Source organism: Coturnix japonica, chromosome 9 (assembly GCF_001577835.2).
Source record: "Coturnix japonica isolate 7356 chromosome 9, Coturnix japonica 2.1, whole genome shotgun sequence".
NCBI classification, from domain to species: domain Eukaryota; kingdom Metazoa; phylum Chordata; class Aves; order Galliformes; family Phasianidae; genus Coturnix; species Coturnix japonica.
In genome coordinates, this window is record NC_029524.1 from 5846202 (window position 1) to 6133773 (window position 287572).

General features: G+C 36.8%; 2 long non-coding RNA genes across 3 annotated transcripts; one reads left to right on the top strand and one right to left on the bottom strand.

The window, feature by feature from the left end:
* Positions 1 to 50173: 50173 nt before the first annotated feature.
* On the top strand, positions 50174 to 161865 carry LOC107318008. 2 transcript variants are annotated; one of them, XR_004308413.1, is made up of 8 exons: positions 50174 to 50608; positions 51568 to 51648; positions 126088 to 126167; positions 135553 to 135653; positions 141752 to 142668; positions 145554 to 145653; positions 151159 to 151320; positions 156488 to 161865. It is a non-coding gene; the product is annotated as an uncharacterized LOC107318008 (long non-coding RNA). The 2 variants fall into 2 exon arrangements; XR_001557104.2 differs by lacking the exons at positions 135553 to 135653; positions 141752 to 142668; positions 145554 to 145653; positions 151159 to 151320; positions 156488 to 161865 and adding an exon at positions 129048 to 130388 and having other exon boundaries at positions 50185 to 50608.
* Positions 161866 to 169606: 7741 nt separating this feature from the next.
* LOC107318007 lies at positions 169607 to 186817 on the bottom strand. Its single transcript, XR_001557103.2, has 4 exons — positions 183007 to 186817; positions 182121 to 182225; positions 172231 to 172339; positions 169607 to 170451 (listed from the first exon to the last, which is right to left on the bottom strand). It is a non-coding gene; the product is annotated as an uncharacterized LOC107318007 (long non-coding RNA).
* Between the last annotated feature and the right edge of the window lie 100755 nt (positions 186818 to 287572).

The following is a 287572-nucleotide window of genomic DNA, read 5'->3' on the forward strand; positions in this document are numbered from 1 at the left end:
ATCTCTGGATTATAGAGTTTGATTCCGCAAGTCAATACCTATCAATTTGATTAATTAGCAGCAATCTAAAATGTTTTCATCAATGATTTCTTTAAACTCAGGCTCTCATAAAGAGCGTTGTAATATCTCATTGTTGTGGTTCTTTCTACAGCTTTTAAGAAATCCTTTTAATTCTCATTTTGTACTAAATTTACCCTCCCTACCAATATAATTGATTAAATAACAGGGATCATAATGAAATTCCAGTAATGCTTTCAGCATGCAAAGCTAAGGGAAAGAAAAAAAAATAAAAATAAAGGAATTATTCCTATCAAAGAAAATTCTGGATTCCTCTTTCTCAAACTCTGCTTCCTCCTGAATAAAGTAAAAGTTCTTTCAATCTTAGAACTTCTCCAGTTACACTGTACCATGTAAATGAAGACTCTCTTTTATAATCTCTATTTTATGGTGAGGTAGCACAATCAAAACATCCGTGTGTTCCTGTGCAAAACTTTCCAAAGACTCAGTCTGTATTCACAGCAGAACCTGTTCTTTCTTCTTGAAGAGCCTTTAATATGTAGATCGACAATGGTGTTGTCCCAGAGGCAGGGATGAGAACCAGCATTCTTTGTCTTTACATTACAAGGATATATTAACATCAGCATTCTTTTTGGGAGTATCATTTGAAAAGGGCTGCAGATCTGCAGATTTAAGTACTGCTGCATTTTCAATGTTATATTTCAATTCTATGTGATGTTTTCTTTCAATTCCCCTTTGAAATGTGATCTGAAAGTTATTCAACAAGCAAAGCTGTGTTAGAAATCTTTTTTTTTTTTTTTTTTTTGCAGTGAGTTCGCCTTTTAACATATTGCTTACTAATTGAAGCAATGAATTCTGTAGCTTTCATCATTGGCCAATTTCAGCCTGCTAAGAAGCATGAAATTTTATCCTCCTCAATGAGTTTTCCTTTAAAGAAGCAATATAAAAATTGATTACAGTGAGTACTGTCTTTGTTTTCATTTAAAAAATAAGTACAATTAACTGGATTTTTATTAACTGGTTTCTTAAATCTCTCAGGCCAATCATATTTTCCCTTTACTTACACACCATACTTACATCTATACTATGACGGTATCTTTGACATACTGTCTCTGAGTTCTTGCGGGATCCACGCTTCTTAAAATTCTTTATGAAGAACCCAGGAGAAGGCTGTCTACTTTTCCAGTTTTCATCTGGGAGATTGCTCGCCTATAATACAAATGCACTCTTCCATCACCATACTGTAAGGGATATTTGTGTCTATAGGAAGGCAGGCTGAGTTTTAACCATGGATTTCCATTAATTTTTAATATATATTTCTTAAACAGCTATTCATACTTTATATTACCTCAGAAAAATGAACATGCCTTTATAACTGCCTTCCATATGAATGTGAAATTCAAATATTGTTACTTTTGATAAGATTAATAGAACAGCTTGCATACTCCTTGTATTTTGTGCCTCATCCTCTCATCTTCTTTTCATTGTTCATTCAGCTGAATGATAGATATCTGTAAAGGAATATATCTAAGTTTGGTAAATGCTCCAGGCCTTTTTTTGCTGACTTTGAGCAGCTTTAAAAGTACCGTTCATCCATTCTCCTTCTTCTCAATGAACAGAGACTACATCATACCCTCACAAGCTTTCAGTATTCTCCTCCCTTCATAGTATCACAGGCGATAAATAGCTAGGCCCTGCAGGCTATTTATGGGAACTAAAAAAGCCTCACAGTGGGACGTCAGTGTCAGTTTTTCATGCAGTTTTCAGAATGTCATTTTCTTGGCATAAATGTTACTGTAATTAAGTATTCTCCATGCAGCAAAATTGATTCTCCATTCTGCAGTTTATAAACTCAAGCATTTCTTTGTGAATCCACAGCTCATCTGCAAAGCCTTGCACTGATTTCACTCAGCATGCTCCATTTTCACGTTACTATTAGGAGAGTCGCTCTTTAAGAGAAGGAAGACTATTGAAAGTTATTGAAACACTATGTGGGTTGTTGTTGTATTAAGTCTCTTCTAATTATGTTATTGGCATCCAAATGACTCACATTGAATCTAAAAGTAATGTCGATAGTAATAATAATCTCAAAGGTTAACAAATTTATTCACTGAGGAAGCATAGGAATGATTTTGCTGTACATCTATCTGACTGTAAATGAAATAGTAATTTAGCTTTCATGCTTTTTAGTCATTCCAAATAAAGAGATGAAGATGTATCCACATCTGAAAGTACTAACTACACATACTCCCTTGTTTTTTTCCACCATTTCCAAGGCACATATACTGAGAAAGTAGAATTAGTCCCTCAAAATGTTGTGTAGGTCTTTTATCTCTTGGATACAATCATATGAGTAGATTAAAAGGATACCTGACTTGTATATGTGATATTTTCAGTAAAAATAATGAATCGGATTTAGCTTGTGCTCATTTTGCATATTATGTCACTCACACATTTTGAAACAACTTTGTGTCGCTACAGTTATTAGGATGATGTGTTACACCAATGGCAGTGGGCCAGGCCTATTCTTAAAAGTTTCTTGAACTACTTCATGACAAGTGAAGTAAATAAAGTCTTATTGTAGGAATAGGAGACAAAGAGATAATGATTCTTTATAACTTGTAATAGCTTGACTTGTTTCACATCTTTGTAAGGGACTTGGAAAAGAGAAGGGAAGAGTGAATTTGTGAATGCGTGTATTCCCAAGTATTTTAAAGATAATTGTGTTTTTAGTGCATTTCAGTAGTATAAGCTAAAAACACATATCCAGATTGAGCAGTTACTTGAAATTTCAGATTTTGATTTGCAAGTGAAGTGCGATGCAGAACGTTTGCTTGTATAATTGGTGCACTAATACTGTTTGAAGTAATTTAAATCCCTTTTTTCACTCCTTCCAACACTGAGAAAAATAAAGTAGTTTAAATATTACAAAACTGAAAAAGAAAGAAGGAAAAAAAAACAAGTAGAAGTATAAGAGATTTTGTTGTTGTTTTTGCCTATTATGTGTTCATCTAATTATTGTTTTCCAGCTCACAATTGTCTAGGTACCTGAGTCCTAAATATCTCATTAATTCAAACTGCGGGAAAAGAGGAGCCATTTATATGCTAACTTATTCTTCACCCGAGTCAGGTGTAAAGACTGTAGTTACAAGCCGGATGCAGATCTGTTTCATTATGTGAATTTAACTTTGTTCTTCATCCTGCTTAATTTTCCTATTTTTCCTGCCAGGACAAAACAGATTTTTCAACTTGAGAATTTTATGGCATGTGTGCACCCAGTATTGATTAGTACTATCTTTCTGATAATGAATTTTTGCTGTTCTTTTTACTCTACATGTGATATGGCAGCTTAGTAAATGCATTTCTGTTCACTGCATCATCTATCCATGCTAGACCCCTTCAGTTTACAAATACATGTCTTCATAGGCCAGCAGAGAGAAACTGTAAGGAAAACACCCATTTCTTAATTGCTGAAGCATCTTGTGAATGGGAATCCCCAAGGGATGAAAATATTTTTCATCATTTTGGAGCTGCTTTCTTCATCTGCTATAAGGGGAAAAAAAAAAAAAAAAAAAAAAAAAAAAAAAAAGCCCAATTTTCTTGCCCATTTATTAGATCCAAAGAAAGAAGTGTTTCAGGTTCTCTTTGTTGGTACATGTGGAATTAAATGAGACCTTGGAATGATTATCAATTTGTCTGCTTACAAAAATTAAGAGTTGGCAGGATCTAAGGAAAGTGAAGGAAGAGAAAGTGTACTTGTGACCTAATGAGACTCAAATGCAGAACAGTAAACAGAGAAGACAGCAGGGGAAAATTCTACCCTCAGAGGGTAAGTTTGCAGTAAATGCAAACCATCCACCATTGTTTGGTCTTTGCCTGCTTGCCAATCAGCCTGTGAAGCTGGCTGCCAGTAAGGAATGATTATAGCCTTAGTTTCATGATTGCTTCTCTTTGCCCAGAGTGTGTTCATTAGAAAGAACATTACTATTCAATTATTTCTTTTAGCACTGTAGGATGCTGCTTGATTTATTTTTTTAACTGTTAGGGAGGTAGGCAGAAATCTGAGAATTCATTCTAAGGAGGTCTCTCATAGTTGTTCTTCTTAATTAGATACTTCAAAATGCCTTAAAGTCAAGAAGATCCTTTTCTCCAATCTCCCTAACTTTTCCCTAACAAACTATTAAAACCAATCTTGCTTCTAGACTTGTGAAGCAGTGTGGGTGGGAAAACCAATTACATCAATATTTTATTTTTAAAAATAGCATATATTTTTTTCCTCCTATCGAGACCTGTTACATTTCCAGCAGTATTCAGTACAATACAGTACTGTTAAATATACCATTGGCATACAATCAACTACCATTTATTTCTCTGCTGAGTGATTTGTTACAGCAGATAGAAACCATTCAATACCATTGACAAACAACAGACAGTCCATAGCTCTGAATTACTGTTAGACTATTTTTGTAATGAATAGAGAGCTAATTTCAGTGCTGTTTCCTTGTTGGTGCCAGACAAAACTGTGTACAGCAGAAAAAGAAAGGTTTTATTTATTAAGACTTACCATACAGTTTTGTGTAATTACTACTGACTTGTCAGACAATAGTCAATGACCTTCAACACAAAAGGTGAAGCAACTTCTTTCACCTGATTCCTCTTAGTCAAATTTTCTTTCAAAAAAACACTTGGTGGTATAACTGATTACTGAGAAATAATACAAGCTAGTAGTGTTTTAGAGGCCTTTAGGGTCCAGATGTGTTTTAGATATAGAAATTTCCCTTTCACAGAATCACAAGATTAAAGACAGTGTAGAGCTTTTAGTCATGTCTGTGTTAGGACACTCAAGGGTCCCCTCTGAAGTGTCAGTACTGAGCAAAAAAATTTATTCTTGCTAATGTATTTCTGAAATCAGACCAAATGTTGTATAATTTATTCCACCCATTCTCTATAAAATATAATATATGAAACATACTCTGCAGATAGGTTGCCCGGGTATACCAATGCACATCTGGTGCACGAATCTTGGGTGCTTCTTTTATTTGCTAGTTTACAAACAGTTTTTGCCCAGAGCACATGAAGAAAAAGCAAACAGGAAATAATACTGTTGGAAAACTCATCTGTGTTCTAAATATAGTAGACTGTCATACTGATAAACATTTACAGAATAGTATCAGTGACTTCTCTGCAATTCTTGTTCCTAACTCAAGATTCAAATACATTCATGGCAAATCCTGCTTACTAAAGTAGCTTCCATCCCCATTTATGCAGAGATACTCTCAATAATGGGTAGACGTTTTTGCAGAACTGACTTTATCTATAAGTGGCAATATGCCTCTGCAGTCTTTGTGGTAAGTGAGGTAATGATACTATCATTATCATTGCCAGTTATGACTTTCTAATGAGTTCATTACTCTTGGAAAAAACTATTGCCTAGATTTCCCTTGTTAGATTATGAGATGGAATATCCAGATATCGTTAACAAAAATCAACTCTGAAACTATCAACCTACAGTTACCTGATTAAAAGATCAAAAGCGAATACCGTATGACTTGGGAATCATATAGTTATCTAGGTTGGATAACATCCTCAAGATCATCAAGTCCAACTGCTAATCTGACCTGCTAAGTTCCATCACTAAACAAAGTCCCTTAGCGCTGCAAGGAGAGGTTTCTTTTCTTAAGAAAAAAAGCATGCCAGCTGTTCAGAAAGAAGAAATATATGTGCATTTCCAGTTCAAAATAGCTTATTAAATCATAGCTGCTCAAGACAGTAAGTTCTACAGAAGATGATAAAAAGTAAAAATAAACAAATGTTTTGGATAAAAATTACCAGTAAAGTCATAATGTTAGGAGCACTTCAGTAGTGAAAAAGGCAGCTTCAGTCTGCCAATGTTAAAAAATGTACAGGTTTTTAGGGTGGCTTTTTACATGAAAACTGAGCAACAATATCTCTGAAATGGTCACTACAGGGAGCTTGCAATTAAAGAATACTCCCCATCAAAATGCAGTCAGTCTTAGTAGGAAAGTTTTGGATTACATGCCCACGCTGAAGGTGGGCTCACTGGCTTCACTAAGATGCCATAGTTATCAGTGTTTTTTTAACATTCAGTAAATATGTAGCCTATGAGCATAGCCTTAGGCTCCAAGACATAGTGGCTTATCTAAAGCACTACCCTAAAACGTTCAGCTACAGCAAGGTGTGTGTGCTGTGTGTATATATACATGCGTATTTAAAAGAGGAATATTTTAACTTTTAAATTTAAAACAATTTCAATTTTTCTTTAAGTTATGGGACAAATAGAACAAAAATGAAACTACAGTAGAAAACAGTGTTGAATGATCTTGGTTTAACTGTTCAAACAGCTTTACAAAAACACGGTAACTGCTTCACATGCCTGTGCCTGAAGCCCAATAGTCTTCAGCTTCTGAGGCTAAAACAGTAAGAGAGTGCATTGGTGGTGCCAACTAAGTAACACGCTTTCTTCATCTTGTTATCCATAAACCACACGTGCTGAGCCTGTACATTTCAATAAAATGTGGAGTGAAATATAGCTGAGAAATTTTTTAAAAACACCAAGGGGATAAAAAGATTGTTAAATGTAAAATAATAACTCTGTTTTATAAACAACCTTTTAGGGATGTCTTGTTTTTAAAAAAGCATAGTACAATTAATAATTTCCTGAAACAAGGAGCGTGTAGAGCAAGACTGGACCCCTCTACAGAATAAACAAATGAAGGATAGGCAATTTGGGATTCTTACAGTGAAATTTTTTGGCTTTGGTGGCTAGTTATCCCTCATAACAAGAGACACCTGTGTAAAAACTGGAATACATTAAAGAGCTAAATTAATCTTTATGGAACCTCTAGCTCCCAGCTTTACCCTAGGCCTCCATATGCACAACTTCAAGAGCCAAAAATAACTATCATCCAGAGCTTTATCACTCTTAAGGTAGAGTATCACAGCGGAGGGGCCGACCTCAGGATAATTTGTGTCTAGTGGGCCTATAATTACTTTTTAGCACCTTTACATCTCCATTGTCCCTGTTTGCACTTGCTTGTTCTTGACAGTAGAAAGAGTGGGCACAAATTAGAGTGAGATTCTAAGAAATCATGACAGGAATTAAGAGAGGTAACTATGGTTTGGAAATTAAGCAGTAGATTTATTGTCTGGGTTGCGTGAAGAAAACAGGGCAAGTTTAGTGTGAGTACAGCTGTGTTTCTGGATTGTACATTGTCTGCAAGCAGTACTAGAAGACTCTGTGATGCAGCTCCTGAACTCTAAGAGTATGGTCCTGGGGTTAGCTGTTAGCAATGGGAGACTAAAATCTAGGTCTGTTTTGGGACCAAAACGCTTTCATTTTGTGTCTCAACTTATATTTTAGCAAGTGAAAAGCTTAATAAAATGATCCTAAAGATCCTTTGCTGTGTCCTCCTTTCACAGCATACTTTCTTTCTTCTTCAATGGGCAATATCACAAAAAATCAGGAACTCCTCATCATAGTTAGGAAAAGTTAAGGCAGCAACACTAAGGTAACTCACTGGGTTCTTCTGATAGACCATGAATCTGGGAACTTTAAAAAATATCTGAGACTTTAGTCTGATTGTGGAGAATAACTGTGAGACTATCTGCTTTATTACTCGCTAGAATATTTACTAGTTGATGTGGAGGGAAGCAGAGACTGAAGAGAGCAATTGACCATTGGTACTGGAGCCAGATTGAGATGAATGTTGTTGGACTGTTTAATGGAAAATTTGAAAGCTTCATTGCAAGGGAATGACTGAAGAATCTGCTGCTTAGATGATTTTGAGCTATATAACAGCATTTCATACGTTATCATTTCTTTTTTCATTCATGACAGAAATCTTGACTTTTAAAGGAAAAAAAGAAATAAAACCAAACCTTACTTAACAGCGTCTGTTGGTTCTCTTATCTTCTCAGGGTCAAGTTCAAAGTAGAACGTTCTGGTATTCCTCTTTTCATTCAATAATGCCTTGGAATAAGTAACTGGGAAAACATTAATGAAAAAATACTGTGCGCATCGAATCCATTTTATCTGGATGGGATTTTGTAACCAGCTCCATTTAGTACCTATCTACTGTTTCTCAATCACTCCTGCTGTCTCTCCAGAAAGAATATTTTTCGCAGTTATGCTTTGTCTGAAAGACTTACCATACCTCTTTCTGCCTCATTCACTTGCTTCATTTGCTTACCGTCGCTTTTCAACTGTAGCAGTTTTTTTTTTCTCTCCTTGGTCTCTACCTTTAAATTCTTTCTCTCTGTATCATTGTGTAAGTGTGTGGATATATAGACAACTAGTGAGCTTCAGTTTTTATTAAGATTTAATTTAAAATAGAGGTTTTCTCAGAAGTCTGTGAAAATAAGAAGCTAAAACCTACATATTTAAATGTGGCATTTCAGCGTGATGTCCAGTAATACAGCCTTATAAATGGTAGTGAGCTAAGGTTAATATTAGTAATAACAATAATGACTCTGTGATGCATTTTAGAGCAGAGGTCAAGGTTTTTTTTCAGAGAGTCTGAAATATTCTAAAATGTATTTTCATTTCTTTCATGAAGGAGGAGAATGTCATAGTTCTTCTCAAGAGTTTTGAAACATTAGAGGTTAATCAAAAGAAATCTTTGTATGCTGCTCTCCTACCCACAAACTATGTGATAATAAAAAAGCAAACACTGAAAGTTTTGTTTGAGAATTACTAAATTATTTCATTAATGAAATATGGTGAATTCAGTTATTTTTGAACCTCTGCACTTTCCATCCCCATCTCAAGCCACCTCCCTTCTAACTTGCAATGTATGGTCAAGGTTTTCATGCCATAGTCAATTCTTCCAAAGTTCTCATCACAATTATTTTAAGGATTAGGGAAGTAGAGGTACCAAAAGATGGCATTATTTCATGGAAAGCTATTACTGAATTAAATAAATGCTTATCAAATCACCCATTGGGTTTAAAGGAAATCGAGAGAATGAGAATTCTTTCACGCCATTTAATTTTAAATTCCTAGAAAACTTTTTTCATTTCTGCCAAGAGCCAGAACAGCTCAGTATATCACGTACCCCAGATGGAGTTGCATCATGAGCCTCAAATTTATCACATCATCTTCCTACCATCCCATAGAGCTTGAAAAATGTTTTCTAAAGGTTGGACCTAAATGAGGGGAAAGACCTGTAAAGTGATTTCTTCTTGTTGATGTTAGTTAGTTTTTTCTTCAGTCATTTACAGCTATTTTATTTTGCATTTATCTTGCATCAGTAAAATTACTGGTTGATTCAGAGGAGAGGAGAGAGGCATCTTTTCGATAAGCCATTTATTTAGGTTGCCCTTGAGGCACACTCATTCAATTCATTTGTCTTTCCTCAAGTGCAAGGTAGCTTGCTCATTTAAATGCTTTCACAGGTATCAGTAGTGACTTTTGATTATCAGGCAGCAACTTTATTGACAAAAGTAGCCTGTTTATCTTAAAAAAGCCAGGCCCATTCATAAAGCTGTAGAAATTGTAACATAATTTGTAACACAACATAATTGTGGCATATATATATATGTTAGCTTAGTAAAGGACTGAGGGCTTTTTCAGGCCTTATCTAAACTTGTGGAACACTTATGTCAGTGTTACTGGAAAATTTGATTTGCACACACACTCTGCTTATAAACTCACTGAACATCTTTGGTTTAGTATCTGAGCAGTTTCAAAAAGTTTTTAACATTTTTTTTTCTCCCTTTCTCAAGACTTCTAATGCTGTGTGTTTAATACATGTTATCTTTGTTGGTTAAATGAAGTACTACTTCTAGTATGCCTGGTGGTGTTCCCTGAGCCAATAAGCTGAATGCACATAAGAGATGATTTGGGATATGAGATATTATGATGGCTTGCTTTTGTATATTTTCCTGATATTTGATATTCTGTAAACATGTTTGTTTACTTTACTGAGCCACTGACAGCAAATTAGATCTTCAAGCTTTCTTGTATTTTTTAAGTATGAGAATATATACTTGGAGTACAAGACATGATGATACTTCATTCTGTGGCTGTCTTTGTAACATTTAGATGCCATGGTCCAGGATTTAATTTAAATGCTGATCATATTGCATTTGAGGGTCTGCACAGTGAAGTCCAATTTGAATAAGAACTTGAACAAGAGACCCTGAACATCTCTGAGGCTGGGAGACACTTTGCTGCCCAGAAAACCAGGTTTTCACTGCATTGTACCTCTTGAATGTGTAAAATGACTAGAACAGAAAGTGGCAAATCTGTCTATGTTTATTGCCAACAGAGTATAAACCATTAAAAGTGCTAGCTGAAATTACCATCTGGTCAGTATTGTCAGACAAAGATGGTGTTTTGAGAGCAATTTCCAGTAGGTATAGAAATGGAATGGTACACCTTTACAGTATATAATCTATAGTTCAATCATACACCTTCATTATTTCTATTATTCTATTTCTATTCTATTCTATTTCAGCATTCTATTATTTAGAATTTTAATCCTTCTCATATTTGGTCTTTTTAAATAGTGTGTTAGCACTGCAAGGCATTCCTACTCATTTATTGATTTATTATGTATATCATGAATGACTCCTGAGTACTGTAATAACGAAGAATGTTTTTTAATTATATGCAAATATTTAGGGAAGGAGCCAATATTACATAGCTTTATTAAGAGAAACCCTACTTCTTCAAAAATCATTGTAACCTTGCAAAGCTCCTTGTGTGCTCTGAGAAAAGAAGGATTATTAGAACTGAGAGAGAACTGGGCTTTTCAAGGCTATTATATTTCTTACAATTATTTATCCTGAATTTCTTCATGCAGTGTGACTTCCACTGGAAACCTGTTTGCCCTGTTAGTCTGACAGCACTTTAAACAAGTAAGTTGCTGCCTTCAGTATTGAATTGTCCAAACAAAACTTCTGTTAGACATTTAAACAAGATACCTGATGTGATTTCTTTAATGGTTTTATTCTGGGAGCAGAAGAGGTTGGCAGATATCTTAATTTGGCTTTCCATTAGCATTGAGTTTTAACAGATGTACTTAAACTTTAATCAAATTGAAAACCTCATCTGCCTGTCTATGCATAAGCGTTTTTCATGGTCGTTGCCAAGGTTTTCACCATTTGGGAAGGGAAGAGAAGAGAGGTTTTCTTGCTGTGCTTTTAAAATTTATTTATTCATTTATTTATTTTTTAAAAAGAAAGCCTATGGAGAAAAATAATTTCCAGCAAGCCACCAGTGTTATAATTTTCCTGTTCACTTTATAATTCAGCATTTATCTTTTACAAGAGATGCTGTGGGTTTTAGTGAGCACAAATTGCTTTCTTTGGGGTTTTCTATTAAAAGTATGGAATGGGAATAGCATAAAAACAGGGTGTATGTTTTATCAATTACATGTGGGTTTTTTTTCTTTACTAAAGAGAGCTGTACTAGCCTCCGGTCCCACGGGACTAAGATACATTTTCCATATGTTGAGTATATATGTACATTAGGTATACACATAAACGTATATATTTTTCTTTTTGCCTCGGGCTATAATCATGTCAGATGTCCAGATCTTAGGTTGAGGACATTCTCAAAGGAAAAGGCAGGATGCCACAGGAGCTGATTCAGTGGGTGGTTCTCTTCCTTTTGAGTCAGAGCTGAACTAATGCCTTGGCAAGTTGTTCTGGAAGGAAATATGTTAATGGGAAAGAAAATTGAAATCTATCAGTAGGGAAATTAACCATGTTGTCATAAACTCAATACATGTAAGTAATATCAATAAATGAATTTCATCTTGGACAAACCTCCATTTTTAAAGAGTTTTTAAATTCTGTATGGCTGGAGGGATTGCATTGTTCTTTTTCAAATGAGGTGTCAAAAAGAACTAAAAGTTTCCAACCAGGTAAAAATGGCAGTGATTTTTTTGGCATTTGGATTGGACTTAGGAATTCCAAAACCATTAAAATAAATAAATAAATAAAAAATAATGGGAGCAGATGCCCAGTTGCAGCTGTTGCCACGCTGGTTGTGGAGAGCAGAGCAGATCAGATGAGCTTTTCAGAGCACAGAAGCTTACTTTCCTTCACTCTGATCCTAAACAATGCCTGTACCATGCAATTGCTTACACATAGGACATCCCAATTTCCTTAAAGGAACTGAGAAACTGATACCAGTAACTGTGAAGAATAAATTTTGTATAGCTGTCAACGAGATGGTTTTTCCTGTCCATGCAAAAGCAAACACCTGCACAGTGACCTATGCATTCACAATGCCTAAGAGCTGGCAATCAAAATGCTGGCCTTGCAAAAACCCTCCAGCCTATTCACCTTGAAGAAACATACCTACTAAGGAAAGTCAGATAATTGTGACTCTCTACAATCTGGGATCAGACAAGCTCAATTAAAAAACAGATGAAAACTATGGGAGTACATGTTGAAACATTTTCATTATCAGGGTATACACACTTTTTAGAACTTGTCTTGAGGAAGAGGCACAAAGTATTTAAAGTGTAATCCATGAAGATATTGCATGTATTTTTCTTCAGTTTTAACTATATCTAGTTACATTTCCTCTAGAGATACAATTAAATAATAAATGAATAATTAAGAAGATCTTTCTCTGAGGCTGAAAAATACAAAGTTTACACATTTACCACAACTTCTTCCAGTAATAGTTATTATTTACCTGTTTAATGTCCAAAGTTTCATGGGATCTACATTTAGTCTTTGTGTAGAATTCATTCAGTTTTAATTGCTCAGATAATGGTGTGGGGCCTGGAGAATCTCCCTCACAAGGAAAGGCTGAGAGATCTGGGACTGCTCAGTCAGGAGAACAGAAAGCTGAGGGGGAATCTTATCAACGCTTATAAATATCTAATGGGCAGTACTCAAGTGGATGGGACCAGGCTTTTTTTCAGCAGTGCATAGTGACAAAGGGCACTGGGCACAAACTGGAACATGGGAAGTTCCACACAAACATAAAGAAAAACTTGTCAACCTTGAGGGTGACAGAACAATGGAACAGGCTGCCCAGAGATGTTGTGGATTCTCCTCATCTAGAAGTATTCAAAACCCACCTGGACTCTTTCCTATATAACCTAGGGAACTTGTTTTCGCAGCGGGGGGCGAGGGGATGTTGGATCAGCTGATGGTCCCTTGCCCCTGCAATTCTGTGATACCTTGGTGATGAGAGCAGAGGGCAACCACAGAGAATGACCTGACAGAATATCTATTAATGACTGTATTTCCCTTGAAAATAAGCATGCATGTCAAATGATGTGTTTAGTTTCATCTATCAGACATCTTTCTCAGCCATTAAATTCTATTTTAATTTCAGGTCATTCGTGGTAGAGTAAGCCAGTTCCTCATGGTTTAAGTTGGCAGCACTTCATAAAAGTCAGTGCCTTGAAGTCAGTGGATCTTTCCATCATATATATGAATTCTGCTTTATGCCTAGCATGTGACACACCCTTGGAAGAAGAGATGATCTGAAAAAGTAGAAGTATACAGGTAAGACTGTCATTTTGTGGATACATAGTACCAAGATGATGAAATTCGGGCCAATGTATATTTCCATACCTGAAAGAGAATAAGTCAGGCTCTTTAACAAATATCTCTGCCAATGAAAACTGCATGGTAGAGTCAAAGGATGCCTTCTTGAGTCAAAATCATAGATATGTAATTAACACAAGAAAATGTAGAGAAGCCTAAATTTGAAGACAGGCTATACCCAGATATATTTGTTTCATTGCTCTTCAAAATTGATTTTGATTTGTCAAAATGCTTTCTGATTTGCTTAGGAGTAAAAATTGCCATAAATATAATTGAATATAATTGATGCTATTTCAGTGGATAACTAGAATTACTTGACATACGGTGCAAGGTTTCTATGTCTAGGAGAGGAAGGTATGGATATCTGTGCTTCTAAAAAGCTCTTATGTAAGATAGTTGGCATGGATTGTTTGCAAAGGAGTTTACCTCACTTGATGCTGATCAGTTGAAATGGAGGCACGGGTTATGTGTACAATGACAATTATCCACAAACTCAGAGAATAATATTGCTAACCCAAATCATAGGACTTGCTGTTGTGTTGTCTAGAATGCACACTGTATAATGCAGTAGACACAAGCAACTATATGAAATATTATGAAATGGTAGGAATTTCTACTTTGCATCTTTGCCTTGTCTTTTGAAATATTTTCAGCCAGCTTTATGGGCTGTAATGCATCTTGGCTCCTGTGAGTGTTTATTCTGATCATAGGCAAGGGAAGAGATGGTGGACTTGGCATATTGGCTTTAGATGATAGATTGTGCAGATGCATCAGCCTGGATTGAAGTGTTTGCTCAGCAGTTCTGTGGTGGGTGGAATGGAGAAAGGAAACTCTTTGTGAATACTCTTGTCATGTTACCGTCTAGCTTCCAAATGGATCTCAGATATGCCTATGAAAAGTGACAAGGGCTGACAAAGAAGCGTGTAATAGATTCTGTAACTGTTACTAAATATTACATTATTTTGACTCCTACCACTGCCCTGCAAGAACTGTTGTCTAATAATATACAGACTGGAATGGTTCACATTACATTAGTAATGGACAAATGTTGCCTTTTTTTTTTTTTTTTTTTTCTTAAGCCAGCTCACGCAAATCCTATGCCTGAAAATTTGTGCAAGGTTTCAATCAAGTCTTGTTATGGAATCATAGCCAATCCTAAGCCTTCTTTTTAAATAGCTCTTTAAATTCTTGGGCTGAGATGGAAAGAGTGGTGGTGGTGGAGGGTGGGCAGGAAGCAGTAAAGTTGCTTAAATTAGCAACTTCTGGACTTTATGGTATTTTTGTGACACTTGATCACAGTGTAGCCAGAAGGTACAGCACAAAACTAGCAGACTTGAATCTCACAAAATAAAGGACTAAAAATCAAGGGCTAATTAGCTTCTCTTTTGGGGGAGAGGGTGGAAAAAAAATACTTTGCAAACATGTTGTCCTTCATGATAGGGCACACTGAAATTTTTACAGCCTGTAAACTGGTAAAAGTAGCTACACACAAGACCATCAATATAGGTCTTGTTGAGTGGGAAGGTTAAAGCTTGTTTCCTTCAGTTTGAAGTGGATTGAACTTATTTATTTGCTGATATTAGAGAGAAAATAGATAGATCTGTGCCTCTTTTCAGCTAGCTTAGTACTACTGGGTTCATTTAGGTTGCATGTAGGACCATGTATCATCTTAAGAGGTCCTAAGACAGCATCTGAGCTGTATCGCTTTAGTTGGTCTACAAAGTTATTTGAAATTTCCCAGGTTAGCTGACAGTAACTTCCAAGGAGGTGATCATTCCTTCCATACACTGACTTCATTTTTGAGAATTATTCTATCTCTTGCTCAGCCTATATCATCTTGTGGAAACAGGAGTTTCCACTTAGATCTCTCTCGCATATGGACCACTGATTGTCTTACTTTGTGTTTTCTTTTTTCTTTTTTCTAGACTCCTCCTAATTTCCCTGCATGCAGTAATAAAAGTCAAAATAATTTTGACCTTTTTCTCTGAATTTCATACCTTCCCTTGAAAGAATACGTAAGGCAAGAAGGCTTATTAATCTTTTTATAATAGTTTTGTTGTGAATTTATGTGCGGTTTGCTATAAAGTCATCCTAAAACATAGTACCTAAGTATCTCTTTCCCTAAAAAGGACCCTAGGCAGAGAAAAACTTGCTCCTGAACCAGGAGTAAGATTCTATGCTATTATTGCCACATGTTCTTATTTCTCTTCTCACTTTGTCTGTGTAGTTCATTTTGATAGATAGTGTGCATTACAAAGAATCTGATTTTAATGTGTTTGTTACATAAGAAATTCTGGCCTGGAATTTATAATGATTCACAAGTTGTAGATGACTCCCAGATATTCCAGAAACAAAGGGGCCAATAGATTAAAACCCATTTAATGATGTGAGTTTTGAAATGCTGTACCTATGCTAAATTGTCTTTTCATTGCTTTTGTTAAACAAATATTGATTCAAAAAATAAAGCTTTCATCTACTTCCTGCTGAGCAGGTTTAAAAAACATTTTCCACCTTTATTCTTGAGTCTCACTGTACAAACTACATGGTTCTCCCCACTATGGTCTGTTTTGCAAAAGCAGGCTATTAATTGAGAATGTTTTTCAGTATTGCCAAAAGGTCACTACCATCAATTATGGAGAATATTTGTAAAGAAGAAATCTTGCTTATAATGCAATATATCCTGAATTGTCTAATTTGTGTGCTGTAATAAGGCCAAGCCCACTTATTGATTAATCAATCTTTGTTGTCTGTTTGCTGATTATATCAGGAAGAGTCTTAATGTAATGGGACATCATACCAAGTGTTTGCTCTGGATAATGTATTACAAAACTATTTATTGCTAATATTACAGTGAATTTATTTAATGTGTGGTGAAGCAAGAGATGATTTTTCCAGGGCAGATCATTTTGATTTGTAATGGTAGGCTGGGAACTGAAAACTGAACTGCATTTGGATTTGAATTGCAAACAGTAACATGACTGAGTAAGGCCACCAACACAGATTTTTTTGTGTGTGTTTTGATCCTGTTTGTGAATCATTATTTGATGCATCCTATTGAAAAGTCTTAATGCCTTGCAATTATTACTGCATTACGGATTTGCTGTGTTCCTCAAAAGTTATTATACTGGCATGTGACATTGGAGGTGGATGCTGGTGGGATAGCAGTAGAGAATGAAACCTTCCCACCAATATCCCATTACATTTGTTGCTGTGTGACAGATGGCAGCAGAGGGGCAGTCTGACATAATAGTGTCTTACATGGAAGTGCTTATAAAGCAAAGGTGCGCTATTGAATTTCTCAGTGTGGAAAAATGGCACCCACTGACATTCAGTGATGCTTAATGAACATTTATGGAGACCAAACAGTGGATGTAAGCACAGTGATGCACTGGGTGGTGTGGTTCAGTAGTGATGGCAGCAACAGTGGCTCACCTACACCAGTGCAGGCTCTTACTCATTGCTGATGAAAATGAAAAGCTAATGGTGGTAAATGTTGCAAAATACCATTTTATAGCTGAGAATTCTGTGTTACGCAGTGTTACTGTGCTCTTTGTATCCATTGCAGTTTCCAAGGAAATAAATAGGAGGCATTATTTTTGGAGCAACCTATGTATAGTGCATGAATATAGTTGAGCAAAACAAAACTAAGTGCCAAAAAAACTGGTTTTGAATAAATTCAAAATGTTTTTCAGACTATATTTAAAGATCTAATATTTGGTTACTTTTTAGAATTATAAGAAGGAAACATGGCGTATTAAATTGAGCATAGTATAATTAATTCATCTTCATATGTTTCATATATTCAAGGATTTTATCTTGTAGCAAATCATAATGTGAATTGTAGGGCACAGAGTAGTGACATAGATGATGTTGTAAGTTATGGTATAATTATCATTATCTCTGTTGGCATGAATGCATCGTTTGCACTAAATAATTTGCCTTATTTTGCTTTGACTCTGTGATTCACTCGTGTTCTTTTGTACTGTAGTTGATGTAAATGAGCCACATTAAACTGCCCCCCTGCTCACTTTGTGCATATTTAAGGATTTAAATTGTTTCAGAAATCCATTATCACTCTAAGACAGAAAGATGAGAAAAATGTGTGAAAAACTCATAAGCAGGTAGAATTAGAAGTTCTCTATAAAATAACTTCTGACAAGTGTGAAATATCTAAGATTTAAGTGGGAATTTGTGTAGCAGTCTAAATAAAATAATGCTGCATTTTGAATTTAGGAGAATTAATGAACTACTGATATTCAGTATTAGTATATCAAAGCAATAATATTTTTCAAAGCTTGAGATTTTTCCAATGAATGAATACTTGATAATCATAGCATCTGCTGTTAGAATACTCAATAGGACCAGAAAGTCAAAGAGAGACATGCAAGAACACAGAAATCATTTTCCATTTATCCTTACTTCAGCATTTAACATACTGAAGTTTAAGTGCCTTTTTGTTGTTGTATAAAATGCTCATAATGTGATTTGGCATGACACAGATCTCACCATGAGTAGTAAAACTGAAAGAATAAAAAGGGACCCAAATTATGCAAGTATTTTTGCTCCCAGCTCCATTGGTATTGTGCACTTTAAAAATTAACATTATTTACTTGTACAAAGGGTGTTTGAGAGTTAAGAACTTCAAAAATAGGGCACTGTTTATAAAAACAGCAGTGCCACATGTATTAAAAAAACACCCAGGCTGAACAGCAGCAATGTGCCATGTCTGCAGTGCTTTCAAATTACAAAATAGCGTTTTCACCAGAGGGGTACTTAAAGTCACAGGCTCAGTTAATGCATCCATTGAGAATGAGAAAGTAACAGTTCTCTCTAAAAAAATGCAATATGTATATTGATTCCCAGTGCATTCTGGAATGTACATTCAGTTTTTTCTGGCTCTGGAAACATAATGTTCAACACATGGCCACCTGCAGTTTGTTTCATCATGGTAAAATTTTTGCACCTTTCCCCAAGGAAAAACTGAGATATCGTAGATGCTTTCTGGTTTACACATGCTATGTAGATTATACCTTAAATATGTGACATGCAACCTAAATCCAGACAGATTTTTGGCACCGATACTGGTGACTTGAAAGATATTATATCACAAATTTTAAACTCATTTATGTGGTCATCACAGTTTTTGGAAATACAGTCTATTTGCTTTACAGTATCCAGGGTGCATCGCTGAATCATTGCCAGCCAAAGGAAATAAAGGAAAACAATTTCTAAGCACTGACCCTGTTAGGGAACATTGCAGTGCTGCCTGAATCCTTAATCCTAGGGAAACTGAAATGGCATGAGTTCTGCGTCATTATTGTTAAATCCAAGACCAAACATAATCAACTCCATAGAGGAAAGAAATACTCTCATCAGTGAGTTCTTAACAATAAAGAATCAAAAAATGAAGTGGAATAGTATCACCAAAATGTCCCACTGTGTGCTATTACCACAAGACTCCTCTAGTGTTTAAGTGGGGACATAAAATGTACACATGCAATACAGCGCTTAGCTTTTTTTATAAACAGTTCTCCAAAACACCCTTAAAGAATAATGAAATTTGATTTCCATAACCAAAGTGCTGTAAAAGTCAGTTTTTTAAACATTACTAAAACATGAAAAAATGATGCTCTTTATGACGTTTAGAACATTCCTCACAATTCCTTTAAGCAAAGAATTGGAATTTCTTTGAAGATGTTGTCCACATTATCTTAAATAGAACCCATTGCCATAGTATATTTACGTGTGCGTAATGATTAGAGTGACATTTTCCTAGCTTTATTGCAACTGTTTTATCATACACTCTTCCTTTATTCCTTTGTGTCTTACTGCACTAACAGAGGCGTTGTTCCAAGAGGGCCTCTGACTAATACTATCAGCAGTTAAATGCAACTCCTTGAATCTAGTGACTGTAGAGGCAAATATGCTGACATAAAACAACTTGCTGAAATGGATGTCCCTCTGCATATGTATGCATATGGAAGACTGTACAGACAGCCTGATAAAGGAAGTCGGTTACTTAAGAAAAGTTCTACGATAAACATGAATAAAATCATGCTCATGCGGTCAGGTTCTCCTCTTCTAGATTTTCTTGCAAGCCTAATGAGGGGCAGTCAGCCTGTTATCCTTAATGAATGCCAGTGTAGGTGGGAGGAAATCAGACTCATCTGTGGACTTCTGCATATGAACAGAAACTCAGAGACAGGTATATAGTAATCAGCTCCGGATTCTCTAACCTATCTTGTATCTATTTTACTTTTTGTACTCTTTAATATGTAATGCAAAGGGAAAGAAAGCTTCTCTGGGGAAGGGCAAGATAGCTGTTTTAAATTAAACAACATATTGGAACAAATGACAGAAAAGTTATAATATCTAGAAAGTCAAGGGATGAAAAACAGAATCTTATATTTTCAGTCCTCAGATTCATGATGCAAGCTGATGCTTGTAATACAATGAAATATTAATCAGTAGGTAATTCATAAAAAGGTACGTAAAAAGGTGGAACCATTTTAAAAACGTTTGATAATCACTATACCACATGGTCTCCAGAACAGTATCTCTATCTATACAGATACAGAATGTGTTATCTGTATATTGATGAAAAGCTTATAAAGCAGATTCTCCTGAGATCTGACTGTTGCTCATGCTGGGTTTTGTGCGTGCTGCTGAAGGATCTTTTATAAAGTATTCATGGAGAGAGAGGGCATGAGATGAAATCTATTTTGACCTGATATGATAATTTCTTTGTTTTTGAGAAGAGTTAGTTAAAGCTAAATGACACAAGAGATTATTGGCATCACAGTTAAACTTGACAGCTTTGGTTACGACAAGCTCAGGCTGTTTTCTTTTTTTTTTCTGATTTTAGTTCATCCTGATGTAGCCTCAGTAGAGAAAGTTGTAAGTCAGATCTGAACAAACAGTAGTAATGGATTTATTGATTTGCTTTGTCAATACCTTTGGACAACTCCTGAAAGAACTCTAATTATCTTAGAAAACAAAGTCTTTGCAAATGGCAATTGCATGATTGATTAGTTGCAACTCTTTTACCTTGTGGTCTGAAACACATTGCTAAGAACTGTAATTCAGAAGTTCAGCCATTTGAAAGAGGCTTTTGAGCATGGATTTTTGTTGCAGAACAGCTCCCGAAGCTACAGAAATTTCCAGAAGCTGAAGTTGTTTAGAATTTCCTCTTTGCCATATAGAGAAATTAATTTCAAAAGCTCTTAATGAAGAGCTACATAGTGATTGACCTGGTACAGACAGACACAAGTTTAATATAGGACTTTGAAGAAGGGAATTTTTTCTACACTATACCTACTTTCTGTAGCACCTGTGCAGAAGGAAACCAATGCTTTTGGGGAAAAAAAAGGAAAAAAAAAAAGAGAGAGAGAAAAAAAAAGGGTAACTATTCTTTACCAATCGTTTGGTGCTTGGGCAGGTGAAAGCAGATTTCAGACAACAGCATTTTACTGAATGAGGAGTAATTGGAAAGAAAATCTAGGACTCCATAAAGGTGATCAGGTGTAGAAAGGAACACTTACATGTCTTTCTTAATGAAAGCATATGTTCCAGGTACTTGAGGAATTACAACGGCCCAATCAAATAAAATACAAGTGCTCCTCATGATAGTTTTGTAGAACTGCAAGAGCAGGAATGTGCAGTGCTTTTCTGATGAGCCCATTAACTCTTCGTCTCTAATAAGAAAAGGAAAGACTCAACACTGCCTGCAAAACTTTTTCCCCGAACCCAAATAGATTGGAAAATAAGGACAGAAATGTGGACTTTAACTGGAGATGTCATTGAGATGTTAGAAGGATGTATCAAGACATTGATAAATAGAAATGTTGCATTTGCAGCCGGTCTTACCATTAATAAGTGAGTTTTCGTACTGCTGATATGAAACCAGGAAGCAGACAGTGAAGCAGAATTATTAAATAATTTTGTTTGATAGAACTTTTTAAATCAGATTTTGAAAAACAGTTGAGTTCTATTTGGAATAAAGAACGCAGGAGTAACCTTATAGTGTTGTGTCAATCCAATAAAACTACCCCACAGATTAAAATGGATTTATTTATGAATCTAGTGCACATATTAACATCTTTTAAAATGTTTGCACTCTCTCGGTAAGAGCTAAAATGGAAGATAAAATAATTGCTTAATCAGAATTTCACTCTCAATGCAAAAGCTACTTTTTTTTTATGTCTGTAAAAATATGTCAGAAGGACCCAACCACTTTTCATAAATAGAGAACATGGGAAGTGTGCTGTTGCAGAGATTGTTCATTATCAATCTATTGGAGGAGATTTGTACTCTTCTTTCCTATTCTGCAAGTGATCCCACAACAAAGTATTCCAGAGTGGGTCACTCTCAAATGTCTTTGTTATCTACTTCATTTTGTACAGGCAGGAAGAACATCTCTGGAAGGTAGGATGCTCCCAGTTAAGATAAGGAGAAAAAACCTGTGTTATAATCCTTAGACTAGTGCCAAAATATTTGTTGTGAGCCCCTTGAAATGTAGTGCTGGTAAGCCCTAGAATCATAGATACTTCTGCAAATACTCTAATATAATCATTTGGTTATTAATTCTAGCCATAGCCGTTTTCTGCATAACCCAAAAATCTAATTCTCCCTCTTCAATGTTATTTGCTTTATATAATCAATACATGTCAAGCTGAGTTTTATGGATACTGTATTTTACAGAAAGCAATAGGACATTTTTTTACCATAAAATAAAAGCTTCATGTGTGAGGGAGGAGTATACTTAACTGATGAAGTAGGAGTTTCACTCGTTATATTCCTATAAAATCCTTCTTAATTAAAAAGTGTGATCAACATAGCTAACAGCTATAAAAGGGACATCTGTGCCCTATGCATTTCATCTCTGTGCCTGAGAGCTCTCCAAACCTCCCTCCTTCTTAGATCAATGGCAAAAAATACAACTTATTATCTCTATTTTACTTATGATAAAATTGTGGGACTCACTGCTTAGTGTGTGGGGCTGGACTGGCATGAGTGCTGGTGCAAGGTGGGGAAATAAAAGCAGCAATGCCTGGGTCCTCAGTAAAACCATCTTAAGAAAGAGGAGTAACTGATTATGGATGTGCTAGACATCTATTTATTTTTTTATAGATACAAACCCCTGCTTTTATTGATGGAAAACCTGGTTTTAGACAAAAGCGAATGTGTAAACTGTGAAATTTTTTGGCAATATTAAATCTGGTTTTCACTCTGTAGCTCAGTCTCAGCACTAACCCTGTCAGTGGTGCAATAAACTCAGTTTAGCTGCATGTAATCTATTTACAAACAGCAGCTTTGCAGCCCTTGATTTGTGTGTCCTTTTAATTTCTCCATCCCTGCTGTGTCTCCCTGTGATGCACCATGCCATGAGGATGATTAACTTCCAGCAGTTTATCAGCCCAAGATCCATGGCTGTGGCAGTGCAAGGAGCTTTCCTGGTGTAACTGTAGTGCAAGCCAGGCCTGAGGACCAGGATCTGGGTCTCTACCCTTTGAGTTCAAAGCTGTTTCCTCCTCACAAGAGCGAGGAATTTGCTTAAATCCCGAGAATAATCTTTAAATGCTCAGTAATGTCATCCCCAGCCTGTGCTTGTTGTCTGATGGATGGGTAAACTGACCCCCAGATGGGCCAGGGAGGCTGGGTTCTCCAGAAGATTCTGGAACCTTCTCCAGAGCGCTGCTGGAGGAACCCTGGTGATCCTGGAAGGCATTCCCAGCTGATGAAGCTGTTCTGGGTACCAGGTTTGTCCCAGTGCAGGGCCTGGGGTAGCCTTTCCTTGAGAAGGTCAGTTCTACATGATCCTTGCTGATTTTAAGATTTATTGCACTATTTTTCCTCTGAGAGTCACTTTGTGCTTTTGAGCAGAACAAGGCACTACGCAGTGGCTTTCCTTCTGCATTCTTTATCGAGGAACAGTGTGAGAACAGTGCTTTGCATGTAATGTAGAAGCAGTAATTTTAAAACACAGGGCTCTTGGCCTTTCAGGTTTAACATCTTTTATTATGTGGGGATAGAAAAAGGCACCAGTGCAATAGCCCTGGTCCTTGTGTGTGACTGAGACAGCAAAGTGCTCGTGTTGGCCTTGTGCTGCCCATGAAGGGCAGTGCAGCCTTCAGGTGCTAAGGGCTTCAGGCCAGGCAGGGGGCAGCCAGCCCAGCTGAGGCAAACGTTGGCATCTTGGAAGTATGTACAGAGGAGAAAGAAAAGCACCGACCACCCCATCATGCTGGTAAGGAAAGAAAATGCCAGAGGGCTGTTGAAATACTCACAGAGGATTAGCACAAAGTTACTGTGTTTAGCACAGGTGTTTCTGTAGCTGTGATACATTAGGAAAATTTACAATATTAATGACTCACACTTTCTCTCATAGTATGGTACTTTATTTTACTGGGTTAGAGCACCAAGTGAGGAGGGACACCTGCTGCTGTTTTGCTGTTTTGGTTTTTCTGCAGTGTATAAACTTCGTGAGCTTTTGTTTAATCTGTGTGTGTTGTTTTGTTGTTGCTTTTCTCCCTCTCTGTTAGTATACTAAAATAAAACATGTCAACAGATAACGTTTACAAGGAAATGCATTTCACCAGAGACATCTAGAAATGTTCTGTTTTTCTGCCTATGTAGAATTGCATATTATAAGCTACTATTGCTAGCAAAGCTGGACCTAGATCTCAATAGATCTGCAATATCTCTTTCTTTTGGTGATACTCAATTCAGCAAGGTGATCAGAAAAGTGATAGAAATTGTTGTTGAGTGTGGTTGTGTGCCCTGTCCTTCTTGTGCCCCTAAATTCGTCAATCAAGTGGTAATTATTTTAGCTTGGAAAATATTCCAGTATTTTAAACCTGCAACTGAACTGTGCTTGTATTAACTCAGTCTTTAAATAAGTTTTATTCCTGTTTTAAGATTGAATTCTGTTCCATGGGATGCCGAGGAGGTACCTGACATGGCAGTGCATATGCACAGTGGGATGGACTTTAGTATTTCAAACTACAGTGTGGGTAATCCATGTATATCTTCTCCATGTTTTCCCTATTCAGCTTGTCAGGAATGGGATGGATCTTGGACAGGCTAATTGTGTATTCATTACTGCAGAGTGGAAGAAAGGAGAGCTATGGATCTTGTAGCTACTAGGATCCATCTAACAGTGTGTCCTCTTGTAGAAATATCTGCAAGTATGCTGTTTCTACCACATTAAAAATTCAAGAGGAGAACTATCTTTTCTAGAAGAACAAAAACTGCATTTTTTGTGAAGGACCGTGTACCAAAAACCTGTGATCAGGCTTTCAAAAGACTTGAGTTTTACATTAGATGACTGGATTATCAGACCAGATCTGTACACTGTGTATTGCAGTTCCTTTTAAAATGTTATCAGAAATGCCTGTTCCAATGTTCTATAAGGTTCCATATGTTCTATACCAGTCCCACTGCAGAGGAATAGCTAAAAATGATTCTTTAGGCTGCTAATGAATTCAGTATTGATATTAAATGATATAGCTTGTTTCTTATTATAAGAATATCAGTAAAACATTAAAGAACAAAACCAGAATGCTGTAGAAATTGGAGCAGAAGCTTAAGACTGATCATCTGGATGCTTAAAAGGAATAAAGACATATTCTTACCCTTTAGTAAAATTAATATTTAATTTCTCCAGAGGAAATGATATGTTTTTCTGATAAGTTCCCAAAAGAATACAGGATGATACCAAAGGTATTCTTTGCTGCATGAGGTTGCTGCTCTGTAAGGGAATGTAAAAGAGATTAAAAGAGATCAAAAGTAAGGAACCAGCTTGTCACTTTGTCTTCCAGTGGGGTATTGAGGGCTGACATTTAAGTGAAAAAATCAAATCGCATTGCTAGAACTTCAAACTGAACAATTTGATCTTGGAATTTCTAATGCTCCACAGTGGCCTTTTAAGAATAAAACTGTAGCTTAGCTGGCATATCCCAGGTGTAACTTGTTGACTTTGTATTTGATGACTGTTTCCTCTATTACTACTTTCTTTGTTAAAACTTTTCCTTATTAAATTGCCATTTATGCTGTGGAAGGAACATAATACAAGTACAGTATTTGCTATGTGGGTGAGTTGCTGTAGCAACATTATTTTTAGAATTCCCTGTATTGTGTTCTTGATCATTCAACTTTCTATCTGATACGCTAAGAATATACATTGTGTGATTATTTTGTATTGTGTCTTTAAATATGAATATTTGATGATGAGCCTTTAGGCATAACATCTTCAAACAAAAGGGGAGCTAGAATGAACCCTTATGTTTTGCTACGCTCAGATTGTATGGCCTATTTTCCAAGAAAGCTTTTAAGTTCATGGAAGTGAGCATGAGTATTTTGTTTCTTAGTTCTGTGATTTACAAAAGGTTTTAAAAGGAGGTTCCAATATATCATGTAATTTCATGGAGAGCATCTCTAAAAGTCAACCAAGTGTTTAGGATGCACGTACTCCACACTCATAAGTACCTGTCCTGCAGGTACACCAGTCAGAAGGTGTGACAGCAGGTTACAGGGACATACCTGAGCTAATTTCAAACTGATTGCTATGTAAGTGCTGTAGTGCTTTACTAGTGGTAAGAACTAAGCTGCATAAGTAGCAGTGGTGGTGGTGTCATTTTAACCCGATGATTTATAGTTATGTCTTTTGCTGAAGAACAGTATTTAGGGACTTCAGAACTTAAGACTTAGGAGATCTATTCATGTGATAGAGAAGACATTTAAGGAGTTCCAGTAAGATCCTGGTGGGATTTGAGGCATCCTGGGAGAAATTGAAACATCCATCAGTGTTCTATTTTAAGTACTTGTGGAAATCAGGAGTTTTCATTCAAGTTTCATTTTCTTGAATCAAATAAGGACGTCCAACACCTTACTTTATTAGACTAGGTGAAAGCTAGTTCAGGTTTACCGATTCCTTTGCTCTTGATTCATGACTGTCTGAAAGTACTTTGTCTATTGATAGAGCCAGGTACATAGAAGTATTTTTTATGTTCTCCTTTAAGTGAATACATAAGGCAAGCTGATATGGGACAGGCAGGCACTTGTGTTCAAATTCATTCCACATATATTCAGTAATCTCATTTATACCAGTAATGCCTTTCATGAAAAAATTGCAGAGGGAGAGAATTTTATCTATTAGAAGAAAGTTTTCCTTGGACTTATTTGTATTGTTATTGTTATTTTTTATATATTTTTTTATATATATATAAATATTTGATCTCCAAAACAAGAAGAGCAGATACATAGAATCATAGAATTACTCAGGTTGGAAAAGACCACAAAAATCATCAAGTCCAACCTCAGCCTAACCATAGTACCCTAACTCTAATGCATGCTACATTAAAAAGAAGAGATGCACATTACATTCCTTATGTCTTTTTAATGATGCAATTGTGAATTATATTCTTGTTGCATTTGTAATTAGAGGGCGGAACAGATGGTAAAGAGATGTTCTAAAGCAATGTGTCAATTAAAATTATCCATTTTGCTAAACTGATTGTTTACTATAAGAGGATATTTCACTATTGAAAAAACACTCAATGTGCTGATATGTACTTGATTATTACAACTCATTTGATATAAGCACACTTATAAATTATATATACCCATACATACATATATACCTATATTAATTACATGTTTTATATGCCTTTAAACATCAGCTACTATATTTGTGAGGGAAAATGAAACTTTACTTGTAGCGGAAAAAACAACAACAAACTCGTGAGTAAGATTATACATGTTTGGAGATAAGACTAGATGTTGTACTGTTTCCTTATTCTCAGTATAAACTGGAGCTAAAATTCAGAGGGTAATTTATTGAATGAGATCTTATGCATGGCACGTGCAACTACGGTGTTTATATTACTCTGCAGAAGCCTTCTTTATTTTTAATCTCTACGTTGTACCTATCATCTCTTGTTTATAGATTTATAGTACTTCAAGAGCTGGCGATACTTTTTTTTTAATTTGTTTGTTTTTCATGCCAACTGTACCTATTTCATCCTGGTTTCCAGTATACAACATGAACTGAACTAACATTATCCAATAGCTCTGTGTGTCGTTATCTATTAATTCTGGAAAGTTTAGATGTCATAAAGTTCTCTGCTGATATCTAAGAAGTCTGGGTTGTAGAGCATTAGGAGTGTATGAAAGGAACATGAGGAGTCAGTCCTAATTTTTTTAATTGTTTTAAATACCTTTTCATGTGTTTAAAACAAAATTATTCTAGTAGCTTTATATGGATGTAAAATGGGTCTCATTAAACATTCCCTTATATGTATTAAGTGTATGTTTGAAAGGTGGCATTTCTCTGACCTCTTTATACCTGAAACATCTCCGCACCTGATTGCTTCCTTCACAAAAAGGTCTGTGCATCACAGTGGGTGTAAAGGAAACATTTTAGGGTGTCTCATTTTGAATGTTGAACTACAGTCCATTTCTATAGCAGAGTGTGATGTAGTTCAGAGAAGAGGCTGTTTGTGTGTAGAGTGCTGCATGTTAAGGTCATTGCGGTTCCACATGGAGGAAGTGCAGCCACAGTGAGCACTAGGCCCACTCAGGAGGAGTGCTCAGTTCATGGCATCATTTAAAAACTAGATTTGACAGATAAATGACTAAATATATTTCTTTAGTGATCCAACATTTCCACTTAATGAGCCAAATTGACATTGACTCTGCTTGTTGTCTATAAATTCTGACTGACTCAATCTTCGTAATGTTGGACTGGTCAAAGGCATCAGTAAATTGCACACCATACTTAGTAATTGTTCTTAGCTGATAACATATTGTAATTTCATTTGTTTAGTAGTATTTGTCCAAAATAGTGTTTCCTGAATTGGTTATTACTTTTACTTTCTTAAAATGGATAATGTAACCTCTATGAACAGTTTGTCTACTTCGGTTCCATGTATTGTTGAAGGTACAAATGCAATGTAGCTAAAGGAATATCCGGTGAAAGTAAAGCAGTGGCATTGATTATTTGCATATATATAGCTAGGCTGAGTCTTTTAGCAAAACATTGTGTCCTTCCTTAATATGGCATAGAAAATGAAATCTAGCATTAATGTTCCACCTTTGCTATTGTGATGGGGAAGCTTTCCTGGAAAACTGAGAAGTGGTGGCTCACATCAGCATGTTCTCTCTCAAGAAGCAAATTAGACACTTTTCTGCATCATTGTAGTCCTCAAAATACAGTTTTCTTGGTAAATAATAAGCAATGTTTGTTATAACAAAGTTTGCTGCATTAGGACTGACTCTTGGCTTTATTTCAGTTACAGTATAATTATGTTTTCTTTACTTGTGAATCACATCTCCTAATCTTCCCTACTCGAAGAAAAGCCAGAAATGAAAAACCAATAAATCTCTTGGCACTGCCTTCTGGCTCTGGGGATATATATGGAAACATGCATGTGTTGTGCATCATTCATTATGTCCTTGACAAAATCATACGTAATTTCTGAGTGTTGGAATATTATTTATTTGTTGTTTTTTTTTTAAAAAAAAAAAGGGGGGGAAAAAAAAAAAGGCATATTGCCTGTCATGCAATAAGTTGAGTGTTAGTAGAGTGTTAGTCTTATCCTCAGACCATGTCTCTCATATACAAAATACTTTAAATCTCCTCTGCCAAATAAAACCGCTGTGAAGCAGGCTTTAGGCTTCTTGTGGGAGCACATAATCCTAACATGCCCTCTGACACACTGCCAGGAGGACAGATTTTAATATCAAGTTGTGCAGAAAAAGAAATCATCTTGTAAGGTCTACTTGTAGCTACATCCAACTGAGGTCTTTTCTCTGCACCTAGAATGTCCTTGTTGACTATGTGCTTAAGTGCTTTGCTATAATACACGTATCTCCTGGTTTTAGGACTGTGCCTCAGTACATCGTTTCCAGCCAGGCAGGAAAAATGTCAATCCAACCCCAAAGAAAACAAATCAAAGCTAAATAGGTAACAAGTCATACTTTCTGGCTGAAGGACTTTCAAGCAATGAAAATGTAAATCAAAAGAGAATTCTTTGTTGATTATATTCAACTCATTTTGCTGGACAAGCAAACCAAGCATCAAGCATCTGATCAAATTCTAGCAGTTTATCCAACGTTTGGGAAGAAACATATAATCAGTGCACAACCTGCAGTGAGAAGGAAACATGAAACTAATGTTCAAAAAAACCCACTTTAATAGAGAGACTCATTCAGCCGGAAGAAATTTCCATTACTTTCTCCTTCAGAGTATGTTTCACACCTCTGTAAATTTATCTGTGCTGATTCAGAAAGAGTTACCATCTCAGTCTCTGGTCACATTCTGATTTGATGTAAATCAGTCTAATTTGATTAATGTGTGTGAGCTACACTGAGGATATGAATCATCAAAGATTAACTCAGCCTGAGGAGTATTTCTTTATTTTCACCCCTTATTTTATGTATTTTATCTGGTTAATCATAGACTACAAAAATTAGAAATGCTCAGGTTAGAATCTATAAGGTGTGATGAAATAAGATTAATCACATTCTCTTATTCTCTTGCTCCTGTCCAACTTCCCCCCATCCCCATCCTCTCCCCACACCCCATTAGTTTAAAGTATAATAAACTAAAATTCATTATCTTCTGGAACAGTATATATGATTTTTCCACAATATCAGGTACATACGATCTTCCAATAACAAGAAAACATCTAAAGGACACCTAAAAAATAATCTGACAGCTTTAATTAGCTTGACACATCTGCATAGGAAAGCAGATGTTTCTGAGTGTGCCCAACAAGGGTTGACTAATAAGAAAGATGTTTTTAAAGAAATGGTGTGATCATATCATGGCATTTGTCCTACAAACTGGTGCTCTTTAACCTTGGGAAGGACTTCCAGTTTCTAAACTTATTGGGCAAAGTATTGTACTGGAAACTAGTGTGTCTCTACTGTTTCTTTATTGAAGGTGTATTAAGTGTTGTAAGAGTATTTTGATAAATAATAATTTTGAACTTTGTTCAGAGCTTGAGTAAGTTGCTGCAAATTGACAATTTAGCGGATTAGGCAGAGAAAAATATAGAGGAGGAAAGAGCAGACTAGAGAAAACAAGGAGTACTAAGAACAGCTAAACCTAGATAATGCTGAGAAGATTGGAAGGGATTCGATGATTATTGCATGTGTTATCCTGATTTACAGTTGTGTTAAATCTGTTTCTCTTCCTGGCTACTAAGTAAAAATTTCTCTGTGAAATTCAGAACTTGTTAGTTTGCCTTTAAATTGTAAGCTCTCTATAGTCAATGGATCAACTAAGTGCAAATTTGTTATTTGAAAGCTTAAATTTAGATTTAGGTATTCTATATAGCTAAGAAAACATCCAAGCTAGTAAGTTAGATTTACTCCTTTACTTTTGTATGTCTCTCTCTTTTATGTTATCATTTGAATATATATTTCCTTTCCAAAGGCACTGCCTAAATCATGTTGTTTAAGTCAAAAGTGGGAAAAAGCAGATCTGCATTCACTCTTCTTTGGGAGGATAAGATAAAGCAAGAAGTGCTTGGGCCCTATATTACATTAGAGATGCAGGATGAAGCAGCCATCTCCAACAGTTTATCAGCAGTTTAAATTTGAAGCAGTGAGCAGAATGATTGATAAGCTCAGATGCTGGCTGCTAAAAATTGGAAGAATTTCTAAGGGGTTTTCTTATTGATAGGTGTTAATTATACCATTGATACATCTATTTATCACATTGCTCTTAGATTGGGTGTAAAGCATTTAAATAGCCAAAATATTTGTTTTTTCTTTGTTTTTATGCTGAGATTTCAAAAACTCCTTTCAGGTCCATATTTTTCATTTATTTAGAACAACAATAACTAAACAACAATCCTTCAGTCATATTTCTGACACTACAGTGAACTAAAGGAATTAATTGAATAATGTAACCAGCTGTATGCTGTATACTTCCATTTGCTGAAGGGACATCTTTCATCCTCAGAATATATAAGGGGGTCAGAATAGTTCTTGTCTTCAGTCAGATACTAGGCTTACATTTCGGAAAAGGGACATCTACTTTTACATATCGTAAATGATGGTTGAGACTGAGGTGATATATCGTAAGGTTTAATGAAATGTACATTCTACAGCTTCTCTTTTTGTATGATAAATATAAATGAAGAAAATGTTAATGGAAGAGAATAGAGTTAAAGCTTTTTTTTAAATCGATGTGCTTGCCTTTGGTCTTAAGAAAGGACTGTGGAGGTGGTCTTGAAATAATTATAGAAAATCAGGCTTTTCTTTACCAGTTCACTGTTTTTTCAATGCTGTTTCTGTTCTGAAGTGGCATAAGAATTTGAATCCTTCTTAACTCAGCCTTTGAGTTATAAACATGTCACTTTCTTCAAAAGCTACCACACTTCAGCTGCTCTGTGGAAGCTATCCCCTATGTGGGCCCTTGTAGCAAACACAAGATAATTTGACTCAGACGTGCTGGTAAGTGAGTGACATGACTGCAATTTTCTTGGAAATGAGAAGTAGACAGGCAGATCACTCATCATAACTGTAAGCCTATGTGCAGTCATGTACTAAGTCATAAAATATTAGTCATGTATCATCATCCTGAAGTGTATTTTCCTGAAGTTTTCTGTTAATTTTGTCCATGTAAGGAAAGGCTAAGAGGTCCTATGCTGAACACTTTCTCCATGCAGTTGGAAAGTAAAGAGAATATGTTGTTTTTTGTTGTTTTCGTGTGTTTGTGTGGTATTTATTCGTAGCTGTTTCTTTGTTATATATAGCATTTTATAGTGGCTTTTGGGCACACCAGAGTTCATGAGTAATCCAGATGTTAGTAGATTATCCCTTGCTAACTGGCTAAATAACTAACAAGAGAATGAATTCCTGTTAGGCTATGTACTGAGACATACAATGCTTTTGGCCAGCATAAGTCTCATCATGTGCTTCTTGTGTTCAAAACTCCAGAACTGGATGCAGTTCTCCAAGTGGGGTCTCATGAGAGCAGAGTAGAGGAGCAGAAACCCTTCCCTCAACCAGGTGCTCTTTGGCCATCTTGCCTACAGCATTAAAGTAAGGCCTTCAGTTCTTGAAGAACACTCTCATTTATTATTAATTTAATTTATTAGCTTCAATACCAGTTATATTGTATTATATTGTGTTTCTCACATTCCACTATCATATTTAGTAAATTAGTTTTCTCCCTTAGCTTATTGCTGCTGTTTTGTTTTTAGGCCCATCTCCCTATGTTTCCCTTGTTTCTTTTCCCCCTTTCCCAGGGCATGGGTCTGTGGGTCCCTCTGACCCTGTTAGTTGTGGAACTGGGCTGAACCAGCTCAGAACTGTGACAATGGGAGAAGAGGGAAGTATGTAATAATCACAAGAGGTGGGTTAAATTTAACACATGAAAATAATAAAAACTTTTTCTGAGTATTTTTTCAAATAATTTCAGTTCCTTAGTTCTTTTTTTTTTTTTTTTTCCTCTCTCAAGCATTAATGTCTTTTTGTTATTTTTATTGAGCCTTAGTCTTATCTTTTGATCCAATCCTAACATGTTATAGCTTTTTATCTTCTGTGCAAGAAATACTGGTATCTGTAGAACAATAGAAGATGTGAGTTCCACTCTGTCTTGAACTCATGCAGAGTTATTCTACCAAGGAACCAAGGGAGTGTTTGGTTATTTAAATATTGTGTTTACAGAACATTATGATTTAAAGGCCTAATCTGTTCATCTCATTTTTAGAAATGGTTATTACCTATCCTGTTTTTTCAAGAGGATTTATGAAGTTTAAACTTAATTGGCTATTTGAAATGAATTGTTCATTCCCTTATTTAGGATCCAAGATAAGTATATCTTATTTTTATGAGCCACTAAGCTTGGAGATCTCTTATCTGTTTAAATACGTTGATGTAAGATGAGTTTGTTAGCATTGGCTCAAGTGATTTTGCAAGCAGTGGAACTTGATGTGACCTGCTGAACTAGGGACATTGATTTGAATTTAGGATGCCTAGTATTTAAACATTTCTGACATAGTTGGTCTGTCTTTTAGTATCTGATTCCAAGTGCATTAACGTGAATAATTATATTTACTAAACTTGATGTAAGTGCTAAGAGCAAGAAAGCAGAAAGCTTAAAGGGGAGAGTTAGAACAAGGAAGTTACTGACTCCTCATTAATTTACATCCATGGTGTTGCCTGTTAGAGTGTATACATGTTGGCACCTAGAATGAAATCAAATGGCTAAAATAAGAATAATTGAACAAAGATAAATTTCTCTATTTTCTGTTGAAAATCCAATTCTAGCAGCATGCTACAATGTAATGATTAGGATTTGTTGTGTTTTTTGTTGTTGTTTTTAAATATAGAGTAGTAAAGATATGATTCTTTTGAATACTTGTCTATAGGTTATGATAACCTTTATTGAAATTAATGTTTCTTTCCGTAAGAACTATGTGAGCAATTAATCTTTGGACTGCTTTTGAAAAACTATTGCATAGCCAAGTTTCTGAAGATCTTTAGTATATACTTAGTTCCCAACAGGTCAGATGATATTCCATTCCTTCCTCTATGGAAAATATATAATTCCCTGCTCAAATCAAACTTTTCTAGAAAGGCTTGGTGTAGAGACAGTTGTTGTATGTCGCATGAGTGGTGTTAATCTCTTTTATTGCAAGTTAGCTTGTGAACTAAGCCTTTAGAAATCACATAGGTAACTTAAAACAATTGAACCTACGCAATTATTTAACTTTTTCTTAGTAAATCAGCTGGGCTGAAATAAAAGCTGAAGCTCTCATTAGATCATCTGACACAGGGAAACATCAGATACAGTGACACCCATGACTATATTCTCAGTGTTGGTATGTTTCCATGGAGGTAAGCTGAGAAAGAAGGCAGAAGTCAAAAGAGCAGTGCCTGCAGCACCAACAGGAGCAGGTCTAGCTAAGACATTTCCTGCCTCTTTTCCTAGAGATGACACTGTATTTTAGAGACAGGGATCCTCTCTGTGAAATCACATTGCATGTGCTTAGTCAAAACCTTTGAGAGTACCGGTGTAGAAACAAATGGTTTAGTAATATTGCAGATATTTTGCAGAATATTTTTACTTTGTTTGGCAAAGTCTCCAAGTAATGTAATTGTAATTATAGAGCCTTGAGAATGAAGAACATTACTGTTAATATTTTCCCAGAGTTCTGAAAGAATTTCTGAAATAGCTCTTGAGAGTGTTACAATGTAAAGAATTTTATATTAAAAGTATGAGACACTGTGCACTGTTCTTTCATTGATCCAAAGAAGATTTTTGACCTTTATTCTGAAAAGATGCATGGGTGGCAATGTGCTGAGTACTATATTTGAAGCAAATGTAGGGTAAAAAAACCAATAGTACTACTTTTACAGGTTCAGTATCATCTGCCAGTGTACTGGGAACGAAGGTCTTCTCATCCACACATCTTTTTCAAATTTATTTTAATGTAATCAGTGCTGTCAGTTATCCCCCCAAACCTTAATATTATTGTGGTACTTTGGCTTGTGATATTATCACAATAGCACTATGTAGCAATTGCCTCTTACTACTACGGAATGTTGAAAGTTAGCACTTAGTGCACATCTGACACTATCTGTGTTATATTTTGTGGATGTGTAACTTTTAAATTATAAAACTGCTTTCATATGCTATATGTATGGGCATGACAAACTGTGAGTAGCTGAAAAATCTTATTAACTACTCCTTGCTCAATGAAGCACACTGGAAAGACTCTGAAAGCTAAAGAAAAATAAGGATTATTTAATTTTTTTTTTTTTTTGAAGAATATTTTAATTGGAAAAGCTATCACATGTGACTAAATCAATGAGTCTACATTATATATAACTTGCAAGAACACTCAGCACTGCTTTTCTTAATAAAAATGTTTTCTTGAATGGTGAAAGTTAGACAGTAATACACTGAATGGGAGCAGATGGCAGGAAACTGGGCCTCTTGGTGAATTAAATTTAGGAAATGTAGTAAACCAGAAATCTCTGCACGGCTAAAGACATGGTGAACTGACACTGTTAGCCTGCCTGCCTTTCAAACATTACATGCAACTTCAGATTTTGAAGGAAAGTTTGGCCAAATGACAATAAATAAGGCAAAATGGGGCTTTCTAATGGCCAAGAATTTCTATTTCTTTGTAATCTTAAGTGAAAAGCTGTGAATAGGAATCTGATAGACAAAAGCATGAGTGTTTGAATATTTTCTTACAAACACTGCAATTAGTGAACATGACCCATTTTAAGCTATATACTTAAAGTATTGCAACTTTTCAGCAGTAACACTGAATCCTAGGCTATTTGATCCCTAGATTTCAGGTCTTCAGGAGAATCATAGGACCTTATTTCCTAATGTCTGTTACAGTGTTTGGTCATTCCTACCTTGCTTCAGAGTCTCAAATTGTTGCTCTCAACCATTTCTCTCACAGAGATTTGGTGGCCTAGTAAAAGATCATCACTATTAAACTTCCTAGAATAAAAGCAGCAGTGATACAAAATTATTAAGGTAATCATTGAGAAATTGTAAATTATCAGGAAAAGAGAAAAACATCTGCGATTGTGTATTATAGACCAATATTTTCCTGACTTGTAGGTCAAGGTACAGAATGTTGGAATGTCAGTTAGTTACTCTGTATGCTTTCACGCAAAGTTATTACACCTTGGGAAATGAGGATTTGATTGAGAACTTCCTTGACATGACCTTTGCGATATACCCACACTAATAAATCTCTGTTGTTTAGTGCTGTGTGTTTCCCTTTCAAAGCTTTTATTCTCTCTCTCATCCTCAGCATATTAAAGTTACATCTTTACTTAATGTAGATTAGCTGGGGAAGAGACAGAGCCAGAGCTTTTTTTTTTTTGTAAACCTATCACCAGAGACTATTTACTGCATAGCTGGCACATGCTGCATATTTTTCTGTGTTGGCAATTAAATAATTAGTTATCAGTGACTGAGTCAAACAGTACAATATGTTTCGGATAGAACAGGTTATGCATTTCCAAAGAAAATATACAGATGAGATTTTTCTGATATCACAGCTAGAGAAAGATTCTGTTTATTTCACCTAACTTAATCAACTTGATTTCTGAGAAACCACATGACTTTCTTAATGGGAATTTAAAAAGAAAGGGTGGTTCAGTAGCCAACATAATAGTACATCAGTTGGGAACAGGAATTACTTTATTGTACAATATTCCATTTGGATTTTCTGTGGGTTAAAACAGTTCTTTAAAGACTTTGAGGTAGATATACTATACAATATGTGTCTCTGTGATAAGAAAAAAGTTATTCCTAGAAATGCATGGAGATCCTCTTGTGTTGCTGGCAGTGGCAACTTTGAAACATTTCAGGGGTCTGCATCACTTTCCCAAGGCAGTGGGTAATGAGGTTACTGTAGGTGGTCCCACGGGAGCTGAAAGAAACTTGTCCTTCAGCTCAGGGAAGAGGGGGCCTATGGGTAGGCAGCAAATATGTCTTGTTGAAGCACAGAATAATAGTAGAAGAAAACTGCAATCAATTCATATACATTTCAGGGGACATAATCTATGGAATACCATGGATGCAGGTGGAAGGGAGGCTCCTAGGAAGAGGGACATCTACTACTGTATGTAAGAAAATTCTTACTGCAAGATTGTTCCAGGCCACAGGAGAGCATTTCTGGGAGAAAAAGGCCTGATGAAGAGCTCCGTTCATGAGGAAGATAAATTGAATTTACCTCTAAAGTTTCTTCTTTGTGAGATCAAGGTAGCAATCTTTTCTTATTCATTATATCAAGCGATCATTTTTTTTTCTAAAGATTTTGATTCTATGACTTGTGTTTTGTTTGCGACCTTACCACTTTTAGACGCTATTTCCAATGCTTGATGTTAATGAAGATAGACTGGGGAAGAGAGGCTTATTGGAGCATATATGATCCTGCTGTATGTCACATAATTCAGAGGCTTGATAGGGTCTGTAAGATGTTCTCACATTTAAGAACAAAGGGTAAAGTTCTAATGAAGAACTGGGCTATACAGCTTGAATCTTCTGAAGACATTGTGTTGCTTATTATTGTTCCTGAAGAAATTCACAAATTTCTGTATTTCATGGTCTTAATTTTTTAGGCTGCTTCCTAAGCCATTGTATAGCTGCATTGCTTGTTAAAAATGTTCCCAAGAACTGTTAAGTGCTGAAGAGACTCTGCAAAAACCATATAGATGGCCTCTTATGGGCTTTACAAGCTATGTCTGTCCCCTTGCCAGCAATTAGTATCCCAAGAGATCAAGGACTGGTACATGGTTTTAACTAAAGCTTTTACCATCCTGTGTAGAAAGACATCCTATCAGTTGCTTTGTGCAGCTCAGTACGTAAATTGTTCATTGTTTCTTCAGGTTCTTTTTCCTGAATCCAGCTAACTGTGCTCACTAGTGACTCATAGCTGGGAGAACTATGAGAGCTAGAGGGGTCTTCTTAGAGGTATTCAGAAGCTGTAGTGACAGTCATGAGAATGGTCTGATGTAAACAGGCCATTTTGGATACTAGCTGCAGTCATATTATTACGTGTGCCACAGAACAAGCTAATGTGATTGCTGAAGTGGGATCATAGCATTTTTAATTTCTTTTACAAATGCCATGTATGGTTCATCTGTTAATTCTAATGGCACTTCTTAGCTAAGTTACATGTTAAGGGCCCTAGCAGAGTGAACCAAGTAACTGTTTCATTAGCAGAATAGCATATAGTTCAGCTCTCAATAGCAGAATTATATTCATGTTGTTTAATATGGGTCTAGGTGGCATGTATTGTTTTGGACTAAACTGTAGAGTTTCATGTGGTGTTTGTACAGTTATTCCATCAGTAATCACTATAACTGAGATTATATCAAACTCTGAATGTTGTCCACACAGGTAAATATGAATATAGGGATAAGAAGCATCTTTGACTATAGCATCCACCATCCCATCTATTATTTCTATGGGGAACATCAATAAAAGTAATTTGCCACTCCAAAGGCCTTGAAAATGAGCATATGCTAACACACTCTCATCTCTTTGGAGACTTTGTAAACAATCATGATTTGTTTTCTGTCTCCAATTTCTTCCATGCAAGTTGTATTTATGTTCTGTTTTCTATTTTGAGTCAATTGAATTAAAACTCACTTTATTTCATAATTACAGACATTCATTCTGACTAACTGACAAATCTTGCTGCAATTTTATTCCCAGAGCTATCATTCACCAAAACTCACAGCAACAACTGATTTTGATGCTGCCTAGTTTCTTTGAATTTTCTTCTTTGGAGTTACATAACAATTGTGAATTTACATTCAGTTGTCTCTCCGTGTTCCTGTGTGATTTGTTTATTGATTTTTTTTTTTTTATTTTATAATTCTTTTCTTCTGGAATAGAATTAAGTATAGATAGAAAATGCACCGGGAAGCTAGAGAAATATCTTTTGCTTATTACTAGATAACACAGAAGCCTTCTCATATAAAATGACCTTCATAGTAGATGGCAGGAATCTTTTAAGGTTTCTACTAAACTTCACCTTAAAACAGGAGTCGTGTGATAAGGGACAGAATCTCATACCCTCTGGAGTGGAATTAATTTCAAGCAATGTAGAAAGAAAGAAGATAATTTTCACAATAAGTAGCTACATAGCCAAGCTGTCACAGGCTGGGTCACTCTCTCTAATTTGGTTCCATTCACTAGTTAAATGTGAGCAAGAAGATCAAAGGTATTATGTAAAAAGACTCTCTCTCTCCAACTGTGAGGAAAATAATAATGAAGAGGAAATGGTATGGTTATTCTTTGTACCAGCAGTTGGAGGTGATCATACTTCTTCCCTTTCTAACATGCTGAACAGCTCCATGCCACATGGTAAAAGCAAATGCCCCATCTCTCAGACAACAGCTCCTGAATGCCCTCCATCCCTTGGTTCCTCATTCTATCAAGAATGACATTGGCTTGAATGGACACTGTCAGGTACTGCTGTTTGCAAGCTTGCCTCTCTTTTTTGTTCTGATGAGTGCTTCAAATATCCCAGACTCTTCTAATCACTTTGAAAAGCTCGAGAGAAAAAGAGTATATTTTAATCAGGAGGAGTACAGTAGAAACAGCATTAACAGAGAGTGTTTGAAAGGGAATGTGTTTAGCTAACATTTTGAAGTATTATTTATTTATTTATTTATTTATTTATTTATTTTGTATGCAGAGTATGGATCTGAAATATGCAATTCTGGCATTTAGGATGCAAAAACAGAGGGATCTATCTGAAGAATATAGAAGAAAACTCAGATTTTGATTTAAAGTAAGAACAAATAAATATGATTTGTAGAAAGTCAAGTGAATAGGAGGAATGCTGTAGAGATTTATAAGCCAATTGTATATCATCTATTATAATGTGCACATTCATTCATTGTCTTTTTAGCTCTTGTGCATAGCAGTGGAGTCTAAACAGTTTTATGTCAAAGCAGTTCTTATTTATTATGACCTAGGAACCATCTCAAATGGACTTTCTTGAATGAAAGTCTCAAAAGCCTATGGAATGGAGAACTAAGTTCAAGGCAAAGATGGACTTGATCATGATGTATATCTTAAACAGTCCTGATGGTTTAGAACAAGACAGGCCATGCTGTGCCCTTGTGTGAATGAATTAAGAACTGATCCTTTTCTGAAACTGGGTGAAAAGAATTCTTGGAACAGCAGTTGAAAGGCTATATATTCTTAAGATACATTAATTTGGTGGGGAGTATTTTTCTTTAATTAACCAACTTTTCTTTTTTCAAGTTTGGTGAGGCAGGTTGCTGTTTTTCTTTGTCTCTTTTGCACAAAGGTTATAAATGACAATTTACAATCTAACATTATTTTAAAAATACTTTCAGTGCTGTTTTCTTACTAGAACATCATATTTCAGCTTCAGAATTTGAAGAGCTCTGGCAGAAGCTATATTCTAGAGAGGTCTTGTAAGACAGGTAGAAATATGCGCTTATATACTACTGAAAAGAATACTAAAGGAAAATCTCCACATTTAACCAACAGAGAAGATCTGTGTTTCTAAATACTAACTTCTGAGGCTTTCCTTAGATTCAGTATTTCCTCTTCTCTCAACATAGTGGCTACCTCCTCTGTTTTTCTTGTTGGTTTGCTCCACTTGCTTTTGAATATTTAATATTGATCAGCTCTGCCCTTCACTCTGGGATGTCTGCCAAGCACCTCATGCTAGCTATTACAGGATTAAATATATTTTGTCTATTTGGAAGAAGATTTTTCAGTCTCTGCTGTTCTCTGGCATGCAGCTTACAAGGGTTGCTTTCAAATTCCTTGCCTGGGGCCAAATCACTCCCGCTAACAACAAAACCTACAAGAAGGCCACCAGCAGGGCAGGAATTTTCATGTGGCTTAGAGGGCTGAATGTTTTAAACATCTTCTCAAGAAACAGACAGTTGGACTGTAGGCTGCTGGTCTTACAGTGTCATGGAATTGACCCATTAAAACTCACTCTAGTTACGCTGCTGCCACACCATTTACCTGTTTTTGTACTATTCTTAAAAATGCAATAATTGCTCAGCCTTTCAATTATGTTCCTGTTTTTTTCCCTGGAAAGATGGTACATAAATATATGTTACTGTTATGGCTGGGATAGTTTACTATTTTTTGTAGATGCTCTCATATGATTCTGTGTTTTGGATTTGGGGTGAAAATAGTGATGATAATACACCAATGTTTTGGTTGTTGGATCTGGATCTTCCAGTCTAGGTCAATAGGTGGAATTACACTGTATTGCTACTGTCTGCTGTAAGAGCACTGGCTCTCAGCCAGTGTCTAGAAGACACTGCAGACTTGCTTATGCACTTATCTGCTGCTTTAGTCCATAAATGCTGAGGTATTTAAAGCATGGACAGTTCTCATTACAATTAAAGGCCTTGATGTGACAATTGTCTGCTATATGTGGTATCTTGTGTCTTAAATGCAATAAGCTCTATTTCTGTGTGCTGGCAAAGTGCGGTCAGAAATACTACTTTTATTTATAGCCAGAAGATCATGTGCAGTGGCTTAAAGGCGCCTTTCTATCTTGTAAGTGGCTCATTGAACACAAGGATTAAAATCCAGACATCAGAGTGTTTTTAAATATTAAGCTGAGCAAATATCTTCAAAGCGTTCCTTTACTTAAGGAATTAATGTAATAGCACCTGCTACTGGAACCATGTTGGAGATTTGGTTGCCAGTCCCCCTTGAAACCAGATAGACTTTAAAGGGAAATTGTACATGATGTTCCAGTCAAATTCTTGTACTGCAGAGCTGTTTAGGAAACAGAAAGCAACACTTAAAGTACTGCTTACATTGTAGATGCTGAATACTTTTATTAATAGAGTCAGTTGTTGTGGAAGAGTATGGCTTCTGTCCTGAAACTGTGTAGTTCTTTTAGCTACTTTTGCTTCTGCTTCCCTCTGCTATGGTCCCTGTAATATCTTAGCAATATGGAGCTCAGCATGAGCAAACCAGCTGAAAACATATTATAGACACTTCTGCCACGGCTTTGCTATTCTCAGCTACCACATTACCTAAGATCAGCAACCACTTTTGGTTGAGAAGAGTGGTATGCACACTTACAGAGCTGAATGTATATGTCCCGATTCTCTTTTTTTCACCCCTCCTGATCTCTTAGCTGTAATGTCACATCAGTATCCAAATATTTATGCAACCTTATATCAATAAATATTCACTCATTTAATAACTATGAGGGATTAGTTATTCCAATACCTCTCCAATAGGTAAATCCATATTTTACTGGGTGTAAGAAATGCAGCACAGTGTTTTGATCAATGCTATGAAAAGTTATTTATAGAGATAAGAATTAAATCTAGACAATATGCAGATTCTAGTAGATGAGTAGCTTTCCAGGGGATAAGATAATGTGTGAACTTTGTCTTGACTGTATTAACTATTCAGTGTTATTTCCTGCTTATGTACTCCTCTGTTTCAGTACACTATTGTAAATATTAGGGGGTTTATACTTTGCCATTTCCAGCAGTTGCAACCTAGAGTGAATTTCCTCATATTAGGTAAAGAAAAACCTAGAAATGCTGTGAGATTATTTTGCATTAAAACAAGCTTAAATGTTATGAAATCTTGTGAAGCTGATATGTAAGATGAAAGGTTAAGCACTTATGGAGTCTAGTTTGTGCTCCTGAAGCCATGATGAAATTAGAAGCAAAGCGCAGTACGTGAGACTGGCTTCAAAACCAAAATCCTGATCCAAATTGAAAAGATAATGTAGACTTCTAGAACATTCCTGTCCTTTTTGACTAGTGGAGACCTAAATAAGATCTGACTCAAATGGCAGAAATATGCAGCATGAACTTGTCAGAGGATCTCTTATTAAATTTGCTCAACTTTCAGAGACAAGCTCCATTCAGGGCAGCCCAAGCACCTTTACAGTACACCTGGGAAAGAGGTCTCGATGTTGATATCTGCTGCCAGCACAGATGCTCATGAGCAGCATGCAGGCCACACATCCACAGTAGGCATATAGGCACCCAGGGGTGTACTTGGGTGCAAGGGGTTTTGATGAGCAGTCCTTCATCTGAGTCTGCTGTTGGCATGTTGGAATACCAGAGAGTACCCCAAGGACACTCTGAATACCCCCAGAAGCAATTTGTGTGTTTAAGACTTGAATCTAAAGAATACCTAGAGGGTCATGGTACTGTCTATGACATACACACATGGCTTTCTCAATGATGTGATTATGTATTCGAAGGCAATATAATTCTAGAAATTGTAGAGAAGGCTATTGTTTTTTGACAAATGTAGAAAGTAAAGTGATCTTACCTCTGTCAGACTTGCTTTACCCACAGACTGGACACTTTTCTTGCTCAAGTATGCGAGTGAAATTGAGCATTTAATAAAACACTAATTAGAGTAAATACTGTAAAAGCATTAACCTCCATAAGGTGTTTAAATTGAATTCCTGGGTACTTTGGCTCAGTTCCAGTTTTCAATAAGTTCCGATCTAACAGTATCAGATCACCAACTCAAAGGCTCTGATTTTTAGTTTATGGAATATTCCCGTTAATAATGATACCTTAGACATCCATTAAGTCTGGAACATTAATTTTATGGAAAACTTCCAATACAACTCCATTAGATTTTTTTATTTTTTTTTTTAGCTAAATTAGCAGCATAGGCTTTTAACAAATGTCACAAATAGCTATATTTAATAGGAAAGATTGTCCAAATTAAAGCCAGACCAGAATAGAAAATACTGCTCCCTCTGTTTAAGTCATGACCTTCAGAATCTGTTTAAAAGTTACAAAATAATGAAGCTCTGAGTGATTCAAATACCTTGTTGTTTGATTGTTGTGTGGGCTGAAGTGGATGAATTCTGAATCACTGATGACTTATGAACAACTAAGGTTTGCAGTTTTTTTCTATCTTTCTTCTGGTAGGTGAAATCCCATTGTTTACACAGGGTCATACAGTACTTTTGAACATTTAGTTCTCATGTAAGTGCGGTGTATTATGCTATACATTTAAAATACCATAAGAAGCACACAAAAAATTTGTAGGGTATTCAAAAGCTTTATTTTCCTTCTCCAGTTCTCATGTTTGGATCCTGTATGGCATGTATGAGCTTCCCTGTTTTCTCCACCAACTTCATAGCTGCAAATCACCTTCAGCTAGATGCAGCAGAGTAGGACAAGAATAATCACACCTTCACATTCTATGAGAATCAGCTACTGGGGAAAAGGAAAAAGATTCAGATCAGTGCTCATAAAGGAAAGAACAAGGGAGGCTTAGACATCATGTGCTCTGCCTGGTAAAAGTTGCTCGCCTACCAGCAGGCAGATAACCTGGCAGCACAGCTTCAGGCTCCGTGAGTTCTTGTTCACAATTGATACTATGGGAAATGGAGGACAGATTTGCCACCATGTCCCAGTTACAAAAGAGCATAAATCTGAAGGGAATCAAGTTCCAGTTACTTCTTTGCTCTCAGGTTCACTTATCCCATCTGAACCAGCTGCCATTTTTGCTGTTAAAGGCTCATCCAGAATGAAGGCATTCAAAACAACTCGAAATATGTTAATATTGTCAGGGTCAGCCAGTGTTAAGTTTCCACCAGCTAATGTCAAACATAGACAGAACTAATGTTATTAAGTTAAATTCCTTCAAACTGGACTTCTTTATTAGATCTCGGTGAGACTGAAACTTTAAGCCAAAAACAGAGTGCACTGCATTCATTTTGTATGCACATGTATGTCAGACTGTGAGAAATTCTAGTTAGAATTTTCCATATAACCTGAATAAATTAAGAAATGTAAAATTACTAAAGTCATATGACATGTTTTAATATATAAAGCAGGAGGGACAACAATTAACATTGATCTTTTGGCTGTAACTCTGCATTTACTAGCTTTTAAGAACTAGCTTTTAGTGATTATATGTTCTCATCTGTTACGTCTTCATTTTAAATCATAAACTGATAATAACGCTAATCACTTATATAACTTTTTTTCTTTTTTCATAACAAGATGTTTTTGTGTATGACACGTCATGCTTTTGTTTTTTATTATTATTTCCTTCTCTCTCTCTTTTGATAAAACCCAATCTCATTACTCCAGTCACCGTCCTTTACCTGTTGTTGGTACTTTGATGTGGAGAGAGGCTGAGATCCCTGCATCTCTTACTTTTGGAGATATTCCTTGTTTTTTTTGTATTTTGAGGAGGAACTAGTGTCACTCTTGGTGAGTCCCAGAGTAAATGTATCAGTAGTATTCACTAGATTACAGTTCTTGCTTATGCTAGTGGCGAAGCCCAGTGTGTATTCTTGTGTTAAATCTTAATAGTCTTTTATTAATTAAACTATATAAATACTAGCATCACTAACACTACATAACAAAACATAATCAGTAGAATCCTGCTTACTGTGAAATAAAGAATTGTTTAGTTTTCTCTGAAGTATGGATTTCTTAAAGTGGCATTTGCTTCCATCTTGTAAAGTTTTTTATTAACATAAACCATTGAAATGATCTACTTAAAGTTATAAGCCAAACACTCTGAAGGTAGGCAATCAAAGCTAGTAAAAATTATGAATAAGAAATTGTTTTGTTCTGCTTAGGAATCCACAATCATAGCTATACTTTGTGGTCCACATTACTGGACAATCAAGATAGCCAGCTTCAGGAACCAGCTCTGTCAAGGTCATTTCCCCCACTCAGGTGATGGACAGAAATTAACTCTTACACTCTATCATTCCTGAGATTAAAAAAGTGTTGAGGATGCTGCTTCTCAATCATTTGAGTGCACACTGAGCAGAAAGCTCTTTATGGGATTTAGGTTATTGAATGCGGTCACCCAGGTTTTAGCAGGAAATGTGAGTTAACGTTAAATACCATATATAACATTTTGAAATCCTTAAGCAAGGGTTGTAAACATGCAGTGAATGTATTATTTGTGTTACTATAAAAAGCTGTAAGGGATAAATGTTAGTTTGGAAAACTAGAGTAGAAAAATTATATTCCTGTAAGATAGTGATACAATAGTGTGACTCTGCTCCCATGTAGAGTAGCTTTTAAGGTAAACCTTCCACAGTTCAAATGAGCAGTTTAGTAATGTGTTGGTACAGCTTATACATTTGAAGTTCACTAGAATAGTAAAGAGATATATCATAAACAGTTACTTAGAATAGTTGTTTTACAGATATAGTTCTAAGAGGTTATCCCATGTTATCAGAGTAGGTGAATCTTTCTAATCTTCCCAGGACTTTCAAATGCTCTATGTATATGTTATTGTGTACATAAAGTCACAGATTTTATTTGCATCTAAAATAACTATAAAACCTCATAGTTTAACAAGATTCCAGTGTCTTCTTGGATGCATAAATGAGGTTTTCTTGTGAATAAAGTAAACAACCTGGAGACACCAATTCTTTGATATTAGGATATCCTGTTTTATGTCAGCAATCCAAGCATTGCCTGAAATTTTTCTAACTTACAGTTTTCAATTTTGCTTCAACAAGAGGCTTGATCCAGGTCTCAGTGGAATCAATAGGAGTATTTCTGTTCACTTAAACAGGAGCAGAGCCAGGGCCAAGGTCAACAATATTAATTTGCTATAGCTTCAGGCAGACATCCTCCTTTTTTTTTTAAAGCAAATCTTCGCTTCACCTTGCATGTAATTTAATAACTGTGTATAAAGCTTGAAAAGTTACAGTTTCTCCTAGGGATCTGAGAGGATCTAGTTTGGGTGAAGTGCACATCCTGTCTTCAGAGAGCATACAAGATATTTCTCTCTAGGTGGGATTGGTCATTTCTTTGAACTGGGACCTGATGCAGTGTTTTTTCACTGTCTTTTCCTTTAAGGATTAAAGTTTTTTAGTCCTGTCTACACGAATCTTCAGTAGTTGGTTGGCATTTTTCCTAATGCAATTGCCTAGATAATCCACAGTCCTGAATTGAAATTAGAAAATCATTTTCTGTCTAGGCTTCCAAGGTTCTGTCTGTCTGTCTGCCTCAATCTCTTCTTATTTTTTTTCTTCATATACTGTCTGTCTTTTGGCAGGCTTAGAGATTCATAAAATGTTACCTTCAGCACATCAATACAAAAGCGTTGGCAAGCTGGTGACAGCTATTATTTCCCAGTGCCTCAAATTTCAAAGTTCTGATTTACTGCAGTGTCCTCTCCTTTTCTTGTACTTCATTTGTCTCCTGGGTCACTACTGCAAAAAATTAGCAGTAGTTCAGCTTTTTGATGTTTAGCAGAACTCCTAGGAATAAAATAAGCCAGGACTTACCAGTCTAAGATACATGTAATCATGTTATATAAATGGGGATGAAAGCAAAAAGTATTCAGTAAGTTTGGTAAATAGAAGGAACATATTATTAAGCAAAGGAAGGTTCCCAAAGATAACAGGCTGCAAAACAGTAGAGAGAGCTCTTCTCAATTTGAGAAGTAGTAAGTGGTTTATCTTGTCATGATGACATATTTTATGTCAAGTGTAAGCACCATCAGTTTTTTTCACCTTCATCGAGTTTTAAAGCTAAACTGTTGGTTTTATCAGTTGAAATACAAATGTGCCTTGATTTCACATTTCTGTAGGGTGTACCCATAGTGTGGTATGCGTTATTTTATAAATATAATAATGTGGATCTGATCCAGTAAAAACACAGCCAAGTGCTTGCTATTTGATGAAGGGAAGATGAGACCTTCCATCAGTGCCTCGCTAAAAGTGCAGGGTGCTCTTTTCCTACAGATTCCTCAAAGGTGCTGAATGCCATTCATCTGAAAAACTGAAAGTTCTCTGTACTCTCAGCATTTATGTCTTTATTTACATCAGTCCTATTGTATTAATTATATTCCTTAAACCAGGCCTTCTGACTGAGAGGGCATAACTGTCAAATAGTTACCTGTAGTGCAATAATATAGAAAAGACTGAGGATTCCTATTGCATATGTGGCACATTATTCTACTCTTGTTGCTGCAATATACATGCAAACTGTGGCAAGAATGCTCAGTCTGATTTCATCTGCAGAGTAATAGGTATAAGAAAATTGTATCCACTTTGCATATAAATCTAAAAATGGTGATGTGTATCATTCAGATTGTTTTTCTGAAAAGTAACTCTGAATAATTCTCTTTTTGAATACTTATACTGAAATCTCTACTAAAAGAAGATTATAGGCAATACAAACAAAGAAGGAAGTTCTTACGTTTCACAGGAAGTGATTGATGACTTGTGGGGGAAAAAGGCTCAAAACCAGTCAAGTTTCACAGCAGAAATACACATCCCATAGAAGTCATTAATAATCCTAGTTGTGATAAATTTTGGCTGCAATATGAACGCAAATATTTTGTATTGCACTTGGGCTGAAATTCAACATTTAACTGCTCTATAGCAGTTTCCAAAAAGGGGAGTAGTCATCATCAGCTGACAGTGACATCACAGGAACAATTTCTGCCACCATACCTCCTGTGCAGCTACCATACTCATAAACTAACAATTAATAACACCATTTGAGATACAAGAAGTTAAAAAGTTTAGAACTGTGACAAGCTTCATTATTATTCTTTAAAATCCTACCTAAAAAATAGAAGTGGGGGATCTGTCTGTGGCTTTAGCTTTGAATCAAACGATTTCTTTCTGTCTGTGAATTGAAAATGGCATACCAACAAAATAAACATTCTGATCTTTTTTGGCAGATTTTTTATTTTTATGAGAACTATGAGATCAGGTTGGCAGTGAGACAGGGAAAATGAAAGAAAATGTGTGTCTCTGAGGGTGGTGAAGCGCTTCAACACATTGCCTAGAGAGGTTATGGATACCCCTTCCTTTGAAAAGCTCAAAGCAGGCAGGGCCAAGTTGGAAGAATCCCTACCCATGGCAATGGAGCTGGAACTAGATGGTTTTTAAGGTCCTTCTCAACAGTCTTGTGATCCTATGATGTGTTTCCAAATTAGGAATGTGTTTATGAAAGAAAACGTAGCTGTCGCAAATACGCTTAATCTTTTCTCTAAACTATCCTGTTTCTCAAGGGACAATAGCAAAGGATCAGAATGAGCATTTATGTCTTTCTATACCATGCAGAATTTTTTGTTTAATGTACTGAAAAAGATATACACTAACAGTCAAAGGTGACGTTGCACAAAATGTGTGATGATGCACAGGTACTTTTTAAACTGTGGATGTAAAATATTATCATAGCCTATTAGTCTACAACTGTGCAGTAGTTTCCTGATCAAAAGTCAATGAACTCCAAGTTTCTATATTACTTGGATGCTTTTGAAATGCCTTCTTTTCTAAGGAAGTATTTATATTTCTTTTTCTGTATGTTTGTAGAAATTTTCTTCCTGCTTTTGTGATTTTGCTAGGATCAACATTTAAAAAGTACAGCTGAAAAGATCTTTAGATTCAGTGCCTCTGCATAAGTGTAATGATACCTGAAGTAGTTATGAAGATATTGTTTAGATACTGAACAAAATGCCCATGCCAAATTTTCCGGACTTATCAAGGTCAGACATCACATGTTTTTCTGAGGATAAAAGCTGTATATGAAACAGGAGATGTCTAAAAAAGGCGCAGCAGACACTTGCTCTCTCTTTTGTGAGGCTACTGTGAATGCTAATCAGAACGTTTGAACACTGACTGAAGCAGCGCATGTCAATTATACAGTTACAGACAGTAAATAACACTAGGATCATCAAACCTGAGCTGCAGTTGGCAGACTTGCTGCAGTCACCCAATGGGACACAGAACCATGAGAAGGAAAAGGGGCCCCATGACAAGAAGGCTGTTGCCCTGCTGGGTGTATTGATCCTGGGCAAAAGCCTAATAAAAGCAAATAAGGAAATTTTCATTCATCTCCAAATTCATGATAATATTGAGAATGTCAAACTCTTTAAAAATGCTTCCATAAAGAGTAATTTCAAATTCTGGAATCAGTATAGGAATTAGAGATGGGAGAATTTATGTGAATAAGATGGGGAACAAGGAAAATCGTAGTTTGTGGTGTCTGCCAGCAGTGGTTCTTTGGGAGGGCTGGAAAGTATTGAAATGATTGTAAGAGTGGTGTGTCTTAACAGCTAGCAACCTAGCAGCTGGTTGATAGAGACATGATTTGATTGCAATTTGTCTAAAGTAAGCAGTTATTTGGAGATTGAAGTAGATCATGGAATTAAAATACAAACTGCACTCCTCCGTGATCTCCTTTATCACCCTTTGAATCCTCTGTGAGTTCCCTTGAAGTTCTCCAGCATGCTACATTTTTCTTCATCCTGCCCTTTTCAAGCAAAATTTAATTCATGTACTTTGGTTCAGTTCTGACTCCCTGAGTGGTAACTGCTGAGACACGCCCTGAACCGCTGATTGAGCACCTGGGGAAAGGACCCGGTCAGCCCTGGGAGCACAGGTGAAGGAAATTTAGTGGTGACTAGTGATCAGAAGGGGTAGAGTCTGCCTGCACCTCTCTTACACTTCACTTAAGGGTTGACTGACAGTGTGGAGGGATCTCTGGTTGGTGATCCATTCCTTGTGGAGTTTTCCTTGTGAGCTTAGACCTTCAGAGATGGGTGAGTACTTTCTGTTTTTCTTTGTAATGCTTTTTCCATTGTGCTAGTCCTTTTGTCATTGTATCTTATGCAGCATTGTTTCATTGTGTTGATCTGTTTGTCACATTCTCGAAGTCTGAATGCTTGGAAAGTCTCTGGCGGTTTAAATGCTTAGTTAAGCCTCCTAAAATTTTAAAGTTATCTTAGAACACTGTAATAATATCTTTTGTGAAGGTCTCAGAAGCCTGCTTGTCTTCAGTAGTAAAATGCATATGAATAAAAACAGTATTTCAAAGTGTTGCTCCACCTGTGGTTAACTTCACTTTTTCAAGCCCAAATATAACTTGAGTGTATGTTGCTAACAACTAGGTAGTAAAAGGCATGTGTCCCCATATAGGGTAAGTTTTGCATAAGGCCGTTGTTTCTCCTTAATGTGATAAATAAAGCAGAATTTAGATATGCTTTAACTTAGTGTATTTCTCATGAATTCTGTGAAGTTTTAAAAAAAAAAAAAGAGGATTGTAGAAGTTTCTCGTTAAACTCTGCTAAGGTAGAGTTGTTCTTGCACTGCTGAAGAACCAAGGGCAAATAAAATTGACACAAACTTTAATGATGGTAAATAATGAATTACTGAATTGTGCAAATGGTCAGAAGTGGTGAAAGTCTTTTTGCACACAATTAATACCGGATCTGACCTTTTACAAACATCAGTTGTCAATTTGTTGTCTTCTGGCAAAATTCTTTTGGTAAATGCAATACTTTTAAAGGTTGAAGTCTTCAGTCCTTGAAATGTTGTGAAGTGTAGAAGAAATTGATGCAGAGAAATCATGAGTACAAATACAGGACCGCTCTTTTCTTTGTCTTATTAAGAGACCAATGAATAACGAACAGCTACAAATTGATCTGTAAATTGTAATGCTCGTTATGACATTGCCCTTATTTTTCTAATCATTGTATGTATTTGTTCCTTTTTTTTCCAGCAATGAAGGTGTTAACCCAAGTTGCAATTGGAGAGTGGTAGAAAATTGGCACAGCTGTAGGAGGTGGAGAATCAGGAACAGGTGAGTCAAACTTTCTCGATAAAAACATCATTGGAAAGAACAACTTTAATCTGTTTTCAGGAAAGAATAGAGAAACTTCTGGTAGCTGAATAATGGTCATAAGGCTCCAGGTAGGATGGATTTTTAAGAATAGATGGTTTTCTGTTTCAGGGTAGTAGTATGTGTAGTGTGACCTTTGAGAATTTAGGCAGCCAATTGGCTGATTAAGTTGGTTTGTTGCAGTTTGAGCAAATGTTCTTTTCTAGCTCAGTGTTCTACAGCATTGCCCTGGAGGACTTCTGAAGTGGTGTGTGTGGACTCTCTAATTATAGAGTTGTTAAGTGTATGCAGAATTGCTTATTTTTCAGCATAGAAATATTATTGGTGTAGAAGTTGAGTGTTGCTGTTATCTAAGCCTGTCTGGATATTCAAAATGTGAACTAGGTAATTCAACTTTATGTTTTGGTAGTTGTTTTTTGTGCCACACATCAGGAGTGAAGCATGGGTGCTTTAGAAATGCTTAAAGTCTGTGAGAGGATCCTTAAAGGATTAGAAGCAAAGTAAGAAATGTGAAGTTTGTTGTGCTTCATAGACCTTAGCTTTGCTTCCTAAATAATCCTTTTCAAGAAGAAAACATATTTTTTTTATGTTTAATTTTTACACTGTTAACTTGCTATTGTTTTTGCTAACAGTCATCCTTAGGCATTGCCCTGGTAGCACTTCTGAGGACCTATGTGCTCTTGGTTCCCCTTCCAATAACAGCTGGCTTGCAGCCTGTTCTCTGCTTGTGTGATACTTGTTTTTAAAAGCTAAACATTTGTATAAGATGTGGAAGTGCAGATCATTTTGCAGTCAAAAGCTTTCTGACAAGCTCTCTTTCATTTTCTACACACAACAGTAATTTATGCTGTAACTCACAGCATAGAAGATGGAATCTTTATTACAAACAAATGACTGAATTGTTTAAGGCTTAACTCTTCCTTTTTGAAAGTGTAAAAGGTTGAAGGTTGTTCTTGCAATCATGAGTTTCACCCTTACATTTAGAATGGCAAATGCGTGTTTGACTGTAAGGTCCTGGTTCAGTAGAGACCCCAGGTGCACCTTTTATCTTGCTAATACTGGAAGAAACAGCTGTGTCAGTGTTGTTCAACATTTGCTACTTAACTGTGAATGTTTCTCTCAAGTAATAGGTTTGGTAGCTTGGATAAACTTGTATGGTGTTGCATGCCTTCTATTATGCAGATCTTAAAACTGTCTGTCCTGAGTTCAACTGAATTCTAAGTAAGCCTCGTGGCAATGGAAAGGTATAATAATTTATTTGAACAGCTTCTCAGCTTTCAATGAGGCAGAAGACTAGGTATGATTTTCTATAGTGAATAGGTTTAAAATGAAACTTGTCATTACTGTTGTTTGGCCTAGAAGCCCTAAGGATGAGGCATTTGCATTGTTCAGAAATACTAATTAACTCTGTAGCTTGTAATAAAATCATAGAATTGTTAAGGTTGGAAAAGACCTCTAAGTTCATTCAGTCAAATTGTCTACCTACCTTCAATATTGCCCACTAACCCATTTCCCTAAGTTAATACTACCCTTTCTTTAAACAACCCCAGGGATGGTGACTTGTTATTGAAATCTTATTAAACTTTATCCTTTAATGCTTAAAATATATATTCTTCTGCAGTGTATGTTTCTTTAGTACATGTTACTTGTGTATGTGTAAAACAGAAAAGGAGGAATATTGATGGTAGTTATTCTGGCATGGCTATTTATTATAAAGGGGACACAAACTTCTTTATAAGAAGTTTGAAGATAGAGCTGATTCTGAAGATACTAGGTTTTTGTTTGTTTTTTTTTATCCTGCCCTGAATGTCCTTTGTCTCAGATGGCAACAAAGAAACAGCGCACATGATCACATAGGTAGGGAGATCCTGTTTTCATAGGTATAGAGATAACCTTCTTCAGTAAAGTTCTTCCTATGAAGTAGCAGAGGAGCAGAGTATAAGTTCCTGTGTACATTCCTGTATCCTGGCAGTCATGCATACTATTTTTTTTTTTTTTAAAAAAAAGAAAGTTGGCTAAAACTGCATTTGCCTCTTCTCCCTCAGATTGTGATGTGTGGTTCTTTACAGTGGTCATAAAGGTATTCAGGAATAAAAGGATACTTTTTTCTTATTTAGAAACTTTACAGTATTGTTTCTACTGATGATAAATTTACACAATACTGAGAACTTCAGAAGAAAGACAGCTGTGATATCTGTATGAGGGCTCATCTGAAGGTAATACCTTCCATTTTGTCGTGTTGTCCCATGATGTCAAGGGTACGTGTTTGGTGGTATGGCAGTAGAGGTTGAACCTTCCCATCAGTATTCCATTGTATTTTGTTGCTGTGCAGCAGACAGCAGAAGAGAGGAAATACTGACAAAACCGCATCTGACATGGAAGTGTGTGTGAACCAAAGGTGTGTCATTGAATTCCTCTATGCAGAAAAAATAGTACACGTTGACATTCATAAGTGCTTGCTGGAACCAAACTGTCGCTGTGAGAGCAGTGAGGCTGCTGTGTTTCAGCACTGGTGACGGCAGCATGAAAGACAAGATGTTCTGGATGCCTTGCGCAGTTGTTGCATCACAAAATGAAAAGTGTTTTTATTAGCTCGTCCATGCAGATTAACTAATAGAAAATAGTGTTTTGTAGCTGAGATTTGGCTCTATCAAAAAGTGTTATTGTGCTCTTTGAATCTCTTTGTAGTTTGCATGGAAATAAATAGGAGGCATTACTTTCAGAGTTACTTCTGTAATAATGTTTTATAAATACCTTATCAGTTCATATCAACTAAACAGCTGCACTTGCATTAGTCAAAACAAAGCTTGAATTTCTGCATGCCTGCCCCACCATCTAAATGCCTCAATCACTCATTTCTGAAGACTGATAGATGGAGTAGTTTGGCTTTCCACTCCTTCAAAGTATGTCATAAGAAGGCATAACTGGATGTCATGGACTTGAAAAGCCTTACATTCCAAAAGGTCTTGCTCCAATGCATTTACTCTCCTTGTTTTCTCTGGCTTGGAATTTAAAGGAACCAGTATAAAAATCTGAATCTTTGTGCACCTTGAAAATCAAGGTGAAGCCTTCTTTCACCCTGCTATTTCTGGTGAGAAATACTCTCTGTTATTCCCATGTTATCTTAGTATGTAACTTTGTGTGATATTTTGGCTGTTCTCGGCAGAAGTGCAGATGGTGACTCCTGGCAGACAGTGTTATTGAAAGATGTTATGCTGCATGCGTACAGGTTGTTAAGCTAACTGACAGTTTTTATGCAGCATAGACTGCTGAGATTCTAGAAGTCGGAAAACTACCAATTGCAAGTCAGAGGTCAGCTGGTTCCTTAGAAGTCTCAAAAATCCCAGTCTTTTAGCAATGGTGCTGTATGTTCCTCACTGCTTGAAATCATAGTACTGAGAATCAAGAGTCAGTTGTCTGCTGTAATCAGATTGCGGTGAAATATAGATGTGCAGCTAGTGAGGCAGTTAGATATACAGGATGTAAGGCAGCATGGGAACAGTCTGCATCTTCCCCAGTCAAAACTGGTAAAGTCAAAGGAGCTTTTTAACTGTGTATGATCTATCTTTTAAAAAAAAAAAAAAAAAAAAAAGAGGGAACTTGATGTGCCTGTTCACAGTCCATAATTGAAAAGGATCGCAGTCAGTGATGAGGGGTTCCAGAGGAAGTACTGCTGTGACTGGGGTTAAATCCATTTTTATGATTAAAAAGACAAAGTAACCAGCATACTAATAATGCTTTCAGTTTAAGACATAGCAAATAGCCCTTTGGAAAGAGCAAGTTTATACATAAGAATGCAGTAAAAATAAAAAATATCAAAATAGAACTTGTAAGAAGAGGAATGTGGTTTCTGTTTTAAGGAAAAACAAACAAACAAAATAAAACATCTTTCATGTTGATATTCCATTGGGAGAAGGAAACTGGCTACTACTGAGGTCAAATGCTGGGGCTGCTAGTATGTGCATGATATGTGCTAGAATTTTTGTCAGTAGTGGACACCATTGAAAATGTGAGCAGTATTTCCTTCTGTTTTATTTTGCAACATGCCACTATGTGGCTGTGTGCACAAAACATGGAAGAGCATGTTATCACTGAGATGATTCCACTCTTTGAGAGGAAGAATAAGGGTGGTGAATGCCATTCCTTATCCTCCTGATATCCTGTCAAATAGGAATACTTGTTCTGCTTAGAGTAGAATGAAGAGTGGCATCATGGAACACATCATCTCCATTTGAATAGGTTTGAATCAGCTGGAGACAGTTTCTTATAATTAAGATGATAAAGAAATTAGAAAAGATTAGTTAAATCTTTTCTAAGATATTACTTTTGCTTTAGGAGTGTGTGAGGTTTTAGGGTATAAGGCTTAAAGAAGCACGAAAGGACAGAAGTCAAAGTTAATAGGAGGTCTGGAATGGATGCCAGAAGGCTAATGTGTAAAATCTACGAAGGATTTGGATTAGCCACTTCAGGGACAGGAAGAAAGTCCTACAGTGAAGGATTCTGAAATGAAATAGTATTGGCACAGGGAAGAATCTGCGTAATGAGTGTGTGAGGAAGACAATAAATGGATTATAAAGCTGTACAACTGATAATATTTAACCTCTATGGCATACGAAGTGATCTGTTATTCTGATTATTAAATTAAAGGTCTAATTTCAATATTTCTGACTTTGCTATAAAGATGAGAAACTATTATCTGATTAAGAAAGCAAGTACTTCTCATGCAATGCAGAATTAACAGATAGTTTTGTTCCTCTTAACAATATATTTGTTAACATGATAAGTTAGAATTCAGTGCATGTGTTCTTCCATTCACATATCTTTGCTATGTGTGTGGGGGGGGGGAAGATGTCAATTTCCTGAAAGTGTATCGTATCAGCAAATTCACATATTGCTCATGCTTTGTTAATGGGCTTATGTCAAGTAAACTAAATTTAGAGAAAGCTAGTGGGTCAAATATCTGAATGCTTATGATTAATAATGTAATGATTGTTACTTGAAACAGGAATTAGTTACTGGTAGAGGGTGGTGTTTTTTGTGTACTAAGACTCAAAAAATCCTATTCCCAAATTTAGAGGGTATTTTGAAGCTAATAGATTAAGCAGCCTTAAATACATCTGAGGTTGTGTGACATGTCAGAGTACGACTTAGGGTCCTGAGTCTTTTTTTTTGTGAGAGAGAGATTTGTATTTGAAGGTTTTTCTTCCTCAGTCCTTCTGGTTCTTAAATTGAGGACATTTAATTGTTTCTTCTTGGTCACGTCTTCTGAACCAGTCACAACTTGTGCTGCCATCTTTTGCATTACGATGCTGTTGAGCCACATTTCCCTTCACAGACAGTATTCTAGCTGAGGTCTTATCAGTGCTGCAGAAAGCAAAAAGACACCATGCATCTTGCAGTCCACGCTCATGTTTATGTATCCCACTGTGATGATTGCCCTTTTGGAACAGCATGACATTTTCTTATGTTCTCTGATGCAGCTACTCAAATAGACACTCTGAGGAAATATTTGAGTCGCAGATAACACAAAAGAACATGATTAACTGCACTCAATTCACAATGTCCACAGACAAGGAACCTTTAGTTTTTCAGGGCTTTTTTATGTCCAAGTTGTTATTTAAGTAACTTCAGGCCTTGTCGTTTCATCCTGCTATTAATTTTTTTTCTTGATGAACAAGTATTTTTGTTTATCAAATGTTGTCTCTGATTTATATACTGGGAATTGATTTAAAGCTATAGTAGCCTACGTTGTGCTGCCTAATTGGTTCTATTCAAGCTGCATATTTAAACAACAGGTAATCTAAACAGAGATCCTACATAATGGAATGAAGGGGGTAGTCATGTGGTAGACTCGGGCCGTTTTTTGGATGAAGGATACATGTGTTATGAGGTCCATTGGGATAACGTTGTACAGTCTGGTAGTTCCCTCAATGCTTCTTAATTTGATGAATGGTAGAGATTAAAGAAAAAAAATGGTGACATTTTGTTACTACTGTAAAATTACTGAAAAGTCCTATGCTACTTTTCCTAATCTAACAGTCTGACGCTAGCTCTCTGCTGCCAGGTGCATCTGTGGTATAATGTGGTAATAAACAGTGTATCTGTGGCACGTATTGCAATGTTTATCTGAGTAGCTCAAGCAATAGTTAGTACATATTAAAGGCTTAGTGCGATAGGAATTTCTCTATTTTTTTTCCACTTACTCCTTCCACCACCCCTCCACCCAGTATCTCTTATTACCCTAATCTCTTCTTTCTTTTCACCAGTACTTTGTTAGTGTTAGTTTCTTATGTTTTGGATGGAAAGGGAATTGAAAATTTCTGTTTGGTTGCTGCAGTTGGAATTACTAAGCCAGTTAGAAATGTGTTATCTGAATGACTTCCATCTTAGATTAATTCTTCTAAGTAGAAAGTTACTAATTGAAGAATATGTGCATAATATCTGGAAGTAAATGAGGTAAACTGTTTCCACTGTGTAGTCAAAGTACAGAAGTGAATACAGCCTGACTTTTTCCTTGCTGGTTACTAATCTATTTTACTTGTAAAACTGAGTGCTGATCAGGTCTCTTTATATTTTTCTTTCTCCTTTGACCTTGTAATGTAATCCGATGGCAGACTGAGATTTTTAAATGGTCAAGTGATGGGCTCTTGCAGTGGAATTGAGTGCAGACTGAATTTGGTTCCTTTTTTCTACATAGAGTTACAGACCAGCTTCAATGAAATCTGATCACATAAGAGTTAATGGCTTTTCCCCCACCCATTGGACAAAGAACAACCTCTGGTGCATTTAAAACATTCATTATACAACTATTGAAGCATTCTCTGTGTCCTGAATGCTTAGAAAACTGTTGGAAACAACCTATTTAACAAAGCAGGCTCTCATTCATTCTACTTCATGTAACTTTAAAAAAAAAAAAAAAAAATAGACTAAGCCATTGCTTTTATAAACCATTTAATACAGTTTATGATAGCAATAATCCCCTTGAAATTGGTTATATTACTGTAGTTTGTTATAGTGTTAACTGCCCTTGTCTTCAGCTTGGTCCATTAACTGAAAATCCAGCCATTATCTTATAATAGGATGATTCCTCCAGGATTATTACCTTACTCTCAGTTTGTTGAAGATTAATATTCTTGTAGGATAGTGGAACAGTATCAAAATGTGTAAAATAAATAAATAATATAAAAGTAAAACTGGGATTTTTTTATTATAAGTGATATATTTATGCAAGGTACCTCTGAGGCTTACACATAGTGTCACAAATAACGAAATAAACTAACGATGGAAAGCAGCAGGTTTTTTAATGAAAAAGAACATTTGTTGCCCCAAATAATTAGTGGCAAGTGATAAGACACGAGGAAGGTAGTGTTAAATGTGACAGTCTTAATAATGGGGAATTAAAATTTGATTCCCACTGTTCTGCTCAATGGGAATTTTGCCAGCGACTTTTTTGGAAAAAGATCCAAGGCCAAGAAGACAAGGAGAGAATTATGCTATATCTTTTCTAAAGCATTGAAATGAGGTGAGAGAAAAGAAGTCATAAGCAAAAGACTATTCAAGCTAGTGCCATCTCTATTAGGAAGAAAAGCTGTTCAGTGAATTTGCAGATCTGTTCACTTCTGATGGTGGAAATCCTGAAAGGGCTCCTTAAATTATGTCCTTACCATACTTTCATGACCTATATTTTCAGTCCCTGAAGTTATCTTTTTTTCTTTGAGTAATACAATGCCAAATCTGAAAGGGATTAATTATTAGCTATGCAACACAATTAATCCTGCAATTCACTCTATCAAAATATTCTGTCATTCATAAAATTCTGGTGTAAGCTGTGAAACTACTGCTTCCTCCAGCTGCATCAGACTTGCATTTTCTTCTCATACTCTCCTTAAATGTTGTCAGTTCATCTGCTAGGAGCTGTCTACCCAAATGCAAGGAAATTATGAAGCAGCGTAAGGATGTATGTACAGCCTCTAAAGTATACTCATGATTGCTATTACTAGTGATTATTTGAGACTTGCTTTGTCTGCAGTGTGTTTCTCGGAGCAGGGAGATTTCTGGAAATCCTTTTTCCTGCTTTGTACAAGGTATCTTTATTTTGATTACTTCTCTGAGACTGAAGAGGAAAGCTTGACAACATGAATTTACTTGTATTTATGCCTGGTGTGTTATCAATCTTTTTCACAAATAATGGTACCTACATATTACAGTACAGAATATATTTCTGTACATTCGAGAGAGTTAAACTGGTAATTCCATATGATCAAGAAATCGTATATTTGGAAGCACATTGCCAGGTGTTTGCCTGTGATCTCCTGATGAATAGCAGATTAAATAATAAGTGCTGCATGTTCTTTTATGCATATCTGCTAAGGAAAGCTGTGTTATAGACTGAAGAGCTGTCATTCTTCTGGAAACAGTTGTATTATGGCTGAGAAATTACTCCACAATGCACTTCTTTTTTTACTGGTTATGGTTGTGTTGTATATGACAGAAGACTAAGTCATGCTTTTGAAAAACATGCGTGTTTGTCTGTGCTTACTATGTGCTTTTCTGTATTCTCTTCTGCAACTAAAATCTAGCAGAACTCTCTCAAGTCTGAGATAATGTACTCTTTCTTTAAACCTGATGTATTCAGGAAGCTGTGCCTTGTTTGTCTCCAAATAGGAATCTCAAAGTGCATTTTGTATTTGAATTATAGGTAGTATGTTTGTGTCAGCATCGTGTGTTGGTCATGAGTCTTCTGGAGCTGTAGTTGTCTAATAGTCTGGAAGCAGAAATGGCTGCTATGTTCAGTGATATTTATTCAAGAATTTTCCCATTGTGTTCTTTTCCTTCTCCAAAGCAATAATTGTGAATAATTAAACAATCTTTAGAACACTCTCCGTTTATTTTCACAAAAGAGGACATCTGAATTAAGCTCTCATTTGAGTTCGTATCTGTATTCAGGTGTTGTCTCTATGTAATGGAATTGAGGAGCAGCATCAGCGTTAAGACTGTGGAGACTTAATAGGCAGTATGTACAATGTGATACCCCAGCTGCTCATAAGGACACAACTGAAAAATCTCTCAAGTCCTACCTGACGTGATCATCCAAATTGGTTGAGCATTCTTTTGCTTGAATGAATCAGCCAGGAACCAATGTAACCACTCTTGCTGTGGTGTAAGCACTTCAATCAAATTGTTATTAGGTCATAGATAGCTCATGCTGTGTTCAGTAAGCAGTTTGCAGTGGTTTATTTGATCAGCTGTAGTTAGTGATGAAAACTTTCTTGTCATATGGTGTTCAGCAGTATGACGCCAATCTACCTTGCTAACTGATACAGATGGCTTTTGTAGGTTACAAGGTACAGTAATGAAGCTGCTGTAGATCTTGCTAAGGGTCCTTTAGATGTGTAGATCAAAACTCCTATCTATTAGGGGAATCGGAAAGGTTGGAAGCTATACTTTATTTGATGCTTTCAAATTATTTGACACGATGTATTCTGGGGATTGGCAAGGCCCCATGTTCATGTAGCTCAATACTATAATTTAAATTTTCCTTCTTATGATAGACTCCAACATAATAATAATAGAGGGGAAAGAATAGTACCACTTATTCTGGAATTGAAATTATTATTCTGGAATTGAAATTATTCATCTAATTTTATAAGTCAGGTGAGCAATTAATCTTCTGAAGAACAGTGGCAATGCAGAACAGTTGCATCCAGCTCTGCTTCTGTGTTGCTGTCAAGGAAGATGTGTTTGAGATGGTCATAACTGTGTATATACAATGTGTTAGGGAAATAAGTAAAAATACTACTTTGCATTTTCTAAAACATCTGTGATGAATAAGATGCTTGCAGAAGGACAAAAGAAATATAAATTGAAGTGCTTGCTTGGTCACTGAACAATTATGAATGGCTATGGATTTGTATCAACGTGATTCAGAAGTTTTTAATTACCTTCTGCAGTTTTCAACAAAATGCATGTTGTTAGAATAGACCTATTGTACTGAATCTTAGCATGCTGGCCATAGTAAGTATTTCACTGACCAGAATTTTATCTAACCAAAAAAAAAAAAAACGAACCCCAAAAATCTAAAGTTGGTTATAGTTGCCACCTCTGATGACTTTTCCACTTTTCTCATGGTCATGTGCTCTAAAATATAAAAGCCTGTTTATTCAACAAGATACTTGAGATAAGCATGTCTGAGCATTCTATATTATATTTAGGTTAAATACTGTCTTCACGGCTTCAGTGAAAACTTTTTTTTTTTTTTTGTCAGTGGCTGAGCTGAGCTCTATTTGGGAGCCTGTGTGGCTTCTGACCATAACAGTTGTGGTCAGAATTATCAGAAGTTAGTTTGAGGAGTTGGTTCTTCAAAAGCTTAATGACCTGTGCCTGGCTGAAAGCAAGACAGTTGTCACTGATCATCAGTAGTCTGTCAAGTTGTTTGAATGCGACATCTCATTATTTCTCCCCTATGTAGAAGGACTGAACAGTCACACTTGACTCACAGGCACAGATGTACAAAAAGCTGTAGTGTCAAATGACCCAGGGATAGCAAAAATATATGGGTATTATTGTACTGAAGCTATTTATGACGGCAGTGCCTAGTGATGTTGTGTTGCAGGCCAAAGTGGGAAGAGAATGTTTGTGGAGATTTTCTCTTCCAGCTTTTTCACCTCCTCAGACCTTCACTTAAGTTAATTGGCACTAATACTAATGCATGAAATGTGGACATAAAACAAAGAAGGGCTTAACGTGGAAAAATATAACTCAACTGGTTTGGTAGAAGCTTACTGATTTTGAAAAATGTTCATAAACTAAAATGATATGTATTGAACAGCTGTATAGAAATAACTTGTGTGCCTCCGGTGGCGCAGTGGTTAAAGACGCCACTTTGCAACACCAGAGGCCCTGGGTTCGAATCCCCTGTGGTGCAAGTGGTAGAAGTGCCGCTCTGCTACACAGAGGCTTGAATCCCGGGGGTTGGACTCGATGATCTCTAAGGTCCCTTCCAACCCGCACAAAACTATGAAACTATGAAACTAAATATTTTGCAGGCTCCTTTCTGTCCTTTGATCACTCTGATTTGACCTGTAGTTGTAACATGAAATGTGTGAAAGTAGTAACCTTAATAACTAATAAAAAATAATCCTGTTTTCTGTATTTGTAATGGAGACGCTCTAACGTCTACTACATTATAGCTGCATCCTCCCTTTAGTGTTACGCTTCTCCTGCAGGAAATCATAAATCTCCCAAATCAACACAGTAATTTGAACAAACTGATTTTGAAATAATGTAAGGATAAATGTGCCTGTTATCTTTTCATACACTGACACCAATGGATAATCTGAATTATATTAATCTCAGAAAGGCAACACTACTGAGTAGTAACTTCACCCATCCTACTTCCATCTATCTCTTTCTACTATGCATATCTATGCAGAAGTCGAGATGAGATTCCAGAACTGTGTTAACCTCCTTCAAGATACTGAACCACCACACAGTAGAAACTATGTATGCATACAGTCTGCATATTTATATCTCATACGATGATGCATATGCATAATTATTTTAACATTAACAGAAGTAGTAATGAATATTCATGTGTATCAGTCATGTTCTAATTAAAATACTTAGATATTGACATGTAAGGCCTAACTTGCTGCTTCTGAGTTGTTAAAAGAAATTGTTGTAATGTTCCATGTGTTAAATGGGTGTCTTGCTAAAAGCAGTAGTAACAGGAACATCAGTGTAAATTAATGTAATTAATGTCCCAAAAGAAAAAGACTGTTTTAGAGCATTGTATGATGACCACAAGTGGTCTTCTCACAGATGTGCTGTGAGAATGTCTTCATGTCTGTTTGTGTCACAGGGTCACTTACACAGAGGGATTAAGATCCAAATTTCAGTAATTATTTGGCTGCCAAATGCTGTAATACAGTGTAGTTTTTACATATATGAAGGTGCTGGGTTGAATTTGTATGATAGGATGGAGAACTTTTTGTTGTGTAGTTGTTACTTAATTTTGAACAAAACTTTGAATGAACTAAAGAGGTTAAATGCTAAAGATGATAAATGTACAGCCAGTCCATAATTAGCAGAATCATCTGAAGTTAGGTGCTGGGGGCGGAGGTATTTTAAATACCAGCCCATAGCTACCTGAATTGCACTCCATCCACCTGTATCCCATTCATAAATACATTACAAACAAGCTTTGTCACAGAGCAGGGAACAAGTTAGCCTGAGTTGAGGCTTTCTGTCTTAGTTTCAGTCCCTCTGATGAGGTATGATGATCGTAGTATGGAAAATACTGTAAAGTTGTCACTTTCAGAGTTAAGGATTTCTTCTAATGTTTATGTGATTATGGGAAACTTTGAGGGCTGTTAAGCTGTTCTCCTTCTAGTTGTCCTTTTCAACCCCATATTTGCTAATTTGGTCTCATTTGTACCATTGTACTGCTTTACTTCTTACGAATGACATTCATTTTATTTTTTTTTTTTCATCTTCTAGATGGAATGTGCTCATTGTGGTAGAAGTTCAGTGTTGTCTGAGTCTTTGTCAATGCAGGGTATCTCAAAACTTCCAATCTCTGTTAATAGTATCAATATCTCTCAGCCAGTTTGAGGTGCAGAACTCAGTATTTTTCTTTTATTTTTTTTTAAAGGAAGGTTGTGTGGTTTTTAATGCTTTAGGCATTTTCCTAAGGTTGTGATATAACTTATTATGAGCTCCAAAGTGACAAAACAATGTACAAATGTACTCAAACTGTAATTTTTTTCCACTGGGTTTTATATCGTTGCCTTGCTGATTTATTTCAAAATGGTGGGTAATAATTAATCCAGACTAGTGTAAGTGATAGTTAAAAGTGTGTACCTTTTCAGAAGATACCTTTACAAGCTGACAAGGAGGAAAAAGTCAGGAAGTTCTGAAACTCTTGCATAGAGACACTCAGTTTAAGTAAACCTAAATCATCTTCAACCAGGAATAGTTGTTAGCATATATTGTCCAGGTCAATGTAGAAGATGCTCTATTTTTCCATGACTTATTCAAATGGATAATAATTTCAGTTGATGTAGCTGAATCTGTAGTGCATTTTCAACTGAATATCTTCACGCGAGCAGAAACTAGAAGAAATTCTGTTTTTAGTTTCTTCATATTTTGTACAGTAGCACTTAGTAATACAACACTAGAAAATGTCTTGTCTCGTTGGAGATAGTATCCTGTCACTGTCAGTGAGAACATGTGCAAGGGAAAACAGCTATTGCAATTTTAAGACGCCACTTCCTAAGGAGTTCTTTCTGTTTCACAACTAGAAATTACTACGTCAGTGCCTGAACTGGGGTATCCAATGAGTGCTCCTTTATTTACCACACTGCAAAACCAGCTTTGATGTATGAGCTTCAACCTCCATCTGCTTTTTGAGCCTTCAAAATTGACTTGGTGTGTTGCCTGTCTTGTGGATTACATTGTTAACAAACTGATGTATGTATTTTCATTACTGTAGTATTTGTGTCATTTGTGAGCAGGGGTATTTCTACTCTGTTTACTAGTTTTTAACATTTAGTCTACCTGATAGACAAAGTTTACTACTTAGAATCTGTCTATGGTTTCTAGAATATATAGGCACTCTGTTAGAGGATGTCAAACATTTCTCTTCCTCTTTTCTAAGATACATGTAAGTTTAGCATCCAGATAGATTAAGAAATATGCACCAAAACCTAGAATTTTCAGTCTTTAATAAGCCAAACTGGTAGAAAAGCAGATATCAAGCAAAACAAAAAGAAAGAATCAAAATCCCTTCTTCCAGAAAGTACTGATCTTATGATCATTATCTTGTTCTCCCCAGGTTGGAAATCTATGAGAGCATAGGTTTTGTATTGACTATTAACTGCAACTACTGGCATGACTGGACAATATTGAAGTTTCCGATGATTTCATATGGAGAGCTTTCTAGAATTAGCAAGTTAATAGTGTGAACATAAATTTTGTGTATGTTCCAATGTTTGAGATCCAGCACCTAAGAAAAATATATTTTGGGTATGACAGCATAATTAAAATATTGCAGAAAAAAGCCAAGAGAACAATCCAAGGATAATAGTATAAATATTCCTCCAAAGGCTCCAGATGAAAGGGGCCACATTCCTTAGTTTAGTGAAAGATGAATTAATCAGTACCAAAGACTAGGTAGATCTAGTTGCACTTATTTATATCACTGGATATAAATCTGCTCAGATTATTGCTGAGCTTAGTTGCTGCTATTTTTATGAAATTGTAGAAGGTCTTGGTTCGGAAGGGACCCTCAAGATAACCTCATTCCAACCCTCCTGCCATGGGCAGGGATGTTTCCCACTGAGTAAGGTTACCTGGGGCTCCATCCAGCCTGACTATGAACACTGCCAGAGAAGAGAGATCCTCAGCTTCTCTGGGCAGTGCCTCACCACCTTTTGAGTAAGTGGAGATATTAATTCTGCTACCTAAACTAGAAACTGCCAGCGTAAATGATAGTGAGTCATGTCTAAGGAAAGATCACAGTAAAGAGATAGGATTGAAGGGGTGGGAATCTCTGAAAACCTGGTTCCCCAACATTGAGGCATGCTGAAGGGAGTAAGGGGGAAAATATCCATTGCTTTCGCAGTTGCTATGCGGCTCACATGGCTGAATCACAGTATTCAGTTTCTGGTGTTATTGTTTCTGAACTGCTAGAAATAAAGATTACCACAATTATGAATTTACACATAGGAAATATTTTGTTATGCTTGAATGCAGATAGATAGCTTTCAAACCCTGACTTTATTCCAGTGATTATAAAGCTCATCTTTACAAGCAGCATGAATAGAAATGATTTTACTTTCCCAAGGTCTTTCTAAAGGTGACTTTTTTTTCCTCTTCAACATCTGTTTGATTGGAATGTGACCTCATCCTTCCAGTACCTCACACTCTACTGGTGTGTTTTGGTTGCATTAGGCAAAAGCGATCGTGGGAGGTGTATTTCTCAGTGATGAGGTGTAGAACAGTTTCTCAGAGAAGAGTGAAGGAGCAGAAGCAGCAAATTTCTTCTGACCTTGTGACCCTTCAAGTATTCACATATGCTGGCCCCAGTCCCAGCCCTTTTGCAGCTGGAGTGCAACAGTACACAATGGGACTGGAGCATCCCCTGGAGAATTCCATAAAAGTATTAAGGGGCAGGAAAACAAAAAAATGAAATTAATGCAAACTATGTGCTGGGGTATTGAATGAATCCTCCGAAATGGGAGCACTGCCAGTAACAATGTTGTTCAATCAGCTTGTACAGTCTTTGTAAAGAGGATGGTTCTTAGTTTAATGTATATTTATATCTGAGGAAATCTGAACTAGTCATAAGGTTTGCATTTGTTTGACATAAGATGTGAATAGGCCAGTTTTCACATAAATATTCAGCCTCTGAGATGGTAGGAACAGCTAAGTTACAATAAATCCCATCTCTTCTGTAGTGTTCATTTAGTAGTTTGACCAAAATGTTATTTTTTTCTGCCATTCCTTTTCTACTCTCATAAGAAATACTCAAATTAATATTTCAAGTTCCAGTTCCAAACTGGATGTGATTTTTAAAAGAAGTTCTTTCTCTGTTTTCAGGAATTTATATAGTCTAATCTCCTTGCTCCTGATTTTTTTGCCACGTTATCTGTTTCTCCAGTTCTGCAGACTGTTGGTTGCTTTGCTGTCAAGGTAACCTGGTCTTCAGCAAGTAAAAAGGCTGGTGCTGGCATACTCTGTCCCCTGACTAATTTAGGAAGTTGGATTTGGGTGGCAGTGCTACTTAAAGAGAAACATGCATGAACTCCTATTCTGAGGAAATGTAGAGAAGAGTTTTTTCTTTTCTGTAGAAGACTGTGGAATAATATCAAAAGTCCACCCTAGAATTTAGCTAGCATAGAACTGAATAAATATATCCAATTATTCAGTACTTGAAAACAACCGTAGATTTGAAGTGTGCAGAAGTGAATATCTTCCTTAAATGTGTGTGCCATTCGTGGTATGGAATAAATCAGAAAATGCATCTTACTGCAGAACATGGTTTTGGGGTTCATATATGAGTTCTGTAATTATTTGTGGAAATGACAATTAACTGGCTTTAAAAAAAAAAAAAAAAAGCTTTGTGAAACGTTACTCAGTGTAAGATGTTTGCAAAGGTTAAAGATAGTTTATTCTTTTTTTTTCTGCTGTGTGTGAGTTTAGCTGTACCTGGTGTATATATATGTATTCCAAGAAGACATGCTCCCTCTATGTGGTGTCAGTAATGTAGTTAATCTCAGTAAATAACCAGTAATGTTGGTTTTTGTTTGTTTGTTTTTCTCCTAGAACAACAAAAAAAATGTTGATAACACACTGTTTATAGTTGCTGCTAAGCAGCATTGTATGGAGCCAAGGCCATTTTCAGTAAAGGGCTGAAGGAGCTGGGAGGGGACAGAATAAGAAAAGCTGACTTAAACTCGCTGAAGGGATGGAGTATTCCACTGTTGAGCAATTCTCTACTGGTTCACCCTCTTAGTCCAGTGTTCTGCATGTGACAGCACTGAAAGAAAAATAGGTATTCTTTTTGTCTAGTAACAGAGTACTTCATGAGAAATTTAACACAATTGAAAGGGCTGTCCTAGAAGGCAGACTTCATGAACTGAATGGCTGCACTTTTAAAGAAAATTGCAGTGAAGAGTGAGACAATGGATCTGTAGTCTTTTGTTTGAACTTTTAGTGGTTTAAGAGAGATCAGTAAAACTTGTGGTTTTATTTTGTGATATTGTGGATAAAAGTAACGTACTTCTAATTACCACGTTATTTACTCTATCGTTTGAAGTTCTCTAGTCTGAAAATAAATAAATAAATAAATCAGTTTCAATTTCATAAAGTCAGAAAATGACTGGAATAGATGACCAAATTTACAGTTTAGGTTTTTTAGCTTACAGTATATCCACACTTAAAATAACATGAATTTATGGGATATTGCTGTCATTTCTTCTCAAATGTACTTTGCAGGGTAGGAGTGAATGAATTTCACAAACAGTAGCTGCTAAATACCTCAAGAAGGTATGTTTGCTTTTCATTGCTTTCATCACGTCCTCCCTTTGCTCTCTACAAATATTTGTCAAATTTTGTTTGCAAGAAAATTAGAGAAGGAGAGTCATGAATTTTCACAGAGCTTGTATTTGTCAGAGAGTTCTGAGGGAAATATATACTCACAGAAATTTATACAGTTTTTCTCAAAGGCATCTTGATGTTTTTAATCTTCTAGGATACATTCTAGCAGTGAAGAGAGTAGTACAAGATAAATGTTTTAGTAGCATTTTGTATCCTGACTGGTGTTTACTTTTCTTTAATGAAGTAATTTGTTTTTTTGCTATTAGTTGTGAACTTTGCCATTTTCTCCTGCTGTGACCTTATGACAGTGTTTCACGACTCCTTTGATAGAATGGCAAAGCAAAATACAGTTGATCATTGATGTAAATAATGGGAGATGCCATTCTACTTAGCTCCCAGTGCCTTCACACCAGTTTCTGAACCTGGCCTCCCATCGAATTTTATGTTGAACAACCTGGCCAATCCATAGCCTGTTTTATTGTAAATGTGAGCAGGTTTTATCATCATCTTCCCGGTTTTGAGAATGTAACTTTCTTCTGCCTGCACTCTTTAAGTTTTTCTCACCTATAGCTGTGTACAGAACTTCCTTTGTTCTACCACAGCTATCTGTGGGAGTAAGTAAATTGATGCTTGCATTGAACCCAGCGACAATTAGAGGGTTAACATGCCAAGTTTGCTGTTGTGATTACCAACATTTCCTTGGATTGTTTATTGTTGTCTCTGTCAGTATTGTTAATTTACTGTTCCTTAACACAGGGTACTAGGTTTCCTTTGTATTATTATTTTGAAGTAATTGAGGCCTGTCACTGAGTGATGCTGTTTCTGGTCTAGAGACCCTGTGCATTACTTTATTGTCAAATGGAATGTGTCATTGAATAAATTGAACTTCAGAATGAAATTCAAGTCTCATCTCTAACTAGAGCATAGCTCAATAATGAATTTGAATACATACATCGTAGCTGTTTGCATATATAAACAAATAATGAGAGTAAAAAACAACAAGAAAAAAAAAATTAAACGTTTTTGCTAGGGGTCAATTAAGTAGTCCCTGAAAAGGCCCAAAATATCCTTACTCATCTTATACTCAGCAAAGATAGTTTAGTTTTAGTTATTACTGCAAGGAGGGAAAGTAATTCAACATGACTCATCTTGACTTCTGAACAGTGTTAGTGGTTTTGAATGCTGCTGACCACAAAAATATAAGAGTTTAATTTTTTTTTTTTCCTTCCTCAATCTATTGGGTGGTGTTCATTGGCTCCACTGTTGATGTGCTTGATATTTTTGGAGAAATTGAGCAGATTGTTCTGTTCATTACCTGAAATAATACTCTACAAATGATGATTCCATTAGAAAGTGAAATTTAAACAAATGAAATCAAACTAGATTTATTTATTTATAGATAAATTAGATATTTTCTGCCTCATTTACCTACATTAATTGTTCTGTATATTTAGTGCTATAGAATGGAATGCTCTCTGCCTAGAAAACTGATTTCATTGCAGGCCCAAAGTATGTGAAGTCTGCTTAAGCTGCTATCTTTGCTTCTTTGTCTTTTACAGACCCAACCAGAACTGCATATGGTGCAATTATAGTAACTATTTTTATATAGGTCTGTTTTACGTGTTATCTTGTGTTTGAGTAGCAGTAACTGCTTAAAAGAAGTATCTAAATCATTCACTATGATGAAACGTAGAATGCATTTCATCTAAATAAGCAATTTTTTCCCTTGAGTTAGAACAACTCTTTTAACTGGTTTTTGTTCTTCCTTAGTTGTGCTATCACGAAAAAAAGTCTTCAAATTCTGCCAGTGTATTTGCCGCTTAAGCATGCAATCCTAGGCACAAAGCACATGGGTCTTAATCTGGCAAAAAAAAAAAAAATTAAACATGACCATGAAACTGACTGATTTGTCTTTTCGTTTACATGTGCTGGAAGGGGTGGATTGTTCAGGAACCAAGTTGTTGAAGTGGACAGGCTTAAAGTAGCTAGAAGGGCCATTAGCTTTACCACCAAAGGTAGAGGATAAATCCTGGCAGCAGTTGATGTTCCAGGATAAGGAGCAGACTGTTTCCTGATGCAGAATTAAAGCAATCAGGCTTTGTCTGACAATGAGTTTCAGGCAGCGTAAACTGAACCAGTGCAGCTGACTCCAGGGTGAGCTGAATCAGAACTATGGTCTCAGCAGTAAGTCTGAGTATCCAACTGTCAGAGTAGCAGGGAAGCTGCTACCTCCTGTTACCTGCTCAAGAGCTGCAGCTAGAGAGAGATGGAGTAAGGGGAATTGAGTCTCGTATGTCATTAATCTTAAAGTAATCTTAAAGCAGTCACACATTTATTTCTCTTTCAGTACTGAATTAGGCTATTGTCACTACACTTTCTGTGGCTTTCCTGAGAGTATCTTGTGTCCCAGATGGAGCTATCAAATGTCTATTCCTGTGAAGGATGCTGTTTACGCGTTTGATCAATTTGGACACCTCTGTTGAATAACCTATTAAAATACTGTATTGATCTTAAAAGTCACTTATTTGGAGTCTCAAAACTGGCAGACAGATTTTAATCTTTCCTAATTTTCTTGCAAATTCCACAGAATTGCAGGTTTGAAATTCTAAACTATTTCTTGAGCAGTTTCTCTGCAGTCAGAAGGAATGTTTTGTCTTGATTACTCTTGGCTTCCTGTTGTAGTGCATATCAACACACTCTCTGGTGGAAAAAAGTAAAATTGTATTGAGAGAATTGATAATGAATCATTTTCCACTAAGTGCTTTCATATGGGACTTCCCTCGTTTTTATGGTGCATAAGGATTAATTTACACCAGCTTTATTGAATGTGTATCTCTGAATGTCCAAATTTGGAGTAATGATTAGTGAAGGATTCATTTTTAGGAGCTCAGAACATTTCCAAAGGGAGGGAGCAAAAATATAAAAGGCCACTGAAGTATTTGCTTTTGCTGGGATGGAGCTACTTGAGACATAAAGGTGTTGAGAAGCTTTGCTGGCTATTGTTCTAATAAGGTGAATGTCAGTGGTGTCAACGCTGTACTGAGGAAATGTCACACATGTCTGCAATTGGCTACCTCTGGCTAGCTGAGCACAGCTGGAAACCTGGAAAACAGATGTTGCTTTCAATCAAGTAAGGGTCAAAGCAATCTGGGGACTTAGAATGTCTATATTCCTCTATCTTTGGGTTGTTTCTATGGAGCAGTGCTTATTTTAGCAGTCTCTCTTAAATGTACAAAATTATGCCTATAGACCAGAGCAACTAAAAACAGCAGGCACGGATCCAGGCAACTCAGGAAAATTACTGAGAAGGGTATGAAGTAAGTAACATCTTCGGTTAAGTTGTGAATTTCACCTGGTAACTCTGTAATACTTAGTGGTATTAAACAGTTTCCTACTGTCTAAAACATAAAAATTTGAAGCCACCTGGCTAAAGCCTGCTTTGTCAGCCTGAGAATAGCAATTGGTTTATGACTTCTTATCCTAAGAGGTTTCTCTATTCTTTATATGTGCTCCTTTGCCTACCATCCTCAAAAGATTGAATAGTACTGACTTGTGGTTGGCACAGGGAGAGGAGAACTTAGAAATAATGTACCGTATAGGTTCCAATGTGGACTGTTCAGAAGTTTTGAAAGTAAACTAAGAGTTTGCCTTCATAGCTACAGGTGTGTACTGTAAACCTTGACTTTGTTTACAGAAAACCAGTGTTAGATTTCTTCTCCTGTTATGAAGGAGGAACAGCATGTGGAGGCTAGAATCTGAGAATGGAGTAATGTCAAAAAAGGCAGAAGCCTTCTGAGCAATCTATTAATGATGTTCATGGTAGGCAAAAACTTCATTACCTCTGCAGCTGAGAGTAACAGGGAATGAAAAATCTAAAATCATCTTAAAGATGTTGGAGAAACTTCCAATAAGGAAAACAACTCTCCCATGGATATGAGAAGCAGCAGGTATTTTGCCTTAGAGCCTTTCTGTTGTAAATAGACTAATCTAGTTGCATATTTTTTAACTTAGCTTAGAAACAGCTTTCCACATTTTGCCTCTTTCTGTGTTTTGTTTTTTGTTTTACTATGCAGTCATTGTGTAAACAGCAGCTTTTTAGTTCAGTTGGACAGCCAGTTAGACTTTTTGAACTCTACTACCTCTGCCAACAGCATAGCAGTCTTAGTTCGAACACAGCCTTTAACATCTCTAGAATTTATTTTGCTTCTCATTAGAGTATTTGTTCCTATTGGAGGTTACTTCTGTATATTCTCCTATGCATTGCTATCTCACTTTCCTCTTCATTTGTGATTTATTTATACAGTTTTCTTCACAGGTTTGTCTTTTGTTTTTGTTTACCCTTTCACTGATCTTTATTCAGATCATTTAAATCTTTTTGTCCTCTTTTCACTTTTCTTTATGTTGTGACCTATTTATATATTTGGACTCCCATTGAAAGTAAGCTCTAATTGTAGCCTTGCTTACCTGCATTTGGAAGACTTCAATGACAAAAATTCCCTGGCCTGTATAGGTAACTCACTGCAGTGCTGCACTAGCATTCTAGAGAAAACAATTGTACTAAGGGTGTTCTCTAGTTTTCCACAGCTTTGTTGTCCTTTGCCCAAGCTTGAGCATTCTTATCAAAATGGCAAGTTGCTGAACCAGTATAGTCTGGCATAATGTTGTATGTTTAGGTGGTAAGAAGTCTCTAGTTGGAAGCATAAATTGATTTATCCAGCTTCTACTATGCAAGGTCAAATGTGAATATCATAAGAAACAGTGATTGGGGTGTGCTCAAATAGTCAATGGAATTTTCAGTGTAATGAATGACAGGATGAAACCCATATTCAGATGACTGTCTTCATACTCCTGTATGAGGAAAAAAAAGTCTTGTGTTGTCTGCATTATAGTGTACTGACACAGGAAACTTGTGATGTATACAGAAATTTTGTACGGAACTTTCCATGTTAAAAGTATTTTGTTTTATTAGGCAAGCAACTGGAAATGTACTAAAGAAACATTAGTCAGGATATTTTTCATCAAACATCCTATTATTCTTTCGTATCTTCTAAAGATTTTGATGCCTTTACAAATTCTTTAGAGATGTGTACCATAAACTGTTAAGGAAAAGATTCCAAACTTGAATTATTAGACTGATTATTTGATGTTCAAAATAGTGTTATTCCCATATTGTGATTTAATGTTCTCTGATGAAGCTAGGCTACTTATGTACTGTTTAGTTTTCACAATTACTCACTCCTGTTACCAGAAGAATGCCAATACGTTCGTTTAAGGCTCATATGTTTCTGAAATGGGTGTTTGCTTTCTAGAAGCTGGCCAGATTACTTCTTTGTTTCACATATATTATAGTGCTAAGTGGAAGTGACTTGAATTTACTATTGACCCACTTGGGATTCTAGCCAATATCAAGCAACAAAAAGCTCTATATCCCTCACCAATTTTTGAATCTGCTTCTCTCTAGAGGTGAAATATTTTTAAACACTCATCCAAGAAATAATTTGATTGTACTCCCAGCTTATTCCCTCTCCTCAGGAGTCAGTGGCTGAAATTGATTCTATTCCCAATTCAGCCATCTTGATTTTATTTTGCATGCATAGAAACTTGTCAAACATTGGGTTAATTCAGTGCAAGTCTATTTGGAGTTAAATTAGCCCACTGTTGTTAGAAATGAAAATAGATCTTGACAGACTTGAGTATGACTAGTCATAGAAGCAAATGGCATAAAGAGATGATTATTTCAAAAATGTGGGTAGTTATCTTGGAAGTATTGCTGTTGACCAAACTGATTTTTAATTTATTTATTGTTGGAAGCTTTAATTATTTTTCTTTCCCTCTGATTGCATAATTTTCTGATATATTGCGTTTACGCTGTGTATTGGGAAAAATTCTTTAACATGGGTGGTCAAACATTGGAATTAGCTTTCTCATGTGATAGTTGATGCCCCATCCCTGTTACTGAGGGATTCCTAAAATGCCACTTACATAATTCAACATTTAGTTAGTCTTGCAATAGTTAGGCAGTTAAACTTTGGAGGTTTCTTCCAACTGAACTATTGATTTTTGCTTCAGCAGACTGCTTGTACTACTAATTCTACTAGTTTACTTACAGGTTTTATATATGCCTGTACTGCTTGATCTTTCCATAACGAAAATGGGACTCTTGCTATATTTCAGAGGCTGCTCTGGCTTCTCTTTTATTATTATTATATATATCTTTAATTTAGTCGAGAAGTTGTCTTTGATTTCTCTTTACTATAAACACAGGACTTTAGAAACTGAAACGTAGTGGACACTTTGAATAGAATCTGTCTGAATTCCAAAGGAGGCAGTATGCACATCAGAATGCAGGTATCAAGGTGGAAGACTGCTCCTCTAGAATCTTTTGCTTGTTTATTTGTTTTAGTTTCAGAAGCTTTTTTTTAACATGTTGATCCTTTTACCCTGCTTCAAGGATGGCAATCACCAAGATTTCAATTTAGAAAACTTTTTCCACCTAGAATTTCAGGATACTTATATAGAGAGGCTTTATCATCCATATTGTAATCTGGCCTAAATACTAGAGTTAGTATCTTTACTATAGAGTAATACAGTAATTCTGAGCCTCAACTCTTCATGAAATTTTGCATTTTTGCACAGTTGAAAAATGACAGTTCAGATCTTTAGTTCCAATAGTTTCAAATACCAGAAGACTGCAAGATGCTTTTGGATTTCAGCTTTGAATCTATAGTATTTAAGACGTTATTTGATAATTTTTCTGTGCAGTTACTGAATTTGTCTTGTATGAAGTTAGACTACATATTCCAGAAAGACAGATTCAGCTGTTTCATAGAATCGTGGAATGGTTTGGGTTGGAAAGGTTCTTGAGGACCATCTACTTCCAAGCCCCTGCCCCAGAGTGAGCAGGCAAGAAAACTGACAATTGTTTTCATCTACTATATAATGAGCCTTTGTGCAATGGTTGCAATTCATGTGCAGTCTTCAGTTGTTAATGTCAGTGTTCCATATGAGTTTGCCAAATTGATATAGCAGTCTTAAACTTCAATTTGCAAGAGCATTGGAGAATGGAATTCTGTCTGTTTGGTCAAGGTGCCCAAGTTGCTTGAGTAGTGGTTGAGTCCTAGCTAATGTTCGGTCATTCTCTTTCAGTGATGAAGAATAGGAAACATCTGATTCCCTTATACTAATGTGATTAATTTATCCAGATAATGCTGCTTTATTAATTTCATGTGTTATCCTGACAGTTTTTGTCGGAACACTCCCTGTTTGGTTCTCATCACAGTATTGTTTGACAAGTGAGCCTACTTGGCTTTTTCCCTTCAGGTGTCTGAGCACTGCTTCCACAGCAAGAAACAGTCTTCTCATTTGGAAAGGCAAAGTGGCAGTGCAAGTTGCCAGTACTGCTTCAGTTCCAATTATAAACGTTGTATGGGTTTTCTATATATCTGTGCTACACTACATATATTGCACTGTTTCTCTAGAAGGACAAGATAATGCAAGTAGCAAACAGTTCTTATAGTGTGTTTAGTAACTATGGCAACCACAGAATGAGCTTTAGAACATAAAGATTGGCTCCTTTGCAGATTAATTGCCATGCCCTTTTGTCAGACAATCCAGAGTTAATAATCTGGATTTATATATGCACAGAAAACTCTCACAAATGTCCCCAGTCCCCCAAATGATTTGAACAACAATAAAAAAAAAAAACAAAAAACTTGTGCTGCAGGCATTCCTTGGGCATTGTGCCTCATTGTCCCTATTGAACTTGCTCAGCTGGTAAATAAAACTCTGCCATCCATTATCTGTGAGCTCTGCCCATCAAACTACATACCTTGATTTTTATACATCATTAACATTTTATCTTTTAAGTATGTATAAAATGTGTCTGCCCTTTCTGATGGGTAAATGACCCGCCAGTGTCTTATGGCTATTTCACTGAATTCAATCATTCAATGGGTGGCAAAGCTGAGCATTAGAACAAATGTTTCAGCTCCATATCAGGTTCCTAGTATTAAAGTGACCTTGTTCTAAGGCCATCACAAGTTATAACTGAAATGACAAATTAAAACTATTAAAGTACTGAATTTGTGATGAGTAATTAACTAAATAAGTTGTCTATATATAGTACAATCAGAAGCAGCTGCTTTTAAACAGGCAGATGCTACCTATGTCTCATCTATCTAATCAAGACATTTTGTTATGCTTGATATTGGTCTTTGAGTTTCTCGAATATATTTAATGTAAGCCAGAAGATCTTGGTAACTGTGTGTTTTGCAAAAGCTTCTGTTTGCATAGTTGGTGGTATCCATTGGAAAGAATAAAATATGATTCATACTTTTCATACAACATTTAGAGTAATCCATTTTAAAGTTGTCTTAGAATCATTATTTTTCATAACATTCCCATCTACCAGTAAGATCTTTTTTTCAGAACAAGTCAAACAGCTTAAATAATATAGTCCTATTAGTGAGTCACAACCTCATACTGAAATACTTCACATTCAGAAGGTTAGTCTGCTTCTGTTCTATGATCTTAGCAAGGCAGTGTTCTACAATATCTATGACTGACTGAGATCTCAGTAGACTTCTTTTTTTTCATTGTTTGCATAGATCTATAATTAAAATATGAAGGCCCTGCCATTTGTACCTATTAAGATCATAGATGCTGTTGAGTAATGACGGGTGATGAGCAGAAATAATAAAGGAGCTGATTTGGAGGAATGACAGCTTATTTTTTCCCCAAAGAATAAGGTCCTTGATCAGAGCATTTAGAGTTGGAGAGAGAATTTGAAGAGATGAGCTTCTACTTAAATACTGACAGTGGGCTCTGCCTGCAAACAGCTGCAGAGGAAGAAGTTTTGTTTCATTATTACCTATTATTATCATGTCAAGGGATTACGTATTTACAATATTGGAGGGGAAAAAAAAAAAAAAGGAAATACAAAACCCTCCACAGGTGTTTGAGTTGTCTCTTATATCCTGGATTCAGATGTCCTTGACCAAAACAAAAAGTCAAAGCATTGCTATCCAGAAGACAGGTCTCCCCTGTGACTCCTTTTGATGATAATAATAATAATAAAAATAGATGCCTACATTTGTATATTGTTCACGTGCCCTGAAATGCTTTGCTCCAAGGAATCCAGCTCCTGCTCAGTCCCCATTAGCTTTCTTATGAACGGCAATTGTAGGTGTTCTCTTTAAATTAAAGAGGAAGTAGTACTCCCTTAGGCACCATCTGATAGCTGAAGTTGCTTGCCCAAGACACTAAACAGTATGGTTCATCATTCTCCTCTGGCTGAGGACAAGTAAATTCGCACTGTTCTGTCCCAAGGAAGAGCCCCTCAGTTAACAGCTATTTGGGTACAAGCAGGGCATTCTTTTAAGGCACATCTAGTATCCAAAACTATTCTGCTTATCTCTTGTTAAATCTAGGTCACTATGCAACAAACAACGCAATATTTAAAAGGGGAACCACTAGCAGGATCAACCCCAAGTTTAAATTATCCAAGTGAAAGAAGCAAGTTTTTGCTGGCAAATCCAGCCAGCAAAACTGATTTCTGCCTTTTTCTTTTTTTCTTTTTTTTTTTTAACACAGTACTTTGAGAAAGATGGGAAATAATTCTAGAGTCTGAAGGTACCTCTGTGCTCAGCATTTCCTACAGGCTAATTCTGACCAGCACGGGAGTTGGAGAGGTTTAGATGCTTCCTAGAATGTGTAGAAGGCCTAGAAGCCTCTTATGGTTTTGAATTTCACTTTGGGGACAAAGTCCTTAAGTATGGGCTTTACAGTGCCTAAATTGTAGGCAGTGAAGTCCTTTACTGAACCTGGCCCCGTGCTTTCTTATGAGATGGTCATGGTTTTATTCCCAGCAGAAACCAGGTGTGCTTACATCTGTGCATTAGAGTCAAAAAGGTTATGGGAGAATATATTCCCCATGTATTTTATTTCCTTTTCAAAAACTCACCCCCCACTATTTATTCAGTCATCCTTCAAAATTGTGGATTAGGAAACGTATTGACAGAATACTATTTCACACAACTATTTTCTGGTGAGGTAATTAAAAACTGAATAAGTATTACAGCAGTGGTTACTAAGTTTGCTTAAAATGAGATTTTTATCCATAGTAAGAAATGCATGCCGCAGTTCTGGAAGAAACTGGGCTGGAGTATATGGGCAAAATTCTGGTCTTATGTGATTAAGTTTTAAGAAATGTATCTCCGTATACTCAGAAAATTACAAAGGCCAAGGAAATGCAATACTAATTCTTTGAGAAAACTGTAGGATGTTGATTAGGAAGAAATGCTTCTTGTTTGCAAAACAACTGCTTTTCTATTGACAGACTTTAGTTTTACGTTGTCATCAATTCTGACAAAGTGATTAAAAGCCATCAACGTGCTAGAATGAGACTCTGATTGTGTAAGACATTGTGGCTCTACTTTTTCACCCAGCTGAGGAGCTTGTTTGTGTGCTTAATTTCTTATTATTGAGCCATAACACTTGGACTGTTGCTTCCATTTTGCAACACATTAACAGCCACATCATGTCAGACTGAGCACCAATCCATCCCTGCCTCTTGGCTTCACAGGACAACATCATGCATTGATGTTTTCCCATAGTAGCTGACAAATCACTAACATTTAGCAGCTCGAGGATTTTTTGGTCATGGGTTATTTTATTTTGGTAGGGTTTTCTTTGCTGTGTTGTATTTTTTGTTTATATATTTGTTGTTTCAACTCTTCTCTCTCTGGTTAATCCATGCTGAAATCACTAAATGCATTCCCACTATGAGCATAAACCCCCTTGTTGTTAGCCCAGTGTGCAGATGAACCCTCTGCTGAGGCCTAACTAAAAAAGCCCACGTACAGTGCCAAGCTGGGGCATGGGAAGCACTAGCTGATATGTAGGGCAGCTTAACGTGAAACTGAGGCGGAATTTAGACTGCCTGATTATAGCTGTACTGCTTTGAGACCTCCTTGATGCAATGAGTGATACCCCTGTTTCAGAGAACAATTTAAGCATGGAAGTAAATCAAGTGCTATTATCTCAGTGGCAGTCCATGTGACTTCTGCTTGTTTCTTGAAAGCTCCTGTGGAGAAGCGTTGCTGAAATGCCAGAGGTTAAAGTACAATGTTCCAAAGCACTTGAAAGAGACTGTTGGAGATCAGAGAGAGTTTAGCAACATGAATCCTTGTTCTCACTTCAGGGTTACAAACCTTTTGATTCTGAAACCTTTTGACTGGCTCAGAATCCACTCAAGTCTGCCTTTTAAGAAGCTGAAATATATGCAATTTGCATACCATATACTTTCCCTTGAGTTTTTTCCCCTCCTTTTTTCAAACATAACAGCTAAGGTTCAGGGGCTGTGGCCAGAAAGGAAGGATGCATTCTGTTTTCCTTTTCCTTTGGAAAATGTACAAATGGGGTCTCTGTAATGAATGTGAAACCTCCACTGAGCACTATGAATCTGGACTCATAAATTATACCTTTAGCAAAAGAAACTGTAATTGCTAAAAGCCTGAGTGACTCATGCTAATGCTTCGTATTCTTTGGGCAGTGAAGTTGTCCTAACTTTGTTATGATTTTCTGCTAGGAATTTGCATGGCTTCTAGGAAAGAGACACTTAATATTTACACATATGTAAAACATGCCCAGAACCGTGTTAGTCCTTCTGTCTCTACTGCATTTTTAATACATTATCAGGATTGGCACCTGCCATGAACACAGGAGTTTCAATGTAGTCAAAAGACATTGTGAGCTGCTAGATTAGGAGTTTAAATGTAACTAGCAGCACAACAGAGCCTCAGGATCAGGACCTGACTCTTCAAACTGATAGAGTAATTTGTGGAAAAACAGCGCTTCTGCTTGTTGGAGATTAAATAAATAGTTGTTTAGCCTAAAATCTTTTCTGAAAGAGTTTTTGGAGTTTTATGTGTTCATCTAGAGTAAGATTGGAGGCAGCAGGAGCTGTAGCAACCATGCCCTGAGAAAGTTCATGATCTCAAGGAACACTGGCCTGGCAAAGTGGTGAAGGTGTTTGTTTCAGTGTGTGTGATTGACCATTGTGTGTCAAATGACAGAACAGTAAGAGAAGATGTGAAAACTGAGAATTGATTTGGAATTATTTGCTTTTTCTGAAGAGGTTCTTGCTTCGTAATCTGATGCTGAATTTTAGTTTGTCTGCCAAAGATAAAATGATAGCATCGGTGCTGATGAAAAGAGATTTACAATGGTGAAGTGTTTCTCTATATAAATATATATGTATTTTTATCATGTGGGTAGGGAGGTTATTGCAATTGTATGTGGAAATCTAAAGTCTTGAGACAGAGATAGGCCTCTGGACCAGAGGAACTTAAAATTGTCAGTTTAAGCATTGTGAGAGACCATTGTGTCCCTAATTCATTTTTTCTTTTAATCAACTCATTATCAAAGCAAATATGGCCCAAACACAATGGTATAACTGTCTTAAGGTTTCCCCAGTTCTGTGTATTTTTCTGATATGCTTTCTATCTACTTTTGAGTCTCTTCTCATGAATGTGAAATAATAGCCAGTGTGATCTAATGTTAAATTGCATCTAGGTGCAGCTTATTAGTCAAGATGTTTTTGTTTGTTTGTTTTAAGAACAAGCCAGTCCTCTTGTACTTGACTAGATCCTTGCTGCTGCTTTTTAACTCTCTGCCTTGAGTTCTGATTTGTCCTAACATAGCTTAGAAATTTCAGGTGGTTTCCCTCTTTCACCCCACTTCCCCTTGACAGAACAGAGAGCAAAATCTCAGTCCAAAACTCTGCCTGAGGATAGTGGGAATCACAGTAAAAGGATGCACTAAGCATATATAGATTCTGTAAAATAGTTAATATGATGACTTTTGTGACACAAGGATCCCTTGAGCGATGGTGGGAAATGGTAAGGTCAGGCAGAAAAAATGAAATGGATACTGCAGTTTCTATTTTCTTCATGACTCCAGAGGCACTGCAGCCAGCTGTTGCAGATTCAAGCTGACTTATAATTTGCTTTTGAGTCTTGTAAGGGATTTAGGGGCAGTAATCAGTCTCTCGTGAGGTACTCACTCTTGAAAACTAGCATAGATACAATACGAAGGCTGTATCTTCAAAAATGTTCAACTACTGTATGAAATGGATGGTCATATACCTTTATGTTGAGGTCTAGTCTGCGTGCTTTTGTTTTTGTTTTGTTTTTGGTGATGCCCAATCTCTGATGCTTTTTGGATGAGGTAATATTTCTGTGCACCCTGATGTTCTGCAGCTTGGTGCTTGTTTCATATCCCCAAATTACTTATTTCAGCTGTTTGGGGAAAGAGACTTAGCAGAGTATAGTTCCAAATCACAGAAAAATGACTGGATCTTCTTATTTCTTAGAGCTGTGTTGAAACAGGGCTGTCTAAACTGTCCACTGATATGCAACAGTACAACTTGAGAAGCTCTGGAGAGCCAAGAGCCATTTTTTCTTTATAACTAGAAGTGATAAATTTCAGTAACATATGAATTTGATTGCTTTGGGTTTAACTTTCAATAGTACAAATACTATACTGTAATGGTAGTACATGAAAAATTATAATGCTTTAAACATGATGTCTATATATGTAAATATAGCAGCTTTTTCCTGCAATAACTATGTCCTGCAAAGTGCATTTAAAAAACAAACAAAGAAAGAAACAAAACAGATATTTAAATAGACATATAGTTTCTGCCCTCAGCTCTGAAGGGGGAAATTTGAGGGTTACAATGTACTTAAGACAGGACCAGTTCTGACTTCCTTGGTTTGTTTTTTTTGTTTCTTTGTTTTTGTTGTTGTTTGGTTCATTTTTTCTTTGCTGATAAGGCAAGCTTTTTTTTTTCTGTTGATTCTGACAACTGCTTATACTTAAGCACCCCTTTGTTGCTTCTATTTGGAGTAGATTCTAATGTAGCTTTGATATTTATTTTTTGCTTGTGAGGCCCATTCATACATAGTTTATCAGAAGTAGGCATGCTGAAAATCTACTGGATGTAACCACATAAACAGTTGGCATTGCTAGTGGCAGTGATCACTTCAAACCCCTTGAAAAATCACCATTCCCAGGAGTTTTAAAAGATCACCATTCTTCTAATATTCTTTGAATTTAGCTGTAAGAAATTCAAATGCTTTCAGGAATTTATTCAATATTTCAGTAGTAGTTTAAGAAAAAAAACACTAGATTTTTTTCTTCTAAGGGTAGGAGGAAAGAACAAGTCAGTAATATCCCCAAGACTTTGTCTCTTTTTATTTGATGAAGCCTCAGAAACTCTGAATTTTTTACTATCATTCTTCAAATTAGCTGTACTCCACATGATTTAATAGCATATTTCAAGGAGAATATCATCACTGGAAATTAAACATCAAAATGAATAACATTTTTGTCTGAATGATTGAACACCGTGAGTGCTCGTACCTTATCATCTTTGTACGAACTGTCTTCCCAGCAGCCATGTGGTCACAAAGTGTGGGCAAGGAAAGGGACAGAAACTGTAGCTTACCTTTGACAGCTTTGTTTCCTCAACATTTTTCTTTCTTTCTTTTTTTTTTTTTTTTCTTAGAGTAGATCTGATGTAGTTACAGACAAAGGATGTGTCATTTCAAGGCTTACCTCAGAACAATAAACTTTTCATGTAAATACTTCATTGAATAAGGGAAAGTAGTCTGCTCAGTATCTTGCGGGAACAAAGTTTTCAGTATGTCAGTATAACAATATGCAAAATTGACATGTTGAGAGTATAAGTATTTTCTGACCAAAGATGCCTAACAGTTTAAAAATAAATTTTTATAATCTAATTTATTGTCCGGATAGATTGTTATTCAGCTCTTTGCTACTGCAATAATTCATTAAATATTACAACCAATTCAAAGTGTTTTGTAGAAAATAAGTGCCTGGTGTAAATACTCAGTTTATTTGATCTACTCCCGTACTCAGAAAACAACTTTTAACATCTTTAAACCAATTGAAGACAGAATTGTTGTCTAATTCAAACAATTTGACATAAACAGATCTTTTTAACAAGTATAAAATAAATTATTTAAAGGGCATTTCCTTTCTTCTGAAATGAATATTTAGCCTGCTGTGAAATCAAAGCTAATCTTTACTCTGTTTTCTCATCTTACTGCACAACAGGTAAATGTTTCCTGCAGCTACTGTGCTATACCAGAGCATCTGCCTCTGTATGAACACACTGCCAGAGAGCCTTAGTGAGCAGTCAATTTGTGCATATGACAGTTTTATTACTTTATCAGATATTTGCTCAAGGACTATTTTATTATATGCAAATTATTGACATAAATTGGAGCAGAATTGATTTATTAAGGAATCTGAATGCATCTTACACCATTTGGTATGTGCATTTTTATTACGCGATGTGTTTAATTCTATAACATTGGCTTGTCTGAGAGCTATTCTTGTAACTATAGTATTTGTTAGTGTAAGGATAATGCTGATTTATGTGCGTTTAAGTTGGGCAAACTTCTAGCTGGTTTGAGCTCAGCATATGAAACAAATAGAGAGTTCTGATGAGATTCTGGTGTTAAAAACAAGTGTTTTTAACAGACTTGATGTTTGATAATTCAAGAAGAGAAAGTTCAGATCTTTATGTATGGACAAAAAGGGCTTCTGCCACCTGGTTTCCTCAACTAATTCAGTACCCAGTCTGTTTAATTCACTGGGTAGTAGTTCTTTACCTACTTTGAAAAAAACAATTGCTTCTAGTTTTTTTTTGTTTGTTGGTTTGGTTTGGTTTTGTTTTGGTTTTTTTTGGTGCTTTTTTTTTTTTTCTTAAACATGATTTCTGATGTTTTAATAAATAAATGAGTATTTATTTTATTTTATTTTTTCAGTTTAAGCACTGTAATATGCTGGCTCAGGTTCCATGTTGGTTGGGGAAAAAAAAAATTCTTTGATGCAAGTTTGTGAGACTTACAGAGGATTCTTCACTATGTTTTCCGTCTGAAGTTTGAGTTACAGAGCCCTGAGAGAGTTTTGTATCCTTCCTTTCTGAAAAATTTCTGCTCCATCTCTTTCTACTCACACTTAGCTGGTAGAACATTCATTCATGTTAGAAGACAGTCCCTTCTTCTCATGTGAAATTACAAAGATTTTCTGATTTTTACCTGTATTGGAAAGTAGTGATTTGCTTGAACCAGGGGAAGTATTTCAAATGCATAATGTAATGCATAGCAAAGGATGGAAATTCCAGAAGTCTCTTAAATTGTATGTTTTGAGAAACGTAGGGAAGAAAATGAAAAATAGATTTCGAAAAATTTGTGTCAGAAATGCTTTGCTACATTCTTTTTTCCTCCATAGGTTGTACCAAAACACTTGCATTATTTTTAAGGGGATAAATTACTGCTACAGTTTCTAAATTACGATGAATACAGTTCAACACTTCTTAAAACTTCTTAAATGTGTTAATTGCACCTGATCAAAGTTCTGTCTCAAAGTTGACCAGTATGTTAAATTTTCATTCAAGCCCAGACAGATTGACCTGAGATTTTTTCATGCATTCCAGAGCTGACAAACTAACGTTCTAAGGAGTCTTTAAAGATTTTAATGGATTTTCCACTGATGCATAATTATGTAAATTACAGATACAGGATGTAAACTTCATATTGTTTTCTCAGTAATCCCTTGTGGTTTTTTGTTTATTTATTTATTTATTATGAATTATAAGTTATCTACTCAAACTGCACCTATATGGAGAGAATTATTATTAGGATTATTTCTTAGGTTGAAATCTGATGAAGTCATAGTTCATACTTCACATCTTTTTATTTTATTTTTTATCTGAAAATAAAAAAGATACTTATGCACTATACAGAAGTGTGTCCAGAACTTTCAAACCTTGAAAGACTGAATGATCGACTTAGCTCCTACTGCAGTGGTACAGGCTGAAGGTCTGCTATTACTAGCTAAAGGTCTTGATAACATCCTTCCTGATAGGATGCTTATGCTGCCATTCTGCTGAATAATTATCATTATTGTCATCAATTCCTACTTTATTTAATAGAAATAAAAGCATTTAATGGAAATCAATAAATATATGCTAACATTCAATGATATACATCTTCCAGATTTGGTGTGCTGTCCAAGAATGGAACTTGATAATTAAAGAAAAGCAAAAGGCATTTTATGGAGAACATCATGTTACTGATAGTCTTGTAGTACTTTTCAATTTGGAAATACAGACTTTGTGGAGGAACAGACTATATAAATGTTCTCTCTTAAATGTCACCTTAAAAATAAGGAGTATATATTAGCTGTGTGGTATTAGGGAGCTAGATTAATTCCTAGCCTAGACAAGAGCTTTTCTCTCAAACTCTTCTGAAGTTGATCTTACAATAACTCCTCCTGGGTTTTCAGTAGTTTTTCTTTGTACCTGTGCTGTTGAGAGCACTATTGCAGTTTCAAGCTGCACTTTTTTTTTTTTTTTTTTTTTTTTTACTTAACATTAAAATAAATGAAACTGCAGCTGATTTTAGAAGTTGTCTTCAAATATGCTGTAGATTCCAGACTTTCATCTTGCTTTTGGGGAATTCTCCCTATCATGAATGATACTTTGAGGAATGAGTATTTTGAATAAAAAACATAGGAGTATTTGGCAGGCTGGAACAAGTACACAGTTCTCTAGTACAAGTGGTGTGTGATGACATACTGTACCTAGTGGCTTCACAGTATGCAGGGATTTCCAAGCTTCCCTAAGCAGTCTCAGAAGTGCAACTCTGATGTAAGTCACTATCAGTTGTATGCTGGGCTGTCTACCAGACAAGCTCCTTCTACCTTTTCGGCATAAAGCTTTTCACCTTCTTTGCTTTAAACTAAATTTATATACTACATAAGTAATACTCATGGGTATAAAAATGCATATATGTACCTAACTCGCATGCAGTGTTATGCAAAAACTGTAGCAGTAAATACCGCTGTATATGTTTTCCTAATACTTACATAATTATATGAAAAATCCCCTGTGTTTTTGAAGGAGAAAGAACTTCTCTCTTTCCTTTTCCCCAAATTCACAACTCCTGACTTGATATGATCATTCAGTGATACAAAAACTTCAGTGTCTGTTTACTTCCCATAGTATCTATGGGTGCCTCTGAACCACATCTCTGAACTTCATCCTTCCCATCTTCTTTGTCTCAATTAAGAGATTTCAGTTCTTTAAAAATAAACCCTACAATGCATGTCAGATAGAAAATATAGCATTCTGTTTAATCTAGTGTTTTAAAGTATTCTAAATTTCTAGTTGCTTTATGGAGTGTATAAAATTTATTTCCCATTATATCATTACTTAATCACTGCTGTCTTCTGAAAATAGTTCTCTGATCAGTAAATGATCCAGTTTCAATCTAAAAGAGGAGATATAGACTGGATATAAGGAAAAAAATTGCTACAATAAGGGTGGTGAGGCACTGGCACAGGTTGCCCAGGGAGATGATGGGTATCCTGTCCCTCAGTACGTTCAAGGTCAGGCTGCGCCATGCTCTGAGTATCTGATGGAGCTGTAAATGTCCTTGTTTGTTGCAGAGAAGTTGGACCAGATGGCCTTTAAAGGTCCCTTCCAACTTGAGCAATTCTGTGGTTCTATGATAATTTGTACTGATTGCTTGACAACAATAGCGCAGAATGCTCTGGCATATTGTAGCTTTTCATTTACATCCATAATTCACACTATCTACATTTGTCCTATGCTTATGTGAAGTATTAAACTATTTTAAAGTAGAATCCTCATAGTAAGTTGACCCGTCTCTGAGGAAAACAAATCTGGGACATATCCTGAGGTTAAGAAGTACACAAAGGAAGTATGACCTTGAACCTTAATAGCATCTTCAGTTTCACTATTGAGCTACTGTTGATCCGTACAAATATATTATAAAGCTTGTATATGTATTTCATGGGGTACATAAGAGATACTGTATGTCTGTTTAAGGCCTTATGAGTCAAACCTAGAGCCTTAAAATGAAACTCAAATGAATAAGGCAAAAAGGACAGTAAATTGTTGACTTAATGTCAAAATTGAAAAAAAAAAAATCACATTGAAATCCATTAAGTTTTGACAGTTTGCAATTTTTACATTAATGTAAAGTGATTGTGATTTATACAAATCTAATCAATGCATATCCCTTATAAGATTAAAGACAGTATGTTTTGATGCCCTTTTGTTCTAGCATTATATCTCAGTTTACATCTCTCAGCCCAGTCTCATATGGGTGTTTCCAGTTGCCCAAAATAAGGCTCCAATTCTGCCCAGAATTTTTAATCACGTAGACTTAAGTAGTGTACATATGAACAACCTTTTTGAAGTTAAAATCTGCATAGTATGCATCAATGGTAATAGCAATGCTTTCACACACTAGATTTCATATTTTCTGTTCATTTTTTGTGTTGCTGTTGTTGCAAGCAGATAAATGTGTTGTTTTTTTTAAATGCTTAAATAGCACTTCATATTTTATGAACTTCCAATTTTTAACAACAGTACGTGGAAGTAAAGGCAAGATATTAGAACTAATAAATAGTTCATTTAGCTACTCTGTTTACTTTAGTGGTTAATGTCACTTAAGTGGTAACTTATATGGAAGTGAATGATGCATGATTGCTGACACAAAGTGTTCATGCCCTTTGCGTTATGTCTTTGAAGTGTTTCCTATGAAAAATATCCATGTCTTGATAATAAAGAGACTTAAAGAGGACCACTGATATGATTATAGTTGAACTGGAAGCCTAATTGAGTTTTGACTTTCTCAGAATGCTTTTCAAATATTCTTCAGCAAAGTGATTTCAAATTTGTTGTTGATAAAAGTGTCTTCTTGCACCTCAGGCAAGTAAATAAATTCCTTTCAAATGAGGCCAAAAAAACAAGTACAATTTGTTAAGAATACTCAAAATACTATCTTCTATCTGTATTATGTGGAAAGACTGTGAATAACACAATTTCTTTGAGTGTTCATAATCAAGGCTAACAATTTATGATATATTGATCAAATATTTATAGTCTTAATAGTACTTTTTCTAGCTCCCTCACCTCCTTAGAATTTAACTCAATTATACACATGGTCAATATTTCTCCTGCTCAGAAGATTAGCCTGTTAATCACTTGGAATTAAGCAGGAGTTGGATAAAACTCGTCTCCCACATGCAGTGCATTTGGCATACTAAGAAACTTTAAACTAGCCATGATTTTATAAGAGAATATTTACTTCTTGCGAAAACTAAGCATTGTTTTAATTGTTCAGCATATTGAAAAATAACAATGTCACTAATTCACAAAGTGTTTTTCTTAATTATGTTTGTATGCATATTTCATAAGTCTAAATTACGGACAAGAGAGAGGCAAGGCTAAGACAAAAAAACCGTAATTCTTCACAAAACATAATATAACCAGGCAAGGTTATTGGTTATTACTAAGGTGATTTATTATTGTGTTGTTTTGTTGGGTTTTTTTTGTTTGCTTGTTTGTTTTGCAGGCGGGAGGTCTTAGGGCTAAATAATGTCTTTCAAATAGTTAGAAAGTCTCAGTCTGTATTATCTTGTGGTAAACCATTCTGTACTTCTATTAAACTATTCCTCTCTAAGTATGTAAGAACATAGTTGAGGAAGATCCATCCAACAAAAAGTAGGCTAGAAATGCTCTTGTCATGTTCATGTAAGATGTTGAGGCCTCGTAACAAAAGGGACTTGTGGCTGCTCTTTATTTCACAGCCTGGCCTCTGTGGGATGGTGACTCAGTCATTCGGCTTCTCAGAACATATCGGGGACAGCCTGTATTTTCTGCAGACAGCAAGCTATGTGCTGCATAAGCTTAACATTTTTAATCAAAATAAATTTTGTATTATGTATTTGTAGAATGTGACTGAAGGTCTGCTAAAAGAGTCTCTGTAGTTTCAGGGAATTTAGGAAAAATTTTCAGTCTGAAATCACCAAAGTTATCTTGGAGCAAAAGAGTTGAGAGGTCAGAAAGTGCTGTAGATACATAAGCAGATGACTCAGTGTGTTGGATTATTTATGGATTTTACCTTTACTTGTATGGAAATTCTATTTTGTGATTCCAGTGGGTTGGCCAGCCTAAAAGAATGATCTTCCCTCATAATAATACTAATGAAATATCTCAACAGAAAATTCATTATTTTAACATACTTTGGGGAAGGGGAGTTGTCTTTATGTGGTTGGTTATTTTCTTTTTAACTGTTTGGATCAGCCAAATCTTGCTGATGAATACTTTATCTTTGAGACCATGTTGAATATAGTTTATGCAAGTGAAGGTTAGGAAGAAGATTTTGCAAAGACCAGCGAGCTTAACTTAAAAGTTCTGTAAGAGTACTGAAGGTATCAGTCTTTTCAAACTCCTGAAAAAGTAAGGGAGATGAGTAACAGTCAGCATAGGTCTGTAAGCAAGTCAAGTACAACTAATGACAGTTTTTTGGTAATGTAACAAATTCTTTAGATAAAGTGTCAGCAGAAATTTACTTCCATGCTGACCCTTACGTATTGTACCTTGGAGTAAAGTGTCTAACTCTCATGTGGGTGAGGTGTTTATGTATTTGTTTTAATTTATCAGTTTTATTGGTTGTGATTTCCCCCCCAGTTCATCCACAGTGACGGATCTCTAAAAGTCTGTCATGAATTTTAGGGGCTATTCAATATTTTTATGAAGGCCTATTAAAGTTGTGGATGACAGCAATGTGAATTGAACCAAGGATATGCTGAAGAAAAGTAAAATGTTCAAAATGACTAATTCAAGATATACGTTAAAAATGTATTGCATTTGTCCTCATTGAAAATCAGTGTAGATTTTGATTAAAAATAATCTATTCACATAATTAAATAAAACCAGAAATCTTCCTGAGAAAGAATATAGAAAAATACAGGATATGGCATATCCTAAATCATAATTAACAAATATTGCATTACTATAAGAGAGTATGCTTGTAATATATCACAGTGAAGATATATATTTTAAGGTATAGAGATGCAGTGCTCAGACTCATGATACATTTTGCAGCCTGCCAAGTTCAAGAAATCATTCAGTGCTATACTTAGCATTGGGAAGGACTGGCCATGAAATATAAATTGGCTGGACAACTCAAAGGGAAATCAGCAGGAAGAGAATGAAGGGAACAGAGATGTGAAAGTATGAAAAAGTTTTCTAGTGTTCAGGAGATTAAGGAAACTCATTATCCCTCAGTATTAGGGTGGGTAAAATAGGCAAAAATTATCTTAAAATACAGCAAGGAAGATTTAAATTAAACAAAGAAAGACTACCTAGTGATAAAAATTATGAAGCAGTTGACTAAATTATCTCAAGGATTACCTCTCAAAGCTCTGTTTTTCTGTTATGTGAATGAAGCTGTTACACAGTGACGCGTTCGTAATTTTATGGATGTTTCAAATCCAAACCAAGCTCCCAGATTTTCTTACTAAATATAAATATTGTAAATTCAAGTTGCCAAAGTTCACAAACCATATTTTTGTAAGTTTGTCTTGTCTTGCTCCTTTTTAAATGATTGAGTGGGAACTATCCCCAGTCCAAAATTTGAGTGTGGAAATTTCTGGAGAGGATTTCAACTCTGTATTCAGGTTTGAGTTATGCATCCTAAATCCCTATCTGATTTGGAGCTATTTTGTGCAAGAAAGCATTTGGAATTAATTTTTTTTTTCCAGGTTTTAATTAGAAAAAGAATCTCACTGATTACATTCTCCCCTTCAATTAGCTAAAATAATTTTGCTTCTGGGCTTATACCTTGCATGCCAAATTGCAACTAAACATGGATAGTTAAGCCTGATGGTAATATCCCTGAAAATAGAGGCTTAAAATGGAAATGCTCTGAGATTTTAAGCCACACAAGAATGAACAATAATGCTGTAATGTTTAAGGACAATCTGTAAGACTTTTTTTTTCTTCTTCTTCTTTCCTTTGTTCCCTGAAGAGCACTTAGTTTTGTATAATGCATGAATAGTAAGAGTTATGGTGGGAACGCTTCACATCTACAAATGGCTGTCACACTGGGACTTGTAGTGCTGTCTTAGATTTGTTTCCTGCTTCAGATTTCTGGTTCAGTTTCCTGAAGTTTCACCATCACACCAAATGCCTTTTCAGGAGAGTTCTGTTTTAGCACTTTTCTGCATTACACGCAATTCTCCTTATATACCTGGATAGGATTACACTGAATCACGCTGACAAATTAATTAAAAAACATGGTCTTGTCATATGAAAAACATATGTTTAAAAAAAAAAAAAAGGTAGCAAGTCATCAATATGTAATACATGTATGTTATTGTTATCAGACATAATTGTTTATATTAAATCTATTATCTTCCTTGGAAAAGATAATTTTGGGAGGGAGAATTTTGTATTCATAAATGAATGAAACTCAAAATACTGATTAATGAATGCACCAATGAAAGTCAAGCTAATGATGTGAAAATCAAGACAGAACCTGATGACTATACAGTGTTTTAAGATCTTGTGCCCTGTTTCAGTTTCTTTGTTAGTATCTCTTTTTACGGATGGATTCAGTTTAAAGCAGGATTCTTTGTCAATTAAAAAACAAAACAAAGAAACAAAAGATAAACATAATAAAACCAAGAAAAAACAGTCAGAAACAAAAGAAAAAACAAGAGATATCATCATCTTCACTCATCTCAGATTAGATTGAATCCATAAGATATTGTCACCTATATTTTTTTGTTGAGCATTTGTTAAGTAGAACTAAAATTGAGATTGGGGACATAATCAAATATGAATAGAAGTAAGATGGTGTCCTATCAATATTACAACCTGACCAAGACTTTGAAAAATAATTATACTGTATAGAAACCACAAGATTTGGTTTAGGCTAGTCTATTTTTTCTTTGTTTTTTCATTTATATGAGAGCTACTCTGAATGAAATGCCTCCTATTTTATTATGTTGGCCCAGTGTGTCAGAGGTATTGGTGGCAAAAGCATATAGCTAATGGTGGTGACTGTGTTGAAAAATAGTGCCTTGTAGCTCAGAAATTGCTCTGTCGAATAGTGTTATTGTGCTCTTTGTATCTATTGCAGTGTCTAAGGTAATACACAGAAGGTTTTACTTTCAGAGCAACCTACATACATAAGGTATGCATTTTAAGATGCGTCTTTTAGATCATGATTGTTGTATTAATGCTTAAACATCTAAAGAGCCAATAAATAAGCTTTTAAATACTGCCCTTAACCAAATTTGGATACAAATTCTGATTTACTAAAGGGGTGGTTTGGAACACAGAAATTTCATCCTGGAAGAAAGGATACCTTCTTTCTAGAGCTAGCCAAAACCACATTCTTCAGAAAGGCCCATAGCTGACAGATGTACCATGGTACATCTCTATATGCATCTAATTCTTATTTTGAACAGCTAAAGAATGTGCTCCAGGGTTTAGGTCAACTTGTAATCTTCCTCTGAAAGTATATATTATCATTAATTACACTAATTCTGCTATTCATTGATACATTCACAATGGTTTTAAATCTCATTTTGTCTGTGGAATCTACATGTAGGAGACTTTACAGTTTAAGCTCACTTGTTTTCAGTATCTCATTTTGACGGTCTCTTTGTTGTCAAGTCTGTCATCACTTAGTTGTAGGACACTCCTTTGGCATTTTCTGTAGCAAGCAGCATAAGCGTGAACTCATGTGCTTGAGTTATTTGATGTAGACCTCTGTAAATAATATATTTGTTTCATCTCTTTGCAAGTTATTTTCTTCTTTATCTTTTGCTCTGAAGTCAGCAATCTGATATTCCTCAGGTTGTTAATGTCTTAGTTAACTTTGTAGTCACTGCCTTAGATTTGCTGTATGAAGTACCCCAACTAACATATAACAATAGAGAAAGAAAAAATATTTTTCTTTTTTTTTTTCCCCCACAAATGCCGATATTGAATAAAGAATGGCAAAGAAGGCCAGCCATAAACCTGAAAAAATAAAATATTAATTAAGATAACCTGGGGTCCTTCACAGAGTGTCTTTTTCATAGCCAACAGAATAGATGCTTGCTCTCATATGACTCTCTGGGCTGTGCATTGGGTTGGTAAGAGTGTAACATAGCACAGTAATTGTTTTAGACAGAAATTAATTCCTCACTGAGACTTAGGGGAAGTTCTAGTTAGTAATCACTGAGACAATTGCTTCTAAAAGTAATCACTCTAAGAGCTGAAATCATTGAATCATAAAGTAAAGAGAGCTCATTTGCAGTAGAGACAGCTCGTGCTCAAGTAGTATTAGAATTCTGTCACCAGATCTGCGTTTACTAATTTTGGATGGAGGGAACCACGCAAGGTGCAGCTAGATAGTATTTGTTCTAATATGAGCTGATTCAACAAATTGCTGCTGCTGCTGAAAGGGTTATTTTGGCTCGTTTCTGATTTTAAAATCGACCCACCTCGGATCTACTCTGTCACTCATATGTCCCCACAGCCAATTACTTCTACCCAATAAACCTGCAATAAAAACATTATTAACTCTACTGAAGAGCCTGGTTCTTCCAGCAGCAACAGTCTGTTTCCATTTCCTTTGAAAGAAGATTAAAAAGCTCTTCTGTGATGAGCTCTTTTTCAGCTGCTAATTTTTCACCCTTCCCAGGGTGAGCCAGTTAATTCCTTTTGGCCTTTCTCTATTCAGCAGTCTTTCCTCCTCCCTTTCCATTGCACATACTTCCTGCAGCAGTTATAACCCTCTCTTTATTATAATTATGTTGCAAGTGCAGAGCACTTGGACAGCTCACATTTAGCAACTAGGATTCTGTCCTGCCTCAGTCAGCCTTCACTGAACAAGTGTTTTGATATACTTTGAGAAAGCTACATAAAAATTTTAGTTTCTTTTTCCTGATACCTAAGTTCTGATTAGAGCACAATGTGGCCTGCTATTTCTCTTTTTCTTCATGACTAATGCATAACAACCACTGTAAAAGAAAACTAATTCTCTGTGTAGCTGTGGTACAGTTTAAATGTCCAGCAAACTGGAGGAGAAATGATTCAGCTTATATCAGGCAGTAATTTTCCTTTTCAAATGCAGTACCATTTGTAGGGGTTAATTCATTAACTGTCTCAATGAATATGGATCTCTAATTTTCTGAGTACCTTTCTGTAGATCTCATTTGTGGTGGCTTTGCTGTTTGAGATACTTCTTAGCAACTCTACTTTTATACATTTTATTTCAGTCATGTCTGTTTATCCTGAAGATGGCTCAAGTGCCAAAGAACAGAAACAGGCATTGGTCCAAGCTTCAACTAGCCTATGAACTAATCATAACTGTAAATATCACACGTTTGGTGCAGAGAAGTACAAATGAGTAATGAGGTTTCAGCCTCTGCTGCAGGCGGTCTTGTAATGAATGTTTTATAATGTAACAAAGTATGTTGCTACTTCCATCTGTTTTTTGTGTGTTTGTTTTTTTACCTTATTTTTATTTATTGCAAGTAGTTAATTTACGATCTTATGATTCTTTTCACTCATTCTAAAATGCCACTACCTCATGATCTTGTACCTTCCTACTCTCCTGTGATTTCATCGCTGTTGCCATCAGTCTTTGCTTTCTGCCATGTTCTGCTTCCCTTTCCATGGGGCTTCCTTTCTACCTGCACTGTTAGTAGTCTGGCAGGTTCCTTAGAGCTCTGGGCAATTTCTCATCTTTTAAGTTGGAGATGCCCCATTTGTAGAAGTGCAGATGCAGTGGCCAGATTGAAATCATTGGAAATGCAGACCCAGCAAGGACAGAGCTCCTGGACCACCAGGGTTTTAGGAACTTGCTGGGAGTTGGGTGGAAGAGGCCACTAGAGGATGATAGCTCTGAAGCTGCAAACGAAGAGTACCCTGGGTGGAAGATAGTCTCCTCTGCACTTGGAGCAAAGTCAAGGGAAATACAAACTCTCACAAATAGGAGAGATGTATACTGTTGCACACCTCAGGTGAAATAAATTGTAGTTAAGCTTATCTGGAGTGAGCAATTATGAACCAAGCAAAACATTTATCCTTTAAGCAGCCTTTCAATCAGGAATTTTTTATATATGAAAGAACCCTTGATTGTGTCTTCTGAATAGACTGGTGAGTTTTTTTAGTCAGCAGTTGCTGAAGTGTATTGTTCATTTTGGTGTAGAGAGGGGAGATAGCTAGGCTGTATCTTCTTGATGATCAAAGTCAAATAGTTGAATTTAGAGCAGCCTGATGGATGTTCTTACCTGGCTGCGAGCTGGTTCTGTAACAATTAGCTGCTTTTCACAATGGATGTATATCTATCTGTGAAATAAGTATCTGTGAAATCCTTCCTATTAGTTTTTTTTTGTTGTTGTTTTGGTTTTTTTTTTCTCTCCCAAGTTCCCATCCACTTAGCACCTTTGCACCTGCTTGTGTTAAATTGATGCATAGGCTGCATGATCAGTACAGTTTTGGAGACTCTATGCCTGTAACTATTTACGTTTCATGGCAAGGTATCATTAAGAAGTCCTCAAAGGGAACTGCATGTCTATAAAGTAAGTTGTAACTTGCGTTAAGACAACTGAAAGTGCCTGTTTAGTTAAAGCTATGTGCCACAGTTGAAGAATTAGGTTATAAAACCTTATCAAGGTATCTGTCTCCCATTCCTTTCTTCTCACTTGGTTGGCAAATCCTGGGGTTCATTTCCTGGTAAAGAGGCTTCTATTGGATACAGTGGCAACATTGAAAGATAAATGTAAAGGGATTATATTTACATTGTAAATATACCAGTTCTGCTCTTTCTTCTTGGTTCTGAGCCATTAGGAGCACTCTGTGATTTGTTAAGCATTATAAACTCCCTGTTTTGCTTGCTCAGAAACTGAGAAGCTTGTTAGTTAACTTCCAGCACTTCGAGATGTTAGGGATGTTAAATAAGCACCAATTGTGGGCAGTGCTGTGTGATATTTGTTTATTGGAAATATCCATTCAATTTTTTGGTCTGTTTTATACTTCTTTGGTGATTCTGTGTGTGCCTCAAGCTGGAATCCAGGCAAAGTTTGTATTTTATGCCTTCCACAAAAAGAGCTGGATAGGCCTTGGGTGGCAATAGGAAGAATTAACACAACACTGATGCAAGCTAGTGTTTAGCACTGTAACATCTTAGATTCCAAAGCAGTTTCAGTGAAGCCCTTTAGGGGAATCTGATGGATCTCCCTGCAGTGTGCTTTGCTGTACTGTGTAGATGTGATTCATGTCATACTGGGAAACACAGAATATCCCATGTTGGAAGGGACCCACAAAGGATCACTGAGGGTCTTCCTTCAGCTCATTTACTGAAAGTGACTACTTGTGTGCTAATCTCCAGTACATTCTACAGTATGGTAGGAAAATGTGTGAGGATAGATCAAAGTGATTGCTATGGTTAGGAGTAGTACTGGTGGGGAAAAGGCAGCCTTGCAGACATCTTCTCTGTTGATACTTCTTATACTGGCATAACGATATTCTCAGTTGGAGTAGTTTCTTCTCTTCGCTGTCCTCTTCATACAATGGGAGAAGTCCTTCTCTGCATGAAGAGTTAGGAGGTATCCAAGCAGCTCCTGAAGGCTGTCAGTGACAGATGTCATTCACAGGACTCCCCTGGCAGCAGAGGAAATTAGGGCTCACACTGGGAGCATGAAGAAGTATTTTGCAACTCCAAACCATATTAAGGGCTGCCAGCCTGCAGCCCAGGAACTCTCTTAGTGAACAGGAAAATAATAACTTCTGGCCAAACGGGTCATCAGTTTTATACACATCTCAGTCTGACCTCAGCAGATCTTTCATTTCCCTGTACTGTTTAAGTAAACACTTCAGAATCAAGTGCTCGTATATACAGTGTTTGCTGAGATAGATTTTAACCAAAAATCCAACTGAAGACAACAGCTCTTTTGGGCCTTTTAAAGCTGGTCAGTGAACATGTTTGTGTTCATTTAGTTCACCAGTGCATACTGATTGCAAGGGAGACATTAAGCTGAGACTTAAAGATTGACAGAAATGTGAAATCTTGTACTTGATGGATTGAACAGTACTTAGGAAAAATTGTCATGTTCAGAACTTGATCACCAAACCATCATCTCTGTACAAAGGCTGAGAACCTAATAGTGTGTGCTTCTTTTTTTATTGTTTCTTGTCCTGCATCTCAATGAAGAACAAAATATCTCCAGATTCTTTCTAATGTACTGAGAAATGGTTAAAAATAAATAATTAGCTTTTGCCCTGTTCAGATGGAGCATTATTGCTGTACTTGTTTAACTGAAGCCAATGAAAGCATCTTGACTTCCTCTTTCAAGCCAATGGTGGCTTATTTACAGCACTAGAGTTCAGTAGAGAGCAGAATATTCTGTACTGAATGTCAGGAGCAGTTGTTACTATTTCTTGGATGTGAACTTAATGGATGAACAGCAGCGAGTTTATTTGCCAGAAATATCAAATGCTAACGAACAGCTTGCTGTAGTCCTGGCCTTGGCTTCTGTCATTAACCTGATTAGAACAAAAATCTCTGCAAAGATATTGGATGTTCTTTCACTAGTTTTAGAAGGTCATTAAACAATAGGCATATTTTACAATCTCCATTGGGATTTCTTTTAATTTCAAACAGGTAGAGAGGGATTTCATGTTTCATTTTGAAATGCAAATTTTTTTTTTATATATGTTGGCAGTTTCTCAACTTGAAGCAGAAAGAGCCTGAATTGACTGCATTTTATTTGTTAACATTTTTTTGTGGCTTTTTATGTTTTTTAATTCTAACAGTGGAGGCAGCTTGCAGTTTTCTGTTAAAGTGTAGCATTCACCCTTCAAGGAGCATATGAACCTATTCTGTTTTGTTTTCCAAGTTGTTTGTTTTAAAAGACAATGTAGTTTTGATCACAAGGAAAAAAAAACCAAAACAATATTCATTGCACCAAATATATCCTATTCTGATCTTTATTACTTATTATAATAGTTTAATTGCCCACTGTGGCACAAAGATTGGTCCTGATAGTTGAAATATTGTTAGATGGATTGGAGGAAAAGTAGGAAGTGCTTCAAGACAGTTTATAGCAGGGATTGTTACAACTGCATTGTATGTGTGGTCATTCTGTGTGCTTCAGCAGTACTATAAGCTCCTTTTCTCCACACATGCCCATCTGTCTCATTCACTGTATTCAAATGCTTCCATGAGTTGACCAAGTAAGTTCAAAAATGAATGTTAGAATTTCATAGCCTTAAGGTGCAGCACTCAAATAACTTCTAATGAGGTTCTGAGTTTTTTAGCTATGTACAGGTATTTTTCACCTCCTGCCTGTAACTTATTCTACCCATATGTTTTATGTCTTTGTCCCAATGCAGATATTGCACATGTGTTTCATACGACTGAAACAGTGCTATTGTACAAGTCCTGAATTTGGCAACTATTTGTTGTCCATCTCCTATTATCAAATCTTAACTTCTTATGTTTTGGCATTAGTTACCTTAACGTTACCAGTGATGAGAGGTCACTTGTCATCTCAGATTTTCTGGCAAACAGTAAACATTAACTGAGGCTTCTCCAGCAAACTCCCCTGTGTCCTGGTTGGTGCAGCTGTGAGATGTGGGGCTGAATTCATCCTGTAAAATTCTTAACTTATGTAAAGAAAAAGTGGGGAGTGGGGAAGATGCAGGCTTCATTGCTAGGAAACATTGCAGTTCATCTGCTAAGTATTGTAGCAAATTGCCTTCTATGAGTCCCGTTAATTCTGGTCACAGTGTTGATTGTGGTGAGGGCTTTCACAATGTTATTTCATCTTCAGTATATAAGCAGCAGCAGGCTGGTGCTGAGAAGAATGTACAGATGCTTAAACATTTTTTCCCAAGAAACTAGCTTTTACTACTTAAATATCCATATTAACTACCTTTCTGCCTTCATTTTTAGACATTGAGGTAAGAAGCCTATCCTGCAGTCCAAGTCAGCCTCCAAGCTGACAAGACCCAAGTAGTCTGCTGTCAAAATGTTCGCTTCCTACTTGACAGTATCTGATGTTTTTATGTGGCTTCTGGCATAAAATACTGCAGCATACAGTGTGTTAAGAATGAGGAGTAAATAACATAGAAATTGCTGAGGTAGAGTAACCAAGAGACTCTATTACTAAATAGTGTGAGAAATTCTATATGACCCATAACATTTTCATATTTAATTCAATAAAGTAATTAATTATTCAGTAGATGAACCTGCCACAACTTTTCCACTCTAGTGCATTGGCATATCACATAGTCAAGTGTTCTACTGGAAATGAGCAGGATCACGTAGTCATTGAAATATATGTCATACACTCATCTTATTTAGTTACATCTGGGCAATTAATGGGTCAAACATATTTTGAGACAAGTGTCATAATCCTAGTTACACTGAATGCTTGCTTTGCAACACATGAATTTCAACTGAATTCATTGAGGATGTAAAGGAACAGAAAATTTGTCAAAGGCTGTTATTGGACCATGACTGGTGCTCGTGCCAAATCATGTTAAGGGCATGGTTGCTTTCTCTAGCCATCCTGGCCTAGGCCTCCCTTCAGCCCAGCTGCTGGAGCATGATGTCTCTGCTCAGACTGAGAGATATTGCTGCTGCCTTCCTGTATGTGGATTCAGACAGTAGTGAAGCTGAGCACATCGTCCAGAGGCACACTGATGAAGCCAGGCATTCAGACTGCTGTGGAAAAGCACCTATGTATAGCAGTCATGTAAAGCATTAACATAGGCAAGCAAGTCTTCCTTCTCCTTTTCAGCTGGCACAGGCAGTCACCAGTTGGAGGCACGCACGATGCTTTCTGCATTCATAAGCACATATGCATGGATCCCTCAAGCAGCAGCATTTCTGCCATTTTCAGTTGCACATAAGGTCAAATGGCAGCATTGTATTCCTGCATCGTTTGTGTTGTGGGGAAAGCAACAGCAAAACACTGCAGAGGGAGAGATTACAGTGAAGACTGTTTGAACACAGGCCTTGCTCAGACAGAACAGCTACAGATTCTCTCCCTCCCAACCACTTGCTGCCAGATGGAGGGAGCTGGCAGGTCGTAGAGAGGGAGAGGTGCTGCAGTGCTTTGCAGCTAATGAATTAACAACATATGCAGCAGGAAGAGTGAGGTGGGTCCAAAAATCATATCCTAAATAATTCACAGAACTCAGCATATTTATTGTGAGAAATTTATTACAGCATCTACATTTGTTTAAACTGTGATTTTATTTTATTTTTTATTTTTTATTTTACCTTTTTCATGTTAAACAAAAAAGTGAGAATATAGTGTATAGTCTCCAAAACTCTCCCTCCCCCCCCACAATGTTTATTTATGGTTCTGCTGGCAATAAGTAAAATTGGCACCTAGCTGTAATTACTCTCTGTGATCATGATTCCAAGAAGTGTATTTGTTCAATTTACCATTCTGGAAATTCTTAGAATATATTCTATCACAAAAAATCTGTGCTGAGTGAACTGAATTCCACCCTTGTTTATTCTCTTTTGATTACAATATTGTTTCTTATATTGTCTCTGCTTGTTATAGGAAAATCATACTGAAATATTTAAGATGGTTCAACAGTGTTATAAGTATGGGAACAGGCATAAAAAAAATCATAGGGGATGAATGCTATTTGTCAGTTTGTAGGGAGATTTATATGTTGCGAAGTTTGCATCTGCTCAGGCAATAATACCTGGCTGCAGGTGACCTTTCAGCAAGTTCCCCCTTCCTATTAAGCCTTTGTTGTTGCTTAAAATAAAGTGACTATTCGATAAAACTCAGCAAAATGCCTCAGGGCGACTTACTTCTAAGAAAACAAACTGAACCCATCAGATAAAGCCGTCAGGGCTTTAGCTTTATCTAATGCTGCACACTCTTTTATAAATTGATTCACTCTTCTGCCAACCCAACATGTCCATGAAATAGCTTGGCTGCTGCTACAAGTACAATTATTATTCCACCTGAGGTGATTTGTGTGGTCTTAGAGCCTAGCAAACATCCATTTATACTCAAAGAGATTGTAGATACAGTAGGCACAAGCCGGCACTCGTGGCAGGTGATGACTGGCAGCTCTGCCATACCACAACACAGGCAGAGCAGCCTGTGGCCTGATGGCAGGTTGGTTACTGGCTGTAGGGAAGGTCATTCGCATTTATGGATACCTGTGTGCATATATGTAAGAAAATCGCATTTACCTGTACTCTTATAAAGGTATCAAAGCCACATTCAATTATGTCCCCATTACAACTTTGTAATTACAATTGCTTGCTATTAATGCAGTTATTTATAAATGGGGCACTTCTTGTAAGATTTTTTTCTCTTTTTTTAAAAAATGCCCTTCTTGGAGTGAGGAAAGAGTCAGTTTTTAGGTCAGATGGAAACTTATGACACACCAAACAGCATGGTATTTAGAGCACGTGACTACTTGAGATCACTGTGGATCTTGTATTTTCATTCCCTCTCTATATAGGTCTGAATACACTTGCTTTCCAGGGTAACGTGAAACGTAGGATAAATCTTCATCTGCTAAGCTTAGCAAAGTACAGCAAGGGTTAAACCGAAACATCTCAAAATGCAAGGATTAGAGATGTAATCAAAAGCAGATATTAAATACAGAAACATGCATGTTATCTGAAACTATTTAAGTTTATTAAAATTGAAAGAAAAAAAAATTGGCAAGATTTAAAATTGATAATGTCCATTCAACTTCTTTTTTTGAGAAAAAACATGTAACCAATGCAATAAATCAATGAGATGAAGTTAAGTACCATCTCTATAAAATCATATCATCTCCCATACATAATTAAACAGCTTGCCACACAGCAATTGAAATCATTCAAAGAGGAGTACTGAAAACTGTTATTGTTCTGTCCTGTTGGAAGAAGATCGCACAGATTGTGTTGCTAGAAAAATTCTTAAAATGAGGACCTAAAGGTACTCTTTAAAGCCATCTTTATTTAATTAATTTAAAGAAAAGTAAATAAATATGGGTTAGTTCTGAGCCTAGCAATTCCCAATGAAGTCATGGAAAATGTGGTGACAAAGCATTTTTGAAAATTAAGTCACATGTAGTAAAGTTCATGTGATGCTGGGAGCAAAGGAAAATAAATACATAAGCAATGGAAAGTAAAGGTAATGGATTAGAATGTTATGGCAGCACAAGCAGAGTTCACTCACTCCAGCTCAACAGATGCCCATGTTCAGAGCTGTATTTTCAACCACCATCAACAGCATTCAGACAAAAAGTTCTTTTATATTATTTACCATACTTTGTTTGCCCTTTCTGTGCTGAATGGAAGGACCCAATTTCAGCCCACAAAAAGCGTTACTGAGCTTTACCATCTGTCAGTGAAAGAGTGAAGCCTCTCGCCTCTGTTAGACATCTAAACCAAGAAATGAAGGGTTATCAAAGCACTTGCTGAACATTTCTGGAGACCAAACAGTGGGTGTGAGCACAGTGAGGTGGTGGGTGGTATCTTCTAGTAGTGGCAATAGTGCAGATTTAAATGAACACAGCATGCAGGCTCTTGTTCATCACTGGCAAAAATGCATAGCTTGCGGTGGTGACTACACTGAAAAAAAATAGCTGTTTATATCTGAGAATTTGCTATAGGAGATAGTGTTACTGTGCTTCTTGTTTCTGTTGTAGTTTTTGTAGAAGGAAATAGGAGGCATTACTGTTGGAGTAACCAACATGCATTTGTTTTGAATGAGTTTATGTACCATATTGAATTTTGAGTGGAAAGTCCATATTTCCTGTATTAACTGTACTGCCTTGTGTGGAATGGGTGAGTTCTCAAATTAAGATGTTTCATGTGATGTTGACTGTCACACAAGTACTGAAGTTCCTCTGAAGCTGTCTGAGCTTACCATGCTGTAAACCTCTGAGAAAAGATATGGCTAAGTCATAGATAATTTAATGCTTCATCTGGCCTTTGGGCTACTTGATAATGGTTTAAGTGTAGATAAATGTATACAGTAAAACAAACCAGTTATTTTTTTCACAATTGGCGAAGTGCAATGCTATTTGAAGTGTGAAAAGAATTCTGCTGAAAGAAACTGTGAAGTGGCAGAACAGAGCTTTCCCCAGAGAGAGAATCTGCAATATCAAACGTACAAACTGTAGGGTCTGCTGAGTAGAAAAAGGTACAAGAAAATCTCATTTTGAAGAAGCAGAGATCAATATTTCCTGTAGCAAATGCTAGGAAGTAGGAGCACCAAGAAGAAAGATGCTGTAACATTAAAAGAAACAAGACCTAATATATTACATGCAACATAGAAAAGGACTACAGTATTTTTTTACATGATTGGTGGGGTAAACTCAGTACTTTGAAAGATATGGCCGACTGTACCAGCATCTTAATAGAACGTACAGATGAATAGCAGTCTCAATTTATCTCAGTTCAGTTACTCCAGTGTACAAACTAGATATACTGGTAATTAAATTAAACTTGTTTGTTTCTTTCTTTCAGTACTTGTTAGCTAAAAAACATTTTTTATGACTTAGCAATAACAAGCATTGATTTGTGCACCATGTAATGTATTTGTTCTTACATGTATCTCACCCACGCCCACCTACGCTCTGCTTCAAGCAGTCACAATGCTACGTGATGGGGGGAGCACAATTAATTTTTAGCATGTAATCACTGTGAAGATAGGTCATAATCCCTTTCAGCCAGATGTAGTCGCAATTTCACACTGATTTTTCTGGCACAATGAATGAAATATAGAAAAATTGGCCTCAACTAAAAGCACTCCCCATTAAGTTGCTTTATTATATAATATAGAGTGATTTATACCTTGCGCGGTATATACAGTTGTAGCTGGTTTCATTTCAGACAAAAATGTTAAATGAACTAATTAAGGAATAGGGCCTAACCAGATGGCTTTGTTGCTGCATCAGTAAATACAGGCCAGTAATAAATGATCTGCAGATTCCCTTTTAAGCTATCCATGGGTAATTCTAATTAAATTTCCCTACTAGAAGTACACCAAAATATCATATTCAGTCTGAGGTATCTGATCCAGAAGAAATGCTTAAGTGTATCACAGTGTGTCAGTCTCAGATGTTAAAGGGAGCCTCAGGGGGGCACAGCGGGCTGAAACCCTGGTTCCCTCCAGAGCAGCTGAAGATCCCTGACAGGCAGGAGCGTGTTGGTATGGTTGCTTTCCCACTAGGAAAGTCTTAACAAAGTCATGTTGTGCGTAAAGTGTCAAACTATGCTTTAGAAAGAGCTTTATATCCCATATAAAGGCACAAGGGGGGGGGGGGGAAGTCATTTACAGAGTTCAGGATGACTGTTTCTGAGCGAAGTTAATCTTGAGCTAATTATCGGAACAGTGAACTGAAGAGTCTGACACATGCGCATGCGCTCCAGATGGCAGTTCTGGTATGGGAGATTGAATCTGGCCTGGAAAGGTACATAGAGGAAATCATCACTCCTCTCTTCTGTGATCTGCTCTTACTAGAAATTCTCATTAACAATTCTGGTGCAGTATATAAAAATTTAAGAGTCACCAGGCTTCAGATGGAGTGAGCAGGTGTTTGTTTTTACCTGGCCAGATTTTAGTCAGCCAAGACAGTTGTTTTTGCCTCGTCTCCCCTTTTCTCTTTCTCCCTCTCCACCCCTGCTTTTTCTTTCTCTGTTTTTCCCTCTCCCCCCTCTCCTCTGTTTCTCTTTGCTTTTGCTTTTCTTTCTCTCATTCGTTCACTCAAACACTCACTTGCTTTCCCGCTCTGACCTGCTTCCATTCTCTGTCCTTCCCACTTATTTTCTCCACCTGACCCCCTCCTCTCTTTCTCTCTCTCCCGCTCTCTCTTTATTTCACTCTGGCTTTCTGACTTTGTGTGATTTTTATTGTATCACATGAAAGAGAAAGATGAAAATTTAAATTCCACTTTTGGTTCTGGAAGAATCAGAGCCATTATATATATATATATATATATGTGTGTGTGTGTGTGTGTGTGTGTGTGTGTGTGTGTGAGTTACAATTCTGTATCAATATCCAGTCTCAAATTAGGAAAGGTCCTTGTATTCTTAAGAAAAATTCAACTGCTCTTAGTGAGAGCACCTTAAAACTAGAAGAAACATCAGATTCAGATGTCACCTAGGCTGGTATTAACAAGACTTGGAAAACTGGTGTCAGAGTTTACTGCATGTTCTTTATTTAGCCAATCCAACGTGTTAAACAGCTATACAGTACTGCTTAGTTATTGCTGACATTTAGCTATCTGTCTTTGTAAATACAGGTACCAGGAGTTATGGAGTGCTTGGAGCTCCTGCCCCTTTGGCAGGGAGGTACTTTTCAGTAACAGTCCAAGAGTGACTGAATCAGGAACATGGGCATTTTCCTGCAAGCAATCAAGGGTTTTGTTGTTATTTTTTTCCAAGGAGCACACAGCACATCCCTAAGGCAGGTACACAATATAGCTAACACTGGGCAAAGAGTCATTTCCAGTAACCTGATGTGACCTTCCAGTATTAGATTTTTATGAAACCATATGTAGTTTTCAGACTCTAGCTTCTGCCTTTGTGATACTGAGAGAAAGTGATCATTCACCAGAGTGCAGTGTTTACCAGAGGTGTCTGCATCAATAGAAGCTTCAGCTTTGGAAAACTGGAAGAAAGAGCCCACTGATAAAGGCGTGTTTAAATCCTGCTAACACCTACAATATCTGCCTCACCAGTGTGGCAACTTAATTAGCAGGACACTAATTACTAGAGGTGTGGGATCTTCACAGCTCCACCTTACAAACAAATTTCTTTTTCTGAAATAAAAAGAACCCCAAGCTCTTTGATGGCCTTTACCCAGAATCCTCCACTTTTTTCCCATGATTAGTTTATGTTTTGTCCCCGAAGGTCTTTTATTTCTTGTGTGGATTTAAGGAAATCTTCACTGCTCCTTGTTTGTTTGTTTTTTTTTTCTGATTTCTCCCATCCTTTTTTCATTCACTACATTGATTGCTGATCTATCTGGTGGGTCCATAAAAAGACTCTTATCGGGTTCTGTTCACCTTTTTACCTCCTGACTTACAACTATCTAGTGTGAGATTAGAAGATTTTAAAACCCGTTCTGTTTGTTTGATTCTGTTGAGCAGGATTCCCTCCTACATCACCCTTACATCACCCTTCTGACTAGTTCCCAGGTTTGGGAAACATGAAATACTGAATTATTTATCCTTACTTAGGAAAGCAGCTCAGCATACTTGAGCCCTATTTCTTTCCACTGTTTAAGTCCCATCCTGAATTTAGACAATCAGTTAAACAAACAAACAAACAAAACCGAAAGATTAAATGATTTTATAAATATCTTTATGATGCTGTGCTTAGCACTGCAGAGCCTCTGGAGACAGACAAAAGCTAGGGACATTCTGTATATGGGGAGAAGGAAAAAAAATCCAAAAAAAACCCAAAATGAACTTAAAACCAAAACAGCTCTGGTGCTCCCAGCATCAGGGAGCTGAGAAGGGCAGTGAGAGAAAGAGCAAAGAGGTGTTTTTCATGCTGTAGTTCATTTCTTCTGTTTTATTGTGTCAAGACTTGAGGTTTTTGCATATCCACACACTTGAAATGTTGGAAGAAGTGGCATACCTTCACTGTATTTAGTTGATGTGGATTTTTTTCAGCTTTTCAAGGACAAAGTGAAGTATAACAGGTAGTCTGTGCAATACAAAGATACTGAATATGATTGATTTTTTTTTTTTGTTTTCTCTAAACTGAAATAAAAGAGGTGTTATCTCCTTCATTCCCTTGATGCATTTTAAATTTAAACCCAAGACCATAGTATGTATCTGACAGCCTTAGGTGTGAAGTGAAATCTATTTGAAACTGAAATTGAAATGAATCACTGGGGCAGGAAACATTTATGAATATTTTCTTATGGGAAAAAAGAGCGTTGTCAGATTTAACACCTGTCATGTCACTTCCATGAATGAGATGCACATCCTAACTTGTGATTTTGAGAGGATCCCAGTATGTTAATCGTAAGAGGAGGATATTTGTTAAAGTAATATCCTTCTTTGTAAAAAGGGAAGAGATATAAATCCTTCAGGGGATCAGAAAATCGTGAGGATGATCCTGTTTTTTCCTTCTCATTTTAGACACAGATTCTTTATGTAAAAAAAATAAGCTATTTAACACATGTAGAGGTAAAATGGTTACTTGGGAGGATATTAGCTGACTATGCACAGAACAGGAATGCAGTTATAGGTGCAGCTAAGGTTTCTAATTTTAGGCTCTGATTTCAAAAAATGCTTCAGCATATACATAACTTTGCTTACAACCGGAGAGGAAGCAAGCTTAAAGTTTAAGCACATGCATATGTTCTTGCTAGACTTTCTTGTGCAATCTTTGAATGGATATTTTTTTGTTCACAAGTCCTTATATAAATTGTTGGTACCTGTTAAGCAGGGCAATTTTGTTTGTTGTTTGTTTTGCAAATATAGATTTCCTTGTTTTTTTGTTGTTTTTTTTTTTAAGTAAATATTTTTCTGTGAAGAATTATTTTTGCTTTGTGATAGATTAAACGTGTTTCTTAGGGATGATTACATCTTTTAGAGGATGTTTAATGTGCCTTTAAAACTGAGTTAGCCTTTCTGTTCCTCCTTTCAGTTTTCTCTAAGCTTTATTTCTTGTTCTATTATTTTTTGTTACTATTATAGTACCGTAAACAGGACATGCTGTAACTGAACACAATCTTGCAGAGACCTATATGGCTTTCCAATGGGCAGTTTCTTCTTGCATGTCATTTCTCTAAGGAGCCTTCCCTTCCTATGCTGTGTATCATTTCAATATGTACAGGCCCTACCATGTGATACATTATAAGGATACTGTTTGTATGTATATTCTGCTTCAGTATCATTGAAAGAAAAACTTTTTTTTAATAAGTGAGAGAGGAAAAAAGACAGCTTTTTTCAACAGTTGCATATCTTACATTGCATACGTTAGGCTTGTGTCTTATAAATACATTGCTGGAAGTTGGGAAAAAAGGAATTTCTTTCCAGGAAGTTTTACAAGAGAGTATGAAGAACCAACATCACTCAGCTGTAATCAAGTGATAAGAAAAGTAGGCTAGTATCTGGAGTAATTCATTCAAATGTTGTGTCATATCATGATGACTTTATGTTTAAACTTATTCAGCTAAAAAGAAAAAAAAAAAAAAAAAAGATTGGAGTTCTCATCATCATCACATCAACCCTTGGAATACCTTATATAGGAAATATGCAAATATGTTTTTGCTGTGGAATATGGAGGGGAGGGAAGGGAAATCTTTATGTAAAACAATTGAAGAGACGAGGATTGCAAGAAGGTTTTGGGGCAGTGCAGGTGTGGGAACCTCTTTGTGAGGACAGCTTCTGTGCTGGAGGAACATTGTGTGGAGAGCTTTCTTAGTATCTTACTTGCAAATATACGATTGCCTACTAATTAGGTACACCTAAAACTATCTTATCGCTACCTAATTAAGATAAGAGATTATATCAACTGGCTACTTTGATACTAAGGAGTTTTAACTTTTTGCTCATAGCATGTCTTGTCCCATTTTAGCTCTTGAAAACTTCAGTGATTTTTGACTCTATTGCACTAACCGAATTCAAGTGTATATTCCATTATATGCTTACTTTATACAATATTAAGGAAAACATAAATTCAAAGGATATGTTATGTTATTAATAGCTATGGAATTTCATATGTGACTCATACAAATCATGACTGGATGAATGAATTACTCAATTATTTGTATATGAGTTTATGCATATATTCACCTTCAGAAACAGGACAGTCCCTTTGGTTTGGGTATTGCACAGGTTTAAATTTGCCTGAAACAATGCATTTTTAAGCTAAAAGATTATCCATGTCTTTTAAAATATAGTTTAATTGAGTGAGTGTTACATGGAGCATTTATTTTCGATATTTACCTGCAAATAATTTTGTTATTATTATTTTAGGACACCTTAAGCTTTTGAGAAATATGGAGTGCAACTTAGAAAGCTTAAATTACCAGCTTAATCAGATATGTGAAATGTTTGTGTTCAGCAAAGACTCTCTGATGCATTTTAAACCCATTCTTTCATTTGCTTTGTGAATTTCCCTGATTAACTCTGAATCATAAGCTTGTTTTGATTCTAAGAAGAGTCACTGCTAAATAAATGTTTTTAATTCTGGGCTGGGAAACCATCAGAAGACTATAAGAGATTAATTTGTCAGTTCAAAATGTCAGGTCAAAATGTTTTTTCAAGTATATCTGATGATCTTATCTTTAAGACGCTCATGTCCCCTCTGCTAGCAGCAGGGATAATCTGTTCAGTAGAAAGAGCTGTCTCTGGGCCAGCAAAGTGTGTCTGTACTATTATAGGCATACTTGTTTGGATGAACGATATGTCTCTTTCTGTGCACTGGTTGGTATTTGATTGTGTGTTTCATTTCAGTGCAGTGTCTCACTGTCATCTTAGCAAGCTCTCTCCAGATATGGAATAGATTTAAAAAGGACAAAAAAGGATTTTGCTTTCTTTTCTATATATAGTTATATCCACAAACACATAAAATATTATCTCTTTTTTCATTTATTTATTTATATATTGTTGTCGTTAAGTAGTTTCCTTTCTTTTTTTTTTTTTTTTTTTCCTTTTTGCTTTTATTAATAATATTAGTGTTCAACAATATGTTTTAAAATGAAAATAGCAGTTATCATCTCTTTGGATTTTTGTGGCAGAATTCTGTACTAATTTCATGTATTAGTCATGCAAAATAGAAGGAAATATTTGGATATCACTGAATGTACCCATATATACTTATTATCACAGTTTAGGTATCGGGAAAAATGTGTTATTTGGCATTTTGGAAGCATTTAGATACAGATATTGCAGGTAAACCAAAAAACAAAGAAACAAAACAAAACAAAAACAACAGCAACAGCCTTAAAACTAAGTAAGATATGAAGATATTACTACACGCACACCATTTGGCTTGTAGAATCTGCCTGGGTTGGTGTGGTAACCACCCATGAGTCCAGCGCAGACTTCTAGAAGCTGGAGATGTATGTAGTTCTGAGAAGGAGCCTAAAGCTTTATCTGAGGAATGAAAACTCTGACAGAAAAGGCTGGTTTAAAGCCCTGAGTTATGTTATGGTGAATTATATTATTACTGTGCAGAAATTTTTCTATTTTTCCTTCTTAGAATCAAACAAACTACTCAGTGCCCCCCAGGTATACATGAATTTTTAACAACTAGTTATCCTGCTACCCATTTTGAAGCAAAAGCTAACCCATAAAAATAATAGAGATGAGAAAAAGAGAAGTTGTAATGATACCTATGACTTTGCTATAGCCAAAATACATACACAATATTATGGTTTACTGTAGCAAGCAAATTAACATAGCAGTGAGCTTTCTGTACCTTTCCAATTAGGGTATATATCAATGAATTTTTATGGAAATTTTGTGTTGTTTATATTTTTTAATACATTATGAAATGTGAAGATACTCTGCTACCCGGAACATAAGAGTCCCTGAGGCTCACACGCATTCAATAATCCAGTTGTGCTAATAAACCTTTATATGCTATGTTTTGCCTGCTCAGCTCTTAGCATGGCCTGAGAAGATCAACCTGATTAAATTTATGGGAAAAAAACAACTTGAAGAAATATGTGGTAGTAAGTGGAGAGGAGAAAGGAAATTCTCCTGTTCTTCCCACCAACAAGACAAATGATGAAATTCTTTTTCTTTTTTTTCTCTCTTTTTTTTTTTTTTTTAACTCAGTGTTCCCCTCCATTCCTGGAAGAAAAATTAGTCTGAGGGAAAAGAACTTCAAAGATAATAAAGAATGAAGGGAAAGAGGAATTGATCTTGGATACAAGATGGGATTGAGTTATAATATAACAAGTTACAGGTCTTTTCCTACTGAAAGGCAGAACCAATTGATTTATTATCATGACTCTCAGCTTGCATTTTTTTTGTTTTGGAAGGAACAGTAGACACTAGGTAGCACGTCCCCTTTGATTTGCCACACTATGTCTTAATTACCAATGCTAGAAGTTCATGTGGTAGTGTTTTCCAACTTCAAAGGCTTCAGCAGCTTAAATGGCATGAGTGAATCACATTTGTACGAACGCAGAGTGACAACAATGTGGTGTCTTCATATCTTAGAAATGTCAGTTCATTTTTTTATTTATTTTACATCAAAGCGAAAATGGGCGCACAAAAAAGATAATAGGTTTATTCGGCGTTCTTTTCTTTTGTTATCAAAGGAATCTAAAACATCCTCTGTTTCAAAAGCTGGGATTCAGAGCTGGAGTGGAGGTGTTATTTTGGTTTTTTTTGTGTATTCTTACTAAAAAGTCAAATGAACTTCAGTTTCTTTTCTTAATACTTTTTAGAGTCCTTCTCTTGCTATCTTTGATTTATACCAGCATATTTCCAGTAAAGTCTGTTTAGTTATCCTAGGGGAAGTGTAATGTAGGTGGAAGAAAATTTGGGCCATGAAGTGCAGGACCACAGAAAGAATGGCATGGAGAATTTTAATTCTATAAAGTCCAGATCAACAGACCATTTGGGTCATTATGAATGTAATCAGACATTTCTTAATGTTAATTCTATTTTATGATGAGACATAGAAATAGGAAGATCCATTTTGATGGAATCATTAAACAGAAATCAAGGAATTTGCTTGCTTCTATTTTCTTGTTTCAGTTGTGAAAAAAAAAAAGCTTCATGCTGATAAAATAATGGTGCATTATACACGAACAGAAGCAATCAAGTTGGTGGGAAAGGCTGGAAAATTGAAGAAACTTTAATCATGTTGGGGATGGGTAGAGGATGATAACCCCAAATAAATAAGTCTGTGTTGGAAGACCAGTATTTACAATCTTATAGTAAACTACATTGTATTGCAGTAGAAAACTAAGATTGCTCAAATTCTTATACAGATTTCATTAAATAATTATTTAATAATGAAAAAATACACAGCATGAGTTTACTCCCTTCTGCTTATTCAATCTAATGAGGATTCCTCTCTACCTCTCTTCTATTGCATGTTGAATTATCTTAAATAAGCATTACTATTTATGAGTGCTCTGCTGGAGTCTAAAGAACCTGATGATTTCTTCTGCAATGAAGAATGGTTGAAAGGTCATTACATTCCTTGCTGTTTTATGAAATCCAGTCTATAATCAGTGCATCAAGTAAAAATGTTCTATTTTCCTTAACTGATGATTGTCAAAGGAGATGGATTCAAATACGCTTAATCTCTGTATTGTAATAAGGAACAAAAAATGTTTTTATTTTTACAAGTGCTCTGACTGTGAACATAAATTAAAATAATCAGTGTCAAAGAAAATGAGGATAATATTACAATAAAGGGTATGAAAATGAGGGAGAGGACACATCACACTGATAATAACATCATAATATGGTTATAAAATGATGGAGATATTCTTGTCTAAAGATTTAAAAAAAAAATCTTTTAAGCTTGAAAACTGTTTGAAGTTGTAAGTAATATGTTTAATAGTTCAGCATGTTAAGTTCTGGTTTGTTTGTGCTATCTGCCAGTTCTGCCACTGTCAGGACATTCTTATGCATGGTGTAAATCTGGTAAGCTTTTCAATGTCTTTTTCCCCAGAGGAAGTGCCACCGTGATCTAATAGCATTTCTTTTGTTCGTTGTGGGGAAACTTTCTTTCCTCCTTTACCTTTCCTTTTAAATTTTAAATTTAGGAATTGTTTAATTGAGTAATTCAAAATATCCACTGGTGCATAATATTAAAACACTTGCACAGTGCATTGCACTTTGTCAGGACATGCCTAATCAAGAATGTGTTTAATCTCAGAGAACTGATGTCAAACTAATGGCAATAAGTGTTGTTTAATTGGAATGGTAATTCTGTAAATAGAAGACATCCATCTTCACTTTTGTCAAATTTGCATCCAAACTTTGCATCCCAATGAGCATATATCACGCAGCTGGGAAAAAAAAAAAAAAAAAAAAAAAAAAAAGGCTGATCTATTTCAAGTGAAATGAGAACAAACAAAATGTGCAGTCTGCGCTGACCCTCAACTCTGTCTTGAACACTCTTGTTTTTCTTCCATTTCTCTTCCTCTAATGCATACCTGTTCCTTAGACTTGAAGCACGGTTTGGATTTCTCAAAGTTTACAGAGCAAGCATTGTATGAGGCTCTGAGTGAGAAGATCTTAGGCAAAGAAAGAGGAAAGAAAACACCTGTCTTTCCAGCTGACTAATAGTTCCTTTCACTCTCATTTAAGCTTCTTGAAGCCTGCCTCTACTGTGTCATCTGTTCTGTGTTCTTTTCTCTTCATCCTGAATGTATTCCTTGACTATTTTCCATTGTTGAAACAGGTTGTGTAGATAACCAAAAATCTGTTTCTATCTGCTGTATTCTGTACACACACAACTCACCCCTTTTCCATGTGAAGAGGGATGCTTCTCTTCTGCCTTTGTTTGCTTAATTGCCGTGGTTTATCTTTTCTCTGGCATTTTCTAAACCTTCTCTTGCTTAATGGTGTAACCCCATGTAATCTGCCTTCCCTGGTGCGGGTATAAGTGCTATAAATAATGAGTAGTGGTTGGTCATATGACTGGATTATGTGGTATTTATTATACTGGAACAAAGTAAAAACCTCATAAAGAACTGTGTGGCAATTCCTCACATTTGAGTGAGCCAAGTTCTACAGATCCAGACTGCACCAATTCAGGACTTTTTCCTTTTCCTTGTAAAATCAAAGTAGATGCTGAGTCTGTTGCGTTATGCATGTTGCTCATGCTCTGGGTAGTTCTGCTTAATATAATAAATTTGTGTTTTGCAAAGTAGTCTGTGATGGATATTAGATTTATGAGCTGGAAAGAGAGGGTAGGGCTTACTTTTTAATCAGTAAAGAATAAAGAAGGCAGTAATGTTCCTTTTTTTTTTTTTTTTTTTGTGCATGTTGCTAGGTCAAGGTTTGACTTAAACAATGAACAGTGAGAGGCAAGTCTGGTCACTGTATTTAATGGTGATGGGGATAGGAATTCACTTTCCTCCAGCTTTTGGTAACCTGCCTTAATAAAGCCCTGACCTCTGCTTTCACAGTGTCATGCACAGTAGAAATAACAAACCATGTAAAAGCGAAGTGTGGTGGCAGGATCTATTGGGGTTAAATTCTTCCAGCAACCTTTAAAAACTTGATTTTGTAGCAGTAGGAAGAAGCAGGATGTCCATGGCAATCAGTACAGTGATTGTGTCATACAAACTTGCAATAGAATAGGTAATGCTTTTGCTCTCAATTTTGTTCAAGAAAAAATGGAGAGAGAGAGGGATCATTTGCATTAACTATTTTAAGATGTCTTTTGAAAAGACTTTGATGCAAAGTTTAATATTTATGAGGAACAGGATCTCAGTCTGTTACTGATATATATCCTCTTCAGCACTAGTTCAGTTTGTCTTTTTGCTTTACAAATATTATGATGTTAATCAAGTGAAAACAGATGGGAATATACAAATACATGAGTGAGCTTTGTACTGGGTGCTAGTTTGTCCTATTTTGTCCTCAATAACTGCAAAAGGTAATAGAAATTACCTTGCTGTATGTACAGCGATGCCCCAAAACTTTGCTTGAGAACTTAAGGATCAGGATCCTTTCTTTCACTCACTTAAGTTTAAGTGACCCAACGTGAATATAGCATTGCTTCTTTAATTTGGAAGAGTGCTTTAAGATTTAATTAAAGTTTATAAAACTCTTAACTAATCAGATAAAGGGCACAGTATTGAACAAAAGTGTTGTTATCAGTGAAAATTCATGCCCTTCTCAGAAAACAAGTAAATAGATTTTTGAACAATGTGACCTGATTGGGTTTTTACAAGTTTTACAAGAGCATGTGTAGTTGAAGGAGAAGTAGAAAAAAAAATTGTTTTGGTAAATATACTTTAAAAAATAAGAAAAAAAAAATAAGAAAATTTTCATTAGGTCACCAAGTTGTCTCATTTAATGCCTATATAGACTCCTAAAGTATTCATACTGCAGCCTAACTGAAGGGAAATAACACAGGATTAGATGCAACCTCTTTTCTTGATGTAAGATGGAACTTTCAAGAGTAAACAGGGAAAGAGTCAACTGCTGTTGCTAAATGGCATCCGCTGTTTCACTTCAGTGAGGCCCCAGCATAGATAGAACTCTGCTCTGTGTAATTCTGGTGGATCTCAATATTTTGTGACTCCATGTATTTTGTGGTAAGATAGAGATGGATTAAAAGACTGGGAGAGATTGAAATAGGAAGGACAAAGGAATGTTTAGGACCTTGCAGGGGCATTCATAGCACAAGGCATAATTAAGAACTTCCTATAGCTGTTCTGCACTCATGCACTACAGTTTGAGATTTCAGCTCTTCATGACAAGCCAGGATAAAATGCATTTGAAAATTTGATTCTTTCTGTGGAATAGATAATGTCTTGCTGTTACTCATCTGATCTTCAGTGCAGGTCTGCTGTAACATCCAGTGCTGTTTGTGTGTGTCATTCTAATCTGCAGAGGCCCAGCCTGAGATCAGAGCTCCCTCGGGCAAGGTGCGATAGTAACAGCACTGCCACTGGCAAGTGAACCAAAAATGTGCTGTGAGAAGCTCTGGAGACTGCTTAAACTCAAGCTGTGACAGAAAGGCAGAAGGGAAAGGGAATAAGGTAGCAGTGACTGAGCAAGGCTCAGAGCCTGCGTGATCTGACCTCCCTCAGATTACATATCCACTGAACAATTTCTTCTACCAGAAGACCATGCCTGCAAGAAATCACATTCTACATATGAGTGGAAAACTGTGTGTGTGCATGTGTGTATATAAGTATATGTGGGACTACACTTGAAAAGAAGCTGGGGAGTATTAACAACAAGAGAAGATAGGTAGATTTGGAAAGGATGTGGGGAAAGACTTTTGGCGTATGTGAATATGAAGGTTGCTGCAGATGTGCAGAAAAGTTGTATGTATAAAAAGGAGACCAAGGGAAGAGTAAAGGGTGACCACTGGAGAGTCAGGAGAGAGGGTAAATTGTGGAAGAAAGGAATTTATTAAGTATTGCAACTGAAACTATGTCTGTATTGCTTAGTGCTCCCCAAAGCAAGTATTGTAAGATGAAGAATAAAGTGCAGTGGAGTTCAAACAAAATGTGCTCCATTGTTAGAACAGTGCCTTAAACCACTTGAGATATTACAACTGTTACCTGTGGTATCATCAGTGTCCTGGGATTATTTCATAAATCAGGCACTAAAACGTAATAGAGTTGAGGAGGTTGGTGCTTTATACATATAAAGAAGAGACTGAATTGTAAGAGAATTAATGATACCATTGTTACAGCCTTTAATCTATTTTACTACTCCTTCTGTGAACAATTTGTCCTTCAGAGAAGAATTCTCTAAAATTTTGAGTAAGCAAATTTTTTGAGGTTTTGTTTCTGAGTGTGAAACAAAGGCATTTTGTTTGTCATCTTCCTGAGAAAAGAGATAAGATCTGTAACAGTTTCTTTGGTCTAGCGCAGATTACAATGGGTTAATCCCTATGGAAGCAAGTAAGTACAGTAAATTGCACTCGGTTCAGGTTCAGCTATGTATGTGCTTCTGACTGTCAGAACCACATAATGACCAGTATAATTTGTATCCCTGATACTAATGCTTGAGTAATTGCAGGTGAAAAATAGGTGTATCTCCCTGGACATCATCATCATCATAGTATCATAGTCTCATGTGGGTTGGAAGGGACCTTAGAGATCATCGAGTCCAACCCCCGGGATTCGAGCCTCTGTGTAGCAGAGCGGCACTTCTACCACTTGCGCCACAGGGGGATTCGAACCCGGGCTCCAGTGTTGCAAAGCGGCATTCCTACCACTGCGCCACCGGGGCACACATCATGGAACAAAAAAAAGGTTGGATAGTTGACTGGAGGAAGAACAACATGTAAACAAATTCTTGATTTCTCAAATAGGGTGCATACTTTGTTGAGTTTCTTAATGAGAATTTCAGCTGTTTTCATTGATGTAGCTTGGAAGAAGTTGTGTTTTTCTTTTTTACACCTTAGCTCATTGCTTTTTATTTTTGTGCACTATACACTGGACTCACCTTCTCATTCAGAAGTTTCTTGTGGGGTAATTACTCCAACCCAATGATTATGCCCAGTCTAACAAAGCTAATGAAAACCTGCCCTTCAATCTAAACTGTAATCAGTTTATAACAAGCTCCCTTTTCCTGTGCTTCATTACTGTGACAAAATCTCTTTTTCATACCTCAGAATGATAAGGCAGGGTGGAAAAAAATCATTTTCCATTACTAGGCATGCATGAAAGGGAGATGGGATTAAGCATGCAGAATTGATTTATTTGCATTCTTCTACTGCCTTGGTTGCCGCATCTTTGAAAGAAGTTAATATCATGTCTTTGATTTGGCCTCTGGAATGACAGACCCTGGCAATCAAGCATGCTTATTACAGCAGTTAAATAATCTAGACAATGGAGTCCCAGTTTATATTGATGCATTTGGAAATGTGGTGGACTTGTAGCAAAAAAAAAGCATTTTGGTAATCTGTCAGCTGGACATATGGCAGACCGAGCACAAATGCATTTTGGAATTGGTTAGCCCTCTTGACAAAGCTATCTTTATATGCTTTTCTTAATGGGTGTGATGATTGCCCTAACCTCATCAGCCATTTGCTTGTCGTATTTCTCTTTTGCATACTTTTTTTCCATTTTTCTTTTTTTTTTGTCTCCCACTTTCCTGAAGGCTGCTTATAGATAGAGCCATTGGTGCGAGCAGAAGGTGATGACATAACTATAGATTTCTTATTTGCTTTAACAACAGTACCCAACTCTAATGCTAACCTACTACCTCACATAATTTATTTCAAAGATACTTATTCACATATCTCCCAGCTTGATTTCCCCATTTAGCTCTCATCCTCTAGGAATCCCAGTCTGGTTTCTTTCATTGTGATTTTGTTCATTCTGAATCTGCATAGGGGGATCATTTTTTGGACAAAAACAACGATATGCCAATATTATTTCTTTTTGTTGATCCTGAAAAGGGATTTTAGCCTAACCAAAAATTCTAAATGTGTCTAACAGCTGCCCTATTCAAATTTTTGCACTAAAAAAGAAAAGTATCTTTAAACATTCTCTTGATTATAGTAGTAGAGTTCTGCATTTTCTGCTCTCAGAATGTAGAGTTGTTACATGACATTATATGGCATTGTAGCTTGAGCTAATCACAAGACATGTTTCCAGTTAACAAAATGGCAGCTGGAGGCCTAATAGTAATAATAATAATAAATAAATAAATTAAGGCCTAGTCAAAACTGGAAGCCAACATTTAAATTGTTACCTGTTCAGTCCATCAGTGCAGCTTTAATGAAATTACTTTGAAGATACATCGAGCTAAGTGAGAGTCTGATGAGCTCCTGAGCCTCTGAAACTCAGCTGTGGGCTTTCAGTACATTTTTCTGTGTTCCAAGGTATTGAGAGAAAAACAAACACAAAGCGCACACACCTGAAAATCTGAGTGCTTTTTATTTTATTTTTTTAATAAGGCAACCTTTTCAGGTATATAACTGTCTAAAATGCTTTAGAAATTGTGAATAATACTGTATTCATATCTTTCTGCATCTGGTTTTGCATTAGATAGATACACATTTTAAATACTAAGCAGGAAGCAGCAGGATGTACTCAGAGGTACAATAGCAGTGGCAGGTATCTCAGCTGAAGCGGAATATTGATCAGGCAATCAGGGAAGCCGCTCTCCTGCCTCTCTGTCTAGAAGAACTTTGATACCCAACTCAATGTTAAAACTGCCAGCCTGTCAGTGATTTCAGATTAAGTGTCTGCACTTCAGGAAAAGGAGTCCATAAATTAACTTCTAATGCTGATGACATTCAGAAAGCAAGAGACTTCCATTGGCATTCATGGTTCAGCACCTTTGGACTGGCAGATTTTAAGCTTGCATTTGCCACCCAGCCCCACAAGCTACAAAGGAGGTTATGACTTTAGCATTGTAATATTTCAGGCAGCTTTGCAAAAGAAACTAAGCTTAGTTATAATTTCAGACAGCTAGCAAAAGGGAGAATAAACCAGCAATGTGACTTTTTCTTTAGTAAGCATGGTGTTTGAGGTAAGCCCCAAGAAAGTCCATTACCTGTTTCAACATATTCAAGCATTGCAGAATTTGCCTTTTGATTAGTGTTGGAATAGGGCAGTTTTGGAGTCTTTGTTCACTCACTGGTAGGCATCTAAAAATAAGACAATCATATTGGGTAGTAATGTTTGACTTTTGGCAGTCTGCATCACTCATCTTTTTGCAGAATTAACAGTGAAAGTGAAGCAGAGCTGTTTGTTGGAAGCCAAGTAATTCTTGTTCCGCAAGAATTGGTTATTGCTGTTGTAACGTGGCAAGAAATGAGAATTTTAGTGTAACTTCTACGTTAATAATTTCTCACGTGTGTTCCTGCAATTTCTTTCAGAGGACAAAAGCAGTAAAATGCAAGACGGTACAACAGAGTATTATTTTCTTCTAGCATTTCTAAAGCAACTTATAAAAGACAACAGTAAAAAGTTAAAGTCTTACTTAATTTTCTACAGACAAGTTAGGTCTTGGATGAAAACATGTTTCCATTTTATTGTATATTTTAGAACACCTTTATTAAGTGTTTATGTGTAATTTAAACAAGGATGCCATATCTACATACCATATCCTGAATAAAATTCATACTACCTCTGCAGTAAGGAAAATATTCTTGCCACATCCTGCAGTAAAAGTCTTATATAATTAGGAACAAGAACATGGCTCTCCAAGTTTATTGCTTCTTCAGGAAGTAAGTCAAAAGCATCAGAAGCTTCCAAATATGGAAACTGAGCTTTGATCTGCTGAGCAGTGTGTGGGATGAAGCAGTTTCGTGGAATCTAAAAGGAAAATAAGAAGAGCAATTTTATGTAAACACTACCTGACTACAGAAAGATTTTCAAGTTCTTATTTAACAAAAAGAGCAAACATGCATCTTTGCACATTTGTGTATTTCCAAAGTAGCAGAAATTCAAACAACTGGGAAATCAAGGAATGTACTTAAAGTATAACATTCGAAAAGAAAAAAGAGATAATTGAGGAATTACAATTGGTAAACACAGCCATGAGAAAAAGTAGTAAGTTTATGTTTCATATGTATTGCCTCTCCAGTGGGATGCATAGCTATTTTATGCTCAGAGAACACTGATTATGTATTGAAGCGATGAATCACGTGAGTTTCTGCCCATGCACTCAGAATAGCTTTTCCCAGAGTGGGTTCTCTAAGAGACTGGCTGTTTTGTTTGGACTCTGACTGGTAAAGTAAAAATGATCTCCAGTTATTGATGTGTTTCTCTGGACTAAAGGTGTACTGGAATTAGAAATTGTCTGTAAAGAATAAAATGTTACAGTCCCGTAAATAATCATGCCATCATCACTGTGAGGAAATTAAATGCACGCATTTTTTTCTGAACAGTTTAATTCTTGTGAGATTTCATAGTGCAGTCACACCATTTTCTATTTCCTTCATATTTGTAATTGTAGCTACTAATTATTCAAGGTAGTTATGTATCTTTCTTCCAATGGTCAAAGATACTAATTCTCTTCATGAATAATTTATTTTAACAATTGATTGGGTAATGAGTGAAATGACTGGATATATTTTTCTCTGAAGATATTATACCATATAGTCATGAATATAGTCAGTCATATGTGCATATGAAATTATTTTGAAAAAAGGTAGTTACAACAAGTAATTGTCATAAGATTGGATATTATTATTGTACATGAAATTCACCATCAGAGGATAATTTTTGAGCTGTAATACAATGTACATATATCTGTACTCGTATGGTGAGAAGAATTCTTTTTCTTTATTTACATATTTAATTCTTGGGTAAATGAAGAGATGGAGAAATTCTTATCCTTTATATATTTTCTCTGTATTATCAAATGTTTATTTATAACAGAAGTCCTCCTAATTCTGCTAGAGACTGTCACCTTGTTGTGCTGGATTTTATATATACATCTGATGAAAGGCAGCTCTTGTACAGATGATCTCAGCCTTAATCAGCAAGGTAGATAATGAGTGGCAGAGGTGCAGGGAGCCACAATTACCTGCCTGAGTAATAGACTGTATAGGAGAAATCAGGAATTCTATTTTCGTGTTTATTGCTTTACTCCAATGGGCAATGCTGTGCTAATTGCCTAAACATTTGCAGAAAATCAGAGTTCTGTCTGCTTCCTTTGATGTTTTTTAAAAGTTCAAAATATGTGGTCTTAAAATTTTAGTGAGATTTATCTGAAAGGATTCTTGTTTCTGTTAAATTTCCACTGACGTTCTTTTTAGAGAAAATCCTTAATTTTCAATAAATGTTGTTATTTGCTTCCTAACATTTCATTTAAAAACAAACAGCAAAGAAAGTCTATACATACATTCAGTCTTTCTAGAGCTGGAAATGTAGAATTTCAGGTGAGCCAAAGAATATATTTTAAGTCTACACAGAGTCTGATATTTTTGAGAATTTCATGGTCTTGTAGGGATGCTCATGGAAGGAAGAAAAAAAAAAATGTGGAAGTGTTTGACAGTGATTTGTTATCTGAATCATTTGTTTAGTACTGCAAAATATAGTCATGCTCCTTTGCACTTGCTTCATTTCTCTCCTAGGAACGAGCATAGCCTGTAACAGTGAGAATCTGCCAAACATATTATGACACTACAGATTGTTATTCTCTTTCTAGTCCTAAAGTAAATCTTTTACAGGGACAATCTGTGCCCGTTGCCTGCTGTTACTGAATTGCAAGCAAAAGGGCTGGCTCAGAACAATTTCAGTCTCCTAGAAATGATCATGTCCATAGGAAGAAACAATCTCTGCATAATTTGACTGGCAGGTTATCTACTGGCTGTCCTAAAAGAGGGGAAATGCACAGTAAACTTCAAGGGTTAAGCTTTTAAGTATGAAAGTCTATTAGTTGGGCCTCAACACATTACAGAGTCCTTTTTTTTTTTTTTTCCTGTCTGGCTTTTTATGCTAATCTGTACTTTTATAGTTCTCTTCTGGAATGGTATCTGTATATTTATGGCTGCATTTATTATTTCAGTTTGAATCTTAATTACTATTTTTTTGAAATTAAAATGTGATAATATTTTTGAATATATTTTTAAAAACATTCCTTTTGTTTCCCAGATGAAGCAGTCCAATTTCTGTTAACTCTGCATTGCTCAATGAGTGAAGTATGTGACTCAAATGCTTGTGTCTCTCATTCTGCTTAGAGGCAGTTCTAGTTTAGTGCTCTTTCACAATCTCTGTAAATATTCCTGCCATCCTTCTCCTCTCAGTTGTACACCATGTATTTGTTTGCACTGCAAACCAGAATTGAAAAAGTAAACATTAGGATTATGATTTCCATAGAAAAGAAACTCTAGAAATTCACGTAGGGTCAGAGTGAAATCTGTGTTTAGTTTGGTTCAACATCAACAGACAAGGGCTAAAGAAGTAACATTAAGTGGACTCTAAAATAATAATTTCCTTGAATTTCTTGGAAAAAAAAATAATAAAAGCTCTTGGTAAAAAGCTTAGAAATAAGGCTTTGTGATAGATAATTTTAATTCCACTAATTTTTTTTTTAGTGGTTATAATTGCCAGGTTTGTGATAATTCAATTTTATTTTTATCCTTATTTTTTCGTTTTTGAGGTTTCTTGAGATCATAATTTCAGAAGAAACTGTTGAAGTGTGACTGTAACCCTCAAACCAGACTGTTCTTCTTTGCTCTTCTTCATTGTTCCATTTGTTTCTTGACATTTGGGCTACTTCGTACTCAGCAATGATAAATGAAAAGAAAAAAAAAAATCACACCATTTTCAAAGACAAAATTGGTTGATCTTGTATGTGAGTTTTGTTTCCATCCTGTAATGATGGCAATACTTAGCTCGGTGTATTTGCTGTGCTTTGAGATTGCACTATAAATAACATTTTTGATTCAGTAATGAAACAGTTATAAAAATGATCTGTACCATTGAAGAGTTAAAATCTAGAGCTGGTAGGGTGACTGAAGGGTGCCTGGGGTTTTAAGGCATTGCCTTTTCCTTCCCAAAAAAGATGGTGGGTGAGTTCACATGTTGCTTAGCTACTTTTAAGCTTCATTTACTGGTGGCACAGGAATTTAGGCAGTTTGATGTTACAGTGCTTTGGCAGTAGAGACTTTGTAACATGAAAATCAACCATGAGGATACTTCTTTTGTTCCATTATTTTAAATGGAGTATATACAGATATTTTCTAGAAGACGTAGCAAAGTAGACAGCATATCCCTGGACACAGAAAGAACAAAAGCTTTCTGGCTGTTAGACCAGTACTGGTTAACAGTTAGGTTTTTTGCTTCTTTATACATTTTTACAAAGCTGAGGTTTTTCATTTTATTTAGAAAAAAAATGCTAGATGTGTTTTTTAATCCCTGGTTTCTGGAAACCTTTTTGCCTTTCCACAGAAACAATCAGGCTGAAAGAAAACCAACTTTTATTTGATGCAGTGCATGAATCAGCAGCATGCCATAATCAGTAAAAGTAATGCTGAAGATTAGCCACAGGTTGCAGTACAAGCAGAATACTGGGCTCTGTGTAGTGATCTTGCCTCCCATTAGGAAATGTTGTCTTAATGCACATAACAAATGGATGAAATTACAGTTAGTAACTTACCTCCCCATCTGGAACGGTTAAGAGATTGTAATAAGAACAGGTGCAGGGATGGGGACAACACCAATAGTGTTTAGAGGTGGGATAGGGCAGGGAAGCTGCCAACAGGGCACTAAAAGGAGAATAAGCATTTCAGCTCTCTGAGGAAAATTGCAACTGAACTGAGACTGAAAGGGGAAGTTCTCTGAGAATGACAGAAAACATGGGATGATTTAGAAATTAAAAAATAAATAAAAAGATTCCTTTGCTTGTAAATAGAACTAAGGGAGACGACTTTTTTTTTTTTTTTTTTTTTTTTTTTTTTACCAGACTACAGAAGAATTTCTATAATAGGCAGCTGATGTCAGGTATTTTCGTAAGCTTGATAGATCAGCAGGGTTCTGGCAGATTCTATTAGAAAAACAATGTTTATTTTTAAGCATACCACTTGGGAGATGGTCTTTCTTAAGACTGTAGTTTGGGTTATGCTTCATACTTAAATTGTTGTGCAGGAAAATATGGAAAACTTCTCCTATTTTAACTAGACTATGCTTTGACCTGGATAAGAAAATATTATTTAATAGAAAAACATGACCTGGGACAGTGAGCAGGTTTTGTTTGTATGAAGTTGTTCTAAGATAAGGTGGGAAGTCACTGATTTATTTTCTGTTAGGAAAGCTCTCTGTGGCTGACTTCTTTAGCCAAAGGAAAATAGAGTGTAATTTCCATGAATATGCAGTTTGTATACAAGATAATCTTTTCATCTATAAATACCAATGCAAATAAGACTCCAGAAAAATGAAAAACTTCCACAGGCATTCACATCGCAGTGTGAGCGCCTGCTTGCACTTTTCCCGTTCCTTTTCACTGTTACTGCAAAGTGCTGCAAAAAAAAAAAAAAAAACAACAAACGAACAAAAAAAACCCTGAATTTCCACATCCCATTCTGTACATTTTGATTTTGTCACCAGCTGTCAATACTTAGTAGTTCCAGCACAGTCACTTTGACATTGAAAGAAAGTAATTGTAATTCAACTCAAAACTAAGCGATAAATGTGCAGATGACAATTGTTATTGTCAAATCTGCTTTAGGCAGAACAAAATTAAGCCTCAGTATAGAACTGTGGGCACAGGAAAATAGCTGTCTTCTGTTAATAGTTTAAGGGTGATAACATAAAGGAAAACCTCTTAGTAGTAGTCAGTATTTGTTAAAAGGCTTTATATTGACCACTTCTGTGTAAAATGGCTAAAAGAGAAATACTAGATCTTAGTGACTGTTTAAAGTAAAACAGAACATATATATTGGATATGTTTAATTCAGTGCATTCACCCAGTTTCTATCAAAAGTTGGGATAATTATTTTGAGAATTTAGGAAAAAGTAAAACTACAGGTTTTGGTTTTTTCCCAGTTTCAGTATTCCACAAGCTGTACTGGTTGCCCATCTCTTTTCGTACTTAAGTCTAATGTAAACCTTAAGATTGTGTGAGTGATGTCTAACCGACTTAAATATAATTCAGAGATTCAAGAATAATTGGAATTGGAACTTAAGAGGACTTGCTGTATTTCTTATCTGTACACATGAGCTGCACAGCATGGGCAGCAAGCAGAAAGTTTTTAGCTGCTTTACAGGTCCACCTTTTAAGGCTAATGTGATTTTTATACTTAACAGGATGAATTATGTGGTCACTGGGAGGAAGACAAAGACCACTGGAAAACACCCACACATAGACAGTGGACAAAGGAAGAAAGGTAAGACCAGTTCTAGGACCCAGTCAGCAATATCTTTGGTTGCAAAAGCCCAGTGAGAAGTGACTTTTCATTCTGTGCTTGTATAATGCATACTAGCAAGATTGCCTAGTCAGTGATAAGTATCATAATACAGCTGAGCAGTGTAGCAATTAAGTTGAAGGTACAACAAAGTAAGAGCTAAATATATCATTCTTCATCGATAGAGCTATATATATATATAGATAAATATCACTGACTCTATTTTATTGGAGGATGAATATATGATCCAAATATTTTGTCAAAATGTGGGTTATTCTGAAATCTGTAATAATTCTCTCCAGTAGATTAATTCACTATAGGTACTAACCAGCCACAGTATACTGAACACTTAATAACAGTATGAAGATACTCCATTGCCAAACTTGGGGTTTAATCTGTTGATGTTTTACTGTGGCTTTGATATGTAATTTTTAATACATAATCATTGAATTCACAATGAAGAAAAAAATAACATTAAAAACTTCAAGTTTTCAAAAGTAAATCTCATATACCCCATTTCTGTGATACCTCTTAGAATAAATACAGTTGTATAGATGGTGAGCAAGGCTCATGCTTTAAGGGTTCTCAGATTTAGTAGGCTGTTTCATATGACTAAAGGCAGGAGGCTGAAGGCCACTACATACTTCATATAATCTAATCCATTATGTAGGTCTGAAATCTCTCAAGTATGGCCTATATTTGTTTCTAGTTGTTTCCATCAGTTATTATTTCTGTACATAGACTAAAGAAGTTGGGTTAATGCTTTACAAAGTGTACATCATTCTCAGGTTAAATATCAATAAACAACAGGCAATTCCCATGCCAATGAAACTTCTGCAGAGTTCAGGGCGATGATAAATTCAGCTTTATTCAGTAACCTAATAGCTTCTTGGTATGAAAGGTTATTTCACCTACAAACATCTGCTTTTAATCTGCTTTTGCACTATGACTTTTTAAACGATACCATCATGTTTTGGACTTTATCTCCTACACCTGTTCAGATTTTATCAAAATTGTTAATATTGCACTGCTTTTTGCTACTCAGAAAAATGATAGTTTATAGCTATGCTTTTTTATTGCCTTATTTTTAACACTTTTACCTCTATCTTGTCAATGGTACAAAATAATATGGTGAAGTTCAGGCCACGTTAGTTATTCTTTAAATTATATGACTCACTAAAAAAAAGAGTAAATTAAAAGCTCTCTTTTACTAAGGGCTAGTTGAGATTGTATATCCAAAATAAAACTTCAGTGTGTTATGTCTTCCTCAAACTAGCTAGTAAAAGTCTGCATTTGAAAGCTGATATTTTTACTGGGAACAGTGCATGGCACAAAACTCGGTGTGCAAATCTCCACTGGGTGGGTTTTGCAGATCACAACTGCTATGGCAATTAATATTCAAATGCTTGTTAATATGCAAACAATTCTGTCATTCTCAAGACAAGTATTCTTGGAAATAATTATGTTGTTGATTTTCTCTTAATATGGAGACAACAGCCCCAATTTTAAGTGTGATGTAGAATATACATATGAATAGGTGATGGCAGTTAGAGATGACCTGTCTGATCTGTGAATTTCTGAATTTGAGTTGGGAAGGTCATTCATTAATGCCATTCGGCTAACAAGTGAGCAATTTCATGGAATTCATTATAGTCCCAGAGCACCAGCGCCTGCATTTATTAGTTTCAATACGCAAAATCTATTACTATTCATCATCTCCAGTCAACAGCTGAGAAAAGGATTCTATATACTGTTTTTGTCAGTTACACTGAAAGATCTGTTTGGTGCCTTATCATGATAGTGAATTTCCAAACAGATATAAGCTGATGTTTCTCTTTTGGCAGTTCTGCTGTCAGGTAGTATCTTGCCTCAGATGGCTACAGTGCACAAACCACTTGCATTCAGAGGATAATTTTCATAACAGAAGAATATTTTTTGAATTATGAAATATATCTTCATCCACATCTATGTACACTTATTAAATGTGTTTTTAAACACAAAAGTCCTTAAATATTCTGTCAAGTTAAAAGTCTCTCTCTTAACTACTCAGTTATTCAGTTTGTGAAGATTCTTTGCACAAACTGTGGCATCTGTTAGACTGGTGGTACCCTGCACTAAGTTCTGCTAGGTTCCCATGCTCTTCACTCCTACGCACTCAAGGGAACCTAATGATCTGTGGCATTTATGCGCTTATCTTACTGGGATCTGCAGGCCTGAGTGGAAAACCAGGAGCAAAAAGAAGCTTCTTATATGATTTATCTACCTGACATAACTTTCTAATATCATTACCTTCCTTCTGTAAACAGACAGAATATACAGGTGGGTACCTCCTTTGTCTCTTAAAAGGGGGGCCTAGACAAACCAACTGATAAACTTCATCACATAAATTAGCAGAATTGACACAGATGGTAAGTCAAAGTGGTGAAGACAAGTTAGAAGGCCTCAGCTTTTCCAGACAGAACTCATAGCTATAAACCACCCTTAGGGAAGTGGCAAGTTGAGACCTTACTTTAAAAACAAAGAAACAAATAAAACAAAACATCCCACAAAATACTATGCTTGCTTATTTTTCATGTCTTTCATCTATAAGATGCATTCCTCTAACAGCTCAGTCCCTGCACAATGGGAGCAGGTGAGCTCTACTGAAGAGCAAGGAACACCTGATTAATTTAAACTCAAACTGATAAGGCTAAGAGGACTAAGTTTTGCACAGTAAACTTCACTGGACTCTCAACTTCTGTATTTTACAGCCTGATTTATTAATAACTATGATTTACCTTAATATGTAATTGGAAATAATGTATTGAAGTACAGGAAATTCTATTCTAACATTAAAATTATTTTTTTTTTTTTTGCTATCAGAGAGATCTGGGAAACGTTGTCAAGAGGTTGTGTAGTCTCTATCACTGAAGATATTCAAGACCTGACTGGAAAAGGTGCTGAGCAACTTGGTCTAGGTGACACTGCTTGATTAGGACAGGGTGGATCAGATGTCTTGCAGAGGTCCCTTCCAAACTCAGCAAGTCTGTGATTTGGTGTATAGTTTTTTACTTCACGAATAAAGATAGCGTCATGATTCCAAGAGCCAAATATCAATTCCCTCATGTATGGCTGCCTTTTCACTAAAAGATGTTAAATATTTTCTCATTATCTTTCTTTGATTTTAGCTACTGGGGGAACACAATCTTTCTGATTTAAGTCTTACTAATGAATATCTAGGGTAGGGGGAATGGTATTTCCAAAGCAAATGGCCAAACATGCATTTAGTCACTACTGAAAAGCTAAATTCAGCACATATTAAATAAAGCTATAAATAGACAAGGTCTTTAATGTTCTTTATGGCATAGCATTTGCAGGTAATAATGAAAAGGTTTCATGCATCCACTGACATTTTTAATTAGCTTAAAATCTCAAGAAAACAAGCAGAAGAGCACTTGAAATGCATGGTACCTAGGGTTTGCTCGTGCTACTAATTATACAGATGAGTAAGAAATGTGAATGAAGCAGGGGTTAAACAAAAATAAGTAGCAATCTGCTGTTAGGAAAAAAACAAAAAAAAAAAACCCAAACCAAACCAAAAAAAAAACATGTATAGAAAAGAGTATAACCAAAGATCAAGCAATGAAGTAGAAAGATCAGTGTGGCCTAGGTCTGTTAAACTCCCTGTTTTCAAACACAAAGCAAATCCAGGTATGAGCTCTGTTTACTGTGAAGAACTTGTGTCCACTTTCTACATGAGGTTCTCTATTACATAGCAAAAAGTGACCTTTAAACTACCTTGACAGATAGCAGCTGAGTAGAAAATTACAGTCATTAACAGAATATCTAGAGAGCAGACTATTGTTAAAATAAAAAAAAAAAAAATAGAAAAAAGGCAGATGTTAACAATTTGCAACCCCAAAGGACAGCTACAATAAAACCCCACATCTCTAGTGCTCTGAGAAACTGTTATTGAGATTCAGCACAGTATACACAAGAGCAATTTTTTCCCTTTTAAGATCCAAGCTTTATGTGGACAAAGCCTAGAAAGTATTCAGATTATTCAAACAAGAAATGGTTATAAAATGCTTTGACTTTTATCTGCAGAAAATGAAGGCTGTAAATGAAGTCAGTTTAATCTTGCTTGTTCTAAGTAATTCTGTTATTTGAAAAGTAGAATTAAATATTTAATATTCTCATTTTAAAGCCAATGAAAAAAAAAAATCTAGAAACAATGCTTTTAGAATTTCTCTTCTAGATGATAGATGACCCAAAGAACAAAGCCAGTTAACTTAAGCCTTTCTTTCTCAACTTCTGCATCAATACAAAATTTTCTGAACATAGCCAAGGCTATATTATGCAGATTCTTGCTCTGTTTATAAACTGAGGATAACTATACCACAATATCCAAATTGATTTCTGAGCCAGGTTAGTTTATTATCCAGAGAAGAAATCAGGTAGAATCATTCACTGCTTAATTTTAAGTGATGAACAACAGTGCATATCTTCAATTGCATGATATCTTACCCGAACCATTTCACAGAGTTTGGGCACTCTCCTACCAAAAAGATAATAAAAATTGGAAAGAATTTAGACTACCACCAAGAGGAAATAGAAGTAACAAAGGAGAAGAATACCAAATTGAAACTTATCAAGGAAAATTATGAGAATACTATAACACAAAATGCAAAATAAAGCATAAGAAGATAATAAGTAGAAAATGGTTCAATATTTTGCGCTCACACACGGAAGTGTGGAAGTCCAAAACTCTATGTCTACTTTAGACAAGTGAAAAATATATTCTACGTGTGAGGAGAATTAAATTTAATGCACTACCTAAGCTTCTTCCTGTTCTTAGATATAGCTCTTCTTTGCTTCATAAGTTACAGAAAATGAATATGAAAAATTATTACTATTCTTCACATACGAGGCTTGAGAAACACACTTTTATGTTAGAAGAAATGTTATGATTCCTTGTATGAAAGATTTTGTCATACAGTTTGTTTTGTTAAAAAGCTTATTTTTACATAAATCAAAGCCACATTTTTTTTGTTTCTGTCTTATTTGAGGCATCCCACTGTCTGCAAATATCCTTGAGTGGAGGCCTCTCCTCCAGATGTTTCAGGAATGTAGCCTTTCTCTCTTTTTTTCTTTTTTTAATCACTAATTGCTGTATCTTTTAAGGTGGATGGTTAAAAGTTAAGTGCTTGAGAGAATGTGACTGGGCCATGTTAAATTAAGGCCAGCAAGGGCACAATCTGGGACGGTAACTCATGTATTCTTCTGATTTCTGACCCTGAACTTGCCATATAGTCCTTCCCATAAATTATGATAGCCTGAAAAGAATTACAATGAAATATTGTTTTGGGCAGCATCAGGCTTCCCCTCGAGTCTTAACAGAGACACACTTGGAAGCAGAGTGGATTTCCTTTGGATGCTCTCATTCTTCAAATACAAAGCTTGAAGCATTTCAGTTTTGGGCTTCTATCCCATTCATCTCCTTGTTCTTAAGAGTTTCCTGAAACTTCCTGTCTCCTGTATTACTAAATCAAGCAATGTACTGATTAGCTTATTACTTTGTCCCTATCTTTTATTAAGAGCATACTGACTAGATTCTTGTCAAGATTTCGTTTTCTTGGTTGATGGACTTTGTGTTTCTGTAACTGCATCATCTTTAAGACTTTTTCTGCAAATATCAGGTGACAACTTTGATGAGGAGCTATGAAAAGCCCTCCCTGACCTCTCTTATACCATGGAGTCATTGTTTAGAATGATGTGTTTATGTAAAGCTAAGGAAAATTCCATACTCGTGATAATGTCTGCAAATGACTGTACTGTTGTATCAAGTACTTATACTGAACAAAAGGAAAATAACAATCTGCAGGAAATCTAAATGCAGTGAATTCTTAAGAACTAAAAATAGCGTAGGAAATGAAAGAATTATTGGTTTCGTGTGAATTTGCACTTCTGATCACTGTGTGGACTGAGTGTTCTTATGAGATTCTTTGGCTGAAGCACGTTAATTCCTTTTGTCACTACCACTCTTCTAATTAAAATAAAGTTGGCAAATTTATTTCAGGCAACTTCTTGCTTTTGTATCACAAGTGGGATTGCAGGCTTACATGAGCAAAAGGAGAAAATACTGTCCCTACTTACTAACCTCTGAAAGCTGTTAGAAGGGAATAACTGACCCAGCCTCCTCCTGCTTTGTTTATAGCTGGAAGTTTTTCTGAACAGCAGTCAGGCAAGGGATTGAGAATGGACTGAGGTAAACAGGGGTGAGGTGTATCTTTGAAGTAATCCATTTGCCTTCACTATTTTTATTATTGCTTGTTACACTATTTTATCATGCATCATAAACACTTTTGAACAGCAATTAGTTCTAATTTGTTTTCTGAAAAAAATAACATGTAAATAAAATTTTAATTGATTATAGTGTATTTGATTCACTGTTAATAGGTCCTTATTTTTTAAAATCAACAGCATACTCAACAGAATGTGGCATTATATCTATCATGAATAAAAAAAGTTTAAGTGGAATCTGTGTAAGCTAAGAACAAGACAGATTTCACTAAAATATCAAGGCCCATTTCTCTGTCCTAACCAAGGTTTATGAATATAATTAGCCTTTAGGGTGTATGAAATCTGCTTAAAACCAGCAGTTCTCTTGATACCGGCTTATATGTTTACCTGCAGTAATCACTTTGCAGGTCTGGCAGTTTACTTCTTGTTTTTGAAAATGAGAATAATAGTCTGTAACTAAGCAGAGAAACACAACGGAAATATATAGATGTAAAAAAAAAAAAAAAAAAAAAAAAAAAAGGTAGTAGGTTCCAAATGTTTTTTTGTTTGTTTTTTTTTTCTTTGTGCAATATTTTTTCCTTCCCATCTTTTCTTGTACCTGATGTGTGATTGCAGATCTGTACAAAAAATAAAGGCCTAGGTGACTTAGAGCCTGACTTGCAAGTGGGAATCCCACTGAGGTCCCTAAACAGTCCTCTAACTACACTAGGAATTAAATGTGACCCTAGTTCCAGAGATAAATTTCATTGTATAAATTAATTCTACACTCTTGTTTTGCCTGTAGCTGAGCTAGGCAGGCTGCTAGAATGGCATCAAGAGGTGCAAGTCATGCTGGTTTTTATTTAATAGATTTATGCCATTTCTATCCCTATAGCAACAGTGCAGCCCTCATTCATATTAATTAGCTCTTAATTCAGAAGCTTTATGGCAATTCAAATGATAGCACATAAAACATAACTATTTAGTTATTACCTTTGTCAGTTATTTGTGAATTTCTCTAAAGGACAGCTTAGCTTTTTATTTTGATTTTGATGCATCATGGGGATAAAAAAGCTTTATATGAACATAAATTTACAATCCTATTATTTAGGAGGGTGTGGTTTATTTGGCTTTTATTTATATATTTATTTATTTAACTTTTTCTCTTAGGCTGGAAAAACTGCTATGAAAGCAGACAAATAAGAAAATTCTTACCCTCCTGTTTCTTTTTTAGTAACTTGTTTTCAATTTCTATTTCAACTTTACCAGACTCAGTAATTGCTGATGTAGGTGCATGGAAAGAATCTAAGAACAAAACAGAAAAAAAAGAACAGCAGTAGATATTCAGTGCTGTGGTGATATTGTGCAGAAAACAGGTAATAGAGCATCTACCAAATCCTTCCATTTGATTTCTACATATAGAAAAGTCAAAGGGCAAATTTCCTACTGGAATATGTTGAATCATTTAATGTTTATGATGGAAACCAGGCAGGCAGGCCACTTGGTTACCTTCCAGATGTTTACAGTGGGCAAACTGCCCAGGCCAGCTAGCTATGTACCGAGTGCTTTCATTCTGCATTTGAACACTCCACAGATTTCACATCCTGACTTTCAGTCTCGTGTCTGTTTTATTCCTGTCTGATAACTGACACTGTTCACCAGAAGTGGACTGAATAACTGATAAAGTCTACTACTATAAAACTCTACATTAAATTTCATATTATGAAATCCCTATAGCTGTGTATGTCATGGAAAGCAGAAGGCTTTCACTGTGTGTGTGTATATCTATACACACAATGTGTATCTATATATTTTTATATAGATATTTATATATGTGTGTTTATACATATATATTTTTATATAGATATTATGCTAAATAAACAGCTTTATGTATTTAATATATAATTTGCCAAACCTGGAAATTCCCCTTAGTGGAGAGGTCACCTAATTGACTATTTAATGAAACACAATAAATACAAAGTAGAACTGCTGCTGCAATTGTTACAAGAACAGTGAGGAATCAGAGCACAACTGAATTGAATATTTAGAAGTATTCAATAAATAATGAGTACAAAATAAAAATGTTGAAGAATGAAACTAATGTAAATCTATGTTACAATCAAAATATTGAAAAACTAAGCTGACTGCATAATTAAACCATTAATGCCCAGTTTGCCAAAGTTAAAAGGAAACAATTCTCCACACTGAGGGCAGTTAAACTAGAATGTGCCTGAAAAATGAAATTTCAAGGTTTTCAAAAATCCAGTAATAAGAAGCACACATGGAATACAGCTCAATTAATCCATCATTTCTCCTACCAAAAAAAGTTTTGTGAATTGTCTATATTTTATTTGCATGTGTTTCAGTATCTGTGCAGCTTTCTGAATGTGCCCATCACAAGTGAAATCTTAACTGAGCCTTTGCAAACATCCTGTGATTTTTCAATAAAGCGAGAGGGAGAATTTTCGCTGTTATTGTGAATGCAGGTGATCAAATTCAAAGGCATATACAGATTCACAAAATTTACTCATATATGAAACATATTTATTTATGAGAAATTCAGTGTTAGAACTTAAAATTGAATTCCATGCCCTCACAGAGTAAGAAGGTATTTAAAAGCACTGAAGATTTATTACATGAATCTCAGTGCTGTATAGTTGTAAATTTATTGTAGATGTGTGTTTGAATGCTTGCTGATCCCCAGTTACTTTACTTTTGGATTTCTGGTCATAAATGTGAACTGTTCATAATCATGGATCCACAGATAAAGACAGAAAATGATACAGCCAGGGATTTAATCAGTATCTTGGAATATCAGTCATTTCTAATCCTAAAATGCAATACTAATGCTAAAAACCTGAAAGGTTCAATCTCAGCCCATAGTCAACATGAGTTTTTTGTTTGCTTCCAAAGGCAAATGATGAATTTTGATCTGATTCTGATTTTGAACTGTATCTGCTCTTGACTTCTAAAATTCCCCAAATTGCCTATATTCCTAAAAATTTGACTTGTATTTTCATGAGGAACACGGAATTACCCTGTTTTCTTTACTGAGTATTACAGAATTTCCTACAGTATACTAAAGTAACTTCTCTCTCTCTCTCAGGTCACTGTTTTCTTCTCCTTTCTGACATTCAGCCACTGGTTTATCAGTTTGCTGCCATGGCACAAGAAAGCGAGGGGAGTCATCTTTCAGCCCTCCTCTGGGTAGGTTTTTTGTCATAAGTAGCACTGTTAACCTTGTGATACACAACTTGACAGTATTCAGCTTGTACTGAATTACGTCTTTAAGCAAATGAGGCAGCATTTCCTTCATTTAAAATGTTTGCTTGATTAGAATTCTGGTTAAATGCAACCACCTCAGATAATTTATCCTTACAAAAGCTCTGTCAAAAAAAAAAAAAAAATATATATATATATATATATAAAACTCTAGACATGATTAACACCTCTGGAGGTAATTCCATGTAATTGAGTCTTAAAGCTTTTTTAATCTATATGTAGCCACTGAACAGAAGCAGTGAAATTTAAAAAGCTGTACTGAGCTAGGACTCAGGAGACCTAAGCAAAAAAATTCATGTTCTCTTACTTCTTTATGCTGTGCAATAGGACTGGTGTAATAGGAAGTAACAAAGTCTTAGAAGCTATGCTTTTACTAGGCCTGAGTTTATTAGCTGACTGTCCCTGCTCTGTAGTCTGCTGTTGTCCTGCTACATAACATCAATTACATTCCTTCAAAAGTTTGGGTTAGTATTTCCACTGTCTGTCTTGACTGTTTAAATTGCATTTGCTGTAGGACTCCAACTTATTGTGCATGTGCTCTGTGCTATGTCTGACCTGTGTTTTCAAGTTAAATTATTATCACTTTACAGAATGTAAATGAGATTTCTATAGCCATTGTGTTTCAAGACCAAATGGCAGCATGGAGTCTAACTGTACATTGATACTAAGGCACATAAATCGCAGCTATTATCAATGTTATAAATTGCTTCCCTATTCTGTGGCAACAGTTGCGTGGCTGAGGACAAGTCTGGGAGATTACACTAGAGCCTGTAGTCGTGTTGTATTCATGTTGTGTATAGCTCCAGGGCTGGGGGAGACTCTCCCCTGGTCTCTTGGGGATCTCTGGATGTCGCAGAGAGGGGCTCAAAACCTGTTGCGGAGTCAAGGGGTCCCACTGCATCCCATGCTCCTTTATCTGTGTTCCCCCAGCATCTCCATTCCCTGGAGTCTCTTCCAAAATTTAGTTTCCTTCTGGAATCTCCTCTCTAGGAAACATCCAGTGTTTCCTAGGAACTTCCCCAGTGTGTTTCCTCCAATGAATTCTTCTATTTAAAACTTTTCTAAGTATTTTGCACTCTAGATTTTTTCTCAGTACAAAGGCATAAGGAGCTGAAAACAGTTTGCAAAGTTATATTTACTAAATTATGGGTGGCTGGATGGAAAAAAACAAGCTAAAGAAAATAGGTTGTGAAATACAGTAGCTTGTAGTAGCAATTTAGCTTAGAGAACTTTCACCTGCATTAGCTATAAAATGTGTCTGCCAAATACATGCTGCTTGGAGCCAAGTTTCAGTATCAGACTGATTAAATTAACACCTCTGCACAACACTACTGTATGATGCCAGACTTTGTAACAGTGGAAGTTGATTTATGGTTGACTCAATTTTAATGATCAAATCCAGGATCATTGTTCTTGAGTAAGTTTAATGTCTGCCATGACAGAGGCACCTACGGCCATTTAATTCTGCTGCCTGTAAATTAATTAAATAGGTTGTATATAAATAAAATAGCATTATTTATATCTTGTCTACTTTTTATCTTCTTCCTAGCCCATAGATATATTTTAGGACATATTTAGGAAGAAGTGATTGCACTATATTTCATCATTCTTTGTCTTGTGCCCATAGAGATTTTCTGGATTTATAGACAGAGACATAAACTTTGACGAATAATAGTCTATCTGTGAAAGCCAACTACCATTCAGTTCAATATTTAGTTGAAATAATTTCTTGCTGCAAATGCTACTTTGCATTTCCAAAGAGTTTTTTTCCACTAAAGAACCTACCGGTGCTTTATAAACACTGGCTTTGAGAATCCTCATAGAAAACGCTCAGTAAGGGGGGAGTACTTCAGCTATGAAGTAAGCTTGGATTTGTTGACATAGCTGTGTACATACAGATTAGTTAATCTACCTTTCTATACAGTTTCTTGGATCACTTCATTCCCAGTTTAGCTGTTGAGTGCTTAATAGAAAATCCTGCCACCACTGTGTTGGTATGTGTTGTCTCCATTTGAAAAGGCGATAGCAACAATCAAAGTTTTTCAGTGTTAGCAGTTTGTGCCAGTCAACTTAAAATAGTCACCATTGTATATTCACCTAAAATATGTATTTTTAAAATCAAATCAAGCTGTATTCCTTGAAAATAGAAAGGCTTTAAAGTAGAAGTCCTTTAAAAATACAACAGTTCAGACTCGTCTGAGATTTCATGAGTTCTGTAATAACGCAGCTGTTTTCCTCAGGGTGTTCTCACAAATTCATAAAAAAATCTACTTGTTATGAGCATTCTGGAACCGCAAGGAAAGCAGCTGTGTTTTTGACAAACTGGGCCACATTTTCAACACCTCTAGCAAAAGAGACATTTACAGAGGAATTCTGTGCATTATATATCACAAGCAACATTTATATATTTTTTAACAGTATCAACATATAGTGCTTTAAGCAGAAATTTACACAACAAAGCGGACAAACTGAATATTGAATTGAGCCACAAAATGATATTAAAAACCTGACCTCCAACACAAGACATGCCCTAAACATAAAACATGCCACCCAGTCTGAACTTAAAGACTACTGGGGAAATCAATTAATAATATAAGCATGTTCAATGTGAACTTTCATCAGTTAAATTCAGAGGGTTTTTTATTCTTTTGTTTGCTTTTAATTCATTCCTGGTACAAAAACAGGAAGAATGTTTGACACTAGTATAGGATTTTGCTGAATCATGCTTTCTAGAATATTAGTGAAATGTACAGTCTGAAGAAAACCAAAACTTTAATGCTTTCTGTGTAGCCCAAGGGATTATTTTATTATTTTTTCTCTATTTTCTCAAGAATTTTTACAAAAGTAAGTTTTCTCATTGCAGCAGTTTTCCTGTCATTTTTAATGTTTAACTTTTCAGTCGTTAAATTCTTTCCCACACATACAACCCAGCTAAAGTGTCTTTCATTCACTGACTTCCCTCAGCCTCCTGTTGCACTCCATGTTGGAAAATTAGCATACAAGTAACATAAATATTGCCATTTCTTACTGAAATTTCTTTACATCCAGATATTGCTATATTTCCAAGTCAGCAGTGCCTAATCCATTTCCTCCTTTTATGTCATCCTTTTTATTCGTCTTTCTTTGATCTGAGTCCCTCAGGATATAATTTCTCCTTGTCCTTTTCCTTGATCTTTATCTCTTTATCTTGTTCTTTTATTGTATTCAGCTTTCTTAGTTGCATCTCCCTTTTGCTCTCATTCACCTTAAGATTTCCACTGCAGTGCTTCATCCATCAGCTTTCTAAAACAGCTTTTTTACTTCTGTTTTTTGTGGGTTTTCTTTTGGCTATTCAGGACAGTGCTTATCTGGTTTCTCTTTTGATCCTTGTCTATAGGCTGTTCAATGTCATGTCATAGTTTATTCTTCTTTTTCCAGAGATACCTTATTTTTCCATGCAACTTAATTTTATTCTGATGTCTGGCTCTTCTACTTTGTAGGTTACTCTTAGCCTCAGTGCTATGGTGCCAGAATAAGCTTAGGTTCCATCCTGACTAAAATCAGAAATGTGAATAATAAGTGAACAATAATCTGTTTATTCTCATCAGATGATAAATAACTTGTCCTCGTGTACATGTGTTCATGACCATTAGCAGCAGATCGTTCCCTCCGTAGGAATTTGGTTTACTTTACCAATTTTCATTGCAAGAAAAATTTGCAGAGTTTTTGAATTTTACAGAATAATTCTTAAAATTTGGTTTCTATTCTAATAGAAATAGATCATGTTTATAGCAGGGCAAAACTTGTACATGTCTGCTTAAGTCAGTAAATTCACAGTAATGTGAAATATCCTAAAATTTGGACTAGGAAATACAGTTCCAGCCTTTGACTAAGTTCTACTGAAGAATGATTAAAATTGTGCTTTTCCTTAACCAGCCTCTATTGGCTTAGCAGGAATAATTTTAGAGAAAGGAGAGAATGTTTTCCTTAAGTTTTGCATTTGTTTTAAACACAGTCACATGCCCTTACATGGCAAATCCCTGTGTGAAGAAAAACAAGAAAACTTAGGTTTAGAGGCCTGATTTATATCCCCTTGTATTTCATCAAGTTCTTTTGTAGGAAAACACTGGGAATATCAAGCCTTTAGGGTCAGATATAGCAAATTAGTGAGCTATATGAATGGCTTAATGCAAAGCATAGTATAGTCAGTGGAGATATTTCCATTAACTTCAGAAGGACTTGGATTAGAATTGAAGTGCATTAAAAACAATATAGACTAAAATGTTTGCAAGTAAAAATCAATGCAGACTTGTTAAGTGTTGTGAATGTGCTTGCAGTTTCCTCCCATTAGTCTTAACAGCAGTTAGTCCTCAAAATGTGTCTATCTAATTTACTTAATAGCTTATGATAAGGGTTTACTACTCCTCAGCTACAGTTAATGATGTTTTGGTGTTTTAATATCGGTCTAGTTCTTTCCTCTAGGTAGAGAAAGTAGCAAATAGGAAGACAGTATATGTTTAAGTAAGACTGGAAAAAGAGACAATCTTCAGAATACCTACCATTCTCTTCAACCCACCTCCAGTCACAGTTAAGTAGGAAGCAGCCTTGGGGAATTAATGTAGACTGAGAATATTTCACACCAAAGAAGAAATGATAAAGTCATTTTAAAAGGAGTAGATTGTCATGCTTACATTGTCCAGGGAGTAATTCTATATATTCTCTTAGTAGTTTAAAGCATCTTTTCATTAAAAACTATTATGTTTTCAATGGGAAATGGGACCTTGGGCAACCTGATCTAGTACTTGATTTAGAGGTTGGCAATCCTGCTTGTGGCAGAGTGGGTGGAACTTGAGCCCTTAACTTCCTTTCCAACTTCGGCTATTCTATGATAAACAGTGTTTTAATGGGTAGTGAAAAGTGGGTTCAATCTTTACTTGCTTGTCAGAGAGCTACGTTCTGCTTAATACGGATATAATATAGTGCTCTGATGTTTATGGTTAGATAGATGTATCTTTTATTACATTATGCCAGTAGACTCTAGAATACAAAAGATTGTTGCAAGAAAACTCATAGAAAACCTACAGTACATTTCTCTTATAAATGAAATGTCAGACCATTTAAGAGTCAGAGTGTTGTTCACGTTATCTATTGAACAATAAGTCAGTCCTGTGAACTGACTTGGTTAGTGTGAAAAAAAAAACAGGGGATGTCCATTAAGTCCAAGAAGAATTAATACATATTTTATGAGGGATGATTGTGGAATGGCCAATTTGATTCCAGTGGTATTTTTTTAAAAAACTACAGAATTACCTTGAAATGAAAGTAATTTTTGTGTTCCTCTGAAATCTGTAAAGCTGAAACTTCAAGGACGTTATAAATAATTAAAAACAAATTCCAGCAATCAGATACAGGATTATAGTCACAAATTTCAGAACAATTATATATGCAAACTTATCACGCTTTGTTTATGGAATAAATTTTTAATATACATTAAGTAAAGTCTGTTTTATCCGAGTAAATATATAACATTTCAAAGCATTAATTTCCACTTTTCTTTCTTTTTTTTGTACCAATATCTTTCATTATTTAATCAACCAATTTTTGCTTGCAGAGGAACTGAAGACAGGCAATTTAAGACATACAGTAATGTAAATATGGGGCAGCAGGTTGCTTTTCAGACTTGAGAGGATTTCTTTTTCCTTATGCATTTATCAGTAAATAGGTTTGATAAAAATCAGTTCTATAACATTCTCCTGAATAAACTGATAGTACAAGCTGAAAGTCTGTAGTCATCAAACTTATGTTATAACCAGCTATGACTTCAATACTGAACTTTTCCCATTTAAACATTTGTTTTAAGTAAACGGTTGTTTTCTCCTTCAAATAAATCAGTTATTAGATTCTATAAAGACTACTTTATAAATAGTCATGTTTGTGGAATCATATGTGCAGTATTTTATCATCAGAAAACCATTTAGTTTGCATTCTGCAGTACTGCTGAGAATCCTGCAATAAAACTATGACTGTGACTGTCTTAATTCCAGTTCAATATTATAAGACTTTGGCCGCTTCCACAGATACCCATCCTTATGTAAGTATAACTTGGAAAACTGCATGGCATAGAGATTAAATGAAATCACATTCTGTTTTAGAAATAGAAAATTGAGGCTTAGTGCTCCATCATCTTTTAGACTATCCACTGTGGGGGTGTCTGCAAGATAGCATCTGACAATTAATTTAGCCGCCTATAGAAAATGAACTGATGACTTTCAAATGGTTTACAATGAGCAGGAACAGTAATGTAAAGTTATCATACTTTTGACAGTCTAAGACATGAGGTTAAGTACAGAATGAGCGAGACGATTCATCTACCTTTTCTGCCCTGCAAGTAGTTTCTCCTCAAATATGGGTGAGCTTTAAGTAGGTTGCACTTTGCTACTTGTAGTTCTTGTATCTGCAAGTTTGATGTATTTCGGTAATAATAAATATAATGTTATTCTCTACTTCCTCAAGTGAGCAACATAAAATGAGTTTTAGGTGCTTTAACTTGTGTTATGTCCTTTTTAATATTATATCTGTCTGATAAATGTGTAGGAATTGATGTAGCATACCATTTGCCATTCCAATATCCATGACATAGTGCTTAAACCACTTAGGTTTGTATCATGTATCATATTTGTTCCCTTCAGCTACGTATTTAAATGCTTATTGGCTAAATCATTTCCTTCTTTTCATAAAATGTTTCTTCTATGTTAACTCCAAAAGATTTCCAGTAGAACAGTTTTTCACAGGACTTAAAAAAAAAATTGAGAACACTTTCCAGAGGTGGTCATGAGCAAATGTAGGGTGTGGAAACTGAAGCAGCCTCTGTGGTTATCATCCTCAGAAGATGGAAAATCTGCTTGAGAACTCTGGGAAGTCCAGCAGTTTCATAACACTTTGTACTTCACTTGCTGACCAGGTACTGCATCACATATTTTAACATCTTATCTGATACCTGTAACAGATTTTCTAGGAAGTATCATGAATCCTTGGTTCATTTAAGTGTCAGAAAGAGGATTACAAAGATGAAGAGTTTTGGAGCTGTTACTGGTGGTTAAAATGTGTAATACTAGCAATACTTGTCAGAGTGTAGAAAGAGAAAGAGGAAAAAATGGACTTCTATTTATAACAACACATTTTCTAAGCCTAAACTTGAAAATACTGTTTTTAAAAAAAGAAAGAAAGAAATGCAAACTCTGAAAGCGATGACCATTTCTTTTTATTCAGACTTAGGTCATTTGTTATAGTCTTCCATTTTAGCATTTATGTTACAGTTACTCAGAACTGTTCTGTTAGATGTGTATTTTTTTTTTTTTCTCTAGTGAAACACAACAAAATAACATTACAGAGCACAACAAAAATGTGCAAAAATAAGCTCATTTTCACATTCCTTGCATACAACATTAAAAAATACTCCTTATTTTTTATGTACATACATATTCTATGCTTCTTTGAATGCGATTCTTTGAGAAACAATTAAGACATTAAGTGAGGAGTATGAGACAGAGTCCCGTTACCATTTCAATTGAATCAATTTTAGCTTTCTGTGAGGGCAACAAGATTCCTAATCTATGCACAAGTCTATCAAGCAATATGAGAGCACATAATAAACCTTGCAAAAGCAATGATCTATCTTCTGTTATCCAGACTTTCCAATCTGCAGACCAGTAGCAAGTGACTACTGAAAAATGTTTCCCTTCAAATTTATTTCACTGTTTGATATGTAAGTCCTCTGTTCTCACGCATAATAAGTGTATTCTTTGATTCCATTTATTACTCTTCAATTTTATATGACAGAAAAGTGATATAAGAGAATATAAAAAAGTTATCCCTTTTTTTCGTCATCCATGTACTTAATTCAAATTATTCAGGAGATAAGGTATCATCACGTAAGTCCCTTGACTTAGAGATTAATTCACACACTGTGAACATTCTGGCCCACTGAAGCAAATCTGAAGCAAATAATGCTTTTGTAATTATCCAGGTCTCACCAGGGAGATCTCCTTTTACATGGTAGGTAGTGAAGTCTGACATCTTGGCTACCAAAGTGATTTATTAAGCAGGAGAATTTGCGTGGCTGATGAGGCTCTAGAATATATAGGATAGTGGGTGGATTTTCCAAAAAGCACTGTTCTGAAGTATATTATTAACTTAAATGAATGTTAAATTATGCACTTTAAAATAGTGGCATTTTTACTTAAGGTAGGAATTGCTTTGCCTGGGAAAAAGTGGAATTTGTGGTTAAGATGTTAAAGTGGTGTTGTGCTTGAGTGTGTGTGTATATATATATGTATGTATATATACATATGCATATATATATATGTATATATATTTTTTTCCTCTTCTGCATGCCAATTTTGTTTCTTAGCTTCCTCAAAAAAATTAAAGGGAAAGTGTTGGTGGGGTTTGATCCAATTCAGAGAGCCATAACTACTGATTTTTAGAGGCTATTTCACTTGCAGAATATTTAACCCTAATCTTAAGTACTCAGGTATTGTCAAAATACTTCTGTTAGTGCTTGCAGTCACATACAGAAAAAATGTATGTTTTAGGAAAACTAATGTTCTCTGTCATATCAGCTTTTTAGAAAAATCTCCCATATTATTTCACTGCATATTGTGTCCTTCATTTTGGCCTCAGTGTTGTAGTTGATAAAGAACGCCCTGACTTTCCTATAGCCCTGCATGAATTCAAAGGGGTAGCTGTGTGGCTAATCCAAGCATGATTTGTGGACTGGTTGCAGATAGGTAGGTTTGTAATTGAAAATCAACTTTTTGCTCTATCTCATGTTCTAAACAGACCACAATACCCTTGGTATTATGTTGCCCATGACTGACCATGGTCAGGTTTTCTACCTGCTGGTGTAAATTTAGCTCAGCAGTGTCTAAGAGTCCTATGTGAAATACATCTCTGGGCTTTTCTCCTCTGAACAAAGTATGTGAGGTTGAAAACTGAACTGTCAGGACAAGGTTATCTATTTCATGCAGGACCATAATTCTTCTTCACTTCTTCTTCTATGAATTATTTCTCAAATTTGAGCATGAGTCACTGAGACCAGATTGCCAACAAAGTGGGAAGTATACACTGGTTACTCTGCATCTTGGAAAACAGACACCTTATGTCTAGGATTATGTTTGGATGTTTCAGAGGGGTTATTCTTAAGCTGACTTTAAAGCATTAAGCATGGATCAAACTCATCAAGATAAAAGAAAATGCACCCGAAAGCTCAGAAAAGATGCTGGAAAAGATTTGTAGTGAGAACAATTGTAGGAAGGCTAGATCATTCCTCCCCATCAGCCTTGCGACTTTTGTTGTGCTTACTTTACTCCTGATGGTTTGTTTCTAGAGCAGAGCTAGGAACTACCAGCCCTTGGTCCTCGTGTACCAGATGCTTTTTTCTCAAGTCTGGGATATTGTCATCTCCCCTGAGACTTTCGTGAGCTTTTTATGTGCTAGAGTAAGAAATACAAGCATCTGAAGAAACATTTCACTGAATTCTGCTACCTCAGCAGTTTCAGTCCCTGTTGTTAACTTTATGCCTTGTAGTAGCTTGACCTTTAAGCATAGCTATTTGCCAGCAAGAAATAATAAAAGGAATAAAATTGTAGTTACGTAACATAGTGTCTGTTTTCAGATGTGCATGTATGAACACGCACACATGCATGCACACACACATACCCTCATAAAAGAATTAGATAATCCTGGAGGAGCTTAATATTCATTTTCCAATCCATTACAGTGACTGTGAGCAAATGAGATGTTTGCATTTCACTATGAAGAATCTCTCTCTTTTTCTTTTGGCAGAACTGGCTTCTCCCTCCTACAGACAGCCTTTCCCTTGCTGTAAAATCTTTGTTTAATGGCTGCATTCATTATGCCGCTACAAAGACAGCTCCATCTAAACGTGAGTTTCTTCCTTCTCTTGTTTTTGTGCATTACTTGTGCTCAGCTTTGCTCTCAGTTCACTGATCCCTTCAGCAGCCTAAACAGTTTCACAGTATTCAGGAGTTCACAAATACAGATGCAGCAAAGCAATTCAGCAATGGTATTCAGCATTTGCAAACCTCTTGCCCCCTTCATCATTGCTGTATGTGGAGAAAAATATTTTGACAGGAGTTTATGTGTATGATTTATACACAGTAACAACAGAAAAACAAACAGGACTTAAAGAAACAGTTGCCTGGAATACTAATGTATCTCTTCCATAAATAATTTCTCTTATACCTTAAAGAAAATATCCAGGTAGAATATGGAGAGCTTCCCAAGGACAGAGTCACTCTTTTAATTCTTCTATAAGTAAATACGCAATAAAGGATTTGGGCCTTACTGTGTATTTTATGGCAAAAAAGATGAAATCCTGTGCAGGTAGAACATGATTGATTTGTGCTCCGTGTTGCATGAGAGAAGTTCCTTGGTTCTGACAAGACAGCCTGTGATTTCAGCTGCAGCAACCAGGTGGGATAAAATACCAGGTTCAATCCCACCCCATATATGTTTTTTTAAAATATATTTTAGCTACAAAAAGATTTATTTCAAGTCTGAGCTATTTAGAAAAATACTGTGTGATGCTGACAATATTCTTGTTTTAGTAACTTGGACCTCGATCTTGATAGCAGTCTTCCTCAGCAATATATTCCTAGTGATCCCAAAAATAAATCCAAAGCAAATTTAGAATCTGCATTAGCCTTAATAGAATTATGTCAATTTGCATCAAGTTAAAAGCTGTACCAGGAACTTCAGCTGAATAGCAGCTTGGCTGCTATGCTGACCAGGATTCTGTCAGATAAAAATAACTACGTTGTGATCCAAAATTGAATCTTGGCCATTAACCAGTGTCCATTCTCCTTAGGGCTCACTGAAAGCTGAGTGTGGCCAACAGGAGCATCCATGTTTTCTCTGCTGGGTTTTTGATGAGGCTGTCAGAATTAGGAGACTTCTACAGTGACAAAACCATTCTGTTGAATCTATCCAGAATTCTTGTTTTGTCGTTGTAATGACAGTTGGTCTGTTGTTTCTGGGGTTGGTTTTGTTTGTGTTTTTTTGGGTTTTTTTTTGCAAAAGTACTTGTAAGCAGTGCTTGAATTAACAGAGGAAACTTGCAGGCATAACTGAATTGGAGCAATTGAATTGGAGAAATCAGACAAATACTGAACTGGATTTTATGAGAGATTCTCTCATGAAAGCGAATTGAAGAGAAAAACCAACAAGCTATTAATTATCTCCAGAAAATGAATAACTTCATTAGCCTGGTTTTATTTCAAAAGATGTAAAAGAAAGGAAAAAAAAAACACAGAACCAACAAAAAGCATGTCAGCTGCTGAATAGCAACCAGAGTGAGTATTTTCAATTATCTAACACATTAAATCACTTTAGATTGATAGAGTAAGGTGAGCCATTGTTTAGATGTGCAGTTAGAGACAGGAAAAGATATTCTAATGCGTCTCAGAAGAGGTATTTGTAAAGAAACTCCATCTAATACGAGTAGTTAAATAACACAAAGAGCAATTGACAAATATTTTCAGGATTAATATCAATATACTCTCTTTACAGTTATATTTATTTTGATATTTGTTGTTAGGTAGGAGATGAGTGACTGATGCATGTTTATGAAAGTGCTCTGAATGTCTAAATTTTCATAGATATAGCTGTGAATCATTCTGGCTTAAATCCATCTTGAAAGTATGTGTGTCATTAGCTGCTGTGCTGGCATTCATTTCCTGCTCCATTGCAATGCAGTGAGAAAGTAAGGCTGTGACATGCAATTTAGCTGATCATCATGAAGAACAAATATTCAACGTAATAAAATTAGAGACTGGAAATTGTTGCCATAAAATATCAGGAAATAGCCTCATAGGTAATTATTATCTAACCTAAGAAGTTTGATTGGCTCATCAAAAATCACAAAGTGGAAACCAAAACTGCAATATGCCTTTCCTTGCGTTAGCAATACTGCTCAAAAGGGCAGCTGTGTTTTGCAGAATAAAGGAGAGTAGTTAGGAGCAGAAGACAACAGCTTCTCACTGGTTGCCCTCTTTCCCATGTGTCTAAGTCCCAAGAGAGACATTCATTTTTACCATCAGTTGAATGCATTCACAGTACAGGTAATTCCAGTGCTTTCTCTAAGGGTCATATTAATGCAGCAGGAATGTCTGTGCCTTGGAGCCTTTGGCTGCCATAGCTAAAAGCTTCTGCCCAGCAGGAAAGATAGGAAACACTGCTCTAATCTATAGGTAAGAAATGATCATTAGCAGTGAGCAGTAAGTAAACAGTATAAAGGGCCTTATAAAGGACACAAAAATCCCTTATGGTATGGAATTATTTATACAAAAAGATAAACAAAGAAGCCCATGCCACAGTTTTCACATTTTTCATTATTATTACTACTTGCTGATATTTAATGCTGTGTATTTGAAAGGCTCCATCATGTTTCAGTACAAGCACATGAGAGCACAGGTTGAAACATAGCAATAACTGTTAGGATTTTGTTGATATGATTTCTCCTTGTGAAATCTTGTTACGATGTTCAAAACAAATGAAATATTAAATGGCCTCACTGATGACTGTTTTGCAGAAGAAATAAATTTTCCATTATATAATTCCATACATTGAACTGTGTACAATGGCAGATGTATAACAGCAGAAGACCTTTCACAGACTTTAAGGCTTTAGAAAGCATTCACTGTGGTGAACAAGGATGCCAGCACCAAGCTGGACAGAATAAATCTCTTTATTGTTACAATAGTGACAAATAGAAGCTAATCAAGTGTGTTAAATCCATCTGAGAGTTGCCCAGGTGAGAAGAGATATATTGCCGAAAAAGCAAACCCAGTGTTCCATGATTTGTAATGAGTTTGCTGGTACCAACATTTAGAGTCTGTGCTCCTCTGTAAACGACCTCTACCATTACAAGTCTAATAGGAACTTCATTATTTTCCTTAACCATTCCTGTTCATTCTGAAAAAATGACGTAACTGCCACCACTTTGGCTTATATTGATAAAGTCACTTCTTTCTGAGGGAACTCATGCCTCAAAGCCTATTTCTCATGGTTTTAAAGTATTGCCAGTGCCGTATCAGGATAGGAAGAGCCAGTGCCAAAATTCCTCTCACAGATGCTTCCAGTGTCTCCAAACTACTCACACGTACAGATTCTCAGATGTGGATCAGAAGCCAAGTTTCTCAGTGTTGCATCTAAGCTGCTTATTGGAAAGTATCACCTTTATTGGCAATAAGGAATATCTGGGACATATTTTTAGGAATCATCAGTTTCAGGTTTAGAAAGATGCTGCAGTTATGAATTGTTGATGTAAATTGCTATCTATAATGATGTCTGAAAAGTGGGTATTTTCAAAAATCTATCAATCAAGTGGGCTTTTTAGCTATGAGTATTTCATATTTGGATTTATTGAGAAAGCTTGCAAAGAAAGCTGTTACTGGTAGAGAGTCTGTCATTTCCTGAGCCAGTTCCCTGAGAAAGTGTGTGCATGTGATAGCAGTGGACAACAGCCCCCTTTCTCCCTGGTGTTTCTTAACTTCATTTACTTTCTCTTGATTTAGAATTTAGTTTTTTCTCAGTGTAGGTTTTAAAGGCCATGCAAATTAGACAGTGGTAAGACAGGGGAGTGCCAGGGATGAAGAAGCTGCATGTTTTCAATATGTGAATTTTGGTACCCTTACTAAATAGAGCAGTTTACTGAATTTCATTTTCTGTCAGCAACTGGTGGAAGAAAACATACATACTATTCTAGAATATTATGACTTGTTGTTGTTTTGTCTCTGCATTCCTGATAAACTCCATAAACACAGCCTTTCTTCTGACAGCAGCTCAGCTGATATTCCATCCTCTACCAAACTTGGCCTAACAAGTACTACCCACAATTTTAAGGGAGTTCCAAAATCAGCATGTTCACACATGAAAATTCAGCTGCTCCTCTGAATTGCCTTCATGGAGCCACAAGATATCCAAATGATGCCTGACTGTTGACATTGCGGTATTTTTAATCCTAAACTGTTCTGCTAAATTTGTTCCTTCAGCATACCACAAACATCCACTGTACTTCAGCCTGTTCCTTCTCAGCTGACAGTTAGTCACTTGCACAGTATCATAATAACTAAGTAGCAAACAATTCATCATGAACTCAGGCTGTCAAAAGTGAATGTTGAGTTAGGATTTTCTATTATTAATTAAGCACAGTTAGATGACAAATAGCCCATCTACAGTGCAGGTGATAACAACTGGCACATAGCAATTACACACTGTGGCAATTAAATGTAATGCAGCAGAACTGTGAGGATCAGCAAGGTCACAACAGTAAGATGTAAATGACTGATCACGAATCATATCAATCAAAGGTATTTTTTTTCACTTAACAACATAAAACTTCCTAACTTGTCTCCCGTGCTATGTTAGCTGCTTTGTTAATAACATTTATGTTATTAATATATACAGGTCTCCCTCAGGTCAGAAAGATAGTTGCCTACTTAGCTGAAATTCAATGAATTCAATTAAATGCTGCAGCCTTGGGCTACTGTTCTAAAATATTATTCATTCGGAGGCTTTCTTACAGTCTTGGAATTTTTCCTTAATAGCATTGAACATCCTCAGGGTCCTTGTATGTGAGGAAGGAAGGTCTGGGGTCTGAAACAAACCATATTTTCAGATTCACCACCAGATGTGTTTGTTTAAGATAAGACCAAATACATCCAAATCTGACAGAGCAGAAAGGAGAATAATTACCGGCACCATAATGGAAAAGTAATGTGTCCTGAGCTTGATCTTCAGCTTAAGGAAACAGAAAGCAGCCTGCTATTTTAGTTGACTTATGTACATGTTCACCGGTATATCTGGTTCTCTACTATTAATTGTATTTCTGATATCTTTTGTTTCTATACCTGAAAAATGATGACCTGTGTGCTTTTTGCATCCAGTACAGTAAATACTGACAGAAGTTTATCAGTATTGAATTTTAATGAATCTTTTATAAGCAGCTTTTATTATTTCTAGAAATATTCCTTATTATTTTCCTTCATGCAATCATGGATAAATCTTTATCAAAAACAAACAAACCCAGAAGCAATGAAAGATTTACAGAATTGAAAAGATTCATGGTGGATCGTTTTGTTTTCTTATTTAAGCAAATGATGAACTTCATTGAGAAATCCTAAAACATTTGCAGTCAATAAAGAGAAGCAGGAGAGAAACATGATAGTTTAGAGCCTTGAATTCCTTCCATCCAAATTCATTACAAGCCACAGATTAGCGGTTAAGACCTAGATTTTCCATACACTATATGTAATTGAGTGTTTTCCTTAAAAGCTTTAAACTTACAACAAAGATGATGCTTATGAATTAAGGCCTGAAGGCAAAGAATGTAAAATATGCTTAAATGCTAGTGTCTTTTATTTTACAGGCTATGCAATGACTACAGAAGCTATAACTTAACTACTTAGCTTTAGAAAAGCTCACATACTGGATTTTACCAGTACTTACCAGCATTCTGTGTGATCTGGTGGAAGAAAAACAATGTAGACTCCTTATAACCTAGAATTTGAATACTCCTTTATGGCTGTAGGTAAGTACTGTCAGCTTAACAAAGTACTTGGTGAAGCGTAAGTTCTAATTGTAAAAGTGCAATTTCAGAGAGTTTCACAAACTAGAAAGCCCAGAAAGCTAAGCTTAGAGATAGCAGAGGTGGGTAATGGAAAAAAAGGGTAATTCCAGCATTCCCTTTGTTCTCATTACAAAATCAAAGTTCAAGTAAAGTCGCCTACCCAGCCAAAGGAAAGGTAGTGTCATCTACAAAGCCCATTATATTTATAGAATGTACAATGTCCTTAACCAGAAGGACTGTGTTATATTGTATTTTTGAAGGATTTTTTGAATGATTTTTTTTTTTTTTTTTTGGGGTGCAATTCTGTTTAAAGGAAAAAAAACTTGTAACACTAATGAAATTCAAACTAACAGTACAGCTGCTGTGCTTTAGTAGCCAGGGTATAAATTCTCCAGATTGAAGAAATTACAGTTTTACACCTCTTCATTATATTCATTTTGTTATCATGGGTCAGATTCTCAGCTGATATAAGTAAGTTATTTTTTCCTTGCTGAATTCCACAGAATCATCATAATTTACAGTGAATGAAGATGTGACTTATTGTTTCAGCATAAGTGACTGCTGAATTTATAGGGATATAATTGTGATACTTGCAAATAAATAAATAAAAAGCTTTAAATTTCTCATTTGTAATAGAAGTGCAGAGTGTGGGGGGGGGGGGGGGGGGGAAGAAAAAAGAAAGAAAGAAAAGGCCATGAAATGATTAGACAGCTTGTGTGACTAATAGGAATACGGTCCCTAAAGGGAAGGAACATCTTACCAATACAAGTGCACTCAATTAGAGTTTTAAATCAGAGTGTAATTATGTTTTTTAGGGGGCTGGGGAGGGGGGGGGGAAGAAAAGAAAAAGAAGAAAGGTTTTCATCTTCTAGGTGGCCTCGTTTTAGCTAAAAGACAAATTTGGGAAGTGTTTTTACTAAGATGATGGTCTACATCCTTCATGCGTTTGGACTGAATCCAGCCCCCAAAGGGCTGGAAACAGTTGTATTAGCTTCCTTGTACCAGACTTTAAAAACAACAAAACAGTATAAATACAATAGCAAAAATGAAGAGCCCACACAGCAGAATAGCCCATGTGCTCACATTATAGAATCACAGACTCCTTGTAGTTGGGAGGGACTTTTAAAGGTCGTCTAATCCAACTCCCCTGCAATGGAAAGGAATTCTTATACATATCTTAGCATTTGGAAAATGAAAGCATTGTTTACTCCAATTACGTATGAAATATAATCACAGAAAGGCTTAGATTTAAAGGGACTTCTTTAAAAATCAGGAAACGTTCTAGATTATTGCTTAGAGGTGAGCAGCACCAGTGGAACAACAAAAGAAAAACAAATGATAGGAAATCCCAGTGTGTGCAAGTCTGAATGGCTGCTTCACTTCTTTTCAGGTTTTATGCAGGCCATGCTGTATTTCCTGCAATTTGAATCCTGCACAAACTATGAAGCTGTAACTATTTTGGTGTCTCAGAGCTATTATAATAAAATACTAATGTAGCTCACATTAGCCTAACCTAAATCCTGTAATAATTAATTTCAGAGGAAAGCATACAGTGCCCGTCTGAAAACTATTTATTAATTACCTTTTTCTGTGATTTTGTTGATCACCACAAGCTAAACACAGTTAGTACTTGGATGCAGGACCTCCTAGTCCTTCTTGGCGCAATGGGAAGTGTTATGAATAGCTCAGCAGGTGACTTGGGAGTGCAGTGATGTGGCAGTGTGCAGGTTGAGACTGGAACCGAGAGAATGATGGCATACTTTGTTTGTCTGAACTGAAAAATGAGAAAGAAGAAATAAATAGAGTAGTCCACTGTAAACATTATGTTTTTTCCGGCATATTGTTTGATTTTGGGTGGAGGTTATTTAATATTTTCAAAGAATGCTTTTTATTTTTCCTACCACAATTTTAAACATGGGATACAATCTCAAAATTCCAATTGAAAGCAGTCTATCTTCAGGATTTTGAAGTTTCTGAGAAATGCATTAGAATGCAAAAATTAAGTGTTTAAATGACAGAAAGCAAATAATAAGTTACTAAAAAGATCTGCTTGTCCAAAATCCAACACAATACATTAAGCAAAGAGAATTTCAGGCAAATGAGGAATAACTACTATGGTCCAGACTTGCCTTTATCTGCAGTGTCTATGGAAACTGAGCCATAATTTCAAATACATATAGGTGCTAAAATAAGTCACTTAAGTTAATGTTAAGCTTATCTTCAAATACAGATCCTCTCATGCATTATAGCATCTAAGATATCCCCAAACTTTCAGGCTTTAGGGTTTCAGTCTGTCTAGCATATGCTCAGCTGCCAACTAAGATTGATTCCAACCCAAGTTACCACTAGTCTCAAATATCCTATCCTTTAAGCCCTAAGCAGGCCAACAGCCCACTTCAACAATTATAAAGGAGACAGCGCAGCTGTACTAGTCATACCCACTACTCTAACCCAATACTCAACTTTTTAATAAGCTATAAGTTAACTAATCTCTTTACATAAGGACATAAACCTGATATTTTTCTTCCCAGAACAGTACTTTGGTTGATCTCCTGTAAGATCCTGTACAGCCTGTATCTCTTTCTTCTTCTGAAGCCATTACCATTCACAGGGGAAAGAGACCCAAACCTCTTTAGTTAGTGCATCAGCCAGAGAAACTTGCAAGTCATTTCTTTCCCAGTGAAAAAGCGGAGAACAAGAGATAGAGCTACCTCATGTCCTATTGCTTGTGATACATGCAGAGAAGCAAAGGGAACACCCTTGTGCAGAAATGTAATGCCAGTTCTAACTAATCTAAGCTGTATAATTTTATTCCTTACCTTTCAATTATTAAAAAATGTTAGCCTATAAAGAAGAATAATCAGCACAGACTTGAGGGGGGCACTATAGAAACGAGAAGCTGAAGTCAAAACAAAAGCTTCTTAAATTATATGTTTATCAGATTAAAATAAGAATCAAGGAGAAGGTGGATTCCTGAACCCAAAGAGGAAACTGACAGTGTAACAGAGGCAGGAGCTGCATTAAACTGTGCTGTGATCTCTGTTTAAAAGTATCACTTGGCATTTTGTTATTTGCACCTACTCTATGCCAGCATACAGCTAGCAGCTAAGGCATGAAGGCATTTCTAGCTTTCTTAACTATAACTGCAGTGAAAATTGATTGACTGTATCCAATGTATTAGAACAGATAACCGAGTAGATAATTGCATACATATCTAACAGTCATTGGAGTGGAAAACTGTAAAAGTAAAAAAGAAGAGGTAGAGGCATGGAGCAAAATGTGTTTTGGTGATTATCTGGGAAGATTATTAGACTGGGCTTTTTTTGAGATTGTACAAGAAAAGGAAATTTTCACCCATGTAATCTGAATGTAATGAATCCTTTATTACACTTCTTTCATCTACTGGTTTGACTTTCCTCTCTATAATAGGTTTGAGTCCTGCTGTTTTAACCTGATGCCTTCATTTAATATCAACATTTATTTTGGAGTAGAAGTATTATCTCTTTACAGTAATACGTTTGGAATTGCTTTCCCAGTTATAACCTTAGTACTTCTATCAAAACAATACAATTCTAGCAGTAACCAAAATGATCTTGCAAAGGAAGGTATTCACGCTTCCTTATTCCTTTCAAAACAGTTTATATCAGTAAGCCTAAGACTCTAATTTGCACTCCAGAATACTCAACATATAGCTAGGGAATCAATTGACCTATAATCTGAAAAAGTCCAAGATCACATAAAACAAAACCATGATTTGTAAGTAAGTGTGCTGCAACTGTTCCCATCTTCATGCAGCGTGACCTCGTAGCAGGAAGCATAATGCTTTGACATAAATTGAAATCAGATGATATTTGTTCTTTGTCTTCATGTTTTTAGTAATTTCTAATTGTGACCACGAATCACGCTATTAGAAGAATAGTGCAGCAAGGTTAGCACGTAAATCTTGTTATTTCTATTGTTGCCATAATCAACTTACCTGCCTTCTAATACATAAGTCAGGATTCTGTTGTTTGAAACAGCCTTAGGTCCTAATTGGAAGTAATTTCTGTGTGGTAAAATCTACAAGACTCCAACAAGACAGTTCTTGCACAGGAAGTTAAGAGTTAGTTCCTTACATTGCTCAGAACATATTCAAAGTTGCTCTTAAAATTCCAGAGTGTGAGCAAGCTTCACATCTAGTAGAACTCTCACAGCTTCCTGCCTATGTTTTTCATCAGTAACACTATATGACCTTCAGGAGCCACCCCTCTGACTGCATTACTTTAAAAGATCATTTTAAGAATGTAAAATATGAGCATGCTACAAGTTTCTAAAAGGACTGAATTCTTGGCTGGTTGCTGAAAACTATTCTGCTTTGCTTCACTGTAAATACACTAGTACTACTCAGTCTCATGTTTATTCATCAATACATGTTTAATTCAGCATTAAACAGATAAGGTCTTGCACAGGGCATAAGCAGTCCATCTTTGTAACATTGCTCTAAGGCTAGACAAAATCGTGGTGCATAGAAAGAAATACTAAGGAAGAACACTAGATTGTGGTCTAGTTGGTCTGCAGAAATACAGCACAGAAAGCCACTTGAATATCAGCACATACCTGTTAGCTCAGTTGGTGTTTTTTAGATACTTGACACAAATCAGATAGCATGAACATGTAATCTGGTGCTTGGTCACTTTGTGATGTTGGTGCTTTGCCTTATCTGAAATAACAAATAATTATTATTTTCTATAATGGGATCAAGGTGCAAATAAGTTACATTGCCATCTCAGCTTTTTAGCTATGAGACGCAAGACTCTATCCCTACCCCTGCAACTGAAGGGCAAATTGTTTAGGGTGACATTACCTGGGTCCAGATGGTCCCACCTACAGCAAAATCTGTAGAGCTTGTTTATTTTGCAATGTTTCTGTACCTTGATCTTTTAACAGCTCTCTGAAGAAGGAGGGGGAAGGGTTGCTAGGCACATTATTTTGTATTGTCCTCATTGAATGGTTTTCCCTTACATTGGTGGTGTGTTTTTCTTCATTTCAGTTTTACTTAGTTGTTTTCCAGATAAAGAACTGAAGACACTAGGATTTTATAGAAAAAGAATATGATTATTAGGCTACCTAATGATTTGCTTTCCTTTAGGGGTGGCAACACATGGAAATTATACTTACAGAAAAGGCAACAGCTCCTTGAAATGCAGCTCTTCTTCAAAAGGAAAATCTAAAAGCATTACTGGCAACTGTATATTTACCATTAATCAGTGATTCCATGGTAAATCTACTTAGCCTCACAAGGTAATTCAGATGGGAAAGGATCTCTCAAGAGGTGTCTGTCATACTCTGGCGTAAAGCACAGTCGCTGATGAGATCGGGTTGGGTTGCTCAGGTTTCATATTTACATTAAAATATGAATAACGCCTTCACCTTGAGGCCACTTAGAAGGAATACAAATCACAACCCTGCAAGTGTAGTTCTATGGACTATCTTCAAGACATGCCCGAGCATACCAAACAAATATATAATTTACCAAATAGTAGCTAGCTTACTACATTTTCTGGTAGGATGCCGAAGTGAGGTCTCTGTGTGGGTAGGAGATGGTCAGATTTGGAAGTTTATTATGGAAGCTACCCATAAATATGCCCTGCTTTTAAAGAAAGTTTTAGAGAAGACAACTCTTCAGTAATTATTTCCAAATTAGGTTCTTATTAAAGTTAATTAGAGCATAGTGCAGCCACAACTGGTGCATCCAAATGCTGCAGACATTGCAACTCCGGCTTTGACGATGTTAATACCACAAGTCTGTGCCTCAAAGAGCAATTCAAATCAATTAACTTGAGAGAAACCCATGTTTATGATTTTCATGTTTGTTAGCAGGTAAAGTCTAGGTATTATTGTGGTCTAGATTACACCTTCGTGTGAAGACTACAAAGGGCCTGGGCCTTGCAAAGACTGTTCTTCAAACTGGTTAAAAAGCACTTCTTTTTTACATACCAGAAGTAAGGTCACTAGCCACTGGGTCCCTGAGATGTCTTTAGGACTGGATTCCTTGTTGTATTTGTATTTTAAATATCTGGTTAAAACAGCACAGACCTTTTTTTCTGTCTCCCTTCAGATATGATCTCTCATATGAGCCATACATCTCACCATATGAGCTGATTACTCTTTTTCACCTTTGTTAGTTATTTACAATGAAACCTTGGAATGTTGATTCCCTTACATCTTTTCTGTTGCAAATACAAGCACTGTAAAAGAATTCAGCCCATGGAAACAGGCTTAAGCTACGGCCATTTACTGAAGTGCCAGCTGATTAAGTTTAAGTCTGGTAACAAAAACTAACATGCTGAAAAAATGAAAGTTTAACTGAACTTTACAAAATATAGCAAAAGCCATGAAAGATTTTAGTGCATTTGGACAGTCAATAATGTAATTTCATCTTTAGCATAATGTATATATTTTTAAGGATCAAATGTATATGCTTTACTAAATGAAGTTTTAAAAGAATTCTTAAAGTCCAGTTAGTAATGTTTGATAATGTTTGAGTCTTGCAGATTTGGAAGGCAGCAAATATCCAACTCTAGCTGTCAAGATGGCATTTTCAGCAAGAAAGTAAGGCTACCATTATATTAATCTAAGTCGGTGTTTTACATGGGGAAAAAAAGAGGGAAAAAAAAAAGGTAGTGAAAAACAAGGCACATTTCTGTACTCTAGCTGAAATTTTCTCTGTATACTATACGCAGAGGATGCACATGTGATAACTTCCCATTAGCAGAAATATCCTACATAGCCCATGTAAAAGATATGTGTGCTTTTATAAAAATGAAAGAAAGTAACCTCTAAACCTCTCACTGTCAGTGACCCCTTTGTTCACATAAATCAGTATAGTATGTGCTCCTGCATCATCACTGTTCCTATGCTGGAATGACAGTACATATGAGCAAAGCATGAGAAATGAGATTTTGAGTGCTTTATGGGTGTGTCAAAAACTGGTGCTTATAGAGAAATAATCTCAATTTTTATAAAATTCTCTCCAGACTCACTAAAACTCTTTTTCTGAATGCCTTTTCTATCTTCTGTGGCATCTGCTTGCAGTTAGAAATGCAAGAGTCATCAGAAAACTTAATTCAGTGGTAAAGGATCTCCCAGCAGAAATTCACTGGAGTAGATATTTTTAACCAGTCCTTGATTTCTCAGGCATTCTCTAAGTTTGTCTCCAACACAGTCTCCCTCATTCTCATGTAAAAGTCTCTCCTTTTTGTGAAGTCATTAAGGTAAATATTTAGATAGTTGTGAGGTTCTGCACAGTTCAGATTCGTACACGCTGTGAATGTGAATTGCTCGTGTTATCTTGTTCTGTCAGTAACTGTCTGCCTTGCCAAATTCCAAGTAAGTGCAGAAAGCAAAAACCTCATTTGTCTTATTCTACAATGTAGTGCCACCATGATAATTGCAAGGCAAACAAATAGTTTACTGCTTCAATTGAGGTAAGTAAACATTAACTATTTTTATTAACTAAAATGGTGAATGCTGACAGCAGAGAAGCTGAATGGACTCAAGGAAATCATTACAAGACACATGGAGATGTGTGCCATGATGAGAGACGGGCTGCAGCCTGGGAGACCCATCAGGACTGGAGCTGTCAGGAGTCAATGCTCTGCAAAATCTTTATAGACTATATGACGTTAAAAAAAAATTGCAGAAAGGGAAAATGCTTTTGTCCACTTGGCAACGGTGTTCTACGCCAAGCAAGCAGCCATTTATAAGTCCTACATGAAATTAAAAAGGTCAAGATATTGTTTTCCATTTCTGACTTTAACTGTGGTTTCAGTCAAGGACATTGGTGGGGAAGGTATACACCAGTTTCCTTTTTCTTCTCTAAAAAAGATGTTGTCTGAAAGTTCTGGTCTGTGAGAGTGGCAGCAGACAGCATGTTTGGGGTTAGCCTGAGGAAGAAATGAGTGTTTTGGGGTCAAACCAAATCACAGTTTAGTTGGTCGGGTCATTTGAGGTCACAGCTCATTTGGACTTGAAGCTCATCTGAGGACACCAGTTAGAATTTGGGGGTTTTGACTTGACCTGTGGGCTGCCATGGGTTTATGATTTTTGGTTAGTGGTATTCCATGCCATATCATCAAATAGTGCACTGGTAGTTAAGGAGTCAGTGCTCCAGTTCTGTATGCTTGTCACAGAACAGATGAACTATATTCCCTAGAAGAATGTTTGCTGTTCTGTTTCGGCTATCTGTGCAGAGGAAGAGAAATGAGCCTTTTGCAGATGACAGGACACCTCTTTATTTGACATTATGGCTTGCCTCTGATCCTGGCTGTATCACCTCAGGTAACTCAGAGTAAGGCCTTCACTTTTCAGGTACTCTTTTTCATTTTATTTGACTCATTAGCTTTAGTTCTAAAATACTGTGTTACGTTGTATTATATTAACATGTATTGTGTTGCATTCTCATATCTTATTTAGTAAATTAGTTTGTCTCACCTCACACTGTTGCAACTGTTTTCTTGTTTTTTGGCCCTCCACTCTATCCATTCCACCATTTCAATTTCCCAAAGCATGGGCAAGTGTGTTACCCTACCCCACAAGACATGGAACTTGACAGGACAAGCCCATAAACTGTTTGTATGGAATGACCTAAAGTCCCAGCTAAAAAACATTCTGGACTCAAACAACCTCAGGTGACGTCAGATGAAGGTAGGTTGTAGCTGGATCAGTTTACAGCAAATCTGAAATACAACCAGATATTCAAAGACCTTTTGTAGGATAGCATGAAATACATAACATAATCGTTCAGCAATACGTTATCCTACAATTCTTTTTCTTCCTGCTTCTCTCATTGCTAATAAAACAGATGCTCTTTGGTTTCAGGCTTTAGCCTATTTTTAGAATCTTTTTATGATGTTGGCTCTCTGAAACGTAGGAACTGCTGTGAGAAAAAGAAAAGCTATTGCTGCGAGGCAAGAGAAGGGCCTACAGGTGAAGTAGCCTCTAACAGTAAGAGCCTTAATCTCACCTATTTGTTTCCTCACTTCTTTTGTTTTTGTGAAGTAACTCTGTTCCCTTAGACACATGGTATCACACCTTTTCTGCCTCTACTTAAGCATTACTGTGATATCAGCTATAATGGGACAGAAAGTACCACAATAATAGCAGGGTGGCAAGGTCTTTACTTGCAGTAACTGAGGACGATCCCAAATACAGCAGCTATGAACGCAAAAATGAATGAAAAGAGTGGCTTACCTTTGGAAGGCCTCAAATAGACAGTGATATCTAGTGAGTGGTCCTCATCTCCGCTGCCAACCCTTAAATAGAGTCTGGGAAGGGGCAGATCCTGCCTCCACCCCTTCCGGTCACCCCAGTGAACCACATGCACCTGAGCTCCCCTGGGTTGGCCCTGCCTTCCCACCAGGTGCTCAATCACTGGTTCATGTTGTGAGTCAGCATTTCAGCTACACCAGCCAAAGTCCTTCATTAGTGCAGCACCAGCTGATGAGTCCCATCATTCATAGGGGCTGCAGAGCAGGCATGGTCTCAGTGCCTGGTGTTTCTGTCGCTGTAGGAAACATGCTGGTCCTAAGAGGAAAAAGGTGTGGAAGAGCTGTTATTTCAATGAAAGAACCTGACAGAAAGGAGGTGAGTGTTTGGGGAAGCAGTGAATGAAATGGTGCTAGCAGAAAGCAGGCATTTTTTATTGCTTGTGCAGTAAGAGCTCATTTTTTCAAACTGTTAGATTCCAATTGGGGCATCAGATGTAGCACTCGTGCATGAGGGTTTCAGATAAAATGATGTGGGTGGGCAAATTGACTGTAATGATCTAAATAGTCAAGCTATTCCTACAATAGGGATTGCTGATAGATAACAAAATGCAGAGTCATGGAATCAGCATATGGAACTCCTTGGTGTGCTGTGGTCTGACCAATATGACCATATATTATTGTGTTCTTTAACGTGATATAAATTATGGCGTAACTTTACTAGTTAGATACTGCCTACAATTAAATAGTTTTGCATTAAACTACCGTAAGCAGTAGTTCCTTCTGGGATTTTCAATCTGTAGGCCCAGCTGTGCCTTAGCTGCCACTAACGAATATGGTGTGCCTAATTGAAATAGGAAGGAACACACCCAGCCTTATGGTTACAGTGCTCAGCTGTATCACTGTTAGCAGTGGAGTAATCTCTTCAAAAACCCAACAGTTTTACTGGAATCTACCAGCTAAGTCCTGGCTGAAGATGAGGACATCTCTGTAAAGCAGGGCTTGCCTTTTTTTTTAATGGTAGGTTTTATTTTGTTAGTTTGTTTCTGTATTTAAAATTCTAAGCTAAAGAGTGAATCTAGCAATAAAATACATTTCTGAGTGCTGATGGTATCTACTACTGCAGCTTTGAACTGGCTTGGTTACAGATAGAGAAGTCTGCATACAGGAAATTATGAGCAGTTTGTAACACCTTTGGTTTCCTGTTGGCTTACGTTGATTAAACTGATTTTTAAGTTGAATTTTTCAGAATCCACGTGCGCAGCATTACACAGACTGCCAAGATTTCTCCTGTCAATATTAAACAATGAAACCTGTCTGAGTATGTGAGTGTATATACCTTGTCATGCTTACGTGCGTAGCAGAATATGCAATCTGGACAGCCATGATTTATTGAATAAAGTGAAGTCTCGTGCCTGTGTGTTTTTCTGAACTACATCTTGATGAACAACTTTACAAGCATGTTTATATCATGGTAGAAGACAATGTTCTTGCCTTCACTCACTTACTCAACAGTGTTATTCTTTTCCTGCTCTTGGTATTTAAAAAACTGTTGGGCATTAGCTTTCACCCCACACTAAAGCTGAAAATACACAAACAGCATTGAGGCAGCGTTGGCTGCATGGAATGTAACAAAACTGATCGATGGGAGCAGCTGCTGGCCTAGGGAAGGCCCGGTTATTTTCTTTTTTTTAAATAAATAAGATTGGAATAAAATAAATATATGATTTCAAGTCTTGTGTTTGACACTATCTTGAGCAGGAAGAAAGCTTAATTTCTATCATTGCTTACCAGTGGGTATGGAGTGCTGTTGGTTTTCGCTGCTATTGTGAGCCACAGTACTAGCATCTAAGCATATTAAGTAAGTTGTGAGGTTGTAAGGAGGGGGATTTCAATCCATAAAGCAAAAGCAAGATGGTAACATAAGCAGGTAAGACTAAAAAATGAAAGAAAAATGAAAACAGCACCCTTAAGGGAAGTAAGAGGCCAAAGGTCAGCAGAGGAAGCATCACTGTAGCTCTTTCTGTATGCTGAGTGCAAGAGGCATGATATGGGGGTATAAGTTTAAGGCTGTGTGGACTCACACGTGCTGGCTGGATGCTGGAAGAAGAGAGGGTAGCTGAGAAACTGCCCACAACAGTAAAGTACCACCAAGTTCAAGGCAATCAGGAGCTCCAGAAAGGTTCAAAATAACGATAGAGGAGGAGCTCAAATACCGAAAGTGAATCTTTCAGTGCCCAATTTCTGTCATCAAATGACCCTGCTCACTAATTAGTGACCTCCGATGACCTTTGGTGACCTCCGATGACCTTAGGTGACCTCAAATGACCCCTGTGACCTAATTAGTGACCTCTGTTAACCTTTTCTGTGTCCTCAGATGACCTTTGCAAAGCAAATTTTTCGATCGGTGACCTCTGACCTAATTAGTGACCCTCCAATGACCTTTTCGTGTCCTCATATGACCTTTGTGAAGCGAATTTTTCGAGGGGTGACCTATGACCTAATTAGTGACCTCAAATGACCTTTGGTGACCTCAGATGACCCCTGTGACCTAATTTGTGTCTTCCAATGACCTTTGTCGTGTCCTTATTTGACCTTTGCAAAGCAAATTTTTCGATCGGTGACCTCTGACCTAATTAGTGACCTCAGTTGACCTTTCCCTGTCCTCTGATGACCTTTGTGAAGCAACAACACATCATCAGTGGGGTAAAACTAACCTGTCTCACGAAGTTCTAAACCCTACTCACGTTCAATATATATTTATGAGTGGGTAAACAATCCAAAGCTTGGTCAATTCTTCTTCACAATGATAGGAAGAGCCAACATAGAAGGATCAAAAAGCGACATCACTATTAACTCTTGGCCGCCACAAGCCAGTTATCCCAGTTGTAACTTTTCACTAAGCAGGTCACAGGGGTCACCTGAGGTCACCAAAGGTCATTTGAGGTCACTAATTAGGTCAAAGGTCACCGCTCGAAAAATTTGCTTCACAAAGGTCATCTGAGGACACGGAAAAGGTCATCAGAAGTCACTAATTAGGTCACAGGGGTCATCTGAGGTCACCAAAGGTCATTTGAGGTCACTAATCAGGTCAGAGGTCACCGCTCAAAAAATTTGCTTTGTGTCCTCATATGACCTTTGTGAAGCAATTTTTTTAGCAGTGACCTATGACCTAATTAGTGACCTCCGATGACCTTTGTCATGTCCTCATATGACCTTTGTGAAGCGAATTTTTCGAGCGGTGACCTTTGACCTAATTAGTGACCTCAAATGACCTTTGGTGACCTCAAATGACCCCTGTCACCTAATTAGTGACCTCCGATGACATTTTCGTGTCCTCATATGACCTTTGCGAAGCAAATTTTTCGATTGGTGGCCTTTGACCTAATTAGTGACCTCAGATGACCTTTGTCATGTCCTCATATGACCTTTGTGAAGCAATATTTTCGAGCGGTGACCTTTAACCTAATTAGTGACCTCAAATGACCTTTGGTGACCTCAGGTGACCCCACTGACCTAATTAGTGACCTCTGTCAACCTTTTCTGTGTCCTCAGATGACCTTTGCAAAGCAAATTTTTTGAGAAGTGACCTCTGACCTAATTAGTGACCTCAGTTGACCTTTGGTGACCTGAGGTGACCCCTGTGACCTAATTAGTGACCTCTGTTAACCTTTTCCATGTCCTCAGATGACCTTTGCGAAGCAAATTTTTCGAGTGGTGACCTTTGACCTAATTAGTGACCTCAAATGACCTTTGGTGACCTCAGGTGACCCTGTGACCTGCTTAGTGAAAAGTTACAACTGGGATAACTGGGTTGTGGCGGTCAAGAGTTAATAGTGATGTCGCTTTTTGATCCTTCTATGTTGGCTCTTCTTTACCCACTCATATATATATATATTGAACGTGAGCTGGGTTTAGAAATTCATGAGACAGGTAAGTTTTACCCTACTGATGATGTGTTGTTGCTTCACAAAGGTCATCAGAGGACAGGGAAAGGTCAACTGAGGTCACTAATTAGGTGAGAGGTCACTGCTCAAAAAATTTGCTTTGCAAAGGTCATCTGAGGACCCAGAAAAGGTTGACAGAGGTCACTAATTAGGTCAGAGGGGTCACCTGAGGTCACCAAAGGTCATTTGAGGTCACTAATTAGGTCAAAGGTCACCGGTAGAAAAAATTGCTTCACAAAGGTCATATGAGGACATGACAAAGGTCATCTGAGGTCACTAATTAGGTCAAAGGTCACCGATCAAAAACTTTGCTTCGCAAAGGTCATATGAGGACACGAAAATGTCATCGGAGGTCACTAATTAGGTCACAGGGGTCATTTGAGGTCACCAAAGGTCATTTGAGGTCACTAATTAGGTCAAAGGTCACCGCTCGAAAAATTCTCTTCACAAAGGTCATATGAGGACATGACAAAGGTCATCTGAGGTCACTAATTAGATCACAGAGGTCATTCGAGGACACCAAAGGTCATCTGAGGTCACTAATTAGGTCATAGGTCACCGCTAAAAAAATTGCTTTACAAAGGTCATATGAGGACACAAAGCAAATTTTTGAGCGGTGACCTCTGACCTGATTAGTGACCTCAGATGACCTTTGGTGACCTCAGATGACCCCTATGACCTAATTAGTGACTTCTGATGACCTTTTCCGTGTCCTCAGATGACCTTTGTGAAGCAAATTTTTCGAGCGGTGACCTTTGACCTAATTAGTGACCTCAGATGACCTTTGGTGACCTCAGGTGACCCCTGTGACCTGCTTAGTGAAAAGTTACAACTGGGATAACTGGCTTGTGGCGGCCAAGAGTTAATAGTGATGTCGCTTTTTGATCCTTCTATGTTGGCTCTTCCTATCATTGTGAAGAAGAATTGACCAAGCTTTAGATTGTATACCCACTCATATATATATATATTGAACGTGAGCAGGGTTTAGAACTTCGTGAGACAGGTTAGTTTTACCCTACTGATGATGTGTTGTTGCTTCACAAAGGTCATCAGAGGACAGGGAAAGGTCAACTGAGGTCACTAATTAGGTCAGAGGTCACCGATCGAAAAATTTGCTTTGCAAAGGTCAAATAAGGACACGACAAAGGTCATTGGAAGACACAAATTAGGTCACAGGGGTCATCTGAGGTCACCAAAGGTCATTTGAGGTCACTAATTAGGTCATAGGTCACCACTCGAAAAATTCGTTTCACAAAGGTCATATGAGGACACGAAAAGGTCATTGGAGGGTCACTAATTAGGTCAGAGGTCACCGATCGAAAAATTTGCTTTGCAAAGGTCATCTGAGGACACAGAAAAGGTTAACAGAGGTCACTAATTAGGTCACAGGGGTCATTCGAGGTCACCAAAGGTCATCGGAGGTCACCAAAGGTCATCGGAGGTCACTAATTAGTGAGCAGGGTCATTTGATGACAGAAATTGGGCACTGAAAGATTCACTTTCGGTATTTGAGCTCCTCCTCTATCGTTATTTTGAACCTTTCTGGAGCTCCTGATTGCCTTGAACTTGGTGGTACTTTACTGTTGTGGGCAGTTTCTCAGCTACCCTCTCTTCTTCCAGCATCCAGCCAGCACATGTGAGTCCACACAGCCTTAAACTTATACCCCCATATCATGCCTCTTGCACTCAGCATACAGAAAGTGCTACAGTGATGCTTCCTCTGCTGACCTTTGGCCTCTTACTTCCCTTAAGGGTGCTGTTTTCATTTTTCTTTCATTTTTTAGTCTTACCTGCTCATGTTACCATCTTGCTTTTGCTTTATGGATTGAAATCCCCCTCCTTACAACCTCACAACTTATTTAATATGCTTAGATGCTAGTACTGTGGCTCACGATAGCAGCGAAAACCAACAGCACTCCATACCCACTGGTAAGCAATGATAGAAATTAAGCTTTCTTCCTGCTCAAGATAGTGTCAAACACAAGACTTGAAATCATATATTTATTTTATTCCAATCTTATTTATTTAAAAAAAAGAAAATAACCGGGCCTTCACTAGGCAAGCAGCTGCTCCCATCGATCAGTTTTGTTACATTCCATGCAGCCAACGCTGCCTCAATGCTGTTTGTGTATTTTCAGCTTTAGTGTGGGGTGAAAGCTAATGCCCAACAGTTTTTTAAATACCAAGAGCAGGAAAAGAATAACACTGTTGAGTAAGTGAGTGAAGGCAAGAACATTGTCTTCTACCATGATATAAACATGCTTGTAAAGTTGTTCATCAAGATGTAGTTCAGAAAAACACACAGGCACGAGACTTCACTTTATTCAATAAATCATGGCTGTCCAGATTGCATATTCTGCTACGCACGTAAGCATGACAAGGTATATACACTCACATACTCAGACAGGTTTCATTGTTTAATATTGACAGGAGAAATCTTGGCAGTCTGTGTAATGCTGCACACGTGGATTCTGAAAAATTCAACTTAAAAATCAGTTTAATCAACGTAAGCCAACAGGAAACCAAAGGTGTTACAAACTGCTCATAATTTCCTGTATGCAGACTTCTCTATCTGTAACCAAGCCAGTTCAAAGCTGCAGTAGTAGATACCATCAGCACTCAGAGATGTATTTTATTACTAGATTCACTCTTTAGCTTAGAATTTTAAATACAAAAACAAACTAACAAAAAAACCTACCATAAAACAAAACAAAGCAACACAAAAAAAAAAAAAAAAAAAAAAAAGCAAGCCCTGCTTTACAGAGATGTCCTCATCTTCAGCCAGGACTTAGCTGGTAGATTCCAGTAAAACTGTTGGGTTTTTGAAGAGATTACTCCACTGCTAACAGTGATACAGCTGAGCACTGCAACCATAATGCTGGGTGTGTTCCTTCCCACTTCAATTAGACACACCATATTCGTTAGTGGCAGCTAAGGCACAGCTGGGCCTACAGATTGAAAATCCCAGAAGGAACTACTGCTTACGGTAGTTTAATGCAAAACTATTTAATTGTAGGCAGTATCTAACTGGTAAAGTTACGCCATAATTTATATCACATTAAAGAACACAATAATATATGGTCATATTGGTCAGACCACAGCACACCAAGGAGTTCCATATGCTGATTCCATGACTCTGCATTTTGTTATCTATCAGCAATCCCTATTGTAGGAATAGCTTGACTATTTAGATCATTACAGTCAATTTGCCCACCCACATCATTTTATCTGAAACCCTCATGCACGAGTGCTACATCTGATGCCCCAATTGGAATCTAACAGTTTGAAAAAATGAGCTCTTACTGCACAAGCAATAAAAAATGCCTGCTTTCTGCTAGCACCATTTCATTCACTGCTTCCCCAAACACTCACCTCCTTTCTGTCAGGTTCTTTCCTTGAAATAAAAGCTCTTCCATACCTTTTTCCTCTTAGGACCAGCATGTTTCCTACAGCAACAGAAACATCAGGCACTGAGACCATACCTGCTCTGCAGCCCCTATGAATGATGGGACTCATCAGCTGGTGCTGCACTAATGAAGGACTTTGGCTGGTGTAGCTGAAATGCTAACTCACAACATGAACCAGTGATTGAGCACCTGGTGGGAAGGCAGGGCCAACCCAGGGGAGCTCAGGTGCATGCGGTTCACTGGAGTGACCGGAAGGGGTGGAGGCAGGATCTGCCCCTTCCCAGACTCTATTTAAGGGTTGGCAGCGGAGATGAGGACCACTCACTGGATATCACTGTCTATTTGAGGCCTTCCAAAGGTAAGCCACTCTTTTCATTCATTTTTGCGTTTGTAGCTGCTGTATTTGGGACCATCCTCAGTTACTGCAAGTAAAGACTTTGCCACCCTGCTATTATTGTGGTACTTTCTGTCCCATTATAGCTGATATCACAGTAATGCTTAAGTAGAGGCAGAAAAGGTGTGATACCATGTGTCTAAGGGAACAGAGTTACTTTACAAAAACAAAAGAAGTGAGGAAACAAATAGGTGAGATTAGGGCTCTTACTGTTAGAGGCTACTTCACCTGTAGGCCCTTCTCTTGCCTCACAGCAATAGCTTTTCTTTTTCTCACAGCAGCAGTTCCTACGTTTCAGAGAGCCAACATCATAAAAAGATTCTAAAAATAGGCTAAAGCCTGAAACCAAAGAGCATCTGTTTTATTAGCAATGAGAGAAGCAGGAAGAAAAAGAATTGTAGGATAACGTATTGCTGAACGATTATGTTATGTATTTCATGCTATCCTACAAAAGGTCTTTGAATATCTGGTTGTATTTCAGATTTGCTGTAAACTGATCCAGCTACAACCTACCTTCATCTGACGTCACCTGAGGTTGTTTGAGTCCAGAATGTTTTTTAGCTGGGACTTTAGGTCATTCCATACAAACAGTTTATGGGCTTGTCCTGTCAAGTTCCATGTCTTGTGGGGTAGGGTAACACACTTGCCCATGCTTTGGGAAATTGAAATGGTGGAATGGATAGAGTGGAGGGCCAAAAAACAAGAAAACAGTTGCAACAGTGTGAGGTGAGACAAACTAATTTACTAAATAAGATATGAGAATGCAACATATAATACAATGTAACACAGTATTTTAGAATTGAAGCTAATGAGTCAAATAAAATGAAAGAGTGTACAAAAAAATTAAGTCCTGAAATGCCTGTTCTGTTTGTGCCAGACCTTGCTGCTGGTTTCCTCAGCAGCTGCTTCCTGATTCTTTATATCATAGTAGATACAGAAGCACATTATAGAAGATGGTGGAATATCTCAGTGCCTCAACTTTTGCCAGCGAGACTTTCAAATCTTTTCTCACCTTTTACTCAAGAAACTGGATAATTTCTAGTGGAGCTTCACACCTCATACAGGTCACTGGTATATAAGGAATCTTAATAAATTCTCTTTTAGTAACTAACCATCCAAACGACAGGGAGGAATCTGCATTTAAAAATATGTTTCTGATTTAGGAGCACAGGACTGTTTCATCAGGAATCCAACTCATTCGGATGCCGTGAGCCTTCTAAACTAAGACTTTATTATTATTATTATTTTTAAATTTAAGTTGTATTATTGCTCTGATGCTGGAATTGTTTACATCTGAAAGCTCACACAGAACACTGGGCTTTTTTTATTCATCCTTTTCAACTCCCCTGCTACATATCAGTAGTTCCCAGAGTCCCAGTAGCCTGGGCTTAAAATGTGATGCAGTGAAAGAGATTCAGACAGGCTGATGTAAAATTGAAGACTGATTCTCTTTCAAATGCTTATAGGAAGAAATTGCTAAGTTGTTCCAGTTATTGCCTCATTGCTATCTGTGTTAATGGGAAACATTCCAAAGTGATTTTGAGTTTCTACTCTTAATCCATCAAAATACTTATAGTCTTGACTTCATTGGTAATGTTTATTTAACCAACATTAAGATCATCTCTATTTGCAGCTGGAGAAGATATTATTTACCTCATGTCTTTTCCAGTACAAATTATGCGATTAGGCTTTACATTTCTGCTTTTTAAAACTGGGAATATTTTGAAGCTTGTTTCAAAATGTTCACGAAACATCTTTCCCATAATGGTAAACCTTTATGTAAGCACAAATGTACATCAACTAAGCTTTCATATAAATGGCCACTGGACTGGCATTTTACAGGCCATATCCAGCATCATCACTATCCTGTTCTGCCTATAGTACTTTTTAAGGAAGTAACAACAATACCTGTTGAAGTATCAGTGACGTAGCAGAGAATGGAAAAGGTTCATCAAATCTTCCTCTGATCAAAGTATCTTGACCTGATGTCTTTCTGGAGTAATAAAACAGTACCAGCTGGCCTTGGTCTAAACTGACAGCCTTAATATGCATCCTTTTCTCTTCACTGTGTAATAGAATGTTGGAGAAGCACTACAGTCCTAGAAGTCATAATTTGATATTATTTTAACATTATTTCATGTAAATGATAATGACATACCACAGTAAGTACACAACTATGATAAAATATGTCCAGAGTTGTTTGGGATTTATTTACTATTGCCTATTGAATTACAGGATGATCATCACAGGGCCTTAGATATGCACCATCACCTATTTTGCATGATGTTACCAGGCATAAAACTTCTCTCCATCAGGAGAAGGGACAGCAGGCAGACAATATTGCCTCTCTCTTTCTTCTTTATAATAAATAAAAGAGGAGGAAAGCAAGACAAAGAGAGCCGCTCACCTCCTAGGTTCTCAAAGTTCTCTTGGAAACTTAAAGACCAAGAACACGTTTTATATTACTCTGTTCAGTGTGATAATATTGAATAATATATATTATTTACAGCAGTATCAGGATAATGAACTACTCAAGTTATCCATCTCTAGCACGTCTAAAACATCTTTCATTTTCATACATGGTAAATCTCTAATTTTTAATTATTTAGGCCGCTGCTTGTATTTTTAGTCTCCAAAATTCCTGTTCTATCCCTCTACTGGATCCCAGTGTCAGTAATACAGTTGTATAACTTTTTAGATGAATGTAGCATATCAACAACTAACATAAATAAAATCCTTTTTTTTTTTTTTTTTTTTTTAAGATTTCAAAATGAATTTTTTAAGCTAGCAGAAAAACAAATCTCTATGGAAATGGAGGAATGAAGCAAACATCCATTCCTCTTCATAGTTTGCCATTCACAACCATTATAAACATACTCATATGAAATGGCAGCTGAATCTCTCCCACATTTCACAAGCCAACAGATTGTAATTGTGGCCTTATATATCTTCTGTTAATAACCGACCTGTTTTACTCTCCTTAATATTTTTTTCTCAAACGCATCCAGTCTGCCCTCCACCCTGTCTGGGTGAACTGCTAAAGTTAATTTTCACTTTGTGATATGGTGACAACTGATATATGTATAACTGATTTCTTTTTAAACCAATCATTCCTTTACATTCAAGGAGAAAGAAAATGCTCTTCTCCTTCACAAGGCACTTTTGATATGAGTTAAAGTAACCTCCTCCATCATTGACAGGGAGTACTCTCACTGTTTCCTCAATGATTAGATGATCTCTGCTGTACCTGGGACAGAAAATCCCTGTGCTGTACCAGTTACACAGGATGTTCTAGTAAGGGGTCATTTCATAGGGCAGTATCAAATTAGTTTCCAAGATGATGACAAACTACAGAGTGGCCAGTTTTGCTGGCTAGCTGAAGACACTAATGAAATCAAGAATCTGTGGTTGTCAATTGCAGTGGTACTTGATTCTTCTCAGAAAGACCTAATCTGAGAATCACAAGTTGACAGAGAAAATGTGACAGTGAGAAGAATTTAACTGGAAAATCATTCATAAGCTTTTCCTAGTCTACTACTGTATCTAACTTAATGGAACTAAAGTGTTCCTAGGAAGGCATACCTTTGCACTATATCTGTAGAATTCATCCCTCACAGATCAAGGTATTAATTTTGCTTTTGAAAAGTGTTCCTTAGGCTAGGGAACTAGAAAACATTACTTATAGGATTTACAGTTTAATGAGTTCTTAGTATGTGAACAAGCTGGCAAGATGTAAGCCAAACTACCTGTGGGCTAATTGGTATGGCTGGAAAAGTTTCAAGGCAGATCTGAACATTGACTTTGGTTTGGTAGAGGCAGAAATGGGCTATTACTGATTCCAGGCTTCTGGTTATGACTTGAGTATGATTATCTCCTACCTTCCTTCACTGTCACGTTTCAAAATCTCACACGTCTTAACTTCAGTCTTCATGGATGGTAAGATGGTTGCTTTCTTCCGAGTGATCCATAAAAAGTCACGTATGTATCCTTAAAAAATAAAGATACAACACAGGAGAATAAAGAGCTGAGCATTAATCTGAAGGAACCCTCCCAGTAGATATCTGTGAAAATAGACATGAAAGCATAAATATAGTGAGAAACCAACCATTGTAGCAGTAGTTTGTCCTTCAATAAATCTATGCTACCAAGAGCCTCATATGTTAACTTAATTATCATTATTATCTAACAGTTAAGGAAACCAAGATTTTTGGTATGAGGGAGTTCTATTGAATTGAGGAGGGAAAACACTTTTTTTTTTACTCTATACGGCTTTTTTAGTAAGTTGTTTGCCTCTTTTCCTTATCAAGATTTGTCAGCTGCTGAAGAAATGCTTGTTTATTTAGTTTTAATAGAACATGGAGAGTTTTAACAATAGGTCAGTGGATATTCCCTTTATGAAACATCACCAGTTTGTCTATTTATGGAAGGAGACTTAAGGAATTTTGTAAAAATGTCGCTACTTTGAAGATAATACAAAGCAATCAAAGCCACCCAAAGTCAGCTGAATATTTTTTAAGACTGAGCCTAAGATAACAGGGGTGGATTGGAAGAGATTTAGATTTTGTATCTCACTAACAAATCCATCAGTGTTTTCCTATTTCCTCTGAAAACCTTTAAATAAGATTAATACAGCTGATCTGTTTTATGTCTAGCCCAGTCTTCAACTCATTGTCCCTCTGACAGAGCTATTAACTTGGATAAGGCTTACAGTACTTGCAACCTTGATTTTTCTTACATCTGCTTTGCAGGTTTACATGTATGACTTTTCCCTACTGTAGGCTGGAATATTTGTAAGGTCTATCCTCTTTTATAAAACTCATAATCATATTAGATTTACAGATTTGCATACATACAAAAACAACATAAGATGTTACAAATCTTTCCCTGGACAAGGTCAGTCACACTCACTCCAGAAACTATGCATTTAATTCTGGCCTCTGCATACAAAATATGTTTATTCATTTTAAAGAGAATTGTAAAAGCACATGCCATTTGAAACTCATTTCAGAAGAAAATAGCATTGTTTGAAAGCCTTTTGTAAACAGAAGTCTGTGTTGGAAATACTCTTCTGTAATACAAAGTATAATTATTTTCACTTAGTATTTGATCAGTTATGAGCAGCTGATCCATTGTTTCTAATATGACAAAATAACCTGCTACTTTTGAAAAAAAGTGAGAGGCCAAATAGTTGATCTGACAACCTGTTACCTCCAGCAACTGCTACAGTGCCAGGTTGTGGGTGGAGTGCTTATCTTATTTTCCGTATTGCTTTATATCTGATATGCAGCTCAAATTTAATGGCTTGGGATTGCTTGGCAAGTATTATATCTAAAAATGAAAGTATCACAAAACATGCCATTGATAAACGTTACTGAACTCAGTGTTTCTCATAACATTCCTCTATCACTCGTGATTTCCCTATGGAGTTAAATTCGAGCACTGATGTTAATGGATTAATATCATGTGTGCAGATCCAGGTGTGCTTTGTGTAGTCTCACTCTGAACTCGGCAGTGCTGGGGAACATAATGCAGAGCCACTCACATGTTGCTTCATTTATACATATATTTTTTCCTGGAGCAGACTGCCTTTCTCCAAACACTCTTTTCCATCTACTAAGCTTTGTCTATAATTATCAGCTCAAGTACCACTCAAGTGCATAAGATCTATGTCTTCCAATATTTCAATTATTTCTAATACTTGAGTACAGAAGATATGTTACTTCCAAGTGTTCAATTCACGTAAGGCTGTACTGTTTAAGTGAAGGAGGCTTGGTTTAGTGCTTACTTATGGATACGTACATCATACGATTTATTAATGGAAGCAAAGATGACAAGCAGGAAGTGGGCAACTGGGAAAATTTAGAGGCACACAGAACACAAGCAGCACAAAACAACTAACATACTGGTGTCTGTAGTTCAGTGGAAATCTATTGGCATTAAATGCTGTTTGTAAGCAGAAAAGGCTGTCGCGGTATGCCTCTAAAATTGGCTTAGCACCATTACAAGATTTCTGCTAAAATCCTCAACTTTACAACATTATAGATTTGAAATACGTAAGTTATATGTTTTATGTTGGAATTAAGTAAGTTTTAATCAAGCGCTCATAATTAAGCATTTTCATCAGTCAACATTCTTTAACTTTCTCACTATCAAAAAGTAACTTTGGAGTGTATTGTATGATCCTGTATTATACCTCCATGTACTGATCCCTGCATTATAGATTCACCAGCAAAAGTGTTCAAGAATCCTAGTAATGTCAAAAATAAGCACCTAAGTAACACGTGTCCTTCTGTTTGTTCTCTGTGAAACCAAGAACATCTATTCAAATGACTATGGCATGACAGAAATGTTGTAAACTGTACCTACAAAGTAAAAATTGGCAATGTCTCTGCTTTAGTTTATTTTGCAAAATCAGAAGAAGAAAAAAAGAAAAGATTTCCTTATCACATCTATATTGGAAATAAAATTTCACACCTGCTGACACCAGTGGCAAATTCTGAACAGCTTCAGTTGAACTAGGATTAAATTTCATAAGTCTGATATACACCACATAACATCTTCATCTGAATCATGTTTTCCATAAAGCGCTGAGCTTCTGTTGCTTGTTGTCTTTTTATTTTAACAAAGGTCCTAGCTATCCGACCAGATCAAAGCTATCCTGACCATTGCTATGATAATTATTAATTAGGTATTAGTTGTTATTAAGGTATTATTTCTCAGGTCCTTATTTTGTTTGAGCACACCAACACACTGGCTCAGAAAAATTGCTTCCCTCTGGTTTTCACATGGAAGCCTAGTACAACACTTGTGTGCACCTCAGAAGGTGATTTAAGGAGACACTATAAAGATAAAAATTATCTGTCAGTAAGAGATTTCCTGAACTGTTCATTCTTTGGTATTGTGGATGTTTTCCTTAAGGCATTCCCTCTAAGGGCCTAAATACAGAACTTTAATTCCCTGTGTAGTCATTAAAAAATACAAAACAAACACAAACACAGAATTCTGAATAAGTATGTACGTACTTTGATTCGCTTTTTAACCTGTTAACTGTCTTGCTCCTAACAAAATCATGTACATTAGAGGAGCACAGTTGGGCAGTGTGACAGCATCATACCATGGCCAGTCCGGCCTTCAATGCTTGGAGCAGCAGACTCCCACCGTTTTGTTTTGGATACATTTCCACAGGCCACTTTAGCATAAGCTTGACAGTTTTGGATGATATTTAATGAAAGTTTGCTTTCTTTATTCTGTCACATTACGCTTGGCTGTGAAGGTTTGTTAACTTTTATTTATGTGAGGATAAGCATGAGGGGTAAGTGGTGAAGGCTGACAAACCCTCGGTAACAAACCACCCACACACTTAGATATTTTATGGAGGGAGATATCCATACAGTATAATTGTACATAATAGTTACAAAGTTAATCTTTAACACTTATTCCTCTCCCAGGCCAGCTTCAGGATTATTTTTGATTGCTTTTTAAGTTCATTCAGCTCACAATCTACTGTGTGACAATCATATAAAACTGTGTCAGACTCTTATATTGGCTTTAATTGTAACACAAATGTAATGTGACATGAACAACGCACCCTGGTGTTTGAGGAATAAAGTGATACATCACAGTGCCAGTGTGTGAATCAGACTTCTCTGAGTGCCATTGTTATGGAAAATATGGCCTTCAGATGAAGCAAATGCAGCAGCAGCCCAAGCATCTGAGCTCAAGAGAGAGCTCTGTCCTGTCAGCGTGCTTGTCAGTACTCAATTCTTCTACATGATCTCCAAATAATCTTAAAATACTACTAACTGACCTGCATTGACTTCAAAAGATTGTAATCAAATGTTTGTTCTGAAGGCTGTTCTGATATGCTGTAAATATCCTTTTATATCCCTTCCCCCCCCCCCCCCCCCCCCCCCCCCCAACTGGGGTGTATTTGATCTGCCAGAAGCTCATCTTGTTTGGCATTTCCAGAATTTGTCTTCCTTCTTACTCCCCTGTTTACACATCTGTAATACCTACACATATAAGCATTTTAACTCATGGACAATATGTAAACATTGTATACATATACCTATTCTGTTTTCACAAATACCAGCTCATCAGAATTAGAGGCACTACTGACTTCTTTAACGCCACATTAGTTTCAGAATATTCTTTGCGGCTCTGTGTCTCCAATAATCCCTGTGGGCAGAACCTCCACACAGATGTCAACAAGCCCCACACAAGCCAACATTCAGGGCTTGCTTTATGAGCTTGCTATTTTTCTACAATCCAACCAAAAGAAGCCAAACATGAGCTCTCTGAACCTGTGTGCAAGCCACTCTGGACCTGAGAGAGCATTTCAGGGCCCACAGAAGATAAGAGTATATCCACTGTGTACCTGCATTCCACCATCATAATTAGACTCTCTGGACTATGTGGTGATTACTAAGCCCCTCAGATGTACTGAAAGAACTCAGAATTACCCCCTGCACCAGAGGTGTTCATTTAATTAATATTATCAAACAGGCAGTAATGTTCTCTTGCAGAATAACCTGATTTCAATTACACTGCAGACAGGGCCCCGCAAGGCTGCAGAACATCCCTATTTCTGCAGATTACACTAAGTTAGTGATGACGATATTTTGAATATTCATCCTTTTGCAAGGATGTTGCTGTGATGCTGCAATTTAATGATCCCCAAGATAAAAAGGGTTAATGTTCCCATTGGGGGCCTCATTGTGTGAATTATTGACATAGTAGCCATGATAGAAATACCTTAAGAGGTTTCTAGAGCCTTCATTTTGGCAACTGGCATTTGTTTTTAATACTAGTCTCCTCTGTCAAGCAATTCACTCAGCCTTGAAGAAGCATTCTTTGTGCTAGGATAATGTCTTTATCAAAAAGCAGATGTTTCTTTCATGTTCCACAACACATATATACAGAACTTAGGGAAATTACTACATTACAATGAATTAAAAAATACTGACTGATAACAAATTATAGAAAGCATTCAAACATGTATAGACATCCTTGGTATAACTTGCCTTAATATAACACTGGATAAACTTGGTGACTCTAAGGAAAGCAAAACTGCACAGTACAGCAGATACAGGAATATCTGTTAACACTACGTGGTGATCCAGCTGTGAGGAAGTCTTAAGTCTTTACATAAATCATTTCCTGCTTTCTTATCTGTCTTTCATTCCAGCTAAAGAACACTTCTAGATTACAGTTTAAAGTCAAACAACAATCTGATGATGTTCTTTTAACAATTCCTCTCATCTTTTAACAATTCCTCTCATCTTTTATCCCCAAAGCAAGAGTAATGCCAGAGGAAAGCCATAGAGAATTATGGGTTGGTACACCTTCTTATACTGCATGGATAGAAGATAATTATGTCATGACATAAAGTGTAAGGCCCTGTAATGTAGTTCAGATAAAAGGACTAGGACACAAACCTCTGGCAATGGCAGCTATCATCTTTATATCTTTTCACTCTGCTTAAAAATGGATAAGTAAATAAACATACAAGTAACCTCTTAACGACAGACTGAACAGGAATACTTCTGAACCAGCTCATATTAACTTTGACAGATCACTAGAAGAAAGTCTTTTTGCAGAAGTATCATTAGGATGCTCAATAATTTTGTACTCTTTCCTCATTATGAAAGCTCATGCTTTTTGCATTTTTTTTTTTTCCTGGATTAGTGATTTTTCTCATGAACATTTCTCAGAGTATAAGAAATTGTCAAGATTTAAGAATTAAAATGGATTCTCATGCTCACATTTTATGTACAACAGAGCAAAAAATGTCTCTGAAATGCTACTGTTCTATGATGGACTAACTAGAAAAGGACATGACATATTTTGCTTTTTGCAATGCTTGTAATTTCAGAATTGTAACGAGAAAGAGAATAGATGGAAGATTAATGTGCTTCTAAGCCGAGACAAAAAGAGTTTAATGGATTTCTCTACTTTTGTGTGAGTTCCCTAACACTTTCTGATTTGTGGCACACACAGACATCAGCCATACCAGCAGTTACTATCTACCACTCTTCTCTGACGTGACTCTGAAGTTGATCTGAAACCCCTGTACATTTTCCCACTGTCTTTCAAAAACTTTGGAATCTGACTTTGTCTGGACATTTCACTTGTCTTTCTGTTCTAGCCAGGATTTCACAGTCTAACATTAAAAATTCTTTACATATTCAGATCAGCAGGGATATTAATGTCCATACCTTTTGTCACTATGGATAAAGACAAAATAACAACATTTTTAATTGGGGTGGACCTCAACATTAAATTGCAGCATCACAGCAACATCATAGGAACACGAACAAAAAATTCATTGGTTGGTCTCCACTGTTTACTAATAAACTCTGCAAAGCGATTTGAATGGAGTATAACAATTATTGGTAAACATAGAAAATAAATAAATAAATAAATAAATAAATAAATAAATAAATAAATGAAGAGATAACAGCAATTGAAAATTTTAGATTACACAAGGGAAAATCTGGTAATCAAAGTGGCATGTACAAGCAATGCTTCTATAATAGCCACATTGTTTCATAGTTCAGGCATAACAGAGGGATTCTGTTTCATTGTAACACTCTATTGTGAAATGCAAGTTACAACTACTTCAGTGACCTCCATCCAGCAGGACTTGGTCTGAATGTTCAGAAAGTGATCCTCATGAAAGCTCTGTATTACTAGATCTACCTGATACACTCCCACCATTTGATAAATACTATTGGTTTTATCTTCCATTTTTTCAAATCAATTTCTTCTCATCATACTTTTTCACTGGCAGTTTTCTATAGAATACAGCAATATGAGCATAGATAAAATGTAATGATGAAGTGCAGCATCAGTGTTGCATGGGGCAGGGTGGTAAAATCTCCAATCAAAGTCAGGAAATAAAAAAAAAGAAGAGCATTTTATGAGCTGTACAGAATCAATAGAAAGAGCGTAGGCATTTCTATATTTTTTCAAAGGGAACATAGTTATCTTATACCAAACAATATCAACAAAAGAAGATAAACGAAATGCTATATTGCAAGATCATAAGGCAGCTGTACAACTGTAAAACAGGACTGAGATTCCTGCAGGAAGGTCTCTCTTAGCTCCTAGTTCAGCCTTCACATATTTTATGATAATATTTTAACCTCTTTAGCTAACATACTTTTGTTTGTTTTTCTTTTTGTTGTTTTTTTGTTTTGTTTTGTTTTTGTTTGTTTTTGTGTTTTTGTTTTTTTTTTCTACTTGGCTCTGAAACTTTCAGTTTGAAGAAGACACAGAAGAAATGAAAACCAAATAAACTTTTAGAAGTGTTCACAGTTTCTGCAAGAGTAAAGCGTGGCTATGTAGAAAGAAAGGACACTGACTGTCATGACTTTGACTTGACAAGCCCAGGTGGCCTTTTAGCTCACAAAGTTATGTTCCTCCTCACTCATTCACCCATTATTCTATCAGCAGTAAATCACATTGCTGCATGGAGAGGATCAAACTCTCAGAAGATGCCACAATGCACAAAGAAATTCATCAGCCATAAGGAGAGCACTACGAGCTGACCTGGCAAAGCAACAACCACTTCCACTGCACTGGGGCTGTGTGATGTTACAAATGATTTAGTGACAGGACGTAAATGGTTTCAGTGTTCAGAAGTAGTGTCCAAGTAATCTCCATCTTTCTATGAACCCATACGCTATCTGAAAATATGCACTGTATTATCATTATTTGCAAATGTAATTCTGTTCTTCTGCTAGTTCAAGAGCATTCCTTTGTGGCTATTCAGCATTAATGTTTGCCATCTTTTCAAGAAATAGACATAACTATATCTGTCACATTAATTCATTAAATATACGTATATATATTTATAATCAGTCCCTAGTATTATTATCTAATAGTGCCTTACCTACTACTCTATGAACTAATCTACTAATTGACTTAGTAACCTATTAACACCTACTAGTAGTTTTCTAGTTACAAACAATGCACTGCAACGTAGACACCTTAAGCTGCTTACTTTTTAGGGCATGTTACTGTGAATACTTGGGCATTGTGAGAACACATTTCAGGTAAACTGGCTCTGGACTGGTCATCTCCCTTCCCTCCAGGCTTCTGAACCATATTTACTGATAGCAGCAGTAGATTTGGCCCATTTATATTCCCATCTTCCCCTTAGTCAGCAGTGACAACTTCAGAATGAACACAGAGGCTGTGTAACTCGCTTCCCTTTTGCCTGTCAGCAATAATTATATCATTATTATTATTCTACAGGAGAAAACAGCAGCAGCCATGATAAGTGTACAGTATGATATAACAATACCAGGTTACACGTTCATGGAATCTCATCCGCACAAGAATCGTGAGCTTTCTTTCCCCACTGGTTATGCCAGGATCTCCCAGTTCCGTCAACAGTACTTCTCACTTAACACATCACAGTATCACTGTCTGCTGTCACTCCTGAATAACCTGCACCCCTCATCCTCAACATTTCCAGTCTATTTCCATTCTCAAAAGCCAAGTCAGTGATTATCACTTCAGGCAGGGGGGGCTGGTGAAATCTCTATCCTACCTGTCCCTCTAACTATGTCTTTTTCTAGCCCCCATCATTTTAGTGTTACTCATGGAGATCTTCACCCACATCACGTACCAGAGTCAGCATTTTGCAGGCATAGTATTACCATGTTCATGTAAGTATTTACCTCCACACATTTCCAGAAATTCAACCACTCCCTCAACCCAGTATCGTCAATCCAATAAGCCACCCCACAGAAACACAGTTATCTCTTCCCACTCTGAAGTGCTATATAAAGAAAGGTAAGCGTTACCTCATGGTAATTAGCAAGGAATGATTAATATCTTCTCTATGTCTAATCTAGTGAGCTCGCTCACTGGGTGACATAATTGGTGAATATCTAGATTCATATTCTCATATGACTATAAATGAAAAATACTGTCTTCAGTGCAACCAGCAAGCAAATACTTTCCTTAAGGGTGCCTACCTATTAACTTTCCTATAAGGAAAATGACATAAGAATTTTCTTTAGCATTGCTCAGCTGCAAAAAGACCAGGAAACTCTATTAGAGATTTCCAGGCATACAGTTGGTAATTGTCCTTCTGCCAGTCCCACTTAAAAAAATTTAAAGGCTGGAAACTGTAAGTAGAGGTGTAACTCACCTGTTAGACTCAGGACCACGAATGGCTGTGTACAATGAAGCAGCTTGCAGTTAAGCAGTCAGTGGAGAGAAAGAAAAAAGAAGCCACATGACACACAGGAAAAGAAAGAAAAAAATTGGTGCTTGGTGCTTCTTATAACCTTTCTCATGGGCTTAATTCACTTCAACTGCTTTGACACAACTGAATCAAATCATTAATCTCCTAGAGAACAGATGGCTGAGAAGTAGAAATGATGAAAGAAAGTTGATTTAACAACTAAATATATCCTGATGAGAACTTTCTTTGTAGGATTCATCCAACTTATATCAAACAGTCAAAATCTTATAACAAATATTGAGGTATATGGGATATATAATCCGCTGCTGACATAATCCACATTTTTTTTCCTACTTTTTTTTTTTTTTCCCTAATTTTTTTTTTTTTTTCTTCTTTTTTTGGTAGATCTGCACCCTTCACCTTAAAGAGAAATTCATGAAATTAAATGCTTCTATGGAAGGTCCACATCTGGGTCACAGTTTAAAGGCTGTTAAGATGATACCTTGTCAGCCACATGAATGAGCAGACACATATGCACACAACCAGGCACATTCAGGCAAGACATACCTGTCAGCCAGAGAGTCTTTGCAGTGATTTATTTGAATTTAGGGTTGACTCCTATTTTCTGTGCAGATTTCAAGGGAAATTGCAAACATATATATTCATCGGGCTCTGTCAAAGGAGGGACAGAAAGAGGAATAAATAAGAATTGAATTTGATTGAAAATCACAAAACAAATGGAACAGTCTAAATAAATACAGCATTTTTTGTAAATTACGACCTTTCATGAACTTGGTATACAGATGTTATGGTTTAAAGTGGCAGGTGGTTAAGCACCTCACATTCGTTCACTCATCCCTCTCCCTCTCCAGTGGGAGTGAATTGGAGGGAAAAAAAATAGAATTTGTGGGTTGAGATAAAACCATTTAATAAGACAGGGAAAAAGAAAAGGATCCTGTCTGACCTATTCCTATGGCCTGAGTAACTGCAGGACCTAAACATCTCAGACTTACTCATCCTCACAATATCCTACTAGAGCATTATTTTCCTGGCTTTTAAAGTTGGGAAACTGAAGAATTTGATGGAATAAGAAAAAGAAGTAATAGTAAATGTTCAAAAAACTTTTAATGTTTTAGTGGAAACTGCTGCCCAGATTAAGAGAAATATTAAGTTCCCTATTTCCTTTGATTTTAATGGAACAAAAAATACTGAATTGGGTTAAGATCAGTTGACAGCAATATTCACTTGGTATTACTGGATGTGAAATAAGAAGCAATACTTAAGGACTTGCAGGAACAGAAGTTTTTAATTAAAATTTCGCATAATGAAGTAAGTATATCTAATATATTATTATGTTTCCAAGTTTTGGATATGTAAAGCTTAGACAAAGGGAGGCAGATAAAGGTTAAAAGGGCAGACTGGGGCCCACTAAGGAAAGGCAAGTGCAGTTTACCTCTCAGAATTATGTCTCTTCTTCCTTTTTCCTGTCTGGTGGAAGGATTGCTGTACTGACAGGGTCAAGAAATGAAAACAGAATATATAACTTAAATTTGCAAATGTCAGCTCCATACATCCATACATCACTGAACATCAAGCCGTTAAAACATTCCCTTTAGGTTACACCTCATGTTTCAGCGTCATTCTCATTTACCTCTGTTGTACCCATACATGCACTCAATGTACATAACAAACATGGAGTGTACTGTTTGTATCATTGCATGCTTGTGTATTGTGTAAATACATGCAAATGCATTTTTAACTTAGGTGTGGCCAGCTGGAATGATTAACGGTGAAGAACAGTGCATCTCCTCTACTTCTCTTCCTCTTTCATGCATTATGTTGCAAAGTCTTTCTTTAGTTTCATATTACCTTTCATCCTCAGAGATCATTTTGTATGTACACAACTGAGCTTAAATACAACCACTTCAAAGCACCAAGGAAATATTACATTGTAGAAAGGGCAGTTAAGGAGACAGGCAGCCTTCAGATTCTGTCCCACCAAATTTGCATCTCTAGTGCCTACAGAGAACAAGAGTTTCATTTTTAAAGCTTACTCTTGCAGAAGTACCACGTACAGAGGATTGTATGGTTCACAAAATGCTGACTGGCCAAGATTAGTTTTCATTTGTTCATGACTAAGGCAAAGGAACAACGAAGCAACCTTATAAGTTCAAGTCCATCAAGCTCGATCACACATCTCTGACAAAGCCTATGGAGAGGACAAACTCCTAAGCTTCCCTGTGTTCAAGTAAAATCATATTTATGATGATTAGGATGATTAGATAATCTTGTCATGTCCCCATGGCGTGTTCTACCCCTCTGTCCTGGCATAAAGGGAATTTTCTGGTACTGCTCCCTAATCTAATGTTAAGGACTGTTCATTCTACCTTTTTTTTTTTTTTTTTTGCCTAAAGAGTTTGGACAGGTAGCTCCTTTTCCCTTTAATTTAGTACTCTGCATCTAAAGAAGATAAAAGGAGTTTAATTAAATTCCAAAAAGTTTGCCTAAATACTCTGTGAAGAATTTGTAGTTGTAGAAGATTCTTTGTAGAAATCTTCCAAATGTTGTGCCTTTTTATTATTGCATTCCCATTCCATCTCATTGTGTTTATGTAAGTGATCAGCAGTCTTATAAATAATACAGTGTAAAGTAGGAAGTGACATTGAAAGCCAATTGCTATACAAAATTATCAAGTGATGAGCAATTTTTATTTACTTCACTGGATTTTGGATCAAGTCATTATGGCAGAGAATAAAGAATCAGATTCATCTCTTTTCAGATAAATAGTAAAATTGCTACTCAGTGGCAATGGAAGCACAAAGAGTGCTCTATCACTATAATTGCCTTCATCTTACAAGAAAGCAATTATCTCCGAAGAATTCCATAAACAATGTGGATATAAATCTACAAACATATGACAGATATTAAACCTTAACACACTTAATTTTTAAGTTTTCTTAATTTAAGAGTGCTCGATACCCACAGTGTTTGCATGGAGCATCCAGGTTATCTGTTTGTAAGAAAACATGCATGCAGAATTATAGTTTGGCACTATGTAAACCTTCATAAAATTATTATGAAAAGAAGCAAGCATTATTTATCTTTAAAATCCAGTCATTAAACTTGAATTTCCTCCTAGAAATTTTAATTAGCAATCTGAAAGACACTAAGGCAAAATATCTGCTCTTAGTTGTCTGTTCAGGTTAAATTAAATTATTTCTGAAAGTAATATAATTAAAATCCTTTTAGTTCTTAATCAATATTTTATTTACATTAATTTGCTTTTTAGTACTTGATTAGTTCTTTTGAAAGGGGTATGGTAGCTTATTTTCCCTTTATTATATACCCATGAGATGGATCTGTACTTTTGTGCTCTAGCAGCACAGAAACACTGTAAAGATGATAAAATTATATGTTTATTCAGGTGGGCAACTGGAATTCTACCATATCTCAAGAGAAATTCAGTTAATCTTATTTATGTATTTATTTATCTCAAGCTCCTATTTGAAAATATCCTTCATTGGAAATCATGTAAGATGATACATACTACGCAAAGGGCCTGATTCACCTAATTTCACTTAAGTCCCTATAAAATGGAGTGAATAAGAAAAGTAAAAATGATCATTCTTATTTTGGACTCCTACATATTCAAATTAAAAACAACAAACAAACCTAAAGCTAAGCCCTACAGCTGCCACTGCTCCACTGATATCAGGAACTCCACATAATTGGCCCTCACCAAATGTGCTTAATGAGTAATCATACAACAGAGACTTGCATACCCTTAATATATAAAGAAGCTGACATTAACCATGTCAACAACTATTAAAATGGAAAGGTATTTATTTCAACACAAGATTTATAAAGACTTTGGCTGGTCTCTTCTTTATTTTCATCATCATATCATATAAATTAATCTGAAACTATTCTCTGCATAGTGTCATGAGTGCTAATTCCATTCAGGCTTTACTCTCAACAGAACATGGTTAGTTCTGGTCACAGTGGAGGGACAGAATTATAAATTATATGTTATTACTTTTTCAGTTGTTCTAACTAATCAATATTTATTTCTCTACAAAGTCAGATCCCATAGAGTTCTTGGGAACTACAGCTGTATTGCCCTGGGGGCAGGAGATGTGGTGTGACTGATGTCTGAATACCTCTGTGAAACTTTTAATCTGCTGTGAGGTTCTCAGTGTCATAACAGTTTGGCAGATGACTGCAGCCAAGGAGCCAGCTCAGTATGAGTGATGCGAGGAGCCAGGTCTGGCCTGCATGGAGAAAGGCAGTGGCTACCTAGCAGTACTTGAGTTGGAGGTATCAGATGTAACAAGGTGCCACACCTTTTACACATACTGCTTAAGACTTGACAAGTCTATTGAAGACTATCATTGCTAGACACATAATGATGCTCTCTTTAGTCTTCACTAATATGAGCGTGACCCTTGACAGAACCAGAGAATCGCAGTTCACTGGAAAATAGCATTATATACAAGATATTTCAGTGCGTTGGGTCATACTAGACACCAACATTTTAAAAGATTCTCCAAAACAAGAAATGTGCTCTGCAAGTTTGAAAGGACAGCTCTAAATCAGAGATGATTCTCTGATAGTGCACACTAGAGAAAAACTGCATTGCAACATGTGTTTTAAAATACATCACAAGAAACTAGTTTCAAAAGAATAGAAATAAAACAGAAGGATCGAGTTTGGAGTTAAATCATCCTGCCATCTCCTACAAATTTCTACAGGCTAACTTATTTCTATCTCTTTTGCAAAGCACCATCATATGCCATCTTAATCATGCAGTAGAGAATTAGCAACCAAAGCCAGCAAGTCTTTAGAGGATCTTTGACATATGAAATAAATGTGCACACATGCGCACAAAACCAGAAAGACACTACAGAAGAAATTGTGGATGAGTACAATAGTAACTGGTTCAGAAATATCCACAATATCCAGATATGCCTTCACTCAGTATGAGTAAGATTCCGAACACTTGACTACTCTAATTTGCTTTCAATTATACATCCTTTATCATATCATGAATACAACATAATTATATTCATTAGAACTATTCCTGATTACAGTAATATTGGAGGATCATGACCCTGAAGCCTTGTATTAAACTATTTTTAGGTCCTTATGTGTTACTTAAAAGCTAATATTACCATCAAAATAGACTTAATTCATTTAATAAATAATCGTGTTATAGTTTCAAATAAAAAATTGGATAGCAATTTAATTTGCCACTTGCCCTAGTATATTACTCTAAATTAATAAAAATGTTTTGTTTGGGTTTTTTTTTTTTTTTTTTTGCTAATGCTTTTCATTTGTTTTTTGACCATTTCCTGATGTTTCAATTAGTTTTGTTCACAGATGTGTTCTAATGAGTGTCAAGATCAAGGGTGATAAAATTTATGACACTTACTCAGCCAACCCTTGAGCCCTGTTTGACTTCATATTCTTTCAGTTGACTCGATGTGTGTAAATGTAGCTAATCCAGCTACTGTTACTTATGTACTTAATTAATGTAATGACACTTATGGAGCTAGTCTGCATTGCTATTCTGCATCAAATACTTTCTCCTCCAATGAACATTATGCCAAAACCAGTAAATTTTTGAAAACAAATACTGACTTTGATGAAGTTCTGACAGGATTATTTCTAAGCTCTACAATAGGCTTCCTAGATGATGAGAGTAGAAGCAAAACAGTTTCTGGAGCCAAACATGAATATTTCGCCAAAGTCCCATTTTTGCCAAAAGTCTTTATGCACTTGGTTTTCATTCCAGAGTGACACAAAAAGATCTTCAAAGCCACAGAAAAGCATTAACAAATAGGAAGCCTTCCAGTTAGCTCTAACTCATAGCTGTAATTGCCATCTTTGGCCTGAAGTGCTTTCTGTGGCTTTATAATATGTTCATTATTTGGATTAGTTAGAAAACCCTAAAAAATTATGTTGGAGATGTAAGAAAGAAATTGTTTGGTAGAACAGCATTCCAAGTTACAGCAAACTTTCTACCTTTCTTCACTAACTGGATGACACTGAATTTGCTGTCCTTAGAAGAGGAAGGCTCTATGCTCCTAACAGAGAAAGAGAAGTTCGGGCATGAAAGCCTGGAGACAAATCTGCAATGCTAGACTCTAAGTCCTCTTACTAAGTTAATGAGGAGAATGAATGAGTGTCAGTCTCAGTGGGAATTAGTTAGTCACTGATTTTGAAATTTCAACCAGACATATGGTTTTATCTTAGAATATCCAAGTAATTTTAGTAAGTCTCAATAAAGGAGACAGAAACAAACACTACGCAGAAAGGAAGTATTAAAATGTCCTAAGGTAAAGGCAGGAAAGCTGAACCTGATTTGATAAGCGAAGGGCAACTGGTGGTTCAGAGGGGTCAGGCTGATGAAATCGAGATTACTGAGGGACATATGTTAAAAACTGTATAAATAATTGGAAGAGATCTTTGACATTTAGGGAAGCCAAAGATGAGGATGATACAGTACTGAAAAGAGAAAACAGAGATATGATTGAGAACATAGATATCTCAATGGGAAGATAACACATTAAGCACAGCCTGGCAACTGAAAGCTCTGCAGGCAGCATGGATGCGGACAGGAAAAAAAAATACTTAGTTAATGACCACAGATATAAAAATAGTAAACACAGGATAGAGTAACCTGAATACTTAACTTTCTGAAGTCAATTTCTGCAGCACTTTCTGCTCCTTGGACACATAAGGAAGACCCGTGAAGACTTCTCATTTCTCCATTTTCTTGCAACTCAAGGAAAAAGCTAAAATGTGGAGAAAAAAAAAATTATTGAAAAACACTTCTTTGTATGGTTTCGCACATAAGTAAGAGGTACAAGGTATCCTAAAATTCAGTATTTTTCTGGTATGAATTAATGTTCTGCATTCATTCCAAGTACCAACAAAGCATTCTCTGAAATGGAAAATGCAGGCCATCTCAGAGCAAACACACTATCCCATGACTTGCCAAGAATGTATGTTTATCACAGTCCTGCCACAGTATAGAGAAACAGCAAGTGCTTTATGTAACTTCAAATTATTTGCGAGGCAAACACTCAATCTAAGAGATCTGAAAAGTGAGCTGTTTAAAAAGGAATTATCTTTCAATCATAATTATTGCATGACATCGAGCTGTATCAATGCCATTCTAAGATCTAATCTAGTGGCAGTCTTTTGCCATATAAAGTAACAATGACTCAAATGTTTAAAATCTATCCAGTTAATCATCCAGCTAGCTATGCCCACAGCTTGGGAAGACACACCTGTGACATTTAGAAGACAGCACGTAGCTATTTGACTATGTAATTACCAATGTGCCTTACCTCATTTGAGAAATGGATTCTACATTTAACCAGCAAAAGCATTCACATTTATTACACTAAAAGCCTCACTTCTCTGCCTTAGGGTTAACTGGACATCAAATTCTGGCACAAATTTTAAAGTTTCTTGGTCTTCCCACTGTACTCTTTCAAAATGAAGAAGGTGTAAAGAAGAGTAACTGCGATTCGTATGGCTCAGGTATCTGAAGCTGTTTAATTTATAGAATGTTGGCTTACTTTATATATATATATATATATATATATATATAGTCTGTTTTAAATAGCTGAGCAAACAGCTGGTATATCTGATAGATGCTCTCACAAGAACAATGACTAACAGCCAGGTTAGATCAGGCTGTGCTGTAATTCAGACATGATGAGCATGTGTACAACAACAACAGCACACCACTAATGTGATTATGGTTTCAGTCCCTAGCCTGCTCTGTTTCTAGCAGAAGTTAGCACTCTCTCAGCACTAATGCACAAGGAGTACCTGGTTCCAATGCTGCTGTACCAATCTCTCTTCTTCCTTTATGTAGTTCTTCAGCTTCTGACAAATTGTTATCCTATAAAGTTTTAGAGGGAGATTATTATTAAACCTTAAACTATCTTCTGTCATTTCTTGAACTTTTTAACCGAGTAGCAAATCTATCTTCAGAGATTATATCAAGTAGATGTAGGTTGCTCTAAAAGTAACACCTCCTATTTATTTCCACAGAAACAACAACAGCACAATAAAACTATTTGATAGAGTAAATTCTCAGCTACAAAAACATATATATATTTTTCAACAGTCACCACCATTAGCAATGCATTTTTGCCAGCAATGAACAAGAGCTTGCATTCTGTGCTTGTAACATTCTGCGCCAGCAAAGGTCACCTACTGTTTCATAGCATCACTCCTAGGAGAATGATGCCCATGCAGTCCATCTTGAGCTGATCAAGCATTCTTCATTTTGTGGAGTGACAGTTCTGCACTGGAACACAGCTTGTCTTTTGCATCACTGTTGCCATTGCTAAAACTTACCACCCAGCTTCTCAGTATGCTCACATTCACAGCTGGGTCTCCATAAATGTTCCAGCAAGCACGAATGTTTGTCAGTGGGTGACTTTTGTTTCCTCATGGAGGAATTCAGTTCCACACCTTTGCTTCATACGCATTTCCATGTCAGACTGCCCCTCTGCTGCCATCTGTCACATGGCAACAGAATGTAACAGAATATTTGTAAGAAGCTTCAACCTCTGCTGCCATACCACCACCATCCACCTCTGATGGTGTGAGCCAACATAATAAAATAATAGGCATTACTTCCAGAGCAGCCTTCATATACTCTAGTTTCAGACTAGTTAGTTTTTCACTTAAGAGGAAGGCAAAATAAATCAACTTGGTCCTTCATAACATTTATTGATCTACTAGACAGTTTTACAATGCAATACAATTTCATTTATAGGATATGTCATAATACCTACATCAACAAAATGACTTACTGTGAATTTCAAACACATTATCATAACAAATCCATTGACTGAATTAAAAAAATATCTTTGGTTTATTTTTTCTAGAAATGCTAAATATAGCAATAAGTTGTTTATCCTGAAGAAAGGAATTATCGTTGTGAAGGTGCATGAGACAACAGCAGTTCATTGATAAGTATTTGGAGGAAGCAATTAACAGTTATGTACAGATTGCTGGGATTTGTGATACAAAATGGTCACAGTAAATGTCATTCTTTGTTGTCCTACACTTTTGGAAGACTTCTTCTGTATAATATGATTGATGTAAAATAATGAAGATAATCGTTTTGATAATAATGCTCTTTGCTATTTCTGCCAGATGCAATTATTATCCAAAGTACAGAGCAACAATAGGTCTTAAGTATAATTAATTAAATAACTCCTAACTGGGAAATCAGATTACTTTCTCTGGATTTAGGGAACTAAGAGTATTCCATATACTGAGACTGATGTAAAGTACCCTAACTACTGCATTTGAGTGCTGACACATGAAAACAGCAGCAAAGACAGCAGGAAAGCAAGCAAGAATTATCATAACAGTAATAGCATCTGCTCTTGATGAATGTATGTTGGATAATTCTCAGTCGCCATCTTTCAAATAAGTAAAAATTCCATCAATGTCTGTTTTTCTACCTACTACAGAGCTAGAAATTTAAAATGAGTCTAAGCTTCTTGAATGAGTTATTTACAAAATGGCATGTAATACTGTTTATTTTCAAAACAAGAATGAATAAAAATTTCCCTATGCAAGACACTTGAGTATACCAGGCTATTTAGTGGATTCCAGAGAGCTTCCATAACAGAAACAGAGGGACGCTTATGCAAAATATGAAAATGAGTAAAAGTTAATCCAAAATTTGCAAATCAGTAAGACTGCGAAGATGTGTCTCCATCCACCAGAACTGCCAAGGATCTCACAGATCACAGAATCACAGAATGACCCGGGTTGGAAGGGACCTCAAGGATCATGTAGTTCCAACCCCCCTGCCTGGCAGGGCCACCAAACATACACCTTTACTAGATCAGGTTGCCCAGGGCCCCGTCCAACCTGGTCTTGAACACCTCCAAGGACGGGGCATCCACAACCTCCCTGGGCAGCCTGTTCCAGGGCCTAACCACTCTCCTAGCAAAGAACTTCCCCCTAACATCCAACCTAAATCTTCCCTCTTTTAACTTAAAACCATTTCCCCTAGTCCTGCTATTGTCAGCCCTTTTGAAGAGTTTACTCCCCTCCTGGGAGTAAGTTCCCTTCAGGTATTTAAAGGCTGCAATGAGGTCAACCTTCTCTTCTCTAGGCTGAACAAGCCCAACTCCTTCAGCCTGTCCTCATAGGGGAGGTGCTCCAGCCCCCTGATCATCTTTGTGGCCCTCCTCTGGACCCTTTCCAAAATCTCCATGTCTTTTTTGTACTGAGGGCTCCACACCTGGACACAGTACTCCAGATGGGGCCTCACAAGAGCAGAGTAGAGAGGGACAATCACCTCCATATCCCTGCTGACCACCCCTCTCCTGATGGAGCCCAGGATCCCATTTGCTTTCCAGGCTACCAGAGCGCACTGCTGACTCATGTTGAGTTTTTCGTCCATCAGGACCCCAGGTCTTTCTCTGCCGAGCTGCTCTCAAGGACAACTCCTCCCAGCCTGTATAGGTGCCTGGGGTTCTTCCGGCCCAAGTGCAAAACCTTGCACTTTGCCGTGTTGAACCTCGTTAGGTTCACCCGAGCCCAGCTTTCCAGCCTGTTGAGGTCCCTCTGAATGGCATCTGAATGCTATCTCCATGCTATGCACATGAAAAAAAGCTAATATAAAAAAGAAAAATCATTTATTTTCAAAGTGCAAATACTATCAGGGGAAAAGTCATCTTTAATGGTACCATAACTTTTATCCATGCCTGGATTTTGGTCCCTCTGAATATAATTTTTACTACTGTTGTCATCCATTATGGCCTGGGAAGTGAACTAAGAAGAAAGGAGAGGAATATGATGTCAGTGGAAGCTTGCAAAGATTTCCTCCCAGGAAAATGGGAGAACCAAGTGCTAGGCCTAGAGCCTAAGTAAAATGTATGAAGTGATCTGCAGTCTGTAGGAGAGAGGATAAGTGGAAAATTCTCATAAAGAATGCTTACACCCTCCTCAGGTATCAGTCACCTCATATATGAGCACTAGCCACTAATTCTAATTTCAGTCTTTGATACAGAGTCCTTGTCTAAATATGCAAAGTTACATTCAACAGCATTAAATCAACATAAAAATAAAGGGACAAGGTGATGCAGATACCCCTAATTCAATACACTTGCATTGAAGATAATATTTTTTTTAAATGACAATAATTCATTTGTGATAACGGCAAAACAAGTTCAACAATCTATGCAATTATATTTCAATTCATCAATGCTTTTTTTTGCCATCAAAACCACAAAAGACAGAAAATTAACTCAGTGTAAGAGCACCACAGATGTGTAACACAGTTGTAAATACAAAGGGAGTACAGATACTTACTAATTTCAATGAAGTATTTTGTGTTTCTTTTCAGGTCTACTCTGGCATAAGAAAATGTTGAACTTCTGTCTAACTTGGGACAAGCTGGTGTATCTGCCTGATTGTTTTTAGTTGCTCCTTCTCATAGAATGCCCGTTACATGTGACAGTGGGGAAGCTGAAAGTAGCCTCTGTACCCTCTGTAATACACTGTGCCCTATTTAACCACCACTCCTGCCTGTTCTGTCTGCACAACGGAAATAAGCCCTTGGCTGGCTGTGGAGAACTCTTACTGTGCTCAGTAATTCCTGTCAGCAGTAAGAAGGTCCGCCCTTTTGCATCTAAACACGCATCTAAAACAGCAGAATCAAAGTTGCAGTGTCGTAGCCATAAATGTGATTGACTCCTCATCTCCAGCAATCCCTACATTTGCCCCTTTGCATTACATACCAATGAGCTATCTGTAACAAATACTCATATATGTCTATCTCATCAGCCAATGTGAATTTGATTCAGAAAAGCTATTCTGAAGTCTGTTTATTTTTCAGTATTTCTCCCACTGAACTGTGCTGTAGTGATATTTTCTCAAACACTGCAGCTTCTCATTTTTCAAGCTTAAATTCCAAAGTCATTTGATGCTGGGTAGGAGAAAAAGGAGACATTTAAACACTGCTCTGCATGCGCTAGCTGCTGTTTCTATCTATATTTCAAGGGTCTGAAGATTTCTAGAGATACTTGTTTCTCCTCAGGATGATAGTTTGCCCAGACTCCCACACAAGCATCTTGTAAGAATTTTACCAAATAAGATAGTGTTCTTTGTTCAACCAGCACAGGGAGCTCTGCAAAATAAAAAAAAAAATGATGAATTTTCACATTTTTAATGTCTTACCCAATGTCATAATTTTAATTATCTCTGTTCTTGTTGTCACTATAGCCATTAGGAAGGCTATCAGTCACAGGTAGAGTAAGAGATAAAAAGAAATGTTGGCTTCCAAAAGGCAAAAATTCAATACAGGCAGTTTAAGAATTAAACAGCATTGCATCGTGTCTATCCACTTTTTTTTTTTTGCAGTAGAATATATGACGACAGAAGTTAGAAGCAGTTGAGGAAGTAGCACTTTGTTCTGCAATTAAAAATGATGGATAAAATGAGAGCAGAACTGCAAAGCTGTCATTTTTAGATATTAAAAAGACAAGCATTTTTCTAAGCTGACTGGAAAAATCTTTCACTCATCTACTCATTCTGCTTAGGTGTCAAAAAAATAATGTGAACCAAAGCTGGCTAATATGAAACAACTTAACATTTTAATAATAATTTGTGTGGAAAGAAAAGAAGAAAAGAGAAGAAAAGAGAAGAAAAGAGAAGAAAAGAGAAAAAGAAGAGAGAGAAAAAGAGAAGAAAAGAGAAGAAAAGAGAAGAAAAGAGAAAGAAAAGAGAAAGAAAAGAGAAAGAAAAGAAAGGAAAAGAAAGGAAAAGAAAGGAAAAGAAAGGAAAAGAAGAGAAAATGAAAAGGAAAAGAAAGGAAAAGAATAAGGAAAAGAAAGAAAAAGAAAAGAAAGAGAAAAGAAAAGAAAAGAAAAGAAAGAAAAGAAAAGAAAAGAAAAGAAAAGAAAAAAGAAAAAAAAGAGAGAAGAAAAGAGAGAAAAGAGAAGAAAGGAAAAGAAAGGAAAAGAAAGAGAAAAGAAAAGGAAAGGAAGGGAAAGAAAAGGGAAAAGAAAGGAAAGAGAAGGAAAAAGAAAGGAAGAAAAGCAAAGAAAGAAAAGAAAAAGAAAAGAAAAGAAAAAGAAAAAGAAAAAGAAAGAAAAGAAAAGAAAAGAAAAAGAAAAGAAAAAGAAAAGAAAAAGAAAAGAAAAGAAAAGAAAAGAAAAGAAAAGAAAAGAAAAGAAAAGAAAAGAAAAGAAAAGAAAAGAAAAGAAAAGAAAAGAAAAAGAAAAAGAAAAAGAAAAAGAAAAAGAAAAACTTAGGCCTGAACTTCCTCTCTTTGAACATAATGAGAAGTTCTGTCTTCTTCACATTCAAAGTAATCAGACTTAAACTCTTGGTTTTAAAGGAAAGTAATATCTGAGATGTTTGTATAAATATGGAATAACATGTATAGTTCCGCTAGTGTAAATCTGGAAACAAGAGCAACATTTATTGTTACTTTTATTTGTGATAGCAAATTTGGACAGTTTTACTTATTTTTATCTTTTTTTTTTTTTTTCCCAGTTTATGAATTTTCTAAACAGTTACCGTATGTGAGAGACAGACATCCAAAATCCGGGAGTGGAAGCATCCAAGGGCCTCCTTATTAAAAAAAAAAAAGGCCAGGTTCTACTTTCCATTTCCTCATTAAACCTTCCTTGGGCTTCAGGCTGCCTAAATGCAAAGAGAGAAAATTCTGTTGAAACTTTGACTTTTGCCATAGGCAGGGAAACTCTGGGTTGTTTTTATTTGAAAGCAGGATAATTCCTCAGGTATATACAAATGCTTCAAATATAGGTCATCACAAGGAAACAGCACTGAAGACTCTAATTACAGATTTCCCAGTTTTTGAGAAGAGCTGAATGGTGAGAACTCACCTGGTAGAGTGCATAAAGCACTCTGCCTGTCTGTCAGAAGTCTGCTTGTTGGTATGATAGTCATAATAAAATGGAAGCCGTGCTTTGGTTTCTCAGCCCCTGAAGAAGTCATGGTTACTTCTCAGCCTCATGGAGAAGTAATGTAGTTTTATACACACGTGGAGTCGGCCACCCAAAGCCATTAAAATATGCCCCAATACTTGATCTAACAAAGCATAGAACAAACTGCAATGTTTATAGAATTTATAAAGTGCAAGAAAGGCCACAGACACCCTCACAACATTAATTGCTTGAATATTAATGTCCTGAAGAGAAGCCAGTGCACTGCTTATAAAAAAGCAGTAGTTTCTTCTAGAGGGATTCTGTGCCATAACAGCAGCTAACTGTTGCACTCCTCTGTTTGCTCTTCCTGATTGGCTGTCTCCCTTCCAGCCCCTATGATTCTGTGATATCATCACTGAGCTGTGTACCGAGTTTTGTGTCACTGAATATGGCCTTTTGTCATGGTGCACCCTCAAATTCCTGGGACAATATAATGATATTAAAAACTGTCATCCTTATCTAATTACTTCTCTCTTTTCCTGTGAAGGAGGTTAAGAAGTAAATTCCAGCAGTGAACCAACAGCTAGAAATAATTTAGTCCTAACATCACTGTCCCAGATTGTGAGTTATTACTCTACCAACCATGATGCCCCTGTCACTACAGCATCTCAGCTCTGCAGAAACCTATTCCTTAGCCAGATTAATTTTACACCATATTTCAGGCTTTTTCCCCAGGAGTAAACCTGATGTTTCTACCTGTACTTATATTTCTGGTTCACATCAGTCCATGTCAAAGAACAATACAACGATAATATATAACTCTAGGGAACATTGATGTTATATAAACTGCAGCATAATACTTACCATATTAAATTCAATTTTTCAATTTAGCTATTCTCTGTCTGTTTTACTTGGCTTTAAAATAAACAAATCTCCAGTGCCAAATGCAGCAATTGGAACTGACCACCTACAGTACAGGATTAAGGAAATGAAAAAATGCTGTGTATTTGTTCTGAAGCTTAAACCTTATTCTCTCCAGCTAAGGAACTTCATTGATTACAAACCACACTGCTCTAAATTAAATAAAACAGAAATATAATGAGCTATGGTGGAGTGAAATATAGTTTATTTAAAAGTGTTTTCAATCACATAAGCTCTAAGGGAGGTCACTCTTCTGTTAAAAGAACTTTGCAGGCTTTTCTCTGGAAAATAAAAAAAACCCAAAAACTCTTATCCTGGCAACTTTATTATAAAAGGTGATACATAATGCAAGGGACAGAAGCTGACTTCAGTTCATAATAAGCCTTTTTACTTCTTCCATTTTCCCCTCTCCATATATAAAAATCTTAATGACAGTATAACAACATTTGGGGTTCTGTGGAGCAAAACCCTACTTTGCTACTGCATTCAGACCCCTGAGTCATAAGTATGAAAGACAGGAGCCCCAGGTTTCAACGGGACTCAGACTCTGAACTTTGTGAACATCTCTGTAACTACTCTAACATGAAGCAAGAACATGTGTTCTTCCTCCACTCGCCTAGATTAAAAATGTGACTTGTGTTGATATTATGCTAACTCAGGGGAGCATGCCTGCTGAGAAACAAACATCAAGAGATAAAAGATGATACCCAGAGGAGGAGTGGCCATTTCCTACAAAAGGAAGCTCATACTTTTCTTCTGAAGCTTGCCAGCTCACATTATTTGTAATGCCTCCCAACCATCTAAATCCAAACAAAAATTAAGCCGTAGGTTATTTCAGAAATATAACAGAGAATGATAATGATGATCTTGCTGGTTTTGCAGTCATTCTAATTGTTTATTAATTACAGGTAATTGGAGGGTGTAATTGTGTGGTTAAAAATATCCATATAAAGCCAAGTTCTATTAAAGTCAAGGGAAAGAATCTCATTAGAGTTTGTATGCTGAAAAACACTAGCAATCGTATGGGTCCTTCTCTGTAAGCTCTCCCTCTTCCCCTCTGACTGAATTGAATATATCATTATGTATGGATTCTAATGTTGTTCTTTACATTCACTTAAGGAGCGAGACTGAGGAATCTCCACAGCGTTCAACCCTCTTAGAGTGAAAATCAATTCTGCTTTTCCATTTATTTTCAAGCTGCTTGACTTACATGCTTTATATATTACAACATACTTGTGTGAAATTTGAGAGGCTTGTTTTAAGTTGCAAGTCAGTTCAGGGAGGAACAGAAGCATACGAAAAGAAAAACATGAAACGGAGCCTGTTCAGAGCATACCCAGTACTATGATTTTGAGGTCACTTAAAAATATATAAAGTTAAATTCATTGAATATAATGGAATTTAATCCAAATTATAATAATATTTAATAATCAATTTCCTACCTGTTTACAGGTCAGTATTCATCATGTAATTCCCACATCCTCCGTAACTCACAATGCAGAATTAACACATCCAATAGCTGCTGCTAATCTTGCTCTTTGTCTCAGCACATTGGATCCATGTATGGTAGCTTGGAAGGCTCAGAAGAATTCAGTGAATTCTGATCAAGACACGGATGTACAGATGTAAAGAGAGCTCTGTAAAATTAAGGAAGAAATGCTGGTAAGAGGCCTACAAAGAACTGTCAGGTCCTAGTTTGTCATGTCTCTCCTCGAGGTAAGCAAGTCAGTAAGTTGTGTTCTGTTGAACAAGTCTCATGAAGGAAAGCATTAGGTCTGGCAACTCCGATCCGAGACAGTGAATAGCATCTTTTACAAGATCTCAGAAGAGAGTGGGATTTTGAGCTATACTAAACTGTAGGTTGCCAGAGTGAGTGATAAGACAGAAAAAAATGAAGAAAGGCCAGAAGACTGAGAACAGGCATCACTTGAAAGACCACTGAGGTGAACTAAGTGTGAAGCCTTACCAAGTGTCAGCCAGGAATTATAACTCAGCCAATTAGGAAAAGGCTTTTTAATACCATTCTCTAAAATGCTAGGGAAAGTTAAACTCTAGACAACTTATATTTACAATTCATATAACAATTTCTCAAATTATTAGCTTTATTCACAAAGATAGTTCCTCTCAATTTGGTTTACTAAGCTTCACTCCAGCAGAGTGGTAATTGCAGCCTTAGCCCAGCAAAGCATGCATAAAAGCAATCTTAGGAGCAGTTGAATTGATTTTAGTGAAGAATAGATATGTTTAAGATATTCATACACTTAAATGCTTTGCTGGAGTATGGTTTAGATGAACAACATCACTGTTATTAATCAACCTTATCAGCCTGTCTAGCAATGCAATAGAGCCAGCAAAAAGTTAATGTAATTGCTAAGTCATTGGAAATAGGACAGGCACAAGTCTATGAAATGATCTTGTGGAAGCATTTGTCTGAAATTAGTTCTGTTGGGTTTTTTTTCCTCCAAATTATCTCATATTTCTGACCAACAAGAGAACTGACTGTTCTGTACAAAAATGAAGAAATAAAATGAAACTAAGCATGCTAAGATATTAATCAGATTAATAGGTGGTACCAAGTTATGTCTCAAAAGCACATCTGAAAGAAAGATTGTTCAAAGATCAGGTGCAAAAGTTTATGCATTTTACTAACGTCAGAAAAATATTACTATTCACATTTCTTATTAGTCTGAAATAACATCATTTTAATTAAAATTAGTGCCTGGTAAATGGTATTTAGCAGCAATAAAGAAAACAATACACATTTCCTGTAAACACTTTGTTGCACATAATTATCAATAATTATCAATTCATTTGCTTAAATACCCAGCTTGTGTTACAGTAGTCAATGAGGCTTGTGCTATACAACAGATTAAATTTAATAAACTAAGCATGGTAACAACATGGGGTCTTATACTGGAAACTGAGGACATTGTGTTGATCCCAGCAGTTAAAATAATCAGTAAGGATCCAGGCAGCACTGAACCACTGCCCAAGATGGGCATCAGGAGGTGGGTGCTGACAGAATGCTTTGGGATCTGGAGCCATTAGTGATGACTAACCAGGCTTTACCCACATCCAGTGGAAGGAACAAGAAGCAACCATTTCCAGAACTGCCTGAGTAATTTAGGGGATTAGATCCCATTTCAAAGCTCCTTGAGTATTCAAAGTAGTATGCAAACCTAATGGCACTTAAACTACAAGTCCCATGTTGGTTTTTTGAAATAAATCAAAAGATGCATACAGTTCTATTAGGTGTCTCAGTACTCTTAAAAAAAATCATGCATATTCAGACAACTGAACACAAGCATCAGATTTCATTTACACACTCTTCCTGAGTCAGAAGGCTGTTTAAGATCACTTATAAGACCCTCTATCTCTTCTCACTGCATCCCAAGGGCTTTAGGTCTTTTAGAACCTAAGCCGTGCACAGGAGCATTATTAATGTCTTCACGATTTGCCTTAAGTGAAGAAGGCAAAGTTTATAAAGCTGCTGTTTTTCCTCAGGTACTTTACCTCAGAGCTTCCTAAACCTGTTGCTATAGGATTGCTATTGTAACCTTGATGCAAGGATATAAGAGAGGCAGAACTGAGAATCTTTCATGAAGCCAACGGAGGTGGAAAAATACCTAACTGAAAAGAAGCAGCCAACCTTCAGCTAAGTAGGGGCTGCAAACAATTGCTCCAAGTTTAACCCAAGGAAGCTAAGCAATTAAGCAACTTAATAATCTTTTCTCCTTGTTTCAGATTATTATCTTTATATTAAGACCTTAAGTCTTTTCAGCAGGATGGGAAAAAAATGCCAGCTGAGAACTGTGAGAAGGTAGTTATCATGAAAATGGAGAATATTAAAACATCCCATAAAATCAATATCTCTGCTTAATCCATGGAACTATTGCTTTTGTATCCAGTAAAAATATGTACTTCTCTTTCCTAGGCTTTGTTCTGAAGATATTTTGTAAGTTTACCACGAGAATTCAAAGATAAACTATGACAAATATTCTTTCATTTAATAATAATTTTGCTATCACTGCTGTCACTGGCACATTTAGTGGTTTGGGGGATCTTTATTTTGCTTCACGATGATTGTATGAAGAATGCATGGAGTACAAAGGCATGTTTTGCTTAACTTCAATTCAGATAGGTAGGTATCCACTAATCTTTTTTATATCTGTGTTCATACGCTTAACAAAAATTTCTAGGCAATCTGTGGAACAGTCCCTAATTAATGACGTTCATGACAATAGCAACATGGTTTCTTCCTTTCCAGAAAACTGCGGGATAGACATTATATAAACATAATCTTCCTGTAAATCTTTTCCTGTGATTGAGCCAGGATAATTAGAACTAGTCTTGCCAAAACCACCAGGAACAAAATTCTATGAAACAATCTGGGGCTGGAGGCTAATAATTTCAAAAGTAAATGCAATATTTACCTTTGTCAGCCTAATGGAAACATAATAAAGATGTAGAATAAAGTGTGGTGTATTATAAAAGCTGCTTATATTCTGTTCAAGTAACTTTAATATATTTTTTAGCTCTACATTAATGGTTTTAACAATACCACACCTATTTTTTCAACCAAGAGAATGACCCTCAACTAGTATGTCATGTACAAATTTATAGTAAAAGGTCATTCTCATCTCAAATAGTTTAGTGTCTTAAGAAGCAACAAGAGAGAGAGAAGGAAGTTCTGTTGTCTCCAGCGCATGTGGGAGAGGCCAAAATACACCGATATAGTCTATCCATGTGTGGAATGATGGCAGAGTGAACAACTTAGCCTAATCAGAGTTACAAGTCAAGGATTTATGAAAATGAACTCAAATTGTTTGTTGTTTATCAGACATTCAGAGTGCAATTTTCTAAACATCTCCAAAGCAACAATTAACCCCAACAAACTTTAGATAACTCATGTGTCGATCTTTTCCCTAAGCGAAGGTATCTAATGCTATGTTTGGTTACCAAGGACATCTGCAAGGTGTTGGCCAATTCAGTGCAACAACTGCAAAAAATCTACAGACATGGGATCTCAGTAGTAGGGCAGATGAGGTGGCCTGCAGCACCTCAGATTGCCTGAAATAAATAAATGAATGAACAAAAAATACCACAAAACAAACAAACAAAACAACAAAAAAACCTCCAACATTACCTATGTCTTCATCAGAGGGCAAACCACACTTAGGAGAAATGCTATCCTCAGCAGCTAAGTGCCAGATTTAGCTTTGAGTACCCAGGGTTCAGAACAGCAAAGCACTTCCACAAGTATTCAATCATTTGTGAAGCATGTCTGAAAGCAACTACAGGTGAGATAGCTGTAATAAAATTATTTTACTGTGGGATGAACAAAAAGTAGATATTTATTTGTTTTAGAGAACACATGCAAAATAATTAAGATAATAAAAATCCAGCACTTCTGAGCTTGCTTCTACTCCTGTAGAAACATGTTATTTAAGGACATTTATACATCCAAGCTGTGAGGAAGACAGTTCTAACTTATCTAACCTGTGCTCCTATCTGTAACTGAAGATCTTAATATTACACACACTGACAGGCCACACACACATCTACTCTAGAACAGAAAAAAATTACTGTTGTCTTTTTTTTTTTACCGTAAAACAAATCTCTTCAAGATTTCAAGTCTTTATCTTCCATGCTCACATAATGGCTTCATTCCACCACTACACAAGGAAGACTAATTTGTAACATTTTTCTTGGATTGCCTTTCTGTGGATTATTTGTGGCATGTATTCATTACAGAAATGTGCCACTATATTTTGCATATTTGATTTCCATTGTGTTTTAGCTAGCTGTCTGTTAGCATACATGTAACTGAATGTCACTGTCCAAGAAAGTCATCCCACTGCGCTTTTTTCTTACCTAAGAGCTGTTTTTGAACATGGGTGAGATGGCCAAAGAAAGACTGGGACTATTATCTTCTAATAACTTCTATGTTTACAATTACTACAGGTGAGTTACTACAAACTTGGTTCATCTCAGATGAAATGCATATTCTTTGGAATGACAGGGTCCAAAAGTAAAGGTTTAAAATCTGTGAATGTTCCAGCCCCATAAAAAGCATTTCCATCAGGCAATATTCGCTTTAACACAATCCATAGCTTTTAATCCTCAAAAAATACATTATTTTTTCCTCCAGGGCATACATACAGCCCCTCATCAGCTTTTTCAGAGTGATGCTGTGTTAATCTAGTGAAGGTCAGTCTGAGAAAACTCAACTAAGAAAGAAAGTGCTCTTAAGAATCGTATCACGTCATGTCAGGCTCACAGATAAATGGGCATTAGCTATAGATAGAGATACTTACCAGTTCATCAAATTCCTTCATATGTCTGGTGTTTTATCTTGGATTATGTACTATTGGGTTCAATTTAATATTTTGTAAGTTATTAGTTTGTAATTGTTTTCATATATTTGTGAATTAAATAAAGAAGGAGTGGGTGTAATATGAAGCACAACTGAATTTTCTCTCCCTCTGCTACAATACAGATAATCATGATTTATTATGATAGGTAGTAATTTTATTTTGATAATATATATATATATATTTATATATTTATAATGATAAAATCACATTTTATCAAGAAGCAAAATGCAAGTTTTTATCTCTGAAGAATTCTCTGTGCTTTTTTTTCCCATTTGTTGTGTTTTATTTGTAACTTTTCTTTATGGCTGGGGAGTTTCATGTGTCAGAGACAGAACAGAGCACAGGTATGTTAGCAGATTTGCTTTCTGTCATTTCATTTGAACGAAATTACTTTTCTATACCTCTAGATGATATATTTGTGAGATGTACCTTTCCATTTTTAAATATCTTCTGCCTCGTGAAGTAGTTACTTTGTTCCACTACAGTGCAAAAAATATATACTATGTACCAAACCTTAAAAAAAAAAAAAGATTGTTCTAGAAATTGTTGCAATATTTTTTTTTTAATTCAAGAAAGTGTCATGTGCTGCTTACTGTGAGAACACAATCAGACAAAAGAAATAAGTCTTCTCTAAATTTATGAATGAATAAATCATTTTTTTATATATTTTATACTACTAAGGATGAATTTAATCAACTAAATATTAGTTAATGTTGTGTTTTCATATGAATTTCTAGACTGGATGAGGAATCAGCCTTACAGCTTATGTTTCTGAAGCTAAATCATTTATTATTATTATTAATAATATTAATATTATTATTATTATTTTGGCCTACATATTTAACTAGCTCAAAATTTGGACTGCATTTTTTAAAGACAATGTGACATTTAATGGCTGAGATAATGGAAGAGTGGACAGATTTACGTATCTTTTCTTCTCTAACTGCTTCCAATCCTCAGGGGAATGTTTGTCACACCACCATTCAGAAAATTTGGAAAGTAGCCTGACTCACCCGTTTGTGTGACTACAAGGAGATCTGTGTCATATGGCTGCCTCCCATTTCATTTCTTCAAAATAATTTTGTGTCTTCATTTCATCTTGGCAGGTAGGACTGCTTTATGCTGCTGCAGGCTCTTCTATTTGATAAGAAGACCTAAAATAACAAAAGCTTCACAGAAATAATGAAAAATGTAAAAGGTGGTATAAAGAGATCCGAAGATAATCAGAACAAATTTTCATCCCAAATAGTAAGTGAATGTTCCTTGAGTTGTTTGAGGAAGAAAGGGATAAAGAATGTTATTTCTTTCTGTGCTGGTCTAAAAGAGGACAGTTGGTACAGTTCACATACATGCCAACTTGCTAAAGTGAAAAATATACAGTCATACATCATACAGTCACCAAGGCTGGAAAAGAACTCCAAGATCATCAACTGTTCACCTACCATGTACCTTATATGTTAGTCTCTGTACTGGGAATGGAATAAAAATTAGTGAACACTTCAGCAATCAAGATGTAAGCTAGTCTGGGAGAAGCATTTCAGCTGGAAGGCTATTAAGTATTGAAATGAACAGTTTGTGAGACCAATATCTCATTAAGAAAAGGGTAGGCAGACATGTCAGTCATTTGTAGGACTGATCCTGACTTCAGCTTAGAGCTGAACTAGATAAATACTGATTCTTTTGTAGACTTGGAGTCTTAATATTTGAATTTGAGCTGACAGTTAAAATGTAATAGAAGGACTCTGAATTTCCTTCTTAAGTACCACCACATGAAGGACACCGGATTTCCAAATATTAGGTGAATTTATTCCAATACTCACATTTCAGTGAGGTCCTGATCCATACTGACAGAGAACTCTGGAATTCATTCTCCTTAAACAAACAAACAAAGAAACAACAACAAAGGAGTGGGAAGGATTTTCATTCACGACTAACTGAGAGACTGGGAATGGTAATCAGGATTATTATTTTTGTGATTATTCCTCAGTTCTGTGTGCACATATTACAGAAGAATCTCAGGTTTTTGCAGATAGAAATCTGAATGCATTGCAAAGTAAGTTTCTGTTCCAGCTGTCCAGTTCAATCTCTGGATCAGAGCCAGAATTACTGCATTAAATTCAACTTTCAGAATCATATTTAGCTGGAATGGATTTGACTTCAGAGAGGCTGAACAAGTCAGTATGCACAACTTATTAGCAGACAGAAATAGATGAACACAGTTGATGTAGACTATTTATAGAAAATAATGTTACATTAGCAGCTTGTCTGAGAGCAGATATTTACTGTTTTCCATTTTCTATTGACTTAAGTGCAGAAGGAAAGCAGGCCAAGCTGTCTTCAGTAATGGCAGAGAACATCAGAAAGTGTCTCACCGAATAGCAGAAAGTTTGATGGTCACATAACTAATCCTTAATTCTTGGTCTTTGGAAGGAAAGTGTAACATACTGTGATACCAGTTACAAATAAAAATAACAATAATAATCTGAATCTTTGAATCTTGATGCCTTTACGGTTTAAGGAGACTGCAAAGATGTGAGTGCATACCCAATAATGGCATGTTTTGTATTGGTCACTGTCCATATGCCTCCTTTGACTGCCGCAGGATTAGTTCTAGACAAACTTTTGAGATGGGCAAATAAAAGATAAATGACATGAGTGTAACATTTCAAAACAAACAAATCCATATTAAAAATGCAGGTTTTTGCATGACTCCTGTACATTTCTGGCTGTCTACTTCTGAGCAAATTCCCTCTTTAGTGGTGACAGAAGCTGTGAGCTGGCTATATCAATCTGGGATGCTCAGTATACTTGCTTCCTTTTTTTTCCTTTTTGCAATTGTTCAGAGAACACACCACAGACTGACATCTGAGGATGTGTTTTGCTCATGGAATACACCAGGGCTGGCTGAGAAGAGAAAGCTTTAAAGGGAAGGCAGGTTGACTTCAATGGAAGTGCTCTATGACTAAGGTGAAGACTTGACCCAGAAAGGTCTGCATGTTTCTGAACACACTGAATTATCTTTTGTGCTTCTCAGAGATGGGTTGCTTAAAAAAACGAAAGTGTAAAAGTTTTATCTTCCAGATCACATCTTTGAAACTATTTTCTGCTACTCTCTATTATATATATATATATATATAAATTAAACTCTAAGCTTCCTTTTACCCTGTGTAAAAGCAGTGAATTACTACTGACAGTTCTCTATTGTTTCGATTGTTATTAATTCCACATTTACTTCTTTTCATGCATCTCCAGATTCCTTTGTCTTGGCCAGTCAAAACATGTACTTTCTAAGCAGCTGCTTAGCATATATGGCCTAATACTTGTGTTATGGAGCATTTGTATGGAAAACAAATACCACAATATAAATGAGGGCACACACTGTGCTTGATCATGAATAGTCAAGTCCTGTTGCTTCTCTAAAAGCTAAATGGCCTCCATTCTGGCTCAGTGATTCTTATATCTATAAAAATACTATTTTCATCATTTGGAAACATTTTTTTAATCTACTGAATTTACTGCACCTTGTTCGGGATTATTTGATCAATACAGTTTAATTAAGTTAGTACTTAAAATATTTTTTATATCCACTGCCATATTTTTAAATATTTGGGCATATTTCAGAATACTTTACCTTTTTTTTTTTTTTTTTCTGATTTCAGCTGTTCACCAAATTTGAATGACTTTTTTTTTTCCAGGCTCCTGTACATCTTTTCCTTGAAAATTTTATAGAAGTACAAATTTCTGTCTAACTGATGCTGATATCTACTGCCTGTGAACTGCTGATATTATAATACTACGTTTTAGCTTGTTTTAATATATTGATTAAATTCAATATTGTAAAGGTAAATAGTTAATAATCATTTATCCAAATAGAAGAATACTCAGTATAGATGTCATTTTGTCACGCTGCATTTTCTTTTCAGTTCAGCATATTCCTCCTAATCCTGAAACACATCCTGTAACTGACTAAAGGTGACCAGTTACAAGGAGAAGCAACAGGGAGAGATGCATTATAAAAAGTGAGCTAATAACAATAAAATGTGGGAAATCATTTTCAAAAAGTCTGAGTCTAGACTTGTGCTTTATAAATCACAGCCCAGAAGAGGCTGGGGATTCAGCCAGATCTCATTAATTGCACAGGAATAGAACCATAAAGACTGAAATTTATGTAAAACCAGTTCAGCGGCCTACTCTTTTATGGGAACTATTTGGAATCAATCTGTATCTGCAACTCTTCTGTGGGAAATGAGTAGAAGAGCTACAGCAGGTGCTTTAAAGTAATAAGGGATTTCCTATGAAACTCAGTGGACTGATGACTCACCAGTTTAATTATGGCCTACTCTTCTGTTATAAAAGCAGAACAATTATTTTTAAAAGGCTCTTGTTGAGTAAATGAGTTTGAACAGAAAATCTTTCATAGGGAAAAGAAAGATACCCATATTTTATTTTAAGGAGTTTAAGATTTATAAAGAATGTCTTCAGACTACCGTACTGATTAGTGTTGTCTGAGTGCTCCAGAGAAACTACAGATTTAAAGTAGCAGTTTTTATGCAGTCTGGCTTTTCCTCATTTTGAATTTCTGATATATTTTCTCTCTGTTCAGCTGTTTGCTTTATTCCTAACTTTCACATACCCCAGAGAGACAATGTAGTAGTTCAGTTGGACGTCACTTCAGTTGGAGCATTCATTGCTGTTGCTGCCACTAAAATTACTATTTCCTCCTCTTATAACACAGTTCACTTTCAGCAGGTTGCATATGGCTGGAAAGTAGGGCAGGCTTTACAAAATGGTGAACTACCCACTGTTTCTATCAATGAGAATTTTATTGTTTACTTGGATGACCAAAATCTTTCACCCAATAAAACGCAAAGTAAGATCTTACATAACTACATCTCTGCTATGAACAATACACACCTCAGATCCAGTGAGAAGATGATTGATCTCCTTGGATTTGGCTACGACAAGTAGCAACTATTCCTCAGAATCCACCCTGGGCAGTGGAGCTCTGCATCAGTCCTGCAAACATATCTGCCTCCTATGATCCTGCTGCGATTAGCTCTGCGGAGAATAGAAAAGATATCTGTTAAAGTGTTTCTCTTTTCCTTTCTCCAGCTACAACTATCTGCAGTGACTGCACTAGGAAGACACCTGACAATGTGAGTGCTTTTCCTGGAGTTAGAAAGCAAGGCTGAATGTGAAGATGACTCAAGGCCTTGATATTAAGGAAGTCATTTATATGAAATACAACATTCTATTCCAACAACTGATAAAAACTCAGAGAATCGTGACAGCTGAACAAGAAACATCTGACTCTATGATACTTATTGCAAAGTAGTAGTTTGCAGTGACAATTCCTGTGACAAAAGTGAAGGGGCTATCTGCTATTGAGGGTAGGGAAGATGGCAACGGGTCACGTAGTGTAGCTCCCTGAGCTGTTCATTTTTCAGGCTGGTTGGTTTCCTTTGACAGTTCTACTCAGAAATCATTAACCTGATTTGTCCATGTCTGTCATGTCTCTAGCATAATGCATCTTCATGGTATAAGGTAAACTGGGTACCTGGAGGGTAAAGGAAATAAAAAAGACTCATAGCCTATATAAATCAAAAGAAAAAGGAGAAAAGGAAGCCACTTAGAAGAGCAGGTGTCATTGATTGACTGTAATTTTAAAGGGTCTTTCTTATGATGGACAAATTTCTGAAGTGTTCATTAACTAATGGAATTATGGTGGCTGGCGGCTGCTGTCTCCACAGAACATCAGGTTAAAAAGCACAGATAAATAATGGGTTTTCCTCTATCATGGATCGGTGTCCTCTCTGTCTGGAGCTCATGTGAAGATGCTGGAAAGGATCAAGGGGCTTTCATTACTGAAATTCATGCTTATGCTTTTCTGCTCCTCAGTAATGGCATACACGTGCTCAAGGGAATAGGAAGGGGGAAAAGAAAGGAAGATGGAAATGTTGCCAGCAGAGAAGAAAATTCTTCTGAAATGCTTGGTAATAAATGCATTTCCTACTAAAAAGCACCAAATGAAACTGAAATCAGAGGGTTAAACAATAGAGGCAGAACACCTGGTCTTTAATATATTCAATTATCCAGAAAACAAAATCAATTTTGTATTTGTTAATAGCACTGAAATATGCATTACACTATTTTAATTAAAGCAGTCTATTACACTTGCCATTCAGTTCATTCCTGCATATTCCCCTAGGGCAGTAGTCATGTACTGTGATAAAACATAATGAAAATAATTTATAAAAGAAACAATACGATAAATCAATCTGATGCCTAATGAACCTTCATTACAAGGATGGATGCAATATTTTCTTAGAATATGTAGTGCTTTCTCCTTAAATTATTGGAAGAATGCCTCAAAGCACTTAAAAAAAATAGCACCTTTCTTCATCTCAGCATGTTTTCAAAGCATCATATCTTACAATTTCAGCAGATCTTGGCAAAACAAACAGCAATCCCTTTCATTTACACTACCTTTCTGTTTTTTTTTACTCTTATCTTTAGTTAGATTCATCTGCTTCATAGTGACACCTGTAGAGACCACAGGGATTTCAATCATTTGCATATTTTAGCAGTCAGCTCTTTATTGTCTGTATTCCAGTAGGCCTAAATTTTATAGGTGAGATCATTTTATGTCTGGGGATGTGAGCTATTCAAACATCAAATATAAAACAGGCTGTTCCCTGAAGATCTCACAGTGCCAGCAGGCAAACAGAAAGCTAAAAGGTGAGAGAGGGGCCATTAACATTTTCATACCAAACGAACGGAGAAGGGCAGTGAGCAGAGGTGATGTATTCTAAAGGATTCTGGATGGCACTCCTGAAAGACCAGAAATCTTCTGGAAAGAACAGATTTCATCAATGACTATGCAGAAAGCCCATGGTCCAGCCCTCTATTTGTTCACCCTGTCATGATTTTCTATATATACTGCTGCAAAAGGTTAAGTTCTACCTCATCTTGTTCTCTTGTACAGGGCTGCCATAATTCTGGTAGGTGTGAATAAATAAAGTTACTCAATGGGAATTCTCAGTGCCACAAACCAAGCCTTTAATAGACCTGAATTTCCTGCATAGTAATTCAGGAATAAAAACTATTGCTCTGGTTACTTATTATTTTTTTCTGGAAAAAAGAAAAATGGAAATAAATAAAAATAATTGTTCAAGATAAATATTATCAATTGCCTAAACACTGTTAGAGAGCAGTGCCAGAACTGCTAGGTTCTATGTGTTTGTCTCCTCTTGCACCAAACCACAAAGTTGTTCTCAAGTACCACACAACAAGCTGCTGAAGCAGTTTGCTGAGATACTCCAACAGATGTCTCCTGGCTGGCCAAAGTATTGTTGCTAGTCCTATAACTGCTGTTGCAGGTACCTGTTAAAGGCTCATCCTCTAATCTAGGAGAGAGGGTATAAAGACCTTGGAAGCATGATGATATATGCACTATTAAAGGTGTCTAAAGCTGTAGATCCCTATGTTACCATCTGCAGCCTTAGGTAGACAAAAAAGACAAGCTGACTGTTCTGTGGTTTTATAAATACTTTATCACAATTTTTTATTCCTTTTGCCTATAAAAACCAAAAACATTTTGCTGAAATAGGTGAGCAAACTTAAAATGGTCAGATAAAGCTCACACAGCCAAGTAGGTAACATAAATCCTTTGCATTTTCTCTTGGTATTCATAGTTTCTGTCACTTGTGACTTTTATTCTAGCTGGAAAATCATTTTACTTGTCAGATATGGTGTTCATGTATGAAAAACTATCCTAGATGGAAAAAGGTGGTTTTGAGTGTTACTCTTGCCATTGTTTTCTCCTCTAGCCCACAGTTTTCTGACTGCTACACTGGTTTCAGTAGAAAAATCAGTGATTTTGCTTATTTTAAACTGCATCAGATTAGCACAGAAGAAAGCTAATACTTAAGATCTATCAAAACAAACAAATCTAATCTTTCTAAGTAGAATAAGTGGAAAGCGTAAGATGTCACTTGTATTACCTTTTAATGACCAATTGCTTATTTTAGGTAGATAGAACAGAAATAGATAAGGATATAAAATGTGGAGTATCACAGCAAAAGTTACCATTATTTGCACCCAGAACTATCCTTCTTGAGGGACTTGTTATCACACAATTATTGGCTGAACGTTTTGGTCACGTTTCTTTCATCTTTCTTGCCATTCTTTGTCAACAAGAAACTAATTGATGGGCTGCTGGATTCAAGTAGAATTACTCTCTGTTGTGTTCATATGCCTCACTGTATATTAATTACATTTAAAATTGTAGGCGATTATTGCCGGATATTTATTTTTTTGCAGAAAACAACTTGCTATTCACTACAACTATTCCATCTTATTCCATCATTTCAGAAAGGCAGAAGCCAGAGAAAAACATAAGTAATAAGCTATACTGTAAAGTAAGTTAATTAAAATATAATTAAAAGTAATAAAATTACAGCATATACCGACATCCATCAAGATTTTATTAGACACGAGTGAACTGGAATTTATTATGTGGTCAAATTTGAACTATTTTCAAGAAAAAGAAAGAAGAAACATCTGCCTGATGAATACCCAGCAACTACTTTTGATCCAAATACTGAATCTCACTTAGATGTGCATGTGTAGAGAGATTCTTTCCTGAAGTCTTTGCCAGATAATGTCAAAATTAGATATCCTACAGTCTTTTAACATGCAATGAAAATAAAAAAGTATGGCAGATAGACATACTACAAAGAACAATTTTCATTCTGTGAAGTACAAAAAATTAACAAATAACTGGAATTGCTTTGGCTATTAACAAAACGTTCGGGCAATCTCTAAAGGTAGGCACTGCCCTGTTTGCTTATTTCTACATACATCAAATTCTGCTCTCTGTTATATATCGCAGTCGATAACTGTCTACAAAATGAAATAATTTTGGCCTAGCGCCTCTTTGGGGTGTCTCATTCTGTTAAATAACTTACTTCTGAGAAACTTAGCTAGATCTTCACTGTTCAGCAACTCATGATTGCCTTTTTAATTAAAAGCTTGAACCTTACTTTATACTCATTAATCATATTAGATTGGAGTGTTGATATAATGGGCATAGTTCACCTCTCAGACACATTAATAGAAATTTTACTGAAATGAACAGTAAGTTGCTTGAGGATTTAGAAATGCTATTTTCCTTTTAGCTGCCCTACTTCCACATGCCTAGCCTAATTCTGTACCTGGCACTACTGCCTTTCCTCAGGATTCAGTTTTGATCCACATGATCACACTGCATGAGAGAAGCCAGGCTAACAAAAGAAGCGGTGGGACACGAGACTCACCTGTGTGTTCTGAGAATCTCTTCGCTTCAAATCTGATGTCAAATGAGCTCCTTAGCTTCATCAGACAAGGCTCAAACTCAGTCATGTACACAAAGCACACAAAGCGGAGGTACAACTCAAACCTTAATTCACACCTGCTCATCCACAGATCTCAGAGTTACTTACATTGCGTTCTTATAATTCAGTCTGCCCAACAGCACACACTGACTATACAGATATCTGCTGTTTACCTGTAGTAAGCACGGCTCCTTCATTGTCTGTTTTCCCACAAAAATCAGTATCAAAACTTCAGATGATTTCAGTGTTTCAGGACTGGGTCTGACAAGTCTGGCTTTTATAAGAAATACAAGCCTGAGCCTCTGCTGCTATAAATCAACACAAGTCCCCACTGGAGCAAGGCTAATCTACACAAGAGCAGGATCTAACTTCACGTATTCTTTTCTTCCTCTTCTGTCTTGCTGGCAAGAACCCAACAGCAAAGCTTTCTGTGCATTTGTTTCACTTTGTGTAAGGTCAGCTAAGGTTTTATGTAAAACAGATGGGCAAACTTAAAAATGATTTTTCACATTGCATTGAAAACCAGTAAAAAAGCAAAAGGAGGAAAATTACTCTTTTTGTTCTTCTAAAGGTTGTTGCAATGACCTTTATTTTACCCAGTGCCTCAGTTTTAAAAAAGGAAAACAACCCCCTGTTTTTATTGCAGTGGAAATGTTTTCTCTGCTGTTCATGGAGGTCTTAAAGAGAATCAGCAAGAGAACAAAAATTCCCAGTGGTCCATTGGCAATTTGGAAATGGGAGCATAGTGCCCACATTACAAAATAAGGACTATATTTAAATATCCCTTAACTTACTCTGCTGCATTTTTGTTCTCGCAAGTCTCTAATTTTGTGGTAACTAATCCTGTGGAACTGAAATGTATGTAGACACATAGGTTAGAAGGCATTATTGCACAACAGTTTTAACCAGCCTGTCCTTCTTTAAAACAAAATGAAAATACACAAAAGGATTTTCATGCTTACTGAACATTTCGTTCTAGGACACACAAAGCAGAAGTTTACAAGGCTTCTGTGGCTGTTCTGATTGCTGAAGCAGAGTGGATTTTCCAATGAATCGGGTTCTTCTCACTAATTAGGACTGACATATTTAGAAATTTCCATTTATTCATATGCCTGTAGGCTGCAGTTTGTCATCCATACTGTCTGCCGAGCTATCCCCATAAGCCAAAAAAGAAAAGCCAAGGCGAAGCTGGTTCGTGCTATCTGCAGCCACAGCCCTCTGCCCATTCAGCCTCAGATCTGGAGGCTACATTCAACCAAGATGTGAACCAAGGGGTCTTGAAGAAGATCCAGAGAACAGGGAGGGTCAGTACACAAATTTCCTAAGGCAAGAATGGATCAGCAAAGGATGATCCACAGACAACTGGGAGATCGGCAATAAGGTAGAAAGGGATAACTAGAAATGGGAAGAATGGTCTTCAAGTATATAAAAAGATATTGGGAAGAGGAAGTTTATAACATGTTTTGTATGTTAATGAATTGAAATTAAAATTACAACTAATTAAGAGAATTCACATTAGGACTAAAAAATTATGGGCTGATAAGGACTCACCAGGACAGGTGGGACAGTGATCTTCTCACACTGCTATCATCTCTTTATTGACAGTTTTCACTAACATCTGGTAGAAGTGACACAGGCAGAGCTGATTCTGTCTTGGACATGCAGAACAGCAGACAAAGATGACCAAAAGTACTTCCAGCCTTCTGATTTTATAAGTATGGTTGCATGCATGCAAGTGTATAACATACAGATCATGAGTAAGGTAGCAAAAATGTACATCTATTTCAAGAGAGTTTTATGACTTCATTGAAGATTTGAGTGGACTGAAATGCTACAAGGAAAGCCTGTCCAGGCATTGATTTAATATGTATACACTGACCAAAATAAACTTTTATTTACACATATATATGCATTTCTATTAGTTAATTTCTAAAGCTTATAAAAACAGCTATAACTGCATACAGGGGCTGCTCTGAAAGTAATGCCCTCCTATTTCATTATGTTGGCCACACCACCAGAGGTAGATGCTGGTGGGATGGCAGTAGAGGTTGAACCTTCCCAACTGCATCTCATTATATTCTGTTGTCATGGACAGATGGCAGCAGAGGAGCAGTCTGACAAAATGGCGTCTGACATGGAAGTGCGTATGGAACAAAGGGATGGAACTGAATTCTTCCATGAGGAAAAAATGGCACCCAGTGACATTCAATGATGCCTGCTTAAAGTTTCTGGAGACCAAACAGTGGATGTGAGCACAGTGAGGTGGTGCGTGGTGTGTTTCAGCAATGACACCATCAGAGCAGCTGTAAAGTAGTGGGTCACCTCCACTGGTGCGGAGATTTTTATGAGCATGACATGCAGGCTCTCACTCATTGCTGGTGAAAATGCATAGCTAATGGTGCTGACTATACTGAGAAGCAGTGCTTTGCAGCCGAGAATTTTCTCTGTCACACATTGTTACTGTGCTCTTTGTGCCTGTTTTAGATTCTGTGGAAATAAATAGGAGGCATAACTCTGAGCAACTTACATTAAATTGTATTAATATTTAGTTACACAGTATTTCAAATATTGCAAATAATGAACGTATTTTAATACAAAATGACTACATGGCTGACTTTGCGAGCCAGCTGCTCATATTTCATCTAGTTTTGTGCTGGCTAAATAACATTTAACCAGTTTAGGCTTTCCTGTCAATTGCAGTCTAAGACTAGCTGTGTGTTTATGTGTTCTCTTAGGCTGTTGGATCAATTAACCATGTATTTATTTGCAGTCTAGTGCTGGGGAAAAAAAAAAAAAAAAAGGCGGAAAAAAAAAACCCTTCGAGTGAAGTTAAGACAAATTGATGGCATTAGTAAGCATTTAATTCAGTCAACTCTACAGGAAGAGACAGTTCTCAGAATGAAGGAGCTGAAGCTGACTATGTAACCTAAAACTGACTGAATTAAAGTTACGTGGGGGCGGGGGGGAGAATGGAGAAAATAACCTACCGTAGGTTCATTCACAATTGAGCTTCAGGGGCCTTTTCAGAACAGAAATGTGACAGTCCTTTAAAACTGGAAAGAAATAATCATCAAGGGAATTTTCAAGTTTTGTTTACTTTCAAACATTTGAGAAGACAAATAGTCTTTAAACAGTCAAAAAAGATCGGGGTATTTAAAAATTAAAATACTTTGATGTACTTGGACAAATTGAATCCAGGATGCATCTTCAAGGGCAGTAGAAGTAATAAAGCTGCTGACTGCAAGCAACTGTTAGATGTTTAGTCTACGAGCTTAAAAATGGTTTTGGAAACTAAAGCGAGAATGATTTTTATTGCAGATGGCTGTGATTGTTTAAGTTAAGAGTGAAGTCGGTATTTTGACTTGCTCATAAAACTGAATATTTGGCAACTTCAATATATTACTGAAATTAGATAGCAACCTTAACCACAAATAACTTGAGCTGATGCATTAGTACCTCACAATGGAATTAGGATGAGCTTTTCTTTAATTTTTATTTTATTTTTTAAATAAATCATTGCATCCTGAACTTACTGTAGTTTTACTCCATCCTACTCCCACATTTATTTGAAGATAGCACCTACTGAGTGGATTACAAATACCTGCTACTTAAGTAGTTCTTAGGACTTTAGAACTCAGGAGAATGCTATTTTTTCCTGTGAGTAGGAAGAATACGGGAAGAGGATATTAATAGCCAGAATTATTTCCCCTAGGAACTCTAAGCAACTTTAATAAATTAATGGTAATTTAATTGCTAACTTTGACTTATTGCTTGCCAGCTTAGTATGTCATCATTTAGAAAGTGTTTGCTAATGATGAAAAAGCTCAACATTGCTTAAAATGCTTTAAATTTTACAAGAGCAAAACAATTACATCATTTTCTTAAGCAAGTGGAAATAACTGATTTCTTATGCAGGAAGCTAAGAAAACAGACTAGAGTGAAAGGACACTCTTAATTTAAAATATATTTCCAGATATATACCCTGTAAGTCTCCAATTATAGCTGTGCAGAATTGATCGTCTCAGGTGTAGAGAAACAAATGGTCTTAGCTTTCTGAAAATTATTATTATGCAATTTAAGGAACTTGCTTTTTAAATAATAAAGATTAGGTTCTTTCTATTTACCTTTGGCTTTCAAGCTTTTAGCAAGGACTCAAGTCATGTTTTCATGCTCTTCTGTTCAGCTAAAAGAAGAAGAAATAAATTTTTTAAACAATGCCCAAGAATCTCACATGCTCACACCCCACAAGGCAACTGGACTTGAGAATACCCAACATTGTAAAACTTTGGATAGAAGCATGGAAGTAAGTATCTACAAGATATTAGTATTCTGTATATGTTTTAAAACAGAAGTGTCTCTTTTAGGATGACAGGTTGCTAGACTACGAGAGTCATTTAACTGTGCCTTTATGAGATCAAACACATTCTATGTCTGAAAGGTCTTGGACACTCCTGATTCAGGACCTTTCCAACAAGGAATAACTAGCCTGTGCTCCAAGTAAACAACTGTAGTGTTGTTGGTTTTGTTGTTTGGATTTTTTAATCTATTTATTTATTTTGCTAAAAAAACAAAACAAAAACCATTAAGAGATTCATGGTGAGGAATCACCTGTATCTACCCAGTCTTCACTGAGATAGCACAGAGAAGTTATTAAACAGTTACCTGTTTACCTCTGAAAGAAAGGGAAGCGACTGCAGGCAAAACAAAATTTTGGAGCCAAGGGAAGTATAAGAAAGAAAACAAGAATAAAACACAACATGACAAACTGCAGACTATGGATGTGTGTGCTCCCACACTGAGTGCATCTCAGGGGAAAAAAAGAGTACTGTGTAGTGAATTACATGGATTTGGGACTTCAGGCTTTATTATTTACACCAACTTAAATCACACTTGTGGCTTTTTTTCTGCTGAAGGAAATATGTAACAAAGTGAATAAGAATTCCTTAAGAGAAGGACTGCCACATCATTCTGTGACTCCTCAGAATACTTAATTACTGAGCGCCTTTGGTCTGTGAAGTTTGTAAGCACTTCAGTTCTATCTGCAGTGCTAAGGCTTATCCAGCTAGTTGTGCTTTGCAGCAGCAGGTTTCTCCTGATTTGTTCTTCCAAACAACTTCCCAAGATATCCTAATTCAGACTACACACCACTTAAACCTTAGTACTCAGGACAAATCACTACAAATTTGTTCTACTAAGCAGCAATTTCAACTGAAGCCCATAGCCAAACACAATATACAAATGCAATTATTCAGTACAGTCAGGGGATGCTGACCTTATAATCAAACTACATACCAACAGTATGCTGTCTCTCAATCATCAGCTAGTGCCACTTCTTTCTACTGAGATAACTTTATGGTCACGGAAAAGCTGATCTTTACGTGATCCTTTCTCCAGTCGTCCAGTGAACCGAACTTCTAGAGCCTGTAATTATGGGTCCTAGTGATTTTCATTCTTAGGCATTCTCCAATGTCTTCAGAGAATATCAGGCTCTGGTTCTGCACCAGTGCTCCTCAAAACCTCTGGGACACACTGAAATTACAGCCAAATCCAAAAGAAATGACTGATGTGGCTCAAAGGTCAACAGTGCTGGGGTTACACAACTGAATTCTTACAGTTCTGTGGTTTGATGCCACTAGGAACAGACAAGTATCCTCAGTGTGGAAAAACTGTGGAATTCAAGACACGGGTTGAATTGCTCATGTAACACCCACATACATAAACACCAAAGATATTTCGAACATTTCAAATTATTTAACTCTGGATGTTTTCAATGGAAATTGAAATTTGACTCTTCCTTTGTCAAACCATTTTCCAAAGGCATGTAAGACCATTTCTCTATACCTAAGTCTTGACTGCAAACTGCCCAGCAGTTTGCACTAATTGCCACTGCCCAGATTTGATGTCTTCTGATGTGTTATTAACTACCACGGTTGGCCAATTTTAATTCCATGGACAGAAGTGCAAAGTGAGACTGTATTTAGGAGCTGCACCACAGCTGTTCTGATTTACACCAGCATCAGTGAGATTTAAGAAACGATTTTTCACACTGTTGAGCTAGAGGATGCTTCATGATAATTCTCCAGATAACAAGAAATATCATGGTTTTACTGAATGAAAATACACCAGTCAAGGAACATGTTCTTACACTTCTCCACTGGTCAACATAAGAAAACAAATCACATTCATGCAGTGTTTGTGATTCACCCCATACCAGCAACATTAACATGGAGCTACAAAGCACTCGATTTTGTAAAGGGGTATTAAAAATAGCAGGAGGCCTTTGGCCAGCTTTACAGTTAAGTGCTGTGCTCAACGACAGGTGCTTTTGCAATTACCCCTACTCCTGACCTTATGGTCTACCACAGTACGTATCAGAGATCTATGGGAAGGGAAACTATCACACCTAATGTGTTTGGACAAGTCTAGCATGTGTGCAAATTAATAAGAATGGCTTATTCTATTCTTTATTTTGTTTTGCAAGTGTTGCCTTGCATTTATGCAACCTAGACATCTGCTTACCTGCTCTAAGTAACGATAATGGGTCTAGCAGAATGCAAAGATCACAATATTCCCTCAAGTGCATTTTTGTTTTTTTTATAAGGGAATCTCCTTCCTCCACTGAAAGGCAGGAACCTAAACCAACTTCTTAAAACACAGAATACATTGCTTATGAAATTCTCCTCTTCAGACACTGGAGGAAACCATGAATGCAGCACAGGAAAGGAATTGGGAGTTGCAAAGAGCACTGCAAATAATCCCTTGCAATACTCACAGATAAGCTGTGAGAAGAAAATTTCTGATTTATATGCACTTTTCCCTCTAGTATTAAAAAATAAACAGTGACTATTAAACACCTCATGGTAGCAGCTGTCTGGCATACTTTATTATGACATTTACCTCTGTAAGAAGGGCGCATCTTGACTTCATTTTGTCTTCTAACATTGCCTTTCTTTTCTAAAGTAGTCTTCAAACATTTTTCATCTAAACAAAGCAAAAAGGGAAAAGCTGTTGTAATGCACTGCTGAATAAAAATGATTACAAAGACCGTTCAAATACTTCTGCTACCCTGTTTCAATGACCTTTATGAATAAAGCAATGCCTGTATTAACAGAAGTTCCCATAGAACATCATTTTGCAAGTCTTTACACAGGACTGTATCAGTGACCATAATATATAGATCAGTCTCTGGCTGCAGACACATTGTGTATTCTCTCTCCCTGAAGAACAAATTCCCTCTCTTCTTACTCAAGCACAAAACAACTGGTACTCAGCAGTGCAGTAGCACCAAATGCAGATGTGTGATAATGAATATAGATAAAACAGAATCTTCACAGAAAAGCAATATTACAAGTGCAGCTTGTGATGCTGCTCAGCTGCCTGTTCAGACGTAGTGCAGAACTTTTACTGGGATCCTGAAAGCTGCCAAGACTTTTGCAAGGGGTTCAATGCCACTCAGTTTTGACACTGAGAACAGAAACATCATTTGATGTCTTCTCACATTTTTAGTAAGGACTCTCTACAAAGCCTGATACAGAAGCAGCTGTATGACACACACAGCAAAGTAACAGAATTTTCCACATACCTGCTAAATTTTACATATATGTTAAATCTACATACATCTTGTGCAGGTATTCCTACAAAGCACCATTTTCCTGCTATCTATCCAGTACAGCAACATCTAATGTCATAAAAATGAAAAAGAAAAGAATCTAAATGAGGAATTATTTATTTTTTTTCTGTGATATCTTTCCTATCCTTTCTGTTGGGAAAAGAGATTGCTCATATTCAGCTCTATGAGCTAATGCTAGACTTCAAACCACCCTCATCCCAATTTTAGCATTTATTAACTTTACATATAAGGTTTATGACTTCTAGATCAGTAAATTATCTAGTAAGGCCTTGTGATAGATTTGTGTTAACTGTAGCTGAATTATATGGTATGTTAATCCCATGAAGAACTCTGTTGCGCAAACCATGAAGTAAAGACTGCATTAAGTTTTTAAGAGCCTATTCCTGAGTACCATATTCTACACTGCATGAAGATGGTGAGCATATGCACATCCAAACAGACAGAAAGGTTCATTATTTCACTACTGGTGTACATTAATCTAATAAAAAGGTCACTTTGAAATTCCCAGGTTTCTCAACTATGCAGATCTCTTGCCGTAACTGGAATTATTGGAGGAACACTGCATTTTTCCATCACGTGAAACAATGAGTATTGACTTTTAATAAGCTGTTGAATATTTCAGCACTTCTGAAATATGAACTCGACAGCTTATAGGATCAGTGCTCCTGTTTGCAATTTGCTGTCAGATACAAAGGGATTGTTCTAATATGTTTGGTATTACTGTCAGCTAATCCTTTTCTGATTTCTGTGAGTATGTCACAAGAAAGCAAAATAAAACTACAGGATGTTGTTTTATGAGCAATGCAATAATAAAGTCCAAAATAAGGCTTTTCTTAAAACCAATTTAGCCTTCAAACAGCATCTTGAGAAATGCTCTATGGAATCTAGCCTATAATGACTCAAGACCCAATTTTCCCAGGAAAAGGGTTGAACCAGTGTATCAGCATTAAACCCTTAGGCTAAGATTCAGAATGTACTTACTCTTTTTACTATGTATAGGACATTTTTAGCTTAGTGCATTAATAGGACAACACAGTAAAGGAGGATGATGACCCTTATTGAGTACTTTGCTCAAAATTTATAGGACATTTGGAAAAGAACATTGTGATTTCCTAATTCCTACTAATAAAGGAGAAACATGAGGTCCACTTTGGATTGTATTTAGCTTAATAATAGTAGTAAGGATAATAAAGTAATGGCTTAAATTTTAGGAGCCCAAAATGTTGTTCAAATCTCAAAATAAACTTTGCATTTTGTGAAACATCTCCACACCCAATGAAAAACTCAGAGGCATGACAGAACCTTAAAACTGAAGTTTTGTTTTAAAAATGAGAAGGAATTGTTTTTAGTTTACTTTGTTAACAACTCCAGCTGATGTCCAGCTGACATACCGAATCTGGGACACAGCCAGCAGTGCTTTGGTAGGGGCACCATATTACCATGAAATTTGTGCTGCTGTCTTGTACGTATATTACACTGAGAGTACTGGAAATTTCAGATTCCTGTTTTTTGAACTGTAACCCTGAACTTAAAGAAACCAACCCATGAGATAAGGGAGATGTCTTGCAAAATTAAATTCTCGGGTAAAAAAATAATGCATTCTGAATAAGTCAAACTCTTTCATTTTAGGTTAGATTGATCGCGCTTCACCTGACTGTAGGTAATTCGAAAACACCAAAACACATTATGAAATAGAAAAATATTAGGCCAAACTAGACCTTGCACAGAGGTCACATCTTATTGTGCTTTGGTAATTCTTGGGCAAATTACAGGTTTTCTGATCAATTTCAGCTGGAAAATTTCTACCCAGGTCCACTGAGCTGCTGCTTCTTTCCATCTTGGTTTGGCAGAATGAGCACCGGATAATACCTACAGTTTGGTCTTCTGGACATTCATGTACTACACAGCATTTACTACATTTTGTTGCTTAATATAGCCAAAGTATAACTCCTTTGGATTTGGATAAATCATTTGGCCTTTCTTCCTCAGAGTTATGAAACTTCTCCCTTGATTGATAACTTCAGGCCTTTAGGGAATGGATAGACATGAGTGGCAACGGGAGCAATTGGTGCTCAGTATTAGTGGGAAAATAAGGCCCAGGGAAACCATAAAACAAAAATAAATATCTGGCATAAAGAGATGACAACACAGCACAGAAGACAAAAATGATTTCTTAGTGAAATGGATCTTGAAGCATGAGCCTGGTACTAAGGCACAGTATTTGGTAAGGAGAGGAAATTAAATTTTACTTTTAAATTTTAGTCCATGCATCTTTTTAAAAAAAAGGACCTGCAGATAAAACAGGCACCAGCCTCTATAAAACATGGAACTAGATGACCTTTTAAACAGCAGGCTCTTTCAGACCTGTATTTTAATGTGGCATGTCCTGGGATAATATACTATATCAGGGGTTCTCAGATTCCTTCACAGCACAGATCACCTGTTAGACAAAGCTGCCTAAACCATCTTGGACCTCTCATCCTTGTAATGACATTCCTAACCAGAGCTGCACACACCCTACTAGTAATCAAGCTGTGAGACACATAAAACACTGGTCAGCAACAAAGGAAATTTACTCTTTTACCTTGCAATTACAGGCATTTTCATGGGACTCCTGATTCACGTTTCTATAGCTTTTGACTGCAAAAACAGCAGCATCATCCCCACAGTGAAGTTTTGCAAATGCCATTTGTGGGAAAAGTAGGTGCCTCAGAATGTCTTGTAATCACTGAAGGGTTCCTGTGGCTCCTGGGATGGAGAAGAGCAGCAGTTAGGGCAGCATTCCTGGTGGCTGAACTGCACAGCTGAGCACCTGATCAGCAACAGGCTGAAAGCCACTGGGACTTGGCGACTCAGTGACCAGGAGCCAGCTCTAAACCCCATTTCTGACAGTAAAGGTATGTTCTGTTCTTCCTGGGTTATAAACATGTAATTCAATGTAGCAATTAATTAATTCTTTAAGTAATTAATTACCAACTGCTAAGGAATTATTGTAATGCTGTATGTAGAAGTAATAAAATTACTTAAGGGTTTCAGAAAATTCTTCAAGAAAGCAATTATTAGTAGTTGGAGTCAAAATTATTTGTTATATTAATTACCAGTAATCTCTGCCTAGGCATAATTAGACAAAGTAATCTTACAGTGGTGCAATGTAATTATGTCACTAGTGAGAAAAATAACAGATTATTTTATATAAATTTGTCATATTATATGTTTAAGAGCTTGCTAATTGAAGAACAAAGCAAGGGATTAAAGAGCAAGCACACTTAAAGTTTAGGGATAAGTTCTCACAGCAGCAGCATATTATGGCAGGTCTTAAAATCTATTACTCCTTGTTAACTACTTATAAATATGAACTGAACTTCCGCTCTCAGTAGAATCTGGTTTCAGATCTCAGCTCACAGCTTTTCAGTAGATCTGGACTCCTGTGCAAATTCCACTCAGTCACATTCTTTGGGACTCCCTCTTTCACACATAACCATGTAAATCCAATAGGAATGATCCAATGGGGAAAAAAATATATCACTATTTTATATTTGTATTTTAAATTTCTTATTATTTCCACTAGCACTAATGCCAGTCAGACCCATTTCAGCAGACACAAGGACAGATTAGTAATAATCCAACATTTGAGATATCCCATCACAGCTTATTTGCACAGTCCTTTTTACCTGTACTTTTTAATAAGGTCTAAGCATGTGCTTGATGACAAATGTATGTCCAAGGGAGCTTCTGAATTTGAGCACAAATTAATAAGAAAAAGGTAATAATCACAAAATATTAACAAGTTATACAGAATGCTTCTCTTTGTAACAACCAAAGAGGTAACTTTGTGCTTTTTTTTTTGTTGTTGTTGTTGTTGTTCTTTTTTTAATACCAAAATGTGACCACAGATCAGAGAAAAGAAGGTATTTCACTGGAAACTTTTAACAACTCCATTTTTGGGTGGCAGGGTGAAGGGGAGGGAGGGTGGAGCACGTTTTCAAATTAAATATTCATCCAGCAGTGAATGAAAATATTTCTGACAAGTGCTTTTAGATTGCTACGTCTTTATTTGTGTATCAAAACTATATACCTATTTATATAGTTATATATAGTTGAGACAAAGGCTTTGATTTTTGCTTTTGGTCTTCTTGTGTGCTTTTTCAATGCATGGTGTGTCGTTATTCCACAGCATACCATCAGTAATCAGATAATTTAATAAGCACGAACTAAACCACAGTAGAGAGATCAGTTAGATTTGTATTTACCACCTGTAGTGGCACTAGTTGGATGAGAAGTCACTGGCAAGAATTATGAAATAGAAAACCAACATATTTCTAAGGAACTGGCTTTTATTTGTATCATGTATTACCGCAATTACTCGCCAGGGTGTTCTGACAGATGCTGTAGCTTTTCTGCTGAGGAATGCAACAATAACCCATGAATACTCAGAGTTTATGTCAGTAGCTCTCACTATTTCCATGCTAGATGTTAAGGCAATCCCCAAGGCGAACTGTACAGGAAGGAAAAAGTCTTGAGGTGTGGCTGGCTCCTGCAGACAGCTGCTGGTATGCTTTTCTTTGCATCTGCAAGCAACTCATCTAAATAAAGGCCAGATCTTTCTGCAGTCATTGCCTTGCAGTGGAAGGATGCAAATTAGCTTTTGTGCAGAGCGAGGTGCATCGCTTCACTGATAAAATTACTCTCATGGCTTTACTCTGTAAAATGTTTTAGTACTTTTTTAAAGGGCTGGTATGTATAGAAGATTGCGATGTAATTTCCCTTTTCCCAAAACCTTTGTGTTTATGATAAATACTTTCTATGACTGCTAAGCCAGCTGGTAGACCTATAAATAAGAAGTAATGTAGATAATTAAATTTTAGGAGGATGCCACCTGCAAAGTTCTTCCTCAATAGCTGAATTTCTATAATGCATTACATCTTCCTACTCCGTTTGTTCGTAAGATCAGAACCCTGCACATACTTATCTTGCCTCCTTCAAGCTACTCAGAACAGCAGCACTCATTAGAGACCTAACCTACTTTTTTTACTAGAATCTGAGGCAGAATTCTCATTCATATAATCAGAAGTCTGAAAACAAAATTCGCTTCTCTCTTAAAACAAAAAAAATGAACAGCACACAATTGCTTCCAGTTTTTAGGTACCTTACAGCTCTCAAAGCTCATTTTTGTAAGTGATTTTTGTAGGAAATGAGTATTTACAGCTGCTTTTAAATGGTAACTCACTATTAAAATGCAGTGCATCTGCTGTGTGTTTGAGGTCTTGATTTTTCACTCCATGCATTTGTTGCTAATGACAAATCCCTTTCAAATGAAGTTTTAAAATAAAGCAAATCTCATTAGGCTCTTTTATCACCTTTATCACCTTACCACATTGTAACAAAATCTTTACTGTCCTGGATCAAGTCTTATGCAAATTAAGCATGCCATATTAACAATGTACTTTTAATCCCGAAGTATGCATTGCACCATCATTTACTGTACTAACACTGTAGTAACAAATTTCACTGATGATGCAACACAGTACTTCAACATGTTTTACAGCACCAGGGTGTTAATCCAAAGATTGTACCATAGTTGGAACAAATAATACCATACCTGAGACAGATTTATTGTGGCTGTTGACCAGTTTGGGCCAGGAAACAGAGGATCTACGTAGGAACTCTTATTAACATTAATGAGCAATAACTGCTTACCTGCTTTGTGTACCAGGAGTCTGGCTGCCCTGTACATTCCCACCTCTTCAGGTCTGATTTGGGATGAGACCATCCCTTAAGTTCCAGCACCCTGTAAAAGGAGGAAACAAGCCAGGAAAGCATTTCAGTCCTTTACAGATTCTCCTCTCTGTGTCTACAGCTCTTGAGAAATGGTCTGCTGACACTCATTTGGAAATGGAAACCTGGGCCAAACCATGCAGAGTATTTTAGCAGACACTGTGCTGTTCTGACTCACTGTAGGGCAGGTCAGAGCAGCACCCAGCTTCTCTGCCAGTCATTCCCAATGCAGAGAGCAAGGAGACTGAACAAAGGACTGAAGGAACTGAAGAACCTCATTTTGCCATATTGTCATAAAGCCACGGGTAATGGTCTGACTCCTCAGTTTATTTTAAGCAAAGATAATCTCACGTTAGTGACAAATAAGTTACTGTGACCAGTGAAATCTGTATGTCTGTTGGAACAAAAAATGCACACCAGACTCATTTGGTGAAATGCTGAACAACTGGCCACTGCTTTCCTTGTTTCTGACAGTCACAGACACGCCGTGATGTTGAGGAAAACCACTGATAATATTTTCAGCACAATGCAAAACAGTAGAGGAGAACTCACACTTCCAAGAGTAGATTTTCACATCAGCAGCCCATTTCTGGACTCTATGGCTCTGGCTCGTGAAGACATGAGGTTTCCAAGAAGCATCTGAATTTCTAACCTGCCTGTCAGTATCTCTAATGAAAAAACTTTTTTTTTTTTTCTTCTCTAGAATAGCTGATTTTCACGTAGTATTGCATTACATACAGAATGGCTGTATCTGGTCCTATGCACACTTGCCATCCAGATTATAAAATAAATGCTTAACTTCTACTTCCATTATTTCTAAAGTTTGGGTCATTTTTAACTAGCTCAGAAAATAACATATTTTAAACATAGCCCCCTGAAAACCTGATCTATGATTAGATGGAGCATCTTTTACCTTGCACAAAGGCCAGAATCTCCCAAGCAAGCAGCTGACGATGATGTTGAGCAGAAGCTGGGCAGTATTTCTTCTCTGTGAGTTAAATGTTCCAGCACTTCAGAGTACCCTGGGGCAACAAAAAAGGGAATAAGTATGGAAAACTGTTTCAGTTTTTCTACTTGGAACCTGCTTTGCTGTAATTTTGAGACAAAGACTAAAGCACAGGTAATTGATCATAATGAAAAAAATGCATTAATGAAAGTAATTGACAAAAGCCAGTCCACCTGTCAAAGAAGAGAAACCTTGAAAAGAAACGGCAGGCTTTTGAAGGTCAGGGCTCAGTGTGGTGTAATCCCTACCATCTGCGTTCAGGCTGGTGCTATTCTCAGACTGTCATATGCACTCTCTTCTTTGAAAATAATAGACAAAGGGAAAAAAAGCTAACCCAACAGGGAGTCTAAATGTAGCTAGCTTTTTCATTTTCTATAAAGCACCACTGGATAAACTTACAATGACCCTTAATTTTCCTTCCCCTTGACCTACACGCATCCACAATCTGTTTCAGGACTGACATAGCACTGGGAAAGAAAATAATTCAGGGACCAACAAAATGTAACAGTATAAAAGTAAGTTGGAATAGTAGGCAACTATACCCAATACAGTCAGCCAAGCATGGTATTGCCCCATACACGCACTGTAGGGACTGTCACCCCATCCTCCAGTTTTTGAAAGATGAGCCTTGAACCTGCAGAAAGCTGTGGGCTCCCGTCCCATGCCAGAAATCCAGCCCCCAAAAGACCTGCTGAAGCGCCACCCAAAGCTGCACTTTCCTTCTGGGTGTTCAAGATGTCCTGGTCATTAAAGCTGGGTTGTTTTCAGAGAGCACGGAGAAGCCTGATACGTACACTTGCCTGTAAGGTCCTATGGGACAGAGTAACTTGTGCATTCATGTCCTAAGCACACAGAGCTCTATTAGACACAAGCTTGGAAAGTGCCCACAAGCTCATACGTACATGGCTGAAGCAGACACCCCTGATACCCAGCACCACAGTAGTTACAGCTGAGAGTGAGAAAAGCTCGGACCAGCTTTCTGAACAACGACCACCAAGTAACAGAGCAATTAGCCTTCTTATTACATACTTTTTCATGTTGCTTGCACATCTCAGAAAGCATGAATGAAAATCTTCTTCACCTAGAAAATACCGTCGCTTGCTGATCAGGTCACTTTGTGTGGTCTGGAGTTCAAATCCCTCAGGCAGAAAAGGAAATTGAATTCAGGTTTCCCACACTCTGACAGGATATATTAATCACTGAGTTATTACATTAAATAAGGGCATTAGCTCCTCCACAGCAGTTGTGCTTTGAAGGAAAAAGGATTTGAAATCCAGCAAGAAAAGTCGTCACTTGAACAGGAATGTTGAGCATAAGAAGGTGTCTTCCCAGCAGGCAAATACTAAAGTCCTGGTGTGGGGCAATATTTAAGACACGGTCTTGTTAGTATGTTCATGTCAAAAGCAGAGGCAACTGCATGCTTTCTGGTTCTCATTCCTCTGCTTTCAAATATCCACATACATCCTAAAGAGAGTCTGTTCTGGAATTTGTTCCTTCCAGAAGGTGACCACATATCTGACATTCCTGTGCTCCAGCTTTGATCTCAAAAAGCCCCTCAGGTCCCTCTGAAGCTTTGGCGATTCATTTCAAACAAGAAACTCAAGAATCTGAAGGCTTTTCATAGCCGTTACAGAATACGGTGGAGACATGGAGTCACTACCTATCTTGGAGATTTTTGTTTTAGAGAGGAAAACTTTTCAATGAAGGTTTTCTTTTATCATAATGATAAGGAAACACATACAGAGCTCTTTATTCCACAGTGCGAGACCTAGGGGACTGCAGAGCACAACCAAAAGATCCCCAGAAGTCATGTTACATACACTGTGTGGGAAAAGGTATATATAAAAGCTTACTATTTCTATTATTCCGAAGCCATAAAAAACTTGGACAGTATATCTAAACAGCAGGTATAAATAGTAAATATACATTATATATATTACTTACTCCTAAACAATTACATTAAAACTTCTGCCTCTGTGCACAAACCAGAACACACCACATAAAACATTGCTCTGTTAAGTGTAGATTCCTGGGAAAACAAGCCCAATAAAAATAATGCATAAAAAATAATAGTGCCTCACAAATGTCTAATTAAAAAGGGTCTCCACCTCCTTGGAAGAAACACATTTTATTTGCCCTCATTAAGGTGACCTAACCACTGTACTTCACCCTGCCCTGCCTGAATGATGTCATCAGCATCACCCGTGAAAACAAAATACAAGAGGAGAGGAATCAGTCTCTTTCTCTGAGCTGTAACTGCCTATCTTTCTAGGCACACAACCACTTTCAAGCACATACTTCAACTAATAATTCCAGAGACAAACTGTTGACATTATGCCATCTGTACAAGTTCAGGCATTACTGGAGTAAATGGTAAAATTCAGAACGGGACCAAAAGCTTAAGATGCTCTCAGGGAATCTTCACCTAATAGATTTTGCTTGTTAGCCAGGCTACCTCAAAATAAACATTTATTTAGTTATTTTTTGAACCTCAACCTGAAGACACACCCTCTGCTAATAGAATAAGATGCTACTGAAACCTCTTGCTCAATGTAAAGCAGCACTTCCTCCTCTCATTTCCAGTAACTGCATTTTCCTCTTTTGCTCCATTTATCTTTTTCTCAGTTGCATGTCTCATTATGTGGTTTGCTTGTACTGAAGCCTCACACATGGGGTAAGATGAAATCAGGGAATCTGAAGCTGCACAAACACATAGGAACACAAGAGAAGCACAGATCACAGCTGCTTCTTTGGACAGCTGTGGAGGATCTCATCTAAGGCTGTGCCAGCTAACATCAACTCAGGCAAACTCAGAAGTTGGTCTGGAGACAGGTAAAAAGTCTATTACTATAAATTAAGATGAAATAATTAAAACTTATTAAAAATACATATTCTAAGAAAATCCCATTTTTAGGCTGACATTTGGTACTAAGAGGAAGGAAAATTAAAATAAAAGACTATTACTTAAAGATAAAATTGAAACCTAAAATTGAGCAAAAGGAAATGCAACGAAGCCAGAGTATCCAGCAAGTGTGATGTCCAGCACAGTATGGCAAAAAGGAAAAAAAAAAAAAGGAGAGAAAGAAACAAGGAAAGAAAATCTGAAGCCCAAACAGCTTTTATCAAAATGCACAAAAAAAATTCTTCTCTTACAGACTGCAAAAATCTCTTAATAGTAACATGCCCAGAACTTGACATTTTATACACTGCCTGGCCAATCCTGCAGAGTGCTTGAAAAAATAGACAGTTAAAGAAAGGAAGTCTTTCACATGGGAAATGTTCCTATGAAGAAAGAGCTGAAGACAGATCAGAAGAGAAGCTCCTAAGATAGTAGGGATTTTCACTTGTAATGAAGATTGTCATCCTTCAGGAAGAAAACAAACAGTGGCCAGGAATGGCATTCTCAGCTCACAATTCTAAGCAGTTTATGCCAGCATGAACTTTTTATCCTCAGAAACATATAATTTCTCCTACAAGAAACATCATCTCTAGGTAACATGCATTAGGTGCAAAGTGTTTACGTTACAGCACTACTGATATGCTATGAATGTGACCGCTTACATTTTAATTAAGTTTACAAGAAATAAAAAACTGCATTTTCCTTAGATGTTTTATTTTTGAAATAAAACATCTGACAAAGGAGTCAGAACCTCAGGGGGCAACGATCATCCTGCACCATGCGTAGATTGGGAAGGAGATGGTCTAAAGTAACACTTCTACATTTCAATTTATCACTTCTGGTTTGGCTTTCAAGTCCCCTTTCTTTTCTGTTAAAGCCGCTGGAGAGCAGGCAGGAGTCACAAGTCAAGGCACTCACCGAGGAGCATGGCACAGCCCCATGCTCGGGCTGACAAGCTGGCAGTGGATATCTTTCATTCAGTACATCTCTATATACTGCACACAAAAAAATGCCTGGGGAGCTTTGGTAATGAATACATCAACTTTTACCCTGCTCTGAAAAAACAGCTATAAGGAAATGATTTCTGTGCTACAGAGGGGGTACACAGACTAAAAAGAAAACACAACACTTGCCAGAAAAATAAATGCCCTGCTCCATCACAGAGATGAAGGAGAAAGATAAAGTGCTCTGTTTATGTTACGCCATCTGAATTTAAGTAGACTATAAACTCTTCCCCTTCTGACCAGGGGGGCAAACATCATCAATGCAGGTACATACAGTTTCCAGTCTTCCATGCAATGCTGCTCACCGCTGAAGTGGAAACTGATTCAGGAATTTCTTTTGCTTAAATAGAAAAGCCAGGAGAAACAAAGAAGAAGAAAAAAAATGGCATGTGATGTGCTCTGGCTATCCACACTAAACACTAATAGCCATACACTTCATTTGTAAGATACTGCATACAACAATAAAGAATGTTATAGGAAATCTCAGGTAGGAATGGCTCTTCTTTTATTTTCCTAATATAAAGAAGTGAACAGGAGAGATCTAGAAAGGAAACAAGAGGGAAGAGAGAGGAGAGAAAGGGAAGAGGAAGAGGAAGAGGAAGAGGAAGAGGAAGAGGAAGAGGAAGAGGAAGAGGAAGAGGAAGAGGAAGAGGAAGAGGAAGAGGAAGAGAAGCTTTCCCAAGGTGCTACGGTGTGTCAATTTCCGGTATTTAGACTTTGCTGATACGGTCAATATACATGCTGAGAAACATAAGATAGATACGGTGCTTTCTGACTTCTGTTTACACATTGACCATTACCAATTTCATAGTGGCAAACCTAAGTTTGGCACTGTTCCTGGAAACACCAGCAAACATGCTCAGTAAAGAACCACAGCTGCTCCCAGAGAAACCCTGGTTCAGGTCAGTGCTTCCATCTGAAGGCAAAGACAACAATGCCTGGGCAGCTGAGTTTAGACTGAAATATCTTTCTAAAACTACTTTCATCAGTTAGAATCCTTGTACTGATGTGCAATAGGAACAGCAGAAGTGTCTGAGACAAGGAATTATGCATCCCATTGGCTGGTCTGGACGAGCTGTGCCATTGTACATATTTATGGACATGAGTTGAACCCTCAGGGTAAAACTGAACAAAGAATAGCCTGTTTTTTTTTCTAAAGCATCTGGGTGTAAGCCTTATTTTGCCAGCAACCGTAGTGTTTATGGGCATGTTTTACTGGAAACCTGCTGCTTCTCACAATGTTTCCTGAGCAACTGTCTTAGTAAAACTGCATCTGGAAATGACAAGCTCAGAGCCGTAAATCTGAAAAGCAGTGTGCAGCCCTAATAGCTAGCAGCCATGGCAGGGCTGTGAACAGTGGAAAGATTTACAAAGACAAAAGCAGAGCAATGAATTTGTTTCTGAGTGCCCTGTGATCACATTACACCTCTTCCTCTTCAAAGATAACCTGTTGACATAGAAGTGGCTGTAACTGCCCTCTGAGTTAATGCTGTTGTAGGTAGGTAAACTATAATTGCTTACCTGTCTGAGGCAACCCGAATTTCTGCCCTGCACCCATTCGCCAAAGAAATGGCCAGCTAGGCAATCTATCCTTTTTTTTCCTTTTCACCCAAATCAGATCTCTAACAAGGTCAAAGCCATGAAAATGAACCAACTTCAAATAATTGCTGTTTCTCTGATGGGTACCATTTTGTGTGAAGCAGGAAGTGCTCATAGAAAGGTGCCACCTCAAAACAGATACACAAAGGGTGCAGGAGGAAGAGATCAAGGTATTTACTTTTCATTATCTTGTTCCCTAAGCTGTGAAGTCCTGAAACCACTATGGATTCCATGTAGTTCATTCCAGAAGTACATAAATCTCTTGATACTTCAGGGTGAAGTTGCAAGGAAATGGTGGCAATGGGGAGCAACGGTCACAGCAAAACCATATTGCAGTAACGCTGACTGCACTGGCAAAGAGCATCACTCCATCAGACCAGCCAGCATGCATCAGGGAGAACATGGGTTTAGAGCCAAGGTGTTAGAGTGTGAACAATATCATAAAGTGTTGAGAGCGAGGAAGAAATATACTTGCAACTTTTTGGATAACAAGCTACTTATAGAAAGAAATGAAACAAACATAAACCTTAAGTATTAAATAAAAAATATTCATATTAAAAAGTAACTTTAAAAAAAATCTCACAGAGCCAGGCGCTTTGAGTCTTTCATTCAAAGTCTCTTCTCTTTCAAATGCCCTTCAGTTTTACTAAAACATAAAATACTGAAAGGTGTTAGATTCCTTAACCAAACCATCTCACTTTACTCAGGCATTTTGTCTGCTCCTCACAAAGTTAACACTTAAACACATTAATATGGAGAGGCATGTATTGAAAGCTACAAGTCATTCGTTTAAAATTGGGTTATTTGCTTAAAACTAGGTCTTAATTTTATGCATAGAAGTATATGCATATGTACACATCAAGTGTGTGCACTTGGTTTTGGGATTTGCAATGACAGAAATCAAACCTCAATTATTCGCTAACTAACTCTTCTCCTGAAGGCAAATGTCAGTAGCTGTGCAAGGGATTAAGATCTGTATGTGACTTGATCAGCTCCAGAAATGACTGACGGATAAGGAACAGATCAGGAGTGTGAGTCTGTGACATTCTACACAGCACATACCCTATATTTAAATTTCAGACTCACATGGCTATTTGGGCATGTCTTGACTGTCACTGACTCCTCTGTAGCCAACAGGAGAGACAGCAGGAATCAGGAGGGATATTCTGAAGCCTACACAATATTGAGATTATTAATTTTGCATCTGACTATAAATTCATACTCCTTATAGGTCTCAGAGGAGACTGAACACAGACTTTGGAAAGTTCATCAAACACCTCTGGCCATATCTCCAGGTTGCTTCATAAAGACCTGTCAATGGCTTCATTAACTCAAACAAGCCTCTGGTCTGGCCTTTTCCTCTATTACTGTTTCATTATAGATCACACACTATCCTCCTTTGCTCCCAGTTACTTCTCATACAAATCTCTTGCCTGTTTCTAATATTTTTTGCCATTTTACTGTGCTCTGTATTGTCTCCCTGAGCCCTTTCAAAATGCCCCCACCAACATGGAGTCAATGAAGATGAAACTGAGCTCTGTACCTACTTCAGGTACCTGTGGCAAGGAGAGGTGCCACGGCTGGGCTGCCAGCAGCAGAAGCAGTGGCAGATCTCCCTCACAAAGGCAATCACAGCAGGGTAGGGAAGATGGGTTTGGCATAGAGTTCAAGGGGCTTCAAGCAGTCATGGGGGCTGAATTTGAAGCAGCTGTCCTCTGCTTCATGCCCAGGTACTTGTTCTGTGGCGGAGCCTCCCACCCCACAACTTCCCCATGATGTGACCCTGAAGGGGCCACAGTTTTATCATAGCCCCCACCAGGACCTGCAGAACCCCTGGGCAGCAGTCTGCCAAGGGCACTACCAGGTACCTGGCTAAATGTGCTGAGCTTCTACTGCAATATAATATAAGAGAACTGGGAGAAAAAACTGCCCTTGAGAATCACAGTTCCAGGGAGAAGGACCTCAATTTCTCCTTGCTGGTTTAGCCACTTCCTACAACAGCAAGTGTTTCCAGGCTCATAGAAAGCACCCTCAGGTTGCTGTGATTGGGTTTGTGGGTTGTTTTTTTTTTTTTTTCCCATAGTTACAACCTTGACCCTGCCTTTAGATTTTAAAATAAACAGCTATTAGGAATTTGAGAAGAGTCAGCAGCCCAACAAAGTGCCTATCAGGATCAAATCCACTAAAAACCTTTCCTATCAGTCAAGCACAAAGCAGCTGGGCAGAGACATACGTTTCTGTTTCTCTGCAGTACCATTCCTTTGCTCTGGCCCTCAGTTAAACAGCCACAATAATGCTCCTCACTCAGCTTGTTTGAAGATTAAATTAGCTGCTATTAGTTCAGCTCTTTGAAGATGTACCCAAAGTGGTAAGTGCTAAGTATTATTAGATGAATGTTAGTCATTAGGCTCTGGAGAAATCTTGTTGCTCTGTATTACTGCATAAGCTGTGGCTGCTGGTCCACGTGAGCGCTCCCAGCACTGGGTCTCGCTCTGCCCTGAACTGCTGAGTGCCAAACCCTGAGCTCCTGCCCACAGACAGAACCACCTTCAGCATTTCAACCACCCCTCTGCAAACCGACTCTAAAGAGGGTTGTTTTTTTCCTTCATAATTAAGAAAAGCTTTTCATTTTCTAAGCCCTCTCTGAGAATTCCCATCTTCCTTTTTACCGAACTTTAAAGAAACAAACCATCTACGTGATTTATTAAGTTGCACTTTGATTTTTTTCTTTAAAAGGAAGAAAAGCTGTCAGTCTTTCAAACTTCAAGACAGATGGGCAACAAGATTTGCCATTAAATTACTCCAGATTGAAAAGGGTGTAACAGACATAAGGTTTAGTCCTTTTTAAAGCCCTCTAGTGGTAGTTCCAGTTATACTATTTATTGTCATAGGAAATTACTTCATTACTAGACTGCTTTATCTGGGATCTTTAGCAGGAAATTAGATGCATCTGTCTTTAGAAGCAGGGGGAGGAAAATGAGGAACTATGAGCAGAAAGGTCTCTTTCTATATAGAAACAAATGTGAGGCAAGCATGTGTAGTAGAAGTAGTAGAAATTGTATATGGAAATCATGTAAACAGAAAAGGCAGAAAGTGCCACCCAACCAAATAACAAGATCCCTCCCCTCGGAGCCCATCCCTGGTACAGACAGAGAAAGCTACCCTACAGCCAGGGTGATGGCACTGAAACCTCGGAATGGGAGTAGAGAGGCAGACTGCTATAGAGAAGTTGCCAATGAGCATGCTGTACCAGCCACACAGATAAACAACATCTTTCATTCCTCGAGGCCATAAATCTGCCACTTCTCACCAACTACTATATTGCCATTATAATATTTGCACAGACTTTTTTCCTTCCTCTGCAAAGTTCCCTTTCAAAACAAATACACCATACAGTCCAAGGCAGCATGGGAAATCACACACAAGTAGTTCAGTGATAATGTTGTTACAGATCAAGATTAGGAAAAAAAGGAAAAGGTACAATAAAATCAGCATAGGTAGAACCATTGCTATTTTAAGCTGTATTACATTGTGTCTGCCTTCTGCCAAAACAAACTGTATAAAAACTTAATCTTTAATGTAAGCTTAAGCCAGTTTTTAGAAAGCAAAATACCATTACAGTTGGTTTCTTAGAAGCAATTTCAGTATTTTAACAACAAAATGGTTAAGGAGGATCTGCTCAGACTGTCGTATAACCAGCCTGTCTCAGCCCTTGGGAATTAACCACACTATCTGAATATCCTATGTAGGGTTAGAGCTCTAGTTGTCTCATTTGTTAAATGGCTGAATAGCAGCTCAAGAGCCTGGCAGAGCATTCAGAGTTTCTCAAGAGTAACTCACAGAGTTGTATAGGAGAAAAAAGCATTACTCTGACAGCTCTCAGTGTTTCCTCAGCACCTCCTCTTAACATCTAGAGGATTTTCTGGAGCACGTACCTGAATTGGGCAGCTTATTACAAGTACTCATTTTAAGAAATGTCTTGAGAGTGAAACAAAAATTGTAATAGGCAGTCAAGAGATCCTTTGGGAAAATCAGACTACTACTGCAAAAGACAAAACATCCTTGAATGGATGTCACAAGAAGGATTTTTGAGAGATGTCAAAAATTAAGCAGGGCCAGAGACTGTTTCCAGAAGGGGATGGTCCTCACCCTGGGTGATACTCTCATCTTCCAGAAAAGCATGGAAGCACCCAAGTCATCTTTGAACTACTTCAATAAAGTGACATAGACATTTATTTGTGCTAAATTACATTTTCCTGAATTCCTTTTTGGAAAGACAAAACAATAGCATTTCTGATTAGAACAATTACAGAACTTAAAGTAATAAAGCTGTAAACATAGCTCTGTTTGCAGTTATAGTGTAAAATAAACAAGACTTACAGTAAACGACTGGAAATGCATCAGTTACAAGTACAAGATCCTCTGAAAGTTGCCCTTTGAAGAAAGGATAACCACTTGTTAATGCATAAGCTAAGTCCAATGAAAGTGTGCAGTGAGCACACTGTGCGGCTGAGTTTAATTTCTTGACTCTTGTGGGACTTACATCTCAACTTCAATAAGACTTCACTGCTGTGCAAAGTGCACTGCAGCACAGTGGGACGCAGCGGCCGAGATGCAGGCTGAGTGACAGGAATCACCTTTTCCCGGATCTATTGTTTGCTTCTGATGTGATTTTGTATGGGAGTTCTACAGCTCAATTTCCTCCTTGATAAAAATGGGAATAACAATGGTTTCTCACCTTTGACATTCATGGATGAGAAGTGCTAAACATTATTAATTCATGAATTTATCAACCTCAAGCAGAGCTGTGACCTTGAAAAGGGAGAAGTTCCAAAGTCTGCAGAGTCTGCTGGGGAGATCATTAGCACTATTTACTTTAACAGGCAAGCACATGGATGTTGCAGTGATTCTTGCAGGGCTGGAGGAGGAGAAGCAGTTATGATACAGTAGATAGAGTGATGTTTCCATGCCCAGAGAGGCAGCATTATGAAAGCACAGCAGTAAGCAAAGCTTGGAACAAGATCATCTTCTCTAAGTGGAAGGCCTGCTCCCCTCCTGGGAGATGCTAAGCAATGTTTTGAAATACTCTACATGCTGCAGTCCCATATCTTACGGAGCAGTTATAGCAATCAGTCACAGCTATTGATTAGCTTGGCAGTACAAGGGAACTCACAGCAAAACTGACTTCTCAGTAAAGATCACTTGAGAACATTTTTATTTTCTAAAGTATTAAACTGATCAAGAAAACTGAGGTTGTGAGCATTTTGTAAGTCTGTTCTAAAGGATGACAAAACCAGGACAATTCATCATCTGCTTCCACAAATTCTCCCTAAAAATATTTTTCTCAGTTCACTGTTATTTCTTATTTCTACATAAAAACAGAGCGATAGTTTGACATACAAAAATATTCAGTGCTTTATTAACTTGCCTTTTCACCTTATTGCAAAGAGAACTGGAAAGCCCTGTGTGAGTTACAGCTACGAGTTCTGCAGCTTTTCACTCTGCCCTACAATTTCCTTTATGCTCTTTTAGCCTACGTTAATTGTGCACTGCTGCTGCCATTTGAGCATCTGTCCCCTGCTGCACTGAATCACCAGAAAGCAGCTTTTTTAGTCCATCTGTGACAGCTCCAAGCTCAGAGGAAAGACCCTGTGTGGAAATGCTGATTCAATGTGGCAGGGGATAAGTGGGCTGGCAGAACTGGCTTTGTGCATTTTAATAACTGAGGAAAAAAGGAACGGGAATGATGGACATGAAGTGAGGCAGAGAATGCAAATTCTCTTTTCTTGACCAACCCAATATTCTTGTGCTCAATTCATATTTTAAGTGGTTAGGAATTTATTTTATACAATAAAACTACACACATCTCTAATAAAGTAACACAAATATTGTGTAGAATATTTATATATTTTATCATGACAAAACACATGGCATTCTTAGAAAGATTTGCTTCGTTCTTAATAGCAAGTAGGTCTATATAGCAGTAGCTAAGACTGGAGAACTCAGAAGAAGAAACAACTAACCAATCAGAACCATTTGCCCCTATGCCACCATCAGGATCTGTACGGATAAACAGAAGTACATATATAGCATTCGGTACTGCATGCTTATTCTTCAATCTGACATCCATGTGTTCTTCATCTAACACAGAATGAGCTACTCTGTCATTTATCATAGTCACTGCCATTTTGAATATCAAATCTAGTGATTAGAAACCAATGACTGACATTCTTTCTAACAGTCTTGTAGCTGTTGAAGCGGAAGACAACATTTTGGATAGTGAGAAGAGATGACAATACTGAAAAATAACCTATTCCTTTTCTTCTTGATTTCTGAGCTTTCCATACAGACCGGATTAAGACTAGCAATTTTCCTTCCTCAAGTATCACAAATATATCAGGATACTTAAGTGGAGCAGATATCAGCAGGGACTCAGCAGCATTCTGCCTCACAAAGAAAACAATGACCTCATGGATGATCCAGCTACAATGAAGCTATGTCTAACTGAATCCTAAAACACTTTTGTGCCCTGTCTTAAGCTGCTGTAAGTACTTATGTTCCATGTTGAGCAACTAACCATCTCCAGTTGGATTTGAACAAGCCTCTCTAGGAGCTAAGGGATAACCTTAGCTATTTAACTTCCATATAGTTTCCTTGCTGTGAAAGAGTTCAGGACTCTGAACAGAAAAAAATTTGCAAGAGTAAGACAGTTTTTTTTCATGAGCTGGTAAAAAAAAAAAAAAAGGGGGGGGGGGGGGTGGGCGGGGAGCTGAAAAGAAATACAGTATTATTTTCCACTTATTCCAATCTGTGCTTTAGGAGCCTTTGAAAAAATTCCATCACCATCCAAGGAAAAAAAAAAAAAAAAAAAAAAAAAAAAAAAAAGACAAAGGAAAAGCATTTAGTATAATGGAAACTCTTTTTCCAAATACGAATGGTAACATTTTACCAATTGTAAAGATACTGCACATTATAACCTTCAGTCTTTCAGTCTTAAGCATGTGAAAGACTTGCTTTAAAACATAAACAATGGTGGAAGTTCCATGCAAACATAACTTAATAACTAATACAGCAATAAAACTGCTTCAAGAAGAAATTTATAGTACATTAATCTCTAGATTCTGTATTTGGACTGGAAATGATTACATGATAATGGAGTAAATGCTTTGCTAAGTGAATACAAACTTAATACTGTATATATCAAATGTAGACACGATGAAGAATAAATCTACAGTACATTAATTTACAGAAAGAACTTTCTTAAATGAAACCTTCTGAAACAGTAGGTCCAGGGAAGTGAAGAGGCCATCATTAAAGTGCAGGAAGTAAATTCAATGTGAATCTGTTAAAGACAGCAATATTTTTCCTAGAAAACAGTGAAAAATTGTCTATAGCCTTCACATGTGTGAATCAGCTCTCCGTGCAACTTGGAAATGTTTCCAAACTGATTAATTAAAATGTTTGAAATCGAGGGGTTACCTTCAGGGGAAGATTGTATAGACCCTTTAGAAATATTTACTCCACACAGAGGGAACAGGGTGAAGAACAGCCCATGATAGAACTATTCAACTCCTACAGTCACTACCCCAATTTAAAAGTCAAATGCTATGTAAGACTTAGGCTGGAATGCACCATTCATCTTTTTTATGAGAAAATATATGTAGCTGTACTAAGAACAAATGTGGTTCTCCATTCAAAGTCTTAGTTTCCAGCTTTACACAAATGGAAGTCATCAAAGGTCAAGAGGAAACAAAATCCTTCCCACCCACTTAGCTGTACAGCAGTAGGAGCATTTAATCATGGCCATTTCTACTACTTCAAGCCAGTTGTAACCCTCACCATCTTAGAAGTTAGAATAACTGAGCCACTAACAAATTTCTAGAGCTCCTTTTTCTATTTCTACTCATAAAATATCTAAATTAACTGGACCAAAATAAATAAGTGAATTTCCTTTTCTCCCCTTCCCCAAATTCAGCAATCTTTGATTAAAATTAAACCGGGTTAAACTGCTGAAACAAAATTTGCTCTGTAGAACTGAAATACAGGACAACAGGTCACTGTCAAATAAGAAATGATGATGGTCCATGAAAAGAAATTACAAGATATGACAGATACTTCTGAGTGCAGCCTCCCACATTTCACACTAGATTTTTTCCTTCTTTGAGGAAAGTTGTACTTTCTGGAATCAATACCACTCTGTCATTCAGGAGGTCACTCATCTATGTGCTGAGAGTAAAAACAGCTACATTTTGATTTTGAATTTTAGCAACCATATTGAAAAGTCTCAAGGAGTGAAGTTATGCTGGTTTACACAAAGAGCCCTATCCAGGCCTCCCTACAACATGTTAGAGCGAGTTGTAAAATGATAGGCCCAAGCATTTCAATGGATTAGCCATTACTTCACTCAGCATTGCACAAGTTCTCATCCTGAACAACGAACTGTGCCATGTGCATCATTTCAGTTATGCAACAACAAGAACAGTAACCTATTTTTATAAAACTAGACTAATGGCTATCTACCAAAGCAAAATGCTCACTTCCACTGCATTGCTGGAAAACATTTCACAGAATCACACAGAATTGTAGGGGTTGGAAGGGACCTCTAGAGATCATCGAGTCCAACCCCCCAGTCAAAGCAGGCTCCCTACACCATGTCACACAGGTAGGCGTCCAGGCGGGTCTTAAATATCTCTAGAGAAGGAGACTCCACCACCTCCCTGGGCAGCCTGTTCCAGTGCTCCATCACCCTCACTGTAAAGAAGTTCTTCTGTACATTTGGTATTATGATACTGGTTGGGAAACAGTATTTCCCAATTTGAGGAAACAGTTGGGGATGAAGATTGCCAGACAGGTTTGAGAAGTGCAGAACAGACAAGAGGAGCAAGAAAGGTGAGGGCTCATCATGAGCTCAATACAGCCAACCACAGGCCACCTACATTCTCTGACAGTTGGAGATGTAATAGGTATTAGCTCATCCCAACCTTTCTGCTCTCTTGCCATGCCCTAGAGCAGTGAACTATGGCTGCAGCTCTTACAGAGTCTCAGTAAATAGCCAACCTCTCTATCTCTCCTACACAAGCCTCAGCTGACCTGTAAAAGCACACCAGTCTAGCTGCAAGAAAAGTCATATCTTTACATAGGCAAACAGTGAAAAGGAGACTAAGAAAGAGAACTCTCAAAGCAACAGGCAGTGAAAGATCTGAAACATATTCTTTCTCTGAGGAAAAAAAAAAAAAAAAAAGAGGAATGAAAAAGGTGCCAGTGAAATAAGAGAATTAAGAGGGAAAAAATAAAGCACAAGAATGTGGAAATTTGGAAGACATTCAAAGCAAAAGAAAATGCCCCTCTGTCCCTTTCCCCTCTAACTCTCCCCCTATTAGGGCTTTTGGCAGTTTAGCTTGGAAAAGATGAGTAGGAATATAAAATTTAAAATGATGAACCCAAGAGAGATCTGGTAGTCTTCAGTTACTTTTCCAAAAGAAGTTAAAATCTGAGAGAGGAATTTTAGTTACCAGCTTAACGCTATGCCTGTGTTGGTGAGCGTATAGATAACTGAAGCTGGACCCACACTCCATCCTCCTTTCCCCAACACATTTCTGTTCTAAGTGTACTAACACAATCCCTGAAGCAAGAAGTGCGCTTATTCCTTATGTGTTATCCCTTTGATAACACTCATGTAAGTCTTTCCTGATTGTTTTTGTAGTGCTACATCCTGAAATCTATAATCCTATGCAGTCATACAAGTATGTTGAACATGGCAAAGAGACGATCCCGTGGGTCTCCAAATTTTTTGGGAAAAAAAAAAATTGCTATTATCTTCTTAATCAATCTACTTCTGGGGGTTCTTCAAAGAAAATAAAACGATATATAGAAATCATGTATGGCACTGATCGCTGGCAGCTATTTATTTATTTATTTTAATCACAGCAGCTAAAAGGAATTCATGGTTTAAAACAGCCATGAACCATATCTGGATTCCACCTGAAGTGGAGCCACTGTTAGGCCAGAACAGTGCTATTCCATAGGCAAATTCATCAACTATGCACTTTACCCAAACAAACAGAATGCAAGACAGGACTCCTTACTTATTTACAATTTTAACTCCCAGTCACTCCTTGCTTTTTTTCACCCATGCCCAGCCTGTTTCCAAGGTGGGAGGAAATATAAAGGGCTCTTCAAGGATTCTGAATAACTTTGAAAAATTTAAGTGAACCACAACAAGTTGTCAAGGATTTAGCACCCAAGTAGTTCATATTACAGACTCTATGAAATGACCCTCCATCCTTTTCAAGTCACAAGGTCTCCATTGATTTAAGTTGTGCAGGATCAATCTTGTTAGGCTGAAGTATATGCCAAAAATCTGTCAGAAACTAATAGGCAGGAGATTTGACAGCAAAACTTAATTCCTAGGCTGAATGTGGGAGTTTGCCTGACATGAATGAAAGTTATGCCTTGAGAGAGGGTTTTTCTGATATGCCTTCCACTAAGTACCAGCTACAGACTCAATGATTTTTATTTCTAAGAAACAAAATCAGCCACATTTGCACCATTCCCTCAAGCTTAGTAGAATAATGCCAGCATACTGTTTTATTTCCTATACTGTTTTTTACATACTAGGGTGGGGTTAAATCAGCAAGATGTCCATCAGAAAGGCTCTGCAGAGTAAAAAAAAAAAAAAAAAAAAAAAAAAAGACTTCTCTTAATAAGAGAAACTATAAAGTGATTTTTCAAATATGCCTTTGTAAAAAATGTCTGAGAGCCAGAAAAAATATTTTAATGAAAAGGACCATGTTTATAATAACAAACCATTTTTAATGGCACATAGTGGCCAACAGCAACAGTGGTTGAAGCTGGTGCTGGCACTATACTGCAGGGCAAAAACCACTTCTCCTCTAATGACTGCAAGCCTAGGATGAACACAAATGTGAGTGAGGAATTTGAGATTATAACCATGGAGCATTATTAGCTTTCATCAGTCCCTCTCTGGCTTTTTCATGGAATCTGGAAGGATCCCAGAGGCATGGTTTCTTAGCTCTCATTAGGCTTTGCAAAATGAGCCTTCCTTACTTGGAAATAGCTACTTGGCTGCAATTCTCTTTTCTCTCCCATCTTTAAGTGGGTGTTTTGTTGTAATATTCAGGGTTCATATTGGGCCAGATCCATCCTGGGGAGAAGGGCTGAACTACATTTACAGCTTGTCTTTAACACCGAAGTCTGCTTGTGTCTTCATTTCTTAGAGCTGTATACATGCGCAAACTAAAAACATCATTCATGAAATGCAATTCATACTCAGACACCCAGGAAAAAATCTATCAGCTCCACCTTTGTCACTGTCTGCCCTCGCTCACTTTGATACACACACTGCATCAGTCTCAGCTGCTTACAAACATAGATTCAGTGACCTGTGAAAATGTTCCTGATCCTTCCAACATGAGCTCTGTTCCCCCAGCCCCTAATTAAACAGCTAGATCATTTAGGGAATGATCCATCTACAGAAGGCTTTTATTTAGAACATGCAGAATGTGTATTGCTTTCTGTTCACAGCACATCATATAAGCATGAAAGCGTGTGGATAAGCTGGCAAAGAAGTAGTGTTTTAAGTCCAGTGCTCAGCACCATTGAACTGGCCAGACAGAAGCCTTCACTTCAGAAGTTAAGATGCTTGGTCTCCTAACTCAAAAGCTCAGCTAGAGTTTGGTCAGAGTTGAGTTTTATGAGTTACATAGCATCCAAAAATTATTGTTTTGTCTTCTAAGAAAGTAGATACAATGAAGTCAGGAATGCTTTCTGTTTTGAAGAATGTACATCAGTAATGTGCCAGATGACCATTCCCTTTGGTTGGACACTGGTCTGTTGCCTTCAATAGTTCCAAGTAGTTACAGCCTTTCAAAACATAAAAAGTAATTCCTACCTTTCCCGACTTCACATTTAGCTTACCAAATATTTCAACATCATTGAGAGATTTGATGAACTTACTCACTAAAATTACAGGGTGATTCTTACAGCAACACTTTTTATCCTACCTTTCACTCTTCTTTGACATAATTTCTAATACCAGCTCAGCTATTCTAGATTTTCTTTTACTTCAGTTAGACTAATTGAAGTAGTATCTTTGGTCTTGCAGTATTCATAAACTTAGTTTCCTTACCTAAAGTAAATGTGAACAGAGAAAAAAAAAACATCAGATCAGTTACCATTCCTGTCACCATTAGTGACAGGAATTCTGATCTTTACAGTCTTGTACACGAGGTTTTCATGATTTCTGTCATGGACCAGCCCTTTTATTGCCTCTGGATTTTAAATGAATTGGTAACAAAAAGTTTGAGCTCCTGTTAGTGTATGTTAGTTCTATTACTATGTAAATAGACATATACAAACCAAAAATAAGTGATGCTAATGAGAGGGGCAGTTTGGCATTGACTATAAGTTTAACCAAGGTTTAGAGTTCCACCCCATGGATCTCTTACAAAACAGGCAAAGCTTTCCAAATGCTTAACAAGAAATATAGAAAATAGAGTAGAAATATAGAAAATAAAGTAGCAGTAAGTCATAATTCTGTAATACTTCGTCCCTCCTAAAACTGGTAATAATGCAGCCAGCTAGCATCTCAAAGAAACATATAATTGGGACTTCTTTTCAGTAACATTCAGTTCAACTCTGTACAAATGAAAATGAATTAAATAAATTTGAGTTGAAAGACCATAACTATTACTATTAATTTTGGGACACTCCAATTTTCTGATGGCAAGAATTAAGAATTTGAAATTTTCTATGTCTCAGTGGAAAATCTGATATTGAACAGCCGTGATTAGCCAGTATCAAGAAAACCACTTGTTCTCAACATACTTTCCATTCATAAACCAGGGAGTCAGAATGCTGCCATACAAAAAAAGAAAAGGAAATAAATGAATTTCATATAAACCACTAAATGCTTTTGGTCAGACCTCAATTATTTTCAAAACATTCACAGACTGGTAGCGGTTCTGTTTCAAATTAGGGAGATGTCCAAGCTGCACATATTAGATTGTAATCTGGCTACCTCAGAATACAGGGATGCTGCGATCCCTGGCTGATTCTACTTATTATAAAACAGGAGGCATATGCATACATTTAACATGAATATAAACCAAGGAATGCAGGTGTTCATTTTAGTGCTTAATCAGGACTCTTCTCCTGTACAACTACAAAGTTGCCTGATTCAAAGTCACTCACTGGGCAAAGGCTGTCTTGGCCCAGCTGTCATTTCTTCTTTCCTAAGAAACCTAAATTGTATACAACGTATCTATAATCAGCTAGTTTCCAGTATTGAAACTTGATACCATTCCCACAGGAAAAACAAACAAAACAAAACCATATTCCATCATGCTGATTAACTAGGTTACTGTTGAATTCATTCATCAATCCACCTAATAAGATCCAACCATGCTGCCAGTGAAATCCATGGTAGAACTGTCACTGATGGCAATTGTCAGTTACTAAGGAACGAACACACTGTACATATAGCAAAGATGTTCAGAATTATTATGAGCTTCATACGTGTACTTTTATATAATTCACAGTATTAATTCCTTAGCAAAAATAGATATCTAAGTACTGCTGCAACCAAAACCATACCGAATCAATAATAATGAATAAATCATTAACAGAATTAACTCAGAAGCTAATGCTGATGGAATTCTTGCAAGCATGTTGTGACTTATTCAAATACACATCAGTACATGTAACACAAGGGTTTCATAGGGTCAAATATTCTGATTCTAGGTTGACTTAGGTTTTGGCCAAATCAACCACACCATTCTGTTTCGACTGCCAAATAGATTAGCATGCAAAAGCCTTTTTATAAACGTCAGCTACTATATTGTACCATTTCCTTTTATCTACTGCATGGTGAATGTCAGGAGAAAGACAGAGATCCCCCAGAAATGTCACTCTTAACAGCTCTCTTTCTATTCTCATCAGTTCTGGAATCTACAATAAAATCCCTATATAGAACCCCTTTCAGGCAGTTCACAAGTCTACTTCCCAAAGTCCGCCTGATGGTATGGCTTAAATAGCTAATTAGAAGTCTTACCTTTCACAGCCTCCTAAGCCCTTTATTTGGCTGGTTCCTAAATGGGCTTTCGTATCATAACACAGAATCAATGAATGGCTTAAGTTGGAAGGGACCTTACAGATTATCTTGCTCCATTCCCCCTGCCATGAGCAGGGTTGCCAACCACAGGCTGCCCAGGGCTCTAACCAACCTAGCTTTGAATGCCTCCAGGGATGGGGTATCCACAAGACCTCTGGGCAACATTTTCCAGTGTGTCACTACCCTCTGAGTAAAAAATTTCCATCTAACATCTAACCTTAAATCTACCCTCCTTTAGTTTAAAGCCATTCTCTCTTGTCCTATCAGTTAATGTGTAAAGTCATCTCATTTACCTTGCTTAGACCTTTCAGTCGATCTTGACACTTTTATCACATACTCAAAACACAGTCACTCTGCTGGCAAAAACTGCAACCTTTCCACGGTGTACTTTGTCCAAAAAACCCAGCATATTTAGAAATAAAGACTTCCAAAACTATTCAAAAAATGAATACAGCTCCAACTATACTAGATGTTAGTGAATTTTCTTACTTTCTTATACTGTGTTTTAGAAAATGGCAGTTTCTACCAGAATCATACAAATGAAAAAGCAACTGAAAATATAACACAATTTTGTAGTGAGGTTTAATTTTTGCTCTTGATTGTTAGCATAAAATAGATAAGCAACTCTTGTGTCTCAGTGTAATAGCTTCCATGACCTCAGAAAATATGAGTTAAAAATCTAACAATTACTCTGCATCATTTCTGCAGACAAATTAGATTAAGTTGCAATTGAAGCATGCACTGATATTTACTTGCTAGTCAAGGATAGACTTATAAGACAACTGACTTCACTTATAAGGATTACTGACAAAGGATGTTAAAAGGTCATTCTAAATGGTGCCCCTTCAGGCCATTTGGCTCTGAGTGGTCCAATCCACAAGTTATTTGCTGCGGTCCACTGCTTTTAGGTAGATATGAAAAGAGTTTTGTGCAAAGGAAGTATTAAGACATCTCTGCATGATCTTGCCTGACTTCTTTTTCAGAGATTCTGGACAGATCTCCTCTTTGTGGCAAAGGTCAAATGGGAAACATCTTGAAAAGAGCTACTGGAGCAACAAGGGAATGTGAATCTTTCTGCTCTTCCGCTCTCAGTCATGAAGCTACTGTATCTTACAAGCAAATTCATGGTTCTTTGTTCCTCCGAGACCATTTATTAAAAAATAAGCCTTTGAAAGCCCTCTTTATCTTCAGTTTGAATCACAACACTAAGAGGCGGGGGGAGGTGAAAGCACACTTCAAATGTTTTCACTGGAGTCACCTTTGTTAGCCTCATAAAGTTGAGGGGAATTTATCTGTATTTATAGGAGATGAAATAGAGGTCTATGAAACATAATCACTGAGAATGTATTGGCATTTGAATATGACAGTTGAACTGAAAAATATCTTCTTGAGTTACATTTTATTACAGGAATCTGACAGTTCAAGAGGCTTGATCATTTGTGAAGCTTATAACACTGTATTTCTATTTTCTTTTAGCATCCAAGACAAATAGAAAAAGAAGATAATTGTTCCCAGTCTACCCAGCGTTACAAGTTTTATTAGAGTATTACATTATTATTCATAGTTTAAGATCGTGCTGATTATTTTGATAGGCACTCATATCAACTCTGCTTCAGAACAAACAGTTGTTTTTCTATTACAACAACTGATTTAATTTTGCTCTCAAGTTTAGAAGTAACCTGAACCTCACTGAGATAAGCAAGTAACAGTATGTTACACTCAAAGCAATACCACATGCTGTAAATGTATAAGAAACACGTTCTTATTAAAGATATCCAAAAATAGGTGAGTTATGAAAGCAAGTGAATTGACAGTATTTCCATCTCTAGCCTGTCTGATATAATATAGGTGAAAATTCTGTTGAGCACTTCTCTAAGCACAGGAAAGCTTTGCTGTCCATGTGCACAAAGCTAAGGACTTTTTGTAGCACATTGTAGAGGCCTACACTCACAGTCCAGGCAGCTGATGGCTGGTGAATAGACTTCTCGGAGACAAACACTATGGCCAAGAATGGAGCTTAACTTGAAGGTCATAAACGGAACTAGCAGAACTGTGATATACCAAGTAATTAAAATATTTGAAAACATCTGTATTAAAGCAAAAGTGTTTTTTTTTTGAAATCACATTCTTGTATCTTTTAAGCAAAATCAGTAAGAACAGGTAGTCATTTGAAAAATAAGGGATAGATCTTTTTTATGTGGATAATGGTAAAATTCAATATGCGGTGGTAGCCATTTTGAAATGCAAAAAGAACAATACTCACTGTAATGTCAAATTAGAGTACTTAGAAATTTAGTATTTCTAGAAAAAAATCAAGAAAATGTACTCATCTCAAGAATCACGTTGAAAAATTAGCACCTTCTGAGATTTAAGAACCTATATGTGTCAATAATTCAAATTCCTTTTCTGGTGCAAAATTCATACTTATTCAGCATAATATGCCTACAGTGGTATTTAATAAAAGTCCATAGAAAATCTAAAACATTTCTCTTACAGTCCTTAGGTGAACACATTATCGTTTACTTCTTGTCACTCAACACTGAGCATGGTAGATAACAACCTAAGACAGAACTGAATATAATAACTCCTCCAATCAATACTGAGAAGAAGATTAAGATTTTCATGATGATCTGAGCAGCCAAAATCCCCTGGGCAGTACAGAAGATCATATCAGCCTTAGAACTCAGCCAAGCAAAAAGTTACGTCAGCATCATTTTAATACTGGAATGCAGATTTTGCCTTCACTGTCCTAAAATGAAAATTCTCACAAAGAAATATATCCTTAATGGGATGTTTTTGAGATAAAAGTCCATTCCTTAAGAAGTTTTTTAAAAGAAATATCTATTCCATTCACCCAACATATACAGATCTTGCCTCATCCCCTCCTTTTCCTATTTTGTAAATAAGGGGAGAAGGAAAAGAAATAAGACAAAATAAACAACAACAAACCCAGAAATTATTTTGATTTTTAGTCTGTCTTTTGAATCACTTACCCCAGCAAAAGCTTAAGTATGAAGAGGTCTGGAGACTTCCACAGAGGGCTTGTTAGAGAAGATCCTTACTGGTTGTCTCACCACCTCCATCAGCATGCAGAAGCATTACATAACTAGAATGTTTTTGCAAGGCAGAAGAAACCTTCACATTTGTCTCAGATGTTCTCACCAGTGCCTATGTAACAGAAGATAGGAAACCTAAAAAAATGTTCCCTCCACAGGTCTCTTTTTATGAAGAAGAGAACACAATTCTGATGTAATTTAGCACTTTAGTCAGCTTGAGACTGCAGTCAGGTGGCAGCTGCAATAATGCAATTAGCTACAAAAAGATTGCAGACCTAAATGCAATCAACAGGCACTCAGGAGTAACCAAGCATCCTCTGTGTCCCTTTGATCCAGTCCTTAAAAATAAGCAGGTGCTGATAGGATGGACTCACCTGTTGTTGCCTTTCCTTACAAAACAAGCATTCACATTAACAGAATTCAATCTGATAACCCAAATTTCATCCTCATTTTCTCTTGTTCAATTAACTTCTAGTAACTAAAACTGTCAAGGGAGCTTAAAACCAGTAAGGGGTGATTTTTCATATGAGCTAACTTCTCATTCTATGGAAATGAATGGTAATTATTGAAAATAGCTCTCGAGCATCAAAATACTTATAGAAGGCAAGTATATACAAAGAGATTTTTAAACTACAAGAAGCATGAATCATTTAATGTGAATTTAAATGCCACTCAACACAACATAGCTCTCCTTGATTTACATGTAATAATATCTTACTTTTGCTATTTAAAAATGCATAGAGTGGCAGCTATGACACTTGCAATTTTTCAATGACTCATACAAGTAATTGTGAAAGTTAACATTATCACTCAAAATTTTTTACACATTAATATTTCTTTTTCACATATAACACAGATACAATAGTAATTAAGATCTAGTGAATAAATACAAACTATATATGTGTACTATATAAGTGTTTTTGTTGAGACATCCTTGAGTCTATAAAAATATAAGCATCTACTGGGAGAAATGGTGTCTAGAGTATAAATGGACAAGAAGTGCACACAATGGAAAAAAAGAAAGCCTTGTTATCATCACTTTATGATTTGGAACTGACCAGTGAGGGAATAAAAAATGTTTCCCACAATGCCATGAGAAGCCTCTGACAGAACTAAGAATCAAACCAGAGCTCCTAAAGTGCAGCCTCACACTCAAACCACATGACCAAAAATGCCAGTAAAATATTAAAGCTTTAGAAGGAATCAATGCTGCGACTTGACATCAAGAGTTGCTAATATAATAACTGAGTGTATTTTGCATATCTCTCTTCTCAGCTTCTGAACATAGAAAAACTGTTTGTAGAGTGGTTGACTATGCCAATAAACAGAATACACAGGTGTCTTTCAGACACATCTGTTTAAATTACAGGCTTTGTTTCTTTTTTTCACTGACCTTCCTGAAGGTATCTTGGTGCTGATGTGCTATTGTTGACAGAGAGAGAGTGAGAGAGAAAGAGAGAGCAAAATAGATTTCTGACTGATGTATAAATAGTTTGCTTGAAAACTGAATATCACAGGAAAAAAAGATTGCTTTTTAGCGATCTAAAAGAGCTTTGCCTCTGGAGTAAAAAAAAAAGAAAAAAAAAAAAAAGAAATTAAAGAAGATGGATATATTGCATAGCTATCAGCTCTGCCATAATAAGGGTTGGAATGTGAATGGTTGCATTTGTGGCTAACATTGGCAAAATTAATTTCAGCTGCTGAAATATTGCATGGCTAAGCTCTGGGTATGTTACTTTTAAACTATGTTACTGAAATGCTGTTCCAAAGTATGGCATGTCTTACAGACATTGTACAGATTAGTCCCTGCTAAAAGCATCACTGAAAAAGTGACAAGTTGCACTGAAAGATGAAGATAAGTAAATGGAACCAGCCAACTCCCCCTCTTCCCTGTCACTTACACACACACACACACACACACACACAGAGAGACATACACAGAGCAAAGCCAATAGAAAAAATATATAAAGAAAAGGGAAGATTTAGCAGTGTTTGAGACACATGCTAACAATGCAGAAGGCTTTGCAAAGGACTCCCCCAGAGTAATATCCTCTCTCAGAGAGCAATAACTTAATACACAACAGAGAGGACAGTATTTGGACCACTGAACTAAGCTGTCATTTTCTACCAACACTGCACTGTCCTACAATTGACCCTTGTTTATTTTCAATTTCCTGAAATGAAACAAAACCAACACTAGAGTAAATGCCAGGGCTGGAGACAGATGCCACATCACAGTGAGATGTGGTGCCTAACATGGGAGAAAGGAGAAGGGTTTGATCTTGAGTCAAAGAGAGGTCACTCCAGCCTCCAAGTAAGAGAATCAAGCTGCAGAAACAAGCAGGATGCAACCAGGCATGGAAGAGCCAGGCAAAAAAAATGCATGAAATACACAGTCCATCAATGCAGGGGAAACCCACGTGGCTGTTAAACCACATGTCCTCCATAGATGCAAACCACAGCCAAGTCCCACCTGAGGGAATGTCCCTTCCAAGCTTTTACGCAACAAATCAGACAGCTTGCTCCTCTGGCTGCTCCTGGCTTCGCCCGCATCCACCTTGAATCTGCCTGCACAGACTTTACACCAAAGCACAATTTCTTTACCATAAGATGAAAATAAGAATATTAGAGGATGCTTTAAAAGGCTAATTTATTTTTAAATTTATTACTGTGCTGGTAAAACATGTGACAGTGACTTGTTAATGTACAAGTATGAAATAAAGTGAAGTCTGCACAGTAGAAGTGTAGGAGAAGGAGGAACAGAAAACAGAAAGTAGATGCTGGAAAAATACATAAGTAGGAGTATGATTTTTGGCACCCTACAATTATCCTCCATAGTCTCAGGTCTCACTTGACTCACCGTGTCAGTCTGAGATGATTGCCACTTACAACCACCAAAGCAGTCTTGTTTTTATACCTACCTCCTTCCTCCAGGTTGTAGCTCCTTTCAGCCAAAATAGCTTCTTTCACAGCATACAGCAACAGAGATCAACTCCTCCCTCATGCATCACTACCATCCCCAGTTATGTTCTGTTCACTTCAATTTACAGACTTGCTGGAACAGGAGATAGCATTTTTTTTTTCACAAGTGTTTGCAGCACAGCTGTCTGACACTGTAAGAATATTGCCATCTTAAGGGACCACATTTTCCCTGCCTTTTTATGCAAGGGATAAGGAAGATTCAGCTTCTCTCACCTCTTACATTCTCATGCAAGAATCACAGTCCTCTAAGTTGCACCCCAAACTGCTGATTATGGAGAGCATGAAGTAACATACATTAAAAATAAATTAATACAAGTATCTTTTATAGCTTGTATATAAAGTGAGCAGATATCTCAGCAGTCATTTTTAAGCCTTAGCAAAGCTTCCTGTTCTATAAATGAGGGGATCGGTATAATCCCGTCCCTAGATTTTAATACTTAACTAGAAGCCTCAGCAGCCCAAAATCTTTGTGTAATCTGTTTTGGACAATTTAAAAAGAACTCATGACAGAACAAGGTTTCTGAAGGGCCCAAAGGTGGCATCCATAAATCATCACAGCATGAAGTTCTTTCTAGGTGGCTGAAGAACCACTAAGGCATTACAACCAGCAGGAAAGAAACAAGCCTGTTTTTGTAATTCAGGCTTGGCAAATAATTAAAAAAGCAGAATTAAGAAAAGTTGTATATATGCTCAGAAAACACCTATCTCAATCTTCTCTTTTTATAAAAATTTGGTTTAAAAAACATATAAATATTTTCCAACTCACAGATACAACATATTCACTTACATCCAATGCATTCTTATGTTTAACTAACATTCCTAGAATACCAGCACACAGTGTTGGACAATGCATGCAGCATATTTTAGTCAGAGCCTTATACAGGTCCTTGCTGATTGCACTCCTTAATTTTTCAACCATTTCCAAGACATTTAATAAAACGTCTTGAAAATTCCTTCATCAAGAACCATCACTTAAGGGTAAAAACTACAACATTAGTCATAGAATTGTTTGACAGACTAAACAAATTAATTTTTTTTTTTTTTTTTGCATGTAAACTGACTCCAGTAGAAGAAAGAATGTGATTTGACATAGTTATAACTCCAGCCTACTCCAAGCCTCTCCAGACCTTCTCTTTCATAAAAGCAACAGGTGATGTCACTTTTCTGCACACTCTTCCAGATAAGCTCTATTCCTAGCACAAAATCTTATGACAGCTTGCTTTTAGTATCCTTCCAAAATGAAAGCCAACTGTTTATTCTTACTACTCTAATTTTTACCTCACGCATTCTTTTGATAAATTACTATGCTTTGACTCTCTGACTTCTTCATTTTTTTTCTGGTCTCCTGTGATTAAGCTTCTCTAAAGTCTTTTGAAATGTAAACAACTTACGCAGTTGGACTTCTTTCCTTATCCACTGGTGTATGGACTTATTCTAAATACTATAATAAATAGTGCAATGTGATTTCCTTCAGTAGAATCTGTAATGATTTAACATCATCACAACGAAGACTTTTAGATCACAAACTCTCACAGTTTGTGTTGAATATTTTACATCAAATTTAAGGAAATATTTCTGATAAAAGTTTGTGCACATCACAACTTATAAACATGGTGGGTTTAGACTTCATTGGAGACGTACACAACTTAATTTTTCATGTAACTATATGTGATATAAAACTCAGTAAGTATAGAAATTAAAAAAGGAATCTAAACTGATGTAATTTTTGCATATGGAAACATGGGTATCTGCACATGTAAGTAGAAGCAAATCATGTTTTGTTCATTCATGATTCCTCTTAGAATAAAAGCATTTCTTAAAGGCAAATATATGCTCACAGGCCATGATTTCTAACCAGTGTCAGAAACGACTGTTTCTTCTTCAACAGAAGAAAACTACTGCTGGTAGTTGTTCTTAATTCTTGTTAAATGGAGGCCTGGTGTCCTAAAATTCACAGGTTTTTGTTCCTCCTTCTCTGATTACAGGGAAAACTACATTACAGCCATGTTTGCAGCTTCTCCCCCAGGCCGTATCAAATGTGTGCTGAAATACATCTCTGACAGAAATCCTAGACCTTCAAGACTGAATTATTATTAGTCAGCTATTGTTACTTTTGTGGAAGGAGAAGCATTCTGCTATTTGACATCTGGCAGTCATTTAAAGAACTAGCAACTCCTCATTCACAGCACTAGGCAATCTGATTTGCTTTCAGTATTTTCTTGGCCTAAATGCTACCCTGGTGCTTTCCTTGGCCATAAAAAACAACCACCCTTATCAGGACCAGGACACACCTAAAATTGCTAGATTTTCACTGTACTTTGTTTTAAACTAGATCCATAAGAACAATCTAATTCTAATGTGTAAAATCTGTTGTTTATGCAGGTCCGCAGCAGAGTCTGTCCCAGTTGCTTGAGAATAATACTTAAACAAAAAATAATCTCTGTATAAACTGTGGGTTTGTAAAATATGTGAATGCTCTGTGTTTGTTCAGTCCAGATCGTTTGCTGAAACTGAAGGTTAAGCCTGGGTGATAACCATCAGATGTCAGTTCAGATGGGAATCCAAATTCCTCCAAAGTTTAAATGTGTTCAGATCACAAGGACTCAGCGTGGGGACACGTTGAGTAGAATTTTAGAGTACACTATCAGCATATGCAAAAAGAAATCTGACATAACAGGCACCTCCGTGAAATCTGAAGAAGCAAAGTCAAGTGAAGTAAACAACTTCTAAATACACATCTAATTATGAAATTGCAATCTTTGAATCATTAGAGCTGCAATCAGGAACAATGCTTCTTTTCCGCTTACACGGAGCACTGCTATAATGATTAACTGTTGTTGAAGGGCACACAAGGGAAGGTGAATGCATTTTTCCAGAGAAAACTAGGCAATGAAATATACATGACTTCTTGAATGACACAGCTTTTCACAGTGAGGGTCTTCAGTGAAAAAAAGTAGGTAAAACTGTAGTCATTTCAGCTCTGGTACAAGCCAAATACACCAATTATCTTCAAAATTGCACCGTCATCGTATTTGGGGTTTGGCTTTTGGTTCAATCTTTAATTTTTTTGCTACTGTTAACACAAAGATATCAGTTATTAAAAGGTTTTAGAAAACAGTTTTTTACATGGTCAACACTGCCATGGGCAACTTATCAAACCAGTAGCTGGAAAAAAAAATGATATTTTGATTTCTCTTCAACAACTCGAAACTGGCCAGAAAGATCAGATGGCCATCTTTGGCAAACCAGCAATTTAGGCTTTTCAATAGTTTCGATCTGATACAGCCATAAATACTGCACTACTACTTCAGCTAAGTAGAGTGCCACTTACTAGAGCAAATTCTCTGCTGTTAGTGGAGTTCTGCAATCAGAAATAGCATAGGTAGCCTGGTAATATGAATTCTTCCCTTTGGATCATCTTCCATAATCTACAAATGCCAGAGATGAAGACGTCCTTATTTCTTAGAGTTACCGTGGTACTGGTGTCTTCTGAAACCACAAGTTGCCGCAGAATATGTCCATTACAAGCAACAGAAACACTGGGAGACAATGGACCAGAAAAACTCACTAATTCATTCATGCAATAAGTAACAATTTTTGAAATTTATCATTGTTGGACTCTTCACAATATCTTTATTTTTACCTGATTGACTATTCAAAGGAACAGAACGAACAGTAGTTCTAATTAAGACCTTCAGCTTAATTTGTGCCGATCTTCTCACTACATCAAACCTCTTGGTGTCCCTTCTGTACTTAAACTCATTTATTGCAAAACATTCTTTCTGCATTATTAGTTCTCTTGTTATACATGCAACCACAAGACACACTGGGCCATTAGTACAAAGGTTCAGATGCAAGATAAGGATACACGTTCTGTGTGTTAGTGGGTTGGAAGTAGGCTACATCCACGCTCTCCCACAGCTACTGAAACTTAGCTGACATGCTATTAAACCACTCCAACTTCCTTACCCTTACAAACTGTTTGTTACCACTTCTCCCCTGATTGCATATGGCCTCTGTTAAGCTCTATTGCAAGACAGCACTGTCACATTTCTTTTGATAGCTAGAATAAATCTTACTGATTGCCTTTCAATTGAAACTAGATACCTAGACTGTAGCTTTTAACTCTCCAAAAAACAAGTGTTTTGCAATGGCACCCTTCCACTAGCTTACCTTTGTCCATATTTACAAACTCCTACCTGCTGCAGTGATTTAGTTTTTGATGAAGCAGGAAGCTGAAATGACACAATTTTTGTTTCTGTTTTCCACTTGGGTTCAATATTAAACCTTCTTGGATTACAGCAACACTCTGTGCTTTGAACACCTTATAATTTAAACTTATTTTTTTTCCTAAAGGCGACTCAGGTTTGCACTTATAAGGTTTAGAATACAATGTATTTCTCTGAGAATTCAGGTAAGGAGAGAAAGGGCCAAGGCAAACCATACATTTTTTCAAGAGAGGGAAAAAAAAGAAAAAAAAAAAAAAAAAAAGGAAAGGAAAAATGTTTTTTTAGCCTGGAGAACCTTGGGCAGAGGTAGATTGTTTTGTTTTGCCAGGGAACAAGCAAGTCTGAATAATCCCAGGTGGCTGTGGTTAATTCCACATTTTTACTTCTCCTCCTCAGCCAGTAGTTGGCACCATTTGAACAACAGAAATATACAACCATCAAATCAAAATTACACAACTGATCATGAAAAGCAATGCATTGTAAATACAATTAGTTAGAGGATGAGAAGTTCAGTAACCTTATCAGTTCAAGAGCAATATCCCAGCATGGCAGATATGCCATTGCTGCTGCACCTGACACCCATCCTTTTGTCAGCTCACATCTGCCTCCTGTCCCCAACAACACGAGCATGATCCCACTTGCTGCCCTCCATGATGTGGTCTGTCCCTGTTGAGAGAGGGCCAGGCCATCTGCAGCCATTCTACGGGTTGCATTTTCAGAAGTGCTCAGCCCTCACAATGGAGTCCTAATTTTCCACTGAGTCTGGCACCTATTCAGCCATCTAACTGCAGCTTGCTGAATTTTCAGAAGTGCTTGGCCATAAGCAGTTCCTGTCAAGATTAAGCATGCCTCTCCGTTTATCCACAGCTGCTGCCTTTCTCGCAGGTCTTTTAAGCATCTCCCTTGCCAGTGCATGTGTCAGCACAATGACCTATCACAATGTCAGGGACATCTTTAGGATGTGAGGTCACGCAATACCAGCCAGCTGGTGGGCACCATACAGCCTCGCTGGAGTTCTGCTATCAAACACGGTGCCAGCCCAGCTGCAAAGCAGTCCTACCAGCTCTCTCACTGTGACTTGTTGTTAAGGATGGGAGGTCTCAGGCATCTCTACCCTCTGCTATAAAATGATTGAGAAAGATCTCAGAGAGTGCAACACGAGGCCGAATGGCATAAGTTGCAGTCCTGTCATTTCTGAGTGGGTGTGTGAGTCTGCACACGGGAGAGACAGAAGCAGTTCAACACTGACTGTCCTGACCCAGATGCACCCTTGCTCATTATAGGAAGACCCTGTGACATTTTGAAAATGGGTGCTAACTTTGAGATGATACAACAAGTCACCAACATTTATTCCGATCTTTGGAATGCCCCATGCCAATTCTCCTCCGGTTTCTACTATGGATGGAGCACAGAAGCGTTTCTTCAGGTTTCTTACTCCAGAAATGTGTTTAGATGAAAGCTGTATCTGCAGACATGGGACAAAATATTCTTGTTTTTAAATATTTTCCCCATGTTGTCTAGCAGTGAAATCGCTACCTACACAAGGAAGAAAAGACAAATTACCTGCTCTGCATAGGTAGAACAGGCAGAGACCACACACCTGATTGTTGAGAACTAAAGCTTTTCTTGCAAATGTGATGTTTCATATAATCTTCACATCAGTGAACAGACGTCATTCTTTTCCAATTGTAATTAGCAGAGATTGGATGGTGCAGATAAAAAAGCATCTTGATTTCATCAGCACCTTTTCTCAGTGCCATGCAGTTTGGAAAACACTGGACTGCCACATAAACTCCAGAGAGAAAGCACCAGCCTGCTCTAAGAAGTGGCCAAAGGAGAGGTGATGTGCATCAAGGACTGCAGCAGCGTGCCTCTGCAACAACTGAGCCTGGCGAGCAGACAACAAAATGTGCTGAGGGCCAGAAGCACCAAGCCAAAGGACAGACACACGATCAAAAGGTCACGTGCAAAAATTTAAAACAATTTGTCTTCTACTAAACACTTCCCTACCTTCATTTCCTGCATTTTTAAAGCTTATCCTTCTTCAAAATGAGTACAAAGAACTTTCTAAAAATGATTAATCTGACAGAGTTAGTTAAAATTTCTCAGAACTCCATGCTGTTATGAGGAACATTGCAGAATTCAAAAGAAAGGAATGTTTTTATCGCAGTAATCCACACAGAAAGACTATGAAGCTCAGCATGGAATAACTAATGCTGCAAACTACAGCATTCCTTTTCTTTTTCCGTGTAGTTTTCAACCTACGATAACCAAATATTTTCTATGCATACATGGCCCCACTGCCGGTCTCAGTCGTTGTTTCTTGACTGAGCACACTGCATGCAAACACTAAGGTATTGTTTTTGAAGGGGTCCCCATTCAGCACCACCAAAAATATTGCTTTAGAAATGGCTTTGCTTGCAGCATTCACTTCCTGATGATCGCTCAAATGGGCAACTAATAAATGGTGCAGATTGAAAGGCAATTACAGAGGATGGCCCTTTCAGGATGAGGCGCTTGAAATAATCACTTTGAAGGGAACTCTGAAGGGTAGGTATCATTCAGTGCAGATTATTAAGGAGAGCAGGCAGGAGCCTGAGAAACAGAGGATTATTCATGCATGGAAATGCTGAAGGAGGCTAAGCGATGTCCACTGCCCATGCGGGTCCCTAAAATATGAGTTTGTCCCACTGAAATCAGCTCTAAAAATCCAATTTATTTTGGTGAGAACTGAATGTAGTTCTGTCACATAAAGCCTTAGAGATTGAAAACTATTCCCTGATTTTGTGTCTAAGCTTATTTTCAGATCACATAAATTCTAGGTCAAATACAATAACTTTGCACTTGGCTCTGGCACCACATTACCTGCCTGACAACATTCTCAGATACATTTGTGGCTGTAAAAGAAATAAGCAATGACCATCTCTACTAACATGCAACATGAAGTGTGCATTCTTTTTCGCACCGCATCATTTACTTTTCACATGTGGAGTTCTGAAGTGTTTTCCAAAACCCCACTAAAATCAGGGCAAAGCTGCAGCTTAATAAAACCATGAAAGTACCCCTTCTCCTCTCCTTGCTATACTTATGTGAGCTCACTAGAACATTCTTCAACTGATTACTGTTTTCAGGATCTGGAGCAATGTTGTTACTAATGGTCCCTGGTATGTTATTTGTGTGGTGCAAGGAGGAGCGTTGGCAGCCAGCTTCTGGGCCTGACTGAGCACATTTATTTAACTTGTGAACTTATGCAGACACTCACATGCTGTAATTCCTTGACTCAGTAGTCAGTCATATCTATATCTAGTTAGATGACAATCATTAGCTACAATGTAAGAGGAATCCTGGAAAATAAAATGCTTTATCGACCACTATTATTTCATTCTAATGTTTACTAATCTGCAGTAGCCATGTGGCATCAAAAAGCTTTTACTACTATAACACATCAATTCTATTTCATCCAAGGGTCTATTTCTACAATCACTAGCACCAATTTTGAAGAAGAAAATAGTCATAGCACTAACAAAAGTGTCAAATGGAGAGAATTAGTCCTATATTCTTAACTTTGCAATCACTGTGTCTTTTCACCACTAAGAAGAGGGTAAGAGTAAATTCTCCCAAGTGCTAATGAAATTGACAAAGGGACACTGAAGAAAACGGGTTTGGTTACTGTTTCTGAAATCATAAAGCATCATTATTTTACTGTCAATTACATTTGCCTCTGTGCTTATTTTCATACCCAGATCCACAGAAACAGGAAAGGAAGTTACAGATTTCCTTTTAGATAAAGGAAAAAACAGAATTCAGTGACAGAACCAATGGATAATCTCTTCTCTGCTTAATTTTTCCTCATTCCCCCTCTGCAAGAGCAGCCATGCTTTCTACACAAAAGTCATTCCAAAAAATGGTCAAAGAGATCACAGACTCCTGCCCTATTAGTTAAGATGTTCATTGCCTTGCTAACATGCTGCTTCCAGAAATGCAGAATCACAAGAAATCTAAATGTAGAATAAATCCCTCACATGTGGTTTTAAAAAACAGTGACATTTCTGAACAAATGATAAATATAAGCCTGACTTATGACTCCTAGGAATTTAACCTACCCAGGGAAAAACAGGTAAGCTTGGGATGCAAAGACATACAGTAGAGGTGCAGAGGTTAGGATAATCTGAAATACCACATAGCTGCAGAGCTAAAGAGGCTACATGCAAAACCACACAGTGACCACCAGCCAGAAACACCTCCCCAGCATTGGCCTATAAGTGTTTGCAGTCACCCTTTTGTGGTTTCGTCATACTCTCTCTTCTCTCCAGCACAGGGAACTATATTAAATTTACTGCTGCACCAGCAAAACAAAGTATGTTTATTTTCTTTGCTATGTCATAAGGTCTTGGGGAGAAAGGGTAGATATTCAGCGTACTTCAAGTAATCCAGAAGGAGGATGTCTCCAGAGGCTAATACAATTACAGTTCAGTTTTTGTTGGTTGTGTGAGCAGAACGTATCACCTAACTGAAAGGAGAGTCAGGCAATGGTTACAGTCCTTAGCCTGTGAATCTTGGACCCTGATTTTGTTAGCAAGTGAATATACCTATGAGACATTACGGAAGATGGACAGTCCTGACACCGATGGATCTGCAGCACTGCAAGGGCTGGGAGTTCCAACAGTCTTAAACAGCTGGGTGACAATATACCTCTGCATTTCCACAGGGCTGCTCGCTGAATCAAGGCTACAAGGTAGTTTATTTCATGGATTATACATACATTTAATTAAAATTCTAGATAAATATTTGCAGCAATAAGTTTTTGAAGTACTGTAAAGTTACACTGTATTAAACATTTATTGCAATCGTATGAAATATTCCTTAAGCTAAATATTTACTGTTATTTTCAAGATATTGCTATTGAGCCTATTATAAACATGGCACAAATGCAAAGCCATCTTTCTCAGAGGCAATGTACTTCTCTGAGTTGCTTTTAAACTTATTTCCTGATGGATATTTGCCATTAATGCACTATGACTTCTGCCTTTATGAAAAAGTGCTCTAGCCCAAGCTAAGAGAAACTTATAATTTAAGAGAGAGTTTCCACTGTACTCAGCATTCTCACAGTAATAATAGTTTGTCCTTTTTTCTTACTGGAGCTATTGTATTAAATATTTATATTGATGTTTATTTTGTAAATAAAGGAACTGAATTTAGCTAACAGACGAAGCCTGTGATGTGTTTTAATATCTGCATTTGTTTCATGTTGTGGCCTTTTATACAATTGATTGGAACATGTTGAATAATAAATAACATTTTTAAAATTACATCAAAGTATTTATGTCTCTTTGCTTGAGGAGATAATTTAAAAATAAAAACAAAAATACAGAGAACATCCGGCCCCTACCAATTTTATATGCAATAAAGGTATTGAAATTGCCAGTAAATATTTGGCAATGCTGAAGACTACATGGCTGTCATAGAGTCCTTTGAAATTTGACCTCAGAAGCTCACTTGGGGACTAGGGAAAGTAAAAGGCTTTTCTGTGACATTTTGGGTGACAATTTCTTCCTGATCAATAGGCTTGTTTCCTATATCTCCCTTTTGCTGCTCATGATGGGACAAAATAAAGTGTTTTCTGTAGGAAGCACATAGGCTGTGTACTGTTTCTTAGGTATCATTCACTCCATGATGTTTCCATATAGGGTTACTGCTTCTGCAGCTTTTGCAGCTCTTTGGCATCACTGCTCACAGAGCCTTCTCTGCACTAGGCCTTAAAAAACGTCCGCCCCTTCTTAATCCACACTTTAAACCAAGAACACTTAAAAGGTGTCCTGGTGACAGCTATCTGAACCAACCTTTTGGTGCCATTTAAAACACTGGATATTTCTTTCTCAGTCATCAAGGGGATGAGTCATTAAAAAGGCAAAGGAAAAAAAAAAAAAGTCAACCAAAAAAATAAGAAGGACAAACTGAGGAACTGAAGCATTTATTTTTCCTCAGATAGGGTCAGTAAAGATTATCTAGACATGAACTGTTATCACTGAAAAGGTGCTTGCATTTTCCTGTCTAGTTAAAGCTGTCAGTGGTCATGACATAATGCACATTCCTCAAAGCTCAGTTATCAACGTAACTCAGATATACTTGTATATTTTTATGTCTGCTTTAGCCTGATAGTGGTCTTTTACTGTACATTCTTTAGATTTTATACACATATACAGCAGGTGTCAAATGTTAGTTTAGTGTTCTTAGATCAGTTTCCGCCCCTCTTTTCAATCTGATACTCATGGAGTTATTGAAGCGGCTGTAGTTATATGTTGCTCCAAGGTTGGATTTAAGGAGGAAAATTAAAGATATATCAAACTTAGGATGAATTCACTGACTCTAGAATTAGTATTAGGCCTCAGATAAAGGCAGTCCTTGTAGATGTTGACAATATATGTGTATCTACAGTAAGGTACAGAAGCACTAATAAATAAATAAATAAATAAAAAGAAAAAGGAGAACCTCAGTGAGTGTTCTAGTCACTAAATAGCTACAGATCACCTATATATATATATATATATATATACACGTTATATATATGTGTGTGTGTGTGTGAGAGAGAGAGAGAGAGATATTCACACATATATCTTCATTACTCACAGTTACGTGATGCCATAATTCGTCAAACATTTGGTTTGCTGGGAGAGAACTGGGGAAGCAATGCCCTTGCACTATAAGCAAAGATCAGGTTTCTGACCACCTGAGGAACCTGAACATCTACAGGTCTATGCATCCCAATGAGGTGCATCCCAGAGTCTTATAGAGAACATGAAGACAAAGGTCTTTAGAACATGAAGACAAAGGTCTTTCCTCATTTAAATCAAATGTGCACAAAAAATAAATATATAAAATCACAGGTATTGTTATAGGCAAGCTACAGCAAATCAACAAGCTGCCTAATTTTTGTTTGTATAACGTTTTATAGATGAGGATAAAATGAGAACCATTTATTTCCTTGTAGTATGAAACAAGATTTGTTTTTTTTTAAGCTTGATGTTTCTAGAAATCTGCAATCTTGAAGCATTCAATTAAAGTCACTTCTTCTGAAGCAAAGCCATGTTTTATAATGGGAAAAAAAAAAAAAATTAAAAGTGCCTCATTAGTGCTTGATTACACCACTGAAATTTCAGTAATATCATTTGGTTAAAAAGGGTATTCTTTCTGATCTCATGACCTTCATTCAACCAGGACTGGAAGGGGCAGCACAAACTCATTAATCACATTGGATTATTCAAGCGAGTCTCAAGGTCTGATCAGGATAAAGTGCTGTGAAAGTAAACTAATATTAACTGGGCTGCAAACGAGATATTCTGCTCCTGTTCTAAATTTCAGAAACTCCAGAAAAGACGGAAAAAAACCTTAGGCTTCAGTCCTGTTTGCCAATCAAATACCTATGGAGTATGTAATTGATAATCTCAAGGTGCAAAACAACTTCCTCACTGCCTAGCCTAGTATGTTAACAGTAATAACAGCCATCTACTTTAGCCATCTTTCATTCTCACATGAAACAAAATAACCTCAGACCCCTCCAAGCTTACCAAACAGAAATGCTTCTATGTATATACTGTGATTCTCCATGAATGTTGAATTACTTCACAATATAAATTGAAATATTAATCAACGTAATTATAATCTCAATCATTGTGCATTAATTCCACTGATTAGCAGGCTAGGGCTTTGTTTATTTTAGAATTTATAAACTGTGTAAAACCACAAAGTTCCCTCATGCCCTCAAAATATGCCTTTTGGAAAATCTACATATTACGAAAAAAAATTGATTTCATATTATTTATTTCAATCAAAATATAATTAGTGAGCTAAAGGAGAAGCAGCGTGTTGGCATTCTTGTTCTACAGAGTACATTCTGAACTCCAGACCTTTGCCAATCCTGGGGATTTATGTTCAGCCTGACAGCCAAAGGAGCTGGGATCTATCTCAGATAAGGGAAAGACATGAGATACTGAGGTGCTGGTAACCGACTTCATTCAGAGTGACTGTATCCTAGAAGGACTTGGGCCTCAAAATACTGTGTAAGTACCACACATCAAGCTAAGTAATTTACATGACGTGTCCAAATCCTAACACTTTTCATCACAGAATTTTGATACCACAACTCTCCACCTAATATAGAGCTCAAAAATGTCTTTTGAGCATCTTCCTTTGATGCTCAAAATGGTATGTGGGCTCCAGTAGTATTGTTTTGGATGCACTGTGAGAATTACTCACTAAGATCACTTGGAAATATTCTGTTGTTTAGGTCTTGGACAAGGATCTTACTATCCTGTACAGCTGAAGAGAGGAGAAATATCCCTACCATAGTCAGCCCATTAACTAGATACAGGAAATAAAGCTCCAGATAAAATGGAAATGTTGTAAAGTACTTTTAACTGATTGTTGAAACCATATTTAAAAGGGGGGTCATACTTTACTCTGCTCTATACAAAACAAACCACTGATGAATGGGACAGTACTTAAGTAGATAATTATTTTTTACATGTGTTTGTTGTAAATTTTAGTTCCTTCATTCTCCTCCTGACTCCTTCTACAGTGAAGTGCAGAAGGAAAAGTCAGCTGCAGCGATAAAATGCTTAAGATTTAATTAAATTATTCACTATAAAAATGTTAATAGAGAAATACCATGTACCATTTGGTTTTATAACTGAGGAAATAGCTCTTTTTGAACAATACTGTTATTCAGCATTGAACTGAGCACAATTGGCAGCCAGGCATTCCAGCAGTACAGACGTACACTTTTGGCCAGGTCGTGGCCCCAAAATAACATGATTGGTACTTGCCAATAAACACATGGTTATGGAGCTAAAGATAATGCTGTATCTACTGCATCAAATTTTTTAACATTTGTCATTTGGGGGTACTGAATGTCCAGCCTGCCTATAACAGACCTAGCAGGCAGAGGACCACACTGGATCCATTTATTACTTTCCAGTTGGACCCATATAAACACAGCACACTGTCCTACTGTCCTTCTCAGTCACAGGTTCTGCCTCTTCCCTGTAAAAGCACAAGGCAATAAAAATACTGTCAGGTAGCTTTGGCTTATCCAAACAATATTTTAAGAATAGATTTGGTTCTTCCTTTCTAGGTAATATATCCTGCCAGCAATCTTACAATAGGTTATGTTATAAAAAACACATTCAGGTGAAATAGAGCAAACAGTGAAATTACATTGGCTTGAGGAACAGGTTAGTTAATTCTCAGCTATCTAATCTGACACGTTAGATTCATTCTAGACTGCACTTCAGGAAATTCCAGATGTAGCCTTTTCCAAGAGCTGTAAAAATTCACCTTGTGCCTGTCATTTGTTCAGAACTGGAGTGGAACTAGTATGGAAACAGCACTGTTCCTCTCCTGAAAAAAGGTGAGACAGGACAAACAATGGAAGATTTAGCATGTACGTTAATGCAGTTCAGTCATCCTGATATTGTCCTATGAAGCCCTTGACCTGATGGTGATTTAATACTAAGAACTGCCTTGATTTTACAGATCAGGCTGAGAATTTCAGAAATGAGATAAGGTTGTCTAGAGTTTTTTTCTGAAAGTAGACTTGAGAAGACCATCTCAAAATAGGAAGAAACCAACTGTTAGCAACACTTGCAGTTTTACTTCATAACTAAACAAACAAACAAACAACAACAAATAAAAACTCTCATCAATGTATGTCAGATTCATAAAAATAAAAGCAGGAATCAAAATGAAGGCTGAAGAGCAGCATAAAGGATTTCCTGCAACTTTTCCATCGAGTTGTTTTTCACTGCTTTTCCTGGAATTCTCACTCAGTGGTTGAGTGCCTTGAAAAGTGACCATTTTCTGAACACTGAATTTAAAAACACCATTGAAATTAAAACTTGTTCTCTTCGTTAAATGAGATCTCTTGTGTCCTGCACCCATCCTGTCCTGAAATAACCAATAAACTAAAAAGAATCTTCTCTACACTCTCTACTCCCTGATAATTTTTGTTTGCACAGCTCAAAAGAGAGAACTGTGCACTCGACTGAGCATTTAATTCAGGGAATTCTTTTAAGTTTTCCCTTGCAGAGAAAGGATTGCTCGGAAAACTCAATCACTGTAAAGATGCATAACTATATGAATTACTTGTCAGCAAGAAGAAAGAGGGAAATGTTGAGTGAAATTGAAAGAGATAAAGCCACAGAGGGAAAAGGACACAAATAGGAAAAGAGAAAGCACCGAAGATAAATGAGCGCTACAAAGGTCTTCTTACTGCACACCAGGCTGCACAGTCAGTACTAGCAATATGGCAGTAGCACTTCTAAGCCATTTGTGAGAGGCAGCTCACAGGAAAACTGCACTGTGCCTCGTTGCTGGCTTAAGGAGGCTATCAACCTTGATTCAAAATGATTTAGCATTCAAACCATAGAGAAAAGACCATCTTGGACTAAAAAAGAAAAATAACTTGATTCTCAACTAAATTCTGGGAGCCCTGCAAAGAAACTGGAAAGAATCTCCTTGACAGAATAGGCAGAAAAAGATTTCAGGGCTACTGCAGATGGTATTTGGGCTGATGCTGTATGCAGATCATCCACACATCTCCAGAAGGCCCAGCTGTATGTAGTGCTGGTCCAGGTGTAATCAAAGATTTCCAATGCAGACAGAAAGCAAACATAAGCAGGTACTGGAGGATGACCTTATGCTTCATATCTTACAGATATTAAGTGCAGACAACGAGGCTGGGGAGAAGACCGGGAAGGGAAAATCAGAGCTTATTAAAGATTTCCTTTAAATGCAAAACAAACTTGAAGAAATATAATGCCAGTTAAATAACTGATGATCACACCAAATGCTGGATAAGTGGAGAGACTACAGTTGTAAATGCAAAACAAGAATTATATAGTTCAGGCCAACTTGGATAGACTATGAGCATACACTGATACTGCAGAACACACGCTGCAGTTCCAAGATGAAAAAGACAATGTAATACAGCAAAAAGAAAATCAACATACTCCTCTATTACAAGACACTAAACATCAAAAGATGATTATACGTCATAAATAAAAACTGTAAAGCTTTTAAAAGGTGCAGTATATATTGGATAGAAGCAACTACTGAAGTATGTAATGCATAAGACAATGATTAAGAGAGATGGGGAAAAAATCTGATTTATCATGCATTTAAATATTTCTATATAAGAATAAAGCAAAGATCTCAAGCAATATTCTTTTTAATATCCAGCTTATGGAAAACATATAGAAATCATCCATATAGAACGATAGATAAAACTGAAAGATAAAATATAAGATTGTGTCCAGTCCTCTGAAATTTATGTGCATCTATGTGGAAATATTCCATCTGACATTTAATTTCTCACTAAAATACAAAGGTTATTCCAAAAGTAATGCCTTCTATTTTATTACATCTGCCTGCTATGTTGGTGAAATGGTAGTAGAGGTTGAATATACCAATATTTCACCACATTTTGTTACTGTGTGACAGATGGTAGCAGAGGGGAAGCCTGACAATATAGTGTCTAACATGGAAGAGCATATGAAGCAAAGGTGTGGAACAGAACTCCTTTGATGGAAAAAAATGACACCCACTGACATTTATGGTTGCTTGCTAAATACTTATGGAGATCAAGCAGTGGATGTGAACACAGTGAGGCAGTGGATGGTGCATTTCACCAGTAGTAGCAGCAACAATGGGTCATCTCCACTGATGCTGATTTTTGCAAGCATATCATGCAGGTTCTTGTCCATCACTGGCAAAAATGCATAGCTAATGGTGGTGACTATGTTACAAAACAGTCTTTTGTAGCTGAGAATTTGCTCTATCAAACAGTGCTATTGTGCTCTTTGTATCTGTTATAGTTTTCCTGGAATTAAATAGGAGGCATTATTTTCAGAGTGACCTACCTATTATAGAGGTTAACATTTGGCTACGATGCTTAAGTAAATCTACAGTGTCACTGCAATGGATTGTTTTCCATTAGCTTTACTTTTTCATTGCCAATGAATAAAGATAGTAGAAAACTGCAAGCTCAGTCACTTAAGAAATATACTAACCATGCAATTACTTACAGTATTTGTGAAGAAACAAGAAGGAACATCCATAGTAAATGCTGAATAACACTAAATTATCCCAACACTTACCTTCAAAGCCCATCTCTTTCCAACACCACATTTAGTTAAGATTTATACTTGCAGTACAGTAATACCAAAAGCTTTTAATTTCATTATGCTGCATAAAATTACTAACAGTGCTTTTCATCATTTCACGTTATGAATGATAGAAGGTGATACACACACTATTTAAAATGCTGACAGAATAAACTACATGAGGACCAAGAAATGCAGAAGGAAAAGAAAAGTAGGGCCAAGGTTGAGAGATTCTGACCTTACTCAGCCATTATTCTGGAGAATGTATAAAAATACACAATAGATGTAGAACAAAAAAAATAGAAGTTCTAATTCCATACCAGGTGTCTGACAGATTGGTCAAATCCCTACACATGAGCTAAGGGAGTTTTTGGAACAAGATTATAAATATATTTAATGTCCTAAATCTGTATACACTATAAGAATAAACTTTAGCATTTAAAGGATTATTTGAAACATCTGGACTCCCCTTCAGCCCAGAGAGCTCATAGTTGCCTTCCCATTGTTGATCACAAACACCTGAAGTAGACATGTGGGCTTAAAATCCCACTGCACAGTCAGTGCTGCCTAACTTGGGCTGGCTGGGGGGGACAGAGCTGAGACTATGGAGAACCTCTTCTTGCCAAACATGACTTGCTCCATGAAAGATAGCGAAAGCTGGTGTTGTAAAGGAAAGTGCAACAAAATTCCAATTTTGGTACACTTTTACAGGCTCTTCCAATTTGTGAGTAGCACTACTGTATAACAGCAGATCATACTACTGAAATCAAGTTGTTAGGATGTTCTATGTTAAAAGTTTTATAAGTCATTTAAAAAAAAAAAAACAAAAAAAACTCATGCAGGTGCTGCTGCTTGCTGTTAGATGAATCTTATCTTTTCAAGTATTCTCTATGTGTGTGGCAATAAAACATTATCAGACTTCAGAATCACATGATTTCAAAGTCTCAGACTACAGAATTCATACATATGCATACATAAATGAAAGATACGTATATTCACATTCCCATCCTAAGCAAGAAATGGAAAAAAATAGTTTCTGAATCAGAAATTCTTAGTTTTAGGCTTAGTACTCATGCTTAGTTCTCAGGGTGATGTGCATTCTGTGTCTCAGACACTGGGAAAAGCTGGTGAATTCATACTTAAGTAATATCAGCCTTAGAAATAAGAGCCTTAATAGCAATCCTTCAAAAATTAATGTAATAATAAATCAGTAATAAAGCCAGTGACCCTACTGGTTTCCTCATCCTATCTTCCAGAAAGGCTGCCATCCTCTGTATCCAGATTATAATTACAGAATCTATTTGTTACAGAACACAAGATCATGTCTAAATAACTGTTTTCAATAAATCTCCTTTTGCAGCAAGTAATTTACAACTTGTATACACTGACCAAGTTCCACGGGTCATTCAGAACAACAATTCTTTTTCTTAGGGAACGCCTTGTGTACCTTCATGCACAAGTGATAAATGGCATTTGTTAAACATCCAATTGGCAATTCACCTTATAACTTTAAGGGTCAGGCCTCAAGCATCTGGAGAAAAATTCTTCAGAAAAAAACTTCACCCGCTCTCCTCTCCAATTTCATTTTCACCAGTGCAATTCAGGTGAGGAGAAATACAAATCAGTCCAATGCAGTATGAAAATGATACTAATGTAAAGCATCTAACTACATCAATTTCTATTTAAAAATTGCTGTGATATTTCATGGATTCATGGAAAGAAAATGTTGCGAATAGCATCATCAGTTCTGAATGTAATGATTTTGTATTTACAAATATAATAGAGAAAGTTTTGGCAACAGTATAATACCTACATCTACATTGAGCCATTGAAAAAAGCAACAGATATAAGTTACATCCTCTTGGAAGTTTGTCATCAACCTTATTAGAGAAGGTAATACATGCAAAACTTGAACCTTCCTTAACAGAGTCAACTACAAGGTTTCTTAAGGTGGTCTTTTTTGCATCGTTGGAAAGGTTGCCATTTTGTGATAAGACAAAAAAATCAGTTCATAAATGACATCTGGTTTCATACAATGTGTTACCAAGTGATGCCACATGGAACAAGACAAAAACAGTGACAGAATATCCTTGCCAGAGATCATTAAGACCCACTGTTTCATAGAGACTGTTAACTGATGAAGCCTGAAATAATCAGTTCCTTCAAATCTGTCTGATTTCTTGTTAACTTACTTCCCTGGCTAACTGACAACTTTCCGGTTTGGCAATGGCTGTTATCTTGCAAAGCTGAACACCAAGGGCTGAGCTCCAACCCAGTCTGTCAGGGGAGTTCTGAATAAGAAGGTGGGAGAGGGGACAGAAAGGGCTTTTGTTCCACACCAAAATGAAATTAAACATAAAAATTTGTATCCTCTGCAAGTTAAAATTTGTCTTCATGATTGAGGGAAATCATCAATAATTGCAGAGCCCAACTCTGAACACAAGCCTTAAACAAAACAGCTTTCTAAAGTGAAAAATATTTTCGTCTTTGTTTCTCCACATTCTAATATTATTTCTACCAGCAGTTCAACATGACAGTTTAGACATGCTGCCTGAAAGGGAATTAATGGGATTCTTACTCCTGAAAAGATATAAAACAACTATTTCATGTAAAGAGAAACACTCACGGGAGCATGCTGTTATCAGTTCTGTGAGGAGACACAGACAATATATTCAGAGATCTAACTGCTCTACTATGAAACCTCTTCACTTGAGGGATTCGTTTGCTTGGATTAGATTCTGCCCATTGAACACAAAGACTTTTTCCTGAGACATCTCCTTGATTCACCGACACTTGTAAAGTGCTATAAAATGCTAATCGGTATAATTGGCAAATCATTAACATTCTGTTTAGTCTTACCCTCTAAGCAAAAATTATAATGGGAAATAAAACTTTATACAGCAAAGAAATAGATGAAGGCCTTAACAAGAGGTAAGTACTGTTTCCCTTTAGATGGTAAACCTATCTCTGTATAACTCCTTGTCCTTGCGCTCTTCCAGATATCCACCGCATTATCAGCCAGAAACAACCACTATTTCTGTTCCTAACAAGTCATTTCCAGCCAACAAAGTTTGCTGCTACAGATAATTCAATATTCTAATTAAAATCTATATTTTATTAAGTTTCTCTAACCTGTATGTCCCTACCTCTCTTTGCTAATTCACAGACAGGCCTTCAGCTGATCACCAGTTTGCATCTTTGTTCCAGACACATCTTTTCCTCTCCCTACCACCAGATCTTGGAAAGAAAAGTCAGTCTGCTCTGCTCCACTCCGGTACAAGATGCTTTTCATAGCTCTACTAGGCTGAACACTGCAGAGTTCAAGCACAGCACAGTATTTGAATTACACTAACATGTAAAAACATTTCTGGATAAAAAAGCACTTTATTGCCACCAATTTAAAACCATAAACATACTTTGAATCCAATTCAATATATTCCTTATTTGTTCCTGATTCTTTCCCTTTATTATTATTAGAAGACATAAATTTCCAGCAAGGCTTGTGCTTGACAAGGCTCCATTATTTGCACATGACAAGGTTTATCAAAAACAGTTGGATTTTTATGAGGAGTCTTTCATGTTCCCTCCATAAAATATAAATAAATGAAAAGAATTAGATGGAGGAAGCAGAGCATAATTCATCACCAATGCGAAGCAGGAGTAGACTGCAGATGGATGAACTGAAGAAGAATGCAGTGACTGGTCTACAGAAGAAAACTACTGTCTCTCTCAAATACTGTGGAGCAAAAAGCGTGAAAAGAAAGCATTAACTTCTCTTGCCACTTCTAGGTGTCTCTCGAAGTACAAACTGCTTAGGGATCACATGAAAAAACACATAAAATAGTGATGCAGCAGCCCAGTTTTATTTGTTTAGCTGATACCTGCCAGTTTTGTGGTTTCAGGATAAATTACAACACAAGAAACTTAAAATAAAACCTACTCCTCGTAATCAGTTTGAGAACAATTAGGTGGAAAAGCCTTTTAAGGTTGCAATATCTCACTCTGTTCTCCATTATCTTCTTGTCAGTCAGATAAAAATCCATTAAATGGTCCTGTATTCCCATAAAAACAAGTAGTTAAGTGGTCTACTTTTTTTTTTTTTTTTTTTTCACCTAAGGTTAGACCAAAGTGCCCTTTCTTTCCTTTTAAAATCCACTACTCCCCAATCTACCATGATCATGTCAAAAGCTTGTAGGTAAAAAAATTAAGGATCAGACCAATATAGAGCATCTGGTAGAAGTGGTCTACTTTTTTTTTTTTTTTTTTTTTCCCACCTAAATCTGAAAGTCTGTAATCCTAAAGCAGGACTATGGGATTAATTTATCCATCATAGACGCCATACAAAGAAACTTGGGAAAACAGTTATTTTCTACACAAGTTAGGCAACTGCATGACCTTCCACATCTCTGTGGTAGTGGCATGTATAAATTAGGCACATGGTTACTATGGTTACTGGGATAGAATTTAAAAAGCCATAGACGTCTGTTAATTTCAGGGGGGGAAAAAATGCAGTCACAAGTTTTAGCTACTGAATGCAACCCCATTTTTCCAAACCCAGTCTCTACTTTCCAACAGAAATGAGCTTATATGTCTCTTCAAAGTCAAGATATGGGCATTCACTTTTGGTCTCATTGAGAATGAACACAGTTTTGTAGAGGGTAAGAACTCTAATGATTGGTTTCAGTAAGGTAAATATGAAGCCAATAAGCACAAATGAGGGTTCGTATAATCATTTCTTACTAAAATAAAGTTATATATACATATATTTATAACCATTTATGTGGACACTTTTTCTGTCAAAATTCATCAATATGAATGGGACATTTCTCCATTGTTGAAACTGCAGTGAAGAATTTCTCAATGTGACAGTTTGAAGTGTGCATTTCAATGGACTGTCTTCAAATAAAAGCTGATGATGTTCACGGTAGACACTTGCTGTGGAAAGTAAGCACTTCTCAAATGCAAGGTCTGTGAAATACTTAGGCAGATGAATTATGAAAATATTATCTCACTTTAAACCATTGCAACATTCTCTGCATTTTTTCAAAACAAGTAAAAGACCCTCCCCTAAGCCTGTCTCCTACTACCTCATAACCTTACCAACAAAAACCTCTGCTTTTTATCTATATGAGGTGTGTCTTTCTTCCCACACCTACACAAGACTCTGCCTGTCAGAACTAAATCTGTTTCCAGCAACAAAGGAGCCAGGGGACACTGTCCTTAGAGACAGAGTGAATTAGCCAGAGTAAGTATGAAAGCTTAAGTTAAAATAAAGGTTTATAGAATGATGCATGCAAGACAGAGAGGGACTATCTGAAGGACATAAATTTGCTGAGTTTCCACAGTGAAAAAGTATACGCTATATTTAACCAATCCCCCGACTCAAGTGTGTGAGCCACAGCAGAATTCCAAAAGAGAAATATTTTTGGCACAATTTACATCATCTTGCCAAAGCATAACTTAAGTCACAAGTGCTAATGTGCAAAGTAAATACAAACTTGAATATCTTCTCACTTTCTTTCAGATTTAGTTCAAAAAGAATAACTTTGAGTTTCATTTTTTCCTTCATTTTAACATTGTAATTTTTGGTCTTGATCCCACAAAATTTTATATATGTAATTTCCTCATAAAAGCAAAGCTGAATGCTTGCATTATGGTTCGCAGGATCTGTGCCTTCCATTGCACATTCTTCACACAGTACTCTGCCATACGATAGTTCAATATGAATAGAGAAATAATTAACAGGCAACAGGAGAGATTCAGGTGTTATACCAAGCAAACTCATTCCCGGGAATTTCTTTTGATGCAGACTATGTAGCTGTGTGGACTGACTAGCTAAATCCCTGAATTAATGAAGTCTATCTTTTATTCATAAGTCATAAGTGCTTTCATTTGTTGGAAATGAATTGTGACCTCGTGGTATGTCTCCCTCTGCCAGGTCTTGTGCTATTTAAATGTGTTGTATATGTCCCGATTTAATCAGGTTGTACGAATCTGACTCAACTGATGATAGAGTCAGACCAGATAACCTTAGTATTTGTTTTGGACTGTTGACTAAATTTTTGGCACACTTTGTATTGGATTGCATTGTGGATCAAAACAGAGGGGGAAAAAAAAGCATGAAATGATTATTTCAACATATGAAAGGAGGTCTAAATCTGATTTGCAGACCTACTAACAAGAAATACATGGCAAAACCAACATACAGGTAGCATGGGAACATTTCCCAACGTACCCCACACAAAGGCGCCAGCATTACGTTAGCACTTGCTTTGCTTCTCCTGATCACAAAGCTGAAGTTTAGCTTCTCTTTCTGGATATAGAACAGAGATTTTCCTGCAATCAAAGTTAATGAACTCACAGGGAAGCACTGATACTTAAGCAATATGCAGCAAAGGCATCTTGAAGGTGTTAAGTGTGGCAGCCTGAGATTCAGTCTCTCAGGGCATGTTCAAAAGAAGCAAGTGATTGAGAGAGGTCAGCATGCAGAGTCCAGAACACCGTAACTGACATTCTATATTCACCAGAGCTGTCCTTGTGATTCTTCGACAAGGGGGAGTTCAGACACCAGCCAGCCACTACCTCTAGGCCAAGTCCCTGCTGACCTGCTGCATGTCAACAAAGTGCCAGATGTGATGTTTCTGCGATAGATGGGATCCCTGGAGCAGGGTGCGAAACACAGAAAAGTGACAGGGGAAAGCTGATTTATACAGCCTTACTCTCTCCCCAGAATTAGAGTCACTTGCTCCTCATCTTCTACCAGGACAAATATCAGTCTCTTTACCACCGAAGAATGAACAGAGAAATAAAGTTAAACCATAGAAAGCTTAAGGCTCCTTAGAGCTGTGCATCCCAAGTAGGTGCTAGGTAGAAATATTGCTTTTATAGCAGGGCAGGGAGGATTTGAGTAAGAGCAGACAAAAGGTTGTAGAAAGATTAAGTAGATGTAAAGGAGCACAAAGAGGCAAGGGGGGTGTTTCTGTCACAGATAAGGGTTAGAAGGGATCATTTCTGAAGCACTGAAGTTCAAGAGATTGTTTTTCTCTGATGAGACTGGGTTGGAAAAGTTTCCAGACCCTTGCACAATGTAGGCGATACACATTCTGACCCAAGGACACAGAGGACAGGGACTGACTCAGTATGTGCAAGTTGTCCTGTGACAAATGGATTCCTTGCTTAACAGGACCAACTAGATGCACAGGAAGCAGGTCACAGGTGCTATGCACATGCCTCCATCTCCTGCCCCATCTGGTACCTCTGAACACCACAACTCATGTGCAGCATCTGGGCCACATCCTCCGTATGTACCCACCCTGTCACACTGGTCACAGAATATGAGAACATCACCAGAGAACAAGCCAGATTTTGAGTACAAAATCCCACGGCATTATAAACACAGTCACTCTAACTGTCAAGTGCCCTATGGCTCAGTCTGCTGCAAAAGCACATGAAGGAGCTGGAACAGCTATTGTGCACTGCAGCTCAATCTCTGTAGCATCCTCATAGCCTTATTATGCACCAGGACAAGCAGCCACTGAGACTGTCACTCCATTTGTGCCTGTAATTTCTAACTGCTTTCATTCTCAATAACATGTTCACAGAATGAACCAGGGAATACAATAAACATCCTGCGCTCACTGTTTAGAAGGTGCATTTCACATCCTAGGGCTGATGTCACTCCCTAGAGCTAATAAAAAAGTGAGAATTTCAGTTCAGATTTTAAGATCTTCCTACATCATTTCAGTAACAACAAAAACAAGCCTTCAGTTTCAAAAAATTTCCAGGTTGGAAACAGACTATGTACGTGATAGCTCTAATTTATAGGTCAAGTTCTTCCCCACTTAATCACAATAGAAAGAGGTCTATGCCCTACATAATGTCAGCCATGTCAAGGGGATTCCTTAACAAAATGTGCTATAACATGGGCAAGAGGGAAATCCCACACAATCAAAACCCAATTTATTTGTGTGGGCTAGACAGGAAATACATCTGATTACCCCATAACATAATAATTATTATTATTTTCTTGAAATGATGCCATTATACTCCACTACTTAGAAAAATGAAATCATTAAATAGAAAGGGATGAATAAGAGCCAGGAAGACTGATTAATAAAACTGTTGCTAAGTTAATTGAGCACAGCATCACCGTCAAAACAAAAATAATTGCTTTTCAGCTCAAAGGATTCATAAACATATTGCAAATTCTGTAAATATGGAGCTGTACTTGGGCTGTGGACCTACTGCCATAACCAGCAAGTCAGTTTTTAAAATGAATAAACTGTGGTTATTTTCATTGGTGATGTGGCAAACCGAGATCATTTGCCAAAACAACCAGAAAACATTTGGTTTAGGCCTGGATTGTTCACCTCAGAAACACAACACAACAGTAAAGATACTCAGTCATAGCAAAGCCATTTGACCAGCTGGCACTGCACATTTTTAATACTTTATATTTGCCAAAATCCTTTTCCAAAAAAGTTTTCCAACCTTTTCCAACCAATGTCTAAGAAACTGTTCTTGAAAACTACAGGAAAGCTCATTGGTTCAAATGAGATAGGTTTGATTAACCTAAGGTCCACTTGCCTGACAGATGCTGTGCAGAAGACATTAAACATGCCCAAAGCTCTGAAAAATATTTACACCCTTCTGAACAAACGAACAAATGAAAAACAAAATAAACAAATAAAAAACTCCAGAAAGAAAAAAAAAAAACAAACCTATAAGGATGTTTTGTTTGTTTGTTTGTTTTTTTAATAAGAAAATTTATTAAGGTAAAAAAGTATTTAATACCCATTTCACTGTGATTCTGAAGGCTACTGGCAGCCAGCACTGCAATTTATTACTAGAAACCTTCTCTTACATAGGCAGACTTCAGGGAAAGTGGAATTGATTCAAAAGATGCTACAGTTCCCCTCGCAGTTTGCCAATTGGAGTTCACTACTGTAGGCTTGGTGAACTGCCTGCTGCTTTCATTACCTCATCGTTTTCTGAAACCTGAATCAAAAGAACCCCAAAATAAAGTAACCCAAATTTAACCACAATAGTATTGGCTTGCTGCGCATTCACACAGGTTTGTATAGGTTTAATTGAAAGTGTATGTTCATATATCAAGCCTGGAGACTTGGCTTAAGAAGACAGATAACTCAACGGTATGCAGCCCCCCTCTTCAAACTTTTGGCTGGAGGGAAACCAAGGAGTGCTTTGAAGTTTCTTATAATAAGTAGAAAACAGTACCTTACTCAAAGTGGGAATATGCAGATCAGAATTCCTCAGGTATTAAGCTCTTCTGACTCACAAATTGTTTGCGTCTGAATGCAGTCTAAAGGTGAGGAAAATAAAAAGAGCTATGCCATATGATTTTTTTTATGACACAGTTGAGGAAACCTGTTTTATTTTTTTTCCCTCTAACAAGGAGTCCTTTTGGCATATGGTGGCAGTTGTTGTTTGATATCAGTAGGTTTTATTCTAATTCTCCACAGAGAACATACAATACAGTCATAATTTTTAAGGCAATTTTAATTACCTGTCACATTATTTTGTGTTTCTTGGTGAAGGAGATGTGCAAGGATATTTTTGCCTTATTTCTGGTACCATTCTCAAATTCCATTTGCCACCATTTAGGAAATGTTAATGACATTAATGAATACTAAAGATCATTTCTGAGGGCTGCTCTGAAAGAAATGCCACCTATTTGATTATGTTGGTCATCAGAGGTGGATGCTGGTGGTATGGCAGTAAAGTTGAACCTTCTCATCAATATCCCATTACATTTTGTTGCTGTATGACAAATGGCAGCAGAGGGGCAGTCAGACAAAATGGCGCCTGACTGGAAAGGCATATGAAGCTGAGGGGTGTCATTTAATTCCTCCACGGGGAAAAAAAGTACCCACTGATATTCATAGATGTTAGCTGCATGTTTATGTGTCTCCTAGCTTCATCCTATGTGATTCATCTAAAGGTGTGGGATCAACTTTATACAGTGTGTCTTGGCATGTATCATGTATTTTGCATCTGCACTGACCAAAGGAACCACTCTCTATCTGTATGTACTCACTTCATATGAGATGAAAACTCTCCAGGACAGGATATACAAGCATTTCTAAAGAAGTCTGAGTTTTAATGGCAGGTCCCAGACATCACTATGATCCAATTACCTTTATGAAAGTTATTATTTGCTGTCTGGAAGGAGGTACAGAAGAAACACAAAACTGCTATGCAAACTTGTGACACATCTGAGAAAACAAGTGGACAGTGGAAAGACTACTAGCTAATAATTCTGTGTGAGAACCACTTTCTTAATATGGCCATCATAAGACAAATGAGAACACCCTAAACAAAACAAGCTATCCCGGAGTTTGAAAAAGAGAGACTACATTGAGGGCAGAAGGAAATGAAAAACATTTCGCTGAACCACTCCAACAAATATGGCAAAACAAGCAAAGACTAGGACAATTTCCTTTTTCCATCAACATAAACCCATAACGATAATAAATTATGACAGTAAATAATATATAGATTTTCTTCTCTTCTTACTCCCATCAAATAATTGAGCATTAAACCCAGAAATGAAAATTAGCCATTCAGCTGTGAGGTGTTACAAAGACACCAATTTGATTCTGGCAGAAGTGGGATTTAAATGTAGACACCTTAAAACTAAGGTGTTAAGACAAGTGTTTCACTCTGGGAATAAAAGAGGAATAGTATGACCACACTCACAAGTCACCTTCAGAAAAAGCACAAGTTTTCAAGAAAACATTTGCATAATAGTTTTTGTCAAGAAATACACATTTCATGATCAAAAAAGTCACTCAACCAACCCTCAAATCCCATTTTCTGCTTTTTCATATTGTCCTTGAGAATTGTTCAACCAGTTCTAGTTTTTAAACTAGAGTTCAAACAGAGTGCATACGTGAATTTCTACAAGCAGTTTCCATTGAATGGCTTTCTAGCAACTTGAAAGCTCAGGTGTCAGACCTTCTGAGTGAAAACGCGTCTACTGAAAGTCTGATGCCCAAAGAAAGAGAGCAGTGTTTGAGTCTGCTGGTTTGAAGCTTTTTTCTTGTGTGCCTTTCCTGCCATAAAAAATGTCAAGATCATCAGAGACTATAGGACAAGTCAGGTAGGGAGGAACTGATCGCTTTGCTGCAACGCTTTAATACGCACAGTGAGGCTGTGAGACCTCAGTGTGCCATCCTCTGTCACTGAGGCATCACTTGATGGGGCTGGAAGTGCTTGATGTGAAAATACTGCCTTACCTAGTAGAATGTCACTGCATTATTAATTGGTGTCAGAAAAGGTGATTAAGGTTGAATTTACTTTTATCACCACAACAAGCTTTTGTAGGGAATTTTTAAAGTGATAACGTTTTAAACCCTGAGACAAAAACCTGGAAGAATCAATGGTTTGCCTTGCACTTCATGCTCTCATTTTCAAGCTTTTAGCCTTACCCTATGAACATTAGGCTGCAGCAGACTATGGTCATAGAAAGTATATCAGTTCCCCTCGTTGTTAAAATATTTTAATTTTTTGTCTTTTAAAGAGAAAGAAACATAAAAGAGTCCTGACATAAGATGGTGCCAAGGATCAATGCTGTATTTTGCCAAATGGGATTTCATAAAACAACCTCAGAAAAATCCCAATGGTTTCAGCTAAGATCCATAAAAGCCACAGAAAAATAAACTACACTTTTTTCTGAAAGCATCACAAATCCTGGAGAAGAAATCGTTTTTAATGTACGTAAACAGAGCATTGACAGGAACAGATAAGGCTCATACAGACTCCTAAAATGAACTTTTTTTTTCTTTTTCTGTTTCTTTTTTTTCAGGTAAATATCACTTTTATGTAGTTCGGGACTATATATATACTAGATGCAAAGTGATAACAATGATAACAATTTATTAGAGCTTAGTTGATTTGCAAGTGGAACTTGTTTGGACAAGGGCAAAGGGCTTGAAAAACTTTTCACTAATTCAAGAAGTTGAGAACATAACTTAAAAATATTGTGAGATGCCTGTAGCTCCCCCTCTGAGAAAGGCCCCTTCTACCTGCTGACTGTTTATTCTGGCATAGATTCTGGCATCTTCTAAATAAACTGTTCTACCTGAAGAGTATTTGGATTTCTGCTTCTTCCCCTAACCTGGATACACATGAAACTGGAATTTGTGTTTTAAGCCAACTACACAATTTCCTCTTACATCAAACAGTATCTGTTCAATTTATACCTACCTGGAGCACAGCAGCCTCATCAATCTTAGGTCTGCAACCTCCTTTATCCTCTTCTTTCTCCCCTCCCACTGGAAAGGCACAAAGCTGCATTTTGTAGCTTTCTGGCCAGGAAAACTGCCTGAATCCTTGAGCTCTTAGCAATCTGACTGCTATAAGCATTAGTGCTGTAATATCTATGAACAATTTTTGATTCTTCTGTCCTTTTTTCCACCAAAACCAGATCTCATTTTCCTGTCTTTTCTAAAATCATGGAGAACAAGAACTACAATGGCAGTTTATTTTACCCTTGCTATCTTTCATCCTTCATGTGCATGAATACTACTTAATAATGGAAATGCATGTTGTCCTCTGGAAGCTATGGCAGTTTATGTGAGCTCTCCTTCCATTTGAGGCAGTTTGAGATTAATACCCTTTGTTAATCAGCCTTCTGTGTCTATCACTGTCATTCACACTTTGCCCTCTCAGTGCTTTTGCTGTGAGGCAACATGGCACAAGAAATTAAGGCATATTCACGTATCTTCACATTACAAAAGTATCCAAGTCTAGAGTTAAAGCAGAAAACAGTAATTCCAAACAAACATAAAGACAAAGAGTCAGCAGCATTGTGTGCACATAACATCAGACCAGAGCATAGGACAAGACTGTGCCAGACTAGTTCAGTACTAGATGCTTGAAAAAGGAGAGCTAGAGACATAAGGCACTGATTAATCCTGCCTCAATACACCCAACATGCTGTAGATGTTGAATAATTCTACCAGTAGTGATCCCTTTAAATACAACACTGTTCTACACTAAGAGAGGTATGGCAACAGGCAAATACGGTGATGGCAGTTTAGCCCTACTTATTTCAAGTAAAATTCAAGACCAGACCTTTTCCAGATGAAGCAATGTAAGATTTGCACGAGGCCAAACTGGAAAAGAACCATGGGGAGAGTACTGTTCCTTTGGGTACAGCTAACACAACTGGATCACTTCCATCAGCCAGCTAAGAACAGGGACATAGCAAAGATACATGAGTTTACAATCAACATCACATTTCTGCCTTCAGATTTATACTTGATCCCTCCATTTCCTTCACAGAATAGATAGTACTATTTTATCACTGTGAGAAAGAAATACCCATGGTGCATCCAATCTGCATATTTCTCCCTCTCTTCCTTTCCATACATGCTTAGAGCAGGGAGCAGTCTCAGCTAACCCCACAACACAGCCATGCATGAAGCAACCTCTTAGCAAAGGTGAGAACAAATGGAGCTTTTATTCTTCTTTCCTGCTACGACAGTGTAGTTGTAATCATTATATATTGAATTTTCCAATAGAAATCATCATTTACCCATACCTTAGGGGAAAAGGCTTGGATAAAGAATGTGAAACATATCTACCTGGACTTACTGCCACTATATTCATAGTCTGAGGAAGAGGCCAAAGCACCACTGAGGGTTCTCAAGGATAGCTGCACAAGTGTTAATGAAATCCCATTAATCACAGCCTAGCCATCATGGGACTTGTCATCACAGGAGGTTGCAGACTACCCACAGCAAGTAGAGAGGTTAGAAAAACATGTCACAAGAAGGTACATGTATGACCTCTCCTGAGTCTGCAACGTTGGTCAAAACATTTTCATACTGCGCATATACCGGAGATGGGAGAAAGAAAAGCCATAGGGAGAACATCTGCAGAACTTAAATGACACAGTTCAGTGAATTTCCACAGCTCCGTTTTCTATATCAGACTCAAATGGGAAGTATTTCTCCACTTCCATTGCTGGGCAGGTAATTCTCTGTATTACTCAGGATCTATATTAACTTCACCTAGAATGGTGTGTTGTTTTGCATGCATTTTGTATGCAAAATATACTAATGGAGCAGTGAGCACTATTTCCTACCACTAGCACTAAAGCCCAAGAAAAAACTGAGCAGAAACTACAGCTCTGTGAAGAGAAATACCTTCACCTACTTGACACACAATCTCCTCTCACTCTGCCTGTCACAGCTGCACTAGACATACAGTAACCTTATCCCCCTCACACACAGCCCACAAGATCCGGCACCTGATAAGGTTTCATCATTCATTCTGGCCCAAGTTCATTCAGGTACACTGGTGTGAATTTGTACTTGCCCCCAGTAAAATCAGCAGAGAAATACCAGTGTAGTTAAACCTATAGTATGTTTCTAGCCTCTTGTTACTCTTCTGGACACCTCATTATCACAGAGGAATTTAGTATCTCTGGAGCAGGTCTGGAGAAGGGAAGCCTTTACTGTTCTCCTGTGCCAGATAAAGTGTCTTGGAACTCACTCACATATGTGGACTCCATCAGAGAGAAGCTGCAGAACTGCCCCAGATTTTCCCTAGCAAACATAAGCATCTGTAGAGGATTGATTTAAAGTGTCACTTAACAGAGGTCTCCACCCTAGCATTCTCATAACACTGAGGGCTAATTTAGAAGCTATGCAGAATACAGTTGGAAAGACGCACAAAAGCAGTTTTGGGGAGCCTTATAAAGGGTTGATTTGTCTGCTTCACAAGCCAAAAGCAGACTTTTTATCACAAATACATGAATGACTTGCTGGGTTTGTATCTCAGTATTTAACAGGCTGGGTTTCTCTCTCTTTCTGTCAGAACAGCCTGTACATTTCCTCTATCTCCAAACAACTACATTCTGAAAAACCATACGAAGAGCTATGTACATTTCCTCCTGTGTGTATTTACAAGGGAGAAGAGGGTATAATAAAATGTAAGATAATGAGGGAAAAATGTAAACCACCTTTCTAAATCATCTGGGGCTTTCGGTTAACAAGATACAGTGTTCGGTAATATCTTTCAGTTGTTTAAATTAATTGCAGTACTGCTTCTTTTTGGCTAAAAGGGCTGAATTCACAGATTATTTTATATATCTACTTTCAAGTGACTGTCTAAAGATGGTTTCAAAAAGAAACAAAAGGGTTTTAGTCAACATGCACAGATGAATTCAGTATTTCATATGGGATAAAAAGAGAAAGACAGTAATTTGTAAACTGTGGAATAATAATAATAAAAAAAGATATCAAGAGAAGAGGGATTGCTTTATATAACAAGCTTGGAGTATAAATAAGATGTCTGGGCAGGATGTTTAACTGTAATAAATTGACTGTTTGGGTCTTTGCTGACATATCTTTTTAACTTTATTGACATTAGCTATATTTGTATGGAACTTTATTGCATGGCAAGGATTTCCTTGTTCAGGATTTTATAAAATGACTTACAGTGCAAGCATCTTGAAAGCACAAATGATAATCATGACCAGAGACTGAGAAGATAAAGAGAAAAGAAAATCATAGGCAAGACAGCAGATGCAATATGGATGTATTTAACTACATTTTCAGCAGGACCAGCTTCTTGCTACATTTACTTTACTAGTTACTTGTAACACAGTAAGAAAGGAGAGGGGAAAAACACAAAGTTCTACATATGGTATAATTGCAACCTGAGTCACTAGCGAAACCAAAGGATTAGACTTCAGCTTTAGTTAAGGGTGACATTCCTTCCATCCAGCCCGAGCATTTACTGCTAAATGAACAGCTCTGCCCTCAAATTCTAAGATGGAAGCAGTTCATCAGCCACTGTCTGGAATGTGCCTATAAATGTTACATAAATATTTTTTTCCAGTGTGTTCCCTTCAGTTCTTCAAATTTATTATATTTATATTCTTTTTCTTTTCCACTGTCCTTAGTGATTTTTTTTTCCCCCCAGGGCTGAATTTTATGTTCACCTATTGAGGTTCAAGGACCAATCTAACTCAACGCCCTGAGACCTCCAGGATTTCTGGCCTTTCCTGCCATTGAACTTTACTGAAATCCTACGGAACTGTGTCTGCCCAAAGGTAAGGATGACGGGAAGCAAGGAGGCTGCACAGTATTGCCCCTTTCTGCTTCATATAGCAATCACAATCATTTTCATAGCAAGACTAAGGAAAGAAAAGGTAAAACTGTAACACACCCCACAAGACATGTAAGGGACTACAAACCAAACACAGGTCTTGAAAAAGCTGAGTACTACCTCAGTAGGTCCTTTGTTTCTACAGTCTGGACTTCTTAATGAAGTATGAGAGGTATGAACAGATTAGAGAGAAGAGCAGCTGACTGTGAGTAGAATTGATTGAGAGCTGCCCTGCGGAGAAAGACTTTGGGGTCCTGACAGACAAAAAGCTGGACAACAATCTGAGCCAACAGTATCCTGGACAGCATCAACATGGAGTTGGCCAGCAGAGAGAGGGAGGGGATTGTCCCCCCCCTGCTCTGCCCACACAAGGCCCCATCTGGAGCAGTGTCCAGACCCAGGGTTCCCAAAACAGGAGAGACATAGAGCTCTTGGATCAGGTCCAGAGGAGGGGCACAAAGATGATCACAGGGCTGGATCACCTCTCCAATGAAGAAAGGCTGAGGGAGTTGGGCTTGTTCTGCTTGGAGAAGAGAAGGCTCCATGGTGCCCTTCCAACCTGAGCCATTCTATTAATCTTTGACTATGACTTCTGCCATATTTTCTTTCTTTCAAAACCCACAATTTTTCCTTTTAAATAGGATGGCCAGAAATCTATCCCTGAATGCAGTGAGCACTTGAAATGTGTATGCCTTTAATGTGCAAATCCTATACCTCAAAAGGGAATAACTAATGAGCCACTATTTTAATGAACCAAGTTAAAATGGCAAGGTGACATCTCTCATTTAAGGGAATGAATTCTTAATGCCATTGCAAAATGAGCCCCTCCTTCTCCTGGGAAAGGAAGACAATATTGGTTTGAGATTAAGTCCTACAAGCCAAAGCAGTACATAGCAAAGCAGCAAGGTAACATTTAAATGCACAATAAAAAACCATCATGCCAGTACTCACTATCTCTTCTCATACTCCCCACTTGCACTTGGTTTTTTAGCAGTGGGGGCTGTGGGGTCTTTCTGGGGGGAGAGTGGGGCTCTGTCCCAGTGGGACACATCCAAAAGGCTCCGGCCATTTCCAGCTCAGGCTCAGCCCACCAGCAGGGCTGCTGGTGCCCCAGGAACTACAGATCTGATAAAGAGCAGCTAAGAGGGGAGGAAATGCGAGAAGTACTATGCAATACTTGAAATTTTAATCAATATATTTTATATGTGAGATGAGTTTCCTTGGTATGGTTGGTTAATTCAACAGATCGTATTTTTTCCTTTTGAAGTTCACAGAAACTTATTTCTCTCCTACTCTGCAGCATTATTCAAGACAGTGCTCTGTGCAGTTAATTAACCTGGGGATCTGAAGATGATCTACAAGTAGCACTAAATTACTACACGCTGCTGCTTGGGCTCCCATAAATCCCTGATCCATATTGACAAGCCCAATCTAAATTCCAGTCTATAGGAATCTTTCTATTAACTTGCATGTCCTTTTTGAATCATTTCATAACTCCTCTGACTGCACAACTTTTCTCAAAGCAGCATTAAAAGGGGAAGGGAGTAGAGGGGTGTTGTAACTTTATGCTTTCCATTTCCCAACCCTAATAGTAACATGAGATGGACAACAAGAACTGCATCATTCCATTTACTGATCTGATATATCTGATATTCAGTTCTCTGTGGAAAATATTGCAAGAGGAAATGTTTCAGTGGAGTTATATTTCTCCTAAAGCCCTGGCTCATTAGTGAGATTCTGCAAGCACACAATTAATAGACAGGACACCAGTTCTCAGCAGGCACACCTCACCATCACTGCGCAAAGAAGGCAGATCCTCCAGAATTATGTAAACAATTCTCATAAATGTTGCAAAGAGCTACAGACAAGTATTTAACTAACCTTTCCTGCTGGGAAGTGAAGGAAGTTTGAATCATCGTCTGTCCATGGAAACAAACTAGAGAAGCACAAGACTTTGATTTCCTAAGTGGGAAGGACTCAGCAGCAGATTGCTGATAACCTCACTTTGCAAAATCCCATAAGCAAGAAAGATGGAACATGACTGCAACAGAGATGAGCAGTCATTCTGAAAATGGGCAAATAACTTATTCAGAAGCAGTTGTTCGTTATTGCTCACAAAGAAATTGTTAGTCTTAAAATACATTCATTACTTCAAATTGTTCCATTTATTTATTCAACAAATAAGATACGTGTTCTGAAGATATTCAAGTTGTGAAGTGTACCACTGACTATTCCAGTCAATGTCGTGGATAGCTGAATTATTTGCATAATTTAATTACATAACATGGGGCAGGAAAATCGAGCTTTTAATCACAATGAGTAATGCTTACTCAAGGAAGAAGTCCTATTGAAATCCAAAGAGTAAAGACTTTTCAACATCAGAAAATGAGTCAGAATCTGACCTTATTCATAGTTGGTGTTCTGAGGTATTTTTTCTCCTTGTTTTTCAAATGCATACATGTCTACACAGTTTTGTCAGGGAGCAATAACAAATACCTTTTGACTTGCATAGTCAGCCAGCACAGTGCCAACTAAAAACTGAAATACTATGAAGAACCTGATGTTCAATGACTTGGGTGGAGAAAGGAGAGAAGGAAAATACCTTTTTCTCCAGAGTCTCCATGTTAATGAAGTACAACTATTCACTCCTTATAAAAACTGGTGTTCACATTTATTTCCAAAGTTAGGTAAATGTTACTAGGATAAAAAGAAAGTCTAAAATGCCAAATGAAAAATAAGACAGGGCTGTACCCAATTCGTTTTTAGCACCAAAAAAAAAAAAAAAGGAA